Raw genomic sequence first — 248,777 nt, forward strand, 5'->3', positions numbered from 1 at the left:
AAGAACGGCTGCCCTGGGCCAGCTCTGCCTCCTGCTGCCCACGCCGGCCAGCGTGAGTCCGTCAGAGCTGACCACCTTGATGGCCGCCTCACAAACCAGCTCATTGCACCCAGGAACAAAACTCCCCCTCTCTGCTAGAAGATTCGCACTGCTCGGCGTGTGCATTTGGACACCATGAACTGTGCCCAAGCCCCACATCGCTACGAGCAACCCTTGCCTTGTGCTGCTGGACGTGTTCAGTTCTCCAGGATGCACCGGCCCAGACTTTCTGCACGATCTCTCTCCGAATGTCGTTTTGCACACCCAGTGCCTTGGTCACTTCAAAACTGGATCCCAGCCGCCGTGGGAACGCCAGCAAAGCAGCTGCGGGGATTGCTCTGGCTGTGGCTGCAACGCCGCTGGCTGCGCTGGGGACATGAGCTAGCAGGCTGCCGGATGGACGCACCGCGCCGGGCTCGCAGGGACACGCAGGCACGTGCCTCAGACGGCTGCGGGTGGTGTCTGGTCATAAGCTCAGCAAAGATTTCAAGCCATACATTCCCCATGGGGAGATTATTTGCTCTCAGAAGGATGCCTCAGCTTTCACAAGCAGGGATTTTTTTTTTTAATATTATCCATTTGGCTAACATTTCCACCCTTTCTCGTGATGCTGTCCTGTGTAAGCGAGGTGCCAGGTGCTCACGTTAAAGACGCAGAGGTGAGGGTGAGGGAGCGCTCCGTGGTCTCTGGAGGAGTTCGTGCCTTCTTCGAGGGCGGTGCGGGCGTGGGGCTGGTGGCAGCCCCGCGCAGTGTGGCACCGCAGTCTCCGTCGAGTGACACGGTGCAGCTCTCCAGCGAGCTGCAACCAGCAGAGGGGACTGGAAGACCATTTCACACAGACGTGCCTGGGGAAGATTCAGTTGCCAGGGATTAGAAGCAGTGAAGCGAGAGAGCTCAGGTAACCTTTCGCAACCGCTTAAACCAGGTCCAGTCGTAATTTAAAATAACCAGCACAAGGCTGCAGGTAGAGCTGGAGGGTATTTCCACCTGCTTAACCTTTCAAGCTGCTTGTAACGCAAAGCCCCTATTCTTTCCTAGCAAGTATTAAAGGGCAATAGGAAATTAGGAAAAATGCTACTTGTAAATGATGCCCTGTAGTTGCTATTCAAAAACTCTGAGCTGGGATCCCTGTAAGTCCCACGACTGCTTTAAAAATCATGGGAGGGTTTATTTTCATCTCCCTGCTTGTTTTTTAAAATGCACAGTCTCTGGGGATCCTTTTCTTTACTTTTCATTCACCAACCATTCCTGCAACCAGCAGAATGAGGTATTGTAATTTTAATTCCTTCACCAAAACAAGCTCCCCCTCTAAGCCAGGGCCCCCAAGGCCCTTTCAGGTCTGTGCTAGCTGATAGCTGTCTGGAGCTAACTGAGCAAGTGTCTGATCTTAACATACACTGGTCCCCTCCGCGGGATGAAACGGCAGGGAAAGCCCATGGCGATTGTTTCTGTCACTCCTTTTGCCAGAGGGGCTGGAGCTGGTGCTCAGGGTTGGGAGAGCAAGGAGGAAGGGCCGGTCTGCTCAGCCCCGTGGGGGGCCTTCCTTGGTGTAGATGCTCTGTTTCAGCCTTGCAGCTCCCAGCCCCTTCTCCCGGTGCCTTCCAGTTTGCTAAAATTCATGCAAAATTGCTGAATGCAGGATAGTACACAACAGTTAAAAGTCTGCATGTCTAAAGTACTGAAAAATGGAAATAATGACAGGTTTCAGATTTGCTCTGAGAAAGGCTGCACCCTGCAGCGTCCTGGTGTTGCTACTGAGCTTGTTGCACGGAGATCTTTCAGTGTAAGTCCCAGTGAGGAGGTGTGGGTGACCAGCAGGACCATACTTCTGTCCTCTTGGTTTGACCTGATCTTGCTCTTAGGGTCAGGGTAGAATTCCCTGTGCTTGGCATCTGTTGTGGCCAGAAAGCAACTGATTTGAAGTTGTAAAAATGCGGCCGGTGTTCCCTGCTGCTCTCTGACCTCCAAGCAGCGAGCCGAAGTGTCACGGAAACCCAAGGGGATTTGGCCTTCTTGTGGAGACTCCTTCAATGACCGTTTGCTGTGTTGCTTCCTGTTAATGCTGTGGCCATTGAGGTTTGTTTTGTGGTTTATTTTTTTTTTTAAACTGCTTGTTTAGTTGTGTTTTGGTTTTCACACGGTTATTTAGCTAATAGAAAAATACTAACGGAAAAGGAACTTTTGGTGTATCAAACACTGCCTCCAGTCCTTTCAGACAGAAAACACACAAGAACTAACATATATTCTCCAGCTAATCCCCAATCATTACAAACAGCACTAAGCCCTGGTACGTGATGTTGTCAATATAGTGCTCTGAGGCTTGAACAGAGGACCCCTGCCACCGATCACAGGTGTCAGATGAAGAGAGCAAGGCGAAAGTGCAGTGATACTATTCCCATTTTACAGAAAGGGAAACCAAGACACAGGCAAAAAATATCTGACTGCATATGCAAATGTGATGAGCAGATTCTGCCTCTGACCAGTTGTTATTATCTGTGAAGGTTCCAGGTTGGATCTGGTACAAATACATCTTTTCATCCCCTCAGGCATGGTTACTCTGAAAGAAATCAAGTGGCACAGATATTCCAGAAGAGCAATTGCAGAAAAACTTATTCAACAATAATTACGCTGGTTAGGGATGCTGCAGAGATGGGGAATTATATTTCAGCCTCTGCAGAGCTGGCAACATTTAATCATTATGTTTACACACAGTTCCCAGCACAATGAGGCCCTGATTTCCACCTGGTGCTTCTAGACACTATAACAATGCAAATTAAAAATTAATAACACTGAAGAAAGAGATAGGTCCTGATCTGTGCAATCTGTCCTGTCTCTAAGCCCACTCACTCTCTCTCTGGAACAGCAGACTGCGTTTAATTTTCAACCCAACCCTCAACTTTGGACATTCTTGGATTTTTCCCTAAAAAAGCACCTGCCTTTCTGGTTACATGAATTCCCTTTCTCTTCTGATGTGGGAGCATGTTTACAGTTGGATGAATCCTCCGGCTGACACGCAGTGGAGGACTGACAGGAACACTGCTGTTCGCCCGGCTCCGAAGGATGCTTTTACTTCCTTCTCTCCCAAAGACCTGCATTCTCGGGCCGGTTGTGCTGGGTGGCAAAACCCCTCTCTGCCATCAGAGCACCGGACATCTGCAGCTCAGCCTGCAGTCGTACTGCCGGCACATGACGGTTGTTACAGCTCATTTTCGTTGCTGCCAGCTCTCTATTAATTATGCCATGCTATTTTCTTTTTCTTTCTTTGGTGAAGTGCTCTAGTGCTCTCTCCTTCTGTTATCTATTTCTAATTGCTTTATTGCCTTCTTTTACAAAGCGTAAAAGTCAAAAGTGTCCAAATGGAGTCTGAATATAGCAACAGTGCAGTCAGCCGGTGGGCTCCTTCTCAGGGGTGAATCAGGCTCGTGCCAATTAACAGACCTCTGCCTACCGGTACCAAGCACGGATCCTGCTCAGCTTTATGGCACCGCAAAGAGATCTGGCCCAAGCTGTTAAAAGAAATGATGGCTTCAACTCTTTGTTTGTCAAAATATACTTGTGAAATGCCTGGGGAAATGTAAAGTCTCCCTCTGCTGACTGTAACTCAAGAACAGGTTAAATAAACACCCTCCCAGTCCTTGCGCCCAGAAAGCACGTGAGAAATAACAGTTACCAACCAACTACACCCAAACTTTATTGAACAGAAATATTAAAGTCTTATTTTAACTTTGTTATAGCCATCATGGTCTAAGCATCAGAAAGACATTCTTTGGGACTCTTTTTGCACTGGCTGTTGCTGCTTTGCAATGTAATCACCTGTGTATTATGAAAAGAGAAACTGAGGCATGTGATTTGGGTTTTTTTGTTTTCTGGAGGAAAAAGCAGCTTGTGACTGAGACTAGCTAACCAGGTTATTTCATTAGGTCAAGTGCTACCAGTCTTTGCCAGAGGCAACAGTTTCAAACCCTGATGCTGGTGCTAAAACTGTGCTTCAGACATCGCTGGTGATTGAAACTGCCTGATGCTAAAGGAGACAGGTCTTTTGGGGACAATCCTCAGCACTTTCAAAAACAGTCAGCATCTTCTAGGCATCTCACAGCCAAACGTGAACCAGCCCAAACGACGGCTGAAACCTTTGAAAATGCTTCTCAGCAGCAGTTGTGGCAAGAGGAGCAGGAGGCTGAAAGTTTTACTCATTGCTCAGCAGAAGATAAGTTGTCCCAGTACCAGCAAGGCCCTGCTTGACTGAATTAAAAGCCCCCATGAAACAGGTCAATGTTTTATCTTATATGTGTTAGGGTCCTTCAGAGCATCTTTCGTACCTTGGAGCCATGGGAGCATGGTCCCTCCATAGGCACAGCCACATTCCTGGGTCCTGGGCACTTACACCTGGGCATCCAAGAAGGAGGCTGCTGGGGCTTTCACCACTCAGGGCTGCGAGGAGGCTTTGCTTGTGCTTGTGGGCATGTTTTGCTTTTCCTGAGAGTCCACCGCAGCCAACAGACAGACCAGGAGCTCAGGCCGGTGGCTGTCCTGAGATGATATCTAACCAGTGATTGCCGAAGAGTGGTCTTGAGATGACATCTAATCAGTGATCATTAGCTAATATCTGGAGCTGCTGGAAGAAGGCAACAGCTTTGGAAGGTACTCGAGGTGGTGAGGCTCTCCACTGTCCTGTTGCAAGGAACCAGGGAACTGCTAGAGAGACACCAGCCAAATCCCAGCTCCTAAAGGCCCTAGTTTTCACCCAAATGAAGCTCCACTACCTTGAGCAGAGATCAAACACAGGCTGGAAGGGAGAGGTCCCAAAACCTGGGCAATGTGAGATGCTGGAAACCATTTATGCCAGGGTTTGCTGTTGAAAATAAACCCTTGCCTTCCTGTTTCTGCCAGAAAGGCTTTCTGCATGGAAAAAGATGGGAAAAAGTATTTCCAACTGCTGGTGGTTAATCCGAGAGTGGAGAAATGCTGTCCCAACCGTCTTCATTCAGAAACCACCCGTGCTCATGCATCATTTATATTTTTGTTTCTCTGCTCTGGCTGCCGCAGGAAGGAATTGTGTATACCTGAAGTGCAAAACTGGACCAAATCATATTTAAAGGCCTGAAACCATGGAAACAGTCAGAATTATGAATAAAGTACGCAGAAAGAGACTGACAAATTGCAAATAATAAAAACTAGAAAACACATTTTAGAGTGACATTGGTTGGTCACTCTAAAATATGGCAGGCTCTGGCACCCTTCCGCTGGTTCCTGGCACACTGCTGCCCACCTTTGCTGCCCCAGTGCTGCCTGCTCACAGAGGACCTGCGCTGGATTTTTCTCTCTGATGAGCTGAAAGAACAATCCTTTCTGGCTTTCTAACAGGGATCATTTTGCTGAATGTAACAAATCTTGAATAGTCAAGTTTAGAAACACACATGTATTGGATTTTTAGCTTGCTGGTTAAAGAAAAAAACACCACAATTTTTTGTTTTCTTCTTTGCAAAATAAATAAGGAGACAGACTATTCTGTGGTTGTATAATTGAATCCATTATTACCCAATTTGAAGATTAACAGTAGGCAAATGAGATTTCAAGCAAAATTCAAAACATTTCAGTTTAAAATATTTTTGACTGAAAACAGGCAAACCAAATGGACAAATATTTTAGGTGGAAGTGAAAGGGCATTAGTCCTGGATAAACCTGTTCATCCATAGAGAGCTGCTCAGCTGCGTATCACCAACCAGGGTGACAAAGCACATTTCTGCAGGAAACGTAGACTTGGGTGCACGTGGTAAATCGTAGCAGGGTGACTCTAAGGCACATGCCCACAGAATGAGTAAGTGAAAAGGTTCATGGCCTTTGCAAGGTTTACAGGTGACTGCTGTCTTAATGATTGGTGTCTCTTAACTCCATTTCGATACTTCTCCAAACACAGCGACAGCCTGAGCAAGGTTTTTTGGGATGGGAAACAAAGTTGGTAGTAAACCACAAGATGCATTACTAATAAGCTGTTTTGAGATATGAAACCCATGTTAAGAAATTAATTTGTTTCCAAAACAGAGAATTATTTGAGACCCCCACAAGATGCATTACTAATATGCTGTTTTGAGATATGAAACCCATGTTAAGAAATTAATTTGTTTCCAAAACAGAGAATTATTTGAAACCCCCACAAGATGCATTACTAATATGCTGTTTTGAGCTATGAAACCCATGTTAAGAAATTAATTTGTTTCCAAAGCAGAGGATTATTTGAGACCCACTGGAAGTAGGCGCAGGCTTTTCTCTCTGCTTGTGACAGCAGAGAGGGGCAGCAGTCGGCAGTGGGTTGAGTCAGGATGTGGATTTAATCCAACTCTTGCTCTCTGACTAAAGCCAAGATCCCCCAGTGGGGACTCTGATGGCGAGCAGGGTCACAGCAGAGCCCAGAGAGCCTGGCCGCCAGTCACTCTTCACAAAACCAACATCCTTGCAAATCCCATGGGACACACACTTCACAGCTGGGTGCGGGGCTGCAGTGGGAACCCCTCGACCTAGGGGCATGGTCAGCTGTGAGCCAAGTAGGTAAATGTGAGCAGGGAAAAAATAAAAGCCAAAACATGAGTCATGAAACATAGAGGGCATTTGTTTGTAGGAATTCTTTGAGCAATGGCAGTGGAATTAGGTGATGAGCAGCGTATCTCCCCATTGCTGTAAGACTTTGGATAATGCTCGAGCACATGCCCAAGGTTGACGGTTATCAGTCTAGAGACGGAGCCTGGAGCAGGGGACAGCCAGCCACACGGAGGGCAGGCCAGCTGCCAAGCACCCCAGAGAACAAGGCCACCCTGCCCCACTCCCACCCCGCCTCCTCCTGCACTGGGGGATCCACCCACCCCCACAGCCCCAACTTCCCGACCCAGGGAGCCCCCTCGGAGCCCCCACAGCCCGTCCCTCACCGCGTCCCTCCCTCCCCATCCCTCTGCCTGGAACATCGCCCTGGGCCCAGTACACCCACCTGTCCCCCCCCACCTTTGCCTGGTTATATCGGCAACAATCCCTCTGTTTTCACCCCAGAGCCTGCCCCAGCCCAGGTGTGCATCTGGTTGGACACCACACGGCCACACGCCCCCAAAAAAGGGGGGTTTCGCCTCAAAAACCTCGGCCGTGCCCGGCAGGGCGGCTCTACCCCGCCGCCCCCTCACCCCCACGGCCACAGGGCGGCCGGCGGGCGGCGACCAACCGCCGACGCGCGCACCCCGGGAGGCGCGGCCGCCGCCAGCCAATGGGAGCGGGCGCGCGGGCGGTTACTTACACCCCGCCGGGGTGGGGGGGGCTCAGGCCCTTGGCGGCCAATGGGGGGCGGCGCGCGCTGGCAGGGCGCGGGCCGGGGAGTTTCGCCGGGCGCTGCGAACGGCGGCACGCGGGAGGCGCCGGGCGCAGGTGAGCGCGCTCCCCACTCCGCGCGCGCCGTCGCCTCAGAGGGGGCTCCCGCGGCGTGAGGGGCCGTGCTGCCCCCCCCCCCCCCCCCCCCCGCGGGTCTTCCGCCTGCAGCCCTGCCCGGGGCGGCGGCCCCTCCCCGGCGTGGGTCAGGTGCGGGGACTGACACAGGCGGGTTAACTCCGCGGGCTGTGGGGGGGCTCCGGGGGTCGGGGGTGTGCGGTGGCCGAGGGCAGGGTGCTGGTGCGGGTGGGCTCTCGCAGGCCGGCGTGCCCAGGCGGCTGCCTCAGCCCCTGGGCTTGGCTCGGCTGCCGCAGCGGGGCCGGGACTGCGCCGGGCAGCCGCAGCTCGAGAGCTGTTGCTTTTACCGAACGCAGGAATACATGAGAGAGAAAAAAAAAGAGAAATCCTTCCAAAACCAGGCATTTCGAGCGGTTCACCCATCACAGCAGTCATCTCTCGCCCGTTTCTCGATGGAGAGAGGCGGCAGAGGAGAAGGTAAGTGTGGTGAGCTCCATGCAGGTCTGTCGCTGCTTCCTAATCCTTGCTGCCCTTGGGGATCAGTCTGAGCTCCTCAGAGTCTGGATTTTCTCATGGGTCGGGGCTTTGGTCTGAGCTGTCCTGGCCCGGCAGTGTCTGGGAGCACACACCTTGCAGCTGGGCTGGCGCGAAGAGCGGCTTGTCTTCCTCTCTCTGCTTACCTTGGCTCTGAGGGAAAATAAACTGCAGCTCTCAAAGGCCTGTGTGCGGTGAACAAGGAGAACTGCTGATCATGCAGGGATATCACTTTCTTCAGCTGCTCTGATGAAGCTAAAATTACCGTTCTGTTCTGGTTGTAACTTAATGGAAGAGGTTTTGTTTAATAGGAAGCTGTTACTTTGCTATTTACAATAGTCTGTGATTCCAAGTTAAGCTTACGCTACCACTTCCCATAACGTGTTAACTTCCTCCCTGTGAGGCATCTCTGGCAGCTTCAATTTGTTCTGGCGTTTGACATGCGATGGCTTTGAAGTGTTTCTTTTGAAACTGGATAAGGCGAGCAGAGACCCGTTATCTCAGTTGCTTGAAGAGAAAGAACAAAGCCAGCATGCTGGGGCCATGCTCCAACATGTCCCTGTGCTGTGTTTGGGCTGGGGTGCATGTTGTGAATAGCATTAATCTCCAGGCGTAGCAATAAATTGCTTTCCCAGTCTTGCTCCCGTGGCTTTTGCCTGGAGAAGGCCAGATCTTAGCAACCAGGAGTGTAAGCACCAGCCTCTTACCATTCCGGCGAGGAGTTCAGGCGTGTTATTGTTTGGTATGGTACAAAGGCTGGGCTTTAAGTCACAGTAGGTGCTGGGCCACTGGGTCCTGATAGTTTTCTTTTTGAAGGCAAACTGTGTACGCACTGCAATGAAGTACCTTTAATCTGGAACTCTCTCCAGCTATTTCTTCTTCTTGCTTTTGGGATATGTCTTGTGGGTTGGAGCTGGCGTGCTTGGAGCGGGATGTGTGTGAGTGCGTATGCTTGTAGGGCAGCTCCTGGCCCAGAGAGGGTGGGCAGAGCTGTTCACCCAGCCTATTCTGCAGCTGAGCTGCAAGGGGACCTCATCTGTCCCAGCAATGTCCTGGAGAACAGCGAGGTGCCCCCATTGCTGTCGGTGCTTTATTTCTGCCATGGCTTTCAAAGCCTGTGCTCCCTGACTGGGGTGTTTGTGAAACACGAAATGTCTTTGCCTAATGGACAATTAATTGTCCTTGCACTGGCCAGACTTTCAAGGCCCAGCTTTCTTTTGCTGGGAGGGGATTGTGGGATTTCTCTTCCCTTATGGGCTCTTGTGGGGTGGCTACAGTGGGAGTCTCATCAGCCTGCGGCAGAGCAGGTATTTGGAAGGACAGCGCAGCAGTGTTTGCTGGAGGAAGAAGTGCTGTTTGGGTAGCAGTCACCACAAGCGCTTATGTGGTTTAGACCTTGGCTGGGTTTGAAGAGGTGGCACTATGCTGAGCATGTCACTCTGTGCTTCAGCCAAGGGTCTGCATGCCAGAGTACAGCATCTCTTCTTGCTGGTGATCCCTGAAGTTACTGAACAGTGTATTAGCCCAGCCGTTTGTGCCAGCCTCTCCTGAACTGTGGAAAGAACAGTCCTGTCTGAAAGCCAAGTCTTTTGTTAAGTGTCAGTGCCGACCTTAGAAGAGCCTTTATAGTGCCATTGCTACCCAGGAGCGCGGGAAGGAGAAACTTCTTTTGTAAGAGGCTTCAGGAAAAGTCTGGGGGTGCTGGATGGCTTCTGTCGACTATTAGCAGAGTGGTTTGGGTCTCCAGAGGAGCTGTCTGCCTGGCTGAGGGGCAGAGGGGATAAATCTGATGTGAATCAGGGCATGCTGAGCTAGCGGAGGGGAAGGGATGTATGTTGGTGGAGAGCTTAGTGTGAGGGTAGTGTCTGTGCTGGAGTTGTGGGAGGCAGTTTGTTTGATAACATCTGAAATCAATACGTGTAATTGCTCTGCCTTGGGAAGATGCCTGGAGAGAGCACACCCATTGCTGCCTGAAAGTGCCGGTGGATGGTGGGCAGGTGGAGTGTGGATGGGTCTGTTCAGCAGCTCAAAGCACTGACAGGCACTGGGTGTAGAGGGAGGCAGGCTCTGCTTATGCGGGAGATCATGCTTGGCTTCAGGGCTCTGTGGGGATGCTGAGCATGGAGTAACTGTTAGACAATGTAAGTAGGCAAAATAGGGGAAAATGGTTTGTGTGAGGTCAGCATAAGGCTGTAGCAGGAGCTCTCCTGACACCTGAGTGTGGAGGAGGGTGGGCAGACAAGGCTGCTGGGTGGGTTTTGACCCACCTCTAACTAAGGGTGGGGGGAGACTTCTTCCTGCACAGCCTCTGGCAGATGCTTGCTGCTACTCAGCCCTGCTGCTGCTGCTGAAGTTTGGCAGTTGGAGCAGGCAGGAAGCTGAGCCTGTCCCTTTGCTGAGGGCCAGCGAGGAGGCAAGTTATCCCTTCATCTTTTGGACAGAAGCGAGGCCTGAGCTGTCAGTAAAAACCAAGTATAAAGCTGGTATGAGATAAAATGTTACTGGCTTGTACCTTAAAAGGTAGGCAAGCACACACATGTGGGGAAACTAGGTATACAGTAACCCTTATAAAAATCCTTCCTCTTATGTCATTCTCTTCTCCTTTGATCTTCAGTCCTTTATGTTTTGCTTTGAGAAGCAAGCGTCCAACATGCAGGTGTCCAGTCATCAGAAAATATGTGGTAGAAGAAATTAATGTGAGTAGTTTGCTGTAAAAGTGGTGGGGATGACTGAGTGTACAAAAGCAATTGTTGACATAACACAGTCAGCATGGCAGATCTGAAGGTTAGTGAGTGAGGTTTGTGACAGATAAAGCATCAAAGCATTGGGTACAGAGATTAAATGAATGACATCAAATAATGTTATGTAGTCAAGCATGTGGTTTTAATGAAGAGAGTGGTTAAGCTTGGCATGTGTGGATAAAAATTTCTGAACTCTTCTAAAGACAAGGAATACTGATAAATTGGGATAGGATACTAATCTGAAAGATAATGGTGGGAAGAAGCTGCAATGACTTAATGGACGCATAGGAAGGCGGCTGCTGATTTGTGGTGGTGGGTGAGGTGTATGTATACATGCATGTTTCCAGCTCTTCAGAAACTCAGATGTTTCTCAGCTTGTGTAGTTGGCCACAGGTGGTGGCTTTAAGGATTGAGTCCTTAATCACAGAAAAACTCACTCAGTTAGGGACATCTGCACCAGACCGGGATGCTGCAGATTCCTTTGGAGGATGTTGCAGAATTGTCAAGAGATGGAGCTGCTCAGGCCCTGGTTGGCAGCGTCAGCCCTGCAGCAGCAGCGAGTATAGTGTGCCTCAAGTCCAGAGCTGCCTGTCCTACAGATGGGGGCCCTTGGTGTTGATCTGGGTGACAAGTGGCACCTGGTGACAGGCAGAGGGGAGAAGGGATGAAACCAGAGACGTGGCAAAGCAGGGAGGTCTCCCCTCGGTTCCTAGGGAAGACCTGTGCCTTACTTCAAGGGTTGCTATGAATTAGCAAGTGTAGCATCTCTTTTCCAGAATCAAACATCAGAGCCATCAAAAAATCCATCTGGAAATCTGACTCAACCTTTCCTGTTTTCTTAGTTTCCAGCTACTGTGTTGCTTTCCAGTCTATTTTTTCACTGTACCCTATACAAATACAGTAATTTTGTAGGCTTCATTAATGATGGGGTGCAGTCAAGCACTGTGTAACTTGCAGTTCTAACTTGCTTAGGAATTTGCAGTCTGGGTTTGTTGGTCGCTTTTCCTACTGGATTAAGTCTTTAGAAACATTTTCCTCTTTCATTGCAGTCTTCAGTTTTATTTTTGGCATAAGTGATATGGACAAAAACAGAAGGAGAAGCATAAATATTTGTTAGAAGTGTCAAGTACATGACACTGGGGAATGACTTTATGCTTTCATGTGCTGGTGTCCCTGGATGTGGAAGTTCTCCTGAAAGGACAGAACCTTTTGAGGACAGCTGCTCAGTGGGGTGATGCTTGCAGCTGAGAGGGAAGGCTGGCCCGTGGCAGCTGGGAGCTTCTCATCCTGGAAACTTGCTGGTTTAGGGAGTGAACCTGGCTGAGTATGAACCCTTGTGTTTTATTTCTTGATGGCACCCAGCACACGAGCTGAGTCATGCCTTGTGGATAAAGGTGTGGTTTGTTGAGGACTTGTTTCTTTTGGGTTGCTGCCCTGGGCAGGCATTATTTTAGGGTGAATATCTCTGAGTTGTGGTCCTTTTTGCCAGAAGACATGTGGGATTAATTTAAGCCCGTTTGTCTCTGGGGTGGTTTGAGTGTTTCTGCAGATTGGTGGCTGTGTTCAGGGAAGGCTGTGAAATGTTGTGATTAATTCTTCAGTATTGTTCAGATAGTTTATGGTGAAGTTGTTAGCTAGTTAAGTGACTGCTGTAATTATTCTGGTGTGAGTGTAAACAGCAAGGCTGTGATGTGCCACTGTCTGCTGGAGCAGCATGCGAATATGTGTCTTTCTGAGATATAGGCATCCTTCTCCTTTCTCGTGTTCCTGTGCTGTACTCTCTGCAGAGCAGCCATGTGCATGTCTTGGACAAGCAGGAAAGCCATGGAAGCCCAGCCTTCCTTTCTGCTGATACCAATGTCGAGTGGCCACTGCTCTCCTGAGGGTGGTGGAGCCAAACTCATTGCCTCACTTTATTTTTTTTTTTGCTACCTTCTGCATTCCCTGTCTCCAATAGTTTCCACTCACACCAGCAAAGGGGACCATGTCCCATCCTTTTCAGCTGGCAGCAGAGCCTGGGGTCTTGATGCGAGTCCTTGCTGCAGAGCAGAGATGGTGCAGGGGGATCTGTATTAAGCCATCAGTCAGATGCTGCTGTCATCTTCTGGCGGCTAGTGGTTCTCAGCTGTCCCTCTTGTGGTGATTATTCACAATTATGTCTTGCACCCTTGTGAGTGCAGCGAAGCTTGGACCAGCCCACTCCATAGTTTGTCTTGGTTTTGCCCTGCTTTTGCATGGCATGCATATTAACTCAAAGACTGTTTTGCTGTTGATCCCTTGTAGTCATGATAAAGATGTTAGCACAGGTGCCTGTCTCTTCTTCCCCCCTCCCACTCTAGGCAGTAGTTGAGGTTTCTATTCTGTAGAATAGAAGGGAGTTCTAAAATCATGGAAGATCTGGTGAGGATAGCATTTTTTTTATACACAAGTAGCATGGGCACAGCTTCATGAAGCCCACAGTTGCAGGCTGTCACATCTACAGTAGTTAAAGCTGGGGAACTGGGCAGCAGCAGGAAAAGAAATGTGCCAGCACAACTTTGCACAGTACTGTGTGCGTGCATACCTGCCTGAGGCTGGCTCTAATTACCAGCTGCCATGCTGTTCTGCTGCCGCATCCAGCTCTGTCAAGTTATTCTCAACTAGCTCCTGCCTTTGTGCTTCCTCGCCATAGTACTGGCAACACGCAGGGATCACTGGAGCTTTCCTCCTGCCTCTGGACCTCCTCATGTGCTGGATGCAGCTAGTGGTCTTGGTGTGATCTGCTGCTCGGATGTGGGCTCTTGGAGAGACATTGGGATGCTCAAAGGGACGCCTGCTAGAAGAGCATCTGTAACTGTTGCTTCATGCTGGGTGTCTGCTACCAGATCCTCCCTTCCCCTCATACAGCCCAGCATATGGGGCCTTGCATATTTGTGAACAAGAAGCTGGAAGATGTGTGAGCTGCTTCCCTATTAGGAGCCTGGGATGGATGTGATCTGAGGATGAATCACAGCTCCATTGGGGAAGGAGGCTTCCTTGCTGCAGCATGTGAAAAGTGATTGATGGTAACATGAAACAAAGGATGGATTTGCCCCTTAACAGAGTTGAGTGCTGCCTTGGAAAAGTGTATTCTGCTTCTTCAGAGCTTCCCTCCCTGTCTTTTATGAATGGTTACATATCAGTGTGGAAAAACTGAGAGGGAAGGAGAGAGAACTGGGTTTGGATACTGGTGATACAGAAGGCAGTAGCCTTGTGCCAAAGAAATCGAGATACTTGAAAGACAGAAGAACCTGGTGCAGTGTTACTGTGACAAAAGAAAAATCACGGTATCCATGCATAAGCCAACCACCTAGACAAGTCAAGTCTTAATTGGCACTTCCTAACACCTCCTCCTGGTAATGCTGTCTGGGTAGTGCTGTTCTGTGCTATTATTTGTGCTGAAACCAAAAGTTTGGGTCTGCTTGTGCTAATTGTGTGCCTGCCTCAAGTGGCAGTATGAGGACAGAAGATTCATCCACTGACCTCTTACTGATGAGATGCTTTGATGCTAAAGTCTGGATTGACCCTTCTATCGCTGTCAGGTAGCTTGACTGGCAAAGGTTAATGACATCTGAGGCTCCCAGCTCTGTGAGGCATAGTGTAAAACAGACTCAAGATGAGGTTTTTTGCTTCACTGTGTCAGCACTTCATCTCCAGGCTGACAGACAGGGCTGGAGAAGTAGAAGATGCCCCAGTGCATCTTATCAGGCCAACCCTTGCTGAGTGCACAGGGAGCAGGAACGTGTGCTTGTGCCTCTGCCTCCGGGCTGGGGGATGGGGTTACTGTGTATGCAGGGTGCGATTCGTTGAAATGGTGAGAGCAAGGGCCTCTGGCTCAGCTTGTCTAATGTGCGCAGCACTGGCAGAGGAAAGGCTGGGGAAGTGTGAAGATCTCAGGACAGAGGTAGAAGGAATGGTTTTGTGGAAACTTAAGAGGTCTTGTAGCTTCCTCTACAATGCTGTCAGGTCAGTCCAGACCACTCAGAGGTGCCATGTAGGCTTTGCCTGCGTTTGTCCTGTAGTAGTGGTCATGAACTTCAGTGTTCTCAGCTGGCAAATCAGACTATGTTGCTGCTGTGTGCTTACACATTAGACAGATCAGGCACCTCTTGCAGTATGTTTCCATACTCTAATCAGGCTTCTGCTTTTTCCTTTCTCGTACAGTATTGATGTGAGCAGTGCTTGTAATTTGCCTTGAAGCAATTGTAAAAAGGCATGGTTTATTCATAGCAGTTACTGGGAGTCCATTCCTTAATGTCAGATAGATTGATTGAAGTCAGACTGCAGAATGGAACTGGCCTTATTTGTTAGTTTTCAGTTTGCTGTTTCCAAGGAGCCAAAAAGTGGCTGTGCTCCACCCAAGTGCTACTGTGTCTAACAGTCTGCCATCCAGAATGATTATCACAGATGCAAAAGGGCAATCTAAGAATTGGGAATTGCTTCTTCTGTGGCATGTCTTTCCAGCCACCAAATGAAGGAATGAGCAAAACCAGTACTGCCTTCCCTGTGCTCTTCCAAACATCTGTCTGCTTGCCCCATCATTTTGTGGGTGAAGAGCTTAAATTTCACAACAGGGACCAGTGTTTTCTCTGTACAGCATCAGGCACAGGTAATAACTGGGCCTGAAATGCCACAGCAATGGAAAATAAGCTGGAGTCAAAGAGCTGCAGTACCTTTGGGGAATGCCAGACCAAAGGGCTGTTTGTTAGCTGAAGTGATGTCTCTGATTTGACTCAAGAGTAGCAGCATGCCTTCGGTTCAGTGCCTGCCCAGCTTCCCTGGGAACCCCCCTCCCTTCAGACCCAGAGGGGTCCCTGGCCCTCGCTGCTCTCACAGCTGTGGCTGCTCGCCCTTGCTTGCTGCTTGCAGTGAGTGCACCAGCCTCCTGCTGATGGCCTCACTGCAATGTCAAGGTATTTTTGAGTTTTTGCTATGAGCTGAATAAAAACACCTGGATTCATTGAGGGTGTGTTGTGGTTACTGCAAAGTGCTGAGAGTCTCATTCCACTAAGATCTTGTGGAGGAAAAGAAACCTTCCAGAGTCTTTAATATTCCATGTTTTTTAGGTATGAATAAATATTTCCCTGGCCTGAAAAATTCTCCTGCTGTGAAATCCATTCCAGTCTCTTTGTCGAAGACAATCAGTCTCCTTCCTTTCCTCTCTCCTGCCATGCCCCAGCTTCTATTAACCTAGAAATGTGCTGACACTTCACCATCAAACTGGTTTCTAGCACATTAGGGAGCTCTGCAGAGTGTCTTTGCAAGTTGTCAGTGTAGCTGCATGCAAGAGAAGAGGAAGCTGTCTCAGATGTTCATCTCCTGGGGAATTTGCTCTTCCTAGCTGATGGCTTTCTGCAAAAGTGTCTGACAACTCTGTCCATGTGTGTCTGTTTGTCTCTAAAGGAAACATGTGGGACTGGGGAGTCAATGAAGAAAGCTATTTCATCATTGTGCTTTAATACATTTATTTTGGCAGTGTTCCCTCCTGTAGAGAATCCCTGTCCCACCATGCGAGTGTACTGATTTGAGCCTCTTGGAAGCTGTCTGTTCCACTGTCATGACCTGTGGATCACTTGGTGCCTCTGCATTTCTTGTTTTATTTTCTTGGCAAGAAGCCCGTGACTCAAAACTAAGGCCCTTCCTGCTCTGCTCCCCAAGAGGCTGAGCTGTCCAACACACTCTCTTGTAAGAGTTTTTTGGTTCATCTGTGGATTTTCTGCAGTCCCCTGACTGATGGAAGATCTGGTTACTGCGGGACAGGAGGCCTGAGCGAAGCCCTTGTGCTTTTCAGGAGCAGGTACAGGTGACTGCACTATTCAGAATGGGCTGAGCTCCTGCCAGCAGCTGAAGGCAGCTTGCTTGTACCTGGACAGTTAATACCTTGAAGCAAAGTCATCCCAGCCACTACTTACTTGCTGACATTGAGAAGCACCTTATCCAGCAGCAGCTTGGCTATTCCAAAGTCCTTGACCTCCTCTGAACCCTTCTGCAGCCCTGGTATCTCCCAAGCAGAGCAGTACTGGCAGCTGGGAACACTGGTGTCCAGGCTGAGGCACTTGCAGTCAGCCAGTTCTGAGGCAAATGGCACATCTGCTCTCCTGACGGCTTCCACCCTCACAAGGCCTGGCTCTTCCTGCCCTGCACAGCCCCATCCTCTGGCTAGATGTCCTGTGGAGATTCACCAGAGCCAAGGCTCTGTGGGGATCAGCTGAGCAGCTCCTGGAGGCAGGCAGGAAGCCAAGAGCTGGAGCACAGGCTGCTGAGCAGGAGGGGCTGTGGAGAAGCATGCCCAAAAAGGACCCTGAAGATGAGGTCTCTGTTAAGTTTGAACAGCCACAGCAACACTCAGTTGGGAACCTGACTTGGCCAGCTGGAGCCTTAAAGGATGTGACAAAGAAAGCACTGAAACACTCCTCTGACATGGTAAAGACCTGGGCTGTATGGCCTTGGGAATCCACATCTCCTTGCCTTGTTCCTGTGCTGGGGCTGTTGGGAACACAGTACAGCTGCTGCAGTGGCTGTCACCATGAGCAGCTAAAACTAGTCAAGGAGTAAGTGTGACACCAGCAAAATCCCAGAAGCAAACCAGTCTTCTGATTGCTGGGTCACTTACTTGGAAACAGTGCTGGGTGCTCTGTGGGCTTGTCTGTGAGAGATGGCCGTCTGACCAAGTGTAAACCACAGTCTTGCTGTTCTTCGTCGCAGTCCCATTCCCCATACAGAAACTGCCACAAGCTGTGATCCTAGTAGAGGGGATGCTCAAAGTGTCTGTGGGCCTTGGGTCGCTTTGCTTCAGACTCCTCTGCAAACTGCAGTGATAATACCTCCCAGGCATGTGTGGTGATGTTGATGAAAGGAGGTTGCTCACATTAAAAGCAGATGGACTGCAACTGCTCCTTCATGTATGAAGCTGGAAGCTGTTGGGCTTGCCACACCTCTTGCAGATGCTGGGGAGCAGCTGCTCCTTGCCTTGGTGCCAGGCAGGTCCTGCATCCGGCTCTGCAGTGTATTAAATCAAACACGCTCTGATGAGGGTGGGCAGAGTCTCTCTCCTGTCAAACTATTCTGGCTGCAATTTTGTCTGATTGGAAACTTGTCGCTATTCTAGCCTTTCAAGTCCACCTCCCACAGAGCATGGGCATAAGTATTTAGGCATATAATATGAATGATGTAATTAAAATTTTTAATTTTATTTTTCTTGTTTGAAATTTTTAATTCCTTTGATTTAAAGGGTGGTAGTAGCTAATTAGATTCTGGGCCAGACTTCCACAGGCAGCCAGGGGGGAAGGGACTGCAAATGAGCCCAGCCAGGAAATTGCACATTTAAATATAGTTCTTGGTAAGGTCAGCAGAACACCCAAGGGGAAAATTAAGAATAAAATTTCTGCTGTAATGTGTTCATTTAGCTGCAGGCATCATCTTAACGGAAACAAAAAGAAAGCTTGGGAGTGAGGGGAGCAAATGGAAGGGTCAATGTCCCTTCTGCAGTGTGCTAGTTACTGCTGCAAGTCTCTCCCAGGCAGTAGCATCCTTCTCCTATCCTCTGAGTGGGCTGGTGCATTGGCCGATTCTAAGAAGAAACTATTGAAGGGATTTTTTGGGTTTGTTTTTTGGGGAGGAGGAAGTTGTTTCACTGGAGGATGTAAATCCATAGTTCACATATTGCTCTGAGGCTGCTATTGCTGTTATCAGCTTTGGCACAGATCGCCTGGATCACACTGTTCATCAGTTGCTGGGAAGATGTGATCAAACACCCTCTTGTTTGTGCTATTTCTGTTAATGGGGGACAGCTTTCCCTGTGAGGCTGCTGCTTTCTTCTCAAATGGGTGAGTGGGATGGTGCTTCCCACCCCTCTGGGTACTGACCAGTTTTCCTGAACTAATATGCTGGAAAGGTGATTAGACTGGGTGGCAGGAGGGAGATTCAGCCTGAAAAAAGGGAATTCAGGGAAGTGCTGGATTTGTCCCTCTAGAAGTCTGGAGCTTTGTGTTTTTCCTGTTGGGGCCTGTGGCCCATTCAGCAGAGGGACAAGATCATTGTCCCTGCTGTGGACATGAGTGAGGAAAGCAGTGGGTAAGCAGCCAAAGTGCAAGGTGCAGGACACAGAGCACATCTGGAGTAACCCCTGGATGAAAGCCAACAGTGCACTCCAGTTTGACTACAGTGAGCATTAGTTTTCCAGCCCAGTTTGTCCCTTGATTGCTGCATGGCTGGTGGGATGTGCAGCAGAGCTCAGCTACTCCTTGGTGACACTTCAAGAACAGCTTTAATGAGTTCTCCGCAATTTTAATTTCTCCTTAAGGCTAAGATAAAGAATTACTGCTGGTGGCGGGGGAGGGGAGATGCAGAAGAGCAGCTGGTTTTGCGTTTCCCAGGACCTCAGACCCTCAGACCCAGCCCTCAGTGCTCTCCCTTTGGTTTTGACTATGTCCCCAGGGAAGGCCATGTGCTTGAGGAGGCAGAGCTTGTCAGGAAGGCCTGATCCTGCATCCCTCCCTACTCTGGAGGGCTGCAGAGCTGTTGGCCGTTCAGTCTAGCTGGGATAAGATTTCACAGAAGCTGTGCACTCATGAGGGGCAGTGGGGAGCTGATCATCCCACCTTGCCCGCAGCTTTTCAGAGTGCTCTGTAGTATGCTCCCTGGGCAAGTTTCACAGAGCCAAATTAAGAGCTCTGTGTGGAGCCAGAGCATGGTATTTGGGTACCTTCAAGACCTGCTGGAGGCCTCTAGGTGAGTTTCACCTTGTCATTTATAAATGGTGTACACAAATACCTTGGGATCACAGGAAAATGGTTGAAACCTTGGATTTGGAAGGCTCCAGACCTGGAAGACAGATGAAAGGAAGCATTAAGGAAGGAGTAAAATGTCGTAGTCTTTTTTTTTTTTTTTTTTTTTTTTTTTTAAATCTGGGAGTGTGATTAATCTGCTGAGTGGTCAGTATGTCACAGATGCTGTTGTATTGTATGAGCATTTTGAAAATGACACCTCAAATGATAGCTTTGTGCCATTTGATAGGGTTTTCCTTGCTGTTGCTCCCTAAACAGATGTATAGGCCTGTTTATGTAGGTGGTAGTCGGGGCTAGACTTTTGAGGGCGTTCGGCACCCACTTGAGTGCACTGGCCTTCTTGGGACAGTTTCGTAAGCTCTTGTTTTAGTGCCTGCATTGAATATAAGCTCTCTGAGCTAAAGCTTGCCTTTTAGTGTGCCTTACAGCATCAAGCACAGTGGGGCAGTAAGCTCTGTATTAATTGGTGCAGTTGCCATGCTATCGAAAAGTCGTAATAACCTGGCCAAATTTTCAAGTGCTGTTCTAGGCTCTCTGCCTGGATGTCAAAAAGGGAAAGCTAATTACAGTGTGAGCCAAGGAGAACAGGCTGGCCTGAAGGAAATGTTATTAAGGTTCTCCTCAGGCTCCATGTCATCCCGTGTCAAATCACAGCTGTGTCAACCTCTAAATTTCTTCCTCCTTCAGTTAAATTACCACCAAGTGACTTCTTGAAAGTGTAACCACCTCTTATACCAAGAGAATGACTACTGGCTGTTTTCTCTAAATCCAAATAATAGAGGTTGGGCTGGGATTACAGAAGCAAATAGAGGACAGTTTCTTCCTTCTTGGTCTGCTACACTGCACTGAGTGTTTGTGTTGGCTTCCTGCCGATCCTCTGTCGGGAGGCAGTGAGTGTGTGTCTGTGGGGTTTATCTACTCTGACACCACATGAGATTGGTGTTGGGGGTGCCTGAACTTACCTGTGTGGCCGGCAGGTATGGCACAAATAGTGCTTTCTGTGCAGTGCTTGTCATGTTGCAGATCTCAATTCCCTACAGTGTGGTGAAGGCTAAAAAAAATGTAGCTTCAAAATGGTGGTGGACAAATTTGGACATGTGCTCGCAGGGCTCCCTGAGTGACTGCTTGAGGCTGGGAGACACTGTCAGGAGGACAAACTCTAAACTTCTCCTGATTATCATGACTATTTTTAAGGTTTTAATTTCTGCACTAGCACCTGTCCAAGCATCTGCTATTGGCCCCTGTTGGAGACAGAAATCAGGGCAAAGTGGATACGTGGCCTGACTCAGTATGGCTTTTCCTATAAATGGTCTGCTGACTGGTTTTCTAGAAGCTCTTGACCTACATCTCAAACTTAGTTCTGGTTCAGGAAGGAAGAGCAGTCACGAGTCCATAGTGCATGTGAGTGCAGACTTTCATCATTATCTCTTGCAGCTCCTTCTCAAGATGGGAGAGGTCTTAGTGTCAGCTGGGGCCAGGAGGTAGGACTAGAACCATGTCAATCAGAGCTTGCTGTAAAAAAAAAAAAGTGTATTTCTATTTTTTTAACCTGGTTTCCCTCTGAAACAAGGCCCTATATAAAAGACAAGCCATACATGTGCTGTGTGTCACTGTCTATCAGTCCTGTCTCCCACCCTGCCACCCATCAGCTTCTGGAGCCCTTGTCCTCCTGGACTCAAGTGTCTTGCAGTGGTTAAGGCTTCAAAGATGTATTGTTAGAAATTTTCATGGAAATGGATGGCTGGGTAGGGGGTTGAGATGTTATGGTGAGGGAAGCGTGAGGGGCTCCAGTCATTAGTGCTGCTCTTCCTAGAGCAAGATGACTTAGTGCTGCTTCTCTCATCTTCAGTCTCTTTCCTGCCATCCTGCTAGTGCTCTTCTTTGCGCATGCTGCTTGTTCCTGAAGGATCCTTGTTCTGTGTTTCTGAGGCCAAGCAGGGACTGCTCTGGTTCAAGGCCGGACTGCTGGCGGGGCAGTGCTGGTCAAAGCTTGGGTCGTTTTGCAGGAGCAGAGGAGCAGCAGTGCTGAGATACGTGGAGACTGAGCCTCAGCGCTGCTGCATGTTTGCTGCAATGGAGCAGAGCTTGGAGAGACTGGCATGTTGGAGGTCTGGGGTGCAGGTAGCTGGCCTAACCACAACTTAGTATGGAAACCTGCACCCTAAGAGGCCGTCATGGGACTGCCAGCAAGTCTAAATTGTGCGATGTCACACTGCTGTGCTGTTGCTACACCAGTTCATTGGTGTTAGTTTTCATCCTCTGGATGATTGGAGTGATGACCCTGAGCCTTTCCAAGACTTTTTTTTTCTTTATAAGTTCATATGGGGAGTAAATACGGAAAAAAGAAATCCCAGAAAGATACATAATCCTACTGTCTGCAGCTAGACACAGCTGCCCAGGAAACAGAATTTGTGGTGCTCTTTTTAACGCTTCATCATCCTCCAGTGGTCGCTGGGAAGGCAGTGTTGAACCCCTGTTGCACAGAGGGAGGAGGATGCTGTGTTTCCAGATCAGAGTGAGCTGAACAGCGTCAGATCCGGGCACAGATTTCTCTGCGTACCTTGGATCATGAACCACCTGAAGGAGTTGGTAGTGCGTTTGCATGTGGGTAAGGAGTTAGCAAATGCAGTTTGATTTGGGTGCTGGCTAGTAAGGAGTGTAGCACAGAAAATAAAATCTTCAAAGGAGATTTAATAACTGGGTAGAATAATTGTGAAGTACTTCAGAATATTAACCAATGGCTGAATGCATCTAATTAGCTTAATGAAACTGGGTGGTTGGGTTCTTTTTTAATCAAACAGATGGGCAAAACATTATGGACAAAAAATTGAGATCTGAATACAATGAATACATTTAATTAGCAAATAAAAGACAGAGAAAGAGTTTGTTTTTCAACTTGAAGTGAGAGATTCTTCTTCACTGAATGCTCAAAGAGAGCTTTAAATGTCATGGTTTTTCGGAAGTCTCAGATTGTTACAATTATTATTTGCAATGGCTTGGGTGTTTGAGATGGGAGTCAGCCTGGTGTTGGCCGCACCTGCAGGGAGGCAAGTGGGCACTGATGGCTGCCACAGCATGGAGCAATCCGTGGCTGCTTATTGTGGGTTGGATTGCCCAAGGGCAGACTCGGTAGCAGTAATACTGCTTAACCCACTGCTCCAAAGCCTTTTACCTGAGTGTTTATATGTGATCACGTCTGTTTTGCAGAAGGGGAAAGTGAGGAAGCAGTAGCCTGAGGTGAGGCAGGGTGTAAGTTCAGTGTCAAACATACGGTGCTGGTCAAGGTGCCCTCAGTATTCAGGACAGCTGTGGAGTGTTTTCCTGATGGCCTGTCCTTGTGTTGCCCATGCCTGGAGTTCCTGCAGCCACCACCCATCTGTAATGCTGCTGGCCCTGGTCAAAGAGATCAATTCCTGCCACTGATTTCACTGGCCTTGCTGCAGTGCTGGCTCCCGTCCCTCTTGGTGCCCATCACAACATGCATGCTGTTCTGCGAAGCTGTCTAACCGGTTCTCCCATGCCATGGAAACCTGGTACAAATCAATGCCTTGCCTCTCTAGACTAGAGACTCCTCTGCGTGTGAACCTCAAGTGCTTATGTGGGCGTGTAATGTAGATCTGTAGTATCTCTGTGTCTTGCCAAGGCTGGGAGCATTTGCTCCAGTCTGATATTATAAGCTGAACAAGCCATTTTGATATTAAGCCTATAATAATAACACCTTGTAGCTAAAGAGTATGTTTTTCTCCATTGGTGGATTACTCAGCTGTTCTTTTGAGGCAGTGTTTAACAAAAGCAGAGACTTTCCCAGGCTATATTTAACTAAACAGAGTTTGGAGATCTCTTCCGCTTCATTTCAATGCAGTGATTGTATTGATCTACAGTCTCATCTCTGGGGCAGTTAGAAATGGAGCTTGTGGTTTGCCTGCGCACAGACCAGGCCGGTCACTGTCTCCTGCCCAGATGTGCCTATCCAGATGTGCCCAATGGTGTGCCAATGCTGGAGGGGCTCAAGTATTTAGGGACCCACAGGCTCCAGCTGTTCTTCAGTATAATGGGTAATATGGCACTTGGGGCAGCCTCTGAAACTGGGTGTGGCCCATTCAAGTGGCCGCTCAACTAACATGCTTTACATTACAACTATGATTTGGGGTCCTAACTTCTACCTGTTTCAGTTTTAGTGGCTAATGTAGGTGTAGGAGCATTTGGAGTACAATAGCTTGGTTATCAACAGTTAGATACACAGTGAAGTCTTTAATCTGAAGGCCCCTTGTTTCTGTTTTAGGAGGTATCTGTGAGCAGATGGTAATATGCTCTGATATTGCTTATTGTTGCAGATTATTTGCCAGATAATTTTTCTGACTAATCCTTTGGCCTGTAGACTGTTTTAAATCCTGGAGTCAGGTTTCTGGTAAAAACACTTGTGTTTGCAAATTTTAAAATCTGTTCCTGTGCCTGCTAGCTGATGTCACTGTGAGCAGGAGACTTTTCTCTGGGTGGCAGATACCCCTTGCCCCATGGGAGAGGGACAGCTCCCAAAGCAGAACCTCCCTCCCAGCAGCAGCATGGGAAGTAGCACCTTCATGCCCGGTTTTGGGTTTATTTTAAAGCATGGTACGGCTGAAGTCCGAACCTCAGCACCAGTACTTTCATGCTGACCTCCCCTTGAAGTCACGTTGCTGCTTCATGTGGCACGGTAAGGAAGCAGTCCTGCTGACACAGAGCTTGTGTTTTGTGCAGGTGGTGCTGCATAACTTCACCTGTGCAGAGCAGCAATCGGGTGATTTGCCTTATGTTGCTGGGCAGGACCCTGGTAGCGGCACTGATGGGGGTACTGCAGCCATCCCCCTGCTGAGAGACTGCTGTGATAGTTTTTTAAAAATTTTTATTATTTTTCTTCCTGTCATCCCTTGCCACCTCTCCCTTTAAAAAAAAAAAAATTCTCTTGGATGTCTCTGGAGAGCTGGCTATGGTAACTGCTTGACTGATTTATTCTAGTATTTTAACATTTACTGGATTTACATAACAGCCAAACAATCTGTTTCAGGATTTTAATATAAACCCAACTCTAGTGAGTCACATCCATGTTAGCAATAATGCAAAGAGAAGCAGCTGGGGGAGTAAGGAGATGACTCTTTCTGGGTTTCTGCATGGGAATATCTGGCTGCCTGAAATATCTCTGACACTTCATAGCTGAGTGACGCTGCCAGTTCTCCTCTGCCATCAGGGAGTTGTTCTGAAAATTTGAAAGAGCAATGAGTGCGTCACATCAGTGCTCCCAGCCGAGCTCAGTGGCCTTTCCAGAGCTACCCAGGCAGTGCTGTGTCCCGGGTACTCTGCAGCCTCATGGTGTGTTAGGTACCTTTTACCTGGTGTGTGAATGCTTGAAAGAGAGGGAGTGTAACTAAGAGAGTTGCAAGACAAAGCCTGCAGTGACTTTCTGCTTACTTTTTCAATTAAATAGCCTTTGTTTGTGCCAGAACTTCGAGGGCCAAGTCCTCAAGGCATGCAGATCAGCACAGCAGCAACTGGGATGCTGATATGTACCAGCACATCCTCCTGGGATCTGGCAACCCATGTGCAGGGTTTTGGGGCTGGAGTGGGTTTGAGCCCAGCTGGGTGAGAGCTGGGCCCTCTAACACTGTGCAGTCACAGCAAGACGGCGGAGCTGTTGGGGTCTCTCTGTCCAGGTGTGAGCCAGGTGAGCGGGGCTTGTTCCCCCGGGACAGCAGGAGTAAGGTCCATCAGGATGATTAACAGCAGGGGTTTCCCAAAGTGTAGTGTGTAACCTGCTCCTTCAGGTCGTATCCAGGCAGAATAATTTTGGGACTCCCTCAGTTGTCTCGTATAGTTGCATGAACACAGCAAACCTCTGGAGCAGCTCTGCCATGGGCAGCCTGGCCCTCCCTGCTCCAGAGCCTCCATCACCTCTGTAACGGTGGGGTTGTAATGCGGTCAAGACTCAAGTCTCCAGCTTGACTTGTCATTTACAAAAATCCCGAGCAAGAAACGGCAGGAATGGAATAGTCGGGTTTGCATTGCTGCCTGTATTAGAGGTTGGCTGTTCAGCTAAGCGAGTGCTTCTCTTGCTGCAGCTTGCTTATTTGAATTCTTGTCTTTAGAATGGAAAATAAATGCTGGCTGATGAGACCCATTACAGCACTAATTTTAGAGCATGCCAAACACTAGGAAATTGTTTTCAATCTTCAGTCTCATTTCTCCTTTATTTCCCCCCTCCATTTGTGAAAACTGCCTTTGTCATTCTTCTAAATGCCCAGCAATGTCCCACTCACTGGTGTCTTCAGGCATTCTCCTTCCAGCCCTCCTTCTGATACTTCTTCGTTCAGCCACTTGACACTGCTGTTATAAAAGCTCTCTCCGGGGCCGCAGGCAGACGTTTTGGCACGATGCAGGCAGTGAGGGCTCGGCCAGCTGGTGCGAGATGGCAGCAGAGCCCCCTGCGAGGCTGGGGGGAGCACAGAAGCCAGCATCAGAGTGCAATTTCTTATCCTTGGGCACCCAAGTCTTTATAAGTCTTTCCAGCTCCACCCTGGCCTGCTTTCTCAATGAGCAAGAGGGAAAATACAAATTTCCCTCTGGTCTGCTGAAGAGTTTAGGAAGCAGTCCCAAAGTGTCAGTGTTTATCCTTGGTGCTAATGAAAACCTGAGTCGTTGCTTAAGAGGATGGAGCAGGCGGTGAGTTAGGAATCAAAATGATTGATCAATGACGGAGGGAACAGCAGTACACAAAATCTAGATATTTAAAACATGATTCCTTTTCATCAGCAGGAAGCTTACACTGGTTTGAGAAGAGCCTGGCTGCTGAACTGTTTGTCTCCTTTGAAACCTTCAGGGTGGCTGCAGACACCAGTGCTTCCTTTAGTGCTGCTCCTTGCTCACTGTGTTGAGCAGCGTCTGACTGAGATCTAGATTAAAGTTGGTGGCAAAAGTCCAATGATTTCACCCCGTGCAATTCTCAGAGGCTCTCTGGAATATGTGTTGCATAGATTTGGCAACCAGACATCCCTGACGGCAGCTGCTGTGACTATTAGCAGACAGATTGCTGAAAGACTTGGTACCTGCCGTGAGGGGAGGCCTTTGAAAATCTTCGCTCCTGCCCCGGCTCCCTCACCCTGCTCTTCTCTGGAGAGCCCAGTCCGCTGGCAGACAGTGGTGGCCATATGCCTCAGAGCTGTCTCTTGCCCTGGCTTCTTGTGCCCGAGACTGGTGAAAAACTCCCTACTCTTAGCAATTATCATTTCATGCCTTCCCTGGGTGCGCTCTGAGCCCTGCGGCTGCTCGAGGTGTCAGCCCGCGGGAATTCAGCAGGTGAATGTCTTCATAGTCGGCCGTTGTGAGTGTGGCTGAGATAAACCCTTTACTGAACTAAATGCGGTAACAGCTAATCCCTTGGAAACAGTCACCTGGGCCCTGCGTGATGAAAAGAGGCTTTGCTGCTCTGATTAACAGCACTGGCAAGAACATTAACTCACTTTTCTTTGAAAATGAAAAGCACCTCTCCAGGAGAGTTTAAGGGATTAGGTACCAGCTGGAATATTAAGGTAAGGTTTTTTTGCACCTTCCTTCTAAATATGCAGCTTAAAAGCCCAGTCAGCCCTGATGGGATGGGTGATTACAGCTGAGCGTCCCCATGTCATGGTAGAGAAGAGACTTGACGTGGCACAGAGGCCAGCATGAGACTGGTGTCACCTGAGGAGCTTCCCTGGGAGGACAACAGCGGTGAGCAGCTTTTGGCATGACTGCCTGCGGTGGGGTGTCTTGCAGGGCGCAGTGTTGTTATTTAACACCTGTCAGACTGGCCAGCCCCCACCTAAAGGGCTGAAGCTCACTTGAGCCTTGCTAAGAGCCAAATCACACCGACCTTTTCCAGCTCCTTCTTTAACAAATGCTGAAAGCTGTGGAGAGCATTCCAGCTGTTTTGACAACTCCACTTTCTTTCTGGGGGGGAGATTTCCACTGATTTCTTTTTTTTTTTAAGACACAACACTTAGTTTCAAAACCCTGAACTAGAAATTGCATCTACGTTAAAAGCAAAGCTCTTGTACTTCAGTGAGGGCTGCCTTGGGCTGTATTCTTGAAACCAGGCTTTTATTTTGGTGCTGGTTTCCATGAGGCTGCATGCCCAAACTCTGCCCTGGCAGGAGCGCAGCCTAACCAGCGAGCAGCACATGTGATGGTTGCTGGTGAAGGCTGTTGACCAGCAGTCTGGCTGGCTGAAGGGCTTAAAACAGGTATATAAAATTTGTCTATAAAATAATGTAAGATTGAGAAAAGATTAAACATTTGTATTAAGTAGTTGTTGTTCAGAGCAGGTTTGAGTGCTCAAAATACTTCCAAAACCCTGTTACCTTTCAACCTGTCTTTCTCCTACTGAATTTTCCATTTTAAGTAAATAGCACAGAGTTAGTTCAGCAGGGAAAAGATACAAGTATCAGTGTTCAAAGCGTGCTTTACTGGTTAGATATTTATGGGAGACATTCAGGAAATGAGCAAACACTTGAAAGTATATGTATTATTTATTATTGTAGCTGATTAATTACCACTTGAAACCTTTTGGTTGGTGTTATGATTCTGTATACTCTTCACCAAGCAATGCTCCAGCAATGTATGTGCTGGCATTTGTCCCAGTTAAACATTGCAGGAAATGAAAGTACCACAGTTGATTTATGGAAGTTGGGTGTTTGAGCAGTGGGAGATGACAGCATGGCACTTGGTGCAAGTGAGTGAGATCTGCAAGTGGACAGGACCGGTGAGACACTTAGTGATGGCTCAGTCTTCCCAGCGCCAGGATGAGGAGTTGCTTACCCCATTTTGGGGAGAAGCAGCAAGGTGGGGTTAATCTGTCTGATGCTGTGTGATGAAGTGATGACAGTCAGAAGTAAAACTTGGCTCCCAAGCATCAGGCTTCCAGCAGCGACTTGGGTTCCCTGCTTCTAGAGCGGTGATTCCTCCTCTGGACTGGAACACAGAAGTGCAGAGTAATTGCTTGAAAAAAGGAGGTGACTCTTACCTGTCCCAGCTGTGCAACTGGTTCTGAATCCATGGGCTTGCAGGGCATGCTGTGCAGCAACCTCCTGGCTCCATCTCCTCCCTGGATGCATTGTTAGAAGTTGCTGTCTGTAAGACCAGGCACCACCATTTCTCTTCCTGCCCAGGCTGTGACTGGAAAGCCTCTTTAATTCATGTGAAGCCCACCCAAAACACTGGGTGAGCAAAGCATAGATCCCATCCAGCAGCTCTTCCCTAAACAATTCACATACTTATACATTTGCTTAGCTTTAACAAGTCTTAAGCAAATAAAGCACATGTTGAGGTAGTTTTTTAGTTCTAATCTGCACATCTGGAAGAATGATATGGTAAAATCACAGTGGAAGGGGGGGTGAAACTCCCTCTGCCTTCAGCAAAGTAGATGCTCCGTTGCAATGGGAAGGATCCCCTTCCCCTTGCTATTGCTAGTCTAACCATAGGTGGGCCCTTTCCTCCGGCATCAGCCATCCCCACAGGGATAAGCTTGTTTAACCCTTCTGCAAAAAAAGTTTGTGGAATGCTGCAATCAGAGAAGTTCCTTAATCAAGTGACTCCTGCGGGAGGGGAGTGAGGGGGCCTGGAGAGGAATGGAAGAATCATAAGAGAGATGTAGGAAAATGCTTTTTATGGAATGAATAATTTTTGGCGCAGAGGCGGCAGCATCGTGTTTTAATTCTAATCTGGGGATTTTTTGGGAGCGCGTGATTGATGCCCAACGAGGGGCGCAGGATGTTGTTTCTCAGCAGGCTGTCATTCCCGCGCTCCATTTACCTGTCAGCACTCCCGCAGAGACTTCTCTCTTTGGATGCCATTAACCCATTTCCCCCAACACCTCCCTGCAGCCTCTCCTGGGCCCCGTCCAGTCCCTGCAGCTGCAGGGATCCACTTTGGGGTTGTGCTTTGGCTTATTTTTCTTGGCTGTACCTTTGCTGCACTGGGGAGCAGGAACCTTCTCACCGTCAGTTCATCTGTGGCTTGCCACTGACGGCGGGGCACAGCCCAGCCCTGAGCTGACCAATGTCTGGTCAGCTCTGGGCTCGCTCCTGCCCAGGCAACGTGGTTTTACCTACCTTGCATACAGACATCCCTGGCTCTCCTCTCTCCCCGACGTGGCTGTCGTCTCCCTGGGGAAGGACTGGCTCTTGTTGTATGTGGGTTTGGTACCTGGCCTGCAAGCAGCACAGGTACCCTGCACAGCATCGTGCCCAGACCCTGCAGGGTCAGGGGAAGCGATGCTGGCGCCAGGGCTCCTTTGTCCCATACTGGCCTTAGTCAGAAGAGGAGAGACTGGTAGTCCTACCTGTAGAAAAAGGGCCATTAAGAGTTTTGTTTTGCTGCAGTATGAATTTCAGCCAAATTCTTCTTCTTGGCCCTGTCCCCTTAATTAAGAGTATGTATGTTAAATGCTGTGAGCCTGAGCAGAGTCTCATTGCAAAGTAAACTGAGAGTGTGAGACTTAGGCGAGTCTTTTGTTACTGCTGTAAAGGGCTTATGCTAACAACAGCAGCAGAGATTGAACCCAATCGCTGATGAGCTTTCCAAGAGTCTGATTAATCTGTTTAACAATGGATCTGGGTTTTTGTTTTGATCTTTTTCATGAAAGTTAAATTTTTGTCCCTTTCATAGTAGCTATGCATCATGTAAGCATAGCTTTGTTGCTTTCCTAATTGGCTTCAGGTTTATCTGCATCTATTATGTTAAGGGTTGGCGGGAGCACCCGTCACCATGGCATCAGAATACTTCCTATGCCAAAAACGCTTGATAAAAACATACATATACATGTGCACACACTTTTTTTGGTCTGTTGGAAAGTGCAAAGACATTCTGCTGGAAGATCTTGTTTTTGCATGATTGTATTCCCCAAATAGTTAGCTTTGCAAATAGCTCGTTTCTGCTCATGCTGATATTATGGCTCTGTTCCACATGCCATTGAAGAGAGCGACATCTTTCCGATGAGCTTTGGACCAGACCCTGTACAAGCAGAATTTTGCATTTGTTGTTTATGGTTCATACTGTGGGGACGGCAGGGCAGGGTCCCGCTGCGCTGGTGCTGTACAGTCGGTGACAGACCCTGACTCAAAAACTTCTTGTCTAAAGGTCAAGATATAGCAAGGGGGGGAGAGAAGGGTGGGGAAGCCGGGGCAGAAAGTACAAATTTTTAGCCGGTCAGAGTAGTGTCTCCCTTGGGCAGGCCACAAATGCTCTGGCTGGCTTTGACTTTCTGAAAAATACAGCAGCAGTATGGGGAAGCAATATATTTAAAGTGAAAATGCAGACGTTGAAGGTAACAGGATTTAAAGGCTGCGTGGCACAAAATACAATGCGGCATAGATCTGTAGGAACCAGGCTATACAACGTGCGCTTGGAGACACGTTCCACTATTTATAGCAAAATCTTCTTCCTCTCTTGATTTCACCTCTTCTTGAATGCTCTCAGTGATTGCTTTTCATGTATGAATGCTTGTAAAAATGGAGCTCCCTAAATAGACGTGAAATGTTTATATGAGTTAATAACTTCAGAGAGCTTTGGTTGTTTAAAAGCAGGGTGTCAATGAAGTTGCCTTGGCTGCAGTTGGCAGTCCTCCATGGAGCAGATCCAGTGATAGTGGCGGGACAGTGCGGTGGTGGCTGCACACAGCTCCGTCCTTGGGGAGCCGCGTTGTTACTGACTTTACTAACGTGTTTATGGCAGGGTGGGAAGGAGTCTTCTCAGGGGGTGAGAAATCCGTGTGAAGTGCTAACTTCTCTGGGATTTGCAATGCCACAGAGCAGAGGGCGATTGAAATCTCACCAGTGATTCCAGTTGGAGCAGAATGAAACCCTTAGCCTGAGACCAGGGACTTGTAATTGGTGGGTCTTTATAAAAAGTGTTTTATTCTTGCTTTTTTGCTCCCCACAGTCCCCTTTGAATTCAGCTACCAGGAAAGAAGGCTGCATCAGTGTGTTGCCGGTTACCCCAGGGGCAGACCTGCCTTGCCCGCAGGTCGGGTGCGAACAGCTGAGGGAGCATTTCCAGGGGTGAGACTGTCCTTATGTCTCTGTAGCGGACTCCTAGAGAAAGGGATTAAGGATAAGAGTAAGCTCCTTTCTGCCCGCCTCTCTCTTTCCCCAAGGTACAGCTATTTGTCTGCTGAGAGGATCTGTCTGTCTTTGGGTTCACTTTTTGCCAGTGCCAGAGGCGTAAGTTCAAAGTGCTGCAGCGGCATGCTGGCCTGTAATCCTCCAGCAGCCAGCGAGTGCCTTGTGTGATGGCCAGGAGAGCTGGAGGTGGCCTGTGGAGTCTTGCTGCCTCATTGGTGCTGGGAGGGTGGCTTGGATGGAGACAGGCACACAGAGCAGTTATCCCAGCGAGGAGCAGGCAGATCTCATGATGTTATAACCGTAGCAGGAGAACTGGTAACTACCATTTATTTTGAAGGATGCCTTTAGCGTGGGAGAGGGGACGTGTTTCCAGCAGCGTGAAGTGGATTTGCGGTGGAGCTGCTGTGCGCTCTTGAAGGCTGTTGGGTTTTCTTCCCTCCTGGAGACTTCGTGCATCTGATACAATTGCCATGGAGAGCAATAGATGATGATGTGCTGGTGGGATCTGAGCTGTTTGCTTAAATTTCTGTGCACGTGTGTCTGTGAAGGTGTGTGTAAGTGTATATGCTGTCCTGGCAGCAGCTGGGCTGTGGTCATGGCTGCACTGTCAGTCCTGAGGACCTCCACCCAAACCCTTTGGAGGTGTGTGCCGACCCACCTGCAGCTGTAGTGGTGTTTGCTGTAATGATGCTGAAAACCGGCTTGTCCTTTGCTAATCTTGTACTTGCACCTGCAGGCAGCAGTTGTGAGTCTTTTTGTGAGAGAAATGTGAGGCATTTTTCAGCCTTTTCATCCTTTCTCATCAATGCTGGCAGCTGCTACTTCTACTTTGTGGTAGTTTTGACCAAGTTATAACATCCATGTTTTTCTAGGCTGTTTTTTGGGTGCAAGCCTCTCCATCCTCAGGCCAGCCTCTTGTTTGGGCTCTCTTCCCTTCTGCTACCTGAGATGGGTCATTTTCCATGTTAGTAGATTATTTCAGTGGTGAAGTTGAAGTTCTTGGAGGGAAGGGGGTTGTAGAAAGATGGCCAGGAGGCATGGGCAGACATGGTCTAACATTTCAGCTGAGGAAGATCGCTGCTACACTCCAGCACAGCAGCTGTGGAGCCAAGGCTGACTGTCTTGATGGGATTAAGCCCGATTTTCTGACCTCAGTTTGTGAGAGGTTGAGTTGTGGTCGCTGGATTTAGCACAAAGGGGTGCAATATTTTCCTCTGTGCCAAAGGGAATAATGACGGCAAAGCGGCCCCGGCTCCATGGAGGAAAGCAGGTGGATGTTGGTGACTGTTAACACCTTTAGTCCAGCACAGGCAAGCTGCAAATTCACTCCGTGGTGAGAAAGCTCTATTATTGTGTATTTAGGTAAAGGCAGATGCTCACAAGGCTGGCCAGTTAAGTGAAAACTCCAGCTGCATTCTCCTGCAAGTCTGTTGAACAATTCAGAAAACCTAAAAACTGTGGAAATGCAGTACCAAGATGCTGGTCGTAGTGTGGTGCCAGTGGTATGGTGCAGAACAATTTAAATTAGTTCTGTGAAGTTACTCCACTTACGAGTGTGGGTTTTGTGCTGTGCTCATTAAACATGGTGAAACTAGCAGCCCCGCAGAAAAGCTGTGCACTGGGCTGTAAAACGGATTGATCAGACCGGTTGTTTCTGGGGGTGCCCAGGCTGTTTGCTGGGTGCATTACTGCTTCTTTGCGTGTGCCTGTCCTGGTGCAGCGCAGCAGTGTGAGGGGCCTTCCTAGCAGAGACCAGACCTGCTGACTGATGTCCTCACCTGGATTTTAGGAAGATGGCAGAGGGACAATCTGCCATAGACGTGCTGTCAGATCTTAAGCTAACATTTCAAAGGCATAAAAGTATCTGTTGGGATCTGTTCAGAAGTACATATGCGAATTACATCTACTTCCTGGTGCCCAGTTTCCCCACCCATGAACGTATCCCATAGGATGTTTATGAAGATGTGTTCATTTGTTTTGCAAGGTGCTCATATTTCTCCAGAATGGAGGGATATTTAAGTACTAGAAGTGGTTTAACTTTAATGCTTTTGCAGCTTTGTGTAAGAGCTTTTGCTGAGAGTAACAGAAAGATGTTGAAAGAGTTTGGCTGCAGTTCTGCACCTGCCTGCACAGAGCCCCGCTGGCTCCAGAGCCGGACTCTGCCCGTCCTCGCTGCCAGGAGCAGGGCTTGTGTTTGTATTTGCAGGAGTGCTGAGCTGCACGAGTGGCTTGTACATGCTTAACCCAAGTGTTAGCTGAGGTTGGAGTTTTCTCCAAAGTTGACTTTTACATCACCTTAAACACAAACTCACAATGTGGTTTTCCTCTGCTGTTCCAGCACAGGGTTTACTAGCAGTGCTCTGTCTATCTTAGCGTGACAAGATCAGCAGCAATTACACTGGCATTGGAAATGGGAGCCCCTTCCTGACCTTGGAGTGCTGCTGCAGTAACATATAAGATGGACAAGTGATTTAAGTAATGAAATTATTTGGATTTGGTCATGGATTGAATGAGACTTCTAGAGCCAATATGCTTACTCATCAGATGACTCACGTCTTAGTCACTTTTAGAATAAGTGCTTCTCTTTTTGGGTGCTTCCAGAATGGCATGGGTAGAGATGAGCTTAAAATTTCCACCTCCCCCTTTGATATTTTTTTAAAAACTATCCAAAAAAAGAATGATTGTGGGAAGGACAATTATACAGTCAAATCAAAGCCTTTGGAAAGAACATGATGGGATAGTTTGTTGGACAGAAGAGGAAACGGCTCTATCTAGCAAGTAAGGTGCATCCCAGGAGCTTAGCCTGAGTTCTACAGCACTGTGAGACTTCAATTTTGCTGCTTGCTTCCTGGTCAAGCAGAGTGATCCTTCGCTTCAAATCAGACATCTCAAGCTTTGCTCTCGGGTTACTCTAGTGAGTCCATGTTGTGAGTAGCTCAAGTCTGAGCCTATTCTCAAATTCCTGTGTCACCAGCAGTACATAAAAGCATCCTTAGATGGAAGCTGGCCCCTGAAACACTCTCAAGATTGCTGTGCAGACAAAACCCTGCTGTTCTCGACTTTGATTTATATGTAATTGTATTTTTCCATTACTAAAATATTGAAGAAGTTGACTTAAACCTGATTGTTCGGACACATGCACGTTTTTAAGCAAGTGAACAGAGTATCTGAGAAACTAGGGAAACAATGAAAAATTACTTTAATCTACTCCAAGCTTTATATAAAAAAAATAAACTTTTAAAAATTTTTCGTTCTAATCTTCTCAGTCATCCTGCAACAAATATAATGTAGGCTATTCCTGATCTAACCAGGTTCCTGATGAGTCGGGTAAGCTTAGAGCGGCATGGTGTGATCTCTGTCCCTGAATTGACTCGTGTGGCTGGGCAGTGGCCACAGTGAGAGAGCCATGCAGGGAGCAACACAGGGCATTGCTTCTGCCTTCGGCATAGGCTTTGCTAAGCTGGACATGGTTAAACTCTTATCAGTGCTTCAGGTGCTGAAAATGGGGATGCACTGACTGTCAGTAGCAGGTCGGCATGTGGTTTAGTGGTGGACTTGGCAGTGTTAGGTTTACTGTTGGACTCGATGATCTTAAAGGTCTTTTCCAGCCTCAGTGATTGTATGACTCCAGTACAGACATTTTGGCTTGTGTCAGGAATGCTGTAGTGTTGTTATAAAAAATGATGCTGGCATTAGATCTACTCTTGTAATGGTGTCTCCAGTTATAGGGAGAGTACAAAAGCAAATGAAGTAGCCAGAGATTGGCAATCAAAAATCTGGGATTCTCTTACTGAACATTGCAGAGCTGTCTAGGTGACCCTGAGCAAGAGTGTCTCTTCCTAACTCCTCTCTATAAATGTTCTCTTGGCCGTCGGTGGATAGGCACCATCTGTAAAACACGGGTAAGTCATGGCATGTGACAAATACTGTGTAAATGAGAATTTCCCATTGAAGTGTACTAGGCTACAATTTCATAAACAGGACGCTGAAGTATAGGGTTACATTGTTAAACAGAACTGGTGAAAGGAAAACCATAAATAGTTTTCTTATGAGCGTCCTTTGTCAGTTACTAGAGAGTAATTCACAGGCTTGTAGGTTTTAAGGGCTCTTTAATTGTCTATGCTAGATCTCCTGGGTCACAAGCGTGGAGGATTTTACCCTGAAAGCAGTCGCTTTCAGGGAATTCCAAGTAGAGAGGAATTTATCACTTCGGAAGAACTTTTCCAGTTTGTTTTGTCTCTTTTAATTGCAGAAGAAGTTTCTTTTGTGTTCTCTGTTTTAAAATGTAATTAATTTGTAAGATTGTTTCTAAACCACAATGGCAAAGGAATTATACTAATACATGATAATATTATAATAACAATAAAGGCAAATGTTAATGATTCGGTGTTGTTACTGTACAGAAGGCTTCCCAGATGAGGTTAGTTCATGTGCAGAGAATGCAGATAAAGCTGCCTGCAAGTGGGTTACGTCTGTGGGTTTATTTGTACTTCTGCTTGGTGTTTGGTTGATGATATTGGGTGTTCTTGGCATCCTTTTCCAAATGAGTGCACGTGCGTGTGCCTCTCAGACACCAACAAGCAATTAGGAAAGCATAGGAGATTACAGTGCTCCCTGCCCCACCGTGCACTTCTCGTAGGCTCGAGCGGCCGCAGAGCCGACAGCCACGGCAGTTCAGGGCTGGAGAGGGACGATGCGAGAGGAACTGAGCAGGAGCTGCAATCTGAGCTTGGTGCTGGAGCATCTTCAGCCTATGGTGGGAGCAGCGATTTTGGAGGACTAGATCTGAGCATAGCTGATCTGTGTGACCAGGTGAGACCTTCCCACAGCCCTCTGCCACCCCACAGCTAGTTTGCGTCCTCGCTCCCCATGTCTCATGCGCAGGCAGCTGCAGGCTCGTCCGGAGCGAGCCCAGCTTTGCCGCCACGGAGTGTGTGGTGCCCTGGGGGCCAACGGGGAGTGCTGGCACCAGGGTGGTGAGGCTGCGGTGTGCTCACCTCGCCTGTCTCACAGAGCTCAAGGTGGCTGCTTGTGTGTTGCAGTTTGTGCAGGTGGGAGGAAGAAAGCTGAATAGAGGCAGACCCCATCTAAGAGGATGGATGCAATGGAAATTATGTCGAATGATTCCTTGACGTGAGCCCTGCTGCCCTAAGAAAGAGCTTTAAGTGCAAATGTGGAAGAAAATGCTGTCGTCCTCCTCCCCTCGTGGGAAAGGAGCCCTGGGATGGCTCCAGTGTAACTGGGCAGCTCTCCCGCTTAGACATATGTGAAACGCATTCAGCCAGACACTTACATGAGTATTTCCACATTTTTGAGGCTGAGCTTTTCGGTGGTGTTCACACGTCGGCACGTGAATGTTGTCCCTTCTGATGTCCTGAGACCATAGTTAATGTTCAAGTATGTGCTTAAGTGTTTTGCTGGAATAGAGCCGACATGGCCATTGCAGAGAGAAGCAGTGTGTTGGGAAACTCGGTGGCTGCATACAGACTAATTGTTCTGAGATGCATCCTGGAAGGTGCTGAGCACCCTGGCTGAGAGCCAGCAAGGCTTTTAAACACATGCTTTGCTTTTTTTTCCAAGTTGTTACCAGTTTTGTTCTTTGATTTCTTTTCCCCTGGCAACTAGAGAAGGATATCTGAGCAGTCAGAGCAGTGTAATTCATCCGCCAGCCACATCCTGACCTGTACCGCAGGGGTGTCTCACAGGTCATGGGCTGGCTGACGGGAACAGGTATTGCTACCAGTGCTCGAGTCAATTGGCTTCAGATTTTCTCTTCTGTGTTCTCCTGCTGGGCATGGGGCAGGCCAGGCTGCATGAGAAATGCTCAAACTACATTTGTAAACCATATCCCATCTTTCCAAATGTCTTTGCTTGCTCTTAAACTGCGTAGATCATATTTCTTTTCCCCCATTCCTCTGTATTCGCCTTTCCTCTGCCTTGAAAATTTTGATGCCAAACTACCAAATTCAGGTTGTACTTGGAAATGGCATTGTCTGCAGTGGAGGCCAGGGCAGGGCAGAGAGGAGCCTAAAAGCCCTCTGGGGGTTGCTGGCCTCTAACTTCTCACAGGTTTGCAAGGCGCTGGTCTTTGGCTTTGCCTGTCTTGTGCAGGAGAAAACTGCTATGGCTCCAGCAGGAGACTGGGAAGGAAGTTTTGACTCGGCAAAGAGGTGGCTGTGTGCGTGTGGCCATCGATATCAGCTCTTGTCCCTTCTGTCCCTATGTATTCAGGTGGAGCAGCTCCTACTGCAGCTCGTTGTGCCTCTCTAGGGCTGGGGACAAGGCTGGGGCACGTGAAGCAAGACTAAATCCTGAGTTGCTGTTGAAAACTGCACCTCCCTCAGCAGAGGACATCTCCTTGCTAGCAGATGAACTCCCCTTCCTCCTCCTGCACCTGCTGACTTGGTGGCCAAAAGTGTGCCTTTGTCTGCTCTTCCTTTTGCAGCTCTGCAGAGGTAACAGAGCTGAAGGATGCATTTGCATCATTTCTCATGCTTCAGAAAGGGTCCAGCTGGTCGAGTATGACAGGCAGTACTTGTCCTGAGCCATACAGAACAGGGAAGTGCTTTGATGTTCCAGGGCGGTGTGGCACCCTGACCGCGGCTGCTGCTCAGCCCAGACTGCGCATCCAGAATCGCTGGGGTGCAACTAGGGTGCCCCAGGGTGGCATTTTCACACTTATTTTTTCAAGTAAAGCTGCACCTGGAAACTTCTGTTGGTCCTTCCGTGCTGCAAAGCCTTTTTCATGCTCTGACAAATGCTGAGATTATCATCAGCCTAAATTTCTGGAATAGCATTGCAGTGACTCGAACAGCTTTCTCCCCAGCAGCCTTTGCCTAGTGACTGGCTGGATAATCTTCAGTCATTAACCCTGGGGCTTTGAAAGTGCATTTTTGGCTTAAAGAAGCTAAATCTTAAGGCTTCAAAGGAATGGGCAAGCCTCCTACCCCTTGTATTTCCAAGCAGTGTGGGTTATGTGTGCATGGACAAGGGTAGTCATAGAGGCAGTCTGCCTGGTTCTGACTCCTGTGGGATCTGTTGTTCATCGCCCCCCCCCCCAAGTTTCCTCTGTACAGAGAGCATTTCTGCCGCTGTCTTTGATTTTGTGCAGGTTAACTGAGGCCATGTTTTCAAGTCCTGGGGCTTCTAAAGATGTGAGGATTATCAGAAGATGGGAGTTTTCCGTGTGGAAATACAGCACATACTTTGAGCTCTAAATTTGAAGTCCATTTGTCTTTTCTTATAGCGTTCACTGCTTTTTGTCTTGCCCTGTGTAGTTATTCTGTACTTTGCCTCTCGCCTTGGGGTATGCAGATTGGCAGAGTTGATTAAGACCTTCAGCCCATGGACACTTAGAAATGGGTACTGGGATCATTTCCCTGGTTAAAACTCTGCAGAGATCACCTTGAATAGAAATCTTCATCCATGTTTGAACCACTGGGAAGAAGAAAGCCTGCTGTGTGCTGTGCTGTACATTTTTCTTGTAGACTGGCTATCCTGGAACAGCTGGAAATTAATGTTTTTAAAGTGCCAAAAAGACTTTTCACTACAGCTGGCTTACAGAACTAAGCAACTCGGTATATCCCCTGAAATACCTTCAGATCTCTTAAAGGCAGCTGAAAGCTTTTTCCTTATCTGGGAGGAAGATAAACCTCTAAGACCAATATGTGTAAATGTGAACTTGTTCTGCCTGGTGGCTTGTTCAATTTGGTGTGGATGCTTTTTAAACAACACTAACTTCAATGCTGGTCTGTGCTTTGAGATCTGAGGCTGACAAAGGTGTTGATCTACACATGCACTTTCCCAGATCCCACTGTGCTGCTCCTAAACTATACCCATGGTGTTCTGCAGTGTTTTGCCTTTCTGTCATTGATTTCTTATATATTGTGCAGCAATAGGAGTTCTGAGCATCCATGAGCACCTCAAAAGCAGAGTTAACCATGGCAGTTGGTATGGAAGGTGCTGATGGGTGCAGGGGAGGAGGCAGACAGGACTGAGTAATACATTGGTGAAATAAATACATTAGGAAGGAGGAAAGAGATGGCCTGGAAGCGTGCAGCTGTCTGCTGGGTGCCGATGTGCAGCTGCGGGCTGAGACACCGCTGCTGAAGAAGCAGCCTGCCTACACAATTTTTGGGTTGCTTCTTCCCTCCTCAGTTTGTTTATTTCACTGCAGGCTCTCCTGGGGAAGCAGGACGCTGCTCAGGCTCATGGGGCCTTGCTGCAGAATATATCCCAGGCATGGGAATTCGTGTAGAAGTTGTTGCAGGTGCTGGACTGAGCTGGCAGCATTCATGGTTGGGAAACCCCTTGGTTCACTTGTAACCTGCGTAGGTTTGATGCAGAGTGCTGAAAGCAATGCCACTTAACCTGTTTTTTTACAAGATTTCTGTAATCTTGTCCTGGCAGGAGGAGGAAGGTATGTTTTTCCCTCTGTTCATCCCCTCTGCAGCTTTTGAATTCAGTTGGGCAGAGGAGGAGCCCTTGGAGGTGTGAAGTTCCTGCATGTGTGGTGGATGCTGGCAGCAGGTAGGGGATGGGGCTGGAGGAAGGATGGAGGAGGTCTTCTCCGCAAGTGCCCAAGGGGAGTGACAGCAAAGAAGATGGAGCCAGGTTTGTCTCAGTGGTGCCCAGAGAACAAACAAGAGGCAATGGGCACAAACTGAAATACAAAAAACTCCATTTAAAGAGAAAAAACTTTTTTTTTTTTTTTTTTCCTGCATAGCATGCAGCTGAAGGGAGGCCGCCATCCTTGAACAAATCTGCCTTGCAAAGTGAGCAGGCAGGCTGTTCCTCATGGTCGGTGGAAAGTGGGCACAGCTACATACCATGTATGCATACCATGTGTTGTCTTTGTGGCTTCTGGTCTCTGGTTTAACGTGTGCAAGCACCTACTGCAGGCTGCTCATCACACTCTGGTACAGGAGGGAGCAAGTAACCCCACCAGGGAGCAATCTCAGAAGATCAACCGTTGCTTAGACTTATTTTCTCTTCTTCAGGGTCTCAGATTGGTGTGCGAGTGCTGGTTTGCCTGGTTGGCAGGCTCCCCTACTTTTCTGGAGCCTTTGCTACAGGCTGGACTTATCAGGCTTAAAAACCAGACCTTACACTAAAACCAGACGGCAGATGCCATGTGCTGTGTCTGTTCATGTAAATCTGTGCATGCATCCACTGTCGTGTGTAGTGGTTTTGGTTCTGCTTCTCTTGTATTCCCTTTTCTTTCTCTCCATGCCGCAAGAGATGCTTTCTGTAGGCTGCTCGCTAGTGCCCTGGGCTCGCTTTGATCGGATAGTGGAGGAAAAGAAGGTTATCAGGAGTAGTCAGCATGGATTCACCAAGGGGAAATCATGCCTGACCAATCTGATAGCTTTCTACGATGACATGACGGGCTGGGTAGATGAAGGGAGAGCCGTAGATGTTGTCTACTTAGACTTCAGCAAGGCTTTCGACACAGTCTCCCATAATATCCTCCTAGGGAAGCCCAGGAAGTATGGGCTGGATGAGTGGTCGGTGAAGTGGATTGAGAACTGGCTGAATGGCAGAGCTCAGAGGGTTGTCATCAGCGGCACTGAGTCTAGTTGGAGGCCGGTAACTAGTGGTGTCCCTCAGGGGTCAGTACTGGGCCCAGCCTTGTTTAACTTCTTCATCAACGACCTGGATGAAGAGTTAGAATGTACCCTCAGCAAGTTTGCTGATGACACCAAACTGGGAGGTGTGGTAGATACACCAGAAGGCTGTGCTGCCATTCAGCGTGACCTGGACAGGCTGGAAAGCTGGGCAGAGAGGAACCTGATGAGGTTCAACAAAGGCAAATGCAGTGTCCTGCACCTGGGGAGGAACAACCCCATGCATCAATACAGGCTTGGGGTGGACCTGCTGGAGAGCAGCTCTGTGGAGAGGGACCTGGGTGTCCTGGTGGACGACAGGTTAACCATGAGCCAGCAGTGTGCCCTGGCTGCCAAGAAGGCCAATGGCATTCTGGGGTGCATTAGGAGGAGTGTGGGCAGCAGGTCGAGGGAGGTTCTCCTTCCCCTCTACACTGCCCTAGTGAGGCCCCATCTGGAGTACTCTGTCCAGTTCTGGGCTCCCCAGTTCAAGAAAGATGAAGAGCTACTGGAGAGAGTCCAGCGGAGGGCTACAAGGATGGTGAGGGGACTGGAGCATCTCTCCTATGAGGAGAGGCTGAGGGAGCTGGGCTTGTTCAGCCTGAAGAAGAGACGGCTGCGAGGGGACCTAATATATACTTACAAATATCTGAAGGGTGGGTGTCAGGAGGACAGGGCCAAGCTCTTTTCAGTAGTGCCCAGCGACAGGACAAGGGGCAATGGGCACAAACTGAGGCACAGGAAGTTCCGTCTGAACATGAGGAAGAACTTCTTCCCTCTGAGGGTGACAGAGCACTGGAACAGGCTGCCCAGGGAGGTTGTGGAGTCTCCTTCTCTGGAGATATTCAAGACCCGCCTGGACAAGGTCCTCTGCAGCCTGCTGTAGGTGACCCTGCTTCGGCAGGAGGGTTGGACTAGATGACCCACAGAGGTCCCTTCCAACCCCTACCATTCTGTGATTCTGTGATTCTGGATGTGTCCTGTTTTGCAGCACAGTCACCCGAAGGCGCTGCGGCAATTGCAGTGGTTGAGACAGGTTAGATTTGAGTACTCAGTTCTGCTCCCGTGAGATCAGAGGGGATTTGGCCATTGTGGAGGGTTAGACCTCGCCCTTGCAGACGAATATGCTGTTCAGCTCCTCTTGATTTGTTTGGTTTTGGTTTATTCCTCATTGTATCATCTTCTGTGGCAATTTTGAGGTATCATTGCAGTTTGCAGCAGAAGATGGCTCATCTGAGACTAATCGCTTTCCCTTAGAACAATTGAAAACCTTTTTTTCTTTAACCTGGCATTTACCTTGCCATGGTACAGACATTTGCAAAGTCATTGTTGCAATGCAGGCCCTAAGTATTAAAGACTCCCTAATTCTGAGGTAGTTATTTTGCTCATGAATCAACAGGGTCTGGCTACTGCCTTGCCTGTTAATAATTTACAAATAATCAAAGCCTTTGGAACTTCATATAGTCTGATACTCACAGCTATTTTTTGAAGCATCCCATCGCCCACTGTTTAAATGCCACCTCCACCAAGCTGTGCTCCCTGCTACTGCTGCCCACTCTCCTGGGAATCATGCTGCCTCTCAGCTCAGCAAGTGACAGCAACTGTGATACTTCTTCCTCTTCCTCATCCTCCCTGCTCAGGTTCAGCCCCAGGAGTCTGCTTCCTCCACTGCACAAATTCTGCACTGACCCTACAAGGAAACTGTCTGTTGTGTGAGTTGATGTTGCCCATGCCCACTTGTGCAACCTCAAGCTGCAACAGCATGTGTTCTTACAGGTGGTGGTCAGAAGGCTGCTTTCCCATTGTGTTATGGAATTCAGCTTTCCCTGTGTAAGCTGCACTTGGGCAATTTCCTGCACTCTAGAGGGGTTTTGGAAGAGGAGGTTGAGGGTGTGCAGGCTCTGCGGTCTGAGTCAGCCGAGTGGCTGATGAGAGCACGGACAGGAGCAGCTTTGGAAATGGGGATGTCCTAAGTTCTTGCTCTCTAGCATCATGCTGTTTGAGTGATTCAGATGTTGTCCAGGCTGTGTGTGCATATTAAGCCCAATTCCTTCATATTGCTGTCCCTAGGGTCACTTGGAGGTAGGGCAAACCATCCAATATGGCTGGGGACGTGCTGGGACATCCTCTGCGTGGTCTCACAACATGGCCGATCTCAGTGCTTTCTGCCCATGCCAGCCTCCTCCATCCTCCCGTCCTTCATTGCTGCATTGTCAGGGGCTGACGTCAGGCTGGCACAGTGGCCAGCATCCTTCCCCCACAAGGCTTTTGTGTCCCTTGGCACAAGGGCAAATGGGATTTATTATAATCTGAGCTCAGGTCATCTGCAGGGACAGTGTGGATTTGTGGGGTTGGGTGTTGGGATGTGCTGGGTTTGTGGTCACTACTGGGATGTTGCAGAGACAGTGAGTGGAAGCACTTAGCATCCTTGCAAGCAAAGCTCATGGGATACGGAGGCTGAGTGCCTCTCATGCTTTCTTGGCTGTAATTTGCAAAATAAAACCACCTCCAATGTTCATACACTGATAACTAGCTTTAAAAGACGAAAGCAGAAACGGATATAGTCCAGCATCAGGACCTCACGTCCCCAAGTCTTGCTGAACCCCTCTCTGCTATAAAACACAGCAACTAAACCTGCTATACAAAAGTAGTTTGTAGCCAGGGCTTGACTACAAAGGAGCACAGCTCCTCTTCGATTCACTGGTGCTGTCCCCATTGAAGCCATGGTTAAAATGTGCTGACGTAGCTGCATCCAGTCAAATAACGTTCTGGCGGGGCTCCTGTTTCACCGGCATGATCTGCAGGGTTAATGTTAGTATTGCTCTTGCTTAGATAGATTGGGCTCTCCTCAATGTTTTCTTGTTACAGGAATTTCCTTAAGTAGAAACTTTTTCTTCAGAGTAATTTTTGGTTGATTATTGCTTATATATGCAATTAGTGTAATTGCATCTGATTATGCAAATTTATTTAATCATATAATTAGAACATGGAGGGATGAAATATAATGCAGTTGGGAAATCTTTTGTAATACTTCCTGAGCTCGGCACTCTGTGCACAAGGTGGTTGTTATCTCTGGTGCTGTAGGCTGGTAGACTGGAGATTTTAGTTCAGCATCCTGGCTAGTTTCAAAACGTATTTAAAGTGTGCTGTTAATTGCTCTTGAAATTAGTTACATGGCCTTCATGGTATGAAGGCGTGTAACTTTTTTTTTTTTTTTTTTTTACATGATAATATCAGGAGCTTGCTGCTGAGCTTAGCCCCCCTGTCTCACATCTGCATCTACACCTTACACTCAGGGATATGAAAGCATCAGTCGTGCATGGGACCCAAACCCTGGATCCTGTCTTCAGCTGGGATCTCGTGGGGAAGAGAGGGAGAGCAGGACAAGCGTGGGGTGATGCGTCCTCGGAGTGCTCATCTGTAGCTCAGGGGCTGAAACTGGCCCCGAAATCCCTGTTGAAAACACCCTGTCTTGATAAGCACTGGAGAAGGAGGTAGAAATGGTACATTTTCCAGATTGTTGTCTGGAGATGTTTGTTGTCATTCAAGAAATCTGACAGGAGCAGGGGCCTGAACCTGCTTGTCAAATTTCTCATGCAGTGCTTGAATTGCAAAAATACTGTTGTTTGTTGTTCAGTGGTTACTTTTAAAGCTGTGCTAGGAGCTTCACAGAAGTAAGCCAAGTGCCTTGCTTTTGTGATCTAATTTTCAGCTGTGGCACAGCAGCCAGGCTCACTGCCAAGGACTGCGGAGAGAAGGGGGAAAAAGACTAGGATGATTATAGCAGGATCGAGTGATTTCTCAGCAAGGCACAATTGTCTGTGCTCTGAAACAGGAGTCTTGTAAGCTGCAGGATGGGACAAATGTATGGTGTGTATGCAAAAAGCACAAACAATATGTTCTTATTTATTATTTCAGTTGTGTTAATGTCTCCTGGTTCTAGTTGGGAATCTGTACCAAAAGTGATTACTCTCTTCCCAGCGAGAACACAGTCCAAATGGCCTGGTCTGGTGTACATCTGTCTTGATTATCTCTGTAAGGGCTGCAGGAATTTTCTTGGGTTTTGGCTTCACAGGGCTGCAGCTTCACGTTGTTCTTGGCCACTTGGTTGGGGCTGCCTTTTAGTCAGTGGATATCTGGAGGTGATTTTCACAGATGCCACGAAGCTTGTGGGCTTCTCCAAGGCCTGATTCCTCGCAGCAGCAGTGCAAGTGGAGATGGGCAGGAGACAACCTCATCTTCAGATGGCCTGCTTGGTGTGCCAGGGGTGAGCAGACCTGAAATGAAGGCCAGTGTGCTCTGAATTGAATTGCTGCAGGAAAATTGAACCCTCTGGCTGCTCTCCCACTGCAGCAATGAGACCCATAAGTGGTTGGCTTCTTAGATCTGAAAAGCCAAGTGTTTCAAACCACTTTGTGCTTACAGGGCTTGTGGCAGCTCAGGTGTGCTCTGGTGTGTGGCTGTGAGACAAAAGTCATGCTTAAGCCTCTCCAGACTGAAGGTGTTGGAGTGAGCTGGCTGGACTTCAGGAAAGTGCCTCCACTGTATATAAAGAGTTGATGGGGTCAGGGAGGGGGGTGTGGAAATGTCTCCCTCATGTCAGGGTAGTGGACTAACACTGAGTGCTGGAGGGAGTCCTGCAGACCTGACTGCAGAACAGGGAGCCCAGGAGAGACTCCAGGATGGGAATAGTCACAGGCTGTATTGCTTAGCGTGGGGAGACAGCTCAGGCTCTGGAAAGGACTTGCTGACCTAATATTTCAAAAATGTCATTTGAGGAGCTCTTCAAGACTTGGCAGCCCAGCCCAGGACTTGCTGCTTCTCTCCTTAAAGGGAGTTTCTGGCGCTGGTTGACAGCAGTCAGAGCAGATTCTTCATCCTGGCTGTGCTGCTGTGGGGGATCATCCGAAGGAAACACAACACAAGCACAGGGTGATACAAGATGGGACTGGATGTGTAGCCCAGCTCTGCCCCAAGGCAGGTCTGACTTTGTGGTGGGGGGCCTGACCTGAGCTGGAGGATGCTGGTGATGGAGATGACATCCCCTCTCCAGGCAGCCTGTCCTGGTACATGGCTGCCTGTGCCATTTAGAAAACTTGACCTGATTCCTGACCTTGCTAGTGTGTATTAAAGTGGCAGACTAAAGCCTTCTGTGGTCTTTGGGACCTCTTTTTGTGAGAGTGCCTGTGGGTCTTCTGTGGTCAAGAGGTGCATGTGGCCTTCAAACAGGGTTTAAGTGTGATGTCCCTGCTAGTCCTCATGCTGGCACAGGGGACACCAGCCACAGGAAGTTGAAGAAGTCTACAACTCTGAGCAGCAGCAAAATTGCTGCCTGAACACCTTCCATGCAAATGCTCATCATAGTTATTATTCACTGTGACTTATTTTACTGCAAAGGCCCTTGGTGCTCAGGGCAGGTGTGTTCTCAGTGACAGAAAGGGGAAGCAGGACGAGGTGGGCTGAGGGCAATGTCATTCTTCTTAACCTGGGAACTGTGACAGATGAAGCTGTAAAGTCACTTTTCTGGGTAGCCTGTAGCAAAATCAAGAAATGAAGTTGGATTTGCCAAGGCGCAGGACCTTTTAACCTCACTGTTGTTCCTCAACAACGCAAATGGAAGGACCAAGCAGTAAACTAGATCTGCAGTTTTTTATTTTTCAAACAATACTTTGAATTACTTTATTGAGCAGCAAAATTAATTGCATTTGCTCATCTCTTACTCCCACGTACAATACAGAAAGATTTTCTCCAGAATCATATTCCTTTCAAAAGAGTATTTTGCACCATGCTTTGCTCAGCACTTGTCTGGGAAACATGTGCAGCCATTTGATAAATGTATTGTAAAAAACACCGTTGAAGTGGCAGTCTGCCTGTACCAGAGGAATACGTACAGGGACAAATGGTAAATAAGATATGTGTAAGTAAATTAATTTTGCTCATATAAGCTTGTTTGCAGCTTTATTTCATGTCTGCAGCATAATCCTCTGATGTACAGCATGTGTTTAGGGTTGTGGGATCAGGCTGGTGACTGTGTGAAGAGCATCAGGTCCAAAGCTGTGCAGGAGCTTGTAGAAGGTAGTGGTGTTGTCTCTATTTTGCTGGGATTTCACATCACAACAAGGTGCAGTTGTGTTACAGTCTGACAAATGGCAAATCCACCATTGATTTTGCCTTGCAGAAATAAATAATTGGCTTTTGTACTGAGTTTTTTGCACAGTAAGACTGGTCTGTGCATAACCGATTTGCTTATTCAGAAACCTTTGCTTTCAAATATACTTTCGGAAGATTTATCAGGGAAGAGGAATCCTTCAAAACAGCAGAAGCTAAAACAAAGCCCAGCTCTACAGATGAACAATTATTTTCTTATGAGTTGTGCTGGATTTTCTTAGCACACCTCTAGCAGCACTGTATTACCTGTGATGCTGTATGGGTCTGTTTATTTTGATCGGATGAACTGATTTATGGGGTTTATCTGAAGTTTATCTAAATTGTCAATTAGCTGAAGATCTATTTTGCAGCCTGAGCAGTGGGTTAGAGTGGTGTAAGCGTTTGCTTCTGCTTTTCAGGGAGTGACACCCCGGGGTGCCTGGGCTGGGCAGGGAAGAGCTGTGCAGGTGGCTAACACGGGGATCACTGTTTGCTGGGACCTGGCCGCTGTTCCCGATGCTTCTGGCTTTTTTCCTGTTGGCTGAGTAGTGAGGATGCATGTGAGACACACAAGTGTTCAGTCCAGGTGGGTGATTTGTGGGCTTTCAGAGTCAGCCACGCAGCCACAGGCAGATGCTTCCCTCCCCTCGCTCCCGCATGTGGGGAAAACCTCCTGGCAGGAGGAGGGAAGAAGGTGGGGGAGCTGCTGACTTCAGTCGCAGGTTGCTTTTTTTCCTCTTGATGCTCTCTAGGAGTGGGCGAGCTGTGACTGTCCAGAAGCTAAAGCTGCGGCAAGGAAGGGCCTTGGGTTTGTTTCTGTGTAGGCAGAGGAGTAAAGCCAGGCTTTTAACACAGAGTGGAATCAGAGGTTTCCTCCTATCCCTTGTGCAAGCTGGATTAAATGGTGAAAGCATTTTTACTCCCTCCATCTCTTCATTTAAAATCATTTCCCTGATTGAAGGGAACGTGCAGGCTGGAGTGCTGGACTGCGAGGAGAACTGCAGCGCAGAGGGCGGCTGCTGACAGCAGAGATGTGGCCTGGTGCTTTCCTGGCCGTGCAGAGCAGCCCTGGGGACAGGGCTGGAGGCTGGGCTGTGCGTCCCAGCGGCGAGGTGCTGGCCCTCACCCAAAGCCAAGCGTGCAGGCATCCCACGAGGAGTCCCATCGGGAAATGTGCCGCTCTGCAGGCTCTGGAGTGCAAGGAAAGCCTCTTCAGAGATAGCAGGGTGACACAGGCATGTGGTTGCCCTGACCCAATACTCCTAGGTCAGCCCAGAGGCTTTCCAAGTGCAAACTTTGCATGAGCGTTGTGCAGACAGCAAGCCCTCTGTGGGCTTCCCACGAATCCATTTCAAAGGACAGGATCATTGCTGAGCCAGGGCAGGGCTGCAGCTGGCTTTCTAGCTGGAAGCTTGGTTTTGGGGGCTTTAGGGGAGTAGAGAGGTCTAGCAGAGGGGAGGCTTTGTGGGGCCACGTGCAGTACGTACCGGACAAACCCTGCAGCCCTTCCCTTGCTGCTGTGAGCCACCCCCAGTGCCTGCATCCTCGCTCTGAAAGAGATTTGTGCTTTGGGATTGAAGCGTTTAAATATAGTTTTAATAGAAGCTTTTAAAGCTGATCCCACCATTTCATTACTGTTTTGAGTGAGTGACACTTCTGTCAATTTGTTTCAGACAATCCTACAGAAAAGGCAGGAGAAGGGGGGAAGATTACACCTGGGTGGAGGAGGAGGAGGTGAACAGCGGGCTGTGGGGAGGATCATGTTAGACTTGGATCTTCTCTTTCTGTGACATTGAGTGCCCAGAGTGTCCCCCGTGACTGGCGCATGACCTAGGGTGAAGCCTCCCATCCAGATCTTTTTCTAGTTTCCTGATTGATATAAAAGATTGCTTGAGCTTGGCTGTTGTGCTTCTGCAAGGGACTCGGGAGGTTGTCTGTCTTTGCAGGAGAGTTGAGCTCTAGTGTGTTTAACTGAGCGTCATCGGGCAGCTTCGAGCCAGGCTCGACCTTTGCTCCATGCTCCTCAGCAAGGGTGCTGTGCGTGTTCCCAGGCGATGCTGGATGGGGCTTTTTGAACTCACTCACCCCCACCCTTCCTCAGGTAAATTAAATGTAGCTAGCGTGAAAACAGGGCAATGCAAACATCACCTGGCTTGCAGAGACTTTTATGCACAGCCTGCTTTGCATGTTAAGAACCAAAGGCTGCAATGTTTCAGATTTAAACCTACACTGAAATTCACTGGATGCAGTCTAGCATGCTGTGACTAAAACGAAGTTCTTCCCCGCTGTCCCCAGAAACTGGGCAGAGGGATGAGGTGATGCATCCTGCAGCACTGCATCTTCAGAGGCGATTAAGGGGTGACAGCCATGTGCTGCTGAGGGTCATTTTCTGCTCTGGATTGTGCTGGCAAGAATGAAATCTGTTTTAAATTGAGACTGAAATTAGCATCCAGGAAAGAGCAATTTTATTCAACAGTTTTAGCTTTGTATTGCTATTTTATGTTCTGTAGGCCTTTTGCAAAGGCAAAGCTGATTCCTGCATGCTGGTACTCATTAGGTGTTGTTGATTTGCAACTCAATATAGCTTTTACACATGGTGGGCAGCAAGGTTAACACCCGTTTGCACACAGGCTGCAACTGTGGGGGGCCAGGGGCGACCCTGGAGCCAGACTTGCTTTTAAATTCTACCTTTGTTGTTGACTACGTTGCAAATAACTGAAGAGTGTGGAAGTCACCAGCCATGGCTTGACTTCCAGGCCATTCTGTGGCGCTCTCTAGGGCCCTACAGGGCAACAGAGAGACTACTGCGGAGCCCTAAATGGCTGTGGATTTGTTGTTATGCACATTGGGCTTGGATACATACCAGAAGCTCTTGTACCCTATAAATAAGAGCTGAAGAGGTCGAAAGTTTGACCCTTTACCCTTGGTTTGTTAAGAAGGTGTACTTCTCCCTTTATTGTAAGCTCCTGTTGACTGTTGGTCTAGCTACAGAAGAAGTTCTCTAGCTGTGTCACTTGTTCCACATCAGATGAAATCTCATCTTTATCACTTTCGTATCTAGCTCGATGCTTGGGTTTGCCTTTCCTTTTGATTGTTTGCACCTTGTTTACACCCTGCCAGTGTTTTGCCTTTGCTTTCTTTTACTTTGGAAGGAGCCAGAGATAGGTGTCTTGGTTATGTTTGTGTTGAGTGAACATTATTATTCGGTTTACCTCTGTGTGTGTTTTGTTTTAGGTATTTCATGGAGAGATTTCTTCATGCCATGTGCTGTCTGTGAGTGCTAGCACCACAGCTCTCTGCAGTGCCATCTGAGACCATACCAGCTGGACGCAGCGATGGGGGACTCTCCAACAAATGCCGTGGATGGAGGCATAGACATGTGCTGCAAAGACACGCAGACTGAACTGGCAAAGCGAGTAGCAGCCATAGATGTGGCTGTTGGCCCAGACAGAAGTGACCAAAATGGTGAAGACAACACTGAAGAAAATGACGCAGTCTTTTCTGATAACATAAAAGACATCCAAAGAAATGGAGTCAACAGTGATGTGGGAATGAATGAATTTCTGCCTTCCCAACGGCCAGAAGATGCTCCCTGGAGGCATGTTCCCAAGAGACCTCTCACTAGACCCGTCCTATCAAGTAGGAAGTTGTCTCTTCAGGAAAGATCATCAGGAGGTTATTTGGCTTCTAGCAATACTCCAGGTTATGGCCCTTATGCCACAGGGCCATCACCACGTATCATGAGGAGACCAACGATAGAGTCCAATCGGGTCTCCATATCAGATTCCGAGGTAGGCATGTTCTCTCCTATAATTGTGGTGTTGAGGTAAGGTAGGCCTTTCTTGACTGGTAATGGGAGTCTTTAGTCTTTTGGAGTAGTAGACCTGAAAGCACTGGTTTTTTTTTCTGAGGGGGGGGCAGGAAATTCCCTGAAACCAAGGATCATATTAGCTTGGAATAGCTGAATGCCTTTGCATCCATCCCCTAGACCTCTGCTGGGTGTAGCCCTGGTCCTGACATTGGCTTCTTCAGCCCTTACCTGCCTGGGATCGTAGCTTTGAGGGGCCAGGACCCCTGCTGTGTAGTGGTAGCGTGCAGAAGGCCTGTCAGGCTGTTCAGAAAGGGCTGTGACCAAATGGCTTTGCTCTCGTGACCCTGTTGTATGTGCCCTGAGGGAGTTTATCAGTCACAGCAGCCTTGCTGCTGGTATTTTATGGATTTAAGCTTCTGGAGATTATGTATCTCCTATTGTGTTTTGTCATTATTGAAGGCATGATTTAATTTTATAAAGAGCTTAAATGCTCTGGTGTTTCCTACTCCTGTCAGGATTTTCCTTTGTCTGTACGGGTTTGTAACAGCAGTGGTAACTGAGGGCTGTGACCCCCTCTGTCCTTCAGAGGAGTGGCTCAGGGTGGCTGCAGTTGTTCTTGCTTATCTGTCTTGTGGCTGCTCTCCTGGTACCAGACCTGGACTTAGACCGGTCCCAGAGGTGTAACACGCTGCTGGTGGTTAAGAATAGTGATAGAAGTGGCTGCTGGTTGCAATTCCCTGTGTTGTGCCAGGTGGGGAAACCGATCCCCTTCTATTGTCCCTGGGAAGGACGAGGAGGAAGGCTTCTGCAGGTTTTCTTTCCAGCCTTTCTTTCCCACTGGCATGTGTGCCGTGATGTACTGTTACGGGGAGCAGAGAGAGGGGCTGCTCGGACCACGCTGCCTGGTGTTGTGCTGAAGATGCCGAGCCTGCAGCAGTGCCTGTGAGAAAGGAGCAGGCAGATCAAACTGAGACTTTAGCAGGACTTTCTCTGAAAGCCAGGCGTGGTGGAGGTGGTATGAATGGGTGGTTCTTGATGCCAAATATTTTGTAAAATGCTACTGGCTGGGGAGGGGTTTTAGGTAGGGAATGTGCTGTCTGGAGTGCTGGAGAGGGAACGTCATCTCTGCGGGGCTGGCAGCTGGTTTGGGAAGAAACATAGACTCACACCTGCATTATCCCCCAAGCCCAGGCTGTGTGTTTCCTGAGTTTTTTGTCTGCTATTTGTGGAGGAAAAACCCCAAGTTTTCCCTGCCTCACCATTTCTCTCTAGGTGCTCACTCAGTGAATTCACCTCTGTTGCTGTGTCCAGGCCCTGAAGCGGGACAGAGACAGCAGCTGGGGGCTCAGGAGCAGTGCCTGTCTGACTCTTCCTCACCCAGTCGATGGGGAATGTGCTGCTGAACGTGGCTCTGCCAGTGTCACTGTGACAGTATGTTGGTCTTGGGCACTGTGGTGCTCCCAGCTGCGATGCCTAAATCCCACCATAGTCCCACCCTGTGTCACGAGGGACTGAAATCACTGGAGTTTAGACTTTTGCCAGTGTGGGTCCAAGTGACCTGGAGCTTATCATCTGTGTGACTTACTGTTTCCCTCCTGAAAGTGGGTGTTTTGCCCTACAGGTCTGAGAGGATGAGTGCTGTGGAGGAACAAATCAGCTGTTGTTCTCTGGGAAGTTGTACAAGTCACGTTAGCTGTGAGATGGGTTGTGGCATCCCCGGCCGATAAGGGGATATCCTCAGAAGCTGCGCTGCAGAGCTGCTTTGATGGCAGCCGTATGCTTTAATAAGGGATGCGGAGCTGGTTCTTGGAAATGGACGTGACTTGTGTGCCAGCTCTCCCATCCTGCAGCACTTCGGCTGTGCCAGGAGTGAGGCTTGTCTGAAATCTGTTTCAAAGTAACTGCAGTCAAGAGTGACTAGCACATTCCCATCTGCAAGCAAATTCAAAATACTCTGTCTTCTCCCACAGCATCTGTATCCTGGGGAGCAATAGTTACTGCCTTGGGGTAGGAAATGCTTAGTTTGAAATGCAGATGCAGAGCCCTGCATTTCCCTGCTCCTGCAGCCGTTCTTCACCCGGTACCTTGTTTTTAATGGTTGTTTTGATATTACTGTTGAGAGCCCTGCTCCGGTGCAGCGCAGATGCTTAACAAAGCAATGCTCATTGGAAACCATCATTTTTATTAATGGAGAATCGCTGCAGTAGGAGGGGGAAGGGAGCCCAGGCAAGAGCTGTGTGTGTTCAGAGGTGGGTGCTTGCCGTTGCAGCAGTGCTCTCGGGGGCTGTGCTTCGTCTTTCCAGCTTGTAAGGACAGTATCTGTATCCTGTAAGGAATAGGAAAAGGACTAGGAAGATGCATGCTTGTTTGTAGGATAAAGTTTGAGGCTGGCCGCTGAATAACAAGAAAGAAATGTTAGGTGTGTGACAGCAAGGCTCTAGAGTCCTGCTAAGTGGTTGTTGCAGGGTCATTGTGTTTGTGGCTGAGAGGCACTGATATAGTCCAAATCCAAGCTATACAGCTAACCAAGATACAGCAAGGAATTAAGAACAGAAGTGGAGAGCAGATCTTCTCTTGTTACATGCGCTTGCTCGGTACGTTTGTTCTAAGTAATTAGCAGAGCTTGCATGTGGGCAGGGAAGACTGAGCAGAGCCACGAGGAAAGGACAGGGCTTCTAAGATTTACAGGGGACTCTGTGTTCAGTCTTTTGGTCCTATGGGTGATAAAATAACCCTGTGATGAGAAATACAATCATGATGTACTTAGCAGCAGCTGCTGTTGTGTTTTCTGTTGATTGTTTTGATACACAGACCCTCAGTGAGCAGGGAGGCTGGTAGGTCACTCTGACAAGATCCAGCTCACCAGTCACGGCATCGCCCCTAGTCTCCATGCAAGTGACTCTTTGACACGTCTTGTTCTAGGCAAGCTGCACATTTATACTCGAGTCCATGTCTCTCACCTGCTTAAAGCCATTTTGCAGTTGCTCCTTTATCCTTGCGTTGAGTATCTGGCACCCTCAGTCAGTGCCTTTCAGGTGGCAGGACACCCATCCGTCCAGCTCGCGGCTGCTACCCGAGTGAGTTACAGTCTGTGCAAAAATGAAGATAAAGTTCATGAGCATTCGGGCTTTATCAGTGGCACTTATGCAGGCGCCGTCCATCAGGAGCAGAGCTGGATGACACAGCTGCATATCAAAATTCCCTGCGTTATGCCAATAGCTGTCTAAGATTGAATCTGCTTTCCCTCTCCAGTGATAGTAGTGGCTGGAGTGAAGTGGTGGCTCACTGCCTTGCTGTCAGGTTCTGTGTCCTTAACTGATCTGGAGACATAATGGGGAGATGTGCTATGGGGAGATGGAGTATGACAATATGCCAGAGGTGAATTTTCTGTTTTTCTCTGCTGAGTTGTGGAAGAACCATGTGTTCAGTTAAAGAGATGCTGATGAGCTTTTTAATGCTGGTTTAATACTTGCTCATAGACTGGGAAGAGGAAAACTTACATTCAGGATCAGAGGGCGCAGAGCTGAAGCTGAGCCTGTGATGCTGCAGGAGGATTCTCCCAGTGCTGCAAGTGGCCAGTAAACTGGGCCATCCTGTCCCTGGGACCGGTACTGCAAACGCCTGCCTTCTGAGTGGGGTTTCTTGGGTTTGTTATTTAGGAAGATGGTGGCTCCTGGTCTGGCAGGGCTGCAGCAGAGCCAGGGCTTGTTGAGCACAGAGACAGTTCCTAATCAACCGAGGACAGCCACCGATTAGCTAATGGCCCTGGGACAACGAGTTGGCAGCTGCTGGTGTCTTGCAGTTTTAACTCTGCAAGAGAAGTAATCTATTCTGCTCTCCTGACAGCATTACTGTGTGCTTAATTAACCTGATATGTCATCTCTCTATCTAAATTGATCTGTAATTTTAAAAATTTTCTGCTTTTTCCCCTCCTTTCTTAGATTATTCACAGACTATGGCCTGGAAGGTCCATTCAGTGCTGCCTTCTCTGCTAGGAATGCCTGCTAGACTGGTGGGATTTCTGCTGCTTTTGCTGCCCATCAGTGCTTCGCTCTAGCAAAGGAATGGCTTTGCCTTTAGCTGTGGCACCGAAGTCATTCAGCTGAAGCAGTTAAGGGTACATAAATCTGCAGAGCTGAGGCACAGGCCCCAGAGTTTAGCTTGCTGGCCTACATTGCCTCTGTTGATGTGACATTCCCAGCCCCTGCTTGGTGCTGGCAGCATGGCGAGACCGGAGGGTTTTCCTGGGGCTGCTAAAAGCAATTTCTGCTTTGCTGCACGGATGATGGCCCAGTGCTTATATGTACCGGGGCAAGACTCTCCGTGAACATGTTGTACAGGCTGATGGGTGTCTTGTCGCTGTGTTTGACAGAGCTTGTCCCACCTAAAATGGCAGGGCTTGTATCTGTGAAAGGGCAGAGGTGCTGCTTGTTGGAAAGTGGCAAATGAACATGCAATGCTGCTGGTTTTTATTCTGCCATCGCAAACCAACCTTTTTAAGTAGCCAAAAGTCTTACTTGGAGAGTGGCTAGAAGAAGAATAAAAGATGTCTTTTTCCAGGCTTTCTCCTCGGACTTGCCAGCATGGTTAATTGCTTTGTACTTTCTCTTCTCCAGTCTCTTCTGGCTGAATCATCCTTTCTCTTTCACATGTTCCCTGCCTCTCCCTGCATCCACCCACTCCCTGGCATCCCAGTTCTTCCAGCCCCGGGCGGCCCTGCGCATCATGGTGGTGGGCTGGGGCCATGTGTGCTTTAGCAGGAGTGGAGAGGATGAGTCGGGCCAGCATGTTCTCCCTCCTCGGTGCTGCTGCTGGCCAAAGCATGCAGAGAGGAGGACAAGCTGACAAAGAGAATTTTGCTACACTTGATGTCTGCAGCTTATCCCAGAGGCATAGAAAATAAATTGCTTCTTTGTCCTTGCTTTCCTTGGCTTTCCACATCTTTATCATAGGCCTCCTGCTTATTTGGTCAACTGGTTTGAAGCAACTGGTGTCAAGAGCTGTGAAAGGCAGTGCTTCGGTGCTGGGCTGATCCAGGTCTCATGCTCCTCCAGTCTCTGGGAGCTGCCTGGTTTTCTTCATAAGATTGTGATTTCCTTGCTGTGCACAAAGGTAAACCTGAGTGGGACCAGGGCAGTGGTGGGGACTGAGCTCCTACGCAGTGAGGGCTGGAGAGCTTCCCCTTCCAGCCACGTGAGTTCTCCAAACTAATTTCTTGTAGAGGTCTTACTGTGGTGCTCAAACTCTAGTGCTGTCTTGAAAAGATCAAAGATACTTGGAAAATATTTCTTCAAAGAAGAATCCCCCACAGGCATCATTAATTTATTTTCCTTGGATTAGTTAACCTTTATTTAAAGTTATATTTCCACCTTGTCTAAGGGCAAGGTTTGAGAGAAGGAGAAAGCCTAAAGCTGCAGTTGCAGAGGGGCTGGAAAGGGGCTGCCTTCGTCCCACTGGTCCCAGGTCCCTGTTATTCTTCTAGCCACTCTCCCAGTGATACCCCAGGGACTTGGCAGGTGCCTGAACTCCTGCATCCAGCTTTGGGGTCTCGGGTGGGTGAGCCCAGCCAGCAATGCTGAGCCTTGCTGTTGCACTTTCTGCCCAGCCGTGGCCAGTGCTCCTGCCAGCAGCCAGTTGTGGTGCTGGGCTTCCAGTTCTGCACTTGTTTTTGGATGTTGTTTAAAAATCACTTTATTTTTCTTAACTCCATGAGCTCTGGGCTTCCTGTGTGTCCTTCTCTGTCCCTGAACAACTTTCTAATTCGTATTCATTGCTGCCCCCTATACACCTTTTCTGGCTTTTATTGTCATGTTGTCTGTTTTTAGAACAGCTTTCACTTCCCCTTCTACATGGGATGAGTTTAAACCAGTGTTGTCTTCGTTATTGGCTTTTAGTCCCTAATTTTCTTTTCCATGCTTCTCTTTAAAGTGTATCTCTGAATTGCTGAAACTCATAATTCTTTTCAGACTGGTGAATTTGGGTTCTTTTAGGGGGCAAAATTCTCCGTTAGGCATGTGTGTAGGCTGTCTGATTGTTTTCAGAAATGTCTTACTTGGGAAACCAGCTCTGGCTCATCCTTCCCATCCCTATGTACCCCTCAGACAGCAAAGGCTCAATTCTCAGTTTCTCAGGGTCTCTGTCACCCAGCGGTTGCAACAGTGGATTTATGGAATTGGGCCTGGACTCTGGGCTTCACTCTGCTTTATGATTTTTGGTCAATTTTTATTTTCTGTAGCATTGATTCCCCCCGCCTTGAGTAATACCTTGGACATGTTAACAAATGGGGCATCTTGTTTTTTAAGGTGTAACAATTATTGCATGCTTGGACAGACACAGCAGACTAATTTGCTGACAGCTTTTCATGAAAGGATTTCATTAAGGTTCTTGCTCTGTTCGTGTTTATCAGCAGTTGCAAATGCATTGGAATGATGAAATCAACAGCATTGTACAATCTTATCTTTAAGAAACACTTGGCCCAAAGATAGGTGTTTTGCTCTGATAGAGGAATAAGTACAATTATCCCACTTCCTGCAGGAGAACAAATAATAACATAATAACAGCCCTACCAGTCTGCAGCGACACATGGCAGGAGTCACTCGAGCTGTGAATTGTGGTCTTTCTGCAAGGAAAATAAAAGGTAGAAAGCACCTATAATCTGGTTTGATTTTTGCTACGTTCAGCTCAAGTGCTCAAAGTGCTGCAGAAGCTGAGATGATAGTGCTTCTCACCGGTAATTATCTGGGTGGAGAGTGATGTAGGTTTTGGATCGGGCGGGGGTGTGGTGATAGCCAGTGTAAACTCTTGGAGGCTGTGCTGTGGACCCTGTCATCACCTTTCCCTGGGACCCTCTCTGGGTGTTCCCATTCCAGTATTTATTCATCCCTTTCAAAAAATCACCCCCCCAAAGGCAAGTGTCCTGGCATTGCTCACAAGCTCTATTTAGCAGCAGTGAAAGACCAGAGATGCTTCAGGTGATCAGTCTGGTGTAGGGTAAGAGTGGTAATTTCTAGCCAAAGGTAAGAGTGATGGTGGCAGGGTGACGGTCAGAGTCCAAGGAATTGGTGCATCTGACCCGGGGACAAAGCATGGTCCTTCTTCAGTTGCACTAAATGCTTTGTGAGGGAGTTTGCCCAGCTGGATGAACTACGTCCCGCACAAAGGACTCCCCTCTTTCAGGAGGGAGGGGAAAAAATGCCACCATGGCTCCCTCAACAGTGTGTTGGCAAGAAGCAGCAGCAACTTGGTGCTTTAGAGATGCCACCTTGACTTGAAACAAGGTACTGAGTGCAGACCAAAGAGTCTATGGCTACACGTAAAAGGCTGTGTTACATCATGCAAGTGATCCCTACTCAAGGGAGGAGGCCTGGTAACAGGACCTGGTCGTTGCAAGCTTGCTGGTTTGAAGAGCAGGAGATGCTGAGGTGGTTGGAGGCTTTCTCAGAGGGGTGGTCAGTTTTCCTGCCTGTCTCAGCTGCTCTGGTGAGCGTTTCCCCATCTCTGCAGGACTGCAGTTTTGCACAGGACGAGGCAAGGGGCGTGAAGCTGAGCACGGGGAAAGCCAGGGCAGGAGACATCAACAGAAAGCTGTTCCTGCTTAATTTGTGAAAATCACTGTGATGCAAAGCACAGCCTCGTGCTGGGAAGTGAATCTGCTGACACAGTGTTTGCAGAAGAATTTGTCCTCCACGTGTGTGTACCCTGGGTTCCTGGGTGCTGCCCCCTCCTTTGGGGAGAGGAGTCCATCCTACAAAGTTCAATGGGATTTTTCTTTTCCATATGTTTCGGTGGTCTTATGCTTTGCATCTTGGCTTTTGCTGGTTTGTGCTCTCTCCTCTCTTGTTGCTTCTCATTCTGATGGATTGGGTTTTGCCTTTGGAAGGACATGTGCTTTGCTAGCAGCAGAGTTAATACACGTCTATGGTCCCATTACTCACAGTTGGCTCTTCCTGCCTGTCAAGGTGCTGGAAAAAATCTTCCTTCACTGGAAAGAAGATCAAGATTTAAGTCGTTCCTTGTATTAGTGACAAGCCACTGCTTGCAAGCTTAAAAAGTCATCAGTTCCCCATTCCTTTATTCTCCTTCACTGTGATGACTGCTTGTGTTAGGAGTGTTTTCTGGTTGGTGATGAGGAATAGTCAAAATCATCATCTACCGTAACTGTGCTCTAATGCATCCCAACAGGCAGAGGAGTTTTCAGTGGGGATACTGCACAGGGCCGGGGCTGTAACAGCCCCTCTTCTTACAAACAGACTGAAGGAATCTGGCACCACTTTGCTGTCCTGGCGCTGCTTCTGTAGATTGCAGGGCTATTTTGAGGTTTATGGAATGACTAATCTACCTGCCTGTGTGTTTGATATCAGCTTTGTTACCAAAGAAGTACCTGGTGCAGAGGTTGGAAGTGAATTTCCAGCCTGCTTTGGTGCTTGGTTGTCTCGGGGAAATACTGTGTTCAGAAATGCTGCCTGGGGAAGGGTATCCATCTAAAGCTCAGCCCACACCATGTGCTGTGGTTGGCTCCCCCCTTCCCTCACCCCCCCGAGTTTGGGGCTCTCCCCTCCCCTGCAATGCACTGAAGTGCTGTCTGTTAAGTCAGGACCGAGGCAAAAGCCACTGCATCCCACCCTCTGCAGTGCCGGTGCTGCAGAGATCCCCACGAGAGCCGTCTGACTCTTTGCCAGGAGCTTTGTGTGGCAGCAAGGTGCACGCTGTCCTGCTGCAGACCCCGTTGCAGTGGCCAAGCTGGGCAGGTCCCCTGGGTGCTCCTGGGCCGCCGCAGTGAGAGCTCGGTGCGGGCAGTGCATGGTGCTCACCCTGCGCTCCTGGTCTTGAGCCACCTGGGATTCTGCAGCATCTGCGATGTTGTTCTTGTAATTAATGAGGGTGCAGGGGGTCAGCTCCAAGTGAAATGAAGCTGTGGAGGTTTTGCTGCTCCTGTGGAAGTGTTTTCCTTTAGGTGGTACGGTACTGAAGGAAGGGTGGATTTAACATCAGATGACTGCATGGTGCTGCTGTTCCACCTTGCTTTCCAGCGGTCGATGCCTGGGGCCACCATCACTCCCTGCGCTGCTCCTGGTCGGCTGAGTAACTCGGCACCCCATCATTACACCCTTGTCACGTCTTGCGGGGGGTCTGCGTCCGCCACCCTCCCACCCCTTGGGGTTTCAGTGCTGGATAGCTTGCAAACAGAGATCAGACCTGCTTAGGGGTGATTTATTTTAGGCAATACTGTATCAGCTTAGGGGAATGCATTAGTGTTTGTGTTGCATAGCCAAGGAGCTTGGCTCCATGTGCTCTCCTCGAAGACCAGCCTGTGGTTCAGGTGAGGGGTCCTCCGGGTGCAGCCCCAGCCTTCACACATGGCCTGCAGAGGGTCCCTGTCTTTGCCAGGCTGCTGTTGGGATGGCTACGGGCTCACACTGTGACCTTGGGGCTGGCGTGGATGCCTGCGTGCTGGGAGCCGCCAGCTCACGAGAGCCCTGTGGAGCTGGGACTGGGTGTTTTCTGCTTGATGTTAAGCACAGTCTGATGTAGATGGTTAACGTAAAGAAGACAGAGGCTGCTGTCAGGCTCTCCAGGCCGAACCTGGAGCGATGCTGGGGGCTCAGGGTGGAGGGGCCTCTGGCATTACACCAGCACAACCAGAGGCAGAATTCAGCCCATGATTGCTTTCTCCTGGGCCGTCAAAAAAAAAATAAAAATACAGTGCTTATAGCTTAACATATACCAGTTTAAATAAGATTTAGTCTTTCATTATTCAGCACTCTGCCTCTACTTGATACTGATTCAAACTCAGTCGTTTCCTTTTACTAGTACTCTAATTATGTTCTCATTTTGATCTGCAGGACTGCGTGCAATTGAACCAGTACAAGCTGCAGAGTGAAATAGGCAAGGTACGTTACTGGAGCTTGTGCTTGTCACAAGCAACCTGCACGCACACACACAAGTACGGGTGGAAACTGGCCAAGATTCCTTGCAATTTGTTTGTTTTGGGTTTTTTGTTTGGTTTTTTTGCCTTGTTTGAGCAAGGTTTGTTCAAGGTCAAAGTGTAGCTACTTCCTCTAAAATCTAAATTTATTTTCCTTCCCTCTGAAGGTGGTTAAGCTGGCTCCCTTCCAGGGTGTTTGCTTGCCAAATGTAACACTGAGAGCCTTTGATGCATTAATACAGCCCAACAAGGAAATAAAACCAAAAAAAGATCAGGGCAGTTGTTTGGTCCCCATCAGGACTAGTTTAAGTTTTTTATGTCCATGAATGAAATGCTAGTCTAATTCTAGTCCACATTTAAAAGCTGCAGAATGATTCAGAAGAGATTCCTCCAAAGTTATTTAGAGGTCTGGGCTAGTGAGCAGTTCAGACACTTGCGCATTTGGACATCTGCCACCATTGCAGATGGGTCCACGAGTGACAGTGCTGTCTGGAAGCTGTACCTACCTTTGCAATGGGAACACTGCAGTCAGAAGGGACTGTACCCTGAGCTGCAGAGACCTTCACCGAAAACTTCATTAGCCCAAACTCCTCTCCAAAGCGAGAGGCCCTAGGCTGTCGGAGGAGGCACTTTTCCTGTGCGCCCAGTGGGCTATCTGCTTGGCTGCTGGCAGTCAGGGTGTGAGGCTGGAGATACCACTGCTGGTGTCATGTGAAACACACACAGCTCCAGACCCACTTACGGTGTGTAATTGGCCTAGGAATGATTGAAGGAGAGTGTGAGGCCTTCTCTGGGGTGGATTTGCCCCTGCCTCATCCTTCCCTGCAGGCCACAGCGAGCAGATCAGCACCCTGAGGTTGGTGGGGGGTCTGCTGGACCTGCTGTACTTCTGGATCAGCCAGACGGCTTGTCGGTCTCTTCTGAGACCTGGACCTTCGTTCCAGCTCTCAGTGATGTCAAGAGAAATGTTTTGAAGGCTGTAGTGTTCATTCCACTCATTTAATCAACAGGTATCTGTCAGGGATGATACCTAGCCATGGTGTCATGTCTCACTTGCATAAAATGTATAGTATTGACACGGAACAGTGAAAAAACGATGGTTTGGAGGGAGTTTGGCTTCAGGTTGTCAGTGGAGCTGTGGGTACAGCGGTGATCCAGGTCTGCATCTGCCTGGGCAACAGGTGGTTGGAGGAAAGTAGGCAGCCGGTCCTCACTGAAGTACATTTGCTGTCAAGAGATGGAGAGGCTACCTGCTGAAAATGGTCTTGCATAGAAGTACAGGAAAGGTGTTCATGCAGAATTTCCAAACTTGCACAAAAAAAATCTGCTTGAAAATTATTTTCTCTGCTCCCCACCCATGTTTGAGTTAAGACTGACACAGTGGCTTTGCCTCAGGGCAGGAGGCCATGGGCTGACACTCAGCTCTTCCGAACATTGTCAAGCCTCAGATGCCCCGTGGCTGCAACAGAGCTGCCAAAATGTACGACCTTGCTGCGGGGTCACATCACCTGCGGGCTTTGCTCGAGGTTAGGAGCCTTGAAGGGCTGCTTTTCCCCATGTGCCAAGGCCATGGTCTACCAGCCTTGAGCAGCAAGGAGACAAAGTGAAGCTGCTGAACTGACTGTGCAACTTGTGTTTATTTTTAGGGTTCCTATGGTGTTGTGAAACTGGCCTACAATGAGAACGATGACAAGTATTATGTAAGTGTCTCGCTCCTCCACTCCTCGCTGCTATTGCTGCTCCTCGTTTCATTTTGCACCCCTGAGATCTAGGTCCCCCCTGCCTTGCTGCTTTTAGCATATGCATTTCTGATTCAGGTGGCATGCAAGGAATCGAGCCTCTCCACTGGGCATGGAGCAACACACTGCTGCCTGCACGCCTGCTCGCGTGCAGTGCCGAGCGGGAGGGAAATCGGGTGGGCTGCCTTACATAACAGGCAGGGATCTCGGAGGCAGGCTGCAGAAGTGTGTGGCTGATTTGTCTTGACATTTTCTAGCTATGAAGCAGGTCACCTGAAATTAGAGGCGTGTGGGTGGTGGCATTCAGCACCTGCTGTGCATTGGAAGACTGGCCTGGAATGAGCAGGCGTGTTTTGTAAGGCAATGGGGGCGTTGATCAGAAGGATGCTGGACAGCATGGCCCAGCTGAGCAGGGCCTGGCTCCCTTGCATCCCTACCCCCTTGCAGGATGCCTCGCTGTACACTGAACGGGACATTGCTGTCAGGTCGTGAGGTGTAGGATGTGCAGCAGAAGATGAGTCTGGGCTTTTAAATCCTTTGCTGAGCTGAAGCCAGAGTTGGAGGATTTCAGATTCAAAAAGGCAGCTTATGCTGAAGGCTCCTTGTCTGTCCCTCCCCTGTCAGAGGCAGGCAAATCCTAACTGTCCCAGCTGGGATTCCTGCAAAATCTACTTGTGGAGATGTGCTCATGTCCCTGGGCTTGCTCTATGGCAAGTTTTGCTCATGCTGAAAGCAGGAGCTGGGCAGCTGGCGAAAGGAAAACCGCCTTGCTGTGTGTGGCTGTGCCTGAAGGCTTGTGGAAACAGTTTTGAGCAGTTTCTGGTGGATGCCAGGGCAGATACCTGCCGAGCAGAGCTGGGTGGTTATAGTGCTGTTGAACCTGAACCCAGCTGTGCTCGATGCAGCCGTGCCAGTCTGGCCCTGCACTTCAGCTGCTGCTCCATACCATGTTTGGTGAGAGGAGTCTTGCTTTTGCTGCCACGATGGAGTGTCCTCACATCGGGGAAAATGGGCCCATCAGAGCACCCGGCCATTCTCATGTGCTGCTGCCTGTCCCAGTGCACAGAGCTGTTGGCCTTGGCACAAATGGGAATAAGAATATGCCTTGGAGGTGTAAAGCGTGCTCATTCCCTGCTACTCCCCTACTGTTGGATTTATAGGTGACATACCAGGTTGGAGGCACCAGGTGGGAGTTGCGTGCCTGTTAGTCTTTGTTAGCCCTTCCGCGCTTCCATCATGCTTGAAATTGCAGGAGAAGTGTCTTGAAATGAAGAATGGAAGAGATGAGACAAAAATCTGGACAAGGTGCCCTGGAACTGGCCAAGCAAAGGAACCGCAGTTCTTTCCATCCCCTGTGCTTTCCAAGCTGACTCACCCACTGCACCGGCGCAGTTGCTTTTTCCGATGGCTGCCTTTCTCCGCTGCCCTCTGAGTCTTCCCTCCTGTGCCCTGCAGCAGGGCGATTTTGTTCTGCAGAGAGCAATGTGCCTTCCCTGATCTCTGTGCCACCAGCATAGGCAGCGCCAGGACCAGCGGCGCAAAGTGAGCAACACATCACATCGCATTTATTTACAACTGAAAATATTTTTCCTTCGAAAATTGTAAGCTTTGTTTTGGCACTATCCTTTTGTGCTGGGAAACCTGGCGCTGCACTGCAGGCTGCCCAGGGCAGGCAGGGCAGTTGTCACAGCTTGGCAGAGGAGAGGTGGGTTTAGGTTAGCATTGCCAATGGTGCTCTGGTCCATGTTTTGGCTGTAGATTAACGCTGTGGATGTAGATTTAACTGGTCAAATCAAAGCCAAAAGTGAAAGCCTGTGTCCAGGTTAGCCTGGTGCGTGTTGTTAATCCCCTCTTAATCTCCATTTCTTTTTCTAATCTAAGCCAACACTTTAAAGCTGCTGCAGCCCGAGGGTGGCTCCAATGCCTGGGCACTTCTGTTTCAGCCTCGCTCCCTGAAGAGGGATGGGGTGCGCAGACCCCCTTATTGCTGCCAGCGTTGCAGGACACGCTCTTTGGTTCACTCTGATCCTCCTGTTGTGGGGGCTGAGGCAAGGTCTGAACCGCATCTTGGCAGCAACTCCGGGGCTGTGAAACTGATCCTGGGAGGTGTGTGGAGTGCTACAGTGGACGGAGAAGTGCGACCAGATCAAGAGCATCACAGTTTTCGCCTGCATTTTATCGCAGTGAATGTCAGCATATGGGAGAGGAAAGGGCAGATGGCTGCACTGCTGCCGAAAGGCTGTGATGCTGAAGTCTGTTTCATGTGCTCACTACCGTTTTGGCTGGGGCAGTGGGAGCTTTCCCCCTTCCCCAGCTGCAGTCACAAGCAGACAGGCTGTCACCCCTAATCCTTCCAGGTGCGCGTGCTCTTGTTTTCCAGGAAGGCAAGCCACGATGGAGACACTTTTCCAAGATGCTAAAAAAGCACAGCAGCTGGCAGACCTTTTAGAGCTTCAGAAAAATACCAGCAAGATGCATAACTGGCTAATAGTTTCTTAGCTCCCCACACCTCCTGGTGCGTCTGACCCACGTGCTGTCCCAGCTCCGAGATGGCTTCTGTGCTGCTCTGCTTATCGCTCCCACCCGAGGCCACGTTGCAGCAATGCACCCTGACCCCCAGGGATACCTAATGCAACTGCCTGTTACCAGCAGTTAGTAGAAGCAATTGAACTTCTGACAGTTGGGGAGGGCCTTTTCTGTGTGTTTATTTTTCCTCAGATTTAGCTCCGGAGTGTTGTTTTTCTCTTAGTAGTAAAAAGCAGTAACAGATAATTGTAGCAAATCAGCCCTTGGTGAGCAGCCTGCAATAACCGATTCACATGTGCAATGTTTCAGCATGAGGCCAGGGTATTGCTGCCTGCTTTGTTTTCTTTAAGCTAGTGTGCTGCAATAAAAAGGAGCAAAACTTTAAAGAAAGCAAAAAAATTTGATTTTGGAATACAATTCAGTGTGTGACTCTGTATTCTTGCTGAGGCATGGGGCCCTTTGCTAGCTCTCTTTGTAAAGACAGAGTTCATAGGTACCAGGAGCTGTATCTAGCTCCTGTCAAAGCAAAAGGGAAGATTTCTGTTGCTTTAATGAGTTTTGGATCTGGCTTAGAATTAGGAAAAACTCTCGAAAAAAAGCTGATCACCACATTTGGGAAAAATGTAGATGAGTTGTATTTACTTTGTGGTTTTTTTACCTTCCATGAAAGATGAGCAAGTGCTTCCAAGAGCTTTATCCTTCTTTGCTGTGAACAACCGCAGTGCTGTGGAAGGCTGTGTGCTGGCTTACATCAGCAGATGCAGGGAACATATTAGACCGAGGAAACTGAACTTTCAGCACCAACTATGTGACCTGCTGCTGCTTCCACGGAGCAGACTCTGTTGGGATGCAGAGCTGGCTCCCAGAGCAGAGGCCCCTGCCACTGCGCTCGGTCCCTGCTGGTGCTGGGACACGTGAAGCTGCTACAGCAGCATTCACGGGGCTCTGCCAAGGAACCCTTCACAGCTGGAAAGGTTTCAGTGTCTCAGTTTGCTGGAGATGCTTTGACAGTGACTAGGGGAGAAAAAGAACAGCAGCCAAGCTCTGTGAAAAAGCAGCAGATAAAAAGCAAAGGCAAATGTGTCCAGGCAGAGATCTAGTCTGGAGTCATTGTGCTCATGGAATTTGATTCTGTGATGCCTTGGGTCATGTCTCCTTCTTATTTTCAATCTCTAAATCAGCTTGCAAGGAAAAGTGGTTATGATGGACATTTGTTACGCTACTTCTGGACAAAGCAATAGCATTGTATGTTGTCAGTGGGTTTCTCTTTTCTCTTTTTATTCTTTTTTAATCTGGTTTCCTAAGAAACAAGATTTGTGTGATTGTGCTCTCTGCCTCTGTTTGTACCTAACAACCTTTGCATGGAGGGCTGTTTTCTACTAACTCTCAATGATGAGGAGAAATTCCTTCCGAGTTTATGAAAAGAGACAGCTCAACAAAGTGCTGCTGCTGAGGAGAAAGTGGCCAGCAGCAAGCCTTGAACTTTCTAGCCCCTGGAGAATCCACTTTGGTTCCCATCCAGGCAGGAAGGGAAGGCACGGCTCCCATGTTACTCATCCTCTTGCTCACATAACAGCTACTGAACCAGTGCCAGCTGTGCTCCAGTGCGGTGAGGACCAGGGAAATGATCTCTGGTTTACTTTAACACACCCTGTCCTGCTCAGCAGCGGGATTGAGAGGAGCTGGGTCACCCAGGGTAAGAGCAGGAGCCTCTGGGAGATGGCTAGAGGCAGGCGAGCGTGGCTGCTCCGGGAAGGCATCCCAGCTTCGGTGCTACCAGCCCAGGGCATCACGGCATGGATGGGGCGCAGCCTGCCGATGTAGTTCTGCTGCTGACATGACAAATGGTGTCTCGAACAAAAGGTGACAAATGCAGGAGCAGGATTTTAGGGGCATGGCAGCTAAGCCTGTCTGGTTTAGGCTTTTCTCTTGGTGTGTAGTGCTCATCTCTCCTTGCAGAGATTCCTTCTTGGCCACTTTCTCTGAGGGATGTCATTGTTCAGACAGGACGGGTGAGGAAGGGCTGGAAAAGCTTTCTGGTCTGCTCAGCGCTGCCACAGGGCACTGTCATGCACTAGCAGAGGATTTAGGTGGGTAGTAGTGACCTTTGAGCAACATCCAGCTCCGCTGAAACCTGCATGTAGGGACTGTGCATAGGTCTTCTGCCCTTGCAGCACAAGTCTCTCTGTTATCAAATCAAATGATATCCTACATGCTGCGAGAGCATCACAAGGGACAGGTGATAGGTTCCCTTGGCTCAATTCATTTTATCACCTTTCCCTCCCCCAAATAATGGCCATTTTGCTGTTGTCATTACCAGCAGCAGGATGCAGGCTCAAGGTCTCGCTGTTGTGAAAGCTGCTCCAGGCATCCCTCTTCTTCATAAACCTGGGATCCCCTTTCCCTCAGGCATCCTCACAAAGTGGCTTCCCTGTGGCTTCCAGCTGCAAGGTTGCTAGGAATAGTGCAGTAAACTTAGATAATAAACGTACATCAAAGGAAAGCACACGGTCCCCGCTGCCTCTGAGGAAAATATCATGACCCGTGTCCATGTGTGAATAGTCGGAAGGAAGGTGGGTGCAGGGGCATGTGTGGAGGAAACCTCCTCCAGGCTCCCTCTTTTCCTGAGGAAGCTGAAGCAATGCTTGCCAGTGCAAAGGGAAAATCCCTCGGCTTGGCTCTGAGCTGGTTCTTTATCAGAAAGACATTATCTGGGTAATTAGCTCTGCCTGTGAGTACAAATGTCTTTGGCTCTTTCATGCATGTGAGCCCGGAAGGAGAGGTTTGCTGAAGCATCCCCGTGTTGCTCCTGTTATGTGCAGCTTCAGTTCAGCGAGGAAGCCTTGTCCTGCCAGCTCGTGCTGTAATTAATGTGGGGCTTCACTGCCATGTGTTCTCTTCTCTGCCCTTGTGATAATTTAAGTGGCTCTGGCCCGCTGCATGCTGAAGTTTGCTCTTCATCCCCCGTTTGCATTTGAAAGCACAGCGGGACAAGTCCTCTCTTCTGATCCAGCCCTGCTTGTGTAGTAGCAGATACCGGTGCTTTGAAGTTGGTATAAGCATGTCCTGGGGCTTCTTCCACAGCAACAGAGGTGTTTTACGGTCAGCTCACCTACGATACAGTAACCCCCACTCATCTCCCCATCACCCCTCATAGTATCCTTCAAGGAGTTTGGGTGACAGCAATAGCTCTTGTTCCTTCCATTTCTGTCCCTGAGAGCAATTCTTGTCTTTGCTATTGCTCTTCTCCAAGACTGCTCCCTCCAGCCTCTCCCCAGAGCCTGCCCTGGGAAGGCCTAGCCTGATGCAGGTGTGGCTGGTGGTGATGGTTCAGTTCCTCGGGCTGGGTTCCCCAAGCATTGATGCAACTTGGGAGCTTTCAGCAGCAAATTGCATCTTCTATTTCTTCTTTTTCTAAAGCTCCTTGCCAGAAGGCAGGGAGGACTCAAGGTAGGATTGGAGCAAGGGAAGCCACCTCCTTGCGGGCTGGCGATAGTTGAAAGAGAAATAAGTGTACCAATTCCTTTTATTTTTTTCCCATAAATTTTCATTATGGAGAGATAAAAGTAGGGAGTGTAGGAAGTCCTCCAGACTTGGTCCTGGCCGTCCTTAGAGGGGGTTGCGCACATCTTGGATCCTCTTTCAGCAAACCATGAATCATTTGGCTGTCTGTATTGGAGACAGCACTGTGCTAAGTAGAAGATAAGCAATTCTGAGTCTGTCTCTCAACATTGTTGTTTCCAACAGTTGACTCAGGAGCTGTCAGGCAGAGTTGAGAACTACACAGTGTCTCTTCTCAATTACATGGGTGCAAATCCAGAGGATTTCACTGGATCAGTACCAAAAATAACAATCCTTTCAGCTGTGAACCTGGCTGCAGCAGGAGCACTGATGGGAGGTGGGGGTCCTGAGGTGTGCCGTGGCATCACTGCCAGGAAAAACAGCTCAGGAAGGAGCTCACTGAAATGGTTTTGGTGACCTGTTACTGGTGTACTTGTTAAAAATAGGTAGCGTGCAGAGCCCCTGCCTCTGTGGTATTAATGCAAAATTCTTAGGCATTTGACTGTGTCCTGCAGCAGTCCTTGGTTAATTATATTTTGCAGGGGTCACTCCAGTGTGAATTACAGATTTGGATCTTAATTAATAGGAGTAACTACCTATTTTAGGGGAAGGATTGAGTGACCATCCAGGTCCTGCGTGCATAGGCTGTTTTCCTAAGCAAATTATACCGTGAGCTGGTTTCTCATGAAATATTTATCTGCTGAGCACTCAGGGCTGTTTGAGTGGCCCTCAAAAAGGTTATTAACGTACAGAGCAGATGGAGACGCAGAGACTGTTTATTAAATTCAGATTGCCTTTTGCCACTATGCTAATGCCAATTGGATGGCAGAAAAAAATTACCCTGACCTCCTCCCACACCTCAGCTGCCTGGGATTGTAACGGTGCAGCATATGACCGGGTACGAGAAGGGAGGGAAGCCGTTGGCAAAAACTCACTTCCCGCCCTGTGCCTTCACTGTGCTCCTGCGCAGACCTGGCTCCGCTGTTTCTGATGCTGCAGGGAAGGATGCCTGTGAAGTGTCTCACTCGTGGTCTTGGGCATGGTGCTGGATCACGCTGCAGGTGCTTTGTATTGCTCTGGCAGCATGGAGGAGGTTTGTGCAGCAAAAGTAGTTTCTGAGAATGCAAAAGGCTTCCCCAGGCAGTGCAGAGCTGTCGGAAGGCTGTGTCCTCACCCTGTTCCAGGTCTGTGATGTAGGTTGAAAGGGTACTAGCGGTATGGCCGTGACACTCCAGCTCTTTTCCTTCCTAGACCTTCTGGCAAAGTAAAGGTGGAGCAGCCTGGAAGTGGCTCTGACTTGCAGCATGGCCATAGCATCATCCAAAACAGCAAGTACAGAAAGATCAACTAGAGGAGCCCACGTCCTCTCTTAAGCTCCTGCCCCGAATGCAGAAATTGGTCTCGTTTTTCTTTGTCCAGTTTAAAATAAATCAAAACTGTTTATTTTTTTTATGGGGAAAAGATGAATGAAACAAATAATTAGCAGTGCCTCTAGGAAAGCCTGGGTCAGCATGTCTATTGTGGCCACCACTAACCAGGAGACCACTACTCTAGGATGAGGAACAAACCTGAGGCAGTCCCTGATGCCCAGCATGCTGTCAGGTCACAGCAATGAGCACTTTGGCTCTTGTTCAGTTTTAACACTGCTTTTTCTTCTTCCTTCAGGCTATGAAAGTCCTCTCAAAAAAGAAGCTCTTGAAGCAGTATGGATTTCCACGTGGGTATCTCGCATGTAAAGGTCTGCCTGTTGTCCTCAGCCAGGCAAATCTCTCTGTAGAAACGTTATCTGCAAGGACCATGGAACTTGGCCTCATTTGAAAGCTGCCCAAGTAGTTGGGGGCTGGTTAAAATGCAGTGGGCAATGAAAGGGCAGGCACAACCACAGGGAAATTCAATGCACTCAGTAATTAGGTTCCTGGCTTTGATTTTCTGAGTGTCTTTGAAGTGCTGACTCTTCCATGTTCACCATCTGTAAAGCCTAATTAAGTGCTGGAAGTTAGGCAGGGGCTCTTCTACCCCCTCAAATGGCACCTGGTTCCAGTGGCAGGGTCACAGGACCTGGCAAACAGACCAGGCTGGCTGGGAAGCTGGGAGGAACTGGTCTGAATGGGGCTTGGAAATCTCAGTTCCAGGTGGAGACTAATGCTTTGGGATGGTAACAAGGTGATGACATCTTCCAGAATAGCTGGAGGTATCTGCAGGGGCGCCAGTGTCTGCTCACTCCTGCATGCCAGGTGCTGCTGAAAAATGAGTTGTTCTTTGCTGCGTTATCACACTTGCAGGTCGGCCTCCTCCCAGAGGGTCAAAATCATCCTCCGGAGAGCAGCCAAAACCCATGGCACCACTGGACAGAATCTATCAGGAAATAGCCATCTTAAAGAAACTGGACCATGTCAACATCGTTAAACTGATAGAGGTGAGCTGCTTCTCCACCCCAAGTTACACTCAGAGAAGTCTGATTTGTATTGCAACAAGAAGACCTTTCTTCAACTGCTCCTACTTCAGCCAAAATTGGTTTAAAATAGTTGTTCAGAAATTTAGGCTGATGATTCCAAGCAAGATCATACCAATTACGTCTGGCAAACTGACATACTTATCCTGGGCTTTGGGCTGGTGCCTAAGAGAAGGCGGCTGGCTGTGCTGGTAGAAATAGCAGCAACCTTTGACCAGTGAAACTTATGTGTAGTCAAGCCTGGGAAGGTGCACAAGTGCAAGGCTTCAGTGCCATTTTCAGTGTTGGCTGAGGTCAGGTTAGGGCAAGTGGTGCCTGTATTGGTAGGCTGTTTCTCCAAATACAGGCAGAAGCCCAGATTTTTCTGGAGACAGGAAAAATCTGTGTCCTTCAAAGCAGGATTCTCTGCAATAATCTCTGAATATTAGCCTAAGTCGTTCTCAATGCTCTGCAGCTCAGCACAATGTACAGGGCGCAGTAAAATGTTATTTGATTAAAAATCTCTTTTTTTCTGCTGTTTTTCTTTTTCCCCTTTCCGCTTATCTTTCTGTTATCAATTGCAGGTCCTTGATGATCCTGCAGAGGACAACTTGTACATGGGTATGTGAGTCATTACAATCTAACAGGACTCTCTGGGCTTAGACCTAGTGATGCAAGTAACACGTACCGGGGCTCAGGGTCAGTAGCGGGAGGAAAGTTGTACCAGCTTCAGCAGGCTGATATTTTTCCAGAAAGTTAAAAGCCTGCGAAGGCAGGTGAGATGGAAGGGCCCCTTGCAGTAGGGTAAGGCAGCCTTGTGTATTAACGCAGCTGCACCCATCTCCTTACCATGGGGACACTAAAAAGATGTGGCAGCAGCTCTGCCCTGTGTATATGTCAGTTCCTAAAGCCAGGAGAGAAGGGAAAGGTGCAGGATGGTTTTTCATCCTCCTGGTAAAAGGATGGTCCCTCCAGACTCCTCCTGATAGTGGTGGTGACTCTGGAAAGCAGTCTTGTCTTGGGGTGTTCCCTGTTAACCCTGCAGAGACACTGACCACCCTGCTGAGCCTTGGGACCTCCTAAGACAGCAGCACTCCTGCCTTTGGCCTCTCAGCCCGGACCCTTCCATGGGCTGCACAGATGGGAGGCCATAGCTGACCGTAGATTTATGCGGAGTGTGGGGAATTTCCACCCATTCTGTCTTCCTCTTCCCCCAAGCCTTGGAAGTGGCAGCCACAGCCTAACCCCAGTTTGGGCAAAACCTGGAGGGACAGGCCTGGGAGGCAGTGAGGTGCCCTCTGACATGGGCCAGAGGAAGGGCATGTCTGACCCCGTTACATCTCTGTTTCCCCATAACATTTCCTGATGAGACAGGCTCAAAGGCAGCTTCTCATGAAATAATTATGGGACGCTTTTGAAGCTGTGTGTGAAAGGGGGCTCCGCCTAGTGAATAAGCTATTTGCCTTTGAAAGGCCACTTTTCCCTTTTGGTTGAAGCCCCTGTGGCCCTCTGGCAGCATCGAAATCGTGGCAGCCAAGGCAGATGCACATGTAGGGGGGAGGGCAGCTGAGGCCATTGTTCAAAGGCCTGAACTCCTGGGGATGGAGAGAAGGAGAGAGATGAGGGAGCAAGCTTTTTGCTGAATGAAAATAAATGCATGAGGAAGCTCAGAAAACTGCAGAAAAGAAAAGCCAAGCTTTCCCTGTGGAGCAAGGTAACAGTCCCAGAAATGGCAGCAATAGCAGCAGGACAAGTGGGAAATCTCTTGGTCCTATTGGGAGTCCCGGGAAGGTTGCTCTGGTCCCTGGACAGCGAGCGGTGGCTATATCTGTGTTGTCCATGCCCCATCACCTCTTTGCTCCGCTCTGCTCTGCCTGGGATGCCATGAGTGGTTAAGCAGAGCAACACAGGAAAATCAAGCTCCTGCCTGCAGTTCCCTTGGTAGCAAGAGGAATCTGTGGGTGCTCAGTGCTGCCCAGGTTTGAGCCTTCTGCAAGTGGCTTTCCTCCCTCCTGCTGCTGATCCAGCTGGTAACTGCACCTTTCTCTTTCTGAAAATGTCCACCACTGCACAGCAAAACTAGAGAAAGTGGAGTTTGCTTGTTGCTAATTATTGCTGGCATTAAGTACTGCTGTGAGTGGTCTCTGCTATGTGCTCACTGGGAAGGAAGCAGGGGATGGAGGGTGCTGACAGAAACTGAGCAGCTTGCAGTGGCACAAGATAATTGATTAACGAAATGATGCCACAAGCTGCAGCTTCTCTAACCTGGAGAGCAAGATGAGCCGATGCAGGCTGGCTTGTTGTGTTTGTACCTTCAGCTGGTCTAACGTTGCAGCTGTAAGCAGGGCTGCCTTGTACTTTGGGGAGGGTGATCCGCTCGGATTTCTTGGAAGGTGCAAGAAATCCCTTAGTAATTCATGAGAAAAGAGCTCTTAGAGGATAAAGGCAGATCTTTTTGTTTACAGAACAGGTCAAAGGTAGGATCAGAAAAACCACATTGACACTAACCCACGCTGGGGCAATTCCCAATTTTATGCCTTAATCAGACACAAAAACTCATGTGCTCTACAAACGTCAACTCATGCCAACAAATCCTTTCTGACTGCTCCTGCCAGGGAGCATTTACCTCTGACAGCCATGTAGCTGTGCTGCTGATTGACACAGCAGAAATGGAGCTCTGTGTTCTTACAGCATCTTGTCCGGTATCAGCAATTTAGCATAAATATCACACCAAACACCCTCCCTGAAGGTACTGAATAAGACAGGGCTCAAATTGGTGAGGACTGACACCAGGAGCAGCAGAAATGTGGTTGGTATATTAGCACCCACTGTCTCCCTGGCATGGAGCTGGCAGGAGGTGGGGATATTTGTCTTTGCTGAAGAGGTGAATATTTTCACTCTGCATCATCTGGTGTCCTTGTCACAGGTGAGGGAAGAGAGGTGAGTGGAGATAAATTGATGTTGCAGGTATGGGAATGGATGTGTTTTTGTAGATACTAAAAAATGAATAAGCCCAGTCCTCTCTTCTGATTCATTCATAGTTTGATTTCATTTTCTTACAGTGTTTGACCTCCTGAGGAAAGGGTAAGTAGTCCTCCTGGGATCCCTTGTGTGGATATTTTTGGTGTTGATCATTAGATTTCTAGGTGAGATGGAGGTTTGATATGTGCAGTGGGGTAACCCACTGTCTGCAGGCAAGCGCAGAGGAGGCAAAATCCAGCTGTAGTTGCCTTTGTGCTGTTACAGCCTGGAATGATGTGGTGGATAGAAATGGAGTGGGAGGGCATGTCCTGGTGTCAGGCTTTGATCCAGAAAACAAATTTGATGCCAATTCCTCATCAGGTGCCTGGAAGAGAAGGTTTTAATAGCAATACTCTGCTGGGGTAACAGTCACATCGTGGCTTCCTCTGGCACAAGGGGCGTGGGGTTGCATCAACATTTACTTGCCACCCGCTGCATTATTTTTCCCCTAGCACTAACATGTTGTGGGAGGCTGTTTTGTTGCTGCATTTTTCCATAGCAGGAGAAGTGATAAGGTGGTGAGAGTCTTCTCGCTGCTTTTTGCTATACCTGTGCTGTTCTGCAGCTCTGCAGAGTCACAGCAAGGTTGAGAGAGCCGAGTGGGGGAGATTCCTAAAGGACTTATTTCTCTCTAGCCCCATGAACAAGCCTCTTGCAGGCTGCCAGCTCCAGTGGATTGCTGATGAGAAGTTCCCCAGTCTCCCTGGTGACCAGGCTGATGACTGTCCTGTAGAAGAGGGGGAGAAAAAAGCTCCTGTAATCAGCTGTGGCCAGGGCCAGGAAACGTGCAGCTCGGCCAAGAGCAGCCTGTCTGCCTCTAGCAGAAAGCAATTAGACTCCATTAGTGGCTCTGCCAGTCCTGCTGCTCGCATGATTTCTCCCTGGTTTCAGCAGCAGAAAAGTGTGCATGAAGAGAGGAGGGGAGGGTGGTGGCAGAAAAATGCAAATGGGAGATGAAGGTTGTTGATCAAATGGGCAGCAAGGCAGAAGAGAGAAATGCTGCAGAAAGGATTTGCTGCTGGGGGCTGAGGGGAATAGGAGCAGAGCCCGGTTTGGTGATGGGCTGTTCTTGGCCAGGGTTTGGCTTGCAAGGACAGTGTGTCAGGAGCACTCACTTAAATCCAGCCTGCGACAGTGGGTGTACGTCCAAATGCGAGGTCAAGCTGCTGAGCACAAGCAGGATTAGCCCCCAGTGCAGTGAAGTCCTTAGCTCCTGCCACTCATCCGCTGGGGAACAGAAGACGCTGACTAGCTCTTACAGCCTCTTTGCCCTCAGCTTTCAGCAGGCACAGGCAGAAGAGGGGCTTTTAGAGGATACTGTGCATCTCTCAGCAGTGGCGGCATACAAAGGAAAGGAGAGGAAAAGCTGACCAGGTAACCTTGGCTGTCTAGGGCTGAATGGCTGAGTTCTGGTGGTGGCTGAACCCTGAACAGCTAAGTAAGTTTTCAAAGCAGTCTAGCACAATGCACTAGAAGTATTCCCACTTAACCTTTGAGTTAGTGTTTCGTGTCTAGATTCTGCCTTGGTTTAGACTAGCTGCACGCTGATGTTGCTTCAGGACTGAGCCCCAGCGGGCATGGCATCCAGCGCGCAGCACCGGGCACACTGTCCCCACTGCTGCCTGGTACCGCCTGGCGATGCTGGTGCTCGCAGCCACGAGCAGCTTCAGCAAGAAACCAAAGGCCAGATACAGCTTTGTTCTTTCACTACACTTTTCCTGTTAGGACTCTTGGTGAATGAAGTGTTCGCCCTATTTTGTGCAGGCAACAGCAGTTAATCCTCCTGTTGGTGAAGGCTTGTGGCTCACGCTGGCTCAGTCTCACAGGGACTGTGCAAAGCCACCCATCACTGCTAGCCAAGCTCACTAACTTAGGTGTCACCATGTCCAGAAAGGATGACTGCACCTCTGTCCTGTGTCACCTCTTGGAACCCTGGCCCTCAATGCTGGGGACATGGTGATGGAGAACACAAAACTCCTCCAGCAACGAGCATTACTGCCATTCTGCAAAGTACTTAGTTACTCTTCTTCTGAACAGGCCTGTCATGGAGGTACCAAGTGACCAGCCCTTCAGCGAGGAGCAGGCTCGGCTCTACTTCCGAGACATCGTCTTGGGCATTGAGTACTGTGAGTACCACCAGCACTGACGGCAGCTTTGCAGAGTGCATGCATCGGCCTCCAGCTCAGCTGGGGAGAAGCCTCCCGACTCTGGTGGGCTGTCAGTTGAGCGAGCAAGGTCCCCTCTAATTGCATGCGATGGGGTTTGCAGTTGGTGGTGGCCCCACTCAGCTCAGATTTACCCAGGCAGTATCACAGATGCCAGGAGCAGGCGTTCATTAGGAAGGACATTAAGAAAACAGTGGCTTCCTTTTTCCTTCCTTTTATCTCGTTTTGGAGAGTGTCTTTGAAGGCAATAGCAGAGCCAGAAAATGGGTGCTTGCAGTGATGCAGACCAACCCAGTTAGCTTCAGCTGGAACAAATTCCTGTCTCTAGCTGAGCAAGGCAAGCACTGGCTATGGAGAGAGCTGGTGAGTGGCACAGGGTGGGTGTCTGTCCTTGTTCGCTCCCTCCACAACATCAGTCTGAGGGACTCCTCGTCACTCAGGGCTGTGGGGTAATGAGACCCCAGCGCTGCCGTGCCCTCTCAGGGAGGTGGGGACTGGAGCGTGTTCCCAGGCTCCATCCGGAGACTCCAGCAGCAGGGTTCCTGTTTGTAGCCTATTTGACTATTGTTGCTTCTTTTTAGTAAGTCTTCTGCCAATGTGGCTGAAGCCAGATTCTTTGCAAAGTGCGTGTGCTGTAGAGTACAATGAGGCCATGGTAGCTCTGTAAATGACAGCAGGGATTTTTCTTGCCCTGTTTTAGTTGATGTGTCCATGCTGGCATGAACCTGGCAGGGGTGGGAGAAGAGGGGTCCCTGAATTGAAGGCACAAGGTAGAGTGGTCTGTGTGCTGGCATCTTGTGAGTGTGGGCCCCGAGGAGCAGCAAGGGCTGGCTGGCATCTTGTGAGTGTGGGCCCCGAGGAGCAGCAAGGGCTGGCTGGTGTTTCCCCTCGTGGACTCTTAGCAGAGTTGGCATGTCCATGTAACCTCTTGATCTCTGGGGGAGATGAGGCTTCATGGCTGGGCTTCTCTTCTGACCTGTGCCAGCAGTGGGAGGATACCCGTGAAATTGGTGGTTGCTTTCTTTTCTGTAAGACAGACCTCTGAAATTAGCAAGCACAGTAGAGCTGGGCATTCATGAGTGCAGGACACATCCATACTGTGCAGGGGATGTCGGTCTGAGAGCCTGGTGCTTTGATAGCTGGCATTACTCCCGCCCTGCGTCTATATTATACTCCTCCTGAACCCCAGCCAGCATCATCACCAAGTCAGATGGCACAGCTTGGAACCCCTGCTGCTCACTCACCTTAGGTGCCTGCCTTTATCCTCATCTCTGCTGCTTGCACTGTGGAGCAGTTCACGTGTAGGGTGCTGCCAGGGACCCATGTAGCATGGTCTCATACGTGAGACGTACCCGTGGGTCGGCTGGCCTGCAGTTACTGCTTCTGTACCAGCTGGGTGTCAAACTGCTGGTGAGCTGCATTTGTCTCTGTGCCTGTTTGATTCTGCTGTTCTCCTTGAGACAGCTTTCCACAGAGTTTAGTGATCACATCATTGACTGCTTTCTCTGCACACTGATGCACTGAAGAAGTGACCATGGTTGGAAGGCTGAATATGAGGAGGAAGAGTCAATGCAGCTTTCGCAGAGGCAATTCATGCCTCACAGATCTATTACTTTTCCACAGAATACAACAAACATGTAGATACGATGATCCTGTTACTACATTGTGTTTCAATTGCCAAACATCTTTTGATTAGATCCGTTAGTGGTAGCTCATAAGTCTCTTGGTTGGATGGCCTCTTGTGGGTTAATAACTAGACAATGAATAAAGTAGGAATACAGCTTTCACAATGGAGAAAAGTCACTAGTGCAGTTAAACAGGAATCCATAATGTGGCCTGGGTTGTTTGATATATTCCTAAATGACCAGAAAAAGAGTTGTGTACAATAAAAGTGATTAAATAAGAGATTGGTGATGATATCTCGTTATTTAGGGTAGTCGTTGTTAGAACTGACTGCGAAGACTGGCAGGAAGATGCCATGATAGCAAGTGATGGCATGATAAAATGACAGATAAAAATTCATGTTGCTGACTGCAGGGTAATGCATGAGGAGGAGAAACAACACTAGCAATACGTACATCGTGATGGGCTCTAAATTAGCTGTTCTCACTCAGGCTTCATTCTGGATAGTTACCTTGAAAATGCCAGCCCATTACTTAGTGACATTCACAAAGCTAACAAGATTTGGGGAATTATTGGGAATGAAATAGAGAAGAAAACAGAAAATGTTATTGTACAGTTATTTGGATCTGTAAGAGCTATTAGGTACAGGCGAGGAGTATCTTGAATATTTTGTGCATCTTGGCTCAGCTTGTCTTAGAAACAGCTCTCTAGAACTGAAAAAGGCCTGAGAACAGTGATCAGGATGGTCCTGGAACATCTTGTGTACAGAGATAAGATCAAAGCTCTGAACAGTTGAAAATTATCATGGGAAGGGGTGATATGACAGAGGCTTATAACATCCTAAGAGTCAGGGAAGTGATGAACAGGGAATGAATCTTCTCTGTCTCTAAAAAGAACTAAGGGATAGCAAAAAAAATAATCAGGTAGCTGTTTTGAACCAGAAGGAGTTACTCTTTCACGTAGCATGTAATTAAACTGAAATTCAGTGTTAGGGGAGATAGCAAGTGTCAGAGCTAAATGGGCTCCAAGGTAGTTGCGCTGTGCGTGTTCTGAGACTGATCTAGGTTAGCTTGCTGTCTCTCAGGCATGGCAACCTTTTATAAACCTGGCTTACTCTGGCAGTGTAAATGCACAGTTTTGGTGGAAAATCTGAAGGTGGGGCAGCCAGCAGAGGGAGGGACGAGGACACCTGAGCGAGTGATCATCATCACCAGTCAATGAGCAGTGCAAAACTTGTAAGACATGTGCAAGACAGAGCCGTGTCACCCTCCCTGTTTATTCCAAGGTGAGATTTTTCTAGCTGTTTCAACCTTAGGAAATAAATACCTACTTCTTTCACAAGCCAGAGGGACTTGTTTCAAGTGTGCTTTCAAAAAGCCAACATGTAGCTGTGTCAAACTCGGAAGTAAGATTTCATGCTGCCGCAGTGCTTTGAGCTGCATCTGCCTTTATTTCACCAGTCTCTGGTGGCTCCTGCAAGCTCAGCCGCTCCTCAGAGCCAGAGCAAGCCCCTCACTTCTGTAAGGCTTTTGTTACAGCCTCACCTGGTTTCAGCCACTTGCAGAGAAGTCTGAGTGTGACAGACCTTGCCAAGGCAGAGGAAGGTGGGTTGCAGTGCCCTGGTCTGTCTCCATGTTGAAATGCAACACCACCTCGTTTTTTGTCTAAAACCAGAGGGTGGGAAGAAAATCAATATTTGCAAGTCTTTGACAGTCCAGAAGCTTCCAGGTGCTCCCAAAATCAGTCAGGTCACCCGGGAAAGTCAGTGGAAATGTATATATGAATGGGAAGCTCAAGACTGTTTTTCAGTAGAGTTTGAAGGGTGAAGACTGCAGCATTTTATATTCTCATTAGCATTCATATTATAGCAGAACTTGTATACCTCAGCTGGGACATCCAAGCTCTGCTGTGCTGGATGCTGCGGACGTAACAGTTCCTGCTCAGAGGAAACTTTGAGTTTAGAAGATACCAAAAAAAAAAAAAGTAAAGTGTGGGTAGTCCTAAGCAGAGAGAGTGAAACTGGGCAATAAATTATAGGATGCCCAATCACTCCCAGCAACAGGAACAATAGGATGCTTTATTTTGGGCTATTGAGTAACCATTTATTAGCAAATGAAAGTTAAAAATGGTGTTCTCTCAGAACTGCTGTGTAAATGCATGGCAATTATTATGTAATTACAGAGGAGAAGCGCACCGTTTGTGCATGCTGAAGGAAAAGTGTTGCCAGGCAATCTAGAGATTGCAAGGTAATTTTAATGTAAGCATGCATAATTGTTATGTAATTTGGGAGACTCAATAACCATGCAGCTGCTTGAAACTCGCAGTCATCACAGCAGCAAACACATCATTGCTGGTTGGGTTTTATTAAATTAGAAGTTGCAAACTGGATTCCTGTGGGAGCCTGCAAGGTGTTCATCCAGGCCAGTGCGCTGCCCTCGGTGCAAACAGTATGTGGTGAGTGGGAAGGGCCCGCGGGAGCCCAGCTGCTGGGAGACATGGGCTGACCTTCTAAATCACTGGTGGTGGCACGTAATCCACAGCCACTGTCTGTCTGTGGGGACTGGACTCCACTGGTTATTTGTGATGCTTGCCCCGGGTGGAGGCCTCCTGCAGGAGGGCTGGCTCTGGGGAGAAGCCTTTGAGGGGAGGCAGTGGTCAGTGTGACGAGAGCAGGAACATCCCATGCCAGGTGGGAAGCCTGGGTTCGGCATGGTGGGAGGCAGGGCCAGATGTCCTGGAGAGAGCTGAGAGCTCCTCCAGCCACGCAGTGGTACAGTACCGCCTCACTTTGTCGACTGCTTTTGACTGGGTCTCTGGGTTTAGTACATTTAATACTGGGAAGTGCACTTTGATACGTGCATGGTCTCAGCCTCATTCACTGAGCAATGAAGAAACAGAGGCAAGTTCAAGGTCTGAGAGCCAGGGAGATCTGGCTGTGGTAGAGTATCCCTTCCTCTGGCCCCCGAACTGCTGGGGAAATATTTTGAGCTGAAGTGTGGTAATATTAGTGCTTCACCTGTTCTGTTTTCGTATGCCTGTCTTAGACCTGAGCTCTGTTGTGTGGACTATGCCAGGAGTGATTTAAGCACATGCAAACTTTAGTTCCGTCCTGGTGAAATAGGCTCTACGAAGGAAAATGCTTTTGCTCCCGCTTGCAAGATTTCCCCAGTACTGAGGGCATTGCACACACCCCCTCGAGAACTTGGGAGGCAGGCTGTCATCTGTGTGTTGTAAGTACTACTGGAGTGGTAATTTCAGAATGTGCTTAAGTGCTTTGGATGGAAAAGTTTTGCTGGATTATTTGTGTCATTAAGTAAAGTGTGTGCTTAAGCGTCTCTGTGAATTGGGGATGTGTGCAATTACCTCCCTTTCCACTTGTAACTTCCCTCTAGTAGTGCTTATCTGGGGTTATTTAAGCTTCAGTCTCCCTTCTAGTAAGGTAAACGTTGCTTACCTGATGGTAGCAGAAATAGATGTGCTGGAGGATAGCGAGTAGTCGCAGGAGTTTGCAGCTGTGACAGGAGCCAACCCTGAAAGCCGGGAGATGAGTATGGTGCTTCCCCGCAGAGCCAGGCAGCTGTGGGTCAGCCCAGGGTGCCTGGCAGCTGGGACCCTCCAGCCGTGCCGCCCAGGTGGGCCCCCAGCCGTGCACCCTGCAGCATGCCTTCCAGCACCCGGAGATCGGTGGCCCAGGCATTTCCTCGACCAAAGATTGTGTCTTTGTATTTAATGGCCTCTGATATTGTTGCATTCATTTGTCCAGTCCCTTTTTAAACTTGTGTAAATCTTCAATGTCTGATGTCTCCTATTTACCCACTGTGGAGAGCAGTTCCCATTCGGAGTGGAGTCTGATCCTGCAGGTTTCAGCTGATGCCAGCAGTAACTTGGGAACAATTATGCCCTCTCTGTGCCACCCTGGTTTATAGACCTCCGTCACATCTTCACAGGTTGGTTTTCAAGACTGCAGAGTTCTTGTCTGTGCCAAGTGTCCTTCCACTCCTTTGACCATCCGCTAGAAAAAGCTGGCAGGCCTGGAGCCCCCCAAGCCTTGTTAACTGGGGGCACAACAGTATTTCAGATTTGTCTTCTACAGTAAATGTGGCTGAAAATACTTACTCCAGGAGCTGACATACCCATCCCCCTGACAAAGCGTACAAGTTTGCTGGACAAAGACAGGTATTCTGCTGTTTTACGTGAGAGGTGTATTCCATCAGAAGACATGAGGAATATGCTGGGCAGGTATCCCAGTTTGGTTTTAGGATTGGGACACAAGTAGCTTTGTTTAGAAAGAGCCTAAGTAAGGAATAAGAATAAGCAAACAAGAGGTCTGTCCACGCAGGTAGCCTGGCTGTGACACTACCCAGGAGCAGCCACTTAGCGCAGAACACGCATGCAGGCTTGACCCAGGGGAAAACCCTGCTGACTTGCACAGGCAAGATGAAGCACAGTGAGTCCCTTCTGCTGTTTAGCTGCAAGCTTTGTATTTTATCCAGCTCACAAGAAGCTGAAGCAGTTGCTGTCAGTGTGGCTGAAAGGAAGGAAAAACATTATTTCCTGCATTCTTTGTAGAAAATGCACAATTTCCCTCCTGAGATTGTGTCTAGGGAAACTAAGCATGGCAATTCTGGTGCTCTCTGCAGAGGAGTGCTTGTCTTCTCTGAGCTGTTGAGTTGAGGGAAGGGTCGTGACACGCAGCTAAAGCCGTTGGGAAGTTACCTTTCCAGCAGCAGTTCTCTGCAGGGCACCTGTAGGATTGCCTGCGGTGCTCTGGAGCCCTGCTAAGCCTGAGCAGTAATGAAGTGCCTGACGTGCAGATCAAAGCTGGCTTTTCGGAGACAAGACTTAATCTACTTGATCATCAATATGTGAGTAAATTTCCATTATCTTAAAAGGAAATTTAAGGGAATAAATCAACAGCTGAGTCAGGACAGGCTTGTCTCTTCTGAAGAATATCTACTGCAATGTTAAGCCCGGAGTGGGTACACTGAAGCATCAGTGGTGTAGATGTGTTTGGTCTGATTTGGCTCTTGCAGAGGCGAGTCCCTCAGACCTCATGTTGGCGGACAAGAGTCTGTGATGGAGCTGCTGCGTGCTTTACTGTGATTCCCAGTGAGCTACTTGTTCTATGTGTGCCTCTGTGCCTGTGTGGGTACTGGGGACCTGCTCCTTCTCTGCTCCTGCCTCTTGCTTGTGCAAGTTCAGAGCCCCTCAAAACAGCACATTGAGGTGAGGGCTCTCAACTGCAACTACAGCTGCAAGGTGCCGAGTGTTATAAATGACACCACCAGGAAAAGAGGGGCTGGCTTGTGTTTTATCACTTGCAGAGCTCTATTTAGATGATAAAAAAAGAAAAAAAACCAAGAAACCTTTCATATAGCTGCAAGTGTTGCTGATACTGATCGATGAGGACTTTGTACAAGAGTGAGAGTAATTAGCTGGTGGAGCAGATCAGTGAGATGTGTTAGAGCCCCTTAAGAAAGATCAGGCACTTTGATTTTTGTTCTTGTTTGATGCAGTTACGTCAGTGATTGTGCTTGGGGTTAGGTGCATCCCACAGCACAGACTGCGCAGGTTGTTTCGGCAGTACTTGCTGCACATACCCTGCTCCCCGCTTTCCCAGTGATCCCTTGAACGTCGGCATGTGTGTAGCCATGGCAGGAATCTCTGCGTGTCCTCTGTGACTGGTGATACACGGTGTGCTCATGTGGGTTGGAGGACAGGTGTAGAAGGGCAGCCTTCTACACAAGAGGTAGTAAGGCTACCTCTCCTTCCTCTTCCCTGCTGCTTCCTACCAGCAGTGCCCCATACCTTATCCCTTCTGCCAGGCGGGCAGTGGTCAGCTGGGTGCTGAAGATGGAGCACAAATGGAAGCTGAACTCTTCCAGCACTGCTCAACACTTTGGGTGTAGGGAACCCTCTTTGTAAAACCTGGCCTTAAGCAACATATTCAAGTGGCAGAGGTTTGGTGGATGCAGCGAGAGAGTGCCAAAATAGTGAACAGAGCTGAGAAAATCAGAGCTGGGATCCTTGCCACAGCTGCTGTATGAAAGCCCAGCGATGAGCTGAGCACGGGAAGGAAGGTGTTGCCTTGCACAGCTCTAGTGGGGCTCGGGCTCTTTCTCAGTGGAACATTGTGGACCAGTACAGAGGCTCACTACAAAGAGCAGACTTCTGTTTTGAGCTCTGGGTGGTGGTGCAGCAGCTTTCTTGGTAGGGTGTTAAATCATTTCTTTGCTACACGGGTGATGTGAGAGTAATACTAAGCAGACTCTGCAGTAGCACCATATAGATTGCTTTTGCCCTTGAATGGGAATGGGATTCTGTTTTTAATCAACTATAATTAAGCATTGGCCTCAGTAAGTAGCAGGGTCTATCAGTGCATTGCAAAGTTTTATACGTATGATTTTGAAATCAGCTTTTAGCAAGTTGGTATTAACCTGCTGGAGCTCTAAGGTTTCTGGAAGGGACTGCAGTGAAAAGCACCTTTTTTCTAGCACTTCTGCCTCTGCTCCCTCTTGGTCTTCACTGGCTGTTAATCTAGGCAGACAGTTCCCAGGCTTTTGCTTCTGAATGAAAATGAAAGCCTATTTAGTCTCTGAATAGCCTGCAGTATCTAGAAATGAGGAGCACTTGTGAAATGAGTTACATGTTGCGAGAAAAGCTAGCTTGTCCCACCAAAGGCAGCCAAGGGACTGAACAGAAAGAAACTGTGCTCAGCAGGGCTTTGCTAATGAGCAGTGATGGAGCAGGGAGGCAGAGCGGGAGGAGACCTGTGGAGAGCCCAGGCAGGGCTGTGTGCTGCAGGCACAGACAGGAGCCAGCTGGCCCAGCAGCAGAGATCCTCCCCAAAATCTGCCTCTTTCTCCAGCCCCATGTACAGTAGCACAGCCCCTGAGGATTCACTCCTGCCTGAATGCTGCTTCAAGATACGAATGTTGCAGGATCTCTAAGCCATAGCACAGTCTACAGCCATGATGCTCCAGGACCTCGGCCCTGCTCCACACCATCCCGAGCGGCCTGGGTACAGCCAAGCAGTACAGTAAGAATTTCATTTTGTAGTTATTGAAGTTGTTTGTCTCTGACTGTCGCAAGCTTAGCTCTGCAGGGACACTGACCCCAGTTCAGGGGCATGTAAGCCTATGCTTTCTTTTACTACCATTCCCATATCACCTGCTGGCTTTTCACAGAGACGATGTTCAGCATGTGCCAAAGCAGTGTCCTAAATGAGCATGTCAACAGCAAAGTCATCCACATCTGAGCTGAATATCCAGGTTCCAATTATGCAGAGACAGTTGATATCAGTACAGGCTGGGGGATGAAGAGATCGAGAGCAGCCCTGCTGAGAACGACTTAGGGGTACTGGTGAGTGAAAAGCTGGACATGAGCCGGCAATGTGTGCTTGCAGGCCAGAAAGCCAACCACATCCTGGGCTGCATCAAAAGAAAAGTGAACAGCAGGTCAGGGGAGGGGATTCTGCCCCTCTGTTGAGGCCACACCCGAGTCCTGCATCCAACTCTGGAGCCCTCAGTGCAGGGAAGACATAGACCTATTGGAGAGGGGCCAGAGGAGGCCGTAGCAATGATCAGGGGGCTGGAACACCTCTGCTGTGAGGAAATGCTGAGAGAGCTGGGGCTGTTCAGCCTGCAGAAGAGAAGACTCTGGGGAGACCTTCTTGCAGCCTTTCAGCACTTAAAGGGGGCCTACAAGAAAGATGGGGACAGACTTTTTAATAGGGCTTGTAGCAATAGGACAAGGGGTAATGGTTTCAAACTAAAAGAGGGTAGATTCAGACTAGATATATAGAAATTTTTTTTTATTTTGAGGGTGGTGAAACACTGGCTGAGGTTGCCCAGAGAAGTTGTAGATGGCCCATCCCTGGAAATATTCAAGGTCAGGTTGGATGGGGTTCTGAGCAACTTGATCCAGTTGAAGATGCTTGTTGCAGGGGGGATGGACTAGATGACCTTTAAAGGTCCCTTCCAACCCAAACTATTCTGGTTTATGACCTGGAAGTACAAACTAACTGGTCATTCCCTGGATAGTCAACACTCAGAGTATTTTCAGGCTCAGAGATGTCTGGATGGCAGAGTACTACCAGGCAGCTATGCCAGCCTCTTGGCATTACAGACACGCTGTCTTGTTGTCTAGGGACAAGGTGAGAAACCATGTTTGTGGTGCTGATGAAGTGACAGGAGAAGTGGGTGCAGACTGCCTGAAATTGTTGAAAGGGTGTCAGTAATCCAGATGTGCTACTGGAGAGGCTTTCAGAGAGTTCATCCTGGGACAAGGCCTGCTATAAAGACCAGCTGCAAGGTCGTGGGCAGGTGTTGGGTGCTTTTTTCAGCCCCTGCTGGGAAGGTGTGAAAGCAGGAGAAGTGGGCAGCCCCAGCACGGCACACTCCACATCCTCGTTGCTCTGAGAAACTCTGGATTCCTCTGTTCTTTACCTGAACACTCAAACTGTTTTATCAATGCAGCTAATACCAAATGGGTTAAAGTACATAATGATGAAACAAAAAAAGCACCAGATTTTCAGGGAGACCTTTTGTTTTGGGTAGCTATGTATCGTGCAGGCTCAAATTTGAACACCCAAGTACAGGTGCATCCCAGTTGCTGCTGGCAGTGTCCAGAGAAGGGCAACGAAGCTGGTGAAGGGTCTGGAGAGCAAGTCTTATGAGGAGCAGCTGAGGGAACTGGGGCTGTTTAGTTTGAAGAAGAGGAGGCTGAGAGGAGACCGTATCGCTCTCTACACCTACCTGAAAGGAGGTCGTAGTGAGGCGGGTGTTGGTCTCTTCTCCCAAGTAACTGGCGGTAGGACAAGAGACAACGGCCTCAAGTTGCGTCAGGGGAGGTTTAGATTGGATATGAGGAAAAATTTCTTTACTGAAAGAGTGGTCAGGTGTTGGGACAGGCTGCCCAGGGAGGTGGTGGAGTCCTCATCCCTGGAGGTGTTCAACAAACGTGTAGATGTGGCACTTCAGGACATGGTTTAGCAGGCATGATGGTGGTGGGGTGACAGTTGCACCTGGTGATCTTAGAGGTCTTTTCCAACCTTAATGATTCTATGATTCTATGAAAGGCTGACGGAGGCTTTGTCTGAAATTGAGAGGGGCAGAGGAAGATGGTCCTTTCCTGACTGTTGCTCACATGCCGAGTGCTCTGAATCCTCCTTTGAGGTTCTAGCTCTCCACCACATAGCATCAGCAGACTTTTCTTGGGTGCCTCTGCTCCATGCCCAAAGTCTAGATTTTTAGGCATAATTTCCCTTGTTTCTGAGCACCGCAGGGCTCTAGGGTTTGACAAAGTCCAACTTTGGATGTGCGCGGCCAAGCTTTTTGACACAAGTTGTGATGAAAATGTAGTACAAGTGCCTTCACTTGTCAGACCTGCTTCATTCATGAGGTGGCTGTGAGGTTTAGTAAACAGGTATTTCTAATGTGCTGTGCGATCTTTGCCATGGGATTGTTAATCAGATGCAAATAGGCCTGAAATACTGTTACCTTTCCACTGAAGTGAAGGATGGGTCTAATAAAACCGAATTTAACAAGGCGCTGCAGAATCAGACTTTGTCCTGAGGGCTCTGTAATACCTTACATTGTTTCATTTCATTATGAAGAGTATTGATCTATTCCTTGAATTGGGTCTGTCAGCACAGAAAGTGCAGAGCATCTTGGAGCCCAGGGAAGTTGTTCCAGTGAGCAGCTGACCTCTGCTTTAAGAGCCAAATCCTCTCCACGTAAAAGCACTGCGTAGAACCACTTTGTCAGTTTGCCAAAGCAGCTTCAATGAAGTGCTCTGCTTTGGCCAGCTCGGTGTTGATTTTTAACCTTGGGAGGGATGCAGGCAGGTACATTTGCATGGAAATGAGTGGGGTTTTGTGGTTAATGTCCCCCTTGTGTGTGGCAGGTGGGGCCTGGGAGGGGAGCACCGATGGGATGGTCCTTCCCAAGGCTGTGTGCATCCAGCAGCCACGTCCCCTTGGCAGGATGGCGTGGGTCTGAGAGCAGTCTTGACAGGGCTGATGTCTGCCTGCTTTGTGACTGTTTCTGTAATGTTGCAGATGAAGAACCCATTGCCTTGCTGTGGCCAGTCTCTGAGCAGGACACGGCATAGCTGGAAGTTCCTTTGAAGGCATGGACTTAGCTTACGGGTCCAAGTTCCCCATGGAGGGAACTGAGGGGAGGTCATGGTTAGGTTTAAAAGAACGATCCCCAGACCCTCATGGAACAAGTTTAGGTGCAGCGATACAGACAGTTATTTTGGTCAGGTTTCTTTAAAGCACTTTTTGGGTTTTTATTCAGATGTTGAAAGTGCTTTTCCTTCCCTACTGTGCCTGGCACAGCCCTCCTCCTGTTTGCCAGTGGCTGTGTCGCAACGTGTCCTTAATCCCAAGGACAGGACGAGTGTTTTGTTTCTGGGACCTCTGGTGCTTGCTTCCAGTGACATTGAATAGCAATCCTAACACAGGTGCCTTTCCTGCCTGCTGCTCTTACGTCTGCAGAGGGAAGAAACTTGCTCCCAGATGCTTCAGGCTGGTGAAATTAGAGAGTTAATTTGTGCTGGTGATTGTGTTTACCTGACTGTGGCTGTCACCTGCTCCCCTTGGGTGGCTCCATGGGCTGTGTGCTCCTTACGCTGTTATCCCTTCTGTACAGTCATTAGCAGTCTGGAGGGTATCATTAGTGGTAGGCTTTTATTTCTGAGATGTTTAGCTCTCCCTCTGGAGTTCTGTGGGGACAACACCATCTTTTCCTCTACATGTTGTGCTGGAAATGCAGGTCACACTGGTTTAACGAGTACCTTTCCTGCAAGACAGCTCTGTCCTTCAGCTTCTTTCGCAGTGTGTGGCAGTGATGCTTGTGTCACTGCAGGCACATCTCGCCACTTGGCCAGTCAGCCTTTGGCCAGCCCTGCTGAATTAATTGCTCCCTGCCCTTCTCCCTACAGTGCGTTATCTACAAGAGATCTGGACTTGCAGCAAAAGTGGGTGGGTTGGAAAGTTTTTCTGAGCTTAGTGGTGTTGATGTCCTGCAGATGAGCAGTCTGGCTTCCTTTCTGCAGCTCTCAAACAAGCCATTTTTTTTCTACTGCCTACGAGTGGACTTGGGAATGATTTGGGGGGAGTCTTTTACTCCTCTTTCTGCAGCCCTGTATTGCACTGAATTGTTCCAGCAGCAAGGCACAGCGCAGGAGAGGATAAGACGATGCATTTTGAAGCCTGAAGCCTGTTTTGGATAGCTGTGCAGGGGAGGACGCCCACAGCAGCTGGCAGACTGAGACTTTTAAGAATTGTGTTTCTTCAGAGCAAAAAAGGGATTTCAGGTAGCCTTCATCAGGTTAACAGCTCCACACCACATCGTTTCTTGGCAGACGTGAGCTCTTGCTCTGAGAATTTTTTGTAGCTGCGATGGACTCTCATTCATTTACACCAACTGGTGTTTGGTGCGCAGTTCCTGTCCCCCGTCCTCCTCCCTTCATGGCTATTGCCTCTGCATAAGGCAGCTGAACAGGGGAGAGAATTTGCAGATAGCATAAGTCTTTAGAGCCAGCTGGCACAAGACTTCCATTACTGTCACCCAAACAGCGTGGCAAAGCAGCACGGCACATGGGCTGGGCACTGCTCCCAGCACCAACTCTCCTGCCCTGGCCAGGCACATCCCCTCTGTGCCCCTCCTTCCCATCCCAGTTTGTTGTTATTTAAACTGTGTGCCAGGTTTGCCGAAGCACCTGGCTGCCACTGCATTGCAAAGCCCTGGGACGTGCCAGGCTCACTTCTGAACGCGCAGCCTGTGCTCCTCTGCCCCACAGGCACTTGTGCTGATTTTCTCCTCTGAGCAGTCGAGGTCAGAGACTGTCACTGTCCCTAACGCTGGCATCAAGCACATGGTTGCCTTGGTCTGGGAGACGCAAATGTTTGTGTAGTGTTTGGTGGCTGATTTTTGCAAGGGATGTGTTTCTCATTTCATTGTTCAACATTCATATTGCTCCTGTGCCTAACAGCCAGCAGTGCCCAGACCTGCTGGGTACCAGGCTGAGACGGGCACTGAACAAACACAGAGCATCTGGCAAACAGCCCCCATTTTTCATCTACTTTTATTAGATTACACAAAGGCAGGGAATGTGTTTTAAAAGATAAATAGCTATTTGATATGAGAATTGGTTTGTGGTTTTGTTTTGGTTTTTACTTTCCTGTATAGAAGAAATAATAAAACGCCCAGAGTACCTGCTTGCCTAGTGTAACTCCCTTGGTTTTCACAGACTTAGCTCCAGGGATGTACTTGTGTGGCCCATGTATATTTGTAGCCTGTATTTTTTTTTCTCAGAGGCATTGGGAATCTTAGCCCTGTGGTATCACGCGGGATACCAGAAACCTGCATGAAAGGCAGCTTGTCATCTCCTGAAGGGAGACTTCACTTCCCTCTCTTTTTATTTTCTTTGTTTTTTTGCGCTCCCTATATTACCATAATGAAATGTCAGCTTGCCACTAGCTATGCTGCAGAGCAGATGTCTGCTCATAATTACTGTTGTTGCAGGGTTTTCAGTGTTTATCCTGACTGTCTAGCCAGGCTGTTAGAGCGTTAACTGGCTCATATCACAGCATGGCCACGCACTTGCTGCACATCTGGAAGAGGATGTGAGCACTAGTGCTCTCCAGCAAGTTTTTGTCTGCTGAGTCTACAGATCAACTCTTTAACGTGCCGAGAACAGCATCCCCCAGCAGTGCTTTAAACTAAGGAGAGGTCCTTGCAGAAAAAGTATCTGCAAGTGTGACTTCTCCTCCCCAGACACGGCCTCCTGGAAAGTTGGCTTGAAAAGAAGAGAACAGTTACGCGAAGTTTGTTCTTTCTTGGTCCTAAAACGCAAACTGGGATGCTCTGTAGGGCAGGCTGCTTTTGTGGCAATATGTTGAACAGGTTTGTGAAGCAGGAAAGGGATACACCAGCATTTTCCCCCACCCAATTGCGTATTTCCTAGGAGATATGAAAAGTGCTTATGGAGAGGTATAAAACCAAACATGCTCTGTTTGCAAGAAGGAAATGTGAAAATGGTGGTTGGGGCTGGGGGAGGAGGGAGTCTGAGGTGTCCTGTTTCCCTGAGAAGGGCAGTCAAGACTTAGAGGATTTCCTTGCCTGTTCAGTAAAGTCTCTTGGGTTTTCTGCAGTTCTGCTTTTGGGGTCATTTTGTGTTCTGAAAGTTGTTTTTTTGATTATTAAATTTGTTCTCTGAATTCCTGAGAAGTCAGCCACTTTCCTACAACTTCTTGCTTCACTCAGTGGCCCAGAAATGGCTTGCTTGCAGCTGTGATGCTGTTTCCCAGATAGCCTGTAATGAGAGGGATTTGTTGTTGTTTTCAGTGCATCTCAGCCTCCACGCTCTTTGCAAGGGTTTCTTTGGTTTTGGATGTACAAGCAATTCAGCTGGTGCCCACGGTTGGCCTTCAGGAGCCAGGCCATAGCTGGAGTCTTTGCTGCAGCCTCGTGAAGGGCAACACGGAGGGGCCAGCCTTAGCTCTGAAGGGCTGTGTGCCAGATGTTTGGCCACAGCTCTGGGTGCGAGAGCGATCAGAATGGCTGGCAGCTCAGTGCATTAGTGGGGATTTGGGGTGATACAAAACAAGTTGAGGTTGTTTCTCTATTTGTGGGCACCGTTGTGAAGCATGGCTAGAAAGAGTGTGCCTTTTCGGGGGTGCTGACATCAACCAGCTGGTGACTGCTGCATGGTCAGAGGCATCTTTTGAGTTGAAATACCCATTGATTTCTGAGCCATTGGCTGGACTTGGCACTTAGCTGCTAGTCACCTAAGTATCTTCTCTGGGCCTGTTTCGTTCTACCTGTGGTTCTGCCCCTTTTGATTAGCTTTACGGCACTGCAATTTCAAAACAAGTTAAGAATTATCTTCTTGATTTGGATCCCATAAACCCTTAATATGGCAAGTTGCCCAAACCATCAGCTGGTCTGATGAGGTCAAGCAAACCTGCAAGACTTGAGTGATTTCCTTCTCTAACAGCTCTGCTCAGTCCCACTGGTTGGGCCGTTTCTGGGTTCATGTCCATTCTTTGCATAATTACTGGTGATAGATGTATTTCTGGGTGTTGTACCCCGGGAACCCAGTGAGGCACCGAAAAGGAATGGCTATAGGAAATGGCATTTCTACTACATTATATTGCATATCCAGCAACAGCTTTGAGTGGGGTGCCTGAGCTTGCACCTTTATTTTCATCCTCCTGTGAAGGTTTGCCCTGGGTGTGTTGGCTGCCGTGACAGACCATGCTCCTGGTTTTGATTTTTTTTTTCTTTTTTTTTTTTTTTTAGTGCACTACCAGAAGATCATTCACCGGGACATCAAGCCTTCCAACTTACTCTTAGGAGATGACGGGCACGTCAAAATCGCTGATTTTGGAGTTAGCAATCAATTTGAAGGGAACGATGCCCAGCTTTCCAGCACGGCAGGGACACCAGCCTTCATGGCACCAGAGGCCATTTCAGACACTGGCAAAAGTTTCAGTGGAAAGGTAGGTCTTTGCTCACAGATGAATTCTCCTGGGACCCCCAGGCATAGCACAAAGGGCAGCACCACACCTGCTTCCTTTGCCTGTTGCCCAGCCAGTGATTGGAGTGGTTATTGAGTAAAACTAAAGTTCTAATTCTGTATTCAGTCCAGGCAAAACTTACATTGGCTGTTCTGTGCAGTGGGCAGACAGACACTGCTGTGGATCTCTGCCCAGACAGGAGCTGTGTTAGAGCCCTTGACCAAAGGGAAAAAAGGAGGAAACTCCTGATTCCCTTCCAAAATCATCAGGAGACATAGGGGGCTGGGCACCAAGGTCATGTCTTCATCCTCTGAAAGCGAGGGGCATTGCCAAGAGCTGTGATGCAGATGTGGGGATGGGGTCTAATGTGTTTTTTTTTGCCTGGGAGAAGACTTCTGAGCTTCAGCTCCTCTTTGATGTTCAGCCTGGAACGGTGTCATCTTCTGTAAGAAGGGGCTGCTTGCTCATCACTGTGCTCCACAGCAAGGACAAGGGTAGCAGCCTCTGGCCCAGCACAGTCCTTATTCCCCAGACACGCTACAGATGTCTTTAGGAGCCCAACTTCAGAGAGACTTTGCATGATAGAATAGAAAACGTTAAATGCATACAAATAGTGTTCTGTGAGTTGGTGGGAAAATGCAGCTCATTCAGATCATCTCTGTGTTACATCTCATTTACTGCCTGTACATGCTTTTTTTCAGGCACTTGATGTATGGGCCATGGGAATTACCTTGTACTGCTTTGTTTACGGGAAGGTAAGCTGGCTTTCAGATGCTGGAGCCCTGCATGGGAGTGTCTGCCTGCCTGGCTTTTGTCTCATTCCTTTCCAAATAAAGGCAAATATTAGAAACAAAGACCTACCTTCTGCAAGCTCCTAGTTTCCCAAATCACCCTGTGGATGAGAAGGGACTGATGATGTGATCTGTGGAAAGGATGATTCCTAGAGCTGGCCCCTGTATTCAGAGCAGTTGTTCATGCTACAAACCCAGAGCAGCATCAGTAGCACCAACAACAGTTTGTCCGGGCATTATCCACGTTGCCTGTATTTAGAAACAAGCCAGACAGAGCATGGAGAGAGACATAGGCTTCATCCCAAGCCACTGCAGTGCTTTACAGATAACAGAAAGCTCTGTCTGCCAAAGTTGAGTTGGGCCAGATGAAGTCCGCTTTGGCAGAGCCAGCTCTTCAGAGCTGCCTTCTGCAAACTCTGTGTCCTGTCATGGCTTATTACTCTTCTGTGGCCAGAAGCCCCTCGTCCCACCCGTGCTGTCCCAGGGCAAGCAGTACAGCAGGTATGGGCGGTCTGTGTGTGCAGGTACGTTACCTGAACCTCCTGTCCAAGCATAGACCGCTGCAGATCCCACCCCACAGGCTTAAGGCATTCAGCTCAGGGGTAAGAAGTGCCTGGGGGAGGCAGCAGAGGCAGAACTATCTCCATTGCTGGTGTGATATTGCTGAGCTAAGTCAGAATGGAAAATATTCTCTGACTTGTGTCTATAATGATGTCTCATTTGGGCCAAATCGTCGAGTGAAAGCATATAACCTTGATTTTGTATTCTGGTATAATGTCACGGTGATATTACTTCCCTCTGTGGCAAGCACTGGAGGAAAGAAAGAGGGAATACAAAGCCAAGCCCAAGGATACTTTGTCTGTTCCACATGACCCTGTACAGTAAATATGGTACATTTTGTACCTATTTTATGTTTCATAATATAATCTGGCCAGACAGGCTGAGGCAGGGCCCACCAGCAGCCCACAGTCCACTAGAACAAGCGTATCTGCTCCTTCAGTTTTGATGCAGGTGTTCCCAGGGCCTGTGAATATGCTCCTCCTGCATCCCCTGCAGTATTTGCCACAGCTCAGATAACTGTCAGCCAGGAAGAGTCAGAATTCAGGTCTAAATGAATCCAGTGTAAAAAGTTGTGCTGGAGAAAAATATGCTTTGAATCCAGATATTTGAATTTGAAGTGGAAACCCAAGTGTTTTAACAGTAATACCTAGCTCTGGATGATGCTTGTCACAGAGAGACCTCAAAGCGGTGATACAAGCTAGCTAGTATCAGTATCTCCATTTTGCAGGTGGTAGAAGTGGAGCAGAGAAAAGGAAAAGGAGTAGTTCATGGTCACCTGGTAGGCTGGATGGAGGGGAGTATCCCAGTCCAGTTATGTATTCTCTACATCCCTCTGCTGTTCTTCTGCATTTATTTTTTAATAAGGAAAAAATCAATTTACTGTGTGTGGGGAGATTTTATTTATTTCCATCTCAGCGTAAAATCGAGAGAGTGCAGAGAGTGTACTACTGCTATGTGAATGACAAACGCCTAAGCGGTGCCAGGATCTCCGACAAGTGGAAAATCTTCTGTTTGTTTTACAGTGCCCTTTTATAGATGAATATATTCTGGGTCTTCATAACAGGATCAAGAACAAGCCTGTAGAGTTCCCAGAAGAGTAAGTAAAATTTACTCAGCTACTGTAAAATAAAGTTCAGTTTTCAGCGTTATTCACTGTGCAGCATAAATGCCAGTAGGTCGACACAGAGGGACAGACGAGAGTGGGTGAGGTGCTTTGTGTTTTTCCTGGATCCTTCACGTGGGTTTTGTGCTGATGTTGTCGAGGCATTACAGCTGCCTTGTTGTGCAGACAGGGACCAAGGGAAATGGATCTTGAAATCTTTGCAAGTGAAGGGGTTTCAGTATGGGTCTAGTAAGTTCTGCCCCAGTTACTTGACCCTGGAGATGCTGGATGTATGGTTTGATTGGGGTTTGGTGCTTTCTCCCCATGTGGTAGCGACTGGAATGATTCAATGTATTCGTTTTCAAAAGCAATGTGGTTTATGGGTCTCGGTCTCAGTCTGAGTAAACACACGCCACTTCTATGGGCTTACCTTGGAGCTGGGGGAAGTATCTGATGGAAGGAGTCTTGCCTGAGATACACGACCACAGCTTGGTGCATCCTCACTCTTCTGCCTCCTCCAACATGCTCCAGGAAAATAGGGTTTTGTCTTATGTGCTGGCAGGCTGGGGCTACTTATGAAAACAACCAGAAATTAATCTACCTATTTGATATTGAGAGGCTGGCCTCCACCCTGCTTTTATCAGTGAAGGAAACCCATGCTGGCTGCTGTCAGAGCTGTGTGTTGGAGGCCACCGGGCTGTGTTAGGTGGGATGGCCAGCTGCACAGTCACAGTGAGTCCTCTGACCGACAACAGTGGAGTGCTGGGGGGACAAGCCAAGGCCACTCATGTGCCATTTGAGCAGCGGGAAGTTCAGCACCGAGGCACTGAGCAGTGAGTGTGGTCTTGTCAGATAAGCCTGGCAGGAAACAATCAGACTCGATGTCTGCCCAGTCTCTGCCACAGGGCCACCATGCCTTTCCCTTCATGTGCTGGTTGCTCCTCAGCATTTGCTCCATCTTCAGGTCTCTGGTGACTCTCTGTTGGTGATTAATTTATTTCTCCTCATTGCTATCAGATGGAGTAGCCAAAGCTGGAGTCTTTGTTTTCCTTCCCAAATCAGTACAGTAGTCAGGCAAAGAATTTTTGACCTTCTTGACCCAATTGCTCATTCTAATAAAAACATAGAGATAAAATGACTTGATTTAAAACATGCATGCAGAAATTAAAAATCTAATGAAAAGCACATCTGGTATTAGAGAGGAAGAGAGGGATGTTGTCAGGCAGCCTGCAATACGTGAATGTATCCACCATCTATTATATGAATTTTTTTATGAGAAGCTCACTGAATTTTCAGACATCCACAGCGAAGGGCTGGACCTGTGCGTTGGCAGTCCCAGGCTTCCTTCTGAGTCTGCAGAAAGCAATGGGTGCTTAGGCTGTCCTATTTTACACATCTGCTTTAGATGGGATGACTCATGCCCCAGGCTCCATGGGCTGTATTAATCACCTCTCTGTTGACTGTGAAGCACAGCTGCTGCAGATAGCTCAGATGGAGCCATCTCTGCTCAGGCTGGTGGAGCCCACGCTGGGGACTGTGTGGAGCACACCTCCCAAGGACCTGTGGCCACAAGGTCAGGCCACTTGTTAGATGGGAAACACAGGCCCCAGTTGTGGGTATGGAGCAATTCTGGCAAGCCAGCCTTGTGCTGTTGGTGAGGTTTTACAGCTAACCAAGGGTTCAGGCATTAAGAGCACGAAGGCTGGTCATGCCACATTGCCGTGTTCCCACCAGTTGCTCTGCGGTTGAGGCAGGACTTTGTCTTGACAGCACTGCAGCAAAATAAAATTGTTTATGTTCCCCTGGCAGTCTTCTCTGGGCTTGCTTGGGTCCTGGCAAAATGCCCATCCTCTGTCAGCCATCATATATTTGGGTTAGCATTCAGCTTAAAGTGACTGTTCCCGTCTGTCTATGCAGTAAGTTATTAACATTTAATGGGCTAACTTGGTTGTGCTAAGAACATTTTCTTTATTCAGACACTTCCTTCAGCGATAATTTGGCTGTATGATTTATTTGGATTTCTCGATGACCTGCTCTCCCAGTCTAAAGCAAGCTGGACCCCTTGTTAGGTTGTTGGAGGAGCAGAGAGTTACTGGGTGTTGACAGCTGTCTAAACTACATCTATTTGTTAGATAAATGCAGCAGCAGATGCAAATAAAGCTGGAATTCACTGGAGTGGATCCACCCTGACCTCCCACAAAATTAGCACCTCACTACAGTTAAGAATATTTTCATTTCAGTTGATTTCACCATGGCTACAAAAGACACATTCCTGTTTGCAGACAGTCCATGGAAACTCATTGCCTGTTTCCTGACAACCCTTAGGACAGAGATGGAGCCGACTGTGCCAGCGTCATTGTCCCTTCTTTTCCCTTAGAAACACTGAGATAAATATTTATCACTCTGGAGTTCTCATTCATGTTAGGCAGTCCTTGGCATGACGTGAGGTAAATGGGGTCAGCTCACACCCTGATGATCCTGGCATGACTATAAAGCAAGCTGGAGAAGTTTCTATCCAGACGTGTATTAAGAAAGCCAGAAGCTCTGCGTAGTCCCTCCTGGTGAAGAGCTGAAGTCCAGGACAATGTTCTCTGACCTGCAGGCCCCTTGTAAAATGCTCTATCGTGCTGGCAGCCCTCCCAGATGGGTGCTGAGCTCTGTGATGCTTCACATTTTCCTGAGAGCTGCTACAGGGCTGTGACTGTGAGAAATTCCAGATAGCGCAGGCTTTTCAGATGGAGAATGCTGTCGGGTACAGCATGCACCCTGGCAGAATGTAGAGGAGGAAAAACAGAGACGGGGTGATGCTATCTGTTACCTGGCCATAACCCACCTGACACTTTGTGATCCTGTTTGCAGAGCTTTTCCTTATGACATTAAGCCTGTGTTGCATAGAAATCAGTTTGGTGCCCAAAAATGTTAGGTGATGATATGTTCTATTTCTTGTATTTTAAATAAAGCCGTTACCAGTTTGGCACAGATCTGATGTTAAGTATTTTAAAAACACCATCTTGCCTGCATCTCAGTGTGATCACCCCATAGGAATCTGTTTTTTCTGACCTGCTAAATGTGCTGTCACTCCCCATAGCTGTTCCTCTGTGCCTGGAGCTCATCTCAAGTTCTTCCCATTCCCACCTAAACTGTCACCTGCAGTCAGCCTAGGAAGTGGGAAGTTTCTGAGGACTCATCCTGCCATTAGCCTTGTCTGGGCCATATTGTCCGGGTACTGCAGACCCTTGACGCAGCTCTGAAAGCGTTCAAACTTTAAACTGAACTGCTTTCTGCCCCTTCCCACAGAACGAGCAGTGCTTCCTTGGAGTTGCTTGTTAAAGATCCCATAACCAAAGTCCACATAAAGTATTCATAAATTATTAAACAGCAGCTCTGTTTTCATCAGACTAAAATATCCCTTACTGTGATATAGTCTGTGTTTAGGTTTATGATACTTTATTCCCTCGTCTGCTTGGGGAGGGTGCAGAGGAGATGGGCGCAGCACCTGGTCCTCATCAGTGTTTTCAAACTGAAATCCAACCCTGCTGGGGTGTGACATTTTATGCTGCCAGATCCCATCTCCATGCAGCAACACAGCTCCTCAAAAGTCATTTGTGATGCAGACTTTCAACTGCCTAATACAATTCTGTCATATGCAGACATTTTATTTCAATAGTACTTTGATCGTACAGATCAAGCGTGTTCTAAAGACGTTGCCTGCATCATTAGCAACAGAAGTCGCTGAAACCTTTGGACTAGAGGGACAGACAGCAGGACCAAGGGCTCCATGTGAACAGGGTGGCTTCTGGGTTCAGGCACTCTAGCATTTTGTCTTGGAAATACTGTTAAAAAACGAGATGTGATTCTCTTTTAGTCACATCTGTTCATTCTCTCCTTTTGTTACCCAAGGCAGAGCTGTACAGGTAGGAAATACTGAGTTACCAAACTGGCTGCCAGTAGCATTCATGGAAGCAATTTAATTTACACAACCTGTAAGCTTAGCTGGGAACTGAGTGTCAAATGGGGATGTTTCATCCAGCGTGTGGTTGCTCATGATGTGGGCTCGGCAAATCAGGTTGTGCCCTTCTTGTATCATAGAGCCTAGCTCCAGTTCTGCTCTCAATAACACTTTGTTGTCCCAGAATCTGTCCTCTGAAATGCCTCTGTAATGTGCTGTCTTTAAAAATGCCTTTAGACCCATTTACCTGATCCCTTGTCCTGCATTTTGAGAGCGTACAGCTGTGTTAGCAGGCAGAACAGGATGCCTGAGAAGGAACCAAGCCAACTAGACCTTCCTTTCACAAGCTGGATTTGTAGAGGAAATATCTTCGGAGCAGAGCAGATTCTGTACCAAGTAACCTCAGTAAGGACTCGGCATGCCTTGAGCACTTACAATTCCCTTGTTAACTGTATACTGCTATTTTCTTTACTTAGAGCACAGAGAAGTGAAGAGCTCAAGGAACTGATCCTATGCATGCTCGATAAAAATCCAGAAACAAGGATAACAGTCCCTGAAATTAAGGTAAATTGGACGTTGATATTATCGTCTTCTGTCTCAGCTGATTTTGTTGTTCCTTTGGTATCTTCTAATGAAACAGAGCTGTTCCCGCTGTTTGTTTTGGGAGCTTTCTCTGGCATGCCGCCTCGGGAAGGGAGAGTGCGCATTTTACAGTAACAGCTCTGTCGCTGCTGCTTGCTTGGGGAATATTGACAAAAGCTTTCTTGTTTACTTATTTAAATTAAAATTGCTCAAAAGCTGGCTCAGCTCAGCGAATTCCCCAGGAGAACTGACATTGTCATGGGGGCTGCTAGCTGCAGAGCCTGTGCTGCCAGTGTTGGACCTGTGTTACAGGGGCTGGAAGTGCGTTCACAGTCAACAACCTCAAGGCAGCACATTTGTTTCTGTCAGCTTCACTAGGAGATGCTTATTAACACAGGGAGCAACTAGGACTGGTAGAGCACAACGCTTCACAAGGCTTAGCGTTGTTCTGGTTTTGCACAGGCTTGCTGTTCTCCTGCCACCCCTCACCAAGGCCTGAGACCTGCTGGAGGCTCTCAAGATTTCCACAGAGATCCATCAGAATCCTCTGCAGGGCATACAATTCTTCTCTGCTTTGTCTTAGGCCAACACCAGCACATTTGTCACTGAAGCTGATAGTAGGAAGGTTGAACTTTGAGAAGAAATGTGACATTGCTTCCCTCTATGCCCAAGAGGCCACAGCCAGTGTTGGTGGGAAGTGCTCTGGAGCTGTGTTAAGTGATTTCACTTGGTAGCTCTTGTAGGCACCTCGTGTGGAAACCTGAGCCATGTGAGAACCCTGAAGAGAATTGCAGAGCAGGGTGCTCGATCTTATGGCTGGCCGTGCACCAAAGATGCTTGGTGTGCTTGAGGACAGCATGCGTCTCTTGCAACAGGCTAGGCTTAGCGCAGGGTCTTGAGCACTGCTTTTCTTATGTTCTCAGCCAAGGAAACCATCCCATGAGAGGCAACAGAAAAAGGGCAGCTTTCTTCTGTTGTTCCCCCAAGAGAGATGATGGCCAAGCAGCTTCTTGGGAGAGGCGGCTGTGGAGTGACTGCCACCATCACTGAAGGCCCGGCCAGGGGAGTCCAAGCTAGAGAGTCGAGGAGAGCCCAACGCATGCAGCTAATGCAATCCAGACAAAGAGATGGCACACTCCCTCCATGTTTGTATTTACAGGCTAATCCCAAGGAGCTTCTTTGCTCTGAAGTAGCATACAGCTGGCCGCATGGCATCGGGGCTCCAGCTTTGGCTTCTTCCATAGTTAGATGCTTCTAAAGTGGCTGTTCCAGGCCTCCTTCTGCCTGTGTTCCTTCCGTTTTGTTTTCCCTTGTTTTCCCACTCCCCTCCTTTTCCACCTTCATGTTACTTACTTGTGAGGTAAAATCCTGACGTGGCTGCAAATGTTCTTGTGCTGGCAAGCGTTAGCTTTGTGCTACTTCTGGTATGTGATCATTTATAGTTGATAAACCTCTGATGTCTACATTGAAGGTAAACATGGCAAAAGCTGGAAGGAGGCAGTAAAATTATAGAAGGGTGTTAGGCTGGACAAATATCTTAACTGCTCTACCCAACTGGGTTTGGGTTCACCATCAAAATAAATGAAGCAAATCATTTTGTATGAACATTGAACACATCGCTAGACAGTCCTCTCTCTAGCTGAGATGTTCCTAAGCCCCAGGTAGATGGTAGGGTTCAGTGCACTGGTTTCACTTAAGGCTGAACATGGTGATGTGCCTTTCAAAAGAGTTGTTGTAAGCACAATTAACGGTCTTTAGAAAATGCAACTTAAGAGCCGTAAAGCAGCTCATCACTAAGCCCTTGGAGGACACTCTAGACACCTGCATCCAACTTGTTGGAATGTCAGTAGGCAGTGAGCGTCCATCCTAATTAAACTCCTCATCCTGGAGGGTGAGGCAGGCCTTTCTAGCATCGGTGCTGGAGGATGCTCTCCCTGACAAGCGAAACGTCTATCCCTGGATGAGGGTAGCAGAGAGCATTGCCCCATCCTGCCATCAGCTCCCTTCCACAGCAGCATGGCAGTGACAGGGAGGAATGGTGGGAAACTGCCTCCTCTCTCCATTGTGCGGGTGTGTAGAGGTTTGCGTGACGTCCAGGTGGCAAGGTGTGTTATTTATGTAGGCAGGAGGCTGTTCAAGTAGCATGAGGCCTTGATATTCAGATCCAAGTACTCCACTTTAAGCACCTAAACCCTTGTTTGTGCAGGTGCATAAATGATCTTGATTCTCCCAGGTAGCAACCACATGTAACCCATCATCATAAGATGAAATGTGTGTATACTAGAGAAAAAGCTGAAAAGGTTCTAGATAACTCGGATTTTCCAAGCATTTCAAACTTGATTCAGAGGGCGTGCCGAGTTCCTCCAAGATGCCGGTCAGTGACAGTGGGTGCAACAGCACTGGGCATGAGGGGTTGCCATCTGGCCAGGCACCAGGCTGCAGCAATTTCCAAGGGAGCTGGTTGGGATGCGTTGCTGGAAGTGGAAAATGGAGCAGTACTGATAACTTGCCCCTGTAATCAGTCCTGTGCCTCCATTTCCCTCTCATCACTGACATCGTAGCGCTCTGCCATAGAAGAGAGAGCTACAGCTGTCTCTGTTCCTCCTCGCACAGGTGCATCCGTGGCTAACCAAGGGTGGCGAGGAGCCCTTGCCGCTGGAGGAAGAGCACTGTACCGTGGTGGAGGTGACGGAGGAGGAGGTGAAGAACTCAGTGAAGACGATTCCAAGTTTGCCAGCTGTGGTATGTATAAACCACAACCGCATCCTCCTCATGGTGAAGGCAGTTTGGAGAGGGTACACGTGTACTCCTGGCATGAAAAGCTTGGCCTTTCAACCCAGTGTGAACTTTTTGTGTCTCTGAATACTGCAGCAGCCTGACTCTGCAGGGCCTGGTCACATGAGCAGTTCTGTCTACATCTGTCTGGCTGCTCTCATAAGAGCTGTAGGGTCACACCCCCAAATTGTCTGGCATCAGACATCCCAGAACACCAGGAGCATCCTAAGTGTGTTTTGTTTCATTAATCTAGAGGTTGCAAGACACCTCATTTGGATCCTCAAAATGAAGGCTCCAAACCCAGAGGTGTCCTGGCCAGAGGAGCAGGGAGAGGACATCTGCCATAGAGTATATAGCTGGCACTTGCCTGCCAGTCTTGGGGGACCACAAGTGGGTGTTGAGGGCTCCTCTTGGCAGTTTGTGTATAGTCAGCTGGAGGTCTGCTATGGGCAACTAATACGATGCAGGTGCCTTTAGGGGGTTCCTCATGGGGAGAGAGGTGCTGAGCATGAGGAGCCATTTTCACAGCTCTTGTGGTGTGATGTTAACATAGACACTTGCCCCAACAGCCAGCTGGGGGAATTACAACCATCCTTTACCCTTGACTGTGGGACCTTTGCCTTTGAACCCGCAGGAGCTAGCAGCACTCTGCAGGCAATAGTGCCTGCCTGGGAGGATGGCCCAGGAGAGCTCTGGTGCTTCCTTCTCATGGGCTTGGACCACCCTGAGCAGCAGGCAGTGGTCAGCAGCGTCTGCTTCACCTCTTGCCAGCAATGGTGTGCGTCCAGGGGTGTGAGCTCACTGCCCGCTGGAGCGGCATTGTCACTGCCTGGAAGTCAAATAGCTGTTCTGTGGGTTCCTTTATTTTGTGCTCTAGCTGTAGCACTGTCTCAATTATTAAAGAAGCTGTTGTTAGACTCCTTTGAACTAGTTTCAAGGAATCAGTCAGTCCTGCTGTTCTCACTGGTCTGTTTTTCTTCCTCAAAGATTCTAGTGAAGGCCATGCTAAGAAAACGCTCCTTTGGAAATCCATTTGAGGTTCAGACGAGGCGGGAGGAGAGGTCCATGTCTGCTCCAGGGAACTTACTGATGTACGTATGTATAGCCTTGCCTGGCTCTGCTGCACGTGCAGAGTAAAAGGGGGAGGGGGGTGGTGAAGGAAGCAGTTTGCAAATCTTTACTGCAGCATTTAAGGACAAAACTCCCTTCTAGATCAAAGGATGAAAATAAAATCTACCTCAAGTCATCTAGGGTTAAAATACAATGCATTAAAGCAGCCTAAAAACTCTCTTTATAGATGCAGTTCTGTCTGTGAGGTGGGTTTGGCGTAAACACATGTAAGATGCTGAACTTGGGTCTGGTTTTTAACGTGTTAGTTTATAATATGCTGTGGTCAGAGATCCATTAGAGATTGGTGAACTAAAATAAATTTAATTAGAGTCTAATCTAGATATGTATTGGAGGGTTTAATTCTTCTCTCCTTTTTATGGACAACAGAAAAGGTGCCAGATGAGCAGTTTGCATGTTTTATAAACTCAAAATGAGATTATGTGGTTTGTCTGTGGTCTGGGGCCCAAGTCTGGGCAGAGACACCATGGAAACACATGGGCAGACAGTGGAGAGAACACTTTAAAATTGCTTTTTCATTTGAGAAAACATACAGTATTTTTTCACACTGCCAGTTATGGAATAGTGGAACACATTGTAACGGCATATTTTGGAGGCTGGATATAAATGGCTATATTTGGGTTAAAAAGGGAATAGACAAATTAGTTACTATTGGATTCATCAACAATTTTTAAACACAATGGTCTGGGTGTACAGGGGTGGGGGGAGGATTCCTCTGTCCTTTACTTGGTTCTCACTCTTTCTCCTTCATTTTTGTTACTGATCCCTTTTGGAGCTGGGATTCTGGGCCATCAGTCCAATAAGTAACAGCTGGACCATCAGCCTGACCTGAACAGTTATTTTAATGTTCTTACCCCACAGGATCTGTAAGGCTGCAGTTCACAACAAAGCTGTGTTGTCCCAGAATGATCCTTTTACACCCAAAATCTCAGTACCCTGCCTAGCAGACTCCCACGAGGGTGTGCTAAGAGCCTCACTGCACCATTGACAATGCAAATAGAGGAGTCTCTCATGGATATGTGGGGATTTAAGGGCTCAGCTCAATTAAGGATGATAATGCTTTAGGGTCCAGCTGTGTATTGGAGACTTCAGTAAAGGCTTTGCCTTTGAGTGCAGGACCAGTTAGTATTAGACACCAATTTACTATTTAAACACCCCGTACACAAGCGCTGCTGTGGGGACGTATCTGAATAACATGGCAGCCACAGCTCCTTTACCAGCTTAGCAGAAGGGATTTGTCCTCATTTGTTTCCCTTGGCTCATTACCTTCCAAATTAGTTACTGCTAATTTGACACACACCCCTGCCTGTATCTTCACTGTAATTCCCGGTCATTGCATTGCATTTCTCTGAGATGGATAAACTTTTACTAGATTTGAAGAAAAATGTATTGTACGCTTCCCACTGTCCAGGACAGCCAATTCAGAGCAAGGCCAGATTTCTTCTTTTCTAACACTGCCTGAATCGATATTTCAAGGTGGTCTCTTCTGGTACCCTGAGCCTGTTTCCAAAAGTGAACTGTTCCTTTCCACCTTCATTTGAGATGCTTGAAAGCCCATGCCACTAACTAACCAGCTGGTGGGAAAGTTTCTCGACCCTTGGTGCTGCGGTTGGTTCCTGCCTGGAGCTGGGTGCTTTATTATCTGCTTAGAATAAGTAAAGTTCATTTGATTTAATGTAGCTGTGCAGTTTCTGATTAGCCACTTTATCAGTGTGTAATCCCTTTTAAAATCTTTTGGGGCCTTCAAGATGAGCTGTAAGCCTCCACTTTTAATTTTATTTGTCTACTTTCTAAAGTTGCTATTCAAATTCTTCTCAGCTTATACGAAACCAGCATCTTTCCCTGTCTCTGCTCACTTCAGCCTCGTGTTTGCATTCAGGCTCCTTGTACAGGACTAAAAGGCTTTTGAAAACCGTGTATAATTCCCACTGTTGTGTTGCTGTGTCCAGTACCCTTGGCTTACAAAAACACATCAGGTCAGGGATGGAGCTGCAGCTGTGCTGGCCTGGCCTCTGCCCAGCAGTGTAAGCACTTAGAGATGTCCAAAAAGAGTGGGGAATCGTCTTTGAATGTGCCAGTTCTTCACTGCACTAACCCCTGCACTGAATTTCTCAGTCTCATGCCATCAGTGCCAATTTTTGGCAGTATCAGTTGACTTTATCCTAAATTAATTCATGCACAACTGGAGCTGTAAGAAGCCATCTCGAAACCCTTCTGTGTAAAAGAAAGACATTGGCTAAATCTCTTCAGCTAATAATGTTGTATATTAAACACTACAGCAGGGATGCTTTTTTAAAGGAATGTGGGTTATTATTTCAAACATTGAAAAATGCTTTACTGGTTGAGTCTAATGAAAATTACTTCAAATTTAAATAGATTTGTTGGAGCTAATTACATTGATATTAAGGGAACTGAGTCTAAATGGGAATGTTCATTGTTCAGTGAGTTATCTCTTGATTACAGTGTTATTTCCACAGGGGCAAATGGAGCAAGACACTAAGCCCATTCACTTCTTAATTCATAGTTGTTCTCCAGTAAAACCACCCTTAATACACATATAAAATGTAACATCAGTGCAAGTGTTATGAATAGCGCTGTTAGTTAAAATAAATTTTGAGTGAGTCTGGATGACTACAAATGTCTAGGACCTAGCAGGAACAGATAATATTGTTGTGGCATGAAGGCTCTGCAGAGTTCCTGCATGTCAGGCACAGTTTCCACCCCCGTAGCTGGACAGGGGACCCCAAAAGTGGGACTTGTCAGAAGGGCAGCGCCCGCAGCCACCGCTTTGCTCTGGCCATGCTGCTGTATGGTTGCCCACAAGGAGCTAAGGAAAAAACAAACCACAAGGTCCCAAGCTCTCCACCACAGAACTGCTCCTCCCCATGACAGTGTCTTTAGAGATAAAAATCAGCTTTTGTAATATTGCTTCTCATTCTAGTTAAAGGTAGAAAAGAACTTGTGGTGTTTCTATATTAGAAAAAAGAAAAGCAATTGGAAAACTCCAGTTTCACATTCAATTTATTTAATTAGGCTGCCAGAGCCCCACTCACTGCTACTTCAAGCATCTTACATCTGTGCCCATACTGAGAATACATTTTGCAGGAAATCCTCTGACAGCTGAGTCTGCTTTCTGGTATTTGATGCCTAATTGATGGTTCTTAAAATGGAGCTGTCCTTTAAGCTCTCTCTTTGGGATTTGGAGAGGAGGAAACTAAATCACGTGGCTGAATGTTTAGGTTTTTTTTTAATTTCTCCATGCATTACCTATACACAATGTGCTGGGCTCTGTTCTTGGAAATGCTTCGTGCAGAAGCTGCATGTGCAGAAGTTGTTGCGATAGCAGGAGGTCTTTCATGTTTTCTGCAGCCTTTGTTCCTTTAGAGGACACCATGAAGACACCAGCGATTTGAAATAGTTCTTAAATTTGTACTGGGAGGAGAGAGGCCTTTTTTAGCACTCCTTAGACCTGGAAGAAAAAAATCCTTTCCTGGGTGTTATTTACTGCTTTGTTTAATAGCACTGAAAAGTTAAAAGGGCAGCTGTTAAAATGGCAGGCACATTCACCAGGTAGAAGGGAACTAAGATGAAGATGCCCCTGATTAGTGAGTCTTGTTTTACAACAGCTGCCTCTCCCACAAGACCACCTCCGCACACCTAGAAGCTGTGCGAGTGCTGCCGGCTGTCACTTTACCCTGTGAGCTGCACGGTAGCTGGGGCTGAGTGTCTGGGTGGCACCGGATCCTGCAGACCATGGCCAGGCTCAAGCCTGTCATTAACGGCGGCTGCAGAAGCAATTGATCATTTCTGGTTTTTCCAGTTGCAGAGTATTTTCTAAACCCAGCTGTTCAGTGTTCACAGCTAAGTTCTGGGTTTCCGTTAGCAGAAATTGCTACATTTCTTCTGCCTGCTCCAGAGTTCTCCTAATTGAGTCAGCACGAGCTTCACCACATTTTATTACTCTCATTTATTGCAACTACTACCTATCAAATTAATTGCTGTGTTTTGACAGACCAAATTTACTTTCCCATAATGGCTGCTATTACTATTGATGAAATGTGGTTGTCAGCTCCTGTATGGGAGATCAGTCGGTATTTAGAAAGCCTGCCCTGTTTCCAGCCTTCCCCAAAAGAGAGCAGAAGAGCCATCACTGCCCTTAGGACCGTGCTGTCCATGTAGGCTAGGCACAAGGAAGCCCAGGGGGAGAGGGAGGTTAAAAAGTGGCTGACCCCGGTCTCCAAGCAGAAACAGCATCTCCCAAAGCAGCCCAGAGGTACCTGCCTCGTGGGGGCTTTGTGCTGAGGAAGTCCCAGGGCTTGGTGCCATAAAGCTGCTCAAAAGTAGGCTGCAGAGATCTGCCTAGGGCAGCCAGGTTTACAGCATCATCTTTGACAGGGGAATGGCTGTAGGCTGGGTTTAAATTTGCTGGGTGTTTCCACTGAAGATGCTCCCTGGGTCTCTGCTAGTGCTCGGTGTCTGTCTCTGCAGTCCCAGGCAGACTTCAGATAGGTACCACGTAGATGCTGTCAGAACAGAGTCAAACCCAACCAAAAGCCGTGTCAATTTTCACTGCAAAGACAGAACTGCATGTCTCGTGGGAAGAGCCGTGCCCCACGGTGCCGGCAGGTATCCTCATAGTCCGCCTAAGGACCAAGGCACCAACTGGCAAAGGATTTTCCTTTGGCAATGACCCACCGTCAGTAGGACCCTCTGGTGAGCGGCCCCGTGCTCGTGTGCCTCTGCCCGCGCTGAGCACAGCTGCTGCACGTCCCATTACATGTGGTGGTGACACTATGACTGTGGTAGGACACAAAAACCCCAAAGGTGCCAAGTAACATGGCCCAGGAAAGCACAGCTGGACATCAGCAGTGTGCTGGAAGCCATCTGGAGCTTTCAGCAGCAGTAGGGACTGGAGTGGGTTTGTACCAGTGCCCCCAGTGCCTGTCCTCATCTGTCCTTCAGGCTGCAAGTAAACATGATGATACTCCATCCTCCATTTCACTCTGCCCACTGGCCTTGTTAGGTACAGCAATACAAGCTCCTTTGCCTGCTGCCATCATCTTCATGATCACTTTCTTCCTTTGTCTTATTGTTTTGCTCTCAGGGACAGATTCCTCTTAAACACATCTGTGTATTTGCATCCGTCTTTAAGGTAACTCAGTGTTTGTGTTTCCCCTGGAGTACTGTAGAAATGTGTGTGCTCAGCCTGTGTGATCTGTGTGGTAGTCAGAACATTTGGCTCCATCCTGCCTTCCTGCAGGAGCAATTTTACTGCAGTAATTCTGTGTGTGTGACACTAATGTTTATGTATGCTTTTTTAATTACTATTATTTGTGGTTCTTTGGCATTTCAGCCTTCTCTGGGGAGGGAGGAGTGAAAACAGCCAGTTGGGTTTTAGTAGGGCTTCATTAAAACACGGTCGTTTGTCCAACCAGTTGCACAGACCCTTCTAGGGAACAGCCTGTCCAGTTCTTTCTGTTAAATTACAAAAATAACATTCAATGCAAACTGTGACAAGCTGCTTACAAACATCTCAGTGTGAAGTCCCGGGATCTAGCGCTTAGGCAGGACACCACGTCTGCGCAGGCCTGGGGAGATCTGGTCTGGGGTGAGAGGCTGGAAAATAACCACACACCTCGAAGTACCTTCAGGAGCAGCTCCACCGCTCTGGAGACTCTGGCTGGCCTGGTTTACCGCTCTGAGATGGACGGATGAGCTCGAGCCAGGATGCTGCCCACTCCGAGTGAGGAGGGACTTCCAGAGAGTCTCCAGAAGTAGGGGAAGGCAGGCAGAGGAGGATGGGGACTGACGTGGTGCTGTCGGTGGTAGCTGGTGCCACTGCCTGCTGCTGCATTTTTCATAGAGAACTTTCATAGAGAGGGAGGCGACATCACCAGCCTAGGCAAGGGCAGATTATTGATATTTAATGGGGACTCAGTGGAAGAATTAAGCACTTACTAGGAAAGAGTGTGTGTGTGTGTGTGTGTGTGCTGTGATTCAGCTGTTTGTAGGTTGTCCCACTCCATCCCAGTCCCATGCTGCCTGCGTTTCGGAGGAAAGTGCTGTGAGGCTCATTCCTTGCTGGGCACGAACACTCTGTGTAAATACTCAGTTGCTGTGATCTTCCCACAGCTGCTGTGGTTAACAGCGATGTGGTCTCCTGGATAATTGCACAGGTCAGGCTTCGCTCGCCTGGGGTTTAAAAAATGTAGCAGAAATACAGTCATATTTTTTAAAAAGAGTTAATTAATGGAGATTCATGTTCAGCTTCAGGCCTCACAGCACGAGCTCCAGCTCTCATGCAGACTGCGGAGCGCTGATGCCTTGATCTCTGCCACCCTGTGTGCAACCCGGGTTTAGCTGATGCTCACCACCGCGCAGGTGTCCGGTCAGCCTGTTCTGTGCTGCACCCCTCCCAGCCTGCCACAGGGGCTTTGGAGAGGCAGAAGCTGCTTGGGATGGCGGGGAAGCACTGAACCCACCCCAGGCATGGAGCAGGCTCGGCAGGGTGTGCCGGGCTGCTGCGGGCAGGGAGCTGTGCCGTGCAGGAGGAAGGAGCCTCTGCTTCTGCAAGGAGTGATACATCATTTAAAGAGGGTGATGACAAGCATCCTTGGAGAGGATGACATGCATGGCATGGGGAGCATGGCAGCGCGTACCCCACCACGCAGCATCCAGCAGTGCTGCTGGGGCTGCCAGCGTGGCCAAGGCTTTGCCAGCCTGGCTGGCTCGATTTGGAGCTCATAAAAGCCCCTCAGCCCAAGCCAGCAAAATGCTCCATCAGCCTCAGTGTCTCCACTCGTGCTTCAGAGCGATTCCCTAGGCACCTCTGAGCCTGCCTCCCCACCAGCAGAGGTAAGGTGTCCCATCCCACCACAGCAAACCTCAAGCCTACACAGGGAGACATCAGAAATTGGGAGTAGGAGCAAAAGGCTGAAGGTATCATGGTGTACATACAATGCAAGCTAAGTTACCTTGGCTGTGCTTTAAGGTCTGCTGCTCTTGGGCGCTGAGCTGTTTTGGGGACCAGACAAACTCACAGAAACTGAAATCAAACAGCTCTTGCATAGGGAAAACTGGGTTCTGGTAGAAGCATTCATTTTTTACTGCCACTTACAGTGGGGCTTTGAAGAAGCAGTTGTGGTATCAAGCCATCAGATTAAAGACAAGCAAACCAGAACTCCCCAAATACAAACTAGATAATTTGGAAACATAGCTGCTGGTCTTTTTTGGAAACATTGCTGCAAGACTTTCTCCCAGAACCAGATACCTCCTCGTGATGCTGCAGATGGGAGAAGGGCCCTCGGGGAAGTGCAAAGCTCAGCCCTCAGGGTGCGGAGACCAGGCAAGTGTACAGACATCAGTTGTATAGCGCTGCAGCACATCAAGCTGGGATGTTGCTGAGTGATTTACGTGGTACCAGTACAACAGGCTGGTTTGTTGCTATTCCCTGTTAATACTGATGTTGTTGACCTGGGTTGCCCATTGGAAAAAAACGCCACCTGCTTTGTTTCTTGCAGTGCTATGTGTCTATAATCTCTTTATTTCCTTGCCATTCACATAGAAAACAAGGGAGCAGAGAAGGAGGCAGAGACCCGGAGCTGCCCGATGTGTGTGAAGATGAAGCTACGTCCTGAAGCCACCCGGCTGTTGCAGGCTGGTCACTCGCGTGCTGCTGCTCTTGTACCCATCGTGGTGTTGTCTAGCACACATCTGCCCTCATCGCCAAGTCTGGGGCCTGCAAAGTGGGGAAAATAGAAAACCAAACTCAAAATGGACCAACCCAGAGAATCAGAAAGGAGGAACAGAGCAGCAATAAGGAGAAGAGCGAGTCCTCGGGCAGCGCGGCTGGCAGAGGGCTGGCTCGGCCTCGTGGGTGGCTGCATTCCTCGTGCAAGGTGTCCGTGTGCTCCTCCGTGTGTGCCTTGCTCTCTCCACTTGTGCTTCATGTGTGGGCTTTGTAGTTGGGTGTCTTGGCCGATGCATGTGGTTTTATTTGTAATGCAGCAAGCCAAGCATCATCTCGTGGGTTGTTTGCCCCTGAGACTTTTTCCTTGCTTTTTTGCATTCTCTATCTCAAGCAGCAGGAAAAAAAAATTCCATCGGAGCCAGGTCTTATATCAGAGGGCAACTGTTTTATTTAATACACAGGTAAAGCACTCCTGTATACCATCCTGCTCCTGTTGGAGTTGACAGCAAAATTTCTATGGATATCAGTTAAATGAGGCTGAGATCTTCCTTTTGGAGTGGGCACTGTCACTCTCTATGCCTTTTGTTCTCTTTTTTCCCTTCTCTTCTTATCCCTCATTTTTGCACAGTGTAAATCCTGCCAGCATCGATGGCTTTAGTCAGGACAGTGTCGTAAAACAGACGTAGTACACGGTATTCCCTGTAGTGTGCAATGAGCCTTGGAACATCGTAGAGATCTGGAGCACTGGGAGATGCTGTTACATGGAAAAGCTTAGTGCGCCGAGGACGTCTGCTGACCAAGCATGCGCTCCCCAAAAGCTGGGACTGCACCCAGTCCTGTGCACAGATGTGGTTCTCGGAGCTGAAGAAAAGTGGCAGGTTTGGGGTTTATTTTATTTAAGAGTGACTTCCTTTCCCTCACTCATCTCTTAGCTCCTTTTAAAATTTATGTACCTGATGCTTTTAAACTCTAATTTCCTGATAAATGACCCAAACTGGGAGAGCTCCCTAGGATGGAAATTGTCAGTGGAGAGTTTTTAGACTAAGGAAAGCTACAGAACACAAATTACATCAAAACTTGATCTTTTGGGTTTTTAAGGCTTTAATTCTTAATTTTATTTTTACTCTAATTTTTATGCACGTGCTGATGCTGCTATTTTATCCATAGATTGCTTCTAAACTTGGGATTAGAAGCTTCATCTCTACAGTTTGACATCAGGTGAGAGATTGCACTTAAAAGAGCAAATGCAGCTGTTTCAGTGGCTGTTGACTGTACAGACTGTGTGTATAATCAAGAGTTTCACTCTTGCACTTAGAGAGTAAAAAACAGTGACATCAATCCATCAAAATATATGTCAGTATTTTCCCTTGAGCTTTATGGGGTCTGAACGTGCCCCTAGGAAGCGAATGGGATTGGATTCTTATTTTATAGTACTTAAATAAAGGACATGATTAAATTTGGTTCCTACATAATCATCTTATTGTCTTTTTTTAGGTTAATCCTGAGGGCTTGGGACTTTCAGTCCCCTAATTTTTTGTGCGAGGGGATATGTGTGTGAGGATAGTTGGTAGTGACTGGTGTACTGGTGTTCCCATTCTGTTTTCTGCAGTCTAGTTTGGTGGTTCCCAATGTTTTTCTAACTGGGCTTTGCTGTCGGTGCCTTCTGCTCCCTGTCCCCAGGCTGCCGCCTCCCCTCGCTTGTCTTTGGTCGCCTCTGGGATGCCCAGAAGCAGTCACCAGCCTGGGCTCTGCCCCACGTCTCACCTGTAAATACTGGCAAGTTGGGAAATAATATTGTAGCTGATGTATTTTCTTAAGGAGATCTTTAATTTTTAAAACAGGCAAAGGGATTATGTCCTGTAAACGTTACTGCTCTGGGCCTGTGCTCTGCATCGCTTGCATCCAGAGGATAAATCCTGCCTGCATTTGTGCATCAGCCTGCACCAACCGTGTGCTCAGCCTGCACCAACCGTGTGCTCAGCATTCTCTGAGGATGGTGGTCCTGCTTCGGCAGGGATGGAGGCGTGGAAGGTCTGAGAGCACAGAGGGGGCTCTGCAAACGCGGGAGGAGGGACTGGCCAGGAGGAACCGCTGCCTGCAGAGGAGAGGGTCTCTGGATGTGACCTGGTCTGTGCTGGGGACAAAGCGCTGGGGTGCCACTGGGTCGTAGTAGGAGCAAACTGTCTGTCCTCTAGTTTGTGGAAAAATGGGCTCTCTCCAGCTGGTGCCTCCAGGGCTGGCCATGGCGGAGCTCTGCTGCAGCAGGACGGGGCTGCCAACGGTGAGGAGGATGGGAGCGATGCTGGGTGAGCCCCAGCCTGCGCAGAGGGGTGACCTCAGGACAAGGACACAGCTCAGCAAGTCACCTTAGCCCTGGGAGAAAAGGGAGTACCAGTAATCCTTATCCCCATGGCTCTTCCGAGGTCTAAGAAATACCTGAGTCGTGCTCAAACAGCTCTAAGACTGACAAAAGAGGGGTTATTTATTGTATTTTTAATATATGGCAAGAATAATCTGGGGATTGAGAGACACTTTGCTAATCCATCCAGTGGTTGAGGTTATTCCAGTAATGACCAAGGCGATGGGAGCTAGCGGGGCACAGCTGCTGGAAGACTGTTCTCAGCCTCAATTAATGCCACCAAACAAATGATCATTCACAAATTAGCTCTACATCATGTTCCTTTAGTGTAGCTGGAGTGCTGCTTCAGTTTTGGAGGGGAATGGGGGAGATGGGTGGTTTTTATGATTATCCCAAAACCTACTTTGAAAAAATTGCCATTTCTGCTGAAAGCAATCCTTTTGGACCTGTTTCCACAGGTCCAAGAAGCAACCAGAGTTGTACAGCTGAGCTGGTGTCATACCTTGTTTCTCCAGGTATCTGCCAGCCTTGTGGGTCTTTCCTTTATACCTCCAGAAACCATCCGTATCGCGTTGCGGACAGCAGCCTGAAAACGTGCATGAAATGAAATGAAAAAGGTGCACTAGCAGCAAGAGAAACACTCGGATTTATTCAAAGGCTTGGTAGGACTCCTGCAAAAATACGCTCTGCTTTTCGCTTAGCTGAAGGGAAATCCTTGCTTGTTTATGTGCATGTAAGGGCAGCTCGGAGCCACGCTGTTTCTGCTCTGAAGAAAGGAAGAGACTAAGGAGGTAGTATTTATTAAAAAATAAGCATCTCCGGCCAGCCAACCCTCTTATCTGTTCAGGAAAGTCTTTCTCTGTAGCTGGGTGGCTAAATATTTGCCTTGCTTCTCTCTGTGAATGAGGGGATGAGGTTTGGCGTGGCAGGGCTCCTCCGAGCAGTGAGAAGAGCTGGCGTGGGCACGCTCTGATGGTTTTCTACATGCTCTGTATTTCCCCCTCCAAACCCTCGCTTGTCTGTGGTGTCCCTGGAGCGCCGGCATCCTGCGATAAGAGATCCCGCGGTGCTCTGGCTGCATTAGCTGGGCTCTGCGTCCCGGGAGGGCTCCTCTTTCCCCCGCCGCCTGATGGCACGGCCAGCTCTGCTCAGGTGTAGTTGGCTTTTCCAGCCTGTGGATGGGCCCAGATTGAGAGAGCTTGAAGGAAATCTCTCTGTTGGGGAACCGCATATCTTTTTGATCTCCAGGAGGTAGATTTCTCTCTGTCTTGCTCAATTAATACCTACAGGCCTTTGGTTTGGGAGGCAGTGCTAAGTAAAAATCCTGGTTTAGTCTTTAGTGTCTGGTGTGGAGGAATACTGCAGTGAAGGTCTTTAACCCTTTGGGGAGGAAAACATCGCTATAAATGTCACATTTGCAAATAAATGAGGTTTCCAGCTCTTTAATGACGTATTGCGGCACGCGAATGGGTGGATGGAGAACCACTCACGGTGCTGATAAAGCTGCCTCCCCCAGCTGTGCCCACGCAGGGGCTCTGCTTTGGGCAGTGGTTCCCGGGGACGTGTCAGTGAGAAACCACAGCGTGGGCAGCCGAGGCGCAGCCAGCGCCAGGAGCCCGGGCTTGCGAGAGAAGCTAAATCACCTGCAGCAGTGAGTGTGACTGGACTGTGATTATTTTTTATTTTTTCAGTGCCTTGAGACACAAGAGGCAAGCTGCACAGCAGAAGACTGGGTTTTCTGAAAGATCGAATGCCACAAATGTCTGATATTTTTTCTTCATTGTCATTTTGAGGGTGGGTGAGTCAGGCCTGTCCGTTGCTGGTCATGGTGGCATCAGTTACGTATCTTGGTCATGTCCTGTCTGGATGGTGCTTCACTTCTTGTACCTTGCAGGTTAGAGAAATCTTTGAGTTTCAGAGCTGAAAGGGCACCTGGAGGTTTGTGCCCAGTCAGTGGTGCACGGGTGGGCTGCAGGCTTGGAGGCGCGGGGGGGCTGCTGCCTGCATCGGGTGCCGCCACGGGCTGCTGCCCTTCCCCGCTGCGGAGAGAGGCTGGGGGTTGGAGATGGAAAATGTGGCAGGTTTGGGTACCTTCTCCTTGCACGTCCCCTGTGATACACCACGGGAGGACACCCGATAAGCACGGGGTCTCTGGAGCCCAGCACGCTCCTGCCGCCATGCCCTGTTCTGTGCCTGCCCGTTGCCTTCGGCAGGTCGTCGGCTCCCCTGCTGCATGCCAGCAGCTGGGCCCCAAGGCAAGCAAAACCCTGAGCGTAAATACAGCCCCAGCTCCGCACGGCGTGGCGACAGCCCAGGCTGCCTTGTTCAGGGTCCTAGGGAGAGCGGTTTGACAAATGCTTGAGAGCATTCGCTGCCCTGGAAAAAATATTCCTGGGGAAAGCAACAGGGAAGGCGGGAGCAGCTGGTGGTCGGGCAGCGGTGGGGTTGGCCATGGGAAAGCTCATTCTGTGCACAGCCACATCCAAAGGGAACCTGGTGAGGGGACTGCGTAGCTGCTCCACGCAAAACGAATGGCAGCTCAGTGAAACGACTCGCAGAACAGGCTTTAGTTCCTTATTTATTGCCAGACTTGCAGGGGAGAGCCGGTGGGAGGAATTTTCTGTTCCTTCACCATGGCTCCATATCCTGAAGCCATCAGCAGCACTGCAGCAGGGGCAGATGGAGGGTTTGTTCTCCATTTTTGTGGTGCCTGGCTGGGGGAACTTGTTTGTGCTCTCTGGCTCAGTGCTTTTCTTCTCACACCTTGCCCAAGAAACCCATGATCTTCACCCCACCAGCCACAGGCACCGGCTCTCACTGAGGGTCCTGGCTGCCCTCGCTCATGCTCAGAGCCCCTCATCCCCCGCTGGCTGCAGCGGGCAGTGTCCCATAGCGGTGCTTTGGGCTTTCTTGCACCAAACAGCACCATCGGACATGTGAGAAGCTGTTGCAGGATTGCAAGGTATCCTTGGGTGGTGCAGCTAGTGCAGGGGCTCCAGAACAGACACAGCAAGGGCTGCTGTCTGGGCAGCCTGGCTGTGCGAGCTACAGGGATCATTTATGGCCTTGGAAACCTTCATCAGTGATTTCCAGGCGCAAGAGCCCACATCTTCAGGATTTTGCGCTAGCCACTCAGTATTCTTGTTCTGTGACAGTAAAAGTCGGTGCTCCTTTGGGGCCCGCGATCTCACATTTGTGTCGGATGGTGATGGCAGGCAAGGCGGGCTCCTTCTTGCCTGGAGGGGATGGGGATCTCGGTGAATTTGAAAACATTTCCAAAGGAAGGAGGACTGTGCTGCGGTGCTGGGGGGTCCTGCTGAGAGTGTGAGCACATCAGGTGTCCAGCAGGAACGCTGGGGTCCAGCAAGCAGATTGTGGGGTTTTGTGTGTATCTGTAGCTTAGTTCGGGTACCAAACTTCTCCACTTTACCAGGGCACATTTGCAGTGGTGTTTGCTGAGCAAAGCAGTGAAAGGGATTTCTTTTCTGGCCCAGAGCCTCCTACAGGAGACCATGCTCTGATCAGGTCCCTCCCAACCTGAATTAACCTGGATTATCCCACGGCCCTGTTACTCTGAACACAGACTCCCTTGGGACCAGGGGAAGAAAGGAGCTCGAGAGCTTAGTCGCTGCCTTCCAACCTCCCTTCCCCGAAGGAAAGCCTTTTATGCTCAGTCTCGCAGACACCCAGGCCCTCAGTCAGTAACCACAAGCCATCAGTCAAAGTGTGCAAAAAAAATAAGTAATATAAATTAAAGAAAAAATAAATTGCAACTTTCGAGGATATAATTTGGATCCTCTGTGCTGTAATTTTGCTGCTGTTTCTGATTTATAGGCCTGTTCTGTTAGGATTTAAGTCTCTTGTTACACTTGATGTTAAATATATGACCCTGTATGTACTCTGCTATGACTCGAGCATGATGTATATGCACTCAGTACTGTGATGGCACGTGGCCATTACACTGTAAATATGTACCATGAATAGAGAGGCTATTTTTTGCATGCTTTTGTACTCTAGAACTGAAGAGACAATGACAATAAAGTCCACAGAAATGACCCTTGGCGTAAGTGGGGTTCCTGACGCGCTTGCTGCTGGCTCTCGCGTGCTTTCTGCTGTTCAGGCCCACTCTGTGCTTTTAGCAGCGGCAAAGAGGGGCTGAACGGGCTTCCACCGCTCCTTTTGTCCCTGTGCTTCCCCCGTTGGGCTTCTCCCTGGACAAAGAGGCTCAGGGACCTGTCGTGCTGCGGTACCACATCATCTACATGTACTACATCGGTACAGCAGCTTGCCGTAACGCGACCTGAGAAGTTGTCTTGCCTTAATTGCATTTGCTTCCGAAGAAATGTGCGATTTGCTTTGAAAAAGAGGGGTTGTCCTGGGCTCGAGCTGACTCAGCATGGTTGTGGAAATCCCAGCAAAACCCAGGCTTGTCTGGGGCTGCTGGGCAGGACTGGCCAGCCCATCCCACGGTGCGCTGGGCACCTTCCTCCAGGTAAGGCATGCGGAGGCACCGCACTCTTCTTGCTTTTATAACACCAAAAAAGAAAGAAAAAAGAAGGTGAGGGCATCTGCCTCATCACCTGTCATTAATGTTCAGCCCAAACAGACACACGATGGGCTCAGTAACCACTCATGCTAAACACCCCCCTTAACGCACCGGCACAGGAACCGCGAGCACCCTCTGAGACGGAACGTGAACGGACGCGCGGTACAAAGCACTTGTAGCGAACCGGGCGTCTCGTCCGTTCACCGAGATCTCCCGGGCGTTATCTGTTCTCCTGACGCCTTCGCAGCCTGTTCCCGAGCACCGCGGCGGGCTGCCCGCGAGGAGCCCAGTCCTGGGCGCGAGGGAGCAGCCGGGCCGGGTGTCCCCGAGCCAGCCCATCGCGCCGGGGCACAGTGCTCAGTCCTTGGCTGAGCGAACCGCGCTCGGCTTCCCCTCCCCATGAGCTGATTTTTTGGGGGACAGAAATGGGGAAACCAAAACCTTTCCAGCCAGGAATGGTCTCACACACCGGCCCAGGTCTTCAGTGAAAGTACGTGGAAAAAGACGACACCTGGGTGCACCGTATCCCGCAGCGCGATTTCCCAGCAGAGCTGGGCTGTTGGCCGTTGCGTTGTCGGGAGGGGATGCGCTGGGGGGTGAACGCTCAGTTTTGCTGAATCCCCCGCGTTGTTTCTGGGGGGGCTTTGCCGTTTTATCTGCTTCAGCAAAGTCTCCAATGTGGGCGTCGCTTAGGAAATCCCTAACCTCCCTTTCCTCCCTCCCTGAAGAAAGCAGGAGCCACTCTGTGCTCTGAGCCAGCTGCCGTGAGCTGGGAGACTCGTCCGGTCACAGAACTGGCCCGGTCTGAGCCGCTCCTTGCCTCTCCCCAGACGGCTGGCAGAGAACGAGGCGCGGCCGTGCGTCGCATCAGGCTGTTACAGCTTCGTTTCCCTGCTCTGCTCGAGCAGCAGCCTGCACGCCGAGAGGACCACTGGTGTTTCCCAGCACAACCTGCCATTTATTTCACAAACGCTGGGCAAAAAGCACTTGGTGGCCCCGTTACTTGTAACAAAGGACACAGCGATTACCTTCTTCTGGGTACAGCCCCATTCAAAGCAGAGAGGGTTTTTTCCTGAATTTTACAAGCCATGCAGCTTTGGTTCTCACCTGGGGATGCTTATTCCTAACAAATCTGGTCTTTTGCATTTTTGCTACGGGAATGATCCTCTCCAGCGTGGTGATGAGGACGGGCGGCTGTGGCTCTCCCAAAATCACGGCAGGAATGGCCGGGGTCGGCAGCTGCCGGGGCCATGGGCTGGCCCGGTGCTGGAGACGGGGATGTGCTCCACCACCAGCGCCCACGGGCCCACAGCAGCCACTGAATATCGCTTCAAATTTTTACCCTCCTTTTTTCCATCCCCTCAGCTGGGTTTCCTAGCTTCTTTCTGGCACGCCAACGCCAGATCAGTGACCGAGGAGCTGAAACTCCCTGTGGGGCTGGGTCGTTCAGTACCGCGGCGATCCGACCAGCCGAGCCTTCGTGGTTCAGGAAGGCACCACGCTGCTGTGTGCTGCCGGAGAAGCGATTCGTCTGATAAGCTCAGAAAAACATGCCCAGATGTGCCCCGGTGCCATAGCAACGGGGCTGAACCTGCTGCACCACGACAGGAAGGAGAACGGCTCCGTGAGAGGGACCGGCAGAGGCTGGGGTGTGCGAACGGGGACTTCGAGGACTCGTTAGTGCACGAGCGCTTTTGCTGATTAATGCTATCACCCACTCCCACGCTGGGTGGATCGGTACCCCAGCGTTTTGTCAGGGAGTAAAGGAAATACTGAACGCACGTAATTGCTCGTTCCCCCGGGATGCGGCATCCCAGCCCCAGTGGGTGCATCACGTCGCTGCCACCGTCGCGCATCCAGCCCCGAGCCGGGGTCAGTGGCGGGGCCCAGGCCAGTAAACGCCCCCGACAGCCCTCGCCCGGTCCGGGAAGGGTTTTCTCCGTGTATTCGTGGTCATTTCAGGATCTCACTGGGGACTCGATTTGGGTTTTCATCCAGCCAGCTAAATGGCTTGAAAGCCCCTCCCCTCATTTTCTTTTAAATGGGCTGCGTTTCAAAACGGATTTCTCGAGCAGTACATTATAATTTAGTGCTTATTATAATATTCATTAAGAGCTGACTTCTGCTGTAGCATTACACCAAATACTAATTATTAGAAATTAAGGTGACAGGAGGGAATAACATTCTGAATTGTGTAAGTAGGGGTAATAACAGCCTGGGAGGGAGAAGAGAGGCAAAGCAGCAGGAGAATTTCTTTTCTGCGGGGAAACGAGAGGTGATCAAATCCCCAGCAGCAGGCGGACGGGAGCCGTGGCTGCCCGGGCTGGGGGTGTGCGGTGAGGGGCCAGACTGGGGAGCTGCTGGGGGAAGGGGACAAAAATAATCCGAGCAGCTGGCGGGTGCGAGGGCAGCAAGCAGAGGGGCTGCAGGCGGGCGACCACCGGGTCCAAAGTGTCCGGTTTGCGGGCATTGCTGTCTGGCAGGGTCCACACAGGGAAACCAGCTCCAAAGGCTCAGTCTTGCCTTGACATTACTTCTCCAGTTCGTTTGCTTCTTTTATTCTCTTTTTTTTTCCTTTGCAGGATGAAATTAAGTCTCCTGTGATGATTTCCAGCAGCAGAGGGGAAGACGCGTCTGCTGGGTCTGGTATCAGATGCGGGGTGCGTGTGCGTACGAGCTGCAGGGTTGGGTGCTGGGGAGCAGTCGCTGCTCAGGCTTTGGGCACAGTCCAGCTACAAACGGGCGGTGGTTTTGAAAGCAAAAGCCTGAGTCCTTAGTTACAGCCGAGCTGGAGCGAAACCAACCTCTGAATCACATTTTTTTTTGATTACCAGCTCGGCCTTGGGAGCCGCGACTGCCACCTAAAGCTGCAGCGTTGGGAGGACGGGTGCAGGGCAGGGCGAACGGCCGGGGAAGCACCCAAAGCGCGAGGGACGTGGCTTTTCCTCTCCCCAGTGAAGGGCGAGCCATCAGCCCTCAGAAGACACAGCCCCAACTGGGAGTAACCCCGTCACAGACTTCACCCTTCCTTGTCATCCGCGCTGCTCCGCGCCACGCTGCGCCGCCGCCTCCCAGGCGTCCCGCCAGCAGAGGCTGTTCAATCACGCTCCCTCTTTCCTATGGTTTAATTAACGGGAGGGGGGAAGGAGGGGAAAATCTTGTACATGCAAGGGACCCCTTTGTTGCCCGACACTTCCAGGTTTATTCCTTTCTCCTCCTTGAGTAGGAAAACACCATTTATCGTGCTCTTTCCTAAAGCAGTTTCCAGAGAGGTCCAGCAAACACGGCCAGGAGCCATCAGCAGCCAAGCCCTGACCGAGTTTCTTCGCCTGAGTAAATCAGCGTTTTGCCACTAGCGTGCTCTGAACGCCCATTTTCCACGCCCCATTTATTTTAACGCAGGGAGGGCAGCAGCAGGGCAGCTCGCCGTAAATCCCACCGAGGTGCTCGGCGCTTTCCCTCCCACCCGATTTTCCAGCGTGCGATGAGCAGACACCTTAGGGGTGAGCCGCCACGCACAGCAGCCGCAAGAACTCGCATCCCCGCGGTGCCTCGCAGCGCCCGCCTGCCGCCCTGCCCCGATCTCGGGGGTTTTTTGGCAGGGGAGGTTCTCAGGGCTGTGTTTCAGGGAGGGGGATGCTCTTGCTTACTCTGGGCCAGCCAAAATCCCTGTGAAAGAAAAATTTTTGGCATAACAGGTTTGTTTGTTTTTCTTGTCATTATAAAGGGATGGTGTCGCAGGAGCATCTCCTCCCCACCCTGTTGGTCCCATCAGCCCTGCTGTGGGACAGGGACGGGGACAGCAGCCCCGAGCCACCATGGGATCGACAGCAAGGGAGGGAGCTGACCCATCGCCAGCTTGAGGTGAAGCAATTAAAGCGTGTGGCTGCCACCGGCGCTTCCTGCCTGTAATTAAAGCTTTTAATGAGGAGGCATACGGTAACACCCTCCCCAGCCCCAGGCTGAAGTTTTGCCAGGTTTGGGTTTATTAGTGGCTGCTAATTACACCGTCAGGCAGCATATATGCCAAGGAGGGCTGCACCACCTGGCCCCGAGTGCTTGAATTGGCCGTGAAAGCTGCCACAAAAATTCTTAATTTATCTTATTTCCCCTTGCACTGGGAATGGAATGCCCAGGTGTCTGCAGGACATTCTGGGGACACCACCACCCCCTGGACACAGAGCCGGCTCCTTCCCCACTGCACCCGACCCCCTCCTCCGTGCGTGGGGGCTGCAAAGCCGGCTGCACGTCCTCCCCGCAGCCAGCGAGGGCTTTCTATTCCTTGAGGTGAGTTCTGCTGAAAATCTGACAGTCCTGGTAGCCGCAGTGGGGCTCGAAGCCCTTTCCCATCCCGACAGCGCACCCGGCTGCTGGGATGGCCTCAGCCCCGACAAGCCTCGGCGCTCCCGCGTGTCCCCGGACCCGAAGTGGGTGTTACCCCGGTAAGACAACCAGTGGCTTCATTCCCCTTCAGCCTCAGCTCTGCTGCCGGGGCATTTGGTGGACCAAGCGCACGACAGTAAGGCTGCTTTACTTCTACAAAAGGCTCTTGCTAACATTTTACACCTGCTGGTTATATTTTTTTACATTGGGTCTTGTAAAGTACCTCGCTCCCAGCCTGGGGCTCTTTGAATCTTCCAGCTCCATGCAATCATTTAGGGAAGACGAACGTTAAAATCAATTACGGGGAAGTTCTCCTCGTTCTTTAAAAGCTGATCCCAGGTCCAGCTCCTGCAGCACCCTGGCCCCTCCTGCCTCGTGCCTGGACCACTGTCACCGAGGGGACGCGTGCCAAGGCCATCACTGCTCTGACGTGCCAGGTCAGCCTCCGCGAGGGACCGGAGCCCATGGAGAGTGGGACAAGGACGGACAGAGAGGCCACTGCGGACGGGGTCAGGGGATGCTGAACTGCTCACCAGCAGCTGGACCTTGAGGGGCCCCACAAATGCGCGAGCACTGGTGGGGCTGGGAAAGCTCCTGCGATGCCGTTGGAACCCGCAGCTGAAGGATGAGCTGCTGCAGCAGCAGGGGAAGCAGGAAAGAAAACCCCTTCACCGGACGCCGTAACGCTGCGTGAGTGCCTGCGGTTGATCCCAGGGGATTGCCCGGGCCCGGGGAGCTGCCCTGGCAATGTCTGTTTAAAGATACCGCTTTTACCAAGCTGATTCCAGAGGAACTCTTCAGGAGTTGGAGAAGAAAGAACTGCAAAGTGTATTTTATGCTTTTAGTACTTTTTTTTTTAATTGCAGTAACTTCTAGATTATTCACAAGTTTAATGCCTCTCCAACACCTATGCTAGTAAAGTAGAAATTCGTACTGGTATTTCATGATAGGTCTGTGCGGGAGATTCAAAGCCTGCGGCGGGCAGTGGAGGGATGCACGCAGACCACGGGGCGTTTTGAATCAAGTACAGACGGAACAAGCTTAATTAACTGTCAGTCCTCACAACATCTGTACAGGAAAATCTGACTGAACATGAATAAAGTGAAGTCTACTGGTTAGTAGAAAAAGGACACTGGACAACAAAAATAAACCCAACCAAACAAGAAGTATCTATAAAGCAACAGAAGCTGAAGTAGGACAAAGCGATCGAGCTGCTCGTTTCCTCCAGTGGCCTCTGTGTCCGCAGAGCAGCGCGCGCGCGCCGTGCCTGAAGAAAGCACCGGCTGCCTCTTTGCAAACACCTGTGAAGCGGTGACCCTGGAATCTCAGAAACTGGGTTGAAATGCAGTGTTGATGCAAACAGATCTATTTCTCAGCTGCGCCTCGACAGCAGCGTCGCCGTCTCACCCCTCTCCAGGGATCTCCTGGCCACTGGCTTCTCAAACACCCCAGACAGAGCCTTGACATGACGCTGCCTCTGCGACGCCATTCCTTCGGGGAACCGGCACAAAGTCCTGACATCCTCACTGACAAAACCAGCGACTCCGAGCTGGTGTCAGGCTCCTCGACGTTCTCACAGGTTGTGCTCAGTTACCGGTCAGGAGGGCAGTAAGGCACCTTCACAGCCAGGTCATCCAACCCAAAATCTGTCCCCAGGCACCAGTTTCAGAGTTACATTTTACAGGCTTTTTCCTCTCCCTGCTTCCCAAGAGAGGTGCTAAACAGGTCCCAACTGACAGTTCAACAGCTTTTCGTCTAGATCCCAACAGGATTGGAGGAGTAAGGGATTAGGGGAGACGCTTCTGGAAAGATAAGCCCCTATCATTTAAAGCAAGCTGTCTGAATGATTTTTGTTGCCTTTTCTGCATTTCTATTACAATAGCTGATCGTGCTGCTTTATTTTTTTCCTTTTCTCTTCAACATCTCTCAGCACGTCTTGCAGTTTCTTCGAGTTCTGTGTCAGGAACGCAAAGCTTTCTTTGAAGTTGCCGGTCCCGTGCTCTCTGCAGATATTCTCCAGCCCGTCAAACCACTGCAGAATCTTCTCCAGCTCGGCCCGAACAGCCTCCTGTTCTTCCAGCTCCGCGTGCAGGGCCTGCCCGGCGGACGCCTCCGCCCTGTACTGCTGCTGCAGCTGACGGATCTCGTCCTGCAGCGCCTGGAACTGCTCCTCAGTGCAGGGGTACTGCTCGTGGGCCTTGTCCTCGGGCAGCAGCACGTGCCGAGGGACGTTCAGCACCAGCTGCAGCAGCACTTCCTCCATTTTACTGAAGAGCTGATCGAAGTGCTCCTTCATGAAGAGCAGGAACTTCTCCGTGCTCTTGCGGACTTGGGAGGGGCTGACCTTGCAGCCGGGAAATGCGTCCAGCTTCTTGAGGATCACGCTCTCCACCACCAGCATCATCTCGAAGAGGTAGTCCTGGAACGCGATGTAGACGCGCAGCATGCACGTCTGGGGCGTGAAGCCGAAGAACTGCGCTTCGTAGGCCATGGGGTCGACCGACATGGCGGCGGCCCTCCGGCTGAGGGCCGGCAGGGAGCGGAGCGGGAGGGGCGCAGGCCCCGGGGCGGGCCCAGCTCGCAGCCGCGGCCTACCCGAGGCGCCGGGGCCTACCCGCGCCGTTACCCGAGGCGCCGGGGCCGCTCCTCCCGCGCCGGGGCCGAGTCCCCTCCGCCCGCTCTGCTCCTCCACCGCTTCCCGCCTCGTTCGAACGCTCTCAGGCGAGCAGCCGCACCGGCAGCCAATCAGTGACCGCGAAGAGAAGCACGTCGCCCAATCGTCAAGCGCTCCAGCCCTCGGGGGGCGGGAAAAGCGAGGGGAGCGAGAGGCGGCGCTCGCGGCTCGGCCAACGAGAGCGCTGCCGGCGCTGATTGGCTCCGCCGAGGGAGCGCAGCCGGGGGGCGGTGCGCGCAGGCGCGGCGCGGTGCGTGGCGGAAGCGGAAGCGGTGCGGGGAGCGCTAAGATGGCGTACCAGACCTTCCGGCAGGAGTACCTGCAGGTGCCGCCGGTGACGCGGGCCTACACCACCGCCTGCGTCCTCACCACCGCCGCCGTGGTGAGCGCCGCCGCCCCGCCGCCCCCCGCGGCCGCCGGGGAGGGGAGGGTGCCCGGGAGCGGCGGGGGGGGCAGGCGGGGCCTGCGGGGCGGGGGGGAGCCGGGGGTCCCCGGAGCCCCGCCGTGAGACCCGGTGAGCGGTGCCGGCGTGGGGGGCGTGAGGCGGCCCCGGGGCTCGCCGGGTGCTGGCTGGGAGCTCCCCGGGGCGACGCTTGGGTGCCGAGTCCATCAGATGTTCCCTTCTCTTTCAGCAACTGGAACTGATCACACCCTTCCAGCTGTATTTCAACCCCGAGCTCATATTTAAACACTTCCAAGTAAGCGTTTCCTGAAGCGGGGGAGGGCTCTGCGTGCGCTGTGGGGCTTGTGGGTGCTCGTCTGCTCAAGACTGAGTGTTGCGCACGGCTGCGGCTTTTCATATTGAAGTTTCTTTTTTAAAAACGCTAACGAAGCTCGAGCAGCAGTCGCTGTATCTGAGCATAGGTCATAGATTCGTTGGCTGTCAGTGAATGATTCATTGACATTGGCATTTAACGGGCACAGACTGAAGCAGAGGAAGTTCCAGCTGAACATGAGGAAGAACTTCTTCCCTCTGAGGGTGATGGAGCCCTGGCACAGGCTGCCCAGGGAGGTTGTGGAGTCTCCTTCTCTGGAGATACTCCAGACCCGCCTGGATGCGGTGCTGTGCAGCCTGCTGTAGGTGACCCTGCTTCGGCAGGGGGTTGGACTGGGTGACCCACAGAGGTCCCTGCCAACCCCGAACATTCTGTGATTCTGTGACTGTGAAGGAGGTTTCGGTTAGATCATTACTTGCTTTTGTATTTACACAATAAAAATAAGCTGCCATGTTTAAGGTCCTTGTGTTTGTCTCTTTTTCCAGGTATGGAGGTTAATCACAAACTACTTGTTCTTTGGACCAGTTGGCTTTAATTTTTTATTTAACATGATCTTTTTGTATCCTTTGTCGAGTTTATTTTCTTTCCTTGAAGAGCAGAGCTCCAGAGTACAGGCACGTTGTGATGCGTTGCCTAGAGGCAAAGGTTCAGTTCCACTCCACCGTGAGGTTCCTGGGAGTTCAGTGGTGCCGACTTCGCTGGTGTCGTGAGTGCACATCAACGGGATTTCCTTCTTAAGTTGTCAAGAATTTTGCCACTTATTTCTCCAGTGTTAAGACTTCATTGTACAAGCCTGATCCTTCAGGTTGGTTCTGACATACAGGAGAAAATTCCAAGTAACTTTTTTCTCCTGGCTCTGCTCTCTCTGTTGGGGCACCCAGAAAGAGACAGCTGATGAAGTAAATGGATACAAAACTTCCATCTAAGCTCACGTATAAGTGAACCCTGTTCCGCTTGGATCTTTCTTTCAACTCATTTGCAATCAGATTTTCCTGACCTGCGACTCCAGATATCGTTACTGCCGAATGCTTGAAGAAGGCTCTTTTCGAGGTCGGACAGCAGATTTTGTATTTATGTTCCTATTTGGAGGGCTTTTAATGACTGTATCCTTTTTATATTCAAAACTGCTGTAGTGAGGCTAAAGGTATGTGAACGAGAACTGAAACCACAATGTTACATTTATCTTATTTCTTAGGTGATAATATATTTTGTTTATAGTACGAGGAATAACAGTATTTGTTAAAGTAGTTTTGAATGCTTTGTGACTGTTGCTGTTAAACACCGGGCTGCGCTGTCAGGCTTCACTGCTTGACAGACAGGATTATGGAAATGAGATTATCAGATAAAAGGGGACCGCTCAGGTGCATAATCATGCTCAGGCTGTCGAAGGGAAGTGCTGCTGCTTCAGTGATTTCATGCTAAATTATACTTTAAAGGGATTATTTGTGCTACAGGGAACCTGAATCCTGCTACAGGTGTTGAATTTGATCGACAGTACATTAGGTTAGATACCTGGGAAAGCAGAGCTAAGGGTTATATGGCAAATACAAGAGTACAGGTCAAGCTGGAGAATTCTGCTCATGCTTGACCTTACAACAACTATTTGGTGAACTGTTTTCTTTAACTGCCCGTCACAGCTCTTTGGCCTGTTTGTGAACTTGGTTTTCTTGGGTCAGGCATTCACAATAATGCTCGTGTATGTGTGGAGCCGCAGGAATCCCTACGTCCGTATGAACTTTTTTGGTCTTCTCATCTTTCAAGCCCCATTTCTACCCTGGGTACTGATGGGCTTTTCACTGCTTCTGGGGAACTCCATCATTGTGGATCTCCTGGGTAAGGAACTGCAAGAATCACAAGGATTTGTTCCTGCTCATGTTGTGCATGAAATAAAAAATGTGGAAAAAGCAAAAGGCTGAATGCCTCTTGCTTAGTGTTAGTCAGTCTGGTATAATGGTGGTATATTTATCCCAGGCTTTTCTGATTTCTAAACACCGTAGCATCTTTCGTACTGTGACAAGGATGGGAAGAGCTTCTGATGCTTTGGCTTTTTATTGCATGGAGTCAGCCCAGGTACATAATCTGATTGTGGGCATCAGCCTATTGATGCAAAATAGCTTATGTTACTACTTTAATCAATTCTAATGAAGCCATAACATCAATATGTTTAATAATGACAAGCAGTTTTCCTTGTATTAATGTCTTGTTGTGTAGGTTAAGCTTTACATCTGATGTCAATGCGCTGCATTGTTTTTAGTATTTCTAAATCTCTTATCATATTTTCTGTGAAACAATCAATGTGTGAGGGGTTTTTTCCTGAAAACTTTAGTGAAGTGTTTGAAAGTTGTAAAGGAGAACTATTGAAGAAATCACCATTTGACTTTTCTTTACATACTAGGCATTGCTGTTGGACATATATATTTCTTCTTAGAGGATGTCTTTCCCAATCAGCCCGGTGGTGGAAGGCTTCTCAGAACGCCGTCTGTCCTGTAAGTATTGGCGTCTGATTTGGAACGGGTGTAGAAAAAGCGCTTATATGGAAAACTGTTTATAATTCAGTCACATCAACTTCTGGTAAATTAGGGAGCTCAAGGCAGAATTGTAGCATGTCTGTGCTTGCTCGTTTATTTAACTCCTGTTGCCAAACAAGGGAGGAGGATCTTACAGGTGTGTAAGTGGGAACTGACTTCTGGCGGAGAAGGGCTGGAGGGGTTTTGTCACCCTTGGTTTCTTTGGTAACACTTGTTAGTCTTTGCTGACTGAGTTTTGCCTGTTGGTGGCACCAAAGATGCACGTGTCTTGGAGTCCTGCTGTGTGTCAACAGTCACTGAGGTATTAAACATAATGTATCTGGTAGTTTTTTTCATCTGTAGATCATCCTCATTTCACAATTTTGGCAAAAGACTTCAGTGTTCATAGTACTGAGTGGTGCTACTCCTACTCGGTTCCCTCTTATGTAGCGAGCTGTAATCATCTGTAACGCTGTACAGCAGCCTGGGTGAGAGTAGCTTGCCTAAATGACGTGCAGTTGAGATGCTGAAAGCTGAGCTCTGTGGGACTCTTAGAACTGTCTAGAGCTGAACTGAGTCTCTTTTTTTTCGTTTGAGCTGGACTCCAGAGGCTTGGGTACTTAAAATGCTGTATTCAGACCCATGCTTAGTTTAACTGATGAGCCATTCCTGTGTGACTGGACTTACACTGGTAGTTTATTTTTGTTCAGTATAGGCTTTGTCTTCAGCAAGTAATTGTACCGGGTGATGGCTGCAGGAATGGCGGTCCCAGAGCAGGTGTGCCAGACCTTTCTGTAGGCTTACACTGATCTCACTTGGCCTTAGCAGCTGAAGGCTGCTTCTGGTGAGGGCTACCTTCCTATAAACGCAGCTCTAGACAAATTGAGCATCCGATTACACATGTGCAATAAGGGTACATTTGAGATTTCCCATTTTCGCAGACTGTATGTACACCCAGCTGTGTGCAGGAGGGATCTTAAGGCTGTTGGAGCGATGCATGCTGTCTCAGTAACTCTGTTCCTCTGTGGAAGACGTGTCAGCCTGCCTTCAGACTGCTGTTTAAATCCTTTTACGTGTCCGTGTTCAGAAGGCTGCTTATGATTCTTGTCTGGGTCTAGAATTGTGGATTTTTTTCCCAGATGCTTTAATTTTCTCTGATGTGTTAGCTGTAATCCTGTAATACCCCTGGGTATTTTCTTTTTTCCTGTTCTGAAAACTTCTCTGAAATGGTCTGTCACTCTGGTGAAGAGAAATAATCCCTTTAGCTATTCTAAAAGCTGTCATTAAACACACTTTTAAGACATTTTGGATATAACAGTTGCTTGTATGCAGCCTATGATTTTTTTGTTCATTTATTTCAAAGAATCTGTTGTGCTTCTGTTTCTGGACAAACAAATCTACAGAGAGAGAACCTCTAAAACTTGTTTTGAAAGTGGCAAAATAACTTATGAGATTAAGCATGATTTTTGTAATAAATAGGAAACCCAAGCCTCTAACATTGTCTCAAATGCAGACTCTTCTGTGGATTTCAAGGCTGCGTGTCAATGCCTGCATCCTGCTTGTGAGACTGAGACGATACTGCCTGTATTCAGCTCTTACTTTGTCCCCTTCTCAAGATGTGAAGAGCTCCTCAGTATCCCATTCCTGTTTTGCTCCCTCATCCTGCTCTGGGGGAACATGATAGCTGTGTAGAATTCTGCCTTGCTCTGGAGGTGGAATTTTAACTTTCTGCTGAATCTCGTCAGTCTCGGTTGATTTAGGCACATAATTATAGACCTTCTTCCAGATGGCTTCTAACTGGAGAGCAAGTGTGACTTGGGTACAAATCACCAATGCTTTGTCAGGCTGTTTCTGAGGGAGGATGCTGTTACATGTGTAGGATTTGAGCAGTCTTGGTCTTACTGTGAAACACATATTCTAAAGGGGAAAAAAAAAAAAAAATCTTTTCTGTTCTTCAGGAAAGCAATATTTGATACCCCGGAAGATGATCCTAATTACAATCCCTTGCCAGAGGAACGACCGGGAGGATTTGCGTGGGGAGAAGGCCAGCGCCTTGGAGGCTAATAAATGTCTGTGCCAAAACCCAGCGACAACTGGGAGAGACTGACCTGAATAAAGTTCCATACTGGGGACTCTCATTCCCCGTCGCAGAAAGGACGCTTTTTGACAACTCTATGGTTTTGAACACAAGCACTTTATGAAATGGCAGTCTAATCCAAGACACTTCCAGGCTACCAGTGTCTTTCCCAATCAGGGAATTTATTGTGCTGGTAATGGAAATACTAATCCAATGGAGCCAAAAACGTAAAACTGGAAACCACTTCCTGTCAATTTCAGTTAACAAGACCATAGGTACTTCTTTAAAGTGATTTCTAAAGCATTTTTTCAAGTATTTGATACAGGAAACTTTACAGGGGACAAAACCAACTTTTGGGGGTTTAACTCATTTTTTTATTCTTGGATAAAACAGCTACAAGATGGTTGAAAGTGTAAGTCCCTGTTTCGATGGCAAAAGCTTTTTAATCTGAGATGCTATTGTCTCCAGTCTTGTTTGAATTGTAAGAAATGGAACATGCAGCGTAATGCAGCCGTTTCATTTTGCCGGTTGGGTTTCTGGAATGTGCCTCTGTCTGAACGCGCTTGCAGGCTGAGACTACATTTTGGTGGCTTTTGCCCCAAAACTGCGTGTTCAGATGACCCAGGTTGAATCTGACTGGTTTGTTTAAATAGGTAGTTCTACAAACCCAGCCCCACACGTGCGCGCTTCTGACCGTTATTAAATGGCTCGGAGCACTAGGGAAGAAAACTTTTCTGGAGTCAGAACTGCTCAAATATCTCAGACAGTCAGTTGAATAAAATTTCTGGTGGATCCTGTTTTGTTAATCCTTTGTATGATTCTGTAGTCTTGAGGCAGCTGGTGAAAAAGCAGGGGTTGGAAAAAGCAAGTCCCTGAGGAGATGGTGTTAAGGCAAGCTTTTCCCACGCGCGTTGCTCAGAACTGCTAGGAAATGGGGTTGTCCGCTCAAGATGGTAAATCTGTGGTCTGTGGGTGAAGTGTGGTGCGGGAGGACTGGGTGTCCAACACAGGTCGGTGACACCGAGTGGGGTTTGGCTTGGAGTTGTGTTGATGATAAGTATCTGTATGAGGAGCTGCGCGAGGGATTCAGTTCAGCTTGCCACGGTCGGTCACTCCTGAGGCGCTACGGAGTGCACTGGGCAGCTCTTCATTGATTATACTGTAACAGGTGAAAACAGGTATTGTGGAAACCGCGTCTTCCAAGTTTAGGAGGACAGGCTTGCCCTTGACACACATGATCATCTTGTTTAGCCTCAGGTTTGCTGTTCTTAAATACTGGCTACAGGTTCTTGTTTGTAGTCCAGGAGATGGATGTGTTGGGGTCTCATGGGGAAATGCTCTGTCTGCAAGCAGAGTGTTAGGTGCTGATAAACGAAGTCCATTTGTATCTGTATTTTATCTATTAAAGGTTATGAAAACTTAAGGGAGACTTTTTTTTTCCCCCAAAATAGACTTTAAATTTGCACTCTAGGAGTATTAAAAATGTTCTGGGCGGTGTTGCTTTGAGACAGGCAGTTGATCAAAACCTTTCTTTAGCTCAGGGTTCAAGAGCCTCGTGGTAGTTTGCCGGTGGGAAGCTGGGGAGTGGGGATGAAGCTCGAAGACAGCCCCGTGGCCGGGGTAAAACCTTCTATAAACCCATGGCCCTGCGGCGAAGCGGCGTGCCCCTTCCTGAGGACTGTCTCTTGTTCGTACCGAGTCATGTGTTGATGATGTGTTGTCCGTCCTCACTCTTCCAAGCCACTTTCCTCACACGCATCCTTCACTCGGTAAGATCCTGCTCTTCCCTTGGCTGAGTAACAGAATCACAGAATGTTCAGGGTTGGCAGGGACCTCTGTGGGTCACCCCGCCCAACCCCCTGCCGAAGCAGGGTCACCCAGAGCAGGCTGCACAGCACCGCATCCAGGCGGGTCTGGAATATCTCCAGAGAAGGAGACTCCACAGCCTCCCTGGGCAGCCTGTGCCAGGGCTCCGTCACCCTCAGAGGGAAGAAGTTCTTCCTCATGTTCAGCTGGAACTTCCTCTGCTTCAGTTTGTGTCCATTGCTCCTTGTCCTGTCGCTGGGCACCACTGAAAAGAGTCTGGCCCCGTCCTCCTGACACCCACCCTGCAGATATTTATAAGCATTTATAAGGTCCCCTCTCAGCCTTTTCTTCAGGCTGAACAAGCCCAGCTCCCTCAGCCTCTCCTCGTAGGAGATGCTCCAGTCCCCTCACCATCCTCGTAGCCCTCCGCTGGACTCTCTCCAGTAGCTCCTCGTCTTCCCTGAACTGGGGAGCCCAGAACTGGACGCAGCACTGCAGATGGGGCCTCCCCAGGGCAGAGCAGAGGGGGAGGAGAACCTCCCTCGCCCTGCTGGCCACGCTCCTCGTGATGCACCCCAGGATCCCATTGGCCTTCTTGGCAGCCAGGGCACACTGCTGGCTCATGGTCACCTTGTCACCCCCCCAGCGCTCCCAGTCCCTCTCCGCAGAGCTGCTCTCCAGCAGGTCCCCCCTAGCCTGTACTGGTGCGTGGGGCTGGCGCCGGGGTGCTGGGAGCAGCTCGGAGGCGCTGCTTACGCCCCGGGACGGCTGCTAGCGGCAGGGTACCGGCGGACCGGGCCCTTCCCAGGCAGCCTGTCCCGCCGAGGGCTGTGCGGGCACCCTGGGGGGCCCTCTGGGTGCGGGGCACCTGGGGCTGGAAGCCGCGGCGCCCGGCCCGCTCCGCCCGCCATGGCGGCTGCCGGCGGGACTGCGCCTCCCGTGGGGCCCCGCGCGGGACGCGCCGCGGTGACGCCACGGGGGGCGGGGCCTGGCGGACCCGGCGCGGCGGGGCGATGCCGGCGGAGGGCGAGGCGCCCGCGGCCAAGCGGCTGAAGGCGGCGGGCCCTGGCCCCGCCATGCTGCCCCGCTCCCCCGCCGACACCCAGCGCCGCGGCCTGCCCATCTTCCAGGCGCGGGGGCGGCTGCTGGGCCAGCTCCGCGGCCTCGACTGCGCCGTCCTCATCGGTGAGTGCGGGGCGGCCCCTTCCCTCAGCGCCGGGGCCTGGCGGGCGGGCCCCCCTCGCGGGCGGGCTCCCGGCGATCCCCTCGGCCGTTCCCCGGTGCCGCCGGGCAGCGAGAGCCGTCAGGGCGCGGGTCTGGGGGCATCTCCGGGACGCGGCGCCCGGGAGCGTTCGTCTTGCTGGGTTCTGGCTGGGCGAGGCAGCCGGCGAGTTGCCTTCGCCTCCCCCGCAGAAGTTGTTTCCCTCTCCCCGGTGCTTCGCATTCGTGTAGTGACAGGACAAGGGGGAATGGCTGTAAACTGAAAGAAGGCAGGTTTAGATTAGAGATTAGGAAGAAACTCTTCACCATGGGGGTAGTGAGGCCCTGGCCCAGGTTGCCCAGAGAAGCTGTGGCTGCCCCCTCCCTGGCAGTGTTCAAGGCCAGGTTGGATGGAGCTCTGAGCACCCTGGGCTGGTGGAAGGTGTCCCTACTCATGGCAGGGGGGTTGGAACCAGATGGTCTTTAAGGTCCCTTCCAACCCAAACCGTTCTAGGATTCTGTGATCTGCCTGGTGTTCAGCCGGCTTCAAGGCAAACAGGAGAACCCCCCTCTTTGGAAGAAGTGTCTCCTCGGCTGCATTTTCAGGGGCATTCACCGCTTTTATTGTGCTTTCTCTGAGTCCAAGCCAACAAGCTTTTTGTCTGGCTTTCAGGAGCTGAAGACATACAGCTTCCCAGCTTTTAAGTCTAAACACGCAGCATTATTAAAATTAAATGAAAAATGCTTTGTATTCCCCTCCTATATGTGAACCCTTAAAAACTAAAATTAGTTATTAATTATCATGGTAACTGATAGACATGACTGCATTTATCTCCTTTCCTCCATGTAATCCTGAGATTGTCGTTATTGCTTGCTATATATACACTGCAATACGCCACTTAATTTTACAGCTGTGGAGTAAGCTAAAAAGCTCACCCATGCTATTTCCAGTCTGCAGCTGGAGAGCTTACAATTTGGTAATTTTACAGTTTGCTGCTTCTCTGCTTGGTGGTCATCTTTCTGAATTTCTTATGCTTATTCCTCCTCCTCGTCAGTTCTCACCTCGCTCCACCAGTGTGCTTTTGCAAGGGTTGAGAGCACAGGGCTCTGTTTGCTGGAGCCTTGTGCTTTTGTGTAGAGCCATTCTTGTAGTGGGTCAGTAGGAAGCTGAAAGGGGTCTGATTTGAGTTACTGATGTGCTTTAAGCTGTAATAAAAGTGGCAGTGACATTGAAAACATTCTCTGCTCTTCCCTGCACGTCGCACTTCAAGCCAGTTTTACTTGCAGTGCCTCTGAGCGCTGTGCTTTGTGCTGCGCCCAGGGAGTTACGCTTTTTGTTGCCGAGGCTGCGGTAAGGGCTGCTTCTGCTGATCACCGTCTTTGGTAGCGGGGTCTGCGCAGCGGCTGTGTTCGAAATACACCGGGGGGGAATGGGGTAGTGGTGCTGCGTGGATGGAGAAGACACGCACTGGAGCCTGCAGGGACCTTGGTTGCTTTTGGGAAGGTGCAGAGGAAGACTTGCTGGCTCCTTGGTGCCCTGAGTGCTCCTCTGAGAGTCTCAAACCGTAACCCACTCCTTGCTGTTGTGACAAAACCTTTGCTTTGATTTACTTGCAGCTTTACTCTGAAACTTCCTAGAGTGTAGTGTAAATATATGCATAAAACCAAATCGGTGTCTGTTCCTTGCTCTGCATGATTGTCATCTTGTGTTGGCTGTGTTGCACAACCAACAGGTCGTACCCGGACAGACTGGAATGTGTTCCTCAAGCAGAGGGTGGCTGGAGAGTACCTGGGTGAAAGGAGTTCAGCAGCGGAGCGGTCTAGCAGCCCGAGCAAGGTGCTGGGTTCTGTCCCTCGCCTGCTGCTGCTTCACGATGTGACTTTGGGCAAGCTGTCCGGCCTCTCCCTGTCTTCAGCCTCCCCATCCTGCAACAGGGTTAAAAGTTAACATAGGAAAATGAGTCGAGACCTTTCATTTGAAGGCGCTATAAAAGGGAAAAACTATTCCCTTGATGTTCCTTAGGAGAAACGGGCTCAGGGAAGACCACGCAGCTCCCACAATACCTCTACGAAGCAGGAATTGGCCGCCAAGGCATCATTGCTGTGACCCAGCCTCGCAGAGTAGCAGCTATATCCTTAGCTACCAGAGTCTCCGATGAGAAGAAGACAGAGCTGGGGAAACTGGTAGGTTGCTTTACCAAGTCTTGAGAGAGTCGGTTTAGTACTGCAGTGCCAACGGGACTGTACCAGGACTTAATGGGTAAGATAAAAAAGAGCCATGGGGATAGCAGTTAGTCTTCATTTAATAATATGCCTGAGTGGAAAAAATGGCTTTTTACCTGCTTCTGGGGCTCAGGGTGGGGACGTGTTTGACTCTGCCTCTGTGGTATTTTACTTCTTGATTGTTATCTGTGCTCCTCCATTTGAAAAAAATACTGGTTAATGAATAAAACATAGTGCACGCTCTTCTGGTGCTCCATGTATCAAAAGTCACTGTCAAGGAGAGCAGAGTGCTGAATCTGCAGATCTGTGAATCTGTGGGAGAAAAGTGGAGGAGACAGATTTCCCTTGCATGAAGTCTTCAGAGAGCATTCCGTGGTTTCCAGCAGGGGAGGAAGGAAAGGCAATGTAGAGCATTTGTGATGAACTTCTAATTGGGAAAAAGTGTGGGATACAGTGTTGGGAGCTTCCTTTAGGTGGGTTATTAGATTTTCAAGACTAACTGCTCGCGGACTGCAAATACACCGTTACGCTTTCCAGAGTCTCCCCGGAGTTCTGGTTGTCTCTGTCCCATGCACTGACCAGAATGCTTCGTAGTCCTTCTTAGTGGTACGATGGCAATGAGAAATGCAAGTAACTTTTGCTTACACTTTCTGTAATGATTGCTTCCATAGGTTGGCTATACTGTACGTTTCGATGATCTCACATCCGATGAAACTAGAATCAAGTTTTTAACAGATGGAATGCTGCTTCGCGAAGCTATTGGGGACCCTATGATGCGGAAGTACAGTGTGGTCATCCTGGATGAAGCCCACGAGAGGACGATCCATACTGATGTGCTCTTTGGAGTGGTGAAAGCTGCACAAAAGAAACGGAAGGAACTGGGCAAACTGCCACTAAAGGTATGTGCATCGAGGATGGCAGCAAGGGGCCGGGATGGGGCATGGACCCTGAGCGCTATGGGGTTTTCCAAAGAGTTTGAAGTTTCAGCCTTGACTGTTTTCCTGTTCCTAAAAAGCCCCTTTAAATCTCAACAGAACTGATGATGTGTGGGCCTGACGTGACACATCTGAACGAGGTATCTGGTCACCTCTGTGTTGCCTTTTTCCGTAAGAGGCCCTTGGGTGTGGGCTATAGCCTAGACACATTGTTTGGGGAGGTTTGGGTACTGTTGCTGAGCGCGCCCAAGGGACAGGAGCTCTCTGTCTAATGTGACAGCTGTATGACGTGCTCACCCTGGGGAAGGAGATTGCACGTGTGGGTCGGGTGCACGTGTAATGAATTTGTCTGTGTCCATGGTGAAATGTGTGAGAGCACATTGGTTTTGATGGGGAAGGTATGCAGGGGCCTGGTAGGGTGCTGGCACTGTGGTGTTCACCAGACTGTTGTGCAGTCTAGCTTTGTGGGTACTCAGCTCTCTCTATTAAATGTCAGAAAAGAATTTTAACACATCTTCACTCATTTTATCATACCAACGTGTTACGCTCGTGTGATGCCAAAGCTGATGGCTTTAACAAGGAAAGATCACTCTCTTCTGTCCTGAGCTCTGTGTGCTTTTTGCTGTTTTGAGCGTACATCAGCCTCAGGAAGCTGACTTTTGGCTAGTCCTGACTACTAACTGTCCTGCTGGATTGAAACTGCAGTGCTGACCCATCTTATGCTCACATTGAAGGTGGTCATCATGTCAGCTACGATGGACGTTGACCAGTTCTCCCAGTACTTCAATGGAGCTCCTGTTCTCTATTTAGAAGGCCGGCAGCATCCCATTCAGATCTTTTACACCAAACAGCCTCAGAGTGATTACCTCCAAGCCGCACTGGTCTCAGTCTTCCAGATCCACCAGGTATGGCAGTCTCGGCGGGTTTGCACCTTCCCAGGGCCGTGGGTTGTTGACTGGGGGGCCTCACAGGTTGTGGTGGCAGAAGACATGGCTTGAGCCTGATGCTGCCAAACCAGAGATGTCCCTGAGGTGCTCACTGCATCCTCCAGCAAAAGCAGATAGCTGGGGAGTGTGCTGGGTTAGTGAGTTGGGTTGGCTCAAGAGAGGGGTTGATGAATGCCAGTGTTATTTCAAAAGTGGGAAGAAAGATGGGAAGTGGTCAACTGTAAAGAGTCTTGGGTTGTGGGGGGACATCCAGGCAGAAGGTGACAGTAGCGTGAAGGTGATTCTGATTTACTGGCAAAGCGTAACTGCAGAGCAAGTAGAGATCTGTTAAAATAACACCCACAGGCATTTTGTGACTAAATGTTTGAATGCAAAACTGCCAGGTCGTTAAATCATTTAAATAAAACTGTTCATTACCCTGCATTTAATGCTTTGAAGATGCTGCTGTTAGGATTTTGGGACTTGTACTTCAAGGCTGGAGTTGAAAGGAGACTGCTAATCCAAGGTCTCTGATGTCAATGCATACCTAGTACCCAAATGTTCCTCTCACCTGAGTTTTCTGTGTTTGCTGGCTTATACCTGGGTGCTTGCTGGCTCTCTCATTTGCATGTCCTGGACAGTTATTTAATGAGAGAGACATGTGACTTTAAATGATTCCGCCATCCTGTTAAGTCCCAGTCCTCCAAAATGCGGTTTACCCTTCACCTCTGGTGAATCCACTGCGAACTCCAGGCTGTTGCAGATCTTGCACAGCATGCGTCTCTTTTCTTTCTTCCTTACGTGCTTTGCTGCCCTGCTGTCAGGACAACATCTCATTACAATCTCAGTTCTCCCTCCGTGTCCAAACCATCTTAACTTCTCGCTTGCATTTTCCTCTGGCTCCAGGAAGCACCCTCTTCCGAGGACATCCTGGTGTTTCTGACTGGTCAGGAAGAAATTGAAGCAATGACCAAAACCTGTCGAGACATTGCCAAGCATCTCCCTGACGGCTGCCCACAGATGGTGGTGATGCCTCTTTATGCTTCTCTGCCCTACTGCCAACAGCTCCGCGTCTTTCAGGCTGCCCGCAAGGTGAGGCAATGTGATGGGTAAGCAGGATGAGTTTGTCTGTCTGCTTGCATGAGTATTTGGAAGAAACATGTGGAATTTAAGGGGTTAAAGTGGTCTGTACTGATAGTAATAGTCTCCACTGTCTACTGATGTTAGGCTGAATGGTTCCAGTGTAATATAAGACGATACAACTGGGGTGGTGTTAACAGATACATACGATAAGTCATCTGGGATTATAAAAAGAAGGAAGGATTAGGGGGAGTGAAAAGGGCAGAGGAATTGAAATTTGCCCCATTTCATTGGAATTTTATGTCCACATCACAAGAAAAGCTACAGCAGTGAATGGGCCAGCCAAATTGAAGAAAGCTAAAAACCCGGGCATATTTGGCAGGGCCACAAGAAAAGGAAATTGTGCTGCCTCAGGCCCTTTAGTGCCAATTCAGCAGATAAACAAGAATTCAGGTCTTGTGCTTGTGCCAGAAATGGAATCAAAATGGTTTAAAAACATATTGATAACAGCTGTCCTGGGTGGTGTATTTGGTTGCAAGAAGTGCAAGCACATGCTTTAGAAACTGCTTAGGAACTAGAGTTTATCTTAATTTACAAGAGCTGGCGTAGCAAGCATGGTGTGTGGTCATAGCATGTTGCAATGATATGTAGGCTTGGCCCATGCTGGCCAAAAGTAGTAGCATTTCTTCAGTGCAGCTGATCTGACATGGCTTTTGACTGGCTTGAGTTTGCTCTTCCTTCCAGGGCTGTCGCAAAGTGATCCTCTCCACCAACATCGCAGAAACCTCCATCACCATTGCGGGAATCAAATACGTTGTGGACACAGGCATGGTCAAAGCAAAGAAGTACAGCCCTGGTGAGGAGTTCTAAGCAGCGACACAGAGATTGTTTTCAGTCTTGTAGAAGTTACTTGAGGCAACAAGCTCCACTGAGAGCTGTTTTAAAACACCCTCTGCACTGTCTAAATTAACATCCTAGGCTTTAGGTGTGGGGGTTTGGGTTTTTTTTGAGTACAAGCAATGCAGGGATAAAAATCTGTCAAATGAGTCTTCGCTTCATGGACAGAGTGCATCAAAATTGCCTTTGCTTGAGGCTGCTAAACCAAGTGAAGTCTGAGCAGCATTTGGGTGGCAGACCCTGGGATATTTTTTGTGGTTAATCCTACACAGTTATGTTTTTCAAAGCTGTATGTTCCACAGACATTGACTGAAGTGAGGCTTTTCCATATGTAGAAATCGGTCTGGAAGTGTTGGCAGTCCAGCGGGTGTCGAAGGCCCAGGCTTGGCAACGAACAGGGAGAGCAGGGCGAGAGGACAGTGGGACCTGTTACCGGCTCTACACAGAGGATGAGTTTGAGAAGTTTGACAAAATGACAATACCTGAGATACAGAGGTGAGAAAAGAACCCTGATACCATCACACTTCTTCCCACACCTCGTTTGTATGCTGTTACAGATGGAGCTGTGTTAGGAACTGAACAGCAAAACTGGATCTAGGGTCTGACCGGTTGACTTTTAAGAAAAATGAACTCTGAGTCTTCAAACATGCATGAGCAATAGTTCTCTTGGATTCCCTCCAAATCTTGGACTCACTTCCTGCCCTTAGTGGTTTAGGAAGTAAGGCTTCACCAGCCAGCACTGGACTAGTCTCTCCAGTTGCAGCACATATCTGAGTACTCCATCTCCACCTGTAGGCAAAAAAATAAAGAAAAGAAAAAAAGAAAGGGGGGGAAAAGAAAAGAGAACAATCTCCGTTGTTTTTTTTCTGCCTGCGCAGGTGTAATCTGGCCAGCGTGATGCTTCAGCTCCTGGCCCTGAGAATTCCCAACGTGCTCACCTTTGACTTCATGTCCAAACCGTCTCCTGGTAAGTGGTTACAAAGGCAGCCCTGGAAAAAATTGACAAATAAGTCACTGAGGAATTGCTTAAAAAGACCATTCAGAGAAGAAAGAAGGTCAGGGCTGTGAAAGGGGAGCTGTCTCTCTCTGCTGCGTCTTCGCTGGGGGGTCCAGAAGTCTCAGATTCATTCACTGCTCATTGCTTTTGCTCAGCCTCGTCAGAGCAGCCATGATTATGGCAGAGAGCTGGGGAGTCCCGCTTCCAAACAGAGCAGGGAGCAGTTATAAAAAAGTCATAAAAAAGATGAAGGTGGGTCTTAACTGCCAAGGAAAGCCATAGAAAATCTCACGGAGCTTCTGCTCAAAGCTAGAGATGGCAGCTTTAGTTTTGCCTCTGGTTTTGCTACTTGAATTGGAGAATGTAGATACCCTACTGGATAGAAGGGGCTAAACCTCAGTTTGGGGCGCTAATTTCTCTAAACAGAAAGTATTTGTCCCTCTGGCCAAGGGAAAGAGGTTGTGATGGTACCAGCGGGTCCTTGACTGTCCTGCCAGAGTCGGCCAGGAGGCCTCACAGCCTGAACCTTCTTGTTTTGACAGATGCTATTCAAGCAGCGATAGAGCAGCTGGACCTGCTGGGAGCTGTGGAAAGAAAGGAAAATCAGCTAGTCCTAACCCCGCTGGGAAGGAAGATGGCAGCCTTTCCCCTGGAACCAAAGTTCTCTAAAGTAAAAACTACAGAAAAAATAGCTAATTCTCATCTCCTGTACTCTTCCCACTACCACTGGCATTTCTCTTTCAAACTCCCTAAACAAGGTCTGGAGTCTGGGGCGACTGCAGCAGTACTGATACATTTGCCATACATTGGTGAAGCACAGCCTTATTTGCACAGCTGGGCTGTTTTGCTTGTCATTTTTCCTTTAATTCCAGGAGATTTTAAAAAATATAATTTCTTTCCTCTGGCACCTCTGAAGCTGAAACAAGGTGAATTCCGATGCCGTTTCCGGGATTGCTGGTAGCACTGTTGAGTAGTTTCGTGAAGTGTCCCATGCTGTAGTTGATCTTAGGCACCATGTTTGTACTGTACATGAACGCAGGAAGGAGCATGGCAGTTGCTGTTAAAGGTGCCTGGTGGGCCCAGAAGAGGATTTACCGTTGTCTCTAGGCCCAAATGTTTATGAACTTGTCCTAAACAATGCTTGGTGAAGTTCCTGGGCTGCCAGTGAGCAGAAAAGCCTGCCCATCTGAAGTGGATTTGGTCGAACGAAAATCAGTTTTGTTCTGTGATTTGCAGACCATCCTCCTGTCCCCTAAGTTCCACTGTACAGAAGAGATCCTGACCATCGTGTCGCTGTTATCGGTGGACAGTGTCCTCTACAATCCCCCTGCCCGGCGGGAAGAAGTGCAGTCCGTCAGGAAGAAATTCATCTCCAGTGAGGGCGATCATCTTACCCTGCTCAGCCTGTACAGGGCCTTCAAAAATGTCAGTGGCAACAAGGTAGGATGCTCTGAGGACGCCAGTGCTGTCTGGGCTTGTGGTGGTGAGGAGCTGTTTTGGTGTACAGCAGAGTGACATCTGCATCCTTTGCGGGTGATGCAATACGCATCCTTCCAGAGCAATGAGAAGAGAGGGCTTACTCATCCTTTACAGCTGGGTAATTGGAGAAAGCTGTTCAAGTGCCGAAGGATCCCCTAGAAAGCTGTACCAAAACTGGTTATCAAAAGCTTCTTGAGGCCTGTTCTATAATCAGAGACAGGTCTCTTCCTTCCCTGGTTCCAGCTGGAAGCAGGAGGGAGTGGGAGGGTGTTGAGACTTGCTGATAAATACCTAGACATGCTCTTTGACAGGATTCATTGCAAAAACACTGAGCCTGTTTACAAGCAGATTTTGATTTATCCTACCCTATAAACTCCTCAGTTTGATTTGCAGATCTGTAGGTGCGTGTATGCCATTCCTTGCAGCATCTGTCATTTGTGCGTAGTTGGTTTTCACCCCCCGGGGGATAGCAAGGGCGGTTCCGAAGCACTGGTGGCCTTGCAGAGCAATTCTGAGTTTCTTGGCACTGTGGGAGAGAATGTAGACAAAGGGGAGTAATGAGGGGTAGAAATACAACAAGGAAATGGGTTAGCACCTTTTCTCTGAGGAAGATTGTGTGTTTGGAGGACTCTGCTTTTCGTGGTATCCAAAGACTGTTGTGCTTTTCGGGTGAAGAAACGGCCCCTGCTAACTCCTGGTGTCTCTGCTGCAGGAATGGTGCAAAGAGAACTTTGTCAACAGCAGGAACATGATGCTGGTGTCAGACGTCAGAGCTCAGCTCAGGGACATTTGCGTCAAGGTAACTTGTTGCCACACTGTATTTCTCTGTTTTACCTGTTTGTATTTTTCTGTTTGTCCCAAACTGATTTTGCTGGGCACCATGTCCCAGGAGTGAGAAAATGTGGGTTTGTTTTCAGTCTCCCATGAATAGTCAGGCAAAATTCCTGACTGTGCAGCTGTGCCCCAAAATCTGAGAGCTGCAAGGCTCAGTGGGTTGAGGAGAGGTGAGAGAGGAGGAGAGCTCTGGGAAGGGTTCTTGGCTAGAGGACAGTGTTTTCCTAAGGAATTTCACTGCCCCAGTGTAGATGTGACCATGCTATGTGTGCCACGGAGTGACATCAGCCTCTGCAGCCCATGCTGGCTGGCTTCTTCACGGAGTCAGGCATTCAGTTTAACAGCAGCTTGCCCATCAGCACTGTTACTGCCAGTCATGGAGCGCAAGGCACAGCGTGGGAGCTGCTGCGGAATTGCCTGTGGTCTGTGTGTGACGTGGCAGCCACCGTTTGGCACCCCTGTCCTGCTGCGAATGCTGGCTGGCCTACAACTCCCTCGTAGGAGAGTCTCGAAGCGTTTTGCGACTCCTCTTTTGTTTGCTGTTAGTCTGGATTAGCCTAGCAGCTGCCTGAGCTGAATTCCTAGCAGTCCTTTTATACTTCCCACGCTAGCAGGATTTCTGCCTGACCTCGGAAGCGCGCTGAAATGGGGCTGTGTTTCCCCACGAGGATGCACATACACATACAGGCTTGCTTACATTTGTCTCTCTCACTGCTGAACAGCTATCGATGCCAATCGAGTCGTCCCGCTCAGACACTGCAAACATCCGCCGCTGCCTGGCTCACAGCCTCTTCATGAACGCTGCAGAGCTGCAGCTGGACGGCACCTACAGCACCGTGGACTCTCACCAGTCGGTGGCCATCCACCCCTCCTCCGTGCTTTTCCACTGCAAACCAGCCTGCGTGGTGTACAACGGCCTGCTTCACACCAACAAGTGCTACATGCGGGACCTCTGCGTGGTGGATGCGGACTGGCTGTATGATGCAGCGCCGGACTATTTCCGCAGGAAGCTCCGAACGGCCAAGAACTGACCTGTGGTCTGGCACCAACAGGTCCAGGGTTTTTAGGCTCGCTCTAAAAGACTATTGTTTTGTTTTGTAATGAATGTACAGGAGCAGTAGAGCTTTGCCTTGCAAATCAGGTAAAAACCTTAGAGGAAATTGGCTTCTCTGTGAGAGCCAGACCTCACAGGTCTCCGTGGCTTAGAACAATCGTCCTTTTTAACAGTTAATCTGTGAAAGGGGAGTGTAGTATGTACCCCGTGCACGTGTGTGTGAGATAAATCTGTGCTGGGGGGCAGGAAGCTACTATCAGATTCCAGTTTTTAATACTTGCTGAAGTTTAACAGGCTTGTGTATGAGGAAATGAGATCCTGAGAGCTCTTCTGAGCAGGGTTGGTATTTTTTATGATTGTGCTTGTATTACTGGTTTTATTGGGGAAAAAGGAGAAAAACTTTTTAAATGTCTACATACAGGGAAAAAAGCCCTTTTTTTTACTATTTCTAGAAGGGAGGTGCTACTGTCTTTTACCTCACCAAACATCTTTCTGCCTGCTTGTCATGTTCACTGTCTTGTTTGGGACCACCCGAAGGTCAGGAATGGGAACGCCTGCTTGAGCAAGGTCTTCACCGCTTGCGTCTAAGCCTTGGGCTGGCAGTGGTTTCCTGGAGCTGCCTGCACGTTTGGCATCATTTTTGTTCACCCTTTTGCTGTTAGAGTGTGTTGTTCCTCTGCAAATACTTCTGGCTTTTCTGACTCTTGTCTGTGTGCTCCTAGCTTCGGAGCTGGCACACTGTCCACAACAGCTCGTCAGGCCAGCTTGAGGAAGACTCAGCAAAGTGAGGATGAAGATGTGGTTTAGAGATTGGACTTTAAAGGTCCTTCATTTGTCAAATCTTTGCGTCTTCTGCGCTGACACCAGTGCTTCTTCCCCCTTCTGCCTTCCCCAACCCTGCCCAATTATACTTTGGTTTTCCATAAGAGGTTTAGAGCTTGACATTGTCAAGAACCACAGATCTCCCGTTAGTATCTATTATTTGTTTTTTCTTCCGTATTCCCTTGGCATCTGCCTATCTCTTTTTTTCCCATTGGAGAAAAGTGGCAATACCAAACTTAACCATCTTTTGAAATACTGGAATTAAGAAACTAGAGCCACTGCAAAGGGAAAACTTGTTCTTTAACGTGAAAGAAAGTGGATTTATTCCACTGTCACTGTGTGTTGGTGGGGGGAGAAATTTGTTGTTTTTAAATGATACCCGAAGTACTTCTAAAATAACCTCTTTGGGAGAGGTGACTTCCAGTTTCAACAGAGTCTGTTGACGTAGTGTAGTAATTTATACAGATTTTTGGATGAGTTGAACTAAAGCAGGTTAGCTGTTGGAAAGAGGAGGAGAGGAAGCTGTTCTGTTCACACAGTGTCACTGTGTAATATAGTGAGGTTGGTTTGCACGGGCTGTGGTGGGATTGTGGTGTTTTGTCCTTGTGTCCTTCAAACAGCAACTTTGAGAAAAAAAAAGCTTGTGGCATTAATAGGACTGCTCAGCTGGCCTGTGATCTGTGGGGACAAGCTGCGTTTGCCATGTAATAATTTGTCCTTTCTGGTTACACGCATCACGGTTACACCACACATTGCGATACAGCTTTTCTTTGGGCTCCAGTATTGGCTCACCGTGGTTTTCTCTGTGAAAACTGGGGCAAATACGTCTTTTGTTCTTTTTTTTTCTTTCGTTTTTAGCTGCTATGTCAGTTGTGCTGATTTGCAAATTGATGTCTCCCAAAGAGTGTAAGCAGGTACCCGGCGTACCTGGAACAGTCACAGAATCGCAGAACTTTAGGGGTTGGCAGGGACCTCTGTGGGTCACCCAGTCCAACCCCCTGCCGAAGCAGGGTCACCCAGAGCAGGCTGCACAGGACCTTGTCCAGGCCGGTCTTGAATATCTCCAGAGAAGGAGACTCCACAGCCTCCCTGGGCAGCCTCAGCCCCTTCCTGGGAAGGGTGACGCTGAACGTCTGCAGGGGGGCAGCGAAACAGACACACCTCCCTGTGTTGTGCCTCTCTGCAGTACTACTTTTTGGTGGTTTGAAAAAAAAAAAAAGGTGAGTGGGGCACAGGCAAAACTTGCCGCTTTTGTATGTACGACCAGCTGTGGTTCTGCACTGGTATTTCAAGAGTATGCAGCTATTTCAGTCGTTCTCCCTCACACGAGCTGCAGGGAGTTACCGAAGTAGCGCTGTGTCTGTCTGTCTGCTGGTTTTACAGATTCTGCATCTGTAGGGGAAGATGGAGCGTAAGCACATTGTGTTTGGGGAGTGTACTTATTGAGCAGCCTATTTAACGGAACTAATTTGTATATTTTTCCCAAAATAAAGAAGTGACGGCAAAAATCCAAGTCCTGGGTGGTGGTTGGTGAGACATGAAGGCTGTGTGGATGGAAGAAATGATCGCAGGACGTTCAGGTACGAGTCCCCACGTTTCCAGTTCTTGTGAGCGCACCTTCATTTTGAGCAGTCTGGGGTGTCCGTGTGCAGGTGCTAAGGTGGGTCAGCGAGTCTGTGCTCTGCGTGCAGGACGGACCCCGATGTGAGGTGTGCGCTGCCCAAACCTCGGTGTGGAGCTGGGAGTGAAAACCCCGGTCCTTTGATGTGATGGGGGGGCGTGCCGGCATCGTGATCGGGGAAGGGGCCAGCGATGCGATGTGACAGGGGGCCAGCGATGCGACGGGGGGTGCTGGCGATGTGATGAGGGGCCAGTGATGCTGTCCTGCAACAGCGTTGTGGTGAGCAGCAATGGGCCTTTTGTGCTGCTGCTCAATAGAGGGGAATAGTGCCAGCTCTTAGACAAAGGGGACACTTTCAGCCGGCCCTCGGTCAATCTTCCCTCTAAAAGGACAAACAAAAAATTAATTTTTTCTTTTCCCTGAGTAAACTGCTGAGGTCCTGCCAGAAAGCTGACTCTTCTAACAAAGCGTGGGGCGATGCACGGCAGTGAAGCCTTCACCGCAGACACTGCGTGTTCTTGTTGCAGGCATGAGGGGAGCACCAGCACTTTTTCCACCTCCCTGAAGCTTCCTCTGTGCCTTCACCGGTGCCCCTGCCTCTCCCGAGGGCTGGGGCCGGAGATGCAGACCGTGCCGGTGCTCTCTACACGGCGTCCCTGCCCCGTTCCCCTGCCCTTGCTTTTTAATTTTCAGTCAAAACTGCAGCGAATGAACTAGGTGGCGTGTTCTGCCGCGTCCGGGACTCGAACCCGCGGAACGCCGGGTCCGGGACTCGAACCCTGGTCCGCAGCTCCGCGCCGCGGGGGCCGCCGGTCGCCGGAAGCGGGGTGGGCGGTTCCGGGTCGCGCCGTGTCCTCCGCCCGCCCCACGCCGCCGCCTTCGCCGCCCCGCGCCATGCTGCTCGCCCGGGCCCTGCGCTCCGCCGCCGCTGCCCTGCGCCCGCCGCCGCTGCCCGCGCCCCGCCGCCTGCTCTCCGCCGCCCGGCCCCGCGCCCCGCTGCCGCCGCCCCTGGCGCGCCCCCTCTGGCAGCTGGGCGGCGGCGGGCGGGCGGCGCTGCTGCTGCGCCCGCGGCGGGGCTGGGCCGGCGGCGTCTCCTGCGGCTGCGGCGGCCTCCACACCGAGGGTGCGCGGGGGGGGCCGCGCTGGGGGGGGGGGGGGGTGAGGGGGATGGGGCGCTCCCGCCTCCCCCCCGCCGGCAGCACGTGGCCCGCCCTGACCCCCCCCCCCCCCCCCGCCATCTCTCTGCAGGCGACAAGGCCTTCGCGCAGTTCCTGGCGGACGAGATCCAGGAGGAGAAGAAGCTGCAGAAGCACCGGGCGCTGCCCGCGGTGTCCGGCGGGTGGGAGCTGGAGCTGCGCGGCACGGAGGCCCGGCTGGCGCGGAAGGTGGCCGGAGAGAGGTATGGGGGGGGGGGGGGTGCGTGGGGGTTTCGCGGGGCGTTCTGCGAGCGTGCTGAGGGTAATGGCGTCCGTCTCTTTTGAAGGATAACGGTTACGTTCAACATCAACAACAGCATTCCGCCCTCGGTTGAGGACGACGCGCAGGAGGAGCAGAAGCCTGGCGAGCAGGAGGTAACGCGGTCTTTCCATGCGCACTCCAGTGGTGCGTCCCCAGAGGGCAGCGGGAACCTTGCCCTGAAGTTGAGAACCCTCTCCCCTCTCCCTTCATCTTTGGGAGCGTCCAGTCACCAAGTGCAGGTTTCTCTGGGCTGTGACCCCCCTCTGAGCAGAGAGGCAGAGCAGGGTGAGGGGCTCTGCGCGGAGGAAGGAGAGGGGCTCCCGTGGCTCTCGCCTTTGCAGCCCCCTGCAGCGAATACTGCGCTTGGCTGGCGTAACACGCGGTGCTGGTGGGCACCGCCAGCAAAACGCAGAGCTGTGCACGTGGCTTCACTCGTGTGGTTTTGTTGGTCAGAAGCATCTTGATTCTGCTCAGTAAGACTTAGTAAAAGTACTGGTAAAAAATGCAAATAAGCAATATAATTTAGGCAGAGGGCTTTGCGGTGACACTGACACCGAACAAGTCAGGAATGCAGCAGCTGCAGCAGTTAGCTTGCACAGTACCGGGGACGCCCGCGCGTTCCTTCCCCTCCCGGCCGTGCCTGTGGCCGCTGGGAAGGGCAGCGCACCCGGTCTGTGCGCGCGTGTTCGGCGGGCTCCGTGCCCTGCTGGGTTTCCTCCGTGAAGGAGGGCAAGCACGAGCAGCTCCTGCTGTGGGAGCAGTCCGAGCCTGTCCCCAGTCACCGTCGCACTGGAGGGCCCCAGCCCGGGGAGCTGCGGCTCTCTGGGGTGCTCCCAGCAGCCATTTTGCCGGTGCGAGGAGCAGGGGAGGGGCTGAAGGGCTGCTGGTGGGGTTGGGGGAAGTTGGGGTTGCCCTGGCCAGGGACCCAGGGAACAACCCGCATGGGATGGTCCGTGTTGCTGGGCTGCACTGGGATTGCTTTGGCTCCAGTTCAGACTCCAGTGCTGATGCAACTGTTCTCTTATTTAGCCTGATCTTACATCAACTCCCAACTTTGTTGTGGAAGTAATAAAAGATGATACAAAGCAGACCCTCGTTCTTGACTGCCATTACCCCGAGGATGAGGTGGGTATCAAACCAGTGGTGTGTGAGCCCTGGGCTGTGCCTCGCTGCGCATTTCCCGCTTCGCTGTCGCGTAATCCTGCCGCTGTTGAATCTGCCTGCTCTTTGTAGTCTGATGGTTTTCTGAATCTGCAGAAAATGCTGTCTCCTCTTACCTCTCTTTTTTTTAACACCAAAAAAAAAGACTTTGTGTTCGCACGGACACGCTTTGGGGAGGAGATGTTCCGCTGCATCCCTCACATCCTGACCTGGCACTGCTGAGCGGCCGCGTGTTGGCCAGGCTGTTGAATTACATTGGAGCAGGGAAGCATGGCTTCACTATACCGGCACGGCAGCTTGAGAGGGGTAAACGGGAACGGCCAAAACCAGGCAGACTTTATACAGCGTCAGTACCTTGCAGATCTCGTTGTTGTGAGGTTTCACAAAGAGAAATAGAGATTTTAAAAAAGGGGGGGGCGGATAAATTTGAGAACTTTGCTTCAGACTGATCTTTGTGGTTTAGTTTGTAAACCTGAACAGATGATTTGTGCGGCCAGTCCTAGCTGACAAAGGTTAGACAGACGTGGGAAGACAGATTTAGAACCACCCAGAGGAGGTTTTTCTTCATAAAAATCAAGCTGCTGACCTGACCTCTTCGGGAATTTCCTGCGTTGCCGTGCTTCTCTTCGCAGGCACGCGCTGGGAGGGGAGAGGTGCAGCTTCAGCACCAGCCTTGGGTTTTTGCCTGCAGTGCCGTATTCCTGGCTTCGGGATGAGATGGCTGAAGGGGCCCTGCAGTTAGAGCGAATTGTGTGTCTTACATCTCACCTCCTGTTTCAGGTTGGACACGAGGGAGAGGAAGAAAGCGACATTTTCACAATCCGGGAGGTCAGTTTTCAGCCCACCGGAGAATCGGACTGGAAGGACACCAACTACACCCTCAATACGGATTCCCTTGACTGGGTGAGTGCTGCCGACGCCCGGGGCCGCAGGCTGCAGAGGGCACGTCAGCGTGTCTCGCCTGGCTGTCCGATGGCTCCGGAATGACGGGGGAGTCCTGTCCCGGGTGCCTGGGACGGGGAGTCCCCTGCTCGCCGCAGCGTGCCGTGCAGTGGTGGTTCTGCTGCAGACTGGGGGCTGTTGCCCAGTCCCGGCATTGCCAGCAGGCAGAGCCCGACGGGCTGGAACTCGTTCTGTTCCGGGCTTTGCAAGCGGATTTCCTAGCAGCTCTGTCACACTTACGAGGTGCTTTAACACTTGCTCAGACATCTTTTCATCTGTGCGTTAATTAACAGCGTAGCTTATCAGATACCACATGTAGAGATGCCTTTGTTTCCTGGGTTTTCCAGGTATGTTTTTACAGTTGTGACACTAAACTCAGGATGTGGCACCTGCTTATCTGCTCTCAGTGCCAGGCTTTCAGCAGGGCAAATCTTAGTTGGAGGCTGTGCGTCATGTGGTTAAAACTTTACTCCTCGAGGGTGTATCTCTTGGGGAAGCACTCGTGTTAGAATGGGTTAGTGTGCTCTAGGACATCCCACACTGCTTTTTCTTTTCCTCTCTCGAGACAGAAAATTAATTTAAAAATGTGTATGATTTGTGATCCATTCGGATTACAGAAGTCCAGAATTAAACATTTGTTCAGTAATATTGGTCTGTTTAAAAAAACCAACCCACGAAGAAAGGCCTGACAGCTGTTGGCATTGCTGCCCTAAGCAGCAGGAATGACCGCTCTCCTGAGGAGCGAGGGGGGAACCCGCAGCTGTTACCATGCTGGAGCTGCAACACTGCGGTAGGACCAAAAAGAAGAAAAAAAACCAAAGAGCTGCTGATTGTAAAAGCTTTAGTCTCTCAGACAAATATTGACATCAGGTACCGCCCTTTCCAGACACAGTTAAAGCGATTCACCCCCGAGGCCGCAGCACCATGGAGGGGACGGGCAGAGCTCCGCAGGTGTAGCCTTTAACGAGCTTTACCCGCTGACTCCTGCGGCCCGTCGGTCATCTCCAGAGAGCAGCTGGTTTGTAGTGCTGGGTTTGGGTTTATGACCTGTTCCATGGCCCCATCCCTCTGAAGGGCCAGGCCTGCCGAGCGGGGGATGGGGAGCTGCCTGGTCCCCTGCGGGAGGCAGACCTGCTCTTCGTTGGAGAAAGAAACGCCGGCTGCGGTGGGACACCGTAAAGTGACTGGTACCCAGGTGTGCGCTGCTGAGGCGGTTTCCTCTTCGTTGCTTGCAGGCCCTGTACGATCACTTAATGGATTTCCTGGCTGACCGAGGAGTGGACAACACCTTTGCTGATGAGTTAATAGAGCTCAGCACGGCGCTGGAGCACCAGGAGTACATTAAATTCCTTGAAGACCTTAAAAGCTTTGTCAAGTGTCAGTAGTTTAGGCAGCTTATCTTCAAGTGTGGGTATGCCACAGCTCTGCCCCAGCCAGCAATGCCCAAATATATCTTCACAAGGGATCCAGAGAGCGAGTAACTTGGCGTTTGGAGAATGAGGATTCCTGCTGGTAATTTGGGGAATTGTATTTATGTTGCAGCCCAGATCAAGTTCACTGACGTTATGGTCCGGAATTGCCTCACCCTACTTGGTGGGTTTTGTACAATTAAGAATGAATGTGAAGAATAAAATGTGTTCAACATATCACTGAAAACTGGTGGTTTCTCCCTGCTGTACCATTGCTGACCAGAGAGCTGCTGTAAAAACCGTGCTGGTGGGTGTCAGTGCCCATGTTAGTACAGCTGCCAGCAGAGCTGCTGCCGCGGCCAGCGTGTGTGCTGGCCTGATGCTGTCTCCAGGGAGAGCTACTCCAGCACCTCCAGCCAGCAGCGGGCCTCTGGCCGAGCCGTGGCTGTGGGAGGAAGTTTGCTGGCCAAGCGTGCTAATTATGAAGTTATTCTAAAAGTCTTGGCTGGCTCTCTGTGTTAGGCAATAGAATTCAGGGTCTTAAACACTGTGTTTGAGGAGCCGTTTTAAGAAGGGATGTGCTGCCAGTACCTATGGCACTAGTATTAACGTAGCTGTTTTAGAAAACTACCGCAGAAAGGCTGGAGCACTTCAGTTCCGGCAGCAACTGGAGGCTGCGGGGCAGCAGCTGTGGGCTTCGGCTCAAAGCCCTGTCTCCGGCTGCTGCCTGAAGGTCACGTTAAGTTTAAACAGAAACCAAAGCTGAAGCCCAGTGTGAGCTGTGAGATGACTGATGCACTGTTAAAGACAACACTAAGGCTGAAATAAACTACGTCTATTTATTTCAAAACATGTACTGTGCCATTAAAAGTGCAGGACAAGGCAGTACTACTGCCTTTTGAAGTATCTCTTTGACAGCAATTACAAGTATGTACATAAAACCATTAGCAGCTCTGGAAGTCCTTCCAGTAAAAAAAGGCAGCAGCCAAATCAGCTTACAGGAGAATCGTCCAGGAGTCGCAGACCTTTACAAAAGGTTAAGTTGAACAGAGAACAAAATGAATCATTAATGTTCAAAACCATGTGAAACGCGCTGCTCCCAACACTGTCCTCACAGTGATTTTATGTAAGCAGCAAAGCTAAGGACTTGGTAGCTCTAGCTTGCGCCAGAGGGATGGGATGTGTTTTCCAAGAGGTACGGGTGAGCCTTTTGAGGAGGCTTAAACTGAAGTAATTTTTAAAACTTTTTTTTCATGAACCACTTATCTGAACTGCTGCTCCACACACGACTTGGAAGGTGTTGGCTAAGGTGTGAGAACGGTAAGGCACTCAGTGGGACAGGTCCTTGCAAGACTCCCTAACCCCAACGTTAAGGTAAGCTGTGCAGTTCTGCTCTCCCTTTCACAGTTACTGGTGGTCAAAAGTAAGACCATTTCCAAGGAAGTTTGTTGACAAGCAGCAGCACAACCCCCAGGGATCCACGGACCTGTGGGTTCTGCCCGTGTAAACAAGAATGGACCCGGGCAGAGATCCTTCCCAGGAACCTGACACCGGGACTCACCGGACAGCTCATGAGAAGACTGGCTTCCTCCTCCATTCCGCTGGTCACTGTGAACTCCGGGCTGTGAAAGCACCGGTGACTGTGCTCTGTTACAGTGTTTTCTAGAAGCGACCGGAGCTTCCCTTCTGTCATACCCTGAGAAAAATTGGGTTAAAAGAAATCTCACACATTAACTTGCTGTGTGTAGCTTAAAACTGCCTCTCTGCAGCAGCAGCCGCCATAAGATGTCACATGTAACACGTCACAGCGCAGTTTACCTGCGTGCTGATGTATAATCCACATTGGCAAAAAACCACGTGATTCCTCACAGTCAGGTTATTCCTAGAAAAAGCACAAAGAGCATTGTCACAACCACCAGAACAATGGCAGATTTTAGCAAAAAAACTGTTAGATTGAGAAGAATGCTGCTCAAGTTTTTTTATTTTGTTGAAATTAACAGCAGCCTCCGCCCACTGCTTTTGCCTGTTTCTAAACCTGAGCTGAGTGGAGAACCTCCTCCCACTGCCAAGGCTTGCTTACTTTCTACACACTGGGCAGATGATCTTGTCACCGGCATCCAAGCCATCAAGCATCGCGTTGAGACATTCTTCATCGAACTGCAGGCTTCGCTCATACTCTTCTATAACCGACTGCTCTGCAACAGCACAGCAAAATACCCTCAGGCGCCCGTTGTGAACCGAAGGCGAAGCGGCACGCGTGAAGCCCCTGGGCGGATGGAGCCTGGGGCAGCCACGAGTTTCTGAACTTTTCTTTCTTTGGATCAGATTTCTACGCTTGAAGAAGTTATTCCTGTTAATCCAGCTTTTCCTATGTTCATCTTTAGCTGGTCTCAAGTGGGTGACTTTCTAACCAACAATATAGAAACACTCTGAACTGATTTATGCAGGTTCCTACAGCTCCCAAACACCTCAGTGCTGTTTCTCTGGTCTCCTATTAGCTTGTCACAGACCTTAAAATGCCACTCTAACTCCTAAAGCTGTCAAAAAGGGTCTAGTGCAGTAGAGAGGCTACAGCGGTTTCCCAGGAGGCTCTTCCCCTCTGTCACGTGGTCTGCAAGAAATGAGGAGCACAGCCTCGGCTAATTTGGATTACTAGGAAGCCAGGAATATTACAAACTAAATAGGAGTCAGAAAGCACGTAGAGGATTTACCTTGCAAGATCAATTCTTGCTGGATCTCTTCCAGTACTGCTAGCTCGTCAGGGTCCTCCAGCATCTGAAAGGTGCACCAGTCAGTGCTTCCCCCACGCTGGCTACCTTCTCACTTCACTTCCCGCACCTGACTGAGCTGCCACCGCAACGTAAATTCACTCTGACTGTTCTTCTACCTGGCAAAACCATGCGCTGTCGAAAGCGATCTGTACTATAATCACCTGTGCAAAGCCAGCCACGACGGATCAGAACACAGCCGGCCCAAGAACTTGCTTTTGGAAAGATGAGAGTTTTACTCCTGTTCTCAGGAAGCCCAGCTCTGAAACCCACGGAGGAGGAACCCACCCTCGGCCGTGACTCATGCGTGGTTTGGGAAGGGAGTAAGGCGAGCGCTGTCACAGCACAACACCCCACGCGCGCTGTGGAAGTGGGACACCCAGACCTCCCGGAGACCGGAGCGACGGCTGCAGAGCCGCACTGAGCACCCCCGCCTCGGGCAGGCGGCCGCTGCTGGGGGCCGCACCAGCCCCGCAGCTCGTACCGACCTGGGCCAGGGCCTCGGGCGGGCTCTCCTCCGCGGCCCGCAGCGTCAGCCATTCCTGCTCCATCACCTCCGGCACCAGCAGCGCGCCCGGCCGCGGGCCGCACGGCCTCTCCCCGGCCCGGCGGTACCGCTCCAGCAGCTTCGCCCGGCTGCTCCTCAGCCGCTCCATGCAGCGCTGGGGGGGGAGCAGACCACAGGCCGCCAGTCAGCGCCCGCTGATGGAAGGGGGGGCGGCCGGAGGGGACAAGGCCGGGCCCTGGCGGGTGGGGTGCGGGCCGGGGCCGGCTCACCCGCCCGGCCCGGCCCCACTCACCCGGCGGTAGGTCTCCTTCCAGGGCGGCGCGGCCGGGCCCTTCCACCGAGCGCGGGCCGGCCGCAGTGGTGCCGCCATCGCCAGCAGCGAACCGCCGAGGGGGACGCCGGGAAATGTAGTCCCGGCGCAGAGGGTGACGCCGGGGCTGGGCGCGGCGCCTGCGCGGTGGCGGCGGCGGGCGATGGCGGCCGAGTGGGGCCCGGCGGAGCAGTGGCGCGCGGCCCTGCCGCAGCACGCGGTGTTCAGCCGCCTCCGCGAGCGTGCCCCCGCCGCCGGCGCGCGGCCGCCGCTGATCCGCAACCTGCTCCTCGGCCTCGGCGGAGACCTGCTGCTCTGGGACGGCGAGCGCAGCGCCTTCCGCGCCATCGGCCTCCGCCGCCTCGGCGGGCCCGACGCCGCCGCGCTCGGCCGCTCCCAGGTGGGGCCCGGGGCTGAGGGGATGGAGGGGGCTGAGAAGATGGGGGAGCGCGGCGGGAGCGGGGCTGAGGGGATGGGGGGAGTTGAGGGGATGGGGAGGGCGGCGGGAGCGGGGCTGAGAGGATGGGGGGAGCTGAGGGGATGGGGAGGGCGGCGGGAGCGGGGCTGAGGGGATGGGGGGGAGGGCTGAGGGGATGGTGGGGCGCGGCAGGAGTGTGGCTGAGGCGATGGAGGGGTCCTGAGGGGCCACCAGCCGCCCTCCCTCCAGCCCGCAGTCCGTGGGTTCTTCCCGGGTGAAACCCCCCCCGGTTTGTGCGTGGCCGTGGCTGAGGGCGAGTAAATCCCTGCCCGAAGAAAAGGCCTGCCCCGCTGCTGGGAGCGCGATTGAACCACCTGTGCTTGACTGCGATGTTTGTATTTTCAGACCCTTCTCTGCATAAACCCGCCACTGTTCGAGGTTTATCAGACGCTGCTGAGCCCCACGCAGCATCATGTGGCGCTCATCGGTACGAAGGGGCTCATGGTGCTGGAGCTGCCTAAGCGCTGGGGGAAGAATTCCGAGTTTGAAGGTGGGAAATCCACGGTCAACTGTAGGTGGGTGAGACCTCGGGCCCCACCGTCACTCCTCGACAGCCTCGCCGTGCTGGGGCCGCGCGGATGCCGAAGGCATTGGTTATGTCGGGGTGGTAGGGACAATCTTTGGCTCAGGGACCGGCTGGTTGTCAAGTGACCTGAATAAATGGCCTTCTAAACTCGTAAATGCTGAGGAGCAAGGTGTTCCTCTGCAGTATTCTCCAGGCTTTCTGGGGTGTTTTAGCTGTGGTAGCTAAAAGCACACGTCTAGATGGAAATAACAAAGGGCTCAAGTTAAAGCTGTCCCTCCAACTTTAAGAATAATATAGGTAGTGGTTTTGAAACCTTTTAGTTGGATTTCTAGCTCCTCTTGCCCCTGCTTCCCTTTAGAATTAACTTCTTTTGTTTTTCTTGTAACAGTGGGTATTTCTGCTCTGTGTTTCAGCACTGTTCCTATTGCGGAAAGGTTCTTCACAAGCTCAACATCTCTGACTTTAAAGCATGCTGCTTGGTACCCCTGTGAGACGTTAGAGCCCCATATTGTGCTCCTAACTTCAGATAACACTATAAGGTAAAACCTGTTTGTAGCTGATTATTTAAGAGAGTTTCTTTTGTCATTGCCAGTCTGATTTTTTGCCAGATATTTGTGTCCTGCCATTCTTACCAGGATTACCAATAAAAAATAGGATGGGAGACATTTCAGACTGATGCCAGCTGATGTTCATGCATTAGCAGGGACACGTGCAGCACTGTCAGCCAAATGAACATTGCTCCTGTTTCTTTCCTCTAGGTTTTACAGTCTGAAGGTACCTCAGACGCCCATCAAAGTGATTGCTCTTTCTGACACCGAGGAGGAGACTTTTACAATCAAAAAAGGGTTTGTGTGGCTTCTTGTGTTTTGAAATGCTTTTGATAGAGTAAGCTCTGGATTCTCAGTTTTGTTTTTAATGACTAAGTGATAAATCTACCTGAAAATCTGATGTGATTTTTTTTCATGGATTTCTTCAGTGCCAGGGCTTCTCCCTAGCACAGTAATGGCACTTTTTTATTTTTTTCCATCTGTCTAAAAAAGCGTTGTTGCAAACTGTACAGTCAAGTGTTTGTCAGAGTAGCAATTTGAAAAATATGCATTGTCTTTAAGAAGGAGTTAGGAAGGGCTTTTTGAGTGGGGAATGCAGAAAATAGACGGTCTCTTTATTTTCCTCTTGGCCTAGCTGGAAAGAAAAAACTCGAGGGTCTCCACTAGTCAAGTCACCGACTGATGCGCTACCCAGGAAATCACCAGTATGCCCTCCTCTTTTATGCTGTGAAACTGGGCTGGCTGGAGGGTGTATTGTGGAAATGAGGTGCCGTAAGAAGGGAGTTACTTGCACACTTTTGCTGCTGAAAATAGTGTACATCGAAGGACTGATGGCAGGTGTATAGCAGCAATGTGTCAGCACGTACCGATGGACCTGGTTAAACACTTGGGTTCTCGCAGTCGTTGCTGACTTCAGGTCTTGCCCTGACTTGTCCCCAGGAGAGCCTACACAGCATCGCTGGGAGAGACCGCGGTGGCGTTTGACTTCGGCCCGCTGGTTCCAGTCCCAAAGAACATTCTTGGACAGCGAGGGAGTGAAGAAGTGTTGGCCTATCCACTCTACATTTTGTATGAAAATGGAGAGACGTTCCTCACCTATGTCAGCCTGCTACACAGGTAGGATCGTGTTCGTCCTCGGGTTTCACGGAGCACGTGTGGGTTTGTACGATGTTAGGGTTGGAGAGCCATCCCTCGGTTTGGCTGGGACTCTGTAGCGGATGCCGGGCTGAGTTTTATTGTACTGCAGCCTGTTTTACCTCCTTGTGGCAGCACTAGCAGACTGAAATAGCGTGTCATCTGTTTTCATCCAGACGTCAAGGGTGCAGTGTCCACTGCTGAGAATCCACTGTCCATTATTTGCCATCAGAAATTTGAACTCAAGACACCAGACACTTAAAAGATCAGTGGGTCTAAGGCTGTTGGGGCGTATTTTGGGGCCTTCAGTTCACAGCGCAGACATCCTTAGCTTTGGATGAGGCTGAGTGAGCCAGTGGCATCTTAGGAAAAGAAATATTTTGAGATCACAGAGGGTTGGCAGACATGTTCCATAATGAAAAGTCAAGAATATGAATCAAGAATATAAACACAATACAAGAAAAAATTGCTTCAGAAGACTGAGAAGACGGTGGAAAACTTACAAGTTAGACCTAGTGTAACTGAGGATTAAAACATGGTATTTAGGTTAGAAACAGCACTGTTTGCGTGAGAAATGCTGCAGCATTGAGCAGAGCCTGTCTGTAGGCAAGGAAATGGGCTTAGTCCTTTGGAAGCTCTACCTAGAGAAATGCCAGGCCACAAAATGCGGCTTGTAAAGTGCTTTATTAAGCAAGAAACCAATGAAGTGATAATTAACTTGAGCTTTCCGTGAGTACTTTGTGTTCTTGTATGAAAATGCTTCCTCTTGAACTTTTTGCAGTGTAGCTTGGTTGCTTTTGAAGCATAAAACATTACTGAGCTCCACTTTCTTCTCCGAGATCTCCACCAAGAGTCTGTGGTTCAGACTCTTAGTCCGCAGAAGCCTGGGTTGCTGCTGTCTAACGGAAATTAAACAGAAGGCCAAACCATTGGGTTGTTTGGTTTTGTTTTTTGTTTTTTGTTTTATGTTTTTTTTTAATTATCCTTATTTTGTAGTTATTGTGCAGCAAGCTCCCGTAGGCAGCCAAAGGGAACTCTCCTTCCACACCTTGTGTTGTGAACACATCTTCTTTCTTCCAGCACTGGAAACCTTGGCAAGCTGCTTGGCCCTCTGCCCATGCACCCTGCTGCAGAAGATAACTACGGCTATGATGCCTGTGCTGTCCTTTGCCTGCCGTGTGTTCCAAACATCCTGGTGATTGCCACCGAGTCGGGAATGCTTTATCACTGCGTGGTACTCGATGGAGAAGAGGATGATGAGCAGGTACCTTGTCTTGTTTCTTTCCTGTGGGCATTTTTGTTTCTTTAGTCCAAGTTCCTGGCTGCAAGGTGGCAGGATGCCTCGAAGTGAAGGCCAAGGGCCAGCGCTGCATTGTTTCATAATGAGGTAGTGAGTCTTCCTCCTGTTGCAGCCAGTCTCTGGGATTCTCTGGTGAATTTATTTTAAATGTCAGTTCTGTGTATGCTGCTGGTAGGTCAGCTTTTATTCAAACTTATGAACTATTTTAAAGAAGATCTTCTAAGAAGAAACCCTGTTTCTGAGATAAATTTTTTAAGTTAAAAAAACCCATAGGGACTTGAACTTCTTTCCCTGACAATTCATACGCTTGCCTATTTTATGTAACTTCTTCTTGATGCTGTTTATGTTGGCATTTCTACTTAACACAGAAGAATTCAATGCTCTTTACAGTCAGAAAAGTCATGGGACCCAAGATCGGATATTATTCCTTCCCTGTATGTGTTTGAATGTGTTGAACTGGAACTTGCACTGAAACTGGCGTCAGGAGATGAAGAAGAGCCTTTGGAGTCTGATTTCTCTTGCCCAATCAAACTGCATCGAGGTAGGGCTGTCATTTGGGTTGTTGGCTTTTACTTGCTTTATTTCATGAACTTAGGATCAAGCTATTTACAAATTATCGTTGGTGTCAAACAGATGGTGGTGTTCAGTAGGGATTTGCCTGCTATCTTCAACAAAGCTGTGGGAAGAGCAAGCCAGGGAGGTGCTTTAGTGTTTACTCAAGGGCAGGTTACCTGTGGTCACCAAATTCTTTCAGCTGTGGATTATAATGCAAAGTTGTTGCATCTGTGATAGCCTATGCATGTAAGCAAGTGTGGTGGGGATGGTGACCCTGAGGGTCATATTTCCTATTAGACTGCCTGATGTAACTGTGGGGCAGGAGCTCGGGTAGGACAAAGTGCTGGGGTCATTCTGAACAAGAAGCTCGTCAGAATGCTGGTCTGCTGGCTTTACCTGATCTTCCCTTTAAAACCTACTGGTACGAGAGGAGTAGTTCGAAACAATTCATCAAGTATTTCAAGTGTAATTCAATTTTATGCAGAACTCTAATAGCGTGGCTAACGCACCTAGCTCAGTTTTGGGATACAGACGGGTTCGTACTTGCGACAAGATGTTAATGCTGACGGGGCAATACGTGGATACACGTGTTCGACAATGCGGGTTTGCAGGACAAGTTTTTCTCAGTTCACTGCCTTCTTCTACGTCTGCTGTTTAAATTTCAGATCCAAAATGTCCCTCTAGATACCACTGCACCCATGAAGCTGGTGTCCATAGTGTGGGGTTGACCTGGATCAACAAACTGCACAAATTCCTTGGTTCAGGTGAGTGGTGAGACTCTGTTGCATGTAGAGGGAAGAGAGGACTGTCCGAACGCCTGCGTTTTGCTGGCAACAAGTTGTTGGATGCGGGTGATCCTGAGACTGCCTTACCCTGCAAAGCAGATCTGATGCATCCTGACAAATCTCTTTGTAGATGAAGAAGACAAAGACAGTTTACAAGAATTGGGAGCAGAACAGAAGTGCTTTGTTGAACATATTCTTTGTACAAAACCGTTGCCGTGCAGGTAAAAACCAAACCCTTTCTGTTGCTTCCACATCAGTGAGTTGCTGTGGAAAATACTTATTATTTGTCCTATTTTGCTGCATTCTTGCCATTAAAAATAATGAAGTCCGCTCAAAAGAATTCATATAATAGCAATAAGCAATTTGTGTACCAGGATTCTTAGTGCACAGTTAGGGAAGTAAGCTTAGATTCCTGTGTTACTGGCTGAAAATCATCTGTCAACACAGCAGGAAGTTTTGGTTTCATTTACTTGATCCCAGACAACTACCTCTGAGGCTTGATTTGGCCAAGAGCCTTGAACGCTGACATGTTCCTTTTATCCACTTTTTAAGGATCAAACACTGTTCAAAAGCACATCTGATTTTTTGAGCTTGGTCAGGCTTAAGAGGCACCATGTGCTGGGCTATGTAATGGATCTGTATCTGCTTTATTTTTCTCACTTTTATAAGGCCTAATTGTATCTATAGACTGCTATTTATGAAACGCTATGAAAATACAGAAATGCTGTTTATTAATAGGTGTGAAGTCATCTAACCTGAAGGGCTCCCTGAGTCAGCACAGCTGGTGCCTCTGCCATGGTGTCAGTGGTTACCTGGGGCACTGGGGCCGGAAAGGGGAGCAGGAGCACCCGTGCTCTCCCCGCGGAGGCCTGTGCCTCGCTCCGTGCCTCGCTCCAGAAGCGGGTAGCGTCTCCTGGGCCACAGCGGGCGTTTGCTCCTGGCTCGCAGGGGAGCTGGACAAGTGCTCTCTCGCTCTGGCCGGGTGAGTGTGTCCTGGTGCACCCCACTGCCAGGCCGGTGGTGTGGCACGAGAACAGTTCTGCGGAGTGGCTCTCGGCCCAGAGAAAGGTGTCTGGCTCAGGCGACTGCTGTAGCTAGAGCTTTGCCAAACGAGTGAATGTGCACAATGTGACCGGGTAATTCTGGTGTTTCCTTCCCTTCAGGCAACCTGCTCCGATCAGAGGATTTTGGATCGTTTCTGACATCCTGGGGCCCACAATGATCTGCATCACAAACACCTATGAGTGTATTACAAGGCCTCTCCTGTACGTGGTTCGCAATTAGTTTGAAATCCATGACTGTTGCAAGAAAAGGATCTCAGGATAGTAATTTTATTATTCTTTTGATCCTTTCACCCCAGACTTCTGCACCTCTCATGACACACAATGAAGTTTGCCTTCTGAACACTCCCTGGCTGAGCACTTAAATGTTATTATAGTGGTTATTTACTAGTGATAAGGTGGTTGTAGGGGATATAATTATATCACTAATCTAAATAAACTGCTTACAGGCAGTAATACAGAGGTCCTTAATGGCACCAAGGTTATGTTTGCATGAAAGGGTAAAAAAAAAAACAAAACAGTTTCCTAAAGTGCTTTAAAGTAGTGGGATTTTTACTATGCATTTCCAAAGCAACTTTACTTTGTTTGAGGGTGGTGGGAAAGATAGAGACTAGTGTGGTAATTTGCGTGTGCATAAGTAAGTGAATGCATTGAGGGGAGCGCACTATTTTCAGTTTATTTATTGCTAAGAACACTGTTTAGTGTATGACAGGTACCTTCAGTAGAAGTACCTGTCATACGTTAAACATGCCAGGTTCTCTCACAGACCACTTTTTTTTTAAAAACTATTTCTGCCGTGTTCTTAAATAGGGTTTTCGTACAGCTCGTTTAAACCCCCTTATCTGAAATCCCATAGGTGGGCAGGGACCCAGCAGCTGCTTTGAAAAGCAGGTCCTTCTGCTGTTCCAGCACTTGCTTGCCTTGTTGTAGAACTTTCTTCTCCTTAAGGAAGAGGATAGTGATGGTTCTTGCGTGCTTCACCTGTGGAGCAAACAGAAAGGTGGGGATGGGAGCTCTACCAGCCCTGTCTAGAGCTGGATTTACCACCTAATCGAAGTACTTGGCCCACTTCTGACTTACTGCTGTGATACACTAACTCCCCACTTTGTTTTAACTACCATTTAAACTCTGACACAGTTTAAATTTTTCTGGTTTAAACTGTGTTCTCCAATGTGATGTTCTTTGCTAGAAGTACAGTCCATCCTGCATCGCCTCCCCTGCTGTGTACCAGAGAAGACAAAGATGTTGCTGTTTCCCCTCTCCGTATCCTGGCTGAGTCACAGCATTCATTTGAGAACCACATCCGAAGCATCCTGCAGCGCAGTTCTGCCAATCCCTTGCTTCTGAAGTAAGTAAATCTGTTTTCCTGGGGGACCTGAAGAGGGAAGACTCTCAGCCGTGCTGTGTGTTCGGCAGCCCCTGACGGAGCAGCGCGTTAGCTTGGACAAGGCACTAACGGGGCCACAGCTCCCGCAGCCCACTGGTGCCTCTCGGGCTGTAACGACGAAGGCTGGGAGGGGAGCATCTTGCTCTGGTCCCTGCTCAAAGCAGGGCTGCCCCCAGCTGATGAGGTTGCTCATCGCTTGCCCCACTGGGTTAGAAACATGATTTACAGCAAAGGGATTTAGTTACAGCCCCTCACTCCCGTAACTGAGCCCCCAGAGCCCCTACTGTAAATTCTGCCAGCTGTGTGGCCTGTCAGAGTGAGAGGAGGATTGCAGAAAGCTCTCTCATTGCTTCAGGTCTGCTGATAAAGATGCTGCTCCTCCCCCTGAGGAATGCCTTCAGCTTCTGAGCAGAGCCACCCAAGTGTTCAGAGAGGAATACATCCTGAAACAAGATCTGGCAAAAGAGGAAATTCAGCAGAGGTAAGACAAGACAAGGCCCTCCCAAGTGCGTGCTGTACCATGGCTGTGAAACAGCATCACTCAGGACTGGGCACTACGCCTCCTCTGCCGTCCTAACGCTTGTGAATGAGTAAAATGTACTCGTGTAAGACTAACGGAATACCAGACCTGAAAATTGAGTTACCAGGGAATGCAGGGGGGGAGCGCAATAGTTGATCCTTATGGTGGCTCGCAGGGGAAAGGAAAAAAAGTACACACGCACACACACAAAAAATACTCTCTTGCTGTTGTCACTCTGCCGGTGCCTGGGGGGGGGGGGGGGGGGGGGGGGGGGGGAAGAAAGCCTTTGACCTCAGCCATAATCCTGACAAAGCTGCTAAAAGGGAAATTGCATTAAATAAGTCCCTGCTTCTTCAACCTACAGTTATTTATTTGTATTACAAAGTTAGGACAAAATGGAGGAGTTTGTTCTTACCACTGCCTGTTTTTCAGTGTCTTTAGCTCTTCGTAATCCCAGGAGCATTAATCACTTCTGTCATATTTTCTGTGTGGCCTAAATCCTGATTCAGCTGGACTGCTGTTGTGGGCAGTTTCATTTTATGTATGTATTTATTTGAAGAGTGAAGCTGCTGTGGGGACAGAAGAAGAAACAGCTGGAAGACCTCAATTACTGTCGAGAGGAAAGGTGAGTATAACCTGCCTGCTGTTGCCAAGTCAGACATCAGGAGTGGTGGACCTTTGCGCAAAGAGTACTTCATACCGGGTCCCGGGTGAAACAAGGGAGAAGTGAGTGTGTTTCCAGCTGTAATCAGGCAGCAGGTTCACTCCCTGCTCCAGCTTGCTCGTCCAGACCCCTTCTCCTGTTTCCACTTACAGACTTGGCTTGCATGTAGATCTAAAGTAAAAAAACATCTCTCCCTTGCATGAAGGAAGAGTTTGCGGGAAATGGCCGAGCGCTTGGCTGACAAGTATGAGGAAGCCAAAGAGAAGCAAGAAGACATCATGAACAGGTGAGCGCAAAGGACACCGTTCCATCACAGCTCGCCGCCTGCTCTGTCGCACTGTGCTGGTGTGGTAGCACAGACGGGCGGGTTAGGGGGGTCTCGGCACTGCTGCAGGGCCAGCCTGACCTTGGCCTTTAGAAACGCCACGTGAGGCGAGCCGAAAGAGGAAAGTCTTGAGCCCCCGAGGCTTGGGGAGGGGGGGCAGAAGCACAAGACTGGCGGTGTCTTAGTGTGCGGTAAGCTAATGCAGCCGCCTCTCCTGCTTTGTGCACCAAGGATGAAGAAAGTGCTTCGGAGTTTCCACTCTCAGCTTCCCGTGCTCTCCGACAGTGAAAAAGATATGAAGAAGGAGTTGCAGACAATACATGACCAGCTGCAGCACCTGAGCAATGCCATCAGACAGGTGAGGGAGGGCGCTGGCTGGCTGGCAGGCGGGTGGTAGACACCACCGCATCACACCGGCAGAACACCGGCTGCCAACAGAGCAGCTTTGTGCTTCTGTGAAATGAGCAGCAACGTACTGAAATAACTCCTGATCTGTGTCAGTAATATAGACAGAACCTCTGCAACCCCGCATAAACTCTGAGACAGAAAGTCTGTGCACCTTCCTCGGTCCTAGCAGCAACATTCTCTTCTCTCTGTGGGAGGAGGAATGCAAGAGCAAGCAGAGTTTAACCCAAAGAGAATCCGTTCTTGCAGTGTGACACACCCCTTTGTAACTGTAACGCGCTTCCACTTCGACAGGCAGGACCCACACTGACTGGGGTTGTCTTTTTGTACCTGGCTTCTAGGTTAAAATGAAAAAGGAATACCAGCAGCAGAAGATGGAAAAGGGTAGCAGCCCCCGCAAACCCAGCATCGCCCTCAGTGCCTACCAGAGCAAGTGCATCCAGACCGTCCTGAAGGAAGAGTAAGTCAAAGCCTGGAGCCTCCTGCAGAGGTCAGGCCCTGGCACTTGCATCAGCAATTCAGTCCCTGTTTCTGGGGTGCAGCCTGACCTCTGTGCTGTGCGGGGGGCTGCACCGTGCTGAGGGGGGCTGCAGTGTGACCTGCGCCAGCTCCCGACGGCAGCACAGCCCCAGCTCATGCTACGACTAAAGCAGATGTAGCTAAGTCTGCTTTTTGCCCAGGGATCTTTTGGCAGCCTGTAGCCAGCCCATAATTAACAAAAAGACGTGCAGTGGTGCTCCCGTTCTCTGCTGCTGCCATATGAAGTGTTTTCCTGCCTGGTTAGTTTTGAGCAAAAGTGACCTGCAGCCTTTTGACTTGGATTTGTTTCTCTTGAAGGGGCGAACACATAAGGGAAATGGTAAAACAGATCAATGACATCAGAAGCCGTGTGAACTTCTAACACGTCTGCGATGAGGAACCTACACCGCAAGGCTGGACGAGCTTTAATTTTCCCTGGTATTGCCCTGTGTATATTCACATTTGTATGTTGAACAATATGCCTTTTACTTATTATTTTGTAAAGATGGACTGTGAAATAAAATACTTTTGATAAGACTCATTACATGCTGCGCTTTTTTGCTTTTCTCCTGGAGACAGTGCAGCAGGTGCTTCACACGCAGTACGTCACAGCGCAATACTCACAGCCAGCCGGGCAGTGGGGACTGCGGCTTCCTTCAGGAAGCTCCCCGGCGCTACTCGGGGAGTCTTCTCCTACCCCTGCTCCACGGCGCGGCTGCTGCGGGGGGAGGCCTGCAGCAGAAGGCAGAGTAGAAAGACCAGAGAAGCACACACACTTCAGCAGCTTTTTTCTTTTTTTAATTGGGAACACTTTCTTCATAAAGGACACACCTTCAATACAGTTAAGAAATGGTTACACGGGAACCCTGTAGACAGCAGAATTCTACACCCACGACTGCACGGGACACCAACGGCTTGGCTCACGGGAATGCAGTATTCACTTCCAAACACGCGGTTCACCTTTATCCAAAGGCAGCTCCAGATCCACCTTGCCATCGAAAGGCCGAATATTTTTCTGCTGTAGACAAACTTCAGTGGACAATAAATAACTGCTGTCCCCTTCCCCCACCCCTTACAAAAGGTGACACGGTCAAGCTCAGTTTTGAAAAGTAGTACTGCACGGCTACAAAAGTGGCATGGTAAGAGGTGCCCAAGTAAAGCTGTAGGGAGAGGAGGGCTGTTAGTACCACGAGGTAACCAGGTTACCAGACATGCTGCAAGAACACTTCTGTTTTTGTACAGATTGAGACTATACAAGTATAGGAATGCATACAAAACTTGATCCTGTCCCTTGCACAGTCCACATGAACAAGCCACTCACCCTCTGGATCGTGGCTGACCTGCCAGGCCAGAAGCTGTGCCTGTTACGCAGCCGTGCCTTCTTACTAGGCGAGGAGAACCTACCACCCTGCTCAGGTCAAGCGCCAGCACACCAAGAACTGGAGGGAAGAGCATTTGCTTTCTGGTGTTTTATGAGTGATACCACCATGATCCACCCAGTGAACAGCTTCAGCAAGAGCTGACTGCACTTCATTTACAGTCTTTTAAACTTGCTCTGCAAATTTGGCACACTCCCCCTCTTGGTTTGTTTTGTTTTTAAAGGCCCCTTTCAGTTTCTGAAGTGCAGTAGAAGCCCGAGGTTCTGCTGCTGAAGCTGTGCCTTCCTTCCCCGGGAGGGACAGCCACTCTGGGCTGGCAGGACAGCCGTCTGTCCCGAGCACACTCCCGCAAAGTCAGGTTTCCAATTTAAAACTAACAAATATGCACTGGTTGGTGAGAAAGGTCACTCGCATTTCACAGTCACAGCTAGTACTCAAGCAGGAGCAAAGGCATTCAAGTGCACGATGGAATAAGGGGGTAAAAAGGAAAACAACTGTAGAGGAACCGTACACCCTTCCTCTCTAATCCACAGGGAAGCTCCTTCGCTGACCCGTGCGGTGCCTGGTGTAGGAGCCAGGAGTCGGCACTGGCCCTTGCAGGCGCGTTCTCCCCTCGGCCCCCTCCGTGCCTCCAGCCTCCTCCAACCAGGCCAGCACCGTCCACGCACACGCACACACACATGCACGCACACACACACGCACACACAAAAAAAAAAGCAGAATGCTGTCCGGCAGCTGCTGTTTGTCACTGCGGCTGCGAGAGCTCACAAACCAGCTGCCCGCTGGCCTGCCTTCCCCTACAGTCTGCAGGCAGACACCCTGCAGGCACCACCTGCAGTCCGACACCACCACGCCTTCAGAGCCCTGCCAACTAGTCGTAAAAACACACAAAGGAAAAGCCAGACCAGCCCTCTACTGTCTGAAACCATCTAAAGTGTTTCAAGCTTGCTACGGCCCCAGCTGTGCAGAGCAGACAGAAGGCAGGGTGCTGAGAAGGGGCACTGGCCGCTGGCCCAGAGGGATGCTGGAAGGCCATTAACCGCTGCCTTCCTCGCTCTCTTGCACTAGGAGGACAGTCCAGAAACTCAACCAAAAATTCTTTTTCTGCAGAGGTCTTCAGCTGCGGTTCCTCAAGCGTTCACCTTGCTGAGAAGATGTATACGCTTTGTTGCAATTTTGCCATACAACAACAGGCTTCCTCAAAAACTGCTGCACAGCTGAAGTATCAGTAACCAGTTAAGAGTTAGCTGTTGGGAAGGGAGGGAACATAGCAAAAAGCTTTTCCATCTGCAGCTCCTCATAAAGGCCTGTATTCTTCTCCTCCAAAGTTTATTGAACAGAATAGGACCCTAAACATTGGTAAACTGAATGCAGAACATCTGGTATTGGATTTATGCATCAGGAGGCAGCTGCTGTCACCTCACAGTTCAGCAAATATTGAGAAAGATTTAAAAACCCAAAATCTGGTAATAGCCAATTAATAACGAACCTAAGCCACATTTCAATTTCACTTTTAAGCGAAATTAAGTGTCATCTTAAGAAGATGACAACTCTGCCATCTATTAGTATAGTCTTTATTAAGGTAGGAAAAATGGCTCTTGGGTGTCAGGGTTATGACAGGAATTAATTGCTAGGGTGAATAAAATGCTTTAATTCTCACAATGAGTGACAAGGAACTGAACTTGTATGCTTCTTTTTGGCTGTTTTTAAGGCGTTCCTCTTCAAAACCACTGGTTCTAACTTTATGTTAGTAGCAGGATATACACTGCTAAAAATAGGATTTAAGCACTTAAAATATAGTCACGTCCATTACAGTTTGGAGCATTTTCTGTCACTTCTGGTTTTCTTCATCACCTTCAGATTTATGGCCAAATATGTAAAGAAAAAAACAACAAGCAATGGAGGAAAGTCTAAGTTACAGATTTTGGACAGTGATGATCTGCTCCTTCAGCCTCCTTTCTTTTAATGGAATTGTAAGTAGGGACCAATTCAAGGTCTCAGTTTGCACCACCAGTATTATCAACACCTCCAACCATACGTAAAACCATTGCTATCCATCTGTGTGTATGAAACTCCAGTAAAAGGAGAAAAAGGAGGAGGGATGGTTACGTTACTGCCATACATTTATAGACCAAGAAACCCAAACCTAGCACCTGACTGATCACAAGAATTTCTTGCCTCTGCTGTCATGGTACACAGTGTAATTTAGATGTACGGTTACAGAAACATGGGACAGGGTAGGAGTCAGCTCCGAGCAACACCATGATACCCATGATACCATACTTTAAAGTAAGAGATGCACTGTACCTGTCAAACTTGAACCAGCAGAATAATGCAGCTCCATCGCATTTGTGCTCTGTGACTGAGAGTGCACACGATCACGCCGACGCAGCAGCGGTGGGCCAGGCCGACTGCTTCATTCAGCACCTTCCCTCGACACCTGCCAGCGAAAGCCAGCAACTTTACAGCTGGTGTCAGTCACGGGAGCAAAGCAGCCCTGCTCAAACCCCATGCCAATGCTCAGGATATTTACTAGCTTTTTTTTTAAAAAAAACCCAAAAAAACAGAGAAGGGATTACAGGTACTGCTCAGCTTTAGAGATGACAAAGAACCAGTGGTAATTCCACATCCTAAATTACATTTGTGAAAAGATTACAAAACAGTGCATTTCTTGTGCTTTTCTTTAAATATCAGAATTCAATGGAAAAATTTCAAGGAGCTAAATTCTCAGTACATTTCTTATTTTTTTGGATTAGCATTTATCTGTTCAGGAGACACACAGCTCACTCATGTCCACCACATTTCGGCAGCATTCAGATTCTTCAACAGGAAGTCAATGGTAAAAGAAAAAAAACCAAACTACTGAGTTATGAAATAAGATCAATATCCAGTGTCCTGCTAATAAAGTCATATTTTAATATAAAATATTCATACAGCATACTCTACACCTCATTCTCTCTGCTAGCTGAATACTGGTACTGACTATTCAAACAGAAAAACTTCAACCACTTTGCTCTTCAATGTTTTGGAGGGACAATATGGTTTCCAGCAGCTACTATGATCACAGTAGTGGGGGGGAAAGGAAAGAGGGAAAGACAGGGGGTACATGTTCCAAAACTCTATATTAGGTTACGAAGTTGGCTGAAAGAGGGGAAGTTTTTCAGAATGTAAGGACTGATCCCACTCAGTGGAACACGAAACACCGCACTCGTTAGTGTTTCCATTAGAAAGTTCTCCTTCCTACACCGCAAGTCACCCTTGCGCTCTCTTCCTGCCCAGTACGAAACCCTTCTCCCTCTAGAAACAAAACTTAGTCATCGCTTCCCTCTGTTGTCTTCTGCTCTTTCGGTTAGAGTTAAATAATAATTAATGTTGCTATAAAGATGAGTTAAAAACCCCAAACGCAGTCTTGGAGCCCGCTCATCAGAGTGTCATGTTTCAGGAAGCTGATTAATGTCCGTCAGTTTTGTGTCATTCAGGATTGCACGGATTCTCTCCAGGGAATCTGCCTGCCGGATCCGCTCCAGCTGCACCTACAGAAAACCAACAGATGCAATGAGCCAGGAAAACGTGCCGATGCAAGACCACAGACCCGCACCCAGCGCTGCGCCAACGGGCCCCGGCAGCAGCCCCTAGCACCGGTGCAAGCAGAAGAGATACCAAGTTACCACTGGCTGAAAAACGCAAGGCGAGAGGGAGCACAAGCTCAATTTAGAACCAAGAATTGGGGAAGGAAGACATAAGGCAGTTCTGTTTTTACAATAAAAAGCCCCTTTCTCAGGGGCTCAAACAAGCCTTCAGCATCACTCTATGTTTTGCCTAATAACCAGACACTGACACCACACTGGCCAGGCAAACTGGAGGAGACGTGCAAAGCAACGTAAACTTTCACAGAAAGAACGGAAAGGAAGTACAGACCTAGCTAACACATGCCTTCATGCCTCTCAGGATCAAAGCTAAAAAGCTCTTGGAGCAAATGTCCCATTTCCAAGCTCACTCCTGTTACTTGCTTTTCTATCAGATTATCAGAATCAGAATTTCTGATAGATTCATCTTAGGCTATTTCTGAAATGCTGAAGAAGTGCCCAGCAGAACTGTCTTGAAATGAATGCAGAGAGATGACTTTTTTTTTTTTTTAAACATTCAAACTTTCACATTCGTCGTATTAGGACGTGGGCTTTCAGTTGTAAATTCCCTGCTAGCAGTTAATTGATTTTCAGCCCTCCTTCTCCAAGGCTGATACCTAATTTGGCCAGTGGACACTTCACACAAGTGATACTCACCCAGGCTCTCCACTGACAGGGTCAGGGAAGTAAATCACCCTCTCTGGCTATCAAGAAACCAAAATCCTCATTTGCTGGTGATCTCTCGTGTTGCACAGATCTTGTACTACGTAGTGGAGATAGCACAAACCATTGTTCAAACTGAAAGCACTAACTGCTGAGAAAATAATGTGTAATAACTGCTTAGGGGCAGAAAGAAAACACAAAAGACAGAGCTACAACACTTTTAGTGAGCTCATTACCGAAGGCCGACTAAACTACCTGCAAGTTTTGGAAGAGTGCACCGCACGTCTTCAAAGTGGTGTATAAGTTTTTGCTCCAAGAACTGCATAAATGTTTGCTTGCAGTATTAAAAAAAAAAAACAACAAAACAACAAAGAGAGGATGATGACAAGCAAGAAGCAACTTCACTAGTCAGGACAATGCAATAGTTTCCTTTGTTTACTAGACAGAGTTTAGCTGGACGGACAAAAGAGAACTGTGCTCTTTTGTTCTGTCCTACCTACTCCTCCAGAAACAGCCAGTCTCCTATATTCCTGTTTCAGTTTTCCAAATAAACCCTAACACTTGACTCAAAAAATCTGTATTTTCAATTCTGCTGAATTTCACCAAGTAGACTGGCCACGAACCCGAAGGCAACAGAGTGCAGAAATTCAGTACCGCCTTCATGAGCAAGATTTCCAGTAAGCTGGAATGTGGGGCAGGGGTGCAAATTCTAAAAACACAAGACACTGAAGACCAGACCAATCCAGCCTGGCTCCCTGAGGAGACAATCAGTCACCCTACAAACACAAAAACTGCAGGTCCCTTCGCCCTGTCTACAGTCAACAGAGAGAGAGATCAGCCTGACAAACTGGAATGAGCCTGGATGAACACCCCTGCCAAAACTCCTCCCTTCAGCCACCTCTCGGTATCTCATCGCCAACCACAGGCTCCACTGTTTGGAGGAAACTCAAGGATAGCAACAGTGACAGTAGCAAGAGTAAGACTTTTAGACAGTAGGAATAGAAAGCAGTAAATACAACATGAAGAACCATTTCATATATTTAGATCAAACTTATTTTATACAGCTCTGGAGAAGTAAAGAAACAAAAGCAGCACCTTACAAATTGATTGCACTTCTCTCACCTGAAGCGTCTGAGAAAGCTTTACAAAATCTCTCTGCACTTGCTCACTGACATCCAATTCAGTCTGCAACCGCTGAGCTTTATTCTTCTCTTCAAATACCAGTTGTTCAAGGTTTGCCTGAAGAGAAAAGATTCTTTATGCTATGCTTAAACTGAATTAATAAAAGGGAGAAGCTTGTATAAACCGATTAAAGCATGATACTAGAGCAAAGAAGCATGGTTATTCTCAGAGCCTTGGCAAGAAATTAAACCAATCACTCTCTTTACACCTCAGTTCTCCTAACTGCAAACCCAGGGCCTAATACCCATCAGACAAACATCCTCATTAGATTTGTTAAAGCATGAAAAAGCCTCATGTCTTTTAACAGCACTATGTACAAGGATCTCAAAATAAAAAAGCAGATTTTTGAGTTTTAATGAAATACGACCATAGTGAAGGGCAATAACCTGCTGGTGAAAATATAACTATCTTACTGTCTCGAGTTTTAGTTAAAAACTGCTTTGGAGAAGTAGAGGAAAAAAAAAAAAAAAAAAAGAAACCCGAGAGAGAGAAATCAGATCACAAGTAATTCATCTGACTGCCAAAGTAGGGCTCCTTCCTACAGCAACAACAAAACGACATTTATTCAAAAGTATCAAAGCATTCAAACCAAGGTTCAGTTAGTCAGAAAGCTTTCTATACACAGAAATGTTCCTGAAGCCTACCTTTGGAAGGCAATCCGAAAGAGACATTCAAGTTAGCAGCAATTCAGATCCACCGCCTTACAAATCCAAGTGCAACGTGCTTAGGATGAGGATTTAAACTGCATCCAGTGGATCCTATTTCACTGCCAGAATCTTATCAACATTCAAAAGCTTCCTTTGTCATTGTTTTGTAGTGTCACATTCTCTGATGACAGTTCAATCTCACAAAAGACACTTATATATACTTCATACCCAGACATCATAGCTACCTTTGCTGCAGTCTCCTTCTTCAGTTGTTCTTCTAGAGTGTTTTTTGTTTCCTGCAGACTCTGCAGCTGCTGCAGGTTTTCCTGTGAAGAACTTTCCAACTATATTATAATAATAAAAAAAGTATTAACTATACCTCCTAACATTTAATTTCTCACAGTCCCTCCATACAGGCAGTATAGCCTAAGTGTCTTGCCCAAGACTCAGAAACACACCTAAATAATCTCTCCTAGGGGCACAGAAAACACCTAAATAACATCTCTTTCTCCCCATTTCTTTTTGGAGCTGGAGAGAAATGGCCAAACCCAACATTTAGGTTATTATTAGGTAGCCTAACATTAGGTAGGAATTAGTTGACCCAATATTTCGGTTACAGATTAACCAACAGACACAACACCTTTTAAGGAACAGAATCACGAACGTGTCCCAGTCCTACACTGGCATCAACACAGCTATTTTGTACTTCAGAGTTCCTCTGAAATGGTCACAGGAGCTACACAGGTGCAGTTACAACACAGGTGCTCCGAAACTCTTAGTTGACACGAAGAGTTGCAATGGACTGAGAGTGTCCAGTACAGTGTCAGGGCCTCCAGTAAGGAAACTGGTGCAATTAGTGAGCACACTAAACATCATACAAAAATATATCTAAAGTGTTACTGAAACCTCAAAGGCAGTTTGGAAAAAAGTTCATTTTCTTTGATATGAACAGGTTGATGTCAACAAAGACATCAACACAACATCACCGATAGAGCTAGCAGAAAAAAAAAAATCTCACTTGCTTTGTTTAGAAACTAAAACAAAAATTCCACAGTGAAAAGGCTCCTTACCTGTTCCTTTTCCATTTTTATTCTTTCCAGTTCAGCTTTTAAACTGGAAATGGAAGCTGCAAAACAAGAATATTAAAGCTTAAATGCAGGAGAAGCACACAAAACTGGACAGACCCTGTTTACTTCTGTTAATATTTGAAGGAGAATTAAGCCCATGTGGCATCAAAGGTACCACAAAGATAAACAAATAATCGGACTTTTGTTTTCAGCTGCACAGCTTTGGTGTATCTGCTATAAAAAATGGACAGTTTTAAAAATTGAGTTAAGTCTACTAATCACAAAATCAAGTCTTAATTTATCTTAATGGTTTCTAACATTCCTATTTTGAGACTGTTTTAGCCCTGCTCACCTATTTCTTCTTTGCAATTTTCTATTTCCAGCTGTAGAGTTTCTTCTATATTTTCTTTCAAATATTGTTCAGCTTGAATCTGTTCTTTTAAGAATAAAATCTCCGCCTTAAGTTTCTCCTCAAGGTGATCTGCTGCTGTCCGCACACTAATTATGTCTTCACGATATTTTAAAATCAGCTCACGGAGCTCCTGAATGAACAATTAGCAAATATTTGTATTATGATCTTCAGATACACACAGTACTCTATTTATCATCACAGAAGCCAAAGACAAAGTTACACTACCCCAAGGTTTGTCCTACCATACCAGATCTCGCATCCAGCAAGGTATTAAAACAAAATCGCCAACAGTTTGCTTGGCCATAGCACATGAAGAACGTGTAAAGATTCGTGGCTCCACAGATTTATGACCCTCTCCTGCTGCCCTTCACCTTTTAAGCTTGACATGCTTGAGCATAAGGGAGTGGCCATGAAAAGGATGAAAAGGCTTATCACTATTCAAGGCTCAGGATTATTGCTGGTCTTAATGCCCAGACAGAAATTAAAGTGACTGACTTCATGTATTGAAGCAATACCTATGTTGGAGCCATGATGACTGAACACTAGTGTGCCCTGTTGCAAAACACAGCTTAAATTAGCTGAACTGGGATAAGCCCACACTCTACACGACAGAGCAGCTGTCAGGCCATAGTTCACTCATTTTATGATTATCTATCCATACCCTCAAGCATGCTCCTGGCACAGTGGGATCAGATGGCTGATTTTGTACATCATAGACTTAGAGGGTTAAAATCCAGATTATTGTTGATTGCGTTATTTGAGTCAGCTTTTTGATAAAGACCATTCTTCCAGCGAGATCTAGTCACATGCGTTGTGTTAATGATTTTAAAATGTTTTACCTCTGCTGCTTCTGGTAGAATGAAATCTTCAGCTTGCTGTAAAGACACATGCAAGCTATGTTTTCCTTGAAGATTTTCGTTATCTTTTTGCAGTCTCACCAACTCTTCTGAAATCTGCTCCCTTGACTGGGTCAGGACAGCCTCCAACGTAAAGGAAATTATAAAGTCTCACTTAGGGTCGTGCACAGATCTCTTCATGCCCCGTTTACTAACACTGCTTTCAAAACTCTAGTGAATTGATATTCTTTGTAAAGAAGAGAAACAAAATGACTGTGTGGATCAACACGATCAGTTCTCTCTTGCCTGGCCTATGCACCAGAAATTAAGGCAAGATCAATCTTAACTGCATAGGCAGATAAGAGGAAACAAGTGATATACACAGCATTAAGTCTCCCAGTTCTCTTCCGTATTTATCCATTAGCTAGCTGTGCTCATGGAGGAGGGGAATCACATGTGGTTTTGGGAATTGGCAGTGATGTTTATTAAAACCACCTAACAACTCAGCTGTAAGATCAAGTTATTCAAAAACCTTAAACATTCATCCTGAAACTTTCCATGGTAGGCACCAGCCTCCCACTGTATTTTGAGGAAAACATCCAAACAGCTGATCCCTTGTGAAGAGAAAGGATTAAGAAAACATATTTTTGCTTGCAGTACAAAAAAAAAAAATAATTCAGTGAACTTTTCTGAGAGGAATGATTACTTTAGTATAGAGAAACACGGACTTGAACTCTGACAGAATCTGTCCTTTGTATTATAGGTGGAGAGCATGAAAAGCACATTCAGACCAATCCATTTTCTGAGCCTCCTGCATCTCCATTAGGCACGCTCTCATGCATAACGCCAAACAGAACGTTTCTGCAAGCAATATCCTGATGTCCTACAGACAATTCCAGACCCTAGAAATGCAATACTGGGATTCATAAGAATGAATGCTCTTAGTCCCCACAAGGCTGTGCAAGGGAGGAAAAAAGAGGCAGCTTGATTCTAATATAGAAGGGAATGAATTGCTCTGAGGAAGTCAGACTTTGTCCTATTCCTGTTCTCTGGCTAAATTACTACAAGATGCTCAAAATAGTTTGTCTCTTTCTGGGTGTTAGGGCTGATATTTTAAGTTTGACCTGTAAAAACATTGAGCATTCATTTCTAAAACTGAAGAAAATATGCTCTAGGGATGGTACTTGCTATGAATCCTAAACAATTATCTTGAGAAAATCTATTCTCTCTTCAGATCTGAGATGAAATGAGATACCAAATGCACATGGAATGTACATATGAATAAGGGGGGGGGGGGGGGGGCGCGGAAGTTAACTAGTGATCAACCATATTAACCAATATGCATACACACAGAAAGTGTGAGACTGACCCTAAAAACTGCTAGAGGTCCAGCATCTGCTATCAGAGCTCATTTGGTCAGTAACCTCACAGGTTAAGACGCACAGCTCTCTCTAGCCAGGCTTGGCTGAGCAGCAAGACAAAGCCCTTGACAAACACATTGAGCTCCAAAGGTTAGACAGTCAGTGCTGTTCAAGTGATCTCTGGGCTTCAGCTGTCTTACCATTTGCTCCTGGACACTTCTCTTCGCTTGTGAAAATGCCTGCTGCAGTTCGGTGAGGAAGTTCTCCGACTTTTGACATTTAGCCATAAGCAAAGAGATCTTAAAAAAAGAAAACCCACACAGACAAAGATATTAAGCACGAAACAGGCTTTGAAGAAGAAATAACCACTGAAGTTCTCCTCCCTGTTATCATTACTAACATCTACTTCGAAATTTCAAACAAATCCACTGAAGTTTTTGTTAATTCCTTATTCAGTAAAGCAGTAATGCAGCTAAAGTCAGTAAGAAGAGATGCTGTGCTTCTGTACCAATAATATACTTATATTCTATTTACCAAACTCTAAACAACAAATAAACAGTTAATTCTAATCAAACTTGAATGTAAGCCAATTCAGAGACACTGAAGAGAAACTGCAGAGCTACTACCTACGTTTTCCGCATTTTCTTTATGGCAAAGTAACTTTTTGTACCTTTCTCTGAAAGCATAAATCTTAAAGAACTTTACAATTAAGTTATTCTAAAACAACACATGCTTAACAGTAAGCTTAAGCATTACTTAATTAAGAGCACCCGGGTACAGCCAACAGAAATAACGTATAAACATCCAAGACTACTGTTTCTTCAGTAAGAAAAAAATATGGGATTGAATGGAAGAGAGAAAATCTTCCAGCTCAAGTGAAAACAAATTCCATGTCTTGTACATAGCATTTATCTCATGTTGCAATCTTTAAAAGGCCAAAGACAATGAGTTTGGGGTTTTTTTTAAAGCTATGACTACCACACGTTCTGTTTGGCTCCATTGTTCGAGGAAAGTTATGTACACATCTCAAACTGAAAAATCTTTTCAGCAGGCTATTGTTTTAAAGAAGTCTAGTGCATATTTTGGACTATGTACTGTTCCTGCGTGTTCAGCTACTCATTAACTGTATGTCTTCGCCACAAATCCATTAACTGGGTGTCAGGTATTGATGAGAGCAAGTCATATGAATAGTACCGCTCTTCTGCTGACACGGCCAGTCACCAAGAACACCGCGCTACTTTTGCATGTTCAAGCTATTTCATATACAGGCTGCTTCAAAACTCAAACACTACTCAAATTCCAATTATCACCTTGTAACAGATTTCAAGATTAGAGATGAAACTTTAGGGCCAAAATTGGGTAACATGGTACTAGAGACATGTCAGACTTATCCAGAAACTGTGGCAGACACACGTGGAGCATAACTAACCCTAGAAATTCTCATTTTTGTTGCCTCTACAGCAGGTAGTCCATCCATATCTAGCAGAATACAAGAGTTCTTGTTACATACTTTCGAATAACATTTCATGATTCCTACCATCTTGACTACAAAATGCTTGTACCTGATTAGAGGAGTCTTCAGCACTTTGTTTCATGTAATCCTCCAATTCCTGTTTATCTTTCATTGTCTTTTCCAGCTGGTCATTAGCCTGTCTCAGCATCACCTGCAGCTTTTTCACCTGTGTTGTTACAACAAAGTAATTTTATTTTCCATTCTTTTGGGAAGCATCTATTTCCTGAACATAAATATAACCCATCCCATCGCACCCCCAAACCACAAAACAAAATCCCTCAAAACCCTATGCAACCCAGAAGTTCCTGTGCTATTCTTCTGAAACTCTCTGCACCACAGATTACACCGATATGGAAACGTGGGACATCAGACTGTACTGGACCATCGCCATGCAGTGACTTCAATCACTTATTTCAAAGCAGAATGTGACTCATGCTTTCTGTACCCATCTGAAAATTTCAGTATATGGCAGGAAACAAACATCCTCCACTACTTTACAGTCATCTTACGTTGCTAGGAGGAGATCCTCTAATTTTCCCTTTGCTGTTAGCAATTCTTGCAATATCAAAGATAATAGAATTTAATGCATAAAAAGCATTTGAGAATATAAATTATGAAAGATACTGACTTCAGCGTGAGCACAATACTTTTTATATAACAGTGCCTTTACTGTATGGTCTTGCAGCGCCAGATAAAGTGGTTCTCCAAGGTGAACCCTTAAGAAATAGGTACACATGGTGCTCATGACCACACAACAGTAACAAATCACATTACATCAATAAAATCTCAGAAGTTATCTAGATTTTAAGTAGGCTGACATTGTCCAGTTAAAACCAATGAATAAAACAGCAGACAGTTCACTGTTGCAAACTTAGTAGTATGAACAATTGCAAAAGTCTTGCTAAAGCTCAAAGAGGAATCCCACCTGGTCTCTCGTCTCAGCCTCCTGAATCTGGATACCTTGCAACTGCTTTTCATAATTTGAGCACATATCACAGCGTCTCCCCAGCTTGTTCCCTGCATTCTGCACCTGGAGAACACAGAGTTATCACCTGCCATAAAAGCCACAAAATTCTTCACGGAATGCAGGAGTGCTACATACTCTCAGGTGTGTTGTGTGATCACAAAGTATTACAGATAAAAGACAGCAGCACAATCATGTAACGGCAAGATTAAGTTGCTCTAAAAGTAAAGGATAACATAAATCAGCTGCAAGATATCAGCTTTTCCTGGCACAAGTCCCACTACTAGTACAAAACCAATAAGCCATGACATGCAAGAGTTCACCAAGTCATTCAGTGTGTCCTTTTGAAATGTATTACTTAATTACCTGTATAGAAACAGACATCTCAGAGAAAAGCTTTCAACACACCAGAACATTTTTTTCATGCAATTATTTTGTATTGCAAATCAAATTATAAACATAATACTATGGCGTCTGATTTTTTTCCTTCCTTTTTTTTTTAAATGTGTGTGTTTGTTTTTTTTTTAAATCAATACAAACCAATTAAAAAGAAAGTCAGTTCATCAGATCAGAACTTCCTTAAATCTTTTTTCTCCTGTAACTGAGATTTGAATATTTTTCAATGGCACATTCTAGTTTTGTTCTACAACAGTCACCAAGCTTTATTTAGTTTTTAATACCCTTCTCCAGCATTGCTCAGTACCAGAGACTGAATAATCAGTTAAAAGAACAATTGGGAAAGAAAGAAGTAGAAGACAGCTTTAAAAAAAAAAAAAAACACCAACAAAAAAACCAACAAAAAAAACACCAAAATCGCAACCACATAGTGTGGTGAGGGGAAGTGTTGGGGTGTGCAGCAGAGAAACAAAGAGTAAACCAGCTGCCATTTTGAAATTGTAACGGTTTTGGCGAAGGGGACAAATGGAAGTCTTATCAAAGCTGCAAGTCAGGTTTGAGCTGAAATTTGTATTCACTGCACCATGTTCCACCCGCACAGAGTGGCATTCACATATCCTGCCTTCACTCCTGCCTCCAGAAACACGTGGGAAGCAGTGCATTTCTTTTCTGAATTCTAAGAAAGGATTGGAGTAAAATGTCATCCAAATGTCAACAGGGCAAGGAAATACTCAAGAGCAGAGGATTTAACTCAGCTCTGAGATCAACACGCCCTAATTTCTCCAGAAATTACAAATTGGTAGCAACATGAAAAATAGCAAATTTACAATAGGTTTGGAGAGACCTCCTAAGTAATGATTTGCAGACAAGTTGAATTCCAACAAGTTGAGGAAAGAAAGTATCTCTAGTTCTTCATTTCATCTGTCCTTTGCCTGGTCTCTTATCTTTCACTGCATTCTTACATTCCTTTTTTCACTCCCATCTTGTCTTCCTTTTCACCCATTATGGATTATTATCTTCTCCCCCACCCCTTTTCTTCCCCCTAAGGTGTTGCTCCTTGGTCTCTCTTCTTCTGAAAGAGTAACCACAGGACCCCCACAATACTCCTCTTTTCAGTAATAAACTAAATGCAAGCTTTGAACTGGCATCATATAAAGCTTGCTGAAAAACTGTCAGGCAGAACATCCAGCAGCAACTGTTTCCTTGATCACCCATACTGAAACTGGCACAGTGTTAAGTCTATTCTGCTGCTTGTGGCTATCAGAAATAGGTTTCTGATGTTGCAAGTCCCTAACAATTTTCTAAAGCCTCCTTTGCGGTAGCTTTGCGTGTTATGCATATCTTGGCTGCTCATTTCTAAATTGCACTCCATGCAAAATCCTCACTAAAACTCCTTGGCGTACAAAACAGCACTGATAGCTTTGCTCCTTTTGTTAATCTTTGCACTTTCCTAGTCACTCCTTTCCTTAGCTTCCCATTTTCTCCTTTATAATTTGAGTTCTTCCATCTTTTCTCACCCTCTCACATATTTGGGAGATCTACAGCTACCTCTGCCAGACCCTTCCCTAAGTGCAAAAATATCCTGTAAAGCTGCCTTTCCCACAAACAGAGTCAGCCAACATGGTTTACATCAGATATGCTTTACCTACACAAGTATTCCAAGAGAAAAGCGAATAGCTACACACGATGCTACGTATTTTCTTCCGCACCTGACTATGTAAAGCAGATCAGGAAGAGCTTCCACCTAGCATAGAGCCCACAACGCGCAGGCAGCCTATCACGGAGTCAGCGGTCACAGCACATGCATGCAGTGGGTACTCACCTCCTTCTGCAGTAGATTCCACTCCGTCTCGCTAACCAAGCGGTAACCGCTAGGAGATACATAAGCACTTTCTAACCCTTGTGTAACACTGGAAAGAAGTGAAGCAGTCTCTTCTTGCTCTGGTGTCATTGCTTTGATTGCTTTTTCCTGATCTTTGGTTAACATGAACCCACTTGGCATGTGCAGAGACCCAAGGGAAGCTGTATCAAAGTTCTCAGACACCGAATCTGCTCCAACAAGTGGTCCAAAATCTGACTCATCCAGGTTCCCAGCAGATTTTGCTTTGTTGTTGTATCCTAAAGCTTTGGACTGTAAAGATCCAGAAGTCCCCAGACTGTCTGTTGACTGTGCTCTCCGTAGTCCATCTTTAAACATATCAGTATCCGATTTATTGAAAGATTCGCCAGAAGAAAGAAGCAAGTCTGCATCCAACGAATGGACCGAGCCATGGGTGCTATTTACATGCACCTGGAATTGAAAAACGAGGAAGAAAAAATCATGTACTCCATTCTAGAATCATGGTACAAGAGGAATGCTGGACATTAAATATCATATTTGGTAAAGGCAAATTTAAACTGGCTTTGGCAATCACATCTAATTACTAAACTTAAGATGGCAGAAAAAAGAATAGAGAACTGGCATGTACTGGCTAGAATTAAAAAACAAAACAAACAAACAAGCAAGGAAAGAGTCTTCTGTTAACAGATTCCTTTTATAAGAATTTGTTTTCCTGCCAGACAAGCAAGGACACAGTCACCTTACATCTTGCAATATTTGAAACAAGGCACTTCTTCCACTAAAAAGATATACTCACAATATCACTTCTAGAAGTATAATCTACACAAGGCAAATATTCCACTTCCACAAATCAGTTCAGAAGCCTTTCATTAAACAAAAACCATTATATTAACATAAAAATAAATGGAGAATGATACACTTAAATCTGCTCTATACTGACGAGTTAATATTTTTCTTCTATTTCTTTCTTCTGCTTTAAGCATCTAACAAAATAATGTAAGAGAAATATTTTCTTTAAAAGATTATTTGTACATATGATGAAAAGGGAAAAGGCTGGGCTGAAACAGAAAGGCATCTTGGGGAACACCAGTGCCAATGCTAAAAGCCACACTAACTGTCCTGTGATGTATATAAGGCACATTAAGTCTCTTGATCTATTTTTGTTTATTTGTAGCACTGAAAAGCAAGCAGTAATGCTTTATTTAAAAAGCATATGACTGCTTTCAAAACATCTTCCAATATATTATGCACTTCTGCTTTGCCATTAGACATGTAAAGAAAATGACGCTGAAAACAGGCCTCTGGAGAAAAATAATAATTTCCAAAATAGGTCCAGCAGAGACTAGCAGGCAGCTGGTACTTCTATATAGGTGTTTATAACTTACAATTATCTGTTATGTTCTACTGGTTTTATGACCGTTGTAAATGCCTTGTTTGAATCATTTTTGGGCATAATATTAATATTTGAATGTATATATAGGAGTTCAAGTTCATAACAAAAAGTCAAGAGAATACAGACTTCTATAAAATTGCATCTTCAGACAACAATCGTTTGGTGATACAGTTAAGAAATCTCTTGTTTATACTGCAAACCGCTCAACAGAGAAGAGCCAAGAAGTCAAATGATGACAAGTTGTGAGACGTGACTGGTAATAGGATTCATTGCCACTTATAAAACACATTCTGTACAGCTAAAAAAAGGTCATAAATAGCAACAAAAACCAAATCCATAAACAAAACCAAAACCACTCTGGAAACTATACCCTTACTCAAAATGTAAAACTATCAATTATGTGTAATGGATTAATTAAGGATTGAGGAACTAAAAGTATCCCAGGAACTGAGATTAAAGAAAATATCAGAAGACAAAACTTTTGTACACCCTCAATAGGTCTCATGCGCATATCTGGATACAGAAGTGTTAATATACAACATAGTATTCAAAACAGAAAAGCTGTATCCTTACCGCAGGATAAAGGGCAGAACTAGATCTCAGCTACATTTAAATGTTATGATTCTGAACATCTCTCTGCATTCTGAGCTGTTACCCAACGCTGATAACAGTAACAGGCAGACTCTGGAAGTATATACTTTTTATCCCTTCAGAAAGCATAAATAAGACAGGCAAAATACCAGCTCACGTTAAAAATTTTCAATTCTCTTGAAGCTTACATAAGCTTCTCTAGCACAAAACTTGGCTTGCTTTTATTAATTTGTGTCTATTTTGACTTACAAAACCAAAATGGAACCTGCCAGGTGATCAGATAAAACAAGCAAAATGCAGTGGAAAAGGATAAGTAACTGCCCATTTTGATACTGTTTCCAAGTTCCAACCTGTGTGCTCATTGGGCTTGTTTCTTCACAAGAGAAAAGCTCAGGCGGTATCAGCTTGTCCCAGTGTATGATTATCTACAGCACCCAACAGGCTTGCTAACTAAAGACATCCAGCAGTATCATTTTTTCTGGCTGTTATAACGAGTCAGCTAATACAGCTCAAGCAGTTTCTGCAATAACTTGGTGCTGAGCCCCAGCTACTGGCTTGGCAAAAAAAAAAAAAAAAAAAAAAAGCTTAATTTCGATTGCTGAACAGATGTGGCCAAAAACCTTTACTTGCACAGCTGGATGTAGCTTAATACACACAGAGACATACATCATGCTATTTTGCACATGCCAAGCAACTGGCCAGCTTCATAATCAGTGATCTCAGACTTGCCTAACCAGTCTAAGTTTAGTCCAGAATTCAATCAGTAGGTTAGCAAAGCAGCTACAGAACACTCGCTGAATGTTCAGATATAATGGCTTAATTCTGAAGATTTAGGCCTGTTAGACTGTGGTTATAAATCCCATGAGAATGTAACTGCAGTTAAAATCCAGAATGAAAAACGTAAATTACAGTTTTTAACAGCACCTCTCAGAGGATTTTAAAGCATTGTCTTCCAATCTTTATTAGAATTTGTTTATTCAAGTGCAACTCCAAGGATTTTTCATTGCTTAATAACAATTATAAGCTACAGAGAATAAACGGCACCAAGTTTGCATTTGTAATCAACACCCTGAGGAATGCACGAGCGCTCAAAGTTGCTTTGAACTATCCAACTGTTTTACCTCTTCATTAGAGAGCTGGGTAAGGGTTTCCTCATTGACTAGAGAACATGAAGCTTTCGTTTCATCATCTGAATCTTTTTGCTTCTGCTCCTTTCTCTTGCTAAGCCTTTGCTGATCATCTTCTTCCTAGAAATCAGCGGTCAATAGGGAACGCATATAAGCGGGATTCAATTTTGGTGTAGTAGTCATGACGTTAGCTTTCATGATAAACTAAGCTACAAAGGCAGCACTGGAAAAGATTATTTTGGTTAAAAACCTGGTATTTATTACATAAGGATTCTTTTGGTTAAAAATTTAGTGTTCGTTCCACAAGGCACCCCAACTGACTTAAACAAGAACTTACTTTTCAAGTTCATTGGCCAATTCATGTTCCGGAACAATTTTATTCAAAGAACATATTACCTAGATCAGAATTCTTATTACAGGAATTACCATATAAGTAACAAAAATAGCTGTTACACTGGCTGTTGTATAGAACCCGATAACATCTTACATCACTTATGGCCCACTCATGGCCACTATACAAGCATGAACATTAAAACAAAACGCGAAAATAAGAAATGCCTTGATCACTCTAAACAACAGAGCATAACATACAGATAATCAAAAGAAAGACATCACAGAATACTAAGTCATAAAGCATGTACACAATCACTTGCATAAGCCAGTTTAAAATGAAGTTCTTAATTTATGCCTGTGCTAGGTACTGTATTGCAAAAACTTAGAAAGAAGTAAAACTTGCTATCCTAACATCATTAACCCAGTTGTTTTGCATCACAGATGACTTTCTTCCTCGAAGATTAACTTCTGGATATTATTACTTTTTCATTTAACAATATTGGCAACATTTCTTTTAAAGTTACTATATATACTAATATGAAAATATTCACACAAATTGAGTTTCTGTTATAACTGTCAGCTGCCATTCAAATGGAGAATTTCTATTTAAACTGTCAGCTACCATTTTTTTAAATATGAACACACTTAAATAACTTGTCTGCAAATTATGATGTCCATACCCACTATGCCATATTAAACCTACACTATTTAAAAAAAAAAAACAACAAGGAAAGCAGCAAGTAACCTGATCCTTTTTTTTCAGTTCTTCAACTTGCCGGAGCTGCTCAGAGGTCAGCACAATTTCCATGCGTTGCATGTCCCTCATCAGCAAACGCTGAGACTCCAAGAACTGGTCATTGGCTTTTTGCCATGTGTGTTTCAACTGGTTGTGCTGTTGTCGCTCTTGTTCTAAGAGATGGCAGACTATTCAAAAATAGAAAAAGTCATTCTGACTTGGAATTTTTTTAACCTCTTTTCCAAAGAGAAGCATTTTCACACACAAAAGTAATTATTGTTTTAGTCAAAAACAGTCAGGTTTTGTTCAACAACTATTTCAGAAGACAGACATTTTCTTAATTCACACACTTGGCTTGTGATTAGGCATGTATTACTGACAAGATTTCACAATTAGAAGAGTAATGCCTTAACTTCATTCACGAATTCTAATAGGTTTTTTTTTTAGTGCTAATTTCAAAAGCCTGTCTTCTACGCCACTATTTATTTCAACAGAGGGTTCCGTTTTTCTTTCCTCCGCAGTGATTCTGCGCTGCACTGGCAGGCATGTGCACTCACACATCCATTCCCCCACCAGGCATCCAGAATTGACATACCTCAAGGAGATGTATCAATACAGTACGGAAACTATGCTCATAATGGTACACAAATAAAAGACACCAGTAAAACCACTTTAATAAGAAGGAAGCTTGCAATACTGTAAGAACTTAGCAGAAATTCAACAGCATCCCTTCACAGAATGAACGGCTTTGTTGTTTTTCTCTGTCACAAAAGAACTCCACATTCAACTCTTCTGTAAATGCTTTAAGGGCTTTCACAGTCAAACACACTGCTTCCTCCCCCCCCCAATTTCTTTGAATCCAGTTCAAACAAGAAATAAGAAAAGAAGTAACAGCTATGTCGGTTTTCTCAACCTTAGCGTAAAACAGTGAAAAGGTTTATCATTAGATAGGTACCTTCATGCAGTTCTTTCCGCAACTTCTCTGCATCTTCTTGCAGGACTGATTTTTGTGTGTTGAGAACAGCCACATACATCTCTAAATCTGTCCTACATGACTTCTCAGCTTCCAAATAGTGGTTCAGTTCTTTCACCTGAACAAAAAGAGGAAAATGAACCATCTCAGTGGGGGAAGACTCTCAGGCACTTCCATTTGTTAGAAGTTACAGTGTCGCCTGTTCGGGTAATGTACAGGTGCTGAAGACAAGTTTATTTCTAGAAATCACAAACACTCAACTACCAGTGTGCAAGTAGTATTTGTATTTATTTCTGAATAAAATATTCAACAAAATTTTAGTAAGTCTAATATATAAGTATATTTGGAGTTCTTACAGTTGGATCACAGCAGCAGCAGCACTGAGCACAGAGATGGTGAAGAGGCAAATATCCAAGAAGGGCAGAGAATGAAGCAATCCTTCAATGAGTGCTGATAGGCCAACAACTAAGCAGGATGTGGAGACCTTCAAAATGGAGTAATAATAGTAGCCAGAAAACATGACTATGAGGCAAATTTGAACTAAACCAGGGGTGGTAAGCCTAAGAAGAGAAAAAACTCGGGGACAGACAAGAAGAAAAATATTGAAACCCACAAAAGGCTGCTGCAAGAAGAAAGCAAAATCTGTCCATGGAAGATGGGATGAGAAGCAATTAGAGCAAGAACAAGTAAAGGAATATTCAGATTTTTTTTCTTCTTTTTTCGTTTTTTAAATAGCAAAGCTAACAAAGAACTGGAACCAATGTCCTGCAGAGACTGCAGAATCTCCGGTGAGAACCTTTTAACATAGGGTTACATAAACATCAGTCAAACATCATGCTTGTGCAAATGGATCCCACATTGCAGTAAGGAACGGACTGAAAGATCTCTTTATGGCACTATTCAGTTTTATGGTTTGCTGAGTCAAGAATCACAGGTGTTTTTATTTTAAAGCAAACAAAAGCCTCCAGGCAATTCCTGAATGGCTCCACAGAGCTGTTGTTCATCTTCCTCAACACAGCACAGGAGCCACAGGCAGAGTTCAAGACAGCCCTTCAGCTTTAACTTGCCACTGACGGCGGGGCCAGCTCCTCCCGCCCTAGGATACCAAGTCTTCTGTCTGCAAGTCTTTTAGCCACTGAAATGGAGAAATCTGACTCCCAGAGAACAACCCTTGGGAAGGATGGAAGAAGGAGGGAAAACAAAAAGGAAAACTGCATAGTTTTCCTAATCCAGCTAAATATTTGACACTGAAAAACAAAATGATGTGACTCAAGTAGATCTGCGGGATTTCATCACGACCAACAGAAAGGCCAAATGTATCCCTCATTCTGCAGGTGTCAGTCCTCATACCAGTCTAGTAATACAAATCATGTAAATAATACCTTGCATTTTTATAGCACCGTAGAATAAAGTACTTTAACAATTTCCTAAGTTTGTGCTTAGACATGTCCTTGCTAGATACAAAAGAGCAATACTTTCCCACTAGGCTAAAAAGGTGACTTGAAACAGGTCTATCAGCAACTTCAGACAGAAGGAATAATGAAGTGGAATAGACCACAGGTAAGAAATAAAGGGCCGAAGTTCTTTTCTCTGGTAAGAATCACCATCTAAAGCAAGCCTTCTTTAAAAACAACCCCCCAGTGAACTAGAAACACGGATAAAGTGATTATTTTCTTTTTTTCAGGAGACGTGTGCTTGTGTCTTACTCATCCCATAGAATGACATGCGCAGATTTTAGAGGACCGACAGAAAAACCAACACAACTCTTGGTCCAGAAACACTATCAATTTTACTCAGGCCTTGCCTGTAAGGAAAGAGGGAGACAAGAATGACCTCTGATTTTAATAACCAAATTCAGTAGAAAAGTTCTAAGAAAAGTTCTAGACTACTCTTAAGAAGAAAAAAAGAAAAGAAAAAAAAAAGCATTTTGAGAGCAAGCAAGCAAGAAGAGAAGGTTCACATTTTCTCATCTCCCCCAAATTCAGCCTGGCAATGAACAGGAAGTATTATTTGCATTAAGAGAAAAAACAGAACTTGGAGAACTATTATTCCTAGGAACATTTCAATCGCAAAAATCTGACCTATAAAGCAATTCCCAAAGAATCTACGAAGAAGAAAAACACTCAAGCATGGACTGTCAATCGAGTAATATTGTTAAGACTGTTAATCGAATTACAATGCTCTCCCAAATTTCAGACAGACCTCTGAGTTGGACTAAAAGGTAAAAATAAGAGAAAGAATTCTAGCAAGTGATGAGCATCTATTTAAAGGTGATCCAGAAGACAAGGTATTTATTTGTATGTATTAAAAAGTTATTTGCAATTCCAGCCTATTGGACTTTCAAGATGAACTATCTGTTCCAGAAGACATCTTAATTTCTGTATAAAACAGAACATTAAATGCAACTATATTACAGTGAAGTAAAAGTAATATTAGTAAGTAATATTTTTTCTGTAAGAAAGCTTTACAGCTACTGAGAATGTTCAACAGGGGTTCTGACATATCTGAAGAATACAGGAATGCTGGATAAATGACTTACATTGACTTCTTGGCAGCAGTGACCAGTATATCTTTCTATGAATCTGAGGTCTGCTTAAAGTTTAAGATAAAAAAATTCTGGTGATACTGCCTCAGTTTTATGCCCAGCATTAGAAAATGAAATATAGCAGATACTGGAAGTAGATTAAAAGAATTCTGTCAAATGCAAATCTTTCTGTAGCTGCAAGCATGACTTTAATCTAAAGGCCAGACTGTTGGAGTGGTGTAAAGCAGCTATTTTTCTAGAGGTCTTTCTTCTTCATTTCTAATACAGTTGAAGCCACACAATTTAAGCTAAGCACAGATGACACACACATGTAACCCTCAAAACAGAAAGAGAGGGAAACATATCTAGGCCAAATAAGTTATTTGAGCTATAGGAGAAAAGAAACATTGTGCACTAAGAGTTTCACAATACACCTTTTTCTCTCTTACAAAAGTTGACTTTACTTACCTGCATCAAGCTAGCATAATGCAAGATATAAATCTGGACACAGTTACAACTCCAGCTCACCTTTGATGCTTCTAACTCTTTTATTTTTTCTTCGGCTCCTGTTAATTTCTCCTTTAGTGCTGCAATCTCTTTCTCCATAGGCATCACTACCGAACGCAGCTTCTCAGCATCTTCCTGGGCCTGAAGTTAACACAATCAATTATGAATAACACATTATCACAGTTTTCACCACAACAGTTTCCATTATCAGAGATATTTGGAGAAAATCTCTACGCCAACAAAAATAGCTGACTAAACTTCTACTCTCAATACATATCTTATTGCTATTTATTTAGTTCAGCAGTCATCTCTATGACAACAGGCCAATATTATTCTATTCACAGAAGGCAGGTAAATTTTAAATCCACGTATGGATTAGGCCATGAATATCTGGTTTTAAAGAGCATGTTAGTAAATCTATCACTCACGATACTTGGGAGAAAATTTACAGATCAGGCATTTCAAAATACGTACACTTTTCTGTTATTAACAGTCTGTCTTGCAACTTGCTGCCACACAGCACATATTAAAAAAGTGTAACACAAGAACTGCATGGTGAGTTATTGACCGTTCATTTACTTACTCATGAAGTTAAAAGAAAAAGGATCTGCACAGTAATGCATAGTGTAGCTTTGTTCTGTTTTTGATGACCATTATTCAATCTTAAATTAGTTCTGATGCAGCATCAGTTTTTGGTGTTCCTGTACTAAATATTTCAAAACTATATACAGATAATTTATCAAAAACCCCATGATTTTTTCAAAAAGTAGTTCTGAAAAGATCAAAGCAGAACAACAGAATGAGAACACTGATACAAGGAGAGAAAAAAAAAAAGGCAAAAGAGCCAGGTAAAATCTGCAAGCATTAAAAAGAGAAATAGCACTCAGTGTTCAAATTCAGAATTGCACATTTCAAAGGGCAGCTCTGACACCCTCATTTCTTAAATACTCTGGCTTTCCTTCATGCATGTACTAAAAACTTTTCAAGTGAAAGTAACAGCTCCCATAGACTCCACAACAGCAAGAAGAACATTCAAATATTCGCTGCAGTAAAATTCTTCAAGTCATGAAGAATTTAAGCAGCCTAATTTGGACTGGTTTTATGTATGAAGGCTCAGAATCCTCAGTTGTTCTCTGTCTTCTACTGGAGGAACTCAGCAGGAGAGGGAAGGCAGAGAACTGTGACCCAGAGCTGAAGTTTCAAAAGACAACAATTCTCCTAATCTGATCAGCAGAGAGCCACTAAAAGATAACATTCATGTCTTGGTTTAAATCTAGACTAGAATGCAGGTCTTGGAGGCTACTCATTTGACTTTTGGTTTCTGGTAAGCTTATTGACAACTGTATTCTGAGCAAGACTTCCAGGAAGAAAAACAGACAATATTTTTAACTACTGATGTTTCTAAACTTAATAGACAAAATAATATTGCAATACCTGTCAATTACACAAAAGTTACCAGGCCCTTGGGTTCTAAAAAGCTTTAAAGAAGCTTACAGAGTTCTATACACAAAACAAAATCAAATTTCTTCATGTTTGTTTCACTTCTGCTACATTTTGTCACTTCTAATTTGCTTGGCCAAAAAGCAAAACTAAAATCCAGGAGGAAAGCAAGGGACATCACCTGACACAGTGAATTCAATCTCAGAGACACGTGATGGTGTTGCACATCCATACACACCCTGCCACTTGCCGCCAGCAACTCATCAGTCACATTTTTCGAACAGATGGGAGCAGGAGTTCAACCTCAAAGATTGCTTTATATTTCATTTATTATATCAGTTCTATTCTTTTAATGCTACCTACAGCTGGCTCACGTGGACTAAAGATAGCCCAGTGTTTTTAGGACTGCTGAATAAGCTTTTTCCTAATTATTCATTATAACTGCAGGAATATTTCATTATCAGTCTGATTTCACACGGTTCAAGGCTGGATATAGAGCAACAAATGTGTCCATGTTGGAACCAACCAGTTAATTCTCTGAAAGCAAAATTAGACCGTTTAGCAGCAAGCAACTGGAAAGATGAAACTGTATCAAATTCCACACAACAGAAAAATTACTCTAGCTTTTACTGCTTAGTAAACAGAGCTGAAGCTTGACACTATGGTTGCAACATATTGCAAATATTTCCTTTAAAAAAAACAAAGGGGGAGGGGCTGGGGGGGGAGGTTACCAAGTAAGGATCCATATTACAGGTCAGCGTGATACTGAGCTAAACACTCAGAACAGCCTATATCTGCTAACAAAATGCGTGCTGGTCACTGGGTTTGCTTCTGAAGGTAAAGTGTAACTACTGAGAACCCAAAATCAAGGTTGAAGTTCCCACACAAACTTTTAATAAAATGAGAACATCTGTCCTGTCAAAAAACGCTACATAATATACTGTCACACGTGGCGTAAGGTGCCATAGCACCACACTTCCTGTGTTCAAAGGTGTTATTCAGACTCTTCTAGAGGTGTGATCTTTAAAACATTTTATTTCCTTCTAACTTTTTGCCAAACTAATTTGACTGTCAAAGACCAAGGTTTTACACATTATCAGCTCGTGTTTATTTACTCATCACCTAAAGAAAAACAAATCACCCAAACTGCTTCAGTCCCACCAAGACCGGCTTCCCTCAGCACAGCAGACGAAGAACATACTACAAGGGATCTGCAGACCGATGTGAAGATGACTCCACAGAGAGAACATGCTAAAAATGAGTCCAAATCACCACATTAAACATTGCATCACTAACCTGACAGCTAGCTACAGCGATTCCGAATGTCCTTTACTGTTACTCCAACCAAAGTTTTCAGAAGAACAAGAACTTGGCTGGAGAAATCTCAGGTGAGTACTGTACCTGAATTTGGTCCTTCAAAGTGAGACAAGTGGAAAACGCACAGGCACGATTTGAGATTCTCACTTTAAAGTAGGAGTAAACCATTTAAAGTTCACCTAAATCTATTCCACTGTTCTTTATCGCCACCAACGAAAGCAGCTTACTGTATATCAGATTCTATGGCCAACTTTGTCAGAGAAATCAGATCACCCTCCCCTTCCAATTTCCCCTCTTCTAAGTACACTCCATAACAGGAGGTTAGTCCTTTCTTACTCTCTCTATACTCAAATACCTGTTCTGCAGATTTCTGCTACTCAGAGTTTGACACAACTGTCCCAAGAAGAGTCTTTATATTCATGACAGCTCCAGCAGAAAACCAGATCATTTCCTGAATGGAAAATGAGGTCTGAACAAAAAGGCACTAGCCATATTTTGTTAGCATGCAAGACTCATCCCCACCAAGTCTTTGTCCAGAGGGAGCCCGCAGAGTGGAGAACTTGCATGGAAGCACATGCCACTATGGCTTGACTGCCTTTAGCATCTGTGATAACAACCCCCCCCAAATTCATCTACTACTGCTAAACAGCAGGAAGATAAAGAGATTTTTAAAATCACCAATGTGTCTTCTGAAAGATGAACCACTAGGTAAGCAACGCTTATCAGAACAAAGTATTCACCATTTTTGAGCCAAGAATAGAGAGATTTATAGAACACACACGAAGTTTTCATCACAGATTTCTTCAAAATCATCGCTTTATGATAAAAATCACAGAACACACAAGTGTTCTGCAGAGATTTGGCAACCTGCAACTAAAAATATATTTACATGGAAAAGCAAACCAGCTGCTTCCAGACAAATGCATGTGTTCCACCAGCCATGCTATTTCTGATAAGAGGATGCTCAAGAATGCCACACGCCAGCTTTGTAGGCTAGACTTGGATACCTCTGGCAAAGTAGTCACTATCTAGTAAACACAGCTCAAAACAGTATGGTTATCAAAACATTACCCACCCGCTCTAAGCGCTCCCATACCAGGATAAACAACACACACACTGGAGTCTGAGAGCACACATACCAAAACTGTACACTCAACAAAACAAACAAACCTTAAATTCAAAGAGATATTTATAGAATTTGGAGCAACATTTGTTATCTACCCTTGATCTCTTTCAGGGGAAAAAGCATGCAGACAACAAGCATAATTGTCAGCGATTATGTGGACGCAATATTAAATTACATGGATTTTCTTTGTAGTTTAAATTGGATTTTATAGACAAATTGAACAAAAAGGAACTGAGATATTATCCAGTCAAGAGAGCCAAGAAGGTTAGCGTCCTGGATTCAGGACAAAGGCAAACGGGCACAAACTGAAGCAGAGGAAGTTCCGTCTGAACATGAGGAAGAACTTCTTTCCTCTGAGGGTGACGGAGCACTGGAACAGGCTGCCCAGGGAGGTTGTGGAGTCTCCTTCTCTGAAGATACTCCAGACCCACCTGGACAAGGTCCTGTGCAGCCTGCTGTAGGTGACCCTGCCTCGGCAGGGGGGTTGGACTAGATGACCCACAGAGGTCCCTTCCAACCCCAAACATTCTGTGATCAAAATGTATGGCTTGCAATCTTGTCTCTGCTCTGTTCATTCTTCTAACCTCCCCTCTCATTGAGAATGCTAGACAACAGTACGGTTTTCTGCTAGTTTTAAGAAATGTGATAAATTATATGCTGGTACAGCATCAACTGACAACCCAGAGAGCAGAGTACTTTTCTTTTTTACTCCTTTGAGATGTTTGAAAATTCCTTAGAACTGGCTAGAAGTTGAAGATATTCAGTTTATGCCTTAAAAGCATATAAATCCATCCTCATAACAGAGCAGATAAAGATGGAGGATAAATACAACATTGTTGGCTGGAAATGCCATTTTGGATGAGGAATTGATCACAAGTCTTCAAACAGCGCATCCCAAACGATTAAGAAAATTCCTCCTTTGGTATTGACTGTGAACGCATGAATATTCCTTATTTTGCTAGCCAAACACAGCATTTTGTGCGCTCAGTATTTGCTTGTTTCTTTTAAGGTGAAATTGAATGTCCTTTTCCTAATTTTGATCTAACTCTTAGTCTCCTTGAAGAAAAAACTCACAGGTTTAATGACAAAGAAATTAAAAAACCTTTGCAAAGAAGTTTAAGCAATTATTTCAAGCTGCACTCTGAAGACCAGATTTCCCCCTCCTGTTACATAAAGTACATGTTCCTCTGTGTTACAGGCCTATAAAGCTTTCCTAGCTGACATTAATTACAGATTAATCAACCGATCACCTTTTCCTTTAGGACCACAGGCAATATTTATTTCCCTTTTAAAGGAGTATAGTTGAAAATGCTATTTATCTGCTGTACTAAACTTCTAAATGCTAACTGGCACAGAGTTAAGGCCACTAAGTTTAGGTGAGCTGTGCTGTCAGCTGAGCAACTTGCAACTCCAACTGCTATGCTATCAGTACATTCAGATTTGGGAAAAAAAAAAAACCAAAACAAAACAGTGCTGAGATTTTAGTTATTGAAAAGACTCTCCTAGCTGAGAGAGACTGTTTTCTGAAAATTCTTACTGGCAGTTTGTTGGTAATGCACTGCCAGGACTTTTACACTATGAACTCTGCATCTTCTGGGTTGTTTATACAAGACTCACCACACTGATCCAATTTTGAACCTTCTTTCCAGCTTTAGCTGAAGTCTTTTTTCGCTTAACAGGGATAAATCCTTCTCTTAAAAACAGCTGATGTCTTAAAATTCTAGTGGCAGTAATTCTGTAGCCAGAACACTGGCAAATAGGCTTTACTCTGACTCCTACCCTTTATAAATCAGGACTACAGGAAGAGCAGTCTCACCGAATACCAAACAGCAGTTATGCAACTACAACTAGCAATACTCAAGAATCTGTAAGTCTCAGAAAAAGAATTCCATTTTGCAACACTAATATTGATTGCTTGTTACAACACAGTAAAAAACAGACAAAATACTTCTTATGTGGAATGCTTGTTATATTCAGTACTGCGTTTCTTCCGCTGACAGCAAGCGGAAACGAGCAAATACAGTGATGTGGCAGATTATCAGATGTTAGTCTACTCCTTTATTAAATATAAGATCATTTATTACATTAAAATCATCTTAGAATACCTTGAAGACTACTGTAAGGCTGTGGAGAAGACAAATTCACTTAAATGCAAGTTTTAATAATATGATAAACAAAGATTCCAAAGTATTGATCTATTATGACAGGTTCAATTTCCTGCCTGCCTGAGAGAGAAATACACCAAATCTTCAAACTCAACAACAACAAAAAATATCCAAACACAACACAAGGCACTTCAATCTACTTCCATAAACTCTTCTAAGTCACAGATCTTTGAACAACAACAAAATCTTTCCAAACTCCAGGGCAATTATCTTTAATCATCTAGAGCCCGTTGCGACAGCAAGGTTCTGTATTTCCTAGGAAGCCAGGAGTACTACATTGCACAAACATGGCTTACCTTTAACAAAGACGAAGGGCGTTTTAGGAATAGTGCCCGTTAATAACCTCCAAATAAGTTTATAATATGTGAGAAAAGAAATAAAGTGGCAGAACTGTAAAGGAAATTTTATAAATCTGCAGTCAGTCCAGAAAAATCTAAGGGGAGCTTTCCTTGAGTTCATTTGATGTTATGATAGACTTTACAAGGCCTCCTGCTTTTACAAGCTGAAGGCTAGACCTTACTGTCTTCTAAGGTGCAATCCTCTTACTGAATCCACATAATCAGGTACAATACCTTTATGGATTCAAATACAGGATTAGGTCATGATGACTTCCATGAACAAAGAGCTGAAAGTTGGCAGAAGGCTATGCGTATTTCTGAGGAATTATAGCAGAGCTTTAGAAATGAACTCATGCATAACAATACAAGTGTATCTTGAAACGGAAATTGAAGAACTAGATTTCAACATGCCTTTTTCATTTCATTTTCTAGGTTTTCTTCTTCTTGGCCTTCAGACAGTCGTCTTCTTAACTCTGCTATCTCCCGTTCCACATTTTCTCGATACTGATTCCACTGAGCTCGCTCTTGCTCCAACCTGTGATGATACTGGAGCTCATAGTCACGGACAGTCTCTATAAAACAGCATTTTCAAAACTTATTTTCAATGTAAGTTTAAAAAAAAAAAAGAGCTTTAAGAACTCCATCTCCAACCAGGCAATAAATTATCATAATTGATCAAAACTAGAACAACAGTGAACTCTCCCTTCTTCTCTCTTCCCTTTGACTCTTGCCCCAGAATCCAACTACATAAGCAAATGCTCCAAAGGAACTGCATCTGAATTTCTACCATTATTAGAACACAAACAAATAAGCCCCCCAAACTGTGTAACTTAATTTCAAAACAACATACACACCTAACATCCTATTTAGCAGCACATTTTGTACCTCCAAACACATCATCCAAACAGACTACCAAAACCCTACTTACGTAGTCCAAAAATGCAAAGGAACTAGAACTTCTCACATTGTTTTCATTGCCCTATTATTAGTATTACCCCTTCAGGTAAGGCACTGTCTTTGTTTACACACGTACAGCAGCTGGCACAACTGAGTCTTGATCTAGGTTCATGTACCTATGTATATCATAAATAAACAGAAGTTTGTGTACTCAACATACACAAAGATTTGTGTTCTCTGGGGGAAAAGCATAATCAGCTGATGGAAAAACTGCCTACAGCCAACAGGCTGTAGGCTCAGGATGCTGTGACCCTGTTTGTGAACCTTTAAGAAAACAGCCAGTTATAGCAACAGTCTGTCCCCGGTTTACATCCTGCATTGCGTTCCTTGCAGGCAGTTTGTCTCCAAAACGTCAACAGCTGTGCAATGTGCAAACGTAACAAAGAATAGCTCAGACCTATCAAGAAAAAACGACCCAAAACTGATACAAAGCAGCAAGTTCAGTCACTAGCTGGTGAAAAGTCCATGTGATAGCACTGGAGCGGCACTCAACTGTCTGACAGTAGAACCAAGTTTCCACAGGAGATAAGAGAATCATGCTGTCAGCCTAAAGCTGTTTCCAGACTTGTCAAATTACATGCATTATACTTATCTCCATGAAAGAATGAAGTTTCACATTCATAGTCCCTCAAAAATGCTTGGCATACATGTGGGAGTTTCCACTGCCATGACTCCTTCTAAATGCTATCCTCATATTAACAGAAAACAGCCACCAAGCTCCTTTTCACAAACTTTGGAACTTTGCTTCATCCATCACTTCTGTAGCCCTGTTTTGCCAAGCCGTGAAAAGCAAGAGCAGGCATGTATCACTCACTAAACGCGTACTAAAGAGGTGTCCAGTCTTCGCGACAGCAGTTTGTCTGGTTGTTACCTTTCATAATAGCTTGTAGTGAAGCTACTTCTTCTTGCCACTGTCTCTTCACCTCATCGATAGCTTCCTGCTTTGTATTCTCAGATACTGTAGCTATAGCCTTGATGTTCTCCATTTCAGCATGGGCTTCCATCAGCTGGGTCCGCAATTGTCCCAGATCATCTTGGGCTGCTTGCAGCACTGCATTTTGTCTTTTCAGGTCCTCTGAAAAGAAGTGTTATTTACATTTAGTTTGATTAATGAATTCAATCTGAAGAGTATCCATAGTTGCTATGGCAAAGAACAGTGCACTAACAACAGGGTGAAGGAATCATCAACCAATATTAAAGCATCTGCCCACAACAACTACACAAACGTTAGCAGGTATCTTTAGGGAACATTATTTCTTGACTTCGCTTGCCCTTGCCTTTACTAATAAAAGTCCTTCTCATAGACACAGCCACAAAGCCAACACTGTAGATATAACCTATGAATCAATATCCCTGATGAAAATGAACTGTGCTTTTAATTAGTTCATTATTATTTTACTCATTCTGGTACTGAATCTGGAAAAGGTAAGAACAACAGACAGCAACACAGTTGTCCCCCCGTTTTTGGTACCAACTTGGTCCTGAATTCGGATAGAACACTTCCTATTTCTTGAACAGAAACACTCTCTGACCACTATGTGGAGCCCACATAAGAAAACTATGCAGCCTAATCTGCTCTTTACCACACCTTTGCTAATTTTTCTACTAATAAAAGGGATACATTCAATGGAACATCCACTACTTTTCTAACTGTAGCAACTATAAACAGAAATTAAACTAATTTCACATTATCCTTCTGAGTTTTCAGTTAATCTGAAGCAAAAAGCTCTGGAAGATAGATATCATACAATTCATTCCAAAAGCACTTGCACAAAATATAGTTTTATGCCCACACAGCCTATTTCAACAGCAATCACTTTTACCAGAAACATCTGACCAGTGTACAACCAACACCAAGCTATCTCCATGTATTTCTCTTAATACCAAAAAGCTTCATCAATCCTGGTGCCCTTACCCCTTGATACAGAATATGGAACCCAGAGCTAATCGGGTACTCAAAAAGGCATTAATCCTTATGTTAAAAAACCCATGCTCCTGTAGCATTTATATTACTTTGTTCTCAAACGATAGTATTAAGGATGGGCTGAGACAGTCCCAATATACATCTAGGAAAGGGTCTTGGAGAATGGGGAGGGAAAAAAGCTTGGGGGGGTGGAGGGGGAAGTAATTGCCTGTATATTCTCCTCTGGTATCCTTTCACTTCAGTACATGTGGAAGTTGGATATTTCTTTTTTCCCCTTGTCACAATTTATTTTTATTTTTTAGTTTTTGACTTTTCTGAGAAGTGAGAATTATTGCTGATCTCATCAGTAGTGTCTCGTATCTTAAACTTCCTTTCGTCCAGCTGCCAGAAACACAAAGAAACAGGCCTTCTGCATGAGCTGATCTTCATTACGCCTGTTGTATTTCTGCTCTCATACAAGCAGCTGCAGTCTTAATGCATTATTTTTTTGGCTCTGCTTTCGTATGTTAAGGACACGAAAATAATCAAGATTAGAAATAAATCAATTTGGCTCTCAGAACAGCAAGCTATCTCTACTCTCCAACTCTTCACCAGATATTTGAGCTCATATGGTTCAAATTTTCCCATAGAGTGTTATTGACATAGATGCCCTTGGTTGGCATTAAAATTTTTATGTTTGTCTGCTTACAGTCTATCTCAGATGGAAATTTAAGACAAATTAATGCTACATGAAACACCTAGCCACGAAATGCAAACAGCCCACCATCCAGACTATGTCTTTCCATTTACCAGATCAACTGCTGTTCAGAGAAAACAAGCACACCGTGACTTCTGAAAGTTAGTATTAAAGCTGAGTGGTGGTGTTTCTTTGTGTACATCAAGCTGCTCTACTCACTCCTATCCATGCAGGCAAATCTTTAAATTTAATTCTAAAAATTCATTCTAGGTAGCTAAATAACCACCTACATACTTTTACCCTCTGCTTGTCTCTTATGTTATTATATCTGTTTAAAAGACTACTGTCACTTTTCCATTTTTGGCAAATCAGACACAACAACAATGCCTTATCCCACTAACCATCCTGGATATGCAGTCAACTGTCCCAGTAGAAAACCCCCATAAATCCTAATTCTCCTTAACCAAAGGAAAAACAAACAAAAAAACCTACCAAAAAAACCCCAAAACCCAAACAAAGTGGTGTGCATAGGCAAACGGGGAGGAGTAGCTGGCATTACAAAGGTTATTCTTCATACAGGGATTATCTAAAGATGAAGTTCAATAAACTTTAGAATAATTCATAGAATTGAGAACTTACCTTCCTTAGCCAAATATAACTCCTTAAATTTTGCTCTCTTTTGATTAAATTCTTGCTCAAGTTGCTGCTTTGTGCGCAGAAATTCTGCATTGACCTTTTCCAATTCTGCCACCCGTTGTAGAAGAGCAACTAAAAAGAAAACAGAAGATAAGGTATGTCACTAAAAGTTAAAGCATCCCGTTCTGGAAGTTTGAGGTTTGGGGCTTATTCTTTTTAAAATATCTTTACTCAACAGCTCAGCTGTTGCCCCATGATACATCAGGACAACTAGTCAGAGTCCTTTAAGCAACAAAGGAAGATACGTTTTCTTAGACTGTAGCATCAAATTGTAATTAGACATCCTCACAGCACTAGAGGTGCACGTGGCAGGGAATTCTGCAAAAAACTATCAATCAGTCTCCCAAAGAAAATCACAATTTTCTATACACAATGATGGAAGAAATGGAAAAAATCCTATCACCAGAATTCATTCTATTGGTGCTTCTTTCCAAAACACTGGGAATTTTGTCATGAGGCATAGAACAGTGTGTGAAGGCTGAGCAACAAAGCACCAAGTTCTCAAAGGCTGAGGTCAAAGAAAACAGTGACAGCTGCACAGCCAACAACTATGGAAGAACAAAGCACAGAAAAACCTGTAAGCTAAAAATTAGGTGCCATTATCTTTCTGGTCTTCATTTCTGCATGTTCACCAAATGAAAATGAACCAGCCTATACTGGGAGAAGTCTGCCAGGAGATTACCACAGTCTATGAAGAAACAGCTGATCATAAGATCAAACTCTCCTCATTTCCAGCAGGTGAAAACCCTCAAGGGTGCACATACATCAAACTGTTTCCCAGTATTTGCCACATTAGCAGTTGAGCTGGTAGTATGACAAAAAAGGGAAGTCCACAAAGCACTTAAACATTGTTACAATGCAGTTATGGAAAAAACATACAATATCATTGCATGATGCTATGAAGATCCCACACAACCACCGACCCTGTAATATTGATCTTCATGTCCAATATTAGCTTCTTTGCACCTCAAGAAGTATAGGTCTGGTTTAGGTGCCAGACAATTTCATATTGCACACCTCGGAACTCAAATATGAAACAGAAACAAAAGACAGATGAGCTAGAACAAAATCCATCTCCATTCTGCAATGCGTTGGGCAAACGTTTCCCTACACAATTCACTATCTGTTGTGCAAAAGCATTTTACGGACATGTTTCAACTCTGTCATTCAAAGCTGAACCACTTCTTCTCAGTTACAGCCTCTGTATAGCACACATCAGATACATAAAATATTGATCTATCAGAAGTGTTTACATATTACACCCAATACGCTTCCCACCAAAAGCAAGTAGTGAAAACACGATACAAAGGCTACACGACTTCAGCATCAAACATTCAGACTTAAACAGCCAGAATCAAACCTAGAGCTTACAGTGGTAAAACGCTGGATGGTCAATGCCATTGAGATTGTGTTTTATATTTCTTTTTAGTACCAAATGACTTGGAGTAAGAACAGATACAAACAAAAGGATCTTCTAAAAGCACAGGTATGTTTTACTGAATGCTGGTTATGATGGCTTATGGTGTTACAAAACACACCACTTGATCTATTGAACTCTGTATTGGATGAAAGGTAAATGCAGATACAGGACTGAAGAAATTTTTAATGTTGCTTTTTTATTGAAATCCTCATTTTGTTTTTTTATCACCTTAAATATCAATACTTCAGTTTTTCTGGCCAGCAACCCCTAACTCAACAGTGCAAAGCCGACTGCACAGGAGTATTCCCCAGCAAATGAAAGGAACCTGTAACAAAGACGACGCACTGAGAGCAAAGCTTCACGCGAGTCAGGAAAGCGGCTGGATCAAAACCAGGAAAGAAATAGCACACATGGAGCCAGGCCCAGATAGCAAAATGCTTCTCAAGGCTAAAGCGTTGCCTTTGATCTCTTGCTGAAGTCTCCCAAAGGGAAAGGGTTTGTCTAGGTTTCCACCCCCTGCTGACTTCTGAGCGAGGGCGATGCTGCCAGCAAAGCCACTTCCCGCGGCCTGGGGGAATGCAGCTCCATTGCTGGCCCCGGCCAGCGCCCCACAGCCCGCTGCTGCGACGCCCGCTTCACACCTCCGAGGAACGAAAAGCCACGCTTGGCTCCGGGGAGGTGGTTTTGATCTCACAGTTTCAGTTGTTGAAAGGAAACTATGACAAGCACTGAGTGAGCTGTATGCCATGGTTAGGGGCAGGTCACCAAACCCCACAGGTCCAGCCAAGCAGCTCTGCATCTGCAGCCACTGGCCAGGAGGCCCAAAGCCACATGTAGACGTTCGAAACAAACCAAGCAGGAATCTCAACGCTGCTCACCTTACAAACACTGTTTTGAACACCAGACAAAAAAATAGTTTAATTCTACAATTACTAATTCTGAAAGTTAACAAATCAACAGCAGACACACCCCCTGGAAAGAAGACTCAAGCACTCCTTGTTCACTTGTTTCCCTTTCCATCTTTCTTTTGCAGAAAGACAGCAGCAGCTGTGCTACTGCTCCCATCAGAAAGCTGCTGCGCAAAGCAACTGAGCTGTATTTCTTCCAAAGGTGAGAGCTGCTTCTGCTGAGGGTGAAAGGAAGAGGACGCCACAAGAGCCGAAACTTCCAGTGCTTTAAGCTGGCGGAACAACAGACACATCCTTTTCAAATCCTCACGCGCAAATGGAAAGAGGGATGGCAGAGTCACCAAGCGGGAAATGCAATTTAAACTTCAAATGTTTGCATTTACACTATTCCCTCTTCTCTACAGCCTGGCAGTTATGTATAAAAAAGTAATCAACAATCAACCCCCAGCACAACAGAGCTCTGGCCACTGTCAGGACCAGCTGTTGGCATTTAAAAAACCGAACAGTTTTAAGATCTCAGCTGCAGGTCATGCATCACTGCAACCGTGTATTAACATCATTCTCTTTACTCGATACTAAGTTTAAAGTGTTATTGACACCTGTACTGTGTAGATGGCTCAGGACAGACCTTGCCATTCCTCACAGAGGAGAGGAATTTGTCTGCACTACCACTGTCCACATTGCAGTGACACCAGGGACATAAGCTTGAGGACAATAAGCTATGTAATACATCAACCTCCTGAAACGCATGTGCACAAAAAGTAAAAGCATAGGAAGGTTTATTTCCTATGACAGCATGACAACTAGCTTCCTTCTACTAAGTACGAATGATTAAATTCTCACCAAAATTACTTTCTTCTCAGGGGGTATGATTTGTACGATAGCCATACAGACCCTGCACTTTCCAAACTGAAAGCGTGAACCCAAATCCCAATCGCCAGATGCAGGTAACCGTGGGCTAATGTCCACCTGGAAACGCACTGGCGTCAATGGCAGGAAATGGACTCATTCATAGATTTTCAATTAGGCCTTTGACATTTATAGCTGACTTCTTGTTCTGAATTTAGATCCATTTCACCCCAGGTCCGTAACAGAGCTGGAAAAGAAAACTATTTACCATCATAGGCTATCAACTGACAATGACAATAAAAAAAAAAAAATCCTCAAACCAAACCATACATTTTGCAATGACAGGATTCATCACCTCGCCAGAGTCCCTGTCCCTGTGCTCCCGTTTCCACGCATAGAAATGCAGCAATCAATGCTTGACGCCACCGATGAAGTATACAGTCAACAAGCCCGACAGACGGTCAGGTCCTGCGGAGCTACGCCCGACTGAAACCGGATCCTGTGTCACACATGAGATCAAAACAGGCACAGGACATGCTGTTATTTCGTAAGAGCAGTAGTGTGGAAGACCTAATTAGGGCCCTAACTCACCAAGAAACAAACAAAAACCCGAAAGACCCAATTTCTCAACTCCTGAAACAGCACTGAGAAATATCTAAATTAAAATTGATATGCCAAACTGAAAAACAAACAAGCAGTCCCTTTGGCCAACAATTTATTAGCTAGCGCTTTTGTTTTTCCCCAGATTATTGGGCCAAATAGACTACTGATGACACAGTTAGACCTGCCAATTAAAATACTAGCATTTAATACTTTAATATTAATGAAATACTAGCATTAAATTTCTAGCAAACAACGTGGATTTTGCGGAGATGGTTCAGGTCCGACACAGGGATGACCACCTCCCTGTTTAACACTAGCATTAAAGTACAGTGTATGCTATTATGTGGCTTAACCAGGTAGAAGTCGTCAAGCGAAGGGCAGCACAATTCATTTCAGAGTGGAGTCCTCAATTCACAGGAGAACCATGAAACCACTGGAGTACACAAAGAAAAACTCTAGTGAAAAAGATCCAACTTTCTCTTAACCCACTACCGAGCAAAATTTCAATTCAAGGAAAACACAGAAACACACACGCATTTCTTATCCACTAGGTACTTACATGGCGTTTCACAGATCAGCTCCCCAAAAGGATTAAATTTTAGGTATGACAAAGTTTCCAGTTACCCAAACACGTAGTGACTGTTCCAGAACTAAAGACAGACAGAGCTGCTTATCAATAAGACTATTTTTGAGTACTAGGTCTATTTATAAAATTAATGCCACAAAGCCTTCTAGTTGATATTTAAAGTGTCAGACTTCATATCAAGAGTTCAGTCCTACATAGCTGAAATCTGAGATTTCAGCATCAGATCAGAAAAAATACACATAAACCTTTTTGAAAGAAAAAAAAAAAAACTTTTTTTTAAAAATCACTTCTGTCATACTTCTGTCATTTTCCACCTCTTTTCCTGTCGTAATTGCTGGAGCCAGAAGTATGAAAAATAAAAATATATGGCTGACCATTGTTATTCACGCTTATTTCCTAAGAGTACTCATTTTCATCTATTATGACATCATATTGGAGCCACAACTATGTTATTATATAAATTTTTAACCTAGGAGTCTGCCACCAGGATGTGTATTTAGACTGCAAAAAGCTTTTGTTTATTTTCTTCAAACAGGATTAGACTTAAACAACAAACAAACAAATAAAACATCAACGGACCAAAAAAACCCAAAGCGAAAACCCCCACAGTCTTAAAATACACTCCAATACAGTTGTTTGTAATAGGCACCGAGAAGTAAAGGAACAGATTATGGTTCTTTTAATAAGCACATTGAACAGAAATAATTCTTGACTTATGAAATGGAGGTTGCTCTATTTTCAAGGAACAAAATTTGCCCTTACACACTGATATTCAGCAGCAAAAGACCACACTGAAGAAAAAAAAAAGAGCAAGAAAAGTATTATTATGGCAAATGCCGATATCACTTACAGCACTGAGCCTTGCTGCATCATATCTGTTACAATACCTTTTTATTTACTGCAGTAAATCAATAATTGCAGGATCAAAAATATTCAACTGAGCTCTGCCTGTTGCAAACACCTAACCACATTATAAATACTGTATTAACATCAAGTGGCAGTTTGCAATATGCTGCTACAGTCTGAAAGTAACATTACTTTTTCCATTGAAGTTGAATGACTGAAACACCTTTCCATGCTGCCTTGTGGTCTCAGCAGTGCCTATTGCTGCTCTTTAGTCTCCCTTTTTATGTTAAACACTGTATGACATACTGTACTAAGATCTCAGAAAGAGAAAAGCTACCACCGAATTAAAATAACTAAAAATCTAAATAAATGGAGGAGTTTGAATAAATAGGAAGATTCTTTTCTACAATAAAATCAGGAGAACAAAAACAAAGGGAAGAGAAAACAAAGGTCCTTTAAACGGCTCAATTAATCCGGCACAGTTGAACAGCTGCATGCAAGAACAACTAAGTAACGTTTGACATGATACTGTAAAAACTTGCATAGCTGTTTCTATGACCATCCTCACGGCATTTTACATGAGTTGCTTGCATTTCACAGGTGCATCATCTCTCAAGATCTTGCTCCTCCTTCCACCAGCTGGGGTAGCTGCTATTCACTACGCAGCGCTGCTCAAGATCCGCACCAACGCTATGCCAGGTGCTGTGGTTTCAACCGATGCAGAACCCTACAGTAGGCAAATGAATATGAGAGCATTTCCAGGCTTGGGTCAAACGCCAATTACCAAAAATGTCACTTAGTACTTGTTGGTAACACAACACATTGCCCTGTATCTTTGATGTGCAACCACTTCTACTGAAATCTTCCCCTAGGTACGTTTACACAGCAAACAACTTCACGCATAGTTACATGGAAAAAAGCCTCCTTCCTCATTTTTTTACGCTTCCCACAGCGCTTACAACATGTTAACTACTTCCTTTCTTTGTTATTGCCTCCCTCATCTTCTTTCTTGGACACAAAACCAGGCAGTTGCTGGTCTGGGGTCCAAACCACCAGCCCCTGACACTCCATTTGCACCCAGGAAAGGAGAATCACACCTGACTTCCTCCCAGTTTTGATAAGTCCACTTCATGTGAAGAGCAATGCTCCTCACCTCCTCTACACACTTAGACATTCTGGACCCAGGTAATTTAAGTCTAGTTTTAAATTCATGCTCAGTTAAACATTATTTATATTAGACTGCACTGGAACAGTGTTCACTCACATCAAATATCACAGGAATGCAGTTGATCACACATGTCCATGTTGACAGAACTGGGCTTGAATTTTCTTTCCAGCAATTTATCTTTCATTTGCTAAAAAGCACCGTTTCTTCCCAAGGACAGTCCCATGTCTCCATTATTACAGCCTGGCTTTTCCTACCTCCCTTATCATAGTAGCCAGTTCCTTCCTTCACCATTTAACTAGCACTGCCATCAGACCTCTCCGTTCTGTGTACACATCTAATTTTCTCCATGGAAGTTTCAGCTCAATGCGTGAGGGGTTTTGGCATCGTTAGTTTTAACGCTGTTGAATTGCTGCTACTGATGTTTTGGTGGGTGGGAAGAGCAATCGCTCATGAAATTTCAGGAAAACACTATTTGTTAGCATTTTTTCCAAGAGAATCAACCACGCTTTATGCCTCATCAATTCAGTGATAACTTAAATAGGGCAGCAGTGGATGAATCACAGTGTTGGAAAAGTGAGGCAAACATCACAATAGATGGTATCCTATAGAAAGCAATTTGGCTGCCTCCCGCTGCTACCATCAGTGAATCTTCTCAGAAATGCAGTGTTGGTAAGCTTGAATGCATATCAGAGTATCTCAAAAGTCAACAGCAAGCTACAGTCTGGTGAACACAGACACTTTGAATTCATCTATAGCAACACAAAATGGAGAGAACAGAGTTACCAACCTCATCACCATCATCGGCATTTTCCCTGCTCTCTCAGGGCTTGTATCTTCTTCCTCTGTCTTTAACAATTTCTCATTCTTATAACTGCCTTTACAAGAGGATCATTTTTTTAAGAAGACTGCAGGGAAAAAGCTCAATGACTTCTTGGGTTTATGAAGCTCTATTTACTCTACAGGCTGTGTACATTTACTCAGAATAGTCACTGCTTGAGCAAACAAGAGCATGGTGATGGCAGCACAAAACTCCGTGAAGGTTAAGTATCCAAGTATTGGTCAGATTTCTCTAAAAGAGTTCACTTTGCGCTGACTGTCATTGCTGCTACCACTACACCACTATCAGCTCAAAGCTAGCCCGCGCAGATCGACATACCCTGCAGTCACAGCCTGACTCGATCCCTTTGGCAAAGCTTTTTGAGCATTTCATATACCTGAACTTAAACAATGCATCTGTCAAACTCCTCAGCATTCACGCAACTTCCACCACTCCTTTTATTTCATCAGTCTGTCCTGCCTCACTAATCAGTAAGCCAAACATTCAGCATAAGGTATTCCAAGCAGACGCAGAGGAGGCTCCTTCAGCCTGTAACGAGACCTCCAGCAGAGCCACCCATTCCCCTTCCATCGTATTTCAAAGCAAGTCCCCCCAAAACTGCCAAGTTGCGTAATTCTTGACCAAAGCAACACTGAAAATATGAATGAGTCTTCATGTTTACACAAGAATGCTTCTATTGAGCTACTCCACACAACCACCTCTCATCATTTGAATCATATAGCCACAAAATCCAGAACAGGATTAAACTACTTCACGTGCCAGTTACACTTGACAGTGATGTTATCAATGTATCTTGCCTTGCAAGAAAAATCAAGATTTAAATAGAGGATATTGTCTGTTTTAGGAAACCACCAGAAATCTGCTGTTCTGATCAAATAAGAATATTTCAGATTGACAGACAGTTAGGGAGATTCTGACACACGCTTCACTATACAGGAGACCACTTACACAATTTATCACTCTGAACACCACTAGTATAAGTGTTTTCTTAAAATGTAAACATTTGCTAAACCCAGACAATAAACTCACTACTGATTTTCTTTCAAGATAATTTAATTGCTGACTCATTTTCAGTGGGAGGGGGAAAAAAATCCCTTTGACTCCTTATAATACATTTATCACTTCACCTACGGATTTATTAAAGGCTGTCCTCTTTTGGGAAAAAAAGTGGATAAAGTATGACTCAGCTCTCAGAAAAACAAAACAACCCTACTGCATTGTTCTCTTTGATGAAGTAATTTAATATATAAACCAAAAACATTCCATTAATTCAAAAATTCTCCCAGATACCACTCATCTAAGATCTCACGCTGTCTTGCCATTTGTCACAGGGACAATAACTGAGGTGTAGCTTTGCGAGCATCCAGGCTACAGACCACCCTAAATGCTCTGCTTCCCAATTTCTGAGCAGGAAAAACATGATGATGATAACCTAACAGGATCATGATGACCAAACAAACTTAAAAAATCAAAGGAACATAACAGAAGTGAAATAATCAATTGGAGAGACAAGCATATAGCCAGACCAAAAAATGATGCAGAGAAAAACAAAAAGTAGTCACTGTTTGTGAAATTCATACAGGCAATGGCTTCTCTAGTTTACTATTGCTACAGGTATGAGGAGACTGCCATTTAAAGCAAACCAGCATCTTTGTGGACATTTTCAAAAGCTAACATAATCAATAACAGCATGCAAACTTACTTCCACATGTCCAGCTACCAGACAGCACTGCTGTACTTTTACCAGTACCAGAAAAGTTTCAGAAATAGCGGTAATTCATACCTAACCCAAGAGTTACGAACGTGAACAAGCACCACAAAAGGGAGTTAACACCAGACTTCTTTCCCTCTGTGGTTATCTATCCCTTCCTACATAATTTGGCCACCCACATTGGTAGACAGAGAATAAACTGAGAAAGGGAACAGGTGAAGACTTACTTTCAAGGAATAGTAATTTAAAAGCGTTAGTTGTCAGAAAAGCAGGTTGCAGGCATGCAAACATGGCGCCTTAGAGTAACCACTTAAAGGTTATAAATCTTGATAAATGGCCTGGAAAATACAGTTGCCACATGTATTTATGGAGACACTGTGGAGATAACTACAGCTTGACAAATAATAAAAGATGATTAACATCTTTATTTGATAAGGAACAGGATACAGTTCCCATCATTTGGGGTAAGGTTTCTGCAGCAATTTAATAGTTTCCCTGAGAACAACAGAATACTACTCCCCCAAGCCTCTATAATCTATTTCTTGACAGAAAACATTGCCATCATTCTATATATCCATATTTTTTGCTACCTCTTGTCAACCAAATGAATTCTTGAGCAGTTAAAATGGAAGAAAATCCTCCTCCAGTATGAAATTAAAAATAAAAAATTAAATATGCCGAGGCTATAAGCAATATAGAACATTAAGACTTTACTAAGCCTGCAGTTACGATCACTTTAAATCAACTTAAGTACTGGCAGTCATCTCAAAGGGTAACTCAGCACTCCCATCTCACCCTGACCACACATGCCTTATCCCCACCATGCTACAAGGGCCTTTGAGGCTGCACAGTGATGGGATCAGAGAAGTGATCCAGCAAACAGTTGGGGGGTGGGGGAGAGCGAGTCAAACCAATTCTCAGTCAAACCAGGTCCCTGATCACACTCATCACGTGGCTGAGCGTATACCAGAACTGGCACAAACATGACAGCGAGGATATAGACTGGTTTAAATTGTGAAAAAGAGTCTGAACTATACCCTTGGACACTCATATTGCTACTGTGTGGTCTCCACCCCTTCCTTTATGTCAGCTCTAATGCTCATCAGGTCTTTCACTAAATCAATTAAACTTCTTAATCCAGAAGTGAGCAGCCTCAACCGGGTGACTGAGCTGAACTGGCTCAGCAATGAGTCCAACACACAGAGCTGCCCCAAAGGACACGATAGAAACATGATTGTGGGAGCAGGAAGAAGAGAGCAGGATCACCCCTTTCAGCAGCAGCAACCTTCCAGACTGGCTTAGCTGTTAACACGAAACCACAGCCTATGGGTACAGTTTGATCATCAGTTTAAACCTAAGTGCATGCTGCTTCCCAAAAGAAATAGCCCAGCCTTCCTTCTGTCCTGCACTCTCCATTACGGCAACTGAGATTAGTGGAGTCATGCAGCAGAACTTGCTCTTTAAGACTTGATGACTGTCATTTGTAAGCAATAAATGACATTCCTCAAATCCTGATTTCCACTCAGAGACTCTAGACGAAGCTTACAAACATAATCTGTAGCAGAAAGCAAATTCCAAAGCTCACCCCTCCCACCAGTGTTTGTATACACACAAGTTTTGAACAAATGCAGCAGAAAGGGTATCTCCAGTATAGGTGCATTTAAACTGGTACAAAACCTAGAGCTGTAGATAAAAACATATCAGAAAACACTTGTATTGCAGAATAAGGTTAGGCTCACATTTACTCTTGCTTGAAAGTAAATATGCTAGTACAAAACTGCAGTTAGATTAGACCCTATAATGTGCCATTACCACCCTTCCTGATGTATCATCAGGTAAATGTTAACCTCAGTGACTCGAATGAATGCAACCTTTGTAACATCAGGAGTTTCTACACCATTTGGATATCTAGCATCTTCATCTCTAGTTCATCTAAAACTCAAAACAGAAGCTGTGAAGACCAGACAGACAGCTATAATATGTTCACAGCTAGAAGTGCCAGTCAAGCACAGAATACGGAGTTTGGCTAATTGCTCTCCCATTAATTTAGCACACATCTCTAGATACAGCACAAGAAAGAAGATACAAACAGACATCATGAGCTGACAATTAAGAAAACCTTACTTCAAACCAATCCTTAAAAGAAAATATAAAAGATGTAACATATGACATAAAGATGCCAGCTTGTCAGAAGATTTGAAGTAAGAGACCAACTTATTCTTCATGTCTCACCAAAATAAACCAAGTAACACCACAGCTAAATTATATCACAGTGATTTTGGCACAGACTACCGCTAATGTAAGATGAATGTTCCAATTCCTGTGTCTGAAGCCAATGGGAGTTCTAATACGAACTTCAGTAGGCCTTAGGAAATACGATTTTCTTAAAGGGTACCAGGCGTGAAAATTTATAGTGGATGTTTAACATAATTATTGTCTGAGCAATAACTTCTAGCACTCATCTGTGTTTCTTCCTATATAGATTAAGCCAATGACACTGAAAAAACAGATGTAAGGATTGTTTTATACTCTATGGTTGTATCCAAGTTACTGTACCTTTTTTTTTTTTTTTTGAAAGCAGCCAACCCTGGTGCTAGTCTAATCATTTTGCATAGCACTGACGTAGTATAGATTAAAACATAACACAAAAACTACTTCTGTTGGGGAGTATTTTAATAGTAACCACCCATGCAAATACAAAAAGTTACCCTACCAAGGCATGGGTGTGGTGGGTAAACAGTTACACATGGAAACACTTTGACAAAAAAGGTGAGAGAGCTCTTTCTTCTTTCGTTTTGCATATTTCTCACTTTTGTTGCCATTTAAATAGCATTTCAAGTCTTGTTGCAATTATCTGTAAGTTAAAAACGTGTATCAACAAAACATAGAATAAAGCCTATACAGTCTATCCAGGTCACTTTCTCAAAGGCACGGGCAACACTTCTGTAATGAACAAAGCTGGCTTGGTTTGATCCTCCATTAATCCTTTTCTCTCACCTACTGGCCATTCCCTCTGGAGCACCACACACTTAATGATCCTGTTGTCTTTCAGTTATTGATTCTGATTCACTTTGCCATTTATAAGTTCTATCTCTTCTTCCACTTTTGCTCCATAATTTTATTAAAAAACATTTTCAGAAACCACAAAACATAACAATATGAACAAAAAAAATCCCACCTGAATTTAAATCTCTTCTCTCTGTGACTCACCACAGTAAGGCAAGCCTCTTCTGCTTATTAAGTAACTAAATCAGGCTTTTTTGGTTTGAGGTGGTTTTCTTCGTGTTTTTTATTTAAAAAAAAAAAAAATCTTAGTTATTTTTCAGTTCTTAATGCTGCCAGACACACAAGACAAGATAGGGCTCTTAACTGCACACAGAACAAAATTAGCAAATTGCAGCAGTACTGGTTTCCCACCCTGCTCTCTACTGATACCAATTTTTGGAACTGCTCTGGTAGCCAAAAATGGAACTCTTCTATTTTTCTGCCTTTCCAAGAGGCATGAATTAACTTCCAGCAACTGATTTTCACAATCTGTGAGGCACATAACCGCTCTGGTTTACAAATAAAGATACCAAGGTATTAAAGAATTAGATGCCAGCAAATGTCATGATAAATAGGTAACTGAAGTCCATTGCCTGCAAAATACTACAAGCTGTTCTGAGAAAACTCAGAATCTGAAGATGTATACGGTAGGGCTGAAAAGCAGAGAAGCACTTGCTCTATACCAGAAGTAAAGCAGGAGACCTTCCCTTTCAGGTAAAAGAAACTGGAGAGATCTCAAGTAAGGAAAAAGATACTAAACAAACCCCAGCAAACAAGCTAAGATTCAACATAGCTAGGGAGCAATGCTGTTTGGAAAAGAAAAGAGAAGGCATTATTCACAGAGGAAGTTTGTACGGTCACGCAATTTTTCTCTAGAAGCAGAAGAATGGAAGGATGGAGGAAACGCAGAGTGAGGGCGTGCTAACTGCCAGGCAAGGTACACAGACACCCACAGACTGGAGGTTGCAAAAGAGCTGCAAGAGGGAGAGCAATACTTCAAGAAGATGAGGTGATGGCTGGGAAGGAGGACTGAGGAAACCAGAGGATTAGCTGCAGAGCAGTAGTTGCCTAAGACAAGGTCAAATGACCGGCTGTTTGACCAGAGGAAAAATCTGTGACTGAAGGTCAAGTAAGGCCACATTTCTGTCGCTTAATCATGTGGAAGCAGAAATTGCCAGGGCAGATGGAAACAGATATGAAGTGTGACTGGAAAGCTTTTATTTTTCCTCTTTGTTGTATTTGGAGGAGTCAGGCCAGGGAAGACAAGTGTAGGACAGAGATGGGAAGAGAGAAGTACCACCACGAGTCAGCAGAATGCCAACAGGAGTCGTGGCTGACAGCAGCAGACATGAATGGAAAAAAAAGCCAACACACACAGCGATTCCTCATTGTATTAACAGTCATGCTGCAGTTCTGCATTCTTAAGGTACTACAGGCACTGCTAACAAAACAACAGAGCAACGCAGAAGTTCTCAAACACCAGGTATATTTCAGTGAAGAGCTAAAAAGCAATTCTCCTCTTTTGGAAAGACACTAGCATTAACTAAGAGCACGCTACTCACTCGTTCCTCCTATGCCAATTCATATAAAGATATCAAATGATTTAAATTTTTCCAGAGATAATTCATCATCATGCTTAACTGACTATACCATGACTAAAATTACACAATGCTTACACTATTTATAGAACAACTTGCAGAGGCTAGTACCATTAACTCAGACACCACTAAATCAGATACTGAAAACAATTCTGCAAGTAAAGACTATGAACCACTCAGAAACACTAGACCTTCGGAGTGAAAGATGTTCCTCTTAAGTACATACACAATGGCATTTATAGCTAGTCCTCTTTTTTTTCCCCAACCTTGCTGTCAGAGACTGCTTAGAAGTCTGCTTAGTAAGTGCTACTAATCAATGTTATCAGTTCTTATCTTGGAAGACCTCAGTCAGAGTAAACCACAACCTCACGCTTTTTCTTTTTTTTTTTTTTCCCAAATGACATACTTCCATTTAAAAAAAAATACCAAATATAATAAAATATGATAATAACATAGAAAACTTCACATCTTAGAAGTATTTTTTAATAATGTGTCTGGAGTGAAAACCCAGGAAGACTGCCATTCAACCATCACACATTATGAAGCCTGTGGGATTTGGTCCCCTCCCACACTGAGAGACATTGTTTGTTTTAGCTTCTTAAAAGTTTAAAAAAAAAATTCTTTCTTCAGTCACTTTCAAGGGAGTTGAAAACACACAAACTAGTTCCACAGTGGGAATCTGCTCCACCCACAAAGGGTTATGGGAAAGCAACTAAACATCTTGAGGCACCAGGACAGGAAGGGAAGAAAACATTTACTAAGGCAATCTTCTCTGTGATGATGGTGAAGTGGCCAAGTAGCAATACAAGTGGGCAAAGAATTTACATTTTCCATTGTTCGAAATGCAAGAGAGAGTCAGTCCATGTGTTAAAGTATACACATTGTGCCTTCAGGCAAGTCAGCAGCTAATTATAAAGAACAGGGTCACGGTACTTTTCAAAATTAAGAAGAGAGATTTGGGACTTGGCTTCAACAGGAAAACAGACACCCTGAATGTGCATATTTCCAGGCTGGAGCAAACTGACCTGCTGAGTGGATCAGAACTTCCTTGGAAATTCTAAAAGGTGGAAGCATGTATGTTCAAGGTGTCTGTTTTGCTTTTGAAGCCAAATCCCAGATTTGTCTGCTGAACTGACACGGAAAAAACATATAGCTTAAAAAAAAAAAAGTGTGAATGTTTGTGGTTTTAATTAAAAGTATATTTGTTTAATAATATTGATAACTGTTAAATAATATAACTAAGACCAAGCAAAACAAAAGTGAGCGAAGAAATTTTTTGGCCCTTGGAAAGTACCAACAATTTTGAAGTTACTCCCCAAGAGAAGAGTTTAACATCTGACAGTTACATCAACAACATAGAACCAAACTTCAGCGCTCAAAACCAGTCCCCTACCAACCACACCTAGCTTTGGAGATGAGTAATAGCATTTTTAGATACTTCAATTTCATTCAAAAGTGATACTTAGAAGGAAAACAACTAGAAATGTAAAAGCATCTAATGTAAAAGTGATACTTAGAAGGAAAACAACTAGAAATGTAAAAGCATCTAAGGCTTAAGTTTTGGTGGTTAATTTTCTATGTGACATCCCAGACCTTTGCACTAGCAATGCTCAGTCTCTGGGATACGTGAAAAGTACAGTGACAGCAGGTCTCAGCTCTTGTCAGGATCCCGTATTATTGCCACAGGGAAACAGTGCAGCTCATGGTGCTGCTACTTGTACTAAAATCAATATTGCAACGTCCTCCGAGCCCCTCTATACAGCTGAGCAGTGCTCTCCACCGAGAGCTGGCATAACCGCTGACCACAAAAAGGAGACACCATTTTTACTGGCCTAAGCATAGGAGTAAGAACAAGTTACCCCAACACTGTACAAATTCTTTCTGCTGGCAAATTCTTATTAAACTATTTGTTAGACTGTGCCACTAAGTTTCCTTTATCAAAGAATAATGGCAACGGATATGCTATTTATCAGTTCGACTGTACTAATGGTTTAAGTTTACTAGTGCAGTAAGAAGAGTTTAACAATTTGCATACCATTACAATTAATTTTTTAGTCTTGACGAACTAGTGTTTTATGTAACTGCAGTTTCTTCATCAAAGCATTTTCCAGATACGAGAAAGGGAATAATACCAAAGCCTGAGCATTCTGATAGTGAAAAATTATGCCAAAGTATTTTGTTGGTAACCTTATTTTCAGAGATGGCAAGCATCCAGATCTGAATGAAACCCAGGGAGGCTGAGAGTACACCACCTTCAAAAATGAAGATATTATTAAAAATTTGGCATTACTGTTCCAGTCACACAATCTAGACAACACACATATGAACTAAAATCTCAAAACACAGCACCTTGACCAGGATCAATAAGAAGCACACGCCTACTTGCAACACAGGTTGACATCATTAGCTAACAGTTCACAGCACAGTGCACAAAGCTACACCAGCAGCCGAAGGACTCTGCACTTAGCCTTTCTGCGATTGTTATCATCTGGAAACTCTATTACTACACACAAAAGAATTAGAGGGTTATTACCTTCTGTACTGAGCCAAAGTACAAAAATGGGGTAGGACCTGTCATCCATTCTTTTCCTGTTTCTTTGTGCTATTTCTTCCCCTCTTCTTGGGCCCATTTTCATTTCAGTATGCGCACTAGAACAGACTACACAATCTAGATTATATTGCTCTCATATTGTTTCATATGTGTTCTTTCTACTACAGTAGAAACTGTAGTTCTTTTACACTTGCTTTCAGAAAAAAAAAATCATAGCTGATGTGTCTTGCACAAGTAAAGAATGTGTAAGGTATTTGTGATCAATATAAGTAATTATAAAAAGCCATTATTTTTCCTTAGGGGAACATGTTAATCCCGTTGTATTTTGTCATGTTATCTTAAATCAGAGGTTACACAACTCCTTTAACCAATAAACTCAGTGCAGACAACTAAAAATATTAAATAATTCCTTTCTTCAATATTTTCTCCACATTAAAATAGAATGGAGAAGTTTCCAGGCACACTTTTGCCAAGTTACTTAAAAATAAAACCAACACACATGAGAACAATAGTATAGTAACCAAAGTGGATCAAAAACCCCAAACTGGTCATATTACTGCCAAAGAAGGATGAGGGAGAGGAGCCATTTTAGAAGCTCTAACTCTTTAGTGCGAGAACACAGCAATCACTTTCAGAATCCATCCAGCTCGCAGCCAGTTCCCCCCACCACGTGCCTCATTTACAGCATCCTCATCTTCCTGCAGCCAGAAAGCATGAGAAAGACAGCAATCCGGACCTCCTGCAAGAAAGACTTCATCGACCTATCAAATTACTAAATTTTACTTCCTCCTTTTTGCCTTCTTTTTAAATAAGAACAGCAGAAAAAATAAAATCTATCCAACTTGTAGCTTCTAATACACTACTACAACTACCTTTCCCAGTCAAGAGGCAGCAAATATTTGTACAATGCACAGTTCCGCTGCACAGCTGCAGTCAGATAGTCTGCAAGAGCCAGGAAGAAAATTTGTTGGAAGTTGTTCTGTAGCTCTCAGAAGAAAAGGCTAAAGAACAATAAACAATAGTTATTCACCAGAAAGTACACAAGAGCAATCCATACCAACATTGATCTTGCAAGCATGACAGCAAGTAAATTCACCTTTCCCTCTGTGCTCTAGAAGGACAAGCATGCAACCATTGACATTAATGTAGGAAAATATGCCACAATCTAAGCAACTTCATCTTTAAAACTTTGAAAAGATAGACTGAAATACTGAAATCCCCAAGGATAAGCACTTTCTTGTGTAACTCCAACAAAAAAAAAAAAAAAAGAAGGCCCACACAATTCCCTAGATATGCATAATTAAGAATACATCGTTGCTCTTTTCTAACAGAGTGCTTTCCCAGGGAAACTCATCTGCTCTCTAAAAAAAGATCTCTGGCGTAGTCCCATGGCTGGGTAAGCACCTATCCTTCAAGATCCTGCACATTTCCCTAGTCCTACTACTCCTACGTTATGACCAGCCCCAACTTCAACTTCTTGCTCTCTCACCCCTTCCCATACATCCCCCACACAAACACTGTCCCTTCCATCCCATCTGCCAAGCTAAGCATCACCTACAGTTTTTCTGATACACATACAGTTCTGCAACCTATTCCAAGGGGAAAAAAACATTTCCGTGTCCGTAATTCCTCCCAAACCAGAGACAAATAACCTCTCCATAACAAAAACCTTCAGGGAAAGCTTATCTTCCTCCTGCACAGGTAAATATCATCCTCAGAGAAGAGCTGTCATTTTCTTTGTCTTTTCCAGCGCAGCAACAAACCGTCCATGCCAAGTATCCCGACCTCAACCTCTTGGAAGTGCCTTTTCAGCGCGAGCAGACGGTGAATACACCCCTACATCACCTGCCGCGGCCAAATCGATGACGGAGTCTTACCCAACCCAGAAATGTCTACCTCGATACCAGCACCACCACCCTCTTCCTCCCATCCCGCACCCCCCTTTCCCAGGGCGGGAGGCCTTCCACACCCAGGCTCAGAGCCCCTTTCCCGGCAGCAGCGTCCTCTGAAGCTCTACCCTCCTTCCCTCCCTCCTTCTGCGCGCCGGGGAGCCGCCCTGGCTCCACATCCACCGCCCAGCACCCACCTGCCGTGCCCCCTTCGTCCTCCCCACCCGCCTCTCCCCCAGCCAAGCTCTCCCCGAGGCGCTCGCCGCCCGCCCTCCCCTCACACGGCGGCTCCCACCGCCGCGCCGACCCGGCACGGCTCCCTCCCGGCCCCGCAGGCCTCTCCGCGGGGCTCCCCTTCGTGCCTGCCCCCGCCGCTGCCCCACGCACCCCGTCCCGGCCGATCCCACCTCACCGCCGCCGTCACCACCCACCGCCGCGGCCCGGCAAGGCCGCCTCGCCCAGGCCGCTGCCCCCCGCCCCCCGGCCGGCGCGGCTCCGCAGGCGAGCCCGGGGCTGGGCAGGCCGCGGCCGCCCGGCTCCGCGCAGCGAGGCCGCCTCCCCCTTTACCGTCCGTCGGGGGGCTCGGGCCGGGCTGGGCCATGGCTCCGGCGGGCGGGCGGCGCCGCCGCGGCCTCCTCCGCCTCCAGCCGCGGCGTCAGAGCGGGAACCGCTACGCCAGGGGGCCCCGGCGAGAGACGGGAGCTGCCGGCCTGGGCCTCCGCCTCCTCCGCCTCATCCTGACAGCGGCCGCCGCCGGCGGGAGGAGGAGGAGGAGGAGGAGGAGGAGCGCCGCGCAGGCGCCCACGGTGAGACCGCGGGATCAGCTGCCGCCACCGGGGCTGGGAGGGCCGGGGCCGCGCTGGGCGCTACCGCGGCAGGGAGAGGGCGGCTTCCCGCGGGCTGCACGCTGAGGGGCTCTGTTACCCGGCTGCCCGGAGGGGAGGCAGAGCCGGGCCGAAGCCTCGGCCCGTGACAGGCAAGGCAGGGCCGGGGCGGCGGCGGGCGGAGGAGCTGGGGGGCTGAAGGCGCCCGAGGGGCTTCCCGCCGCCCGGGGGCCCGGCTGTGGGCCGAGCCGCCACCTGCCCCGTCCCGGGGGCCCGGCGGGTTCTCTTGGCCGGGGGGACATCGCGGGGTCTGCTTCGGTTAGGTCAGCCCAGCCGAAAGCTGGAGTTAGCAGGTGTGATTCAGAATCGGTCAAAGCGGCCCCAGCGAAACGCTGCCCTGCTGCCCGGCGCAGGGAGGGAGGAGGCGTGGCGGGGCCCGGGGGCCGAAGGGGCCTCTCCAGGCAAGGGGTCTCTTCCCCGCCGCCCGCGCTGTGTCCGTCTGTGTCAGTCCTTCCACCTGGCTGGGAGATGGTGTCTAAGCTCCAGGCTACGAGGAGAGGCTGAGGGAGCTGGGCTTGTTCAGCCTGAAGAAGAGAAGGCTGCGAGGGGACCTTAGAGATGCCTCTAAATATTTGAAGGGTGGGTGTCAGGAGGACGGGGCCAGACTCTTTCCAGTGGTGCCCAGCGACAGGACAAGGGGTAACGGTAACAAACTGAAGCAGAGGAAGTTCCGTCTGAACATGAGGAAGAACTTCTTCCCTCTGAGGGTGACGGAGCCCTGGCCCAGGCTGCCCAGGGAGGCTGTGGAGTCTCCTTCTCTGGAGATATTCCAGACCCGCCTGGACAAGGTCCTGTGCAGCCTGCTCTAGGTGACCCTGCTTCGGCAGGAGGGTTGGACTAGATGACCCACAGAGGTCCCTTCCAACCCCTACCATTCTGTGATTCTGTGATTCTGTTTTTATCAGTAAAATGGTAGATTTACATCCTTTGGGTGCATGCAAAATCACAGGGAGCAGTGCTGGAGTGGATAGTAAGATACCCAGTCGTGCCAAGGGCAGGAGCTGTTGCAGCTTGCCTTCCTTATGGCTTGCGTAGCCTAAAAATCAGTCATTTTTAAGCTGGGTCTCACGGGACTTCACCCTTCCTCTCACTTGTTGCCACAGTTTACCAGGCCTTGTTGTCAAAATAGGTGGTATGGAAAGACGTGGGATTCTGCATTTTGTATTAAATTTTTGCTCAGTTAAACCAAATACAAACTTGCAGTAGGGAGTCTTTGCAAATTAATCCTTTACATTTTGCTTATTTTGATCGGTTGCGGTAAATCTTCTCAGTCTTTGCTGTTGTAAAAAGCAGGTTTAAACTAAGGACTTAACTCTTCAGTGTTCCCAGCTTGAGCCATGTAGAGCTTTCTTTTCATAGATATTTGGAGAACCCAGAGCTGCGGACTGCTCACAGAATTTCTGGCTTAGTGACAAAATGATCAAAGGACTAAGTATCTATCATTTGAGGTACATTTATACATTTCTTAGCTCCTGCTTAGGCGCTTTTAGAGGTAGCTGGATATTGTAAGCATTCGACACATAAATCCTGTTGAAAATCTAGGCCTAACTGCGGGAGCTGAGCTCTTGGAACTCTGTCCTCATGTGTGTTCATATGGGTGCCCCAAACCACCCAATATTAACAACTACTTTCATCTTGTTCGTGTCAAGGCAAAGCTCCCACGTGTTTTGATCGGTCCGGGATCAAACCCTTATACATCACTCCTGCTGCAAACAGGAATTTAGATAATATCAAGCTTGATAGGTGTTGTACCTCCAAGCGCTTATTAAGGAATTAATATCCTATCACTTCCATTGGCAAAATACTGACTATTGGACTTGCGACATTTCAAAATCTGTATCAGAACTCCGGGGCATATGTATGAAATGGGTTTTATACAGTAGTTTGAACAAGAGAAAAACTTTCAAGGGGCTCATACTTTTTTTTTTTGTCTTGTTCTCCAATCTAAAGCTGTATTAACTTTGTAGGTATGGTTCTTACTTAATCTTTCCTCCTTTTTCTGGACAGTAATTGCCCTTGACAGATGCAAAGCTTTGTATAGTATCTAGTCCTGATGTCTTGAAACCTGGAACAATTGGGTAACTTCCTCTGTGGCTCCCAAAACGTCCCATTTAATTCTAATCACTTGTAGTTCTTACAGCCTTAATCTCAAAGGATTTCCCAACATGACTCAGCTAAGCCTTAAAAGAGGTAAGCAGAGTTTAACAGTGGTTTGCAGTCATAGAAACAAGTCTATTGCAGTGGCAGAACCAGCAGAGACCAAAAGTCCTGAATTCCAGTCCCCATGCTGTAGATGTTAGACACATGCAATATTAATGAATCAGTGAGACATGGGTCAGATCTCGAGAGCTGCAGGTGGGCAGACACTATTTCTGGAGTAAACTTCTCCAGGAATAATAATGCTTCTAGAATCCCATGCATTTCTGTCAAATATATTTCACCTAAAAGTCTAACATGGGCGTTTTCAGCATCAGTACCACAAGCAGCAGGCACAAGTTAATGGAAGATGCATCTTCCTGGAGAGTGTGTGCTGTGTTAGTACAAGCTGGAGGAGTAGCTGTCATGTTGCACTCTGCCTGAAATTTAATCTTGCAGGCTTACTGAAAAAGGTAAGTTTGCAGCTTTTGTTTAAACAGTAACATCCAGTGACAAGCAGTAAGTGTGGACACTCGGTGGTTGTCTAGAGACCGGGAGTAAACTGAAGGGGACTGTGTTTGTTTGGTTGCAGAAAGCATAGTGAAGTAATTTATGTAACACATCTAGGAGAGAAGAAGTATTTCCTTTTTGCCTGAGGAAAATAAACACGTAGCAGAAGACCTAATTAAATCTGTTTTCCTAATAGATCTATCCTGTGGTTGACTGACTTCAGTGCTTATGAATGCTCAAGTTCCAAATGAAACTTTTCCTACATTTTTTTGAGCATGTAGAAAGATTTTTCTTTGCGTGGCTTTGCTTTTTCTTTCTTTCTTCTTCTTTTTTTTTTTTTTTGTTTTTTTGTTTGGGGCACTTTAACCTCAACTGAAGCATCTATTTACATTAGGCTTTGAAGAATGTAACGATTGCTGTCTTTATCTGTGAAACTAGTCCCAGATCCTACGTGTGATTGAGTTACCCTGGCTATGTCCCAGCTCCATGACAGGACAAGACCTGATTACCTACATTGTACTACCACTTGCAGCAAAGTACACCGCTTTGGGGGAAGTTGCTGCACACTCCAGCAAGTCCCTTGATGTGGATGATCAGAGGGCCAGGGCTGTGATCAGACCAGTGAGGACTATGATCAAAAAAGCTTTGTATTCATAGGAAGTGAGGCTAATAAATACAGAGCTAATTCCTTTAGTTTTGAATGGTACAAGATACTATTGTTTTATGCAACAACTAAGCCGATTCTACAAAAACCGGAGTCTAAAAACTAAAGTTCTGGACTTGCAAGGCCAAGTCTACATCTGGTGTGAATTCAGTGGAAACAGGCTGATGTGTGGGAAACGAGAAGCTGGCCTGTAGCACAGAATCAAAATGGAGATCAAAAAGACCCTCTGAAGTGTGCTGTTTCCCATTTGTGTTGCTTTACTGGCCTACTGGCCACAAAGAAGCTGGATTCCATTGTGCCCCGTTTGGTAGGAGCATGCAATGAATTACAGGCCCTGCTCCCCAGTGTAGTTCATCTCATAAACCACCCGCTGTTTAATTCAATTCATCCAAGAAATCTGAGTAACAAGGTAGATTTGGGAAGCAGCTTTGTGGGTTGATGGGACTAGACTCCACTGCACTCGTAGATGATGAAAATTGCAGAACTGAGGACCCTCTGCCTGAGCAAGTAGGAGAACTAAGGAGCAACAGCTCATCTGTCCCAGATGATTCTACCTGTAGGTGTTACACAGTGAAGATTTTGGTAACAGTCTCCTTGCTTGGACAAACCATAAAATGACATTGTCTTTAGATGAATGCAACAAGAATGTTTGAGTGTGGAGAGCAGACATATGACCAGAAAAAACTGTGTGTTCTTAACTCCAGGTGAAGCCCAGGGAAGCAGAAGTCACACACATCTTTAAGGAGGGACTCAGCTGCTCACGACAGCAAGCCTTGGGTTCATTCAAAAGGCAAGGAATGGACTTGTCCTAGCAAAAGAGAAGATGAAAACTAGAATTTATTGCTTGCACTTTATATATTTCTAGGTTTGCCAGAGCTTGTCTACTGCTTTTCTCACTTTTTTATTTGTTTAAAATAAAAAGTGTTCAGAGTTTCCTGACATTTAAATGTTTATTTTCCTTTTGTTGAGATTGATGGGTCATTAGCATTAAGTATTAGTTCTGCACATGTGAGTGTTTGTAGGCTTTGGTCCCTTCTTTTTAATGTGAAGCTTTTGGAGAAAATTTATATTCATCTAAGTATTACCATAAAGAGGTTGGTTAAAAATCCCAAATCAGTCATGCTCTTCGCTTCAAAAGTTTTTCTGGAATGCAACGAATTCAGTCTGGAACAATTACGTTATTTGCAATGGTAACTTCTGAACGAACCCTGGAATAGTATATGTGGTTAAAAACCTTTTCAAGAGCAATTGAAAAATGATGTTATCCCATCTATTGTTTAAAGGATTCCATGTGGTACAGTTCTTTGAATATTTAGGAAGCAAATGAAGCCAAAAAAGAAAATTTGGCAGACAAAAATCAAAGTGCTTGCATTGGCCCTAAATCTAGATATATGCACACTAATGATCTCATTTGAAAGATGTCTATATTAAGATGTGAAAGCTCTCTGGGTTCCCAAGGGGCAAGGTCATTGAATATTGTGATGTACCATGAAACTAAACAGTTTTTTCTTACTGCAGAATAACCAAGGAATCAGAAACTCATTCTGTATGCATAACAAAGGACACATTAAGAGCATAGTATTTTGGGTAACCTTGCTCAGCAATACTTCATTAGAATTCTCATTGCAGGGAGGCACAAAATCAGCTTTGTACTTGGACACTCCTTCACTGGAAGATCTACAAATCTGCCGTAACCCATTCAGACTCACTATACTTGTATTAACAGTTATCTGCATCTGTCTACAGACACATAGAGAAGGAACAAAAGGGGTTCAGCAAATATTCTGGCAAACCTTCCCATAGTGGTTTAAACTGCCAGTGCCCTATAGCCTGCTCTGCCTTTGTGTTAGAGATAACTGTTGTAGGGAAGTGGAGAGAGTGGAGTGTAGGGCTGTGCTTAGCCATGCTGTGTTTAGCCTTAGCCCAAATCTGCCTTCATCAGTGATTTAAGCAGAGATGCTGGACTTCGTATTGCAGTAGTTGAAGTGTGGACACACAGAGTCCCTCCTGCCAGCTCTGTTACTTTAGCAGGATTTTATAATAGAGGAGAGTGGGCACCAGCAAGGACCATGACAGTCACCACACATTCATCAGACCTCACCCAGCAAAGCCCAATGTGATCCAGCAGCAGGGACAACAAGGCTAATGGGACTCCAGCGAGAACTCTCTTGGTTTTCACTCTGTTCATGAGATTATACTTTTCTTTAAAAAATCTAAAATAACAATAGGAGGTTCTGCTTTTTCAGGCTGTTTTGCATGTAAGTATTGCATATAGTAGTATTTTTCAAAACAACAGACCGTGTTAGCAGTAGCATCTCATGCATTCAACTTCCTAATCTTGAGAAGGCCAGTTCATTAACATCAATAAGGTGAGTCATGTCAGATCTGCAGGATTGGGCCATTTATCTCATTTTCTTCCTCTGAGGCATAAGCAGATCAGATATCCTGTAAATTCTAATGATTGCAATGCCCGCTTGCCAAGAGAAGGAGAGAATGTTGCAAGTACCGTAAAATTCATTGTCCCTTGTGTGTCCTATTAAATGGTGTAGCCAAAAAATTTCTGTGTTACGACTTCAACAGCAGTGCTCATTTTGGAGTGTTTTATTAATCCAACTATTAACTCTCAGTATGTCCCTTTCAGAATAGTCTTTGGAGGTATTTAGAATGATACCCAAGCAGACTAGGCAGTCTTTGAATAGACGATGGACCAGGCAGCTGAAGAGATGCCACAGGATTTCAGAGGATCAACAAATCTCTGCAAAACCTTCAGCTGAACAAGCCCGCCCTTCTGAACAGTTTAATCCAGGTAGGATTGCTAGAAGCTCCAAAAGCGTAGCTCAAGGCATTCCTTCAAGTGGGATTCTTCAGTGATTCTTGAGCCTTTTGTGGGGCTCTGCCTATGCCTATGTGTCCAGGGGTGGACCAACCCAAATACTTGTTCATACAAACCTAAATCACACGTCTTAGGTCAGTGGGTGGGCCCAGCTAGTCCAACTGTTTGCATCAATTCCGTGCCATCCTTATGAATCCTTTTATTCCTTATTTTCCTTGATTCCTCCTAGATGTTACAGTGGTCTCTCTATTTGCCTGTTTATTTTACTAGAGTGCCTTTTCTAGAGATATGTCGCTTACATGCAGACACATAAAATATTTTGTACCTCTATGTCACCTTTCACTGGAGAAAGGGTCTTTTAGTAGAGCCAGAACAGAAGGCATTGTCTCAGATTTACAGGCTCGGAAGCTGAGACCCACAGAGATAGCCTGATTTGCCTGGGGATACACAAAAGTCAGCGTAGTGGGGGAAAAAACCTGAACATGTATCTGCTATCTCCATGTAGCTTTTTTGCCATAAAGTATATTTCTTTGCTTATTCATCACATCTTTAAAAATATCAAAATGTTTCTGACCTTCTTTGAAAAATAGCTGAAGACAAACATCTGTTGTAAAATGAGTATTTCTTAGCAAGTAAAAAGATCAAATGAACTCATGTAGAATCTCAGTTTGAGCCTCTTAGAAATGTTTGCTGCAGAGATATGCTTTCCTGCCTTACTGTTTCACCATTCATGCAGCATTAAAGAAGCTCCCTTCTCCTCTGAGACGACAGGAGGTTTCATGTTACGTTGTTAACCTCCTTCAGATCGTCTCCATGCACGATCCGAGTTACATTTACATGCAGACATAATGTCATTCAGCCCACTTTATGCCAGTTACATCTCTCTTGTTGCTATGGGGAACATTGATAAGGAACCAATTAGCAAATAAAATATTTGAGGAGGAATGAGAAAACCAGTACTTGGTGGATTAGTGTGTAATAGGCAGTGACATTTTATTTGGCATTTGTCCTTACCTAGCTGAGCCTCTTCCACTGCAGCTTCAGCTACATTCTATGTAGTCAAAACATGCTCTTCCCACAGGATTTAGAGGCTTAGACATGTAACTCTATCTGACCCTGGGGAATTTTTATGATTCTCATGAGAAGAGGGAGTTTGCTTGCTTTGAAAGTGCTTTTGCTGGCAGGAAAGTGCAAAGAGCACCATCCAGTGTCTAATCAGAGTAATTACAGAAAAACTCGATGGCATTGATACAAAGGCGTCTCAACACATCTCAGGCAAGCTACACCTGGTGGCGCGCAGAACGGTCTAAATAAAAAGAGGCTACAGTCAGTTATAGAAGGAACTTCTAAGGGAAGACCAGCAAAGTTGTCAGCCTTTCAGGAAGACATGAGACAACCTGAAAGATCACGTCTTTTAAAGAAGAGCTGTATTCTGAGTTGGAATTATTGATGATTGAGGGAGCAGAAGACACAAGCAGGAGGAAGTGGAGGTGGCAATAGATGGGGCTGGTAAAGAAAAGTAAGCAAATTAAATCCGTGAAGGGAAGGAGCTACGGCACAGAGAGAAAATTGGGCCACATCCTTATCCTGTAGATCTTCCCCTTTGCAGAGTGGAATCAGCCAAAAGAGGGTAGGAAGTTGCATCGGCAGTTGAGAAAATAAGGGTGAGGTGACTTCAGCTGCCACTGCTGAGTCTCAACAGCCAGATATTGCTCATCAAATGGAGTAGTCCTAGATTTCGAGAAGGAAAATGATTTGGAAAAAGATTTTGCACAGAAGCGTCCAATAAGCAGTAGTTCATCTTACTACATATGGCTACAGGCTTTTGGTGGGCTGGGAAGATGGAACTAATAGGAGAACAAGGAGTCTATGAGGCTAAAGAGGGGCACAGGCAAAAATTAATATTATCTGCAAAGAAGTGATACCCAAATAAATATTCAAGAAAAAGCATGCAACTTTTCCACAAAGTAGTAGTTATGCAACAATCTGTTGAAACTGTAGGTAAAGAAGGAAATAGGAATGTTTGGTATATTATAAGCAGGATATTTATTAATCAGAGATGCAGAGTTGTCCAGTTTAGCACAATGTTTGCAGTAACATATCCCTAATATATCCTCCCTAAAATCAGACTTGGGGTGGCGTAATTTAGAAATGCTGTAATCCAAGACAGCTCCTCTGTTGTGTGCAGCATTCCCAGGAACAACTTAGCATGTGTTTGCTCTTTTTTTATATTGAACTTGCAGAGCAGAACTCACTTCTTTAATTAATGTTAAGCAGTGTTTTGTTGGTACCCTGTGGCAGAGGTGCCCAGATGGAGTGGTTTGAATACTGAAAACATGAGAAGTTTTTAATGTTCTATGGAGCTCTGTTAAAGTTGTCTGAATAGAACATCTGGTATTAAATCTTTGGATGAATCAGTTTCTGCAAGTATTTCGACCTGCCCTGGGTCTGTGCTTTGTTCCAGCTTTACATTCCCTCTCTTGCTTCCCTGTTTCTAGAGCCAGTAGAGGATGGTTTATTGCCTGGTGCAACCCATTAAAGTCCCTTTGTTGGGGGTTGACCAGAAAGAGTATAAAAATCACTTTGACATCTGTGAGGTTGAAACGGCAACAGTGATTTAAGATCTCCCTGAAAGGGTTTTTATCTGTCCTCAAGGTGAAGGAGAAAGAAAAAGGAGTTATCATCCAGAGACTTCTAGCAGGGAAGATACTGCCTGATGTGTCTGCAGAATGGAGCACCGTCAGAGAGTTTTTGTGTAAAACCTCTCTGCCACCCTCAGGGACCTGGTGTGGATACATCCATGCAAGACCTCCCTGCCAGGGGAAGTGAACTGTATCCCACTGCTCAGCGCTGACAGATCCCACTGCCAGTCCTGCTTTATGTGCAAGAAAAAAACACTCCTGCAGAGCTGAAGAGTGAGAAGAGGAAAATGGGAGCTGTTGCTATGTGATATGACTGATGCCATACATCAGATGGAAGTGCCCATACTTCAGAGATCCACAGCCACAGTCTTCCAAAACACGTGCCGCTGCTGGGTACAGTGAGGAAGGGCAGGCTCACATGTTTTCCACTGCAAAGTCTGAGACAGTAGAGGCAAATCAAGGGCTGATGTGTGGGAAACCATATAACTTGAGACAGAACAGCACTGTCTCATGACCCTGAAGGATGAGCGCATCCTGTGCCTCCCTTCCCTGTTCTCATGAGATAAGCGGTTTTCACACATCCAGCTGCAAAAGATCGTGGAAAACAGCAACTGTGAACTGGCATTCGCAAAGCCACGAATCCAAAGCTGATTGGCTCTAGTAACTATTGTATTAGTATATAAGGTATTCACTTGAGCAATAAATTGATTCTGATCGAGCACAAGACTGGGGTCCGTGCAATCATTCACCACACTGATGCGTATGGACCACCTAATTTAGAGGTGTTTGAGATTAACTCCTTTCACTTTAGGAAGGGTTTCAGCTAAGAAAGGCTGAGCACACAGAGCTCCCATTACCCTTCCTGGGACTTGGGACACATGGCTACACTCCTGTGCAGATTTTCAGATGAGTTCTGTTGCGAATCGCCCAAATTTACCTGTGCAGGGGCTCTGACTCCTGGACCAATGACTAAAGCCATGAAAGAGATTCAAATGGGAATTCCTAAGTTGCATTCAGAATATTGTGAAGCAACAGTTTCACATGTAGTAACAAAAAAAAAAAAAAATTCACAATGTAACATTTTATGCTGTTGAGGAAATAAGGTATTTTGAGTTGTATTCCTTTAAGATGTCTCGCTATGTTTAAAGGTCTGATTTTCTTCTCTTTTGTCTTGTTTTCAGGCTTGATAAATCAAGCAAAGTTCAGTGGAGTTATTCTTGCCTCACATCAATGGTAAGAGGAAAGAGAAGCAAGTTGTTCATGTTTAATGTTATTTTGTGCCAGATGTTTTGCTGGTAGAAATCCATAGCTCCACAGGCACCAATTTCTTCAGGATCTGGAATGTCTGGCCCAATTTCTTTCTCCATTCTGGATGGTCTGTGAAGGAAATTGCTGTATTTTGCAATATTGAATATTCATGCTGGGAAGTTACAAGCAAAAACAAGGTAATGAGACAGGGTCTCTAATAAGCTTCCTGTCACATGAAGCACTGGTTCTGTTGAAGCAGATGTGGTTGCTGACTTGTTTCCAGAATGTTTGTTGAGTGGTGATTAGATTCTGTCACACTGATGTTATCTCTCTGTGATCTCATTCAATACAAGTAGTTCTGCAAACAGCGAAGTCTTTTTTTCTTATGAATTTATAATTTAAATTGTGTTATGGCATGGATTCTTTGATGTTTAGTGGGGATTGAGTTCGTTTTACGCTCTTTCTTCAATGAGAGATGAATAATCTGTCTTCTATACTTGGCCATCTACGTTCACAAAACTTGCAGGAATTAAACATCTCAAGTATGTAAAATTTGAGTGGGAATTATGAACCAGTTACAAAATTATTTGGGTCCAATTCATGTAAACAAACGTGAACATGAGTCTCATTTTCTTACAAAAGCAAAAGGTAAGAATCAATCTTAGTATTTTGTCCTCATTTATTACCTGCTTGATTCCATTCTGTTTTATTTGTGATCAATCATGTAAGATATGCTGTATTTGTAACTCTGTATGAAATAGGGGATTTTTCTTGCCACAATGAATGCATATTAAAACATCATTAATTCATACTTGTTATGGGCCACACAAGAGATTACATTCTTTTCTTATTGTCCTTGCTGGAGCATGGGAAAGAGGTGACATGCATTTTAACTTATGTGTTTGCACAGGCAAGTACAAAGAAAGAACAGATTGTTTTTCCTTTAGAATCAGACCTCATCAGTTCTGATTTGGAAAGGAAGAAAGGAAACCTAGAATTGAAAATGACTTTTTGGGTTGCTGAGTCGAGGTCTTCTGCTTCTGCAGTGAGCCAAGTTCCCAATCTTTTTCATAAACAGATTGTGCTATTCAGAAATATGCTCTTTCCTCCTTGTCATCTCTCCTTTCCTCAGAGTTTCCTACTTTATTAGGGCATTTCCTCCAGAATGTCTTTCTTTTGATAGGAAGAAACCTTCTGATTGCCATGGTCAGTTTATGCATGTTTGTTCTTGTTCAAGGAATGTCCTTTGGGTTGCTTAGTTCTTTCCTACTCCATCTAACTAAACTGAGACTGTGCATGTGCTCTGCTGTGCCAAGTCCAGTAAAGGAGACAGGACTTCGTCTTCATACCCAGCCCTTCATTTATTTCCCTCATACTTTAGCTGTTTAGTGCAAATTCTTCATGCATTTCTTCAGGATGTGTCACATTAAGCAAAGAGAAAGTTCCTGTGGATCATAGGTAATTTGAGGAACTGGTCAAATGAGAAAGGTGGTGGGAAGGTTGGCAGCAGTCTCAGTTCACTGACTCTAGGAGGGTGATCTGTTGCACAGCCTAAGGCGATCATATGAAAAAAGTGAGGAAACTGTAGCCATTTTAGCTTGTTTGTACTAAACAAGAGGTCTGATGTCTTTCCATGTTCCTTCTATGTTGATGTTTCACATATTAATAACATCCAGTCGAGGCTTCATGTGGTTTGACAGCGATTTCTTGGGGCCTGACCCAGGAAACTGCAAGCTTCAGCTTCCTCAACTTTCATGTGAAGGGTTAGGGTTCTGTACCTTCAGCAAAGCTAACTTTTCCTTCACGTCCTTCTCAAAGTCCATCTTGATTTTATTAATTTTACTTGTATAACATGTCTCATTAACCTTATCACCATATCTCTGATTAATAACCTTACTAGCTGTGCAAAGTCTCTGCTTATTTTTTACATTGGAAATTTTTGCTTCCTCTAGATTAAGAAATGATTATATGGCTATTACAAAACGTCAGCAGGATTTAAGAAAAAAGCTTAAAAAAAAATCACAGTTCCTTCTTTCCAACCTCCTTGATACATTTTAAGTTACAAAGAGTAAAGAAAAATGACACCTATCCAATTTTCTGCTTGTATCTTGAGAACAGTCCTGTAAGAAAGACAACTCTGGTAGTCTCTCTCACTGTCTCTTTAATCTTCTGCAAGGTTAGTATAGTTTTCTTAATGTATATGAACAATTACTTTAAAAATGAAAAGCGTGAAGAGGGAGAATAATAATTCAAGAGGTAGAAGAAGTAGATGAGACAAGAAGGTAAGAAGTAGATCAGACAAAATTTTATGCATTCAGCTTCACTTATGCCAGTGTGAAAGGTGGCATCTATTTATGGTTAAAGAGGAGCTATCATGGAGACAGAACAAGAGCTAGAGATCAGGGCTCACTCATCTTCTATTGCAAAGTAGCCAGATTTCTTCATTATATTTGATAATGGCAGATTAAGCCCTTGAATCGGAGTTGGATCTCTGAAAGGTCCCAAGAAAGGTGGCAGTGGAAATTTTAAACCCAGATTCTGGGACTGTGGTTGTTCTTGCTGTGGAGCTTTTCCTTTAGGAGCCCTTGCCAGCTGGAACCAGTGTCTGTATTACGAAGTGACCCACAGGTCAGTGCTAAACAGCCACGCTTGGACAGTGGGTGCAGAGGCCTCCTTCAGATTCTTTAGATGCGAGTGATTTCTGAACAATGCTCATCTTGGTCCCCAAGAAAACATATCAGCAGCCAAAGATAACTTGAATGGAATCTGGCTAATCTTGTCACCTTCCACATTGGTCCCCTTCCTCCTCCTCGCCTCACTCGGTCCCAGGGTGTGTGTGGCAGGCAGCCATCAACCCGGAATCTTCCCTGTGCCTGGCAGATGAAGATTGGGAGGGATCTTTCCTGTTTTCTGTCCCCTTTCAGGACTGACAAAAGAAAGCCAGACGCAGCCTGGAACTTGTGCCAAAGTCTCCCAAGTCTTTGTTAACTGGCAGGATGATGGATATTGGCCAGTGGTGTCTGGGTGTAAAAGAAAAAGCAAATCAGATGAAGCCTTGAGAGTCTAACAGGAACTGCAGGTGGTTGGGGATGACTGTCCTGACTTTCATTTTTTGTGGAATATTAAATTTTAACAGACAATGTAACAAAGAGCAATCCACAGCCACATGGCATACGCTCAGATCACCAGAACAGAAGCACACACACATTCCTATTCACCACACAAATGCTGTTAGTGATCTCTCTGCCATGTTATTCCACCTCTATACTTAACTTTGATTCTTAGCCTGGCTATAAGAATATACTGTCTACCTGTGTATCAGCTTGTTTATCTCACCTGTGCCTTCTTAAGCCATTGACCATTTTCAACCACATCTGGTAGAATGAGAGAAGCCTCAAAGTTATGAAATTCCTAAAAAATTCATTATTGTAGCTAGCCATGTCTGTATAGAGGATAAGGGAGGAAGACCTTTCTAAGAGGATAGAAAATCTACACTGGAGTAAATCGTTAAGACATAGATCTGTTGGAAACTGGGCTTCAACAGCACTTAGCACAACATGTTTGTTTATCTAATACTACTAGGTTTTTCTCCGACTGGCAAATGAATCACTTAGTAATGGAAACTGCATGTGTATCTGTTTGGCTTCTGTGGGTTCATGTTATAGAAAACTGTAGGAGTGCCTGCAGGGATCACAGCTGCCCAACTTTGTGTCATAGACCCCATGTCTTAACAAGACACAGAAATTCCCATTTAGCTGAGAAAAGAGCACGGAGTGGCAAGTCTTAGCTTTTATTGCTAATGCTTTGTAAAATAACCTTTATGGTCTGCAGACTCAGACTTGTGCAGGTCTGTGTGACCTAAGATTTATTACATCGCTACCATATTTGTACATCTGTCTTCAGTTCCTGGGTATGAAAGAAATTAAGGGTCCAAAAGTTCAGCTTTATGTTAATAGATCCAGATATACCCAATATTTAGCTTCCCTGGACAAAGGAACTCCGTCAAGGATTGGCTTGTCCTGTTACGTTGTGAGGGTGTCAGTGCTGTGCGCTGCAGAGCTTCATGCAACCTTAGGGGAAAAAAAGAAAAAAAACCCAAGTGTATGCTCAATGGAAAACAGATGGGGTTTTCATTAGATATTACTTTTAATCATCTGCTTTAAAAGTAAAGATAAACCATTCCAAGCAGAAGAAGGGCCTCCTAATAGCTTTGTTTAGGTCCCAGGCTCATTATCTTAACTACAGATAGGACTGCAAGATCTTTGTATCATTAGGAGTTCCAGTCAAATTTACCTACCGTATTAGAATTCCAAACACAGCAAAACAGTTTTGGGGCCTTAACAATATTTTTTTGCTGAGACATATCTGTATTTAATGATTCAGAGTTATTATTATAACTGGCCTGGCAGTTGGTTGCTCAGTTTCTGGAGTATCACCATTTAACCTAGGTCACAATAAAAATCCTGGAATATTCATTGCAGGGCAGACCTTTTGCTTCTTTGAGGGCCTCGTCTTTACAGTCAACTTCGGTGTGACTCCTCCAGTGCTCTTACTGGCTGTGAGGGGTGACCCCAGCAGTCTAGAGAGCCTGAAGATCCTTCCTAAAAAGATGAACCCTGCAATCTGTGCCTGTAGGTACTAAATCAGCTTTTGACAAGTAAAGAACAATGCAGTCCCAGGGTTTTAGGAATAGATGGTTGCTGCCAAACCACAATAAATGCTTTTGTCTGGAACTCATGGAATAGTAACATAGCAATGGAGGGTGTACCCTTGTCTGTTGTTATTCCCTCTGAGCAAATTCTCAGAGACATGTTACCAGGATTCAGATAGATTTCATGGAACTAGTAGAGAAATAGGCTTTCATTTCCTTACAAAGGGAGGAAGAGACAATGGAACTCAGCAAAACATATGTCATTTTTTTTGTTCCTGTCTGAGAGTTATGCAAGCAAAAGTCAATGCCCATCCTCAGACGATACTCTCTAAAGTGAGATTCATGTGACAAAATTTGTGTTACCTTGCTTCTGTTACGAGTTGACAAAATTGTTTAACCTCCTCTGCGTATGTATAAACACAACCTGTGTCTTCAACTGATCTCCAGCTGGAGAGTATGAACCGGAATCCAAGCTTCTCCAAGTTTAAGGAAGTTTGGAGCTGATGCTCTTGTTTGTTGTCACCTCTGCAGAAAATACCTACATAAATAAAAATTACCTGCATTAATAGAAAAGAAATAAGCCCCTTGTTTTCATAAGAGAGGGACTAGAAGGATCAAGTCCAGTGACACTCTATCACAAGCTATTAATTAAGCAGCATTCTGAAACCAGGCAGGTTTTTCCCACTCCTTCTGCTTGGGAGACTCTGTTAGAAACCTCCAATTTCCAGACTAGAGTTATTAATGATGTGTTTATCCACACATGTTATTGTGCCAAAGCTGTCTTTTAGTTTAGATTATACACAGATAGAATGTGAGCTTGAATATTAGGTTTCTCCTGCTTTTTGTCTCTTTCAGGGAAAAAAATAAGGGCTTAAATATAAGGTCACCTTGTATTCCAGGTCAAATTATTTCCTGCTACAATTCAAGGGGAGGGGAGGGAGAATAAGCAAAAGGAGCAGATGATAAGAGAGTACTTTATATTTAAGTTTGTGTAACTTAGAATGGTCCAGCCTTTTAGAAGCAGCATCCCTGCTCTGATGATTGCTCCTGTTATCTAGTGTGCAGGTAAATACAGTTAATTTTCTATCTTTGTGATATGTTTGCAGAAGTCAAGTGTGTACCCTCTCTCTTTGTGTTGCTAGAGTGAAGAAACCTAAGCACTTCTCATACAATTGTTTCTTCTTCAGCCACTCAAGTGGCCGTTTTCTGATTCAATGTAGCTTTCTGAGCGTGGGTGACCAAATCTGTACACCATTTGCACAAAGCCAGTTCCATCAGACTTCTGATGACAAGAGGTAAGAGGTTTCCAGATACTAGTTTGTGAAGAGGACTGGTTTTCTGAGGATGAATTCTCAACAAAATTCTAAGCAGCCGCCTTTACGTGGTATCTAGTTATGTAAGCCTCAGTCACTCGGAGGGGAATCTTGTCCTAAGTAAATGACATAAGGTGGATCAATGCAAAAATATACACCAGAACTGACAAGGGTCCTACTTCGTACACATGAATTAACCCCCTCAACTGCTTGCAGTAGTAGGATATGGTATCTTTTACTCACCAGTGCAATAGTGTCTGCGTGTGCATGAAGAGCGCTGACTAAAGCTACGTTACTGTTAGAGTGTTTCTAGCATCTCGGGAAAGGCAACTTCTCAACAAGATAAATTGATCTGTTGGGGGATCTTTGCTGCACCACTGAAGCATTCCACCAGTGAAGACTTCTGGAGAAGTGGTAAGAGGAAATACTCACAAGTGACCTCCAGAGCAAGGTAGTCTTGTTGAGACGTTGAGTAGTTTAAGATCTGATTTTAAGAGTTCCTGGATACCTTCTAGAAGTTTCTTTCTAAAGTGTCTGCACATGGCACCCTGCATATTTTAAAATGAGCATGCAAAAACACAGCATGGATGGGCACTCTTAAATGTGGTGGCCTACGTGACTTCCTTGTAGTCACTTGGCAGTTCAAGAATAGAAATAGGCACACAGGGTTTCTTATGTCTATTGTGTCCATTAGAACAATACTGCTGAGAGCAACTGAGACCAAAGGCCTGGCCTTCAAAATATACGACTTGAAAGGAAAGCTGCATTTTTTTGGTAAGGTCCAAATGTATTTAATTCAGCTTTGCTGCTACTCCCAAAGTTTGGTTGTAAACAAGTACGATTTTTACCCTGGAAGCCACACATCTGGATTGCAGTGCCTGTAACTGTTTTCATCATCACAAGTAGTTATTGGCTTCATAATGTTCTGCGTGTGCAGAAAACAGCTTGTAAGAGGTAACCTGAGCAACCTTGATTTTATAATTGAAGAGCTTAAATGTCTTAAATCACCAGTCTGCAAGATAGCTACAGCCATTAACTTTCTATATATGATCCCGAAGTCTTAAAATTCTGCATTTCTAACCCTGCAGAGTTTTTCTGATTCTGACTGCTCCCCATCAAATTTCTATGCTGACTCTTTGTCCAGCTAAGTCAACTGTCCAAAGCAATGATGTGCCAGCTACTTTTGTGGGAGATGAGTGTGACCTTGAGTAGAGCTCACTTATAGCTATAAACCTTTTTGTAGCTATACAGCAATAAAACTTTGAAAATAATTTCTGTACATCATAAATATAGTGATGTAAGATGTCAGGATTATCAATACTCAATGCTAAGTGACAAAATAATGTTGCATCTGAATAATTTCTCGTTAGGTAACAGGTTTTCTCACTGCATAGTTGGTGTATCCTGGAGTCTTTGTATTCTGCACTGTGGAGGCTGAATGTATTTGAATTAATTAATGTTTAAAATGTTCTATGTACCTGACTCCAGCCTCAGTTCCCCAAACCATGACAATGCACGTGATCACAGAAAAGCCACTGGAACAAATAGCCACTGAATCCCAGTATAGACAAGGAACCACAGAAAGAGACAGGGAACTCGGAGACTTCCAATTTGTGCACAGTTCCTACGAAGCAGGGGCCTGGGGGTACATGGCTGCTGTCAGGATGAGAAGGGGATGTGAACTGTTCACTCTAAGGGACTGAGAACACCTGGAGAAGGCTACATTTGTCTGGAGATATCGACAGACTTCACTGATTCTCTGCACTCCCTTCCACTTCTTGGAAAGATCATCCAAAAAGCCTTTCCAAACTTCCAAGCACAGGGGTAAGGTCCTCAGTGTGGAAGAGTAAAACAGAGTGCTTTCGCTGCAAATTTGCTGTTATCTTCTACTCCTAAATTGTTCCTGCTCCTGGTTTTAAACCTGTGGCTTGCCAGCTGACTTCCGTGTAACTTGTGGCTGATTACCTCATGTTCCCAGTTTCCTTTACACTTGTTTGGGCAACTCTTTGCTCTCACAAGCAGAAGTATGGACAGAGCCATAAAACAGTCACTTGTTAACCACACGGCTTCAAGCAAACAAATAGGACTGCACACCCCAATCAGGGTAACACCGTGATGTGGTGTTGTTTGAAGCTCTGCAGACTTACTGACAGCACAGGAAAGGCAGGCTGTAAAGGGCAGACACACAGACGTAACGTATGTTCATCTGGCATTCTCGTCCCCCTCTTCTAACTGGGTGTCTCTGTTGAGCTCTTTCATAAGTCATTAATAAATGCCACTTCTGAATAAATACTTTCTCTGTATCTTCTCCAATACTAAGGATTAATTTTGCATGGATCTATGCATTTACTCTGTTCTTCAGCAGTCACAGAAATTGATCTCTTGGCTAGATTTTATGAATGATGTTCCACATTTATTACACATTATGACCTTTCTGGATGATATAAAGTCAAGCCTAGGGATCTGTCTTTTGTTCTGTCTAACAGTACTTTTCTTCTGTGATGGACAATGAGTTGCAGTATATAGATACCTGCAATTTACATCCTTTTTTGAGTTTAAGATCATGATTAATGTTTTACATGAAGCAAGGTGGTGAGTAGGAGAGTTCATTGACTTTTCAACCCTGGAATCATCCAAACACTGGTTTACAGTCCAAATAAAATATTTGGTGGGTTTCACACCAGTCTTTACCAGTGTGTATCATGATGTTGCTGTTGGGAAAAACTGAATTTATTAAGGCAGTATATTTTAAAAATTGGCTCCAGCACCACACAGCTGGCAACAAGAAAAAAATAATCTAAGGCAGCATGTAAAAAACTTGTTCTCTAGTAGGACTGTGAATTTTCCAATAACTGCCTCCAGTAGACCACCCTATGACACTGATTGCAAACATATAAAGCCTGATTGTTTCAAAAGTCATATAAATAAAATGTACATGTTGAAATGCCAGCCTCCCACTATTCGCCTCCAACTTTTTTTTTCATCTCTTACCGCTGATTTTGTTTTTCCTGGTGTCCTTCCTCTCACTGATGTTTTCTTTCAGTACCCCCCCCGTTTTCCTCTCAGAACTGAGTAGAGCTTTTAGCTTTAATGGCAGAATAGGAGCCAGTAGACAATGAAAAGAAGCTGGGGCAGCAAATTCTGTGAGCACAGCAAGCACCTAAGAAAAGAACAGTGCAGGTTATTTGTGTGTGCACGCAACTTCACATGCCACACACCTGGTACCAACCTGAGCGAACCAGCGTATCATTGGAATAGTATTTCTCTGAAGTATGAACGTAGCTCAGTGTGTTTTGTTGTGTTATTTGTAGCCATTGGTTTTACAACTTGGAACTGTTCTAAGACCTTTTAATCTTTCACCTCACATGCCTTTGTTTTAAATAAAAAGGGCTTAATAATGAGAGAGAAAAATACCTGAGGAAGTACAAAACACATCTGGATGAAGAGGCTTTCAAACTCTAGCAATGTGTTTGTTGACTTTGAGCATGATGATCATAGAATCATAGAATTTTTTGGGTTGGAAGCGACCTTTAGAGGTCATCTAGCCCAACCCCCTGCAGTGAGCAGGGATGTCTTCAACTAGACCAGGTTGCTCAGAGCGCCATCCAACCTGGCCTTGAATATTTCCAAGGATGGGGCCTCCACTACTTCTCTGAGCAACCTGTTCCGGTGTTTCACCACCCTTATGGTAAAAAATTGCTTCCTTATATCTATTCTAAATCTACCCTCCCTTAGTTTAAAGCCCTTGTTCCTTGTCCTATCGCAACAAGCCCTGCTGAAAATATTTTCCCCATCTTTCCTGTAGGCCCCTTCAGGTACTGAAAGGCTGCTGTCAGGTCTCCCTGCAGCCTTCTCTTCTCCAGGCTGAACAGCCCCAACTCTCTCAGCCTTATGATGTAGAAGTGCCTCAAGCAGTATATGAAAATAACTGAAAAATCTTCTCCTACCTGAAAGCAACAATAAAAGTAACTTCTTTTGAGCTGCTACAGCCAATCATTGTTACACCAGCACAATGAATCCCATTGAAGAGGACTGACAAAAGAAAGGGAGTGCCAGTTTTTTGCGTTGAGACCTGTGGGCATTTTGAGGAGGCCAGAACAAGACCAGCGCTACTGCAACAGCAGCCTGTGACAGTGCGCCGCTCTCTGCTCTCCCTCAAGCTTCCCAGAGAAAACCCTGGAGAAAGCCCCCATTGCACACTGAAGGCCAGGAGAAAGACGTGTGCACAAGTGAATGAATTTTTGAGGCATCTCTTCTTGTCATCTTGGAAAACAGAGACAGGCTACTCATCACTCAGAAAAGGCCGAACTATGAAAATAGGAAAAAAAGTAGACTAATTAACCTAGATCACTGAAAAACCAAAGAAGCTCTCACTGCTGTTGTCTCAAACTAAAATAGATCAAGTACTTTTGATTCTATAAAATACTTTCTGTAAGGGATGTTTACTAAAAGACAATGTTGGTGACAGGACAAGGCTGTTTTAACAAATACACTTGTAAAACAGCTGCAGCTCAAATACAGCAGTATGGCATGAATATGCAACGAAACAAAATCTGTACAATTTAGTGCTGTGGGTCAGACATAGTTCTGACAAGCCATTGATTTTGCACTTCACAAGGTGAGCTGCAGTACAAGGTGAAATGGGATGCTTCTCAAGGATTTCTGCAGTTCCTGCTCCCAGTCCCTCTCTCCTTTAAATTATCTTCTGAGAAAAAGAAGTGTGTGTCAGCATGGACAGATGCTTCTGTTTTTCATTTGTCATTTCTTTGGCTATTTGGGTCAGTGACAAGTTTTTGTAGTTGGACCTAATTAGCATTAAATGTACTACACATTTATCACCGTTTTCCTTACTAAAAATTAAGCAAGTCGGTAAGAGTTCCACAAAAACATAGTTAGTTTTCCCTTTGAGAACAAAAAGGATGCATTTTAAAAAGTTTTTTATTGTCTTAGTACTGCATGTTACAAAAGTCTTCCACAGCAAAACACACTAGAGAACAGGGATGAGTGCAAACCAAACAAATCAGAAAGTAAATTATCTATGAAACCACTTATTTCAATGCAACAGGAAGCAGTAATACAAGTTTCGAAACAGCTTTTCCTCCTCTGGAGAATGCAGAACTTTTTTTTTCCTCTATTGGAGTTCTTGACATAGGTCAAAGTATTGCACTTACACCAAGACTTCAGTTCTTTTCCTCCCAGAGAGACATAAACATTGTCCCCAACAATATGTTTGTTTTGTTGGAATAGAAGAAAAACCTAATCCTGAGAAAGACTGCAACCTACTCTGTCTTGCCAAGGCAACAGCTATGAAATGTGCTCTCTTCAGATGCTGGACAGAAAGAGAAGGAGAACTTGGAACATTTAAATGTAGATTCCACACCATGACTGCTTCTCAGATCTCTATTCCAATGAGTTTGTACTGACTTCCAAAAGCATAACTTCTCCATGAACACAGCTAACATGACCAGTTTACTCAGATGCTTCAACACAACTCCACAAATCTTATGTTCTGTCAGGCTTTCTTCTCTTAGCCCCTCTACAAAAAGGGATTCTGAAGTGAACAGATGACCAATACCTTTAGCTTCTGGTCCACACTAACATATTAAACAATACCTTCCTGTACCTCTGATGCCAAATGAAACTGATGTGCAGCCATCTCTTTGGCAGCACAGTTCATTTGATGTCAGCACTTGGGTTTTTTTCTGGTTAAATAATAAATTGTGCATTATTTTCTCTGAAGTGTTTATAGGCTGGCAAATTCTCATTGTTAGGACTTGTTCACAGGCTAGTATAGCTGGCAAAGTAAAAATAATCATTTTTCTTCCCTGTTCAGTATTCCTTTAATGTTACGAGATAATTGACATTTCTTCCCTCTCTCGGCTCTCATTTATTAAGATGATGATACTTTTGAAGTATTTCATAAATTCCATGCGAACATCTTCAGGATCTTCTTCTAAGTTGGAATGTATTAATTTTACCTTGTTCAGCGGGTAAGCTTTGAAGGTAAATAAAAAATAATTAGGTATATTTCTTTTATAACAGAAATATTCGCAATCAAGGCCATGGGAGTCAGTTGGAATTCAGTAGTATCCAATGTTTGATACCCCAGATAACATATAACATGTGAAGCAAAAATGCATCATAGCTTGTTAACGTTACAAACAAGTACAACTTGTTGTTAGATTAAATTCTTCAAACATTATTATTAAAGCTTAAAGTACTAGTTTTGGTCTCACATTCAGTTAGGCAGAATCGAACAATTCAGCACTGAGTTGCAATTTTACTACTGAAGTGACATGACATTCTTTGATTACATCAAAATTATGGAATTATATTTTTACATTAAATATATATTAAAACACTAATACTTGTAATAAATATGTATTTGTTTGAACACTGTAACAGGTTGCCCAGAGGGAGTGTGTGTTCTCATTTGTATTAACAGCCACAAATAATTTTGCAGTATATAAGGTACCTATTACTAATTCTAAGAGGAAGATCGTTAGACATGTATTTCAAAGGGCTTCTATTCTTTTGATCAATAAAATGCACACTTCAATGGCCTCAAATGTGTCAGTTAACAAAAGATAAAATTCAGCGTAAGAAACAAACTACTAGTGATGATGACATATGGCTGCAGACATCAGGAGTTCTAGTTCCTGACTCAGCTACACACTCACTGTGTGACCTTAGAGACATTCTTAGAAAAACTTTTCTTGCCTTTACCTTCCCCTTTTATGAAATAGGAATATTTTCCAGATGACTTTTGAAATTCATTATTTCGGTTTTTGCAAAGCACTCTAATATTCTTTGATTGGCAGATTTAAATGAAAAATGCAAGCCATAAGGTACGAACAATTTTAAAGATAAATAGATCAATAAAAAATGCTGAGTTACAGACTGAGTTTTCCATCTTCTTACCCAAGGACAGATTTTCCGTGTCCCCCGCACTGCCTGGCTTGTGATGTGCGACAAGGAGACACTGACTATCAAGCAGTGGCTGCTGCTGCACAAAACAGGAGTACCACATTTCAATTTCTTTCAGGTGACTGGGCAGCTCAGGATTGAAGATTATTATTACGCCATGAGAGTCCTTCATCAGAGCTGGCCAGCATGTTTCAAACCTTGAAAAACAAGTGCATGGAAAATGGTAAAATTGATAGCTGGAAAACAGAAACATGCACTCAAACTTCTTTTTCTTTTTCCCTCCTCAAGAACACATTTCAGTACTTTTTTTTTTTTATTATAACATCAGAAATCTCGCCAGTGATCTATCATATTCCAAATATTTTGACTTATCTATTATGATAGTTGGTCCCATGATTTGCTGAAAATGTAGTATTTGATCAAATGCTTATTTAAATTTTTGCCCTAAAAACGGATCTGTCCAGTGTGAAATTGTGTCCTTTGGAAATTAAGGCCTCAGTCGTATGTATACATTGTTTGAAGTCCACTCACGTAACAACTTCAAGGCGACAAAGGCAATTACAGAGTGGCCTCTGTCTCCTGTACCTGTAACTTCATTCTAGGAGCTACGGACTTTACTGTTATACTCAGTCCTTATCCAAAACAAAGCTGGGATCATGGCAGAGAGGACCTAGTATCAGACGCTTTATAGCAGAAAGCTATAAAAAATGTAATGGGGTAAAGAGGCAGGAATGTTCCTCATCTTGAAAAGATAATGGGTTTTAGGCCTGAAGTATAAATACTTTGTGTAAACAGAACTGTTATGAATTAAGTAGCCTGGAGGAAGTAACAACGATGCTGGCTTACTTTTGATCACCACTGCAATCCCACAGCTCGAACCGACACCCAGCTCCCTTAGTGTTACCATTCCAGTTCGGCTTCTCGTACTCCAGGATCCTGTGAAAATGAGCGGATACACGACGTGACACCATTCCACACACCTCCACGGCCAGAGCGCGCGACTGAGGGGCAGGCAGTGGTCAGGGGGCCGGTTTGGTCAGCGCGCCACGAGGTCCCGCTCACCTCACACCTTGCGTCGGGCTGTAGCTGCCAATCCCTTCCACGCTCTCCGAAACAAAGTTCGCCAACACCGATTTTCCAGACTGGTGGAAAGCAGGAGTGAAAGACGCTCATAGGGATTTCACGCACCAACGCCACAGCGAGAAGAGCCCGGCGTTTGCCCGAGCACCCCGCTGTCCCTCGGGGTACGGCCCCTGCGCATGGAGGCCTTCCCCCCCTCCCCCCCCCGCCTCCACAGCCGCACCCTCGGCAGCCGAAGCCGCCAGCACCACACAGCGGGCCCCGCCCCAGGCAGGCCGCGGCCCTCAGGGCCTTGGGGAAGGGGGGGGGGGGGGGGGGGGTGTGATCCGGCGGCCCGGAGCGCGCTCACCTCGCGGGGCCCCACCAGCAGCACCTTCGCCTTCAGCATAGCGGGGGCGGCTGCTCCTCGCACCCGCCCGTCGCCCGGCAACGCGGCCTCGCGGGGCGGGGAGAAAGGCGGAAGGCGCGCTGCGATTGGCCCTGCCGCCGTCACGTGTGGGGAGGGGCAGTGGCCCGCCGCGCGGCCTTCATGAGGAGGCGTCCCGCCAGGCGGGCGGTGGGGTTGGATTCCCTCTCCCTCTCCCTCTCCCTCTCCCTCTCCCTCTCCCTCTCCCTCTCCCTCTCCCTCTCCCTCTCCCTCTCCCTCTCCCTCTCCCTCTCCCTCTCCCTCTCCCTCTCCCTCTCCCTCTCCCTCTCCCTCTCCCTCTCCCTCTCCCTCTCCCTCTCCCTCTCCTCACAGGCAGCAGGGCCGGCGGCGCAGGAGGTGGGTGCGGCCTCTCAGGTATCCTGGTGGCGGGTTTGCCCTGGGCCCCTCCTGACGGAGCGGGCGGTGTGGGAGCGGTGGGCTCGGGCCCTGTGCGCACCCAGGGCTCCCGCACGCTGCCCGCAGTGGGGTTGCAGCGCCTGTACGGCTTTCAACCCGAACCGGCGTGCCCTGAGGGGAGCCCAGCTTTGGTGTCCCTCGGGCGGGACTGGCAGCGGCTCCTCCTGCCCGGACGGTTTCAGGGGAGAGGTGTCCCCTTGGCCTTTCTGCCCTCCGGAAAGCGAGAGGCAGGCTAGCAGATACTCAACACACTTACAGGTCGCCCTGTGCTTGCGCTTCGCTCTGGTGTCCCTCACTGGCTTGAGAAGTGCTGCCCTTGCCTGAAGTTCTTAGCTATTTTAGCTGCAGATTCTCCTTGAATGGACGATGAAGCAAGCTCTTGAAGCTTCTTATTAAGGCTTGTTAAGGGAAGCAAGAGGCTTTTTTAAATTGCAGCTTCTAAGAGAAAAACATCTGGCAGGCAGCTGTGCGGCTTCAGAGTTGTTTAGTGCCCAGGTACAACAGCAGTTTTAGACAAGCTTTCAAACAGGGCCTCTAGGCGCTACCATAATGTAAATGTTTATTACTAGCACTACTAATAAATGTGAACCAGAATTGCTCTGCTCTCACTGAGGGGGGAGAGTCTTTTCCGTCACACTGTAGGATTATTTGCTGCTTCGTTCCTTTCATGGGGATGGTTTAGGATGGTTCAATATGGCAGTGGCATCACACCATTCACACAGTATTTTAAACTTCGGAAATTGTTTTCAGGCTGGTGGACAAAGACAATGGACAAATGATAGTTGCACCTAGCACTGGATTTGATTCTGCTGTAGCAGACTGGATGTGTATTTTCTGTTTGTGAAGATCCACATGTGATTCAGGACCAAATTCACAATGAACTAGAATAATTCATAGGTAATGCTTTCTGCAGCTATATTATTTTCCACATTTCAGACTGAATAACTTCCAAAGAAAAGACAGAAAGGGTGACCTAGCAAGAAGAAATCTGGGCAAATTCTCCCATTAGCTTGCACATGTTATTAGCTACTGCTAGCACATGAAGAGAAATGTGTTATAAAGGATTCTATTGTGGACAGCAGCACAGAAGAGGGGAAGAAAAAAAAAGAGTAAGAGGTAACTGAAATTGGGTAAAACTGGCTGTTTGTGTAGCTGCCCAGAAAGCAATTAGGATTAATTTTTAGATGAAGTGTCAGATAGAGTCTTTGTGTGTTTGTATTAGCCACTGAAGAGTAAGGAGAGCACAACTGACTAAGGCTGCAATTTTTGGATTTATCCATGTGGTTTAGGGTTTTAAGTCACTTTAGAAAGCAGGAATTAAAGTGCCAAGCCACTTAGGGTGGTGTTTTCAAAGACGTTTAAGTCAAGTACATTTGGTGTTATCAGCATCTGCCTTAGGCATATGGGTAAAGTTAGGTTAGTTACTGTTTGTTGAGAGTACAAGTGTACAAATCAGCAAGGCCATTTTGTTTCACTTGTTTAAAACTCTTTGTTAGACTGCAGCAGAGAGAACTCCAGCAGTAAGTGAATGGCTTCCAGACTATACTGGTAATGGTAAGTCTTGCGTTTATTAGATGGCTAGTTTTCCACCATAACGTTTTGATAGCAAGCAAAAATGATCATCTCCAGATGATTCTCCATGGACAGATCCTCCTTCTTGCTTCAAAAGCCAAAAGCAATTGCAGGCTATCAATAATATTTCAATAAAAATGTTCTTTACTTTGAAATGTCTGTGAGAACATTGATTGCTGTATCAAGCCATGTGATGCTGGTTGCATGAACTGCAGATAAGAGGGCTTCGCCTCCAAGTCAGAGGCCCAGAGGTTTTGCTGGAAGCAGCAGTAAAATGCAGTGCCAGTCACCTTTCAGATAGTACTTTAGCACTTGCAAATCATTCAGTCTTTCGGAGAAGAGTATTTTAAGTTTGCATTATACTTCATTTAATGTGGCGTATAAAAATTTTCCTATGAAAACAACTCAAAAAAAATCTTTCATAAGATTTTGTGGCTTAGTACTGGTACTTTGTTTAATGTAGTGTAACAATGTTTCCAAACTTTGAAAAACATGCCCTAGAGCACTTAAATCAAGTTGTGTGTGAAAATAATGCCTTGGTTAGAAGTACAACCACATGGCAAGACTTACCATGAGAATGAGTGCTCTGCCTGTTTGTTGTGCGTTGCATGACATTTATTGTGTGTGTGCAGAAACAACTTTCTAGTGGGTGCAGGCAGAGACCTGCATTACGTCCTCTGTTTATTTTTACCGGTTCATTTGGGGGCAAGGCATAGAACACAAGAATTGAAAGGAAGAAACACCTGTTTTTGTGCCCTGAAGCCTGTTACTAAAAATTAAGGAGAAAATCAATATTGTTGTAAACTCGAAGATTGTGGCTTACGAATCTCTGCAAAGGGATATCTGTGTGAGGGTCAAAGTCCAGTTGATTTAAGTAAGCGATGAAGGTTTGGATGAAGTGTGGCTGTCCTCTGGATAAAATTTTTGTAGAGCTATGAAAAAGGACCAAATGGACACAGGACATTAAGCTGCATTGACAGCGCTGCTCTTTATCATGAGTCTGTTACACCTCCTTAGTAGCCACTTTTAGTGAAAGCACTCAGTTCAATCATTCTGTCTCAGAAAACCTGTTCTGGAATCAATAGAAAATGCTCATGCAAAACTTGTTGCTTGGTTCATGCCAACAGATCATTGAGGACTACAGCTCTGATTTATTTGTGGTCTCAAAGTCTTTCCTAGAGGAGACCAGGATCTTTATTTCCATTTTATAGATGGAGAAACACAAGCAGAGAAATGTTACCCACCTGGCTGACAGCACATCTAGGATTAATTAAAATGCCTTGAATTGTCAGTGCAGGCTGTGGCTGGGGAAGCAGACAACTCAGCGGCCAATGTATTTTCCTGACTGGTGGACATGAGCTCAGCGACACCTTAGGCAGCCCAATTCTCCCTGCGTACCTTCATCAAAGTCTGTGGAAGTTCCCCAAGGATGAATTTGACTTGCTCTGTTTATGTAGTGATGTATAAACAAAACACAGGGAGCAGCAGTCTACCTCCACAACCCCCTTGAGCAAACACACCAAAGTGGTCTGATTTTTAGTCACAATATGTGAATCCAGAAGTTGGGTTTAGTTCCTGTGGTTTACATCTTAAGGTACAGCAGCAGATGATGTCTCGGATAGATGTCATTTTGCTTGTTCTGAAGTGGTTGCTCTGGTCACATTCTGTGGAGCAACAGTAACACCTAGTGGCTAAACACGCCAGTCCATTGCCTCCTGTCTTCCCTTCAAGAAGTACGAGTTGGAGGGGAACATGGTATGATTGACAGTTTTGACTTTCAAGGCCAACACTTAGGATCTCCAGGGATTTACCATTTTCCTTTCAACCCCACACCATGTTCTGTTTTCTATTAAAAGTGGTAGATGAAATATGAAACTCTTCCTCCCACCTCCCAGCCCCCTTCACTTTCCTGGCTCATGGAGGAGGTTGTTCCAGTCCATCTTGATCTGTAGGTGGGTGGGCTGTGAGTGGCCAAGCCTACTGCTTCCATCTGGAACACTCAGATTTCTGTAAGGAATCCAAGCTTTTTTCTTTTTCTTTTTTTTTGTCTGAAAAGGATCAAGCAGATCATCTGATGGAAGTTGGTGACCTCAGTGCATTTGATAATGTGGCGCTAACTTGCCTGTGTTAAGGCAAACCAAACCGATCTGTTCCAAGAAGTACCATTTCTTAAGATGTGGTATGCAGGATTGTTTGCCATGATCTACTGGGACTGCTAATTCATCAGAGAGGGACCCCCTAGAAAAACAGCGTTTGAGAGGAAAGAACCCACAGATGTTTATTGTGTTAGCAGGAGAGCCCTTCAGAGGGTCTTCTTTCCCCCTCACAGGGGAAAGTTTCAATTTTTCCATGGAAAAAAACATTAACCAAAAGTATTTCTGCTAAAGCCCAGATCATTTGTATTTGTAAATAGAGGCTCAACTCTTTGTGGAAATTACGGTACTGAGAGATTATGTTCTCGTCATATTCATGCTGTCTAAGTCTAGGCTTCTGGTTTAGGTATTCTGAATTACCCACTGGAAGCATCTATTTAGGAGAGTCTTCACTGCCTGTTGACAGAGCCTGGACCCTTAATTTATGCTGTTGATGCATGATTTTTTACATATGATCTAAACTTGTATCACCACCCACTCAGAGAAGTAGTATTGCCTCTGTTCATGTCCCCAGCTCTCTGTCTAGCTTCCTTCCAATTACCTGTTTGGATGGAACTGATTCAGTTGAAAGCTAATCTGATGCCTCTGGAGAAAAAAAAAATCCGATCCTTGAACCTGTTCACTGCATAACTGCACAAAAACCTGGTGCTAACAGAAAGAAGGTAATGAGGACGAGTGGGGATGTGGCCACGTGGGACAAGGATGGGACCATTTCTTTTTGGCTACTGTGCAGATGTACACTGAATTAAAGTGTGGATATAGTCATACCATTAGTTAGACCTCTCAAATTTGGGGTTCTCAATACCTGTTTGTGAGAGTCATCAAAGAGAAAGACAGCCTGATAGTGAGAAATGAGAAATATTGTACTGGGATGTGTTGGGCACACTTTACTCTTAGAAGAGGGCACGGCAACCTTGTTGGGCTGGGCAAAAACCTGTTATGTTTGGTAAAAACAATTTCATAGGTGGTGGACTAGAAGGTATTGAAACAACACAAAGGATAATTGTTATTTGTGACTCACAAGGGCTTATGGAACATATTCTATTAGACCCGTGTGTTTTTTGTGTTGAATATCAAATTTCAAAGTAAGTTTTGTTTCTTGCTGACAGCTGTGGTGTCTGCCACCCCTGTTGGTCTGGAAGGAGCCTGCATTTATTAACATTGTCTGATCTATTTATTCACCCAAGGCCAGACCCTCAAAGACTTCACAGAAAGCAAAAAAGTGTGTGTGTTGTCTCTAGAGGGACTGCCATGTGGTCCTATGGGAGATGAGATCCTACTGACAGGAAGATTTTGTTTTATCTCATTTTCATTCTCTGAATTATGTGTTACTT

The 248,777-nt window shown here is 46.6% G+C and overlaps 9 protein-coding genes and 1 long non-coding RNA gene across 13 annotated transcripts; 5 read left to right on the plus strand and 5 right to left on the minus strand.

Annotated features, from left to right (window-relative positions):
- Positions 1 to 7,354: 7,354 nt before the first annotated feature.
- CAMKK1 (calcium/calmodulin dependent protein kinase kinase 1) lies at positions 7,355 to 117,741 on the plus strand. 2 transcript variants are annotated; one of them, XM_075440064.1, is made up of 17 exons: positions 7,355 to 7,443; positions 7,818 to 7,938; positions 50,652 to 51,208; positions 61,071 to 61,118; positions 62,800 to 62,853; positions 70,645 to 70,696; positions 71,262 to 71,395; positions 71,995 to 72,031; positions 74,473 to 74,494; positions 76,469 to 76,557; positions 92,532 to 92,731; positions 93,451 to 93,504; positions 95,124 to 95,197; positions 99,629 to 99,716; positions 102,348 to 102,476; positions 103,497 to 103,600; positions 111,202 to 117,741. In XM_075440064.1, the coding sequence occupies exons 3-17, from the start codon at positions 50,753 to 50,755 to the stop codon at positions 111,272 to 111,274; spliced, it is 1,614 nt and encodes a 537-aa protein (XP_075296179.1). In that variant the 5' UTR covers positions 7,355 to 7,443; positions 7,818 to 7,938; positions 50,652 to 50,752; the 3' UTR covers positions 111,275 to 117,741. The 2 variants fall into 2 exon arrangements, with proteins under 2 accessions (XP_075296179.1, XP_075296178.1); XM_075440063.1 differs by lacking the exon at positions 7,818 to 7,938.
- Positions 117,742 to 123,319: 5,578 nt separating this feature from the next.
- On the minus strand, positions 123,320 to 125,296 carry MIS12 (MIS12 kinetochore complex component). Its single transcript, XM_075440141.1, has one exon. The coding sequence runs from the start codon at positions 125,119 to 125,121 to the stop codon at positions 124,489 to 124,491; it is 633 nt and encodes a 210-aa protein (XP_075296256.1). The 5' UTR covers positions 125,122 to 125,296; the 3' UTR covers positions 123,320 to 124,488.
- Positions 125,297 to 125,566: 270 nt separating this feature from the next.
- DERL2 (derlin 2) lies at positions 125,567 to 132,051 on the plus strand. The gene is made up of 7 exons (XM_075440416.1): positions 125,567 to 125,671; positions 125,922 to 125,987; positions 126,551 to 126,624; positions 127,075 to 127,168; positions 127,703 to 127,898; positions 128,461 to 128,551; positions 130,531 to 132,051. The coding sequence occupies exons 1-7, from the start codon at positions 125,579 to 125,581 to the stop codon at positions 130,634 to 130,636; spliced, it is 720 nt and encodes a 239-aa protein (XP_075296531.1). The 5' UTR covers positions 125,567 to 125,578; the 3' UTR covers positions 130,637 to 132,051.
- Positions 132,052 to 133,468: 1,417 nt separating this feature from the next.
- On the plus strand, positions 133,469 to 146,585 carry DHX33 (DEAH-box helicase 33). Its single transcript, XM_075440367.1, has 12 exons — positions 133,469 to 133,640; positions 135,679 to 135,839; positions 136,550 to 136,777; positions 137,548 to 137,718; positions 138,646 to 138,831; positions 139,564 to 139,675; positions 140,052 to 140,211; positions 140,595 to 140,683; positions 141,256 to 141,383; positions 141,950 to 142,153; positions 142,905 to 142,991; positions 143,749 to 146,585. The coding sequence occupies exons 1-12, from the start codon at positions 133,469 to 133,471 to the stop codon at positions 144,055 to 144,057; spliced, it is 2,007 nt and encodes a 668-aa protein (XP_075296482.1). The 3' UTR covers positions 144,058 to 146,585.
- Positions 146,586 to 147,399: 814 nt separating this feature from the next.
- On the plus strand, positions 147,400 to 151,740 carry C1QBP (complement C1q binding protein). Its single transcript, XM_075440358.1, has 6 exons — positions 147,400 to 147,646; positions 147,772 to 147,922; positions 148,007 to 148,094; positions 149,011 to 149,106; positions 149,923 to 150,045; positions 151,320 to 151,740. The coding sequence occupies exons 1-6, from the start codon at positions 147,418 to 147,420 to the stop codon at positions 151,467 to 151,469; spliced, it is 837 nt and encodes a 278-aa protein (XP_075296473.1). The 5' UTR covers positions 147,400 to 147,417; the 3' UTR covers positions 151,470 to 151,740.
- A 578-nt stretch (positions 151,741 to 152,318) lies between these two features.
- On the minus strand, positions 152,319 to 155,179 carry RPAIN (RPA interacting protein). Its single transcript, XM_075440359.1, has 7 exons — positions 155,062 to 155,179; positions 154,750 to 154,923; positions 154,205 to 154,268; positions 153,574 to 153,688; positions 153,312 to 153,375; positions 153,055 to 153,189; positions 152,319 to 152,518 (listed from the first exon to the last, which is right to left on the minus strand). The coding sequence occupies exons 1-7, from the start codon at positions 155,137 to 155,139 to the stop codon at positions 152,489 to 152,491; spliced, it is 660 nt and encodes a 219-aa protein (XP_075296474.1). The 5' UTR covers positions 155,140 to 155,179; the 3' UTR covers positions 152,319 to 152,488.
- A 48-nt stretch (positions 155,180 to 155,227) lies between these two features.
- Positions 155,228 to 165,823, plus strand: NUP88 (nucleoporin 88). The gene is made up of 17 exons (XM_075440357.1): positions 155,228 to 155,479; positions 155,903 to 156,072; positions 156,497 to 156,622; positions 156,842 to 156,928; positions 157,571 to 157,747; positions 158,846 to 159,029; positions 159,456 to 159,606; positions 160,286 to 160,384; positions 160,536 to 160,626; positions 161,569 to 161,670; positions 162,656 to 162,814; positions 163,209 to 163,334; positions 163,933 to 163,998; positions 164,243 to 164,323; positions 164,594 to 164,720; positions 165,109 to 165,227; positions 165,605 to 165,823. Exons 1-17 carry the CDS (start codon positions 155,243 to 155,245, stop codon positions 165,666 to 165,668), a joined length of 2,166 nt encoding a protein of 721 aa, XP_075296472.1. The 5' UTR covers positions 155,228 to 155,242; the 3' UTR covers positions 165,669 to 165,823.
- Positions 165,824 to 166,062: 239 nt separating this feature from the next.
- On the minus strand, positions 166,063 to 218,785 carry RABEP1 (rabaptin, RAB GTPase binding effector protein 1). 3 transcript variants are annotated; one of them, XM_075439903.1, is made up of 18 exons: positions 218,575 to 218,785; positions 199,939 to 200,067; positions 197,571 to 197,774; positions 196,154 to 196,314; positions 189,378 to 189,497; positions 186,308 to 186,443; positions 185,362 to 185,540; positions 184,278 to 184,403; positions 181,155 to 181,622; positions 178,898 to 179,002; positions 178,022 to 178,138; positions 176,660 to 176,758; positions 175,102 to 175,242; positions 174,203 to 174,392; positions 173,854 to 173,909; positions 173,029 to 173,127; positions 172,077 to 172,193; positions 166,063 to 170,198 (listed from the first exon to the last, which is right to left on the minus strand). In XM_075439903.1, exons 1-18 carry the CDS (start codon positions 218,606 to 218,608, stop codon positions 170,097 to 170,099), a joined length of 2,583 nt encoding a protein of 860 aa, XP_075296018.1. In that variant the 5' UTR covers positions 218,609 to 218,785; the 3' UTR covers positions 166,063 to 170,096. The 3 variants fall into 3 exon arrangements, with proteins under 3 accessions (XP_075296018.1, XP_075296019.1, XP_075296017.1); XM_075439904.1 differs by lacking the exon at positions 218,575 to 218,785 and adding an exon at positions 218,395 to 218,417; XM_075439902.1 differs by lacking the exon at positions 218,575 to 218,785 and adding an exon at positions 216,101 to 216,212.
- Positions 218,786 to 232,695: 13,910 nt separating this feature from the next.
- Positions 232,696 to 238,042, minus strand: LOC142363774 (uncharacterized). Its single transcript, XR_012765943.1, has 3 exons — positions 237,880 to 238,042; positions 233,939 to 234,113; positions 232,696 to 232,994 (listed from the first exon to the last, which is right to left on the minus strand). It is a non-coding gene; the product is annotated as an uncharacterized LOC142363774 (long non-coding RNA).
- Positions 238,043 to 239,808: 1,766 nt separating this feature from the next.
- Positions 239,809 to 243,347, minus strand: IFT22 (intraflagellar transport 22). The gene is made up of 5 exons (XM_075440394.1): positions 243,245 to 243,347; positions 242,878 to 242,957; positions 242,662 to 242,751; positions 241,810 to 242,012; positions 239,809 to 240,883 (listed from the first exon to the last, which is right to left on the minus strand). Exons 1-5 carry the CDS (start codon positions 243,281 to 243,283, stop codon positions 240,735 to 240,737), a joined length of 561 nt encoding a protein of 186 aa, XP_075296509.1. The 5' UTR covers positions 243,284 to 243,347; the 3' UTR covers positions 239,809 to 240,734.
- Between the last annotated feature and the right edge of the window lie 5,430 nt (positions 243,348 to 248,777).

The sequence above is a fragment of the Opisthocomus hoazin genome, chromosome 20 (assembly GCF_030867145.1).
Source record: "Opisthocomus hoazin isolate bOpiHoa1 chromosome 20, bOpiHoa1.hap1, whole genome shotgun sequence".
NCBI lineage: Eukaryota > Metazoa > Chordata > Aves > Opisthocomiformes > Opisthocomidae > Opisthocomus > Opisthocomus hoazin.

Coding starts and splice junctions, on each gene's coding strand:
- CAMKK1 (XM_075440064.1), top strand. CDS start 50,753: ATGGGGGACTCTCCAACAAATGCCGTGGATGGAGGCATAGACATGTGC. Junction 70,697..71,261: donor GAAGCAGTATGGATTTCCAC/GTGGGTATCTCG, acceptor TCACACTTGCAG/GTCGGCCTCCTCCCAGAGGG. Junction 72,032..74,472: donor AGAGGACAACTTGTACATGG/GTATGTGAGTCA, acceptor ATTTTCTTACAG/TGTTTGACCTCCTGAGGAAA.
- MIS12 (XM_075440141.1), bottom strand. CDS start 125,121: ATGTCGGTCGACCCCATGGCCTACGAAGCGCAGTTCTTCGGCTTCACG.
- DERL2 (XM_075440416.1), top strand. CDS start 125,579: ATGGCGTACCAGACCTTCCGGCAGGAGTACCTGCAGGTGCCGCCGGTG. Junction 126,625..127,074: donor TTATTTAACATGATCTTTTT/GTATCCTTTGTC, acceptor CTGCGACTCCAG/ATATCGTTACTGCCGAATGC. Junction 127,169..127,702: donor TTGGAGGGCTTTTAATGACT/GTATCCTTTTTA, acceptor TGCCCGTCACAG/CTCTTTGGCCTGTTTGTGAA.
- DHX33 (XM_075440367.1), top strand. CDS start 133,469: ATGCCGGCGGAGGGCGAGGCGCCCGCGGCCAAGCGGCTGAAGGCGGCG. Junction 136,778..137,547: donor TGGGCAAACTGCCACTAAAG/GTATGTGCATCG, acceptor CTCACATTGAAG/GTGGTCATCATGTCAGCTAC. Junction 137,719..138,645: donor CAGTCTTCCAGATCCACCAG/GTATGGCAGTCT, acceptor CTCTGGCTCCAG/GAAGCACCCTCTTCCGAGGA.
- C1QBP (XM_075440358.1), top strand. CDS start 147,418: ATGCTGCTCGCCCGGGCCCTGCGCTCCGCCGCCGCTGCCCTGCGCCCG. Junction 149,107..149,922: donor GCCATTACCCCGAGGATGAG/GTGGGTATCAAA, acceptor CTCCTGTTTCAG/GTTGGACACGAGGGAGAGGA. Junction 150,046..151,319: donor ATACGGATTCCCTTGACTGG/GTGAGTGCTGCC, acceptor CGTTGCTTGCAG/GCCCTGTACGATCACTTAAT.
- RPAIN (XM_075440359.1), bottom strand. CDS start 155,139: ATGGCGGCACCACTGCGGCCGGCCCGCGCTCGGTGGAAGGGCCCGGCC. Junction 153,689..154,204: donor GCAAGAATTGATCTTGCAAG/GTAAATCCTCTA, acceptor GTGCTGTTGCAG/AGCAGTCGGTTATAGAAGAG. Junction 153,190..153,311: donor GATTATACATCAGCACGCAG/GTAAACTGCGCT, acceptor AATTTTTCTCAG/GGTATGACAGAAGGGAAGCT.
- NUP88 (XM_075440357.1), top strand. CDS start 155,243: ATGGCGGCCGAGTGGGGCCCGGCGGAGCAGTGGCGCGCGGCCCTGCCG. Junction 163,335..163,932: donor AAAGAGGAAATTCAGCAGAG/GTAAGACAAGAC, acceptor ATTTATTTGAAG/AGTGAAGCTGCTGTGGGGAC. Junction 164,721..165,108: donor TGAGCAATGCCATCAGACAG/GTGAGGGAGGGC, acceptor CCTGGCTTCTAG/GTTAAAATGAAAAAGGAATA.
- RABEP1 (XM_075439902.1), bottom strand. CDS start 216,203: ATGAAAATGGGCCCAAGAAGAGGGGAAGAAATAGCACAAAGAAACAGG. Junction 181,623..184,277: donor CCCAGCTCTCTAATGAAGAG/GTAAAACAGTTG, acceptor TTTCAATTCCAG/GTGCATGTAAATAGCACCCA. Junction 178,139..178,897: donor AGGCTGAGACGAGAGACCAG/GTGGGATTCCTC, acceptor GTAACAACACAG/GTGAAAAAGCTGCAGGTGAT.
- IFT22 (XM_075440394.1), bottom strand. CDS start 243,283: ATGCTGAAGGCGAAGGTGCTGCTGGTGGGGCCCCGCGAG. Junction 242,752..242,877: donor AGCCCGACGCAAGGTGTGAG/GTGAGCGGGACC, acceptor TCATTTTCACAG/GATCCTGGAGTACGAGAAGC. Junction 240,884..241,809: donor CACGGAAAATCTGTCCTTGG/GTAAGAAGATGG, acceptor TTACCTTCAAAG/CTTACCCGCTGAACAAGGTA.